Consider the following 288,358-nt stretch of genomic DNA (forward strand, 5'->3'; position numbering starts at 1 on the left):
AGATTTCGAATCATTTTCATTCAAAGTCAGATTTGAATAGTGGCCCGATTTTAATGCTCGCAAGTTTATATGCAGAGAAATTTTGCTTTATATGTAAAAAATTGCTAAAATATGCAAGAAATATATGCAAGATATACAAAAAAATGCAGCAAAAATTTTAAAAGATCCATAAAAATGCGCTTAACATTAAAATATGCAAAAATATGCATTTTGCATATTATCCGAGCCGTACTAATGAGGAAGTTGATTGATGAGAGAACTGCCAATTGCAAGAAAAAATATTTTAACGTAATGGCACCTCTACCAAATATATTTCGTAATTTTTCTAAAATGGAATTGGCCCTATAGGTTAGTTTCTTTATGTACCTACATTACCATTTTGTCCCGAACGAATTCGTTGATTCGTTTCCCCGACCTAGTGTCTTGTTCGCGCTTCTTCGTATATCTCCAACCGTTCCAAACCTGCTTTATTTCTGCAAATTGACCATTATTAAAAGAATACTAAAGCTCACAAAAGTCACTTTTAATAATACTGTGAATGTCAACGGTGCAGTGATCATTCCTGTAAACTTGTTCATTATTGAACCTGATCAGATGTGAAAAAACTGTTGGTATCGAACAGAATGTACAGTTAAATGCAGTTGTCTGATATGCAATTTAATTACCATAAAAGTTAATTGTTAACTATCGCAAGCAGCGCCACTGGTTATCATAAAAATGAATAATAACTTCTTTGATCAAATAAAATTAGTGGTTAAAGCTACTTCGAATGAAAAATAAAATTAACAAATCGTATTAAATTACTGTTAATATGGATTTTACAAACACGGTGTTACAGGATATACTTGTAGTACGCGCAGTCAAAAATAAAATGTTTACCGTGTCTGAAAGCAGGATTTTATGTGTCGATGGCATTTGTCGGTAATGCCGAGAAATGTGTTCTTAACAAAGGATTCAACACTTACTTAGGTCCTACTTAAAAGATTTAAACGAACCCCATTCCGCATTATTGCACTGTGAAACTTTTTATCAAAGCCTTTATACAACATAAAAAACAAATACACAAACCTCATTTGGCATACTCCTGTTAAAACTTTTATGACTTAAGCGGCTTAATCCATAGCACCCTTATAAGTCAAACTGGCTATTGTAAGCTTTGTGGACCCGAACTGTAAGATTATTACTGTCCATTGATGGCATAATGTAGCTGTGAAGTGAGTTAAGTACTTAATACAATAGCCAGTTTGACTTATAAGGGTAGTTTGGCTTAAGCTGCTTGAGTCATAAAAGTGTTAACAGGTGTATGTCAAATGAGGTTACTTTAAACTTGTTTGACAAACTTTCAGTGGGTCTTTTTTGTCCTGGTTCGTAATCGTCAAATTTTGAGGAAAATATAGATGCAATTTCTTCCTATAATGGTTAATTGTTCATTTATGTACCTATTGAGATTTGTGCATCTTTAGTTATTTAACATTCCATCTTTTACAGATTCATTTTGACAACCGTACGCTTTCTCACAGTAAAATAGATTACAATTTAGATTATGAACGTAGTTCTACATTGTTCGAGTAATTTAACCATTACACACCCACACAAATTACTGGAGCTACATTAGCGATTGTTAGTATTGTTTAATGTAATTAATTGAAATGATCACAACAGTTATCAACGATGATCGTGTAAACTATCGCGTTGAATTTTCAAACATGATTGGTCAATTTCCAGAGTAATCTTTGTAACTTTCAAAACAGAATGTTTAATAATAATTAGTGGTTTCTGGAACAAAATAGTCCGGGGACGAAATGGTGTCATCGAAACTCGTCGGAGATAAAACGACAGGAATAAAACGGCCGAGACGAGACAACCGGAGGAAATCATGCATACGCCAACCGTCCATAACCATTGTTATGAAAACGATAAGACGTTATCCATCATTTACACGTACTAACAAGCACTTCTCTATACTCGTGATTCATTAATTCACTCGATTTTTAGTGCTTCGCCTGTGGGATAATACAGGAGTGTTCACGTACCTCCTCCAAAAACTGACGACGTCGTCTTAAAAGAATATTGGATAAATGTATGTTAAACAAGCGTTGTTCTAAAGAAATAAATATGGAAACAGATTCATCTTTTCGATTTTCTCTGAAACAGTGATTAGTTTCTGGCAACGATTAATAGCGCTAGCGGTCATACGAGAATCAGGTCTAGCGTGTGCAGTGAATGCACGTTTACTAATTATGATACAACCGGGTTTATGTGGGATAGGTCGTCTGATTTGAAAATAACGGAATAAAAGGTGTGAGTTAAGGCAAGCTTCAGCTGATGTAAAATGGGTGTATAGGACGATCTTGAACATAAAATTGAGTAACAACGAATAAATCTAACTTTTTTCCACGATCGACTTTTTATAAACAGGCATATTATTCTTTCAAAAGTAAAAATATTTTTTTTTTATTAATTCGTTTATATTAATTTATCCTCCACGAGTTTGCTTCTACTGACACAAATTCAAGCTAAAAAATCATGGACCTAGATGATCAGTAAATTACAATCGCGTTCTCTTATAGAGGCCAAGATTTACGTCCCGAGTGTTGCTAAGGTGGCCTGAATACGATATCTCAGCGATAAATCAGATTTAGCTTACACACAGACTACTTGTGACAACTTTCGTAAACTTCGAAAACATTTTGAACTTTCTTAAACTGTTTGATTGTTTTATTAGAGAAGTACTGAATCATTCAACTATAATAATAATTAATTAATTATTAAATAACTGTTTTCACCCGAACAAATATCTGGACGATTCGAATTTTGAGATAATGTGAGCTCAATTCTCGATTTTTGTTTGAATTTTATTAGCGGGGTTAGCAACAAATATGGCCAAAGTACCTGCATGAGTTCACCTAACCTATAGTAAATTTCGTCAACAATTTGTTGTCATAATTTTACCTAATTGTACCAATAGACCAGCTCCATATAATTCCATGATAAAGGTTGATGAGCTGTTGTATTATTTGGATCTAATATCCTGATTTCTATAAAAATCCGAAGACCTTGAATTAGTTGACTGATAAAACTGAAAGTTTGACCAAATGTGCATCAAATCGAACCAAATAAATGATTAAAATAACAGGCCTAAAACTTGTGAAATTAAAAATGTATTCCATAATGTGTGAATCCACCGTGATTTCTAATGCACTCATTTACACCCCGAGGCATGCTTGAAACAAGATGGTTTATGGTGTCCTGTGGGATCTCGTCCCAAGGTTCTTGAAGCCGCATACGAAGGTCATTTAAATTATTCGGGGCATGCTGTTACCTAGACGTGTGCCCATGATATCCCACACATGTTCGATTGGTGACAAATCTGGTGAACGAGCAGGCTAGGGGAGAACTTCAGCATTATGTTGTTGAAGGTACTCCGTTGTAGGTAATAAAAAGATCTACCACTTTTGTATTTACACTTTCTTTACATAACCTCAAAATTTATGCGAAAAATGCAAATAACCGAGTTTTTAGTTTTTTATTTTTATCTCCCACAAAAAATTTATTTTTTTCGCAAAATTTGGGGAAAACTTACCTATTTATGTCCCAAACTCACTGTAATTTTTTTTATTCAAAATATTTTATGGCAAATTTTCACAAGAAATGCAAAAAAACGAAGAAACGCGAATTCAAAAATTTGTTTCTTAATTATTATGTCAAATTTGGACCTATTTATTAAAATTTACACGTTAATTACGTAAAATTCCAAATCGAAATATACTACTATAATTAACAACCAAATAAGCTAATAAACTTAATACTTTATAAGACATCTACAATATTTTGTTAAAGTTGCAGGAAAAATTTTAAATTATATGCCTAGGTGCCTATTTAATGCTATTTTAAGATAGCGTATATACCAGAATGGCCTACGGAAAATGTTAGCCCATCAGAAGAATGAACAACATAGTCTATAAAAATATACGTGCAGGCTGAGTTACTTGAAGAGAATCGTGACGAATTGACTTATTTAAAAGAAACTTTTGGAAACTACAGTCACAAGGATTTTCCTGTAAACAAGCAGAAGAAGATGCTGATGCTGCCACAATTAAGATCTCGATAGAAACTGCCAGAGATACTAATAAAACTGTCACAGTTGTGGGTTCAGATATTGATCTTTTGGTCCTTTTGAATCAATTGTAGAAAAAGATCGTAAATCCATTGTCTTCTAATATATAAAATTCTCGTGTCACAGTGTGTGTAACCAAACTGCCCCGAAACGGCTTGACTGATTTTTATGAAATTTTCTGTCTATATTCGGTAGGTCTGAGAATAGGTCGTAAACTATTTTTTATACCCCTATGGATGGATTACAATTAATCAAATATATTTATAAATGTAAAAATGACAATATAATCCTGAATCAATTAAGATTTCGAAAATCAATTGACAGGAATTAAATCATCTTTCATGCTGACAATTCTCCCACCAACAGAAGGCGTTTGTTTCATGGATTTTCAATTTTTTGGTTTATCAATGTAACATGGAATCTTACTTTTGTTCGAGTAATTAAAGTGTAAATTTTAATAAATATCTCAAAATTTTACATGATTACAAAAAATTTCGAATTCGAGTTTTTTCGTTTTTTTGGATTTCCTGTAAAAATTTGCCATAGTAATGTATAATTTTTTTACACTATCAGAAACTAGAGATTTCAACGAACAAAAAGCACACAGATTTTTTTTAAAAAGCAAACATATTGACGTGAGAATTTTCGATTGAAAATTAGGGTGGTTTTTCGGGAAAAATAAATATTTTGAATCAAAAAAATTACAGTCAGTTTGGGACATAAATAGGTAAGTTTTCACCAAATTTCGTGAAAAAAAAATTTTTTTTAGAGATAAAAATAAAAACCAAAAACTCGGTTATGTGGATTTTTCGCATAAATTTTGAGGTTATGCAAAAAAAGTCTAAATACAAAAGTTGTAGATCCTTGTATTACCTAGAACTTTGCTATTTAACTTTTTTCGATAGGACTAGTTTTGCCGGAAATCGTGATAAACCGTTTTCTACCCTTAAAAGCTCACCCTCTTCCACTTCCCGACCTCATATCGCCCGTAAATTATTTTTCCTTTTATTTTTGTTATTTTTTTTTCTTTTGCAATGGGTATTATCCTATTCTAAATTTTTTTGTCTAGTACGGCAATTTGCCGTATTGAAAAACCGGCTTCTCTCAAACCGTTAATGCTGCCTTTTTCAAACTCACTCAATTGATGAAAATGAACCAGCTCACGACGTCTTGGCATTTTTCACTTTGTTTTCTACGCGATAGCTCTAACATTTTCTACACAACTAACGCAAATCAACTAGCAAAGCACAATTCTGCTAGACGAAACGTTGTTTTCAAAAGGTAAAAAGGGTAAGATAACGTTAATGGTTTTTCTTGAAATTTTAATCATTTCTTCCATGCACTGTCTCCATATCGGATCTGATAATATGAATCAACTCCTTCGAGGTGTTGTTGCGGTCGTTTGCAGGGACAAAAATTGCAGGAATATTCTGTTAGGATGCTTGCAAAAGTAAAAAACACTTTTTTATGTTATTTACCTGAAAATTTTAATTATTGTTTTTTAATATATTTTTGTAATTAAAAATAACTGCAATTCTGTACATCGAATCCAAGTTTTTTGTTTGTGTAAAACAAACGTGGACGGGAGTAAATTTTGTCTGAACAACTTTTTTTAATATTTTATCTTTCATTTTTGATGATTATATTATTATTAATTCTTATGCTATTATAGCAATAAATAAATATAAAGTTAAAGAAATTCAGCTACAGCTTGTTGGTTAAATGCTAAGATAACATACATCGTTTTTTTCAAATATGTATCCTAACACTTTTCATTTCTGTAACCTTCAAGAAATTTTAAACACTGAGCAAAAAACATAATTGGACAACAATACCTAGTTGTTGCATGGAAAAATCTTCAAAAATTTAGAGGAATATCATGCTGAAAAACTTATTGTTCATTTGACTAAAGTACTAAAGTACACAAACCTCATTTGACATAAGCCTGTTAAAACTTTTACGACTTACGCGGCTTAAGCCAAAGCACCCTTATAAGTCGAACTGGCTATTGTAAGCTTTATGGACCCGAACCGCAAGATTATTACTGTCCATTGTTGGCATAATGTAGCTGTGAACTGAGTTAAGTAATACAATAGTCAGTTTGACTTATAAGGGTGGTTTGGTTCAAGCCGCTTAAGTCAATAAAGTTTTAACAGGTGTATGTCAAATGAGGTTACTTTAAGGTTACATGCAACAAACGAACTAAACTCACCGGCAAGAAAAAGGGACCAGCTAATATTTTTCTGAATACAGTACTTCGACGTTTTTACTACGCTTATTTTTGTTGTTGTTTCTTGACCAGCATATTAATTGAGTGTACCTGCACAATTTAGATCAGCTTGAGAATATGCTTTTAAAGGAATAAGAGAATATCCAACAAGAAGAAATAAACAATTTATTTCATGGGATGCCATCGAGAATGGCAGTAGTCTTACAGGTTCGTGGAGGAAATACCCGTTGTTGAGTTATTAAGCAGTGTGTCAATGATCATTGATTTTGCTTTTTTGGAAACTTTAATTTTTTTTCAGCTTTGTTGGATTATTGAATTTTTTCATTTTCTATTAAAATAATATATTTTTTAGTTTTTTTTTTGGATACAAATATTACAATAAGCGTTGCATAACAACAGCAAAGTATTACAACCGAAATCGTACTTTCTTTTGCACATTTTCGGATCTTTAAAAAAAAAGGGTGGCCCATTTTTCGTGCCGGTGAGTGTATCTGTATATATATGTATATACAGATAAAACTGAGAAGTCTCCTACAAAGTTAAGATCTCCGTACTAACGAGCCACATCTTGAAGTATGAAAACGACAAACTGCAAAATTATGCGGGTTAGCATCTGAAATTAAGGCTATGTGGAAAGAAAAAGTCGATTTTCCAGAATTACATATGCTGGTTGGCATATGAAATTAAGGAAATGTGGCAACAAGAACAGGTTTAAATAATTCTTCTTTCCATCTCTGCATCAAGCGTTTGATAAACTGAGTTCTATACCTATAATATAACATACTTTTTTTGGCAAATCTACTAAATTAAATTGTTATAATCGTACAAAGATATAAGTAAGTAAGAGATCTGTGAAACGGCTACGTAAAATTGACTATGTACTAAGTTTACATCAGAATACTACATTGTATTATTTATTGTTATTTATTTTTCTTCAGAAATTTCGATAATTTTGAAATAACATCAAAAACAGTAGTCTCCATATGATTTTTTGGCAATCAATTTGCCAAAGGGAATCCCATTTTTCTTACACGCATCAATTTTTTTAATTCAGTCGAATATAATATACCACTTTTACTAGTGCCTAATCCTTCTTCACCTTTTTGAATGTATAATCAAAACAAAATATTTAATGCATAGCAAGCCAACGCAGTTGACAACAAACCAGACAATTATCTAATCGAAACAAAGCAGCCTCAAAACTGATCTCACACTGAATACTTCTAGAGGCGATTTTTATATAAACGTTATGCCCCCGCTGAAAAATATTTGTATGTATACAGTGGGAATTTAGGCATCTTTCGACACTAATGAGATTCAGTTCATTATCGCTTGTAGTGTTATATACGTGGTAAATACCACACAGCAAACACTAAGATGAAATAATATTCCTGGCACAAGTCTACATAAATATCTAATATCTACATAGGAAATGTCGAGTATAAATTATTGAATTAACAGGATAAGTAAAATGTGCTCTATAATAAGTTATACCTAAATTCAAATAAAAACAAATTCGAAGATAAAAAGAAAACTCTTGATTAATTTTGCAATGATCTATTAATTCGTTACAATTTTTTCTTTAAAGGTTAAGGACAAAATTCTTCACCATTTTAATCCAGAACAAATTAATTAAAAAATTATTTCTTTTTATTTTCCCAGCGCAAACGAAGGAAGCACTTTATTGTAATAGGATCTGTCTGACGAATGGCTATTTTCATGTTTTCTTGGCATTCCATGACCCCATTTTTTTATTTCCACAGTTATCATTTTGAACGTCAATTTTCTCCCTGAAAAATATAAAAACACAGTACAGTTATAATTAGTGCGTAAACAGACTTACTCTTTCAACATTCGTTCGGAGTTTTTTTTAAGAATCCATAACTCAGTTGTTTACTTTCAATGAAAATTATCATTTAGGTATACATTATTTAATGTTCAATAAATTAGTATAAAGTGCTAATTTTATTTTTCAGTTGCCTTCATAATTTAAATGGGTATTATGTTTTAAATTACTGTATTTGAAATTGATAATATAGCAATAATAAAATAAAATTTCCATGTTTGATAATAATCTTTTTTTTCAGTTAAATACTGTAGAGTCAACAGATTACGTCACTTCTTTTGTAATTTAGTATTTGAAACTCTTACCTGAAAACTCATGTGCTGTATGTATGCAATTTTTTTGATAAATAACGATGTTGAAATGTACGACGAGTAAATATATGGAAAAAATAGCTTCAACTTCAGACTTAATTTTTTTTCATATTTACATATGATTAAGGTTTTTAGAAGTAGTCAAGCTAATAAACTTTTGCTCAGTAAATCATACCTAAGATATTTTGGTTTTTGTAAAAAATGAAAAATCTGCTACAAAATTTCCATTGTCTCTTAGAAACTACATGATCGATTGCTCTGTATTTTGCATATGCGTTTATGTTATCGTGGATCTTGGTAAATCGCTAACTATTATTTATCGCTTTATCTCCATCGCGTCATTTCAAAAGTTTGGCTGTTAGTTTTTATTTGAAATGCACATAATAGGGTGCTTTCCATACATGTGATTTATTAATTCTCAACTACATATTTGACCTTATGCATGTGGGTTGTCGGAAAAAATTCTGAATATGTATTACAACAAAGTTTTATGGGTTACTGTAGAAACTACCTGACTTGAAGCTTTGTTTCTCGTGCTTTTCATTTTCCAGAAATTCGTGTAACAGATTAAACTAATAAATGTGTAGCCGCACGAAAAATTAATAAATTAATGCATCTTGTGTTAATACAATTCATTCAAAAAAAAAGCTCCAATTAACACACAAAACTGATTGTGCTTCAGCGACGAGGAAAATTCTTCTCAAATAATTTTAAACCAATATTTGCGATATGTGATAGAGACAAAAATTCTGCTGCAGCGCCGTCACTATTTTTTTTTTTTTTTTGTTAATTTGTTAAATAGTTGCACGTTTAACGTCACTCGTCATAATTAAAAGTAAAAAAAAATTGATAAAACTTTTCGAAGTATGAAAACATTTAACATACCACATGTAAACATTAATTTTGATGGGTCCAATATTTATTTTTTTTGATTCATAAAGCGATTTGAATTACTCGAATTTACAAATTTATAACTTCCCAGACCGCCACCTATCGATTAGGAAGATATAGTAAGTAAGTTTATGCAAGCGCCCTCTCGTAGCCAGTGGCTAAAATGTGGTGTTTGTCGTCACAGAGCTTTGCTGCGTGTGAGCAGGATATTACTCTCTGTTAAAACGACTACTGTAATACGTATTAGATCTCTGTTATATTGCAGTTCATTATTTAATTTGTAGAAATTACTTTGAACTCTATTGATTTATAACAGTTATCTTTAAATATTACATATATTGATCATTTGTATTATTTTATTTTCAATATACAGAGCTCTTTAAACAACTAATGAATTATGCAACGCACCGCTAATTCTGAATTGTCAATTATGCACCCCGAGGAAACTAATTTTAACGAAAGTTTGATTTCATGCTCTTACACGGTTTCACAATTCGTAAAACATGTTTGAAATGTGTAGCGGGCTAGAGGTTTTTACTTGGATTTTTCTCAAATCCACGCTGCCCTTTGGCTCTACGTACACAGGTTTCCTTAAAACAAACAACAATGATACCTAATACATATATATCGGACAAACCAGTTTTACAATACACAGAGAATTATTATTTGACATTATTGATAAAATACCAACATTCTCTTAAAGGCTACAAAACATTTGTTTATTCATTAGAAAATTAATAGGTAACGTCATCTCAAAAAATTACCACATTTTTATTGTCGTAATTAAAAAGAAATCATTTAGATACCCCCTCAATAAACAAATAAATGATGTATTTAGTTTTGAGATTATCCGGGAAATGTTTTGTTAATTCCACAGAAATTCTGGAAACACATTCATATTGTGGTTACTAATTAGTGTTTGGTTGTGTCTACGAAAATGGATATATTTAACTCAGTCAAAAGCTGATAACGTCAACTCAACAAACTATCAGAGATGTGACATTACTTTTGATGTAATACTACCTATGTGCTCGCATTTTTAGAATGCTTATATAGAAAATTTGTTATCGATTAACTCGAAAATACTGTCATCTGATTTACCTGAAATTCTGGAAACATAAAGAGTGATTTTGTGATTAGCGTTACATATAGCGTAAATTTTTAATTAATATTCTTGTTCTTATCTAATTTTTGTCGGTCATTTAAAACAATTGTAAAAAAAAAATAAATACTGGAAAATGGTGTCCTCCATAGGGAAGTCAGACGTAAATAACCTTCCAGTTTATTTTTAGATATGTAATTACTCTTGATTACTGACTTTTCTGGTGCATTATATAAATCTCTTCCGATTCGAACCACTTTTTCTTGGATCTTTTTCTCTTTTCTGAGTGGTTACTTTGCTGACTTTGCTCGTTTGGTATTGTTTTGGTGCTCTAGTCATCTCTGTGCTTTGTAGGTAAATAAGTATAGTGAGATTTTCATATAAAATTGCATTTTTTTTACTTAGAAGGAATATTCCTTTCTTGTCAACAAGGTTGTGTTTTGCTGTTTTTTGTTTTTTGTTTTTTTTATTTTCTAACATAAACTTTATCTTAAAAATATATTTCACCATACGTAAAGTGACTAGAATATGAAGTATAAATTGACTACCTCGTAAAGACATTATTCGAAAATATTTATATAAGTATATAATTTTATTCTTCGTAACTATTCATAATTTCATCTCTTTGCCTGCAAATCTTTAGTGATAGATTAGTAAAATTGTTGTTGGTATTGTTCAAACTTGCGCTTGTAAAAATAGTGCTTATTAATTAACATCATTGTGATTTCTGAAAACTTAACATTTTTTTTAATTCGTGCAATATATAATAAATACATGTAGATTTAAGTAAATTAAGTGGGTTACGTTATGATAAATTACTACGAAAAATTGGTAAAATGACTTTTTAAAATAAGTAGGTTGTAAAATCAGGTAAAAAAAATGAGATATGAAAAAGAACATAATTCCAAATAAATGTATATATTTATTATACTGCTCAATGAAAACACAGTCACAACATCTCGACTATCCCGTGGGGCCTGAGCCTTCTGGGGGTCGAAACAATTGCTGTACACCAAATAGTAAAATTGTCTAATGTAACATGGATACGGCACACGCTAAATAAACAAAAGCAACGTAGGAAAGTGCTATCATCGCACACTATGAGTACTTTGTACGTATATAGTATAGTATACGTCGCCACGTCCCCATGCAAACGCATATACCAACATAGCACCCATCTCTGAACCATCCCTCTATATATTATATATAAATTTTTATATACAAATTCATTTAAAAATTCCTAAATCTTAATTTTATTAAATTTATCAACCTAAAATCTCTACAATAATTTTGTCAATACCAAATTTTGATTTACACCAATATAAATATAAAAATACTCTTAAATTTTTACACATATAAACCATCGGATCGATTTAGAGATGGGAGCGAGAAATTAAATTTTGAGCTATCTCGATTTTTTCACATTTTTGTACTAAATATACAATCTTATTCGATTCTCTATCGACGCAATGCCTAACCTTATAATTATACTGTAGTTCGGAGCCTCGTGGCGCTTAACACCAGTGACTGTGACCCATCTCGACAACCTGCCACTTTTCAACCCGAGATTAAGCCCGACTGGTCGATCGATCCATCTTTAAAGAGTTGGATCGTCAAATGCCCAATTTCGAGCTACAAATTTAAACCTAAAATTATTTGTGAACAATAGCCAAATGAGTGGTAAATTTGATTTAAAATATCTATGCGACTTGAGCAGTCGCATTTCCAGAAATTTAGATGCCGAACGTTTATACAATATCAGTGGCTTGAACATGACGATTGTCACATTGTGTCGTTGTCGAGTATTAACAAGGAAGACCAAAGAGTCATCTGGTGACGTGAAATTAAACTTAATAGGGATGGCGAACGCAACCATATCGACGTTTCTTCGTATTGCACGTGTATATTGGAAACCGTCGGCTGAGAGAACGGCCAAAATTTCGGATTTAAAGCGAATCGGAAGTTTCTCGGAAGGATGGAAACGGAATCGTGTGTCGTACACTATCAAGTGGTGTGGGACATGTCAGTTTCCAGTGATCCGGTTGTCGAAGAAGACGTTACAGTTGCGTTTGCCTTAACAAATAACAATAACAGCTAACGTAATCTGTGTAACACGGGTAACTGAAACCATTGAATCTGTATGTTTATTATCTACTTCTAATCATCAAAGTTACTATATACCACAAATAGTATAGCCTGGGCGAGAGAGTACCTCGTTTCGGCCACCTTAGCATAACAATATAATATTTATGAAATAATCTTATGTTTATGTAACCGAGTGTCTCTGGTGGAAACCGAGCAAAAGTACAGTCGGCAGAGCAAGTCCCCGGAAGAGTTTTGGTTGGGCGTTGTGTCTATTTAGGGCCCTTAATTTGTAATTTTTTTCGTAAAAACAACTTTGAAGGCACTTTTTGAACGGACGAATTGGCCCAGTGGAATTTTTGAATGAGTAAGTATCCGGTTTAGAAAATTTCGATAAACTGCATTTTTTTGGTTGGTTGCCTTCATTTGCTATTGTTTCAGTTTCAGTGTGGCTCTTTTGTGACTATTTCAGGTTGAGAACGCTCCCGAGGACCGATCCTGCCGCAAAACAATGTTTGCTACGTAACGAAATCATCAGTGGTGGTGGAGGTGCTGTCGTTGAAGGGATGACGTCGTGCGTCGCGACGCCTCCGCCCCCCGGATACACTACGATTAATTGGGCGCGGGGGCGAAGGTTTGGCGGTCGTGACGCGACCGGACACGGTAAATCAACATGTCGACGACTAGTGGCTACGCTGTAACGCAACGATAACGGTAACGCAACAGAGCTCGCAAAGAAAGCGGGAACTGAGGCGAATTTAACGGAGACACCCGGCGGTTTACCAACAATTGTACATGTATACTACAACCCACACAAAATTCTATGTATTACATATTGGACTAGATTAGTTGATAATTAATTTTATGGAAACGGTTAAAAATCGTCAGTGTCAGGTGATGAAGAACGATACACACTAGCAAATTAATAGCGCTATAACGGTAGGAGATTTTCGTCATAAGAAAATAGAATAAGGCAGATTTTGGTTATACACACTCATATCATTTTTGCTTCGAAATTTAATTTTAAGGCGCAGAGGTGCTTAAAAATAAGCTTGTACTTTTTTCGTGATATTTTTATGTATCATTTTTGAACCGGTGACCTAAACGTTTTTTCCGAACAGTGTTTTGAACCTGTAAAGCAGAATCCTCCTGTAACGAAACAAGAAGAATAACGACCTCCACACGCATACCGTGGCCTCCGCGGAGTTTGCCCCCCGTGCCAAGATGTCATCCGAATGTGTGTGCATATGGAACCAAACGATGCAAAACTTATAATTCAAAATAAGATGTTTTCGAAATGGCCAAAAGTTGCAATAAGAATGTCAATAAAGGAATCGGAATCATGTTGGGGGTCCTACCTAAGGAAGGGATACTACACTACTAACCCCGGTGGGGCTCTTGGAGCGACCTCAAAAATTACTTAGACAGTCTCATCCAGAAAGCAATGTAATTCCTCCGGGACCTTATTCAGGCCTTTTCTGAATTCATCTGTTAGATTTGTCTTCAACAATTCGGTCAGCCTTCGGCTTCTCGCGAATTGAGGTGAGCTCACTAGCTCTTTTGTTTTCATGTATTCTTTTATTTTTTTAGTTCATCAGCATTTATAATCATCATCATTGGTAAAGCTGTGAGATTTCAAGTTAAAGTTGGGTGAATTGTTAAAACCAACAGTAACTTTTTGAGGTCTTCATTGTCAAGTACACGAACTGATGGCGCAATCATAAACAAGAAGAGAACCCTTCACCTACCACCGAAACTACGAACGTCACCTTATTACGTGTAATTAATTCTATCATTCCTTCTTGCTCATCATTACCACCAGCCCGCCGCCAAGTAAAAATCTGCAGGATTCGTTCTAAACAACAATTTTAAATTAAAGCACTTAGGTCTCTTCATTATCCCTTTGTCACATACCAACGGTTCACAAACTTTGTACTTGAAGAATACTCGACCCGCTATTTCTTAATATATTTGAAATCAACACCGAATATGTGCATTAGCTACCAGACGAACAACTATTGTATTGGAGAAAAGCTTATTTACATCAAGTATTTATTATTTTCATTAATAACCATTATTTGGATTTGAAGGGTCGAGCGTTTGCTTGTTTGCAAACCATCAGCATTTTCGGGTACTTTACAGTCGACAACGTTATATACTTTAAATCTTAATAAATAACTATTTAGATTACTCTAATTTTTTAATTTGGTTTTTCAACTTTTTAATGTAATGTACCGATTTAGGTCCCGAGAACCAACTGAAAGCCAACGTAAGATCACAAACATCCAAACGATCAATTTTGAAAAGAAACTCAACATCTAACGATAACAAAATCTACAAATAAATCGTAATGGAATGGCAGTCTTACAATTTCGGCAGTATATCGAATATAGGATTTTTAGGAACAGCAAAATCACGATTTCCTAGCCTTCGGTCGAAGGCTAAGTTAAGAGCTCTCGGGACCTCCGATTGTTCGTGACTTCAACTATTGCGGGATGTGAAGGAAACCATGAGCACGAAATTTATGTACAATTTACGATTTATGGCTCAAAATTATTGTACTCGAAATATTATCACACTGTAAACTGTCTTGAAACAAACAAAAATAAAAACAAAAAGCAAAATAAAGATAATACGATTTATTTTTACTGACTAGTTGCCTCACACTGTATTTGCATTCATCGTGTAGATCCTACACTATTTGATTGTGCAAGTGATTAAAATTAATTCAGTTATAAAATAAAATAAGAGTAATATTAGGTAGGTATGCTAACAAAAATTAAAACATAGCAACTAGTCTAAAACTAAACAGAACGGTTAAAACAGAAGTGGGATAGAGAAGGATACAAAATAAATACAAAACAAGGCATACCTACATAATATAATAATGGGATGAATCACAGAAATTAGACTTGCTGATTGTATTTGATACAAAGTGTAATTGCTGCAATAAATCATTTCGGTACTGCACTCCGAGTGTATTATTATTAACTCAAAGTGTAGTACTTCATGTACGTAAGAAAATTCAAAAGGGAATAATCTTACGTTGGACTAGTAAAACAAAAACTTTGGTTCAAATAATAATAATAATACAAGACATAAATAAAATTACGTGATAAATACTATGTACAAGTCGCGTTATATACAAGTGGGAAAAGGGTGGGCAGTTTACAGTGGCGCTGAAAGTAACCATGCCAGAAGTAACGCAATTGTAGTGCAGATTTTGAACTTGCTGACTGCTGGTTGAAAAGAAAAGAAAGACTTGACGTCATAAAATTCTATCCGGTAAATATTCAGGTAATCACTGGAAAATTGATTGATTTGTGTTCACTGTTCGTCTGAACGAACATAAAGCCTGAGGCGATAAAATTGTCTTTCTGTCAACTAAACACAACTATTTAACAAGAGTGTCCGGAACAAGTTTCGAAGATGGCGTCACTGCGGCGTCCTCCAAGCTTATTCTCAGCAAAACAACATAAACTGTTGACAGTTTTGTCACGTGTCACCGATTCTCTCTGGTGTTTTTGCCGTGTCTAACGGATGGTACTTCGTGGTAACCAGTGGTTACCATTGGGTACCGGCTCTTCGGTTCGGCCAACCGGTCACTCCAACTGCTCCAGGAAATTGGGGGATTTGAAATATTCCGGGACTGGGTCGTCCAACCTAGAGATAATCTTGTAGATTGACTTCTTCCAAGACTGCTCGGCGTCCCTGCCCTCCTGGATAGCCTTGAAAAACTCCCGGAGCGTTTGCTCCACGACGAACCGGAAGTTTGAAGGAACCTAGAACGCCACATTATGGTGAGATCGCTTGGAAGAGACGCGCGTTCAAAGCGGCGACAGGAAGAGGAGAAAAATACACTAGCAAAATAAAAAATAATACGGCAGATACGTGATATTGCCGAAGACATCTGCTCGCAAAGCAAACAAAAAATTTTCTGTGTAGGATTGATGATGCTTTTTATTGATGGATATTTTCGGGTTGGCTGTTAGATGTCTCGGTAAGAATCACGAACCTGAGGTCCCCATACCTCGATGTGATTGTTTCTGTTGTAGTGCAAATTGAGCACCCGGTATAATTCGGAATCGCCACCGACATGCAGATCGTCAGCGTTCTTTACACCCTCTGAGACTGCCTGTCTGGCGTACTTCTCCATTTGGATGTAGTAGAACTCCCTGTAACAAGCAAGAGTCATAAAGTTGGGGATCTGGCAATAACAAAATATTCTGCTACACAGAAAACAATTCAAAATTTCGAAAAAAGTGTAGATATGCAGCAAAAACTAGAACTATTTTCAAAAGTCGCAACTAGAGTCAGCATTTTGAAAAATATTTTAAGATATAATTAAAAAGTATTATTACATCATTATCTCACATTGGTTTTAGTAACTTCTGACATCTTGAAAAACAAGACATTTGTGAAGGATACAATTTTAGAAAGAAATTAATGCACAGTTCGTCACGGGTGTTCATTTTTGTCCCCCATGTCGTTATTTGCTTCAAATGCACATCAACAAATAATACCCACATTCATGATAAAAAATTACCCTTCTCTGCCTTGTTACACATATAATTTTCTTTTTGCGGTATAAATGATACTAGCTTCGTTTTTTAAATTTTGGGAGCGCTTTGTTTTTTAACTGATGAAAGTAAACAAAAATTTGTTGTAGGTATACTCAACTGCAACACAAATAGCGTCTTTTTAATGCCATTGTATTAATGCATGAAGAACGATAAAATCAATAGTATTTTTTTAATTTCTTCATTTGTTAACGACTTGCAGGTAATAACGGTGAAGACCTAATATTGTATTTATAGCATGCCACCTGTGAGCAATGCATACCACACACGTAATAGTGTGTAGATCGATGAATTAAGTGGCAATTACAGCAATCATGGTGATGCTGTTCAATTCAATTGTGTCACTTTACTGCCCCTCACAAATTTCTACAGCCCACTTTCAAACGAAGAAAGAAGATGGGCAAACTAATGTCTAAACACGTATGAGGGCGTCAGTGCAACAGTTAAAGCAATTAACAGTTTGCTTATAATAATAATAGAAATGTTTGTGTTTAAACGGTATTAATATTGCCTAAACATGGTAGTGTCATGTCATTGAATCCGAACGCCAATTATAGGCCAATTGGGCATACATAATTAATATGGTTGTATTAGCCATGTTATATTATTAACGCTAACAACTGTTGCTTTCGATTAAACACATTCGCGGTTTGCACCGTTTCCAGAATGGTTTTGGAAAGTGTTTTTACCTAAATCTCTCTGACCTGTGCCGAGTTCAAACCCGCATAATACTTATTCGTTCTGCATTCAAAGAACGGCACCGTATTGAAAAAATCACCTGCTGTCTTCGTTACTCAAGACATGCAGGTATGCTAAGCGATTTTTTCTATTCCTGCTACCCTAAAGACCCCTTAATTGTTGCTGAAAATCTTGCAAGGATTTATTTTCCCACCAGGTAAGTCACACGGCAACCGTTCCTTCGAGCAAAAGACGTTACACACAACAAAAGATTTAACAGCTGCTTTTTGATTTACCCTCCCCAAGTCGATTCGAAGGGGCCGCAGACCCTTCAAGACGTTCCCGCAGCGTCTTGAGACACGCGTCTTCAACGTTTGCAAGAAGCTGGGGCAGGGCTGTCCAAAATCCAAATTCAGTAAATGAGACCCGAAGAAGGAAATGCGCGCCAATTTTTGTTTTTGTTTGATATGGACTCATACATGCTGGAGATATTTTCTAGACATGTGTAAAATTTTGCAAAATTACTGATTTTTTTTACATACAATTGTGTTCACAGAAAAACATTTGCGAGGTGTTGTTTTGAGAGATTTATTTATACAAAAAAATGTCAGTGAAAAAAGTAATTAAATCATGTGTGGTCCTTTTGTTTTAACAAAATTCTATTTTTGGTGAAACTATGATTTATAGGAACACTATTGTGGTGGTATATTTGGACAACCCTACCTGAGAAAGAAGTTAACGAAAAGGGCGCGCACACGGTATTTGAACAATACCGGCACAGGAGAGCCTCGGGCAGATGTTCAAATTGAGTGCACAAAACCGTTAGGAGCTATCCCAGTGTCACTCCGTATTGGCAGGTTTTGTTGTATTGTAGTATTTTCTTTCCTTTGGGAAAAAGTGTGAACATTCCGGAAAAGAACTTTTAATTTATAATAATTGTGTTCAAATATATAATTACGTTTTTGTTTATTACAAACAATTTTATCAAATATTATTAACTACAAAAAAGAGTTGAAAAGAATGAAATAAGAACAGAAGGAAAACAATAAAATAAAAAAAAATATGTGAACTTGTTACAACAAATTATTGCATTAATTTATTTGTTAGAAATTAAAGATTTAGAATGCTATAAAACGTTACAAACTGTAGAGTTGTCTAATTTTTGTCTTTATTTTTACGTGTTTACATATTATTCTTATTAGTATTACATTTGGTGCGCTACTTTATTCATTGTTTTTTTATAATATTCATACTAACCCACAATTTCAAAAACTATAAAATTTTACAAAAAAATATAAAAAAAAACATTCAAAATATTGTTTAAATGACCATAGAACTTTGAAACAAAATTAAACTACTTATGTGAAATATTTAAAAGCAACTTTGCATTTACAATATTTTAAAAGTTTAGACTATAGTAAATATATTTCATATAATGTCGAGGTTAAGGCTAAAATGTATCTTTGTAATGGGATAGCGAGCTTTATTTACAGTAATTTCAAAAACATGCCTCAAAAAGCATTTCGTAGTGGAGTGTTTTTATGTTGTTTTCAAGCACGATATTTTTTACACGTGTATAATAATTTCGTAGCGGGATCGGATGACATATACCTACATGACTACAGAATTTTTCGCTCAAAATAAATTTAGTCCTCAAGCATTGTTTAGAATAGAGTTTCGAAGTTTTTTTAACCAGAGTAACTTATTTAAAAATTTTAAATTAACAAGAAACTTTGTAAGGTAAAAAATCTCATAATAGTTTCGCAACTTAATTGGTGCCTAAAGAAGATAACAATAGTAGGTACCTACCAACCACACATCAGTTGATCGACCGATTTTTAAATAAAGTAGTTTTAGAAAAATAATGAAAAATGCTTTGAACAACTTATTAGATCAGTAAATAAATTTCAAAATTGTCCCTCCCATGTAGGTTACTGTTAAAAGAAAGCAATATTCAAATCACGCAACACAACTGATTAGTTACTTATATTCTTTTCTGTTTTTAAGGTAGTGATAAAAATTATCTTCAAGGACCCTTCATCGGTGTGTTTATTTCTAAATGACAAACCTAATATAGAAAACAGTTTGGCCACATTTAATTGTTCTATCCACAATTTTTCATTCTATTTTATTAACGTCCATGCCTACGATTTTTTCACGTTCGACATACAAAGAAAGAGATTTTAGGAATATTGCATTTCAGTCAGTCTTAATAAAGTACGACTCTTGTTGAAAACTTGTTCACTGCAACGTTTTTAATTAGAAATGATTAATTAGCGTGAACAAACTTAGAAGAGTATTCCAGAATGTACTTTACAATACAGAATTGTCGTTATTGTTTGCATCAACGTTCAGTGGAGTTCTTGTCGCGATAAATTATGAAATTGAAAAAGTAAGTAAATGCAGAGAAGATGCGCAGATTTGCTCCTTGGACGAAGCGTCGGAGGCAAATTAGTTTAAAGTGACCGGAAATGGGGTTTAATGGGTTCGGACCCTGCGTTTTTCACGCCCGTTCCGTTCCCGTCTTACCACATAATTATATTGCAAATTAATTATCTTAATTGGTAATTGATTGCACTGATTGATCTTTAATTAGAAATGTACTTACATTAGCGTTATCTTGAGGCAAAAATCTATTGTTGTAGGGCAACCTTCCACCATTAAGTAAATTAAAAATAATTAATAAATAAACCGATGTTTTTAGGAGTTTCGGGTATAACTTATACGTTCCGGGAGGTTTGAGAAAAATTAATGTGCGATTTACTTCGCTAATGACTAATTTAATATTAAAGTTAATGAGATTGAAAAGGACGGAGCGATATCCCAAAAGAAAAATGCCAACCCTACTAATTAGACTCAAGACCTTAATTAAGTCATTTTTAATTGAGCAGCGCGGTAATGCCGAAGTTTTTTCTGTTTTAAGGTTGCACACTCTGATGCATAAAGTTATACAAAGGCAGAATGCAGCTAATTAAAAAAATGTTAATTATGAATTAAACATTTTGTCGAGAGAAGTTCTTGAGCTTTCGTGAAAAATTTTCAGTGTTTACTCGAGAGTAATTAGAGTGCTTACCTTATCATCGATCGATTACCGAAGTAACTTTCGATGTTTTTATGTAAATTCGTTCGATGATATCTGATAAAACTATCAAACGCAAGGCAATTTTCATATTCTTTTATTACTAAATTGGATAGATTAAAGCGTGCGATATTGAATTTCTTATCTTATCACTTGAGGTCCATCTGTTTAAACAGACAACAATAACTTATTCCTGCTAAGCTTTTGTCAGAGCTTTTGTCCGTGTTCCACATATTATCGACTCGATAAATTACGAATTTTATTATAATCGTATGCACAATATTTTTTTATAACGCCAGAACTGCTGATAGACGAATGCTCCTTTTGCCCCGAAGCTCACATGCATGCAGCGGTTCTGGCAACAAAGCTTTTCGTTTCATTTGCTAGTTGGCATGTATTCGTTTCGTTGCTGCTTTTAAATCAAAACTCTCGGAAAAGTTTTTATCGTCGCGTAATACGTGGATTCTTTTATAAGGAAATGTCGCGTCCCACATACTCATTTGTCTAATTATAAATACAAGAAAATGTTCGCTTTCATTTTAGCCATTTCATGCAAGCACGGTATAAAAAAGACTATGAACTCACCTGAAGTTTGAGAACCACTTGACCAGCTGGGCAGTGTTATTCTTATTAAACTTGATGTCGGGGAAATACATTTTTAGTACTGCTGAGCTCGGATACCGAACCCAGAAGAACATCAGTTTTGCTTTCCTGAGATGCATCGGTGTCAATGTTGACGAGTGCTCAGGAGTTAAGGAAATATTCGTCTATTTGAAAGAAGAAAAAGAGAACACATAGTACAGTAATCACATGAATTGATTTTACCGTACAATTTAATTCATTTCATTCATTATTGTGGGGAATTGCTGTATTTACTTTTGAAAAAAATTGAGAGATCTGTGCTGAAATAATTGATAAGTGAAAAAGCAAACTAGTAATTTCAGCAAATGCAGTTATAACTTATTCTTTTTCTTAACCACATGTTAGAGTACACGATACTCTCATACACCATAAGACGAAGATATCAAGTATTCATGAACTGATCTAACTCGCTGTTACGAAGTGACTAATAATAGATATCGCGACGAACGAATCAATTTGATAGAAAATTCTTTCTCCTTTATATAAAATTTAGTAAAATATGGGCGTCGTTAATGTGTGTCGACGAAAAGAATTCTTTCGACGTGATTTCGTGTGTCATCAATAAGAATAAAATGGATTAAATTATAGGGATTCGAGCATTGTTTAATCGCGACTTGAGTTAGAGGGGAAAGGTCTAAATGAAGACCCTCAACTGAACTGAACGAATTAAATTACGTTGAATAAAACAATACGTACATGGTGACTACTAAGATTTTTACTAAAATCTTTGCATAAAAAGGATATAGTAGGCTGCATTCCATCATAGGCGATGTCCCCTGAGTTACAATCTGAATTTCTATCGCCGTTGTCCATGTTCATGCCCCCAGACGGCGCCCTTAGTTGTCCGTAATCGGGAGAACCTCCATGTTGGGCAGCAGCTAAGAGAGCAGGATGCAGGAGCGTTGGGGGATGGTGGATCGGAGGCGATTCTCGCTCGATTTTGTGCATGCGAGGTGGTGATGACGATGCCTGCAAAAACATACACAAAATAAATAAGCTTGCTCGGGAATTTCAAGCAATCCGTGTACGAACCTGCATCGCCATGTGGTGTCCGTGACTTGGTCCATGAAAGAAGGGGCTGTAGGGCGAGAAGACCTGAGATTCGTGCAAGCCGGGGTTGGGAATCGCCACCGAGGTCGGAAGGGAGACGGGCAACATCGGCGGCGGCTGGTGATATGGGGGCGGTCGCGGCGAACTGCACGTGTTCGGCTCCATGGAGGCGGGCGACATGCCGATGCCGTCCTGCCCCAGGATCCTGCTGACCGTCCTCGGAGTGATCCTCGTGTCCGTCACCTTGTGCCTCTTTTTCTTCGGCGTCACCACGAGGCTAAGCGCTTCGTTTTGCTCGGGGTTTTCTTGCTTGGACACGCAAAACGGGTGGTTCATTCCAAAGAGGGGGGCTTGGCTTATAGCCGGAGGTTTAGGAGGTTGAAACATCGGAGGCCTTATGTGGAGGTCGTTCGGTTTCTGCATGCTATTCATGTGAACGGGCATCATCGGAGGGCACCCTCTCGTTCCGTTGACCATTTGGTTGTTGGGCGGGGGCGGCGGTGCTTGCGGCCTTTCGGCTACTTTGGTCCGCGGCGATTTTCTGTCTAACAGTTGCGAGGCCATCATCAAGTCTTTATTGAGTTGTTCGGCGGCCGTGGCTGCCTCTGTTTGTTTACATCTCCTCTGATGGACGAACCTTGACAATATCGAGTCGATCAGATTTGATAAAGACGAGGTAATTTCGGATTTGAGAGCGTCGGCGAGGCCTTCCAAGTCCGTACCTGTCGGTGTCATGTTTCTCATAATGTGTAATCTATCAGCTATGTTTTCAGGTTTTTGCGAAGAATGATGAGATTGATGCTGTTGGGATTGTTGTACTGACGATTCGCTGTTCATTGCCGCCACCGCCGCCTCTTTGGCAAGCCGAGCTTCTTGCTCCATAAGAAACTTGTGACTTACGCCCAAGTACATGGCGGCGGCACTGCTCATATGCTGGTGATCGTGATGTAACATACCGTTATGGAAAGGAGGTCCTGGAGGGCTTATTTTAAGTTTGCTCACCTGCTGCGCTAAACTCGGAGGTGGTTGATTCGGGGGAGTACTTGTGGTTATAGGCGAAGGCGGTGCCGATCGTTTGCTATTTTCACTATCACTGGGAATTTCCTCAATTTCCTGACTTTCCTCCGACCCCTGTTCAACGCGCGTACACAACTGCATGTATTTTTGTTGCATTTCGGCTAACTGTTCTTGCATCGTCCGTAGCTGTGACTTGAGTAAATTCTTTTCGACGCGTTTCTGCCTTATCGGTTCCGCACTTTCTTCCTCCTCGTCGTCGATATACCTTTCCGCATTGCTGTCGTGTTGTTGGGGTTGGTAAAGTTTTCGTTTTTTACAACCGTTGACTTGCGGCGGCGCCGGGCTGGACCGCATACCTGAGACAATGTTTTCGACTCGCGCCTTCTTGGCGTCTTCTGGTTTGGCCGGACTGGAAGGCTCCACCTTTGGCGACGGCAGCGACTCGGTTTCCATGCCGTTGAGGGCCTCCTCCATCAGTTCGGCCTGCTGCCGGTCGCCAACTCCCGCTTCGGCCAGGCACTCCTTCATGGCGGCGGCGACTTCCACGTCGTTGCGCTCTGGTTCCGCCTTGGGTTCGTTGTTGTTGTTGTTGATGATGTGGTCCTGGCCGTTGCGCATGTCGTGTTCCAAGGCTAACAGCTCGTGTTTTCGGCCTTGCAGGATGTCCCGGAGCATGTGGTGGGCCAGTTGCTCGCCCGAGGGCGGGCTGCCGTCGCACCGGATCACCGAGTCGAACTTCCCTTCTTCGCCGCCTCCCTCACCGCCGCCTTCGGCCTTCTGCCGTCCCAGCAGCTCGTTGAGCATCTTAGCGGGCGCGAACCCTGGTCCGAAAAGACCGAACTGCTGCTGTTGAGTGAAAATTGCGCCGTACAGGTTGTTGCCACCACCGAGAAAAGTCGGACGCGAACTGAAATTCGGGATCGACGAGTACGAGTTACGCGGCTCACCGGCGTCTACGCGCTGTCTAGTTCTTTTGGTTTTCTTCAGGAGCTTATCTGTGTACAAACCGAATTCAGTCTCCTCCTCCGATGACATCATAAGTTCCAGCGTTATTGGTCGGTCTATGTGCCCCCCTCCAGATATTCGTCCCCACTTTAAGAATAGTCGCCCATGTCAATACCTGAAACAGAGGAACCGACTTCAGTTTCAGTGCAGCGTCACGGTTGCTCGAGGAAGAGGGGCTCGAGCTCGAGCACCTGCGGACACGGAACAACTGTTGATCCTTTGCATCAACCACCGTGCTACGCACGAGCCCGTCTTTTAAATGCTTCACGTATACAGCTGTATTATACACCGTCTATACCGAAATGTTACCATAATACACCTTCGGTTAAACAAAATAAATAAAAAACCTTCAAAGCATTTCATTTGTTATCAATATTGATGAGAATTTTCACAAAAAGCTCGTTGGTTATTTCATTTTTGCCATTATTCGAATTTAATTAACGTCATTATTTCCAACGAACAAAAAAGAAATCTCTTACATTTACCACCAAAACGAATTTGCTATTTTATTTATTAATTATCACTAACCTTTCAGGCTTTTTAAAACAACAGCAACGCGCAGCAGCGTCTATAGAAAAAAGCTCGTAACCTTCCCAGGTAAACATAATTATTATGTATGTATGTAGGTATATATAAATTTTTTAGATAAGGATATAATTTAGGCTGATAAGACAACGAATTCAAACGACAGATGGTAAAATATTGTGAGAATTTCCAGTAAAGTACACTCCAAGGGCCATATGGCACCGCCTATGCGTTCTCGACGTAAAGACGAGCAGTAGATAACAATAGCGAAAAGCACCGGGGTGTCCTGTCAGATAATCGTCCTCGTTCCCCACTCAAAACGAATTATTCAAAAGCTAATGGTTTTATACGTATAGCATAAAGTGTTGGGTGGATGTCACCAAAGTAAACTTAAAAAGCTAGCGGTTTAAATTAGAAACAAAGATCATATAACAGATATCTACAATACTGATAGCTAGAATAATCTGTGCTATATAAGGATTTTATTACGATTTATCTTTTATTTTCGAATCCATAAAATCATACGACTGAATGTATCATCGTCATCTGTTTAATTTAACATGGTATGTTCGCCTAAATGCGACACTCGTTAAAACTGTAAAAACAAACTTCATAATTTAAAATTAAAATGTACATATATTGTTAAAATAATCTAAATGTTTACCGAAGCATCGTTTCCTCAACTAACCCAGATAAAAAAATGGAAACATTCATTTTTTTTATTGCTTTAGTGTTATTCTTGCTTTAATTGCATTACATCTGGACCATAAAACACATCACAAATATGAAAAATGTGACGGCGTTTGATTGTAGATTACAATTCGGCCAACACTTAAAATGTGATTTAGTTATTTTTGGATCATGGATTATAATTCTGGCGTTACTTTAAGCTTCTCGATATGAATCTTTCATACAAAAATTTAAACTAAACATGTAACAGTTAGTTGTATAATAAAATTATAGAGAAATGAACATTATTCGCTTGTAATTAATCAGTGACTTTGGAAATTCGGTCTCATCAAAGGTCGTTAACTCCAATAAACGAATATTAATGATTGATATGAGCAACATATTTAAACTTAAACTTGGACAAAAAATAAAAGCAAAAATATATTTAACAGCAAAAATAAGAATGAAGGGTAATTTAAATTTACTTTTGTTTCACAAGCCATTCACTGATAAAATGTCAGCTTTCTTAAATAACGATGTAGCTTTGTTACAACTTTTTTTAAGCTTGTTAGTCTTTATAAAATAACCGAAAAACTCAATATTATATGAAGAAAAATATATTAGATATGGCATGATATATATACCTTAAATCTAATTTTATATCACCCATATTATAACTTTATAAGGCTAAACTTTGAAAAACAGTGACTAATTTAGAAAATACTAGTATGTACTAAAATTTCTGTCACCCGTGATGTTTTGTGTTGACGAAATATGTCATGCCCATCTTATATGTTATATATGACACATTGTATGTGAAACTAATATTAGTGAAGGTGTTTTTGCAAAACTTTTTTTCGTATCACTACGCTATTTATTTTGGTTCAATTTGCCAGTTTTTACCGTAACTTGTTTGGTTTTAAATTAAATCCTCAAAGTCGTAGCCTCATAGACAGAACTCGCATTAATTAAGAAAAGGTGCAGTGAAACCGTGAAGTGGGTATTCGTATTCTTACTCACAAATAGTAAGCTGGGGTTAGTCCACATTTCGCCTCGTCTCCCCTATTCAGACGCATCATCTTAAAGAGTAAAAACAAAAGACCAGACTGCTCAAGTGGATACTCTCACCTCCCTACTTATTAATGTCTAAATATATGTCGTTACTTTCTTCACAGGGGTAGTGTCATTAACACTACGCGATGATGGAACGGAACCGGAAACCTGTGGACGATCAACGAGCCCATCTCCGGGTCGAACACAATGTAGGTACTTGAGTGTACTGATTTTTTAGTCGATCGGAAGTTGGTATAATTTAAACAAAATTTCATCGCTTTTTCTACTTCCGAATGGACAGGGCGTTACGACTGAGATGAGACACACTTCTAAAGCGTGACAGGAAATTAAAGCGGCCTCAAAAAAATACGCTAAGTGGTGTTAACACACTTTGAATTGCTGCCAACCTTTACAACGATATTTGTCACGATAAGCACGTAGGGACCGAACGGGTGCAGTACACAAATTAAGGAGAGTCTTGGTTGTCTTATCGAATTATAACTCGGATTCAGTTTCCGGTTAACATAACTGCTACTTAAGATAATGGCTTTTCTAGAACTCTGGCAGCACTGATAATGGTTATAAGAAAACCTACACGTCGAGCTAACATTGAAGTGTCATTGCCAATTTTCGGGCGGGAATATCGCTACGAAAGACAATCTATTGAAGGACAGGTGGTGAGGGTACAATTAAGGGACAAAAAGTCGAAAGGCAAACCGAATTAAAATATGTAAACAATAAGGTGGCATATGGCAAAGTAAGATGCATTTCCGGTGTTTGACGTCACTACCATATAACTCGACTGCATGAGTATTTCCGGCCGGTCACGCGAAATGAACACCCATCAAGGGAATTGTTCCCACCGGTGATATACTCTTAATGAATAAGACACATCAGGTGGTGCTATATGGATTCCAATGAGGAAGTTACTGGTTAGATAATACGAATTATCTCTTGAGGCACTCGAAATTTCTCACGGCTTGTGGAACGGTTGGTCAGAGCTGTGCCTGGTTAGGTATATCGATAAAAAGTAGACACTAGACATAATAGTTCTTAAAAATGTTTCCTCATGTTCTTCTAATTTGTACTATGGATTTATAATCTTAGAAAGAGTTCTATGTGAATTTTTGCTTCCCGAGCGCTAATTTAATATTTTCTCAACATTTAATGATCCCAAGGGTACGAAAAATATGTCTTTCTTTTCCGTCTGCCTGTCCTTTGTTGGAGATTTTATTTGACGGATAATTCCTGAAACTACTGAATAGTATTGTGAAATTTTAGTGTGTTTTAAGACTGTTCTGTGGGTACATTGTAAACGCTAACCAAAATTTTGTCGGATCACCCTCACCAACAATTACCTATGTAAAATTTCAACTTTCTTCAATGTTCATCCAATTTAAATTTTTTAGTTTTTTTAGAATCCAGATTTTTCGAAAAATAATTAAAATTGTCAGTATAACATTTTACAGTTTAAATTAGAAACTGCCAAATTTTTCGAAATATGGCAATCTTTTTAACGTTATCATAAGCACTGTAAATTGCTAATAAACATTTATCTGTTTATTCCCTTCAAAAACTTGATGACGCTATTTCAAAATTTCGATAGATAAATGCTATTAAAAATGCATTGATATTTTTTAGAATTGCTTTTACAGATAACTCGAAAAAATAATATATGAAACAATTTATGTTATTGATTGAATCAAAAACGGTTTAGCTCAGTCCCAAAATTTTGTTAGTAATGTTGTTATTAATATCTATAAATACTAGTTTACGTACCGTTTCAACTTCAAAGACTATAGCGTACTTGTACAACAATATTATGTAAAAAGACGTAAAAAAGGGCTGAAGTACTACAGACATCTTCTATATAGGTATTGCATAATATTCGGAAGAACCCAAAGCGTGAAAATCTGCTGAAATCTACATACTGATAATATTTGTATTATTCTAACCAAACTTTTTATCGGGACAATTTAGAATACAATTTGTATGCGCACTTTAAAAATTCCCATTTCCTTAAAGGAACCGACTTTTTTAATCTAATCTTACGTGTTAGGTGGCAGTCCATTTCCAGTTTTAAGCATTGGGAAATATCCTATTGTTATCAAAGTTCAAGTGCGATTAGGGTTTTCTTCAGAAGATAAAAGCGGCAACATCAACTAATTTTACACATAATATTCCAACAAAAAACCACTTTGCGGTTGCTGAGAACAATAACAATTTTTCCGACTCTGTTTGGATTTTATTCGCGTTACCACACTTATTTTCTTCAGTCGACTGCTGCCAATGCGTATTTCCCCGTTTTTCTCGCGAACTGTAGTTAAGTCATTCCAAAAAGATAACTTATCCATGTCCTGTAACATGAATCACAACAAAATTTCCGCGTAAATCGTCTCTAATTCGACAGATTTAAATACACTAACAACTAAAGTGGACCTAATTGTCATACGAAATGCTCATTTAATATCCTGCCCGTCTCCGTATGAGAAAGGAACAAATCAAAGTAAACCCTTGCTGAGAAAATGCAGCCTAAAGGAAGTGCGTAATGAGGAAACTAGGGAGCGAAATAAGGCGGGATTGTGACGAAGACGGAATGATTGGGAGGTTAATTGGTGTTTTTAAATGTCGCCTCGAATTAAAATTGATAATCTGCTGGTATAAAACCCGCAACACAAAGGATGGATCTTTTAAAACAAAAGCATGTGAACGGGACTACCCAGATTTTGATACTGAACAGGACAAGTCGTTATCTAAAAAATGCAAACCGCTGTTTTTATCTACACCAAAGTCACATGAATAGTTATTGCTGTTTGTTTATTTCATCTAAATGTCATTATGTTCCCTGAACTGATCGCACTATCAAGTGCAAGTGTTAATACCGTTATCAAACTTGTGGGTGGTTCACATTAATTTTATGTACCACTTGTTAGATTTGTCGTTATCTCACAATTTAAGACACTTTGACAAGAATCATTTAGTGTCCGTTTGGCCGGTTACAAAACAAACAAAAAGTCTATTTTTTGTAATAAGGGGAATTAAAATAGGCTTAACAGATTTTTACGTATTTTAGATACTACAGATAATATTTCAAAAACAAATACGTTGGTAGTTTCGAGGAAATTAAAATTCTATAAAAAGGACACTGTAAATTTTAATAACTTTTTTAGGATTCGGACATGAATTTTAAAGCTGGCATAAAATTTATGTGTACACTGCGCAAATGTGGATAATTTTTTGTGGAAAATACGTTAAAATATTTACTTTTTAATCAAGTGAGGCAAGTTGCTATTAATGAGCATACATACGCAAATGAGTAAAATAGGCGCTTTGCTCTCGCGTCCACCACATTATTTTTTCTACGCCATTTAAAAACTTGTTAAAAATACCAAATCTTAAATGAAATTTTGTATCGAACTGAATTTAATTCCATTAGTAATTTTTTGTAGTAATTAAATTAACCGGAAGCTGGAAAAACTCGGCTGTTTCTAATTCGACGTTGTGCTATAAATTGACGACCAGCTTGTCGACTAGACTAGGTGGCAAAAATGTCTTTTTATGGTGGCAAACGTATTTGATTTATCTCGAGGGTGTATTCCCTCATATCAATACCATTAATTCACCCCTCTACACTTCATCGTGCAAACGTAAAGTCTTTGATATAAGAATCCCGCAGCATCTTTTCATGATCGTAATGAATGCGAAAAAGTATAGAAAGATTCAGTGCAATACATCTTTACATCACGTAGTTAAGAAGGAAAGGGTTGTGAGTGGTCTTCGGGGTCTCGAGGGGTAAGGAGGCTACCACCTCGAGTGGAAAATGTGATTTCTTCATCTCTCGCTTTGGCGTAGGGAAAATGATAGTTGTGGAACAGTGATATATTCAAAATAAAGAAATGATGCTAGGTGTCGACATTATGAATGCATAACTGTGATGTATTTAACGTCTTCTGATGCCTTTAATCATATCTCCTCGAATTGTTGCTGAATGTAAAACGGTAGCCACGAAGCTTGCAAACAAGATGTGTGCATCAAATATGCATATCTGTGTGCATTATTCTTGATTTGAAAAAAGTGATAATTTATGAAATGCAACAATACTCAGAAGTGCTGTAATTTTTTATTTTATTTGGTTATGAGTAGACCCACGGGTACAACAGTACTCAGGATTATTTAGAAATAATTATAAACAAAAAAGTTGTAAATTTTAGTGAACGAACCAGATGAATAGCATATTTTACAGAAGTTATCATACACCATAGTTTCAGCAACATATTTTATGCAGAACAATGACTTACATTTATTATCAAATAAGAAATGAAATTTTAGGGTTTCTTTTCAACTCCATTTGATAAGTAACAGTGTCCTAAGTCATCTTATCAAGTCTTCTCTGGTTGAATACGAATGCAGAACTTTTTTCACTAGACCTTGTTATACATTAGGAAAAATTGTTGGAGAACTACCACACCTGGGAAATCAGAAAACAACTTACAATAAATATCACATTAATAAATTTTCAAAAAAAAAAAAACATAAATATGCATAAGTTTTAGGATATTCCTGACTTTTTTACTGTTGTATCTTATATTTGTAAAATCCATCACTTAGTAATCCTCGAACGAGCAAGAAAAATGTAGCTGCAGTATTTCCTTGAGTCGTTATTCATTGCTGCAACGTTTCAAGTTTCGACAATTTCGTCTACTTTATAGAGGTGTTATAACAACGAACAAATGTCAAGTATCTCATATATCTGAGAAGTAATCTTTTTTATTGTATTGAGGTGTCTCTTTTATTAGTCAGTTTTATAATCTGAAACGGGGGACCGAAATGACTTTTAAAAAGAAATGCTTTAAAACATTTTCATGTTTATTATATTCTTGCGGTTATGGGTCCTCTAGGTAATTTCAAATTTACGCCTTGCACCCTACACTTTCGAAGACGTTTTATCGGCGTCACATAATAAGTTTCCCCTTTATTTTTTTCGCAGTACATTTATGATTTTGTTGAGAAATTTCAAGAGCAATTAGCTCGTGTTGAAGCACTTAGGACTACGCAACATGCCTTGAAAATCAACGATCGCCGATGGCTTGATAAACAAACGTGTAAGTAACAAGTTTTATTATAAAGTGAAGAAATAGGGTTAGTATTGATCTATTTAATTCACCGGCATTAAGTGGATTATTGTTTTGCTTTATAATTTTTTTTCAAGCTCGTGTGACGTTGATATATTCAATTTTAATTGAATAGAGTCGGTAAAAAAGCAGGTGGTCATATTGAATTGTCTGTGCTACCTAATCGTCGAGTAGAAAACAGAAAAACTAACTGCATTTTCCGCAGCCAAGATAAGCCACGTATTTAGATTACGTTTTTATAGATTTTGGGCCAAGCGAATATTAACATTTTTTTAAATTAATACTGTGATACGAGATATATATGTATTGTGGAATCTAATTATTATTATTCATTTGTTGTTTATTATAATATGTTTGTTATTTATTAAGTAACAATAATGTTCTTAATGACATCTTTTTAGAGGTAATATAGGTATATCTAAGCGACATAATTAATTGCTCAGCGCGGCAAGTTAAATAGTTTACGAGATTATCTCTCTAATAGAATATCCAGCACCGAGAGACGAAAGACACGGAAACGGGGGACCTATTATTTCATATTTTAGGAGTTACGAAACGTCGAGTGAGCAAAAAAATAGCGTTGAATATTTTTGTGACTTATTATTTATTATATTGAGGCAATATTAACGTAATACTTTTCAAAATAATGGGCGACTACTGCAGGGTTAATACTGTCGTTAATTTGTATCTACTTTTCTATTTTTTATAACTTGTCATTACTAAGATTTTTTTTCCATGTGATACGTATTTTGTCGTGGCAAATACTTCTTGTAGTGGAATATCACCTTTTGTCGTGCGATAACCTATTTTGACGGTTAATACATATATATTTTTGTCGTGCAAAAGATTTTTGGTCCGTTCTGTTAATAAATCTAACCCAACATAAATTGGATACAGAAAAGCAAATCAACTCGTTAAAACAACCGTATCGCTGTACTTCCCTTAACTATCATTCTGGAAATAAAAACTCATTTTTAGAACTACGTTCCCTTATTTTAATCCAATGTAACGATCACTGAAAAGGTTTAAACGATTCAGTTTCAAGTCGAGTCTGATCACCGTGAGATATCCAAGTTCCCTCATCCTCTTAACCACCATGTCTCCTAGAGAAATGTCGGAGATAGGGTTTCCTTCCTTCCGTACCTCGACGACACGTTCATCGCGCTATTATGCCACCTATTTACATATCTTCGTCCACTTTGAATTATTGAGTAGGTGGTACATTTTCCATCTCCAACACTGGGGTCGGGCAGAACGTAAAAAATTACTATTGCAAAGCCGGAAATGCATCAGGTTAATCAGGCAGATATCGCAGACACATCCACCATCCTACATAATTAATAGGGAATTATTAGCTCTTCTACCGCCGCCGCGTCGGTGATGTTTCGTCATATTTTTTATTTAAATTCGGTTCACTGTTTGGTTCATGATATTTTCCATTGCGAATAATTTAATTTTTGGCGTGTTTTTAGCCGAACGCAGAATGCGCTCTCTGTTATGATTTACCAGGTTTGGTTTATTGTTTATATGTACTGAAATTTGTATTTCAATTTGAATTTTAAATATTATCGATGCTGTTGATTTGGATTTAAATTTATTTAGTGTAGATTTCTCCTTTTAGGAATCTATAGTAGTAGCACTGTGTACCTAGCTAATAGTTACCTATTCAATATTTTGAAGTACTACTCGTAGTTTATATAGGTGGATCAAAAACACTGTTATTTTATTCGCTGACTTCAAAATATAAATATACATATTAATTTTAAAGAAAATATTTACAGTTAATTATTAAATGGCAGAAATATCTACAAATTCTAAAATAAAAATTGGACACACCTTATTTATTTTTATTATTATTTAAAAAAAAGTTTTTCTTGGTTAAATAATAAACACTAATTACTTTTGTGTGGCTAAACCCACTATAATTTGGTAATTTCGATTATTAAGACATTATTATTAAGTAAGAAAAAAACTTCTTAATAATAATAATATGTCTGATTTTCACTGATTTCCCATTGGAAGAAAAGAACTTCTAATTATTTCATATGTCAAAAAGTGAACCAAAACTTTAAAATCTGGAGAATGTTATATCGTACATACATAGTTTGTAAGGAATGAAATTGCTAAAGCCGATTGACAATCAGTTAAAAATTTCAAAATTTAAACTGCATCGTACACTGTTGTTGGAAATGTAAAGTCCACAGTCCATTTCTCACTTACATGAAGTAGGTCATAAGTTGAGCGAGTGGGAAGTAAGCCCAACTTAATATTCATTGTGCAATATATTATTATTATTACCTCCGGAACGCATATTGCACTTAATAGCCAAAAAAAACTTCGAATTATCTTTGTTTCGAAAAAACCATGAGAAATTTTTTGGTGGCTTTATACTTATCTAAAAATGTTGATGAGCTCGACTGCTTTTCTGCAAAAAATTTCTCACCGATCTGGGTATTTACGTAAACGCATAACTACATATTTTAAACATTACAGGCCCCACTGTTTGTTGTTTCGCTACTTCTGTGTCGGCCACTTAATAAAATGATCTAATAATGGCCTAGTTAACGTGATGACTTCGCGTCACACATTCACACTTGTCGTTAACTAAACACATCCGCTCTCAGTGTCGAAGAAAACGGAAGAAGCATTTAAGTTTATGTGAATTATTACGCATCCAGTTTTCGGATGCAAATTCTCCTAAAGCCGCCGTCCTCGTTAATTGGTGATGATGAGCCGGAATATTAAAGATACAAACAGTTTTCGCAGGAAATTAAATGATAAACGTATTATTAATAGACTTGTCTTTTTTACGATTATGCTGGCATGGGCAATGACTAAATCACTGTTCTAAAAATAAGTTCGATTTTAAAAGACCGTCAAATGATACGGTGTAGTCGGTCGACAGGAAAGAAAATTACAGGAATAGTTAGCGTCTGATAAAGTTAAGTGAAACGCTGTTAGAGCGAAATTGTAGGTTATGAGGGTAGCGTTTGGTTTTTTGTCGCTTTATTCATTTAAGGTTGTAAGAAACCTCTAATTTTAGACACGGAACAACCGGTCATAATGGTAAGTATATAGTTTGACGCAGTGAAGTTGGAGGCGTAAGACAAATCACCTTGGGGTAAATTTTTTACATATATAATTTATTTGATCTAGGATCATACGAATAAAGAAAGTTTTAATGTGAAAGTGCAATTTTAAACGGCAAATCTTAAGAGAACCTGCAATGCGAATTTTAAAATGCAGCTATAATTTTCTGTTGAAATTTAAATTTCTTACTAATTTCGTAATGTCAATGTGCAGTTGATTACTGCCGCAAATTACATAATATGTTCTAGTGTTAGTAGAACTGGCTGTGGTGAATTTGAAGGTCGCATAGTGTTTGTCAAAATTTCAGTGTGATGGTATAATAATTGTACAAACTAGCTTTGTGGTAATATATGGATAATAAAAACAGACAACTACATCTCATGTGAATTCTTTATAGTCATTTAATTAAAACAAAATTCCTCTCACCAGCACACTAAAACTGTAGATTTTTTGCTGTTCAACAAGAGTAAATTAACAATTTGCGTTGAATGTGGAATCAATTTAATTTAATTTTAGAAAATGTGTTTTAAAAGGTAGGTACCATATTTTCCAATGAATCGTTAATTAATCATTAGTTTCAATTATTTAAACGGCTATAAAACCCTTTTTGTTTGCGGAGGAACAGCTATTTGGGGATATGTTCACATAATCAGTTAACATTCATTGTTTACAAATTTTTACTATTAACTAATACTTAGTTCATTTATCACGATGAAAACATACTTTCAGTGATAAAGTTTGTTTTTTTAATAAAAAACAAGTTGTATTAATAGAATTTTATACAACACGTAAACAGGGTATAATTACAAAAAAAAACTAATAAACTGTGTTTTGAAGTAGGACAATTTAGACCTTAAAATTACAAGCCAGTTATAAACGAGTGGCTATCTACTGGCTTATCGAACTTGAAGATTATTTTTGGTCGACAAAGATTTTGACATTTAAAAATTGTCTCGTGTCAACATGAAATCTCTGTTAGACCGTGCTCAAATTTCATCAAACAACATGCTTCCATCTCCGAACGCTGGTCGTGAACAGTCGTGATAGGCCTATTCTCTTGACATTCTAAATTATCAAAATATTAAATTTAATAATCACATTTTACTGAAGGTCTTCTCTGTTTTAGCAAAGAATTCTTAGCTTTTGCTTGCCGCTGTTTTTTAGAGAAATTTAAACATATCAACGTTAACTTCTTAATTTTGGTTCTATTCTACTAAAATATACCTATCGCTTAGAAAAAAATCGACTTGGCGTCAGTAATTTCAAAATGACGTACTGTTAACTACAAAAGTGTCTCTTCACGATTTCTGTTGGTTTATTATTACATTGTTCCGGCAATTAAACCAGTGATGAGAGCTGGAGCACCCTCACAGAGACAAATTCTGAATCAATATGTTGTCGATCTCCCGGTATTTACAACTATGAAAGGTTACAAAAAGCTTGAGTACCTGTCTATTAGTTTTAGTAAGTAATTTTTATTTACTTTTAATTTTTCTGTCTCCCGTTTCCGTCGGTCTGTTTTCGATTATTTTTTTTATATTTTGGGGGTTATGATAATGAAACGTCGATAAAACATGAAAGTAGCCAAATGGATTCTATTACAACTTATAGCTTTGTTGTAGAAGTTAAACGGAACACTTTATACATTTTAAAAAGATTTTTAAATTGGAGCTCTATTAGACTGCTTAGACTGCCTACAGCGAATGTTTAATTTTGCCCCCTTTAACCGTTAAAACACCCGGTATGAATCTATTTTACATGAGTATTTTGGCAGAAATAGTGAAAAAAAATGAATTCTGTGTTGTGTCATTAAATGTCGGAAAATAAAATATTTTCGAAAGACGTGTTTAAATCAAGCTTTATAATTTGTTTTTGGGTGACTTGCATGTAAAATTCCTAATTTCTTATTCATCTGTACAGTGCGAAAATTATGTTACACTAATGCATAATGTTGGAGTATTTTAATTAAGATTTATTTACTGTGCGACGTACCTATATCCATAAACAAAAACTCTGCAAAAAATGTGTGATACGGCGTTGGCGAGAAGTTTTTGTGCATTTTCGTGTTACGCATTTAGAGGAGTTCAGTCGATTTTGACTTTCAGAGCGTGTGCATGTAAATTAGTTTAAGTGGCTTATTTTTGTTAAAAATAATTTGATTTCGGGCTTAAAGTGAAAGATAAGTGTTGTGATATGTCCATGAAGAAGAAGGCTGCAAAGATTGGCGCGGAAGGAAAAGAAATCAGAATTTAAAGGATAAGTGTTGCTATTAGGCTTCATGTATCGGTCTATTATCCAATGTATTGTGCCTTATTTCTACAGTTTTTTATTCTAAATTGAAATAAAAATACAGATATTAACGGAAAAGTAGCTGCATTGTACAAATCGTTACTTAACTGCTTAATAAATATGCTTGTTTGAACAAGAACTCAAATGTTAAGTTTTCGCCAGATATGTATTCTTTAAAACTCCCCTTTTCAGCTGAAATAATTTGAAATATCTAATAGGTTTTTCTCAATGTTTTCCAGTTTTTATCATCACGGATCGTCTTTACGTTTTAGGCATTACTCACTGCAATTATTGTTATTATCAGTTATATAGATTTTTTTCTGCTCATCTTCACCAAGAATCGCGTGATGTACTTAAATGTAAAATTTTGCTTAGAATTTATGTTGTTAATTCAAAACTTGTTCTGATTACTATTTTTTAAATCTTGTCTACTTATTAAACCTGTGTAATGTTGAATTGCACCGTTATTAAAAATTAGTATGTATAAAGTTGATATTAACTTCTATGATCTTTTTCTTTGTGTACACAAAAATTTCATGTGTTTTTTGTTGCAGTGGGTTCGTAATTGAAGATGAGGGAATTCGCTGAATTGTAGCAGAAGAAGAGCCTAAAGGTTAGAATTTTGCATTAATTTTAAATTGGGTGTTATTTTTTTTAACATTTTTTTATCTTTTATGAAAGCTATTTTGATCGGTAATTTTGTCTTACTTTTGATTTATCTAATTTTTTTTTTATCATACATATTTTATATTTTATTTTATTTTTTATGCACTCTTTTCCTGATGTGCGTATGTTCAGACAACTTTTTTCTTTCGATTTTTCGTGCAATTTTTCTCCCAAGAATATTAAAATTATATATTTTATTAATTGTTTATAAACCGGTGGGTGTATTTAGTGTTTAATTCTATTCACAATCTGTTTTAAACATTTCATTAAACTATACGTAAAATAAAGTTCCTCTCTCTCATTATTATTCCCTCGCCCCTGAAGTGGAATAAAAACACCTAGCTTTTTCGAAAACTTACAAAATTTGCTTTTACGAATTTTATTTTTCTTAAAAGAACGCCTATAAGTTAAAATAATACTTATTTATGTATTAAGGGCATAATTATGGAGATTATGGCACTAGGGAATGTCTAAAACCTGAAAAAGGAGAGCTTTTAAATTCCCGAGGGCCACAATCGACAATTATGCCCGTGGTACAACAACGTTTTATTCTATTATAATTTCTAAAATATTTCTAACGAAATATTGAGTATTTCTGTTAAAATAGTGTGAATTGTGCCAATGCGACCTTTAATACATAGCTGGCTATTATTTGGATGTTGTTATGGATACCACGTTGTTCATTTGTTAAATAATTCGATTTTCAAAATGCAAACTCAAGAAGCGGAAAACGTTTAACATTCAAAAGAAATTTTAGAAGAATTTGAAGTCAGCCATGGAATGATTTGATGAAATATTATTTTCCCAACTTTATAAAAATGTTGAATATTGAAGCTTGTTTGAATAATTAATTAATGCAAATGAATAATCAATCGTTACTTAACAATTTTTGACTGATGTGTGCCATAAAGCCCAATTTATGCCCGCGATCGGGTGCTTATAAACAAGATTATAATACTAAAATAGAATAAAGTTAACTCACATTTAAACTTTATAACATAACATACTTCTGTATTTGTGGTTTATGAGTCTGCCTTGATTTTTATTACAATTACTTTACAAAAATTTGTGTGCGCATAGCTGAGATTTGGGTTATGTGCATAACGACTGCCGGTGGATGTGTGCAGAGAACTTGAGCTCTGCTCGTATTACTTCGAGTCTATTGTTGTCGACATTTTTTTTTCTAGCACATTGAATTTGTTTGACTATTGGTCTTCAGGTGCGAGGGAAGTCCCTAAATGACTACACCAATTTTTTTCATTTTAATATGATCTGCATTTTAAATCAACGTAGTGACAATTTTTTCTTCAATGTGTCTTCACTAGTTTAGAAAATAGTTTTGATTAAACTTTAATGATTATTTAGGTCATGTTCAATTAACCGATCATTTTACACTGTGACACTCATGTAAACATAAGTGTATTACACCTACAATACAGTGATTAATTCGCGTGCGTCAAAATTTAATCGACGTGATAGTGGGCGATAACTTTTATTTGTAAAATAATTATGTCGAATTGCCCTCGGGCATGTAAAAAATCTGTTAAACATTTTCTCTCCTAATGTAATAACCGCCTATCGCGATTTTTTGTCACATTCTAATCAATTCATTCCAAATGTGTATATGTTATCACATACTTTTAATTTTAGGAAAAAATGGAACTTCACATGTACTATGTGAATAAAACTCAAGATCAATATAATATTCAGAAGTAAACAAAATGGTTTATTCTATTTTAGAACCATAATCTTATTTATAAGCACCCAAATGCGGGCTTAAATTGGCCTTTTTAGCACAAATCTGTCAAAAATTGCTAAGCAACAATTGATTGTTCATTTACACTAATCAATTAATTATTCAAACACGCTTCCATATTCAACGTTTTTCATAAGTTGGAAAAACAATATTTTATCAAATCATTACCTGACCGACTTCAAATTCTTCTAAACTTTCGTTTGAATAAACGTTTTCCGCGTCTTTAATTTACATTTTGAAAAACGAATTATCCAATAATCAACGTGGTATCCATAACAACATCAGAATAATAGCCAGCTATGTATTAAAATTCGCATCGGCACAATTCACACAGTCTTGCCAAAAATACTCAATATTTCGTTAAAAATAGTTTAGAAACTAAAATAGAATAAAACGTTGTATGTACCACGTGCATAATTGTCGATTGTGGCACTCGGGAAATTAAAAGCCCTCCTTCGTCGGGCTTTAAACATTACCTCGTGCCACAATCTCCCTGATTATGTCCTTAAGACATAAATAACTATTAAAACTATTTAGACAGAAATACATTCGAACAAATACAACCTCTGTGAAAAATCAAAAGAATAATTTTGTTTTTTTTTTTTTGATAAAATCTGGATGCCGAGGGTAAACAAATCAAGGGGGATTCATAAACAACAGATACAGGAATACCTATGTTATTTTATGAAATTTAGATTATACAGATATATAGATGGAAATGAGAGACCTCTGTTTTTGTACTCTAGGGGTCACCAAATAATACTTACAATACTTCCTTGGATTACGATTTGGAAGTAAAATGATAATTTAAAAAGGAAAAATTTAAATTTCCGAAAATCTGTTTTGACAATTTTTTTTTCAAATTTGAGATAGTAACTAAATATTGTTACCCATATTTTAGGAAAACAACAGTTTGAATTATTTTACGAATACAATGTTACTACTATAACTACATAAATAATACATACACCAACAAATTATCTGGGATGAAAACCCGCGGCCAATTTTTAAGGCATTTAAAATGTGTAATTGTAGATGATTTTACGTTTTATGAAAATGTACAAGGTGCTATTAAATCAGCTTCTGTCTTATTATCTCCATTTGCACCCACAACTAAGAGATTTTTCCAAGCTGGCAAAAACTAACCACTTTGCAGGTAGAATCTCGTGTCTGCGAGCTTATAAGAAAGATGCAGTGAATAAAACAGGAAGGGGTTGATGACGACTTGAGACCAAGACCATTGATTCACCGGCTCACGGAAGGGAACAGCCGAGATCAATACAAACCTCGTGGTAGCCGTGTCGTGGTGTGAGGCAGGTTAGGGAAGCAGCCTTCCGTTGCTTACTTATTCGTTGCACTTTGCTGCAGTCTTCGTCTCCTTCGCTTCCCCTTTGCCCCATCGGGGCAGCCGTCTTAGGTCCGGGCCTGCAGCAGCGTCGCGACGCGTCTTTTTCTCCACACCTGTCGCATTTTTTACCGAGTCAAAGCGGAAACGGCGTACCTTCCTTAAGAGGGTATCAAACAAAAGTGCATGCTTGATCGATCAAACACATTAAGAACTAAGACGGTGAATTGCCAAATCATCACCATCTCGTTTCCTTTGATTGCCGTTGCATGACTGGATCGTTTCTTCGTCAAGACATATGTGCTAAATTTACTCCAAGAGGGTGAAGATCAAAACTGTTTTTCACTTGCTGTAGGTACAGGCTAATTAGAAAGAGGATGTGTAGCTCTGGGCGAAAAGAGCATTCGCTATTTGGTTTACTTTTTGTAAATAAAACAAGCTAAGGGTCAGTATATATTCAGTCGACCCGGAAAAAAGTTTAGCAGCTCTTTTTCACGCTTGATGGCTGCTCCTCTCTTTGCTGTCTATTTGTAGAAAAATCGATCCTGTTAAACCCGTTAAAGATGAAGTCCAGTGAGGTTTTTAATAATCTTAATCGCCTGCTGAAAGCAGCAGTTTTTGTTAAATCCGCCTAATAATGTGGAGGCTGCAACAAAGCCACAGAAAGAACGATATTTACCCACATAGGGAAGCTTATGAACTCTCAAGGTATTGATTGTCGTACGTTCACATTTTTTTTTCAGTTTTGATTGCCGCTTGTTATGTGTATAAACGAATACGATTAGCTGACAGTGAAACAGTTCAATAGTTCCAGAAATGTTAAAAAAAATTACTCTTTTTGTATACAAAGCTCTTTGCCCACAACAGCTATTGAAGCGTGCGTTTCGTTACAATTTGTCAGTAAATTCTATCGCTGGCAATAAATTACACACGAGTTTCTAAAAGTAAGACATCTGTACTCTTTTACACGACATGAATTAACAGCAGTAAATCTTTTTGTCATGAGCCCAGCTTGAGGTTTACCGGTGTTCATACCTTTACGTCCCACTTGCGGTGTTTAAGTGGCAAATTAAGGTAATTTCCCCGACTCAAAGCACCGGAAGTTGTTATAAGGTAAAAGCAACCGTGTAACTTTTCTCTGGTTTTGTACCGTGCAAATTTTAGACAGGTGAGGACCCATCTTAAGACACATTATAAAGCTTTTACGATATAGTTTATGGCCAAGATTCTCGAAAAACCAGGTGGTAGGCGTGATGTTTGAACTTGAAATTTTCGAGGCCCCAAATAAAGTTCTTTTGTACACAAAAGAAAAATAAATAGGAAACGTGATGTTGATTTCAATGAGGTATTTTAGTTGTGCAATAATGTCATTTTATGGGTGCAAACCCGCCGTCTTTATAGGGAGGCAACCGTGATACGATACCGGTAGTTATGAATAATAAAAATCATTACCTTGTGTGCGGTAACAATAATCATGTGATATCTCTTTGCATAATTCATTCTTTGTTCGTACCGTATTTATAAAAATACAATTAAATAACAAAGCAGCTAATAATAATACTTGATGATTTTAATTCAACGTACATATTTGCACTGCTTGGGAAAATTTAATTTCAGTTTTTTTTATTTTCACACAAAATAAGTTTCTTAAAATAAAAAGTAACTTGATTTTAGATATGTAATATAGAACAAATACACAATTTGAGAAAATAGAAAGATAAAAATGAATGTCGAACGAAAGATGCATTTCTTCCAATAAACAATTAAGATGAATATTGGGTTTCATAGTGAACATTGACTTTGTGGGTAATTTATTCTTTTGAGAAGCACAGACTAACCACAAAATACCTTTCCAGAAAGTACCCTAACAAGTATTTTTTATGAACATATTCGTCGTAATATGTTGGAGATGTTTATGACTATTATTCACTGCTGATTAGGAAAGAAAAGTAAAAAAATAAATTCAAATAAGTTTTTCGTCAAAGGTCGATAAAGTGTCTATATAATTGTGAAAAATGTCTTTTCACTTTATATTTATTGGTTAGTAGCTATTTACAACTAAAAGCATAACTCTATTAGGAACTGGTTAAGTGTATAATAATAATAATGGTAAGATGCTACCGTCATAACCACATATAGGATGCGGTTTTACGGGAGCGGCTTCGGATTTATACAAAGAGTAAACCAATTCGTTACAAGAAAAATATACTTTTCACGTTAACACAATTCCGTTTTTTTTTAGCATTCGTAGTAAACGCACGCACTGCATTTTTGTTCGGTGAACAGTACATTCGATCAGGACACTCTGTGGTGAAAAGGCAAATTTTCTGGTAAAATGCGTTTGTTTTTAGACCGCCCCTACATCCGAAACCTCTAATTTAAAATTTGTGTTTATAAAAGGGGTGTGTTGCGTTGCTACCCTTTTGGGATAACCTGTTCAAGATCGGGGGTAATTTTTGAATTTGCGTAGGTCCGTTGATATTTTGATGCATGGGCATTATTCGTTTTAATTTGGTAATTTCCCAGGTTCTCGCTGCCCTTGTCCGGCCAAATGAAAAATAAACAATTCGCCCTTCAAAAACACCTCTCCGCGTATAAATCACGTATCTCCTCTGTACATCCTGGCCGGTTTTTGTCCTGTTTTTTCCGTTCGAATTACCGGCGATTAGAAAGGAGACAGTGCGTTGTGGCGGCAGTGGCGCACGTTTCATTCTTTCAGAGCTCTGGATGGAGTTCGGGGGTGCACTTCACGTCTCACCACCAATATTTCGCTTATTATTAAAGATATTAATGCAGGATAAAAGGCAAGTGCAATTAAATGGAGAATAACGTCACTTGGATCATAGTTACTGAACAAAAAACATTATTTTCTTAGACTGTCTGAAAACGTAGATACTAAGGTATGTATTAGTTTTGGTCTCATAATGAGGTTCTAAAGCTCTGTATATTTCTTAAAAGTTCCAGGGAAGTAATTTTATTAGAGTTAAACACGGGTTTGATGACTCTTTTAACACCACTTCCGAACGTGATTTATTAGTATTTGATATTAAGTGAGGTATAAACAGCGGCTTTAATGAATTTAAGTTTTCAACTATGTATAAATATTAGGAGCATAAAGGAAAATCAAAATGTATATACCAGAGTCTGTCATGCGTTAGTCAAAAATACTTAAAAACTACTACCTGACTAAGAGACAATGAAGGATTTAATATAATTAATAATTTTTTTAACAAGATTTGCAAAATTTCGAGCAAATTCAAATTGGAAAGGTACAAATAAGTTAGTCCAACTAACAAAAGATATCTTAATTTTCGGTGAAACCAGTGCCATATCAATTTTATGATATCCCAAAATGTAGTTTACTTTGTAGATTCTTCAGAGTAGGTATAGTTTGGTTTCAATCCAGTAGTTTTGCAATAATTTTGTTCAGTCATTTGAAAAAAACACGTTTATCTATAACTGTTTAACTACACTCCACTGATTCGCTGTTCGCTGAAAATCTTTTACGTAAAATTTAGACCTAACAAACCTGTTTCAATCTGGTGCATTTAATTTTGAATGAATATTATAGCCAAATGGTCGCCGTATGAGAAATTATATATAAATACCTGTTTTGGATATTGTATGAAATTATCGATTGAAATTTATCAATGTAAATCTTTCGCAAGTAGGTAAGCTGGACTAAATATTATACAGGTGAAGTATTTAAAATTAATTAAAAACTTTTTTTCATACTGGCTAATTTGTAAATCAAAAATTATTTGTATAGAAGAGTAAAAGTTTCGTTGATATAGCAATGCTGGCCTTCAGTCTATTACATATATTATTTAAGTTCTGGGTGAAGCATTCATTATCTATTACATAAAATACACTAAAGGTGCCACATTTTGCGTGTTGATGCGTCGACTGTGATGCTACCACGATTGCACGAAAGCTATTTTAAAACGACTTTTTCTTACGACCTCAAAACACAGCTTTTCTCCGTAGAATATCTGTATAATAAATTCAATTTGTTGTTTCTACATTAATTTAAGGAGAAGACCTGTCCTGGCGCTTCTGGAGAAGGTTAATGGGTTCGTAATTCTAAAATTGTCAATTTATGTATAGTTTTCCCAGTTCTAATTGGGTTTTATGATAAAAGTTCTTACTTCCTTAACAATAGATTACTACTACCGGTGGTTAAATCCTTATTTATGACTGTCTCATCACCTGCAGTAGTAATCTATTGTTAAGAAAGTTAACTTTTACACGATGGGGTACTATCATAAAATCGAATTAGAACTGGGGAAATTATACTTTATGGCCAGATGTTAGTGCACTTCTGTCATAAATTATTTTAATAAAAAGTTCCAATGAATTACGATGGATGTTAAACCAGAGAATCTCTACAAAGTAGTGAAATTACAAATTTGATTCATTTATTTTTGTCCATGTATTTAGACAAAGTCAACAAATCAAAAAGTATTTTTTTAAATTAATGCACTTTTAAATTTTTTGTGTAAAGATGTTTTTCCACATTTAAATTTAAAAAAATATACGTCGGTACCACTTTTTTAACTGAAATCATTCGATTCGTTTGAGTAAAATTGATCAATGACTAGGTACAGCTCCTTTTCTTTAAGATTCCTTCAAAAGCCGTTCTTGGTTTTTGGTGCTCGCTTTTTTCGGCTCTTATGAAAATTTTAGAATGCGGTTTTCACCATTGTTTTATGGTCACAATACTCTATAAATCGTACCAAAAGCATTGTCGAATTTTTTCAGAAATGAGGCGCAGTAAGCGAGTTGTGTCGAAGAAGTGTGTTAAATAATTAAGTGATGAAAAATTTTACTAACGTTTTAAAAAAAACATCATAACAAACTTGATACATTACATTCTGAAAATGTACTCGTATTAAAAAATGCCATGCGCCAAACGTAGCAACTGGCTTTAAATAACTAAGTACTTATTATCTATAATATTTTACAAATTCTCCATTATTTTGTAGCCGGTAATACTGGTCAACAGTTGCAAATAAAAAAAAATGATTACAACAATCATAAAATCCTTATAGGTAAGTTCCCAATTATTCAAAATTCATAAAATATTAGTTTTATATTTTTGAACCGAATAAATAATTTGAATGTTTGATTTGCAAAAATGATTCAAAATGTTAAACTGTCTTCAATACGACTGTATTTTTTTTTAACGCCTCACTTTTTTAATTATGACACAAAGTAATAAATAACCTCATGACTGTTTCTAAGTTTCCACGTGTCGTTAAAATTACCTCATTAATGGGATCATCGGAACATTACGTTTTCGTGCGTAATCTTTAGTGGTAGCTTCGGTTTTGGAGTTTTAGACTACGCAAATCATTACTAAATCGAGGATAGGTGAACGCTGATATCCTAGTAAAAAGATAAAGACCGAAAAAAATTCAGGAAAATTCTCAAAAATTGTTAAATTAAATACTTAATTGCACAATATACGACAACACATTGCATAGTTTTATACGTGAAGTATCAAGGGGAATTCCACGGTATGCGGTTCAGCATATGGCACGTGGACTCGTATTGTCAGAACAATGCCAGATGTTACCTGAGTCCTTGTGTGACAATATTCTGCTTAGTTCGAACAGTTTAAGACAAAGACCCAAACGACAAGTGGATCGTGTTGGAATGCCATGCGATGGAAATCGACCTTTAGATACAATTTATTTAGAGGAACTAAATTTGTTCTCTAATTAATTAATTAATACTAAGATTTTTGTGTTTTGAGATCTCCTGACCACGTCTGCATGTCGTCTATAAAAAAAGTTATTTTGCCCGTATACGAGCATAATTATGTAATTTATCGAGACGAGAGTACTTGTAAAAAGAATGGTATTTTTTGGCCGACCTGTAGTTTGCTGTTGGAATATTTCGCATGGTAAATATTTTTACATTAATTAACGCTGGCAACAAAATAACCAGCCTGTAATTTTAGAGTGTATTATTTTTTCAGCGGTATTTGCGGCGTCAGTGGCGCACGTTTCATCCCTCCGGAGCCGGGGACGGCGCTCGGGCGTTCGGGGGTGCGTTCCACGTTAATATACACGTTTTTCCGCGGTGGCCTGCTGCAAATTAGCCGAGGATGAGGAGAACCTAGGAGCCGGGCGCATGTGCTAGCGCCCGATTTAAAGCGGCAATGAGGGAATCAAAGAGCGTACTTTTGAAACGATGACCGCTCGTTCGATCGATGTTTTATAAAGCGAAGCTGTGGCCACACCCAGGGCTAATTGAATGATGCCTGCACCAGACTTGCATGTAATTTTATGTGTGCGGGCGATTTTTGCACGCTGCCGCTGCTGATGCTACTGCTGCTGCTGCTGCTGGACGATGGCCGACAACTTCGCTCCTGCTGGTCGATACGCGGCCGCGACATCCATCAACGGCTCTGTCAAAATTCACTACAATATGTGCAGACGCAACGATTGCATTTCATATGAACGCCCGAATATTTTATCACCTGCTCGATAGCCCGGATTCCAAGGCCCAACTAGCCCGGAAATTTATTAATTAATTCGTTTTATCGGCGATAGCCGTGAGACAAAAAATTTATGGCCCAGCCTACCGAAGGGACGATATTACCCAGTCTAAATCACAGATCTACATAAATTCTTCCATTTATTACCCAAAATAAAACAAACTTGCAAAACGTGAAATCTCCCATTCTGCATCAGAATAAGGAGACCGAAATTAAACAAAATTTGAATCATCGCATGAGCGACAGTTTTATCCCAACAAACACTGAAATACTTTTAACTTTAGAGCTGTCACAAGAAATATTTATTAGCGATTTTTTTAATCAAATTTGTCATATTATTTGAAATATTCTTAACGCATATATTACAACTTTTCAGGTATGAAATTGTCTTAATCTTGATACATATAGTTCTGGTTCCGAAATAGTGAACACTAGCCAAATGATTCCTGACAGGTTTATATAGGGATCCCTTTCAGTATTATGATACTAATAATTTACTACCCCATTCACAAGCAAATTACCGCAGCACGTCATAAACCTATAAGTTTCTCTGTGTTCCCAGTGTTGATTGCAATAATTCTTAGTACCTAGTGAAATCCCATCAAGTTAATCCAAATTTTTTCTAAAAAAAAAAAAAAATTAACTCGTTTATAGCAATAAAGTACAGATAAATGTAACAAAGAGTAATGCGTCATATGGGAGAAAAGTGGCATACTAAAGTTTGCATAGAAATCTGTCATGATACATTTTTTTCTTGTGTTGTCGTAATGAAAAAATTATAGATTTTTTAAAAATACTTGCCATTTTGGCTTCATTTGAAAGCTCACAATCAGCCTACATCAGACAGTCAAGCATTGACACTTCATTTAAGATGTGATTGAGAGATACTAAAATTGGATTTTTTCTTAGATTGGTACAGTTATGTCTTGGTTTCAAAGAGAAGAGAGGTTATATAGAATGTACTGAGATAAACAGAATACTGGAATTTATTCGGTACTAACGGAGCATCCGTGATAAAATTATGAGATTTTTTTCCAAGTTCCAGTTGCTTTAATTGAGCAAATTTTCGAAAGTGAGAAGATCTGAGTTTATTGAATGCCCCATCCACAATTCATTGTTCTTGGTTTTATGTAAAAATAAACATATTCAACAAGAATAAAAATTTTTTAATGCGTCATCCGTCAATTCGTTGTTCTTGGTATTATGTAAAAAAATGGTCAAAGGTTGTTTGGATAGAACTTCCCTCGCATTTGAAGTACAACGAAATGTATCCAGAATTTTCGAGAAACCATAAAATTTGATGTTATGAATTTTATTTTTTTTATGAGAACCCCTATAAGTTGCAATAAACATATGTATGTAATGTTAAAGTAAATGTAAAAAAGCGTGCTACACGTATGTTACAAACGAGTTTTTAATTTACAAAATTTTGGGGAGAATAAACGTTACATATTTCGATTAAAAATTTATTATGCTTATGATAACTTTAAAACATCTGCAAGACTTCAAAGCATTCGGTTTTGCAGATTCAAAATTAAATTGCAATATGTTGTTATATATTTTTGATTTTTTTTCCAAAAGATAAAAATTCACACGGATTCATAAACTACACGTGTAGGACTGTTATTTTATACAATTTAAAATCCATTTACTATGTACAATTTTGAGGTGACGTCATCCTCATCACATTATTGGTGGGGATGATTAGACAAAGTTTGGTTAGCGTTTTATCATTCACATTATATTCATAATACACATATACACAGCCAGACAGATAGACAGACAGAGAGGCAGACAGAGAGACGGAAACGGGAGACCCATTTTTTCGTACTCTAGAGCTCATGATCCATAGAGAAAATATGAAAGCAGCCAGTCGCCCAATGGACTCGATTACAATAAACATTCAACAAAAACGAAAATTTTCAAGTTACAGAAGTAATACTGATTTTTCGTTAATATAAAGCTGGCACACTCACGTCTGAAAATTTATGGGGTTTAGTTATATTTTAAATTTATCAAAGTTTGTTTTTGCAAGTAAAGTGAAACCAACATCTTTTGAAGTGTGGAAGCTAAAATTATAGAGTTTTTAAGAATAAATTTTAGAACTTCTAGTCCATTTTGTTTTTCTTTCCTTCAGTATAAAATAATGTCCCATGGATGTATGCACTCAGTAAAAATTATCTATTTTCAGTGTGTCTCACGAAAATTTTACAAGCTAGACGATGATGACTTTTGTATCACTTCATGTCTGCTCTGAGCCTTTTAAAATCGATGCCATGTTTGATATACCTATTCGAGAAAAAAATTATGAGGTTTTAAAATAATGTACATTATATAAAACATTAGTCTCGTCTATGTTTCAAGGTACGTTAGATACATTCGAATCTACAATCGAATTATCTCCACTTGATTAACTTTGATGCTGATTTTAACACCCACTGGACAAATCCTGACAAATTTTCAATTACTAATGTACTTGGTTGTAGGATTCTGAGAATCGGTCTAAACAGACCAAACTCACAGTATGCAATTAATTATAGTGCATACTATGAATTAACGAACGTCGAAACCTCGTCGTTAGGACCATGTTAGATCCGGCCGTCTGTCTATATTCGTTTTTGATAATTCATTTTTCAGTGGATAGTGTCAATCTTTAATTTCCAACGACTTTTAACGATCCAGGAATGCCACCGTTTAGTAATAGGTTTATCAAATTAGTCAGGATTTAGAAGTTTACAAACAAAGTTTTTTCAACGTTGTGATATAATTTCTTTCTTTCGTCTCTGAAGTACAATAAGTTAAACAAGTCCAACTTCTTGGGTACACTGTAAAATAAAATTTTGTGACAACATTTACAACTTGCAACAGTATAATGCTAATAACAACAACGCTATGTTATAAGTTAATATAAGTTGTTTCGTTATTTATTAATTTTTTTTGGGATATACCTACACTATTTGTAAATAAAAATTCATAAAAAATACAATCATGTACAGAGCATGTTATTTCATATGAAATTTAGTTAACGAAACTTTGAGATAACGTCATCACGTTTTTGTAAGGGATCAACAGCTAAATTGAACGATTTACCAGATTCACGGTTTTGTAGTTTGTAAGTAAACTCAAATGCACAATAATAACAAACATTTTAAATAAGAGTTACTTAGCAAAATTTTGAAATAAGCTAATCAATTTGTGGAGGGAGGAATATTAGACAAATTTTGAGTTAAATTTTACAACAGCGTAGTAGTTTTGTGAAATAAAATTATCAACCGAAGGCATACGACAGAAGGAAACGGAAGCCCTACTTTTTCAAACTTCTCGTGCAATAAATTCGTTATTCAGGAATTAAAAATACTATACCAAAGTGTATTTGTTAAAAAAATATATTCAAAATAATGTTATATTCTTAGAGATTTCAATGAAACTATATACACACATGTTTATATTTATAAATTTTTGGCTATGATTTTCTTGCAATGTAACAGATCTATTTTTTAACTGTATACTATTTTAGTACTATAAAAATTGATAACATTTTTTTTCGTCGTCTCGTTAAAATTTTTACTGTCCATTGTAGCGTATTTTCCGTTTTTTCCAATTCGCTATCGAAAGGGTCTTTATAATTAAATCAGTTCATTGCGGAAAGTTCTCATTCATAAAAAACTATCCGAACCTACGAATTTTTAAATAGTTTAGTTTTAATTAAGTACTCCGCATCAGCTTTTGTTCTTGCTCAGTTCGGGTTATTTAATTACCTTCAAACGTTTCCTATTTTTTACCCCGAAAAAAGAAGGGTGTGAAACACTCATCTCCATCACTGTGGCATATACCTGGCCCGACATTTTAAATATTTGACGTGGCCAACGACCTGCCTTTTTGCCGTTACTTAATTATTTACGCCGTCATCTGAAATATTCACCATATGTTTGTGTCTACAGGAGGGTGGTTTATACTGAACGAATACCTGCACATAGTTGAAAAGTAATAAAGATGATTGCTGCATTTAGATCGTTACTAGTTCGCCCCTACCTAAACGACTCCGAACTAATTAGTCTAAGACATATGACAGACAGTTCGTTTTCTATTAGACATAAAACCTGGTTAATAAGCACGCGATTAAGTAGGTTCTGTTCATATTTTCATTGATATCAATTTAGAAGGATATTTTTCCTCATTTAGAAAACTATTTACAGACTATTTTAAGAATTTGATCACAGTGTAAACTGTAATATTACATTTAGACCACTGGTACTGTGTTAAATAAGTTGAAAAATTTCAAAATTACTCTATTTTTGTTTTGATTTCATTGCGTTGTTTGTAAAAGTTGCATTTAGTAAGTGTCTTTATATTATTTTGCTTACATCTCACTACTATTTGATTGTTGGCCATAAGCATATAACCAGATATCAAGGTACACCTAGAGGTGATCCATCGCATTCTGAAGAACTCATTTATGATAACCATATAACCAGATATCAAGGTACACCACTTTAGAGAGGTTACATTGCATTCTGAAGAAAAATCATATGATGTGATGATTGATAGTGCTAGCTAAATGCTACAATTGTCGGTGCAGCAGCCACATGCGCATACACCCCACTTCACTCTTCTTCTAGAATCGAACTTGATCACCTTTTTGCTTTAGAATCAAAAGATTAAAAAATACATACACACAAGTAATATTTGTCTCGTCAAGATTATTTTTTGTTTTAGATAAAATATTTCTTATCAGTGCAGTGGTTAGATTTTAGGTCACTAAAGTTACGCCTACATAGAGATAAAATATTGTGTAGGTACAAATCTTGTAATATTAACTTTTTGATTAACTTGGCACAAAAAATTCAGTCCTGCAGTTCTTTAGTCTATCTTCTGATGGTATTTGGTACACGCAGTCACATTTAATAAAATAAAATTTAAAAAAGTATACTACATATATAGGTATGACACTTTTATTTTGTTTTTAATCTAACACTTTTTGTTTTACTATCCAGTATCTTACAATAGTTACTATAAATTGAAACAAGAAAATGGGATAACATTCCACATTTAAAGTTAACGGGATGTGATATTCATCTAAAATGTTTGAATGCAAATTCATTGTGAACAGATTAACTTGTTCTTTCAGTTTATCACCTGTATATTTCTACAGATTATTAATTTAGTAAAACCCAGCTATCATGTGCAATATATTTCACATCTCTTGTTTACCCGTTTATATTCAGATGTTGCGCACCACAATAAATCATCATTGGTGGCACATATCAAGTTATTATTTTCCCGAAAAATCGAGAAGGGTTCCGACCCTTCCAACCCCTTAGTTTTCAACAAAGAAATTATTTGCAGATGCAAACCAAGGTGTTTTGCAAGCAGATGCATTTCGTCTTGTAAACACCATCCTGCAACTTCACCCTTTCTTCAAATAATAAATTGTAACAACCTCGCCACTTACACAGGTTTACCTGCACTTTCTTAAAATCCCAAGGATATAATAGCACAATAGAGTTTGGTGGGTCTTTGACCTGAAAGATTTGCACCTTAAGAAGAGGGTTCACATTTATCAAAACATGAACAGATGTAATGTGACGTCATAGGACTTGTTCAGTAATCACCCAGTGTTTTGTTGTGATCACATCATAACAAACGCGTTTTTAATATGTATGTCTGTGTAATTTTTATATGAATGAGCGCAGGGGTGAAATTAGGTTATATTTTAATTAATATCGACGATCAACAGGTCTTGTTCGATAACGTTTTTATTTTGCCACGTAATTTACACCGATTTAATGTACCATTTGTCAGTTTATATTATTGAAAATATTAACATCAAATATGTATCATTCTAAAAGTGAATGTTATTTTTAACGAGGTTTTTATTTAATATATAGATAGTTTGTTTTTTAAAAAGGTTCGGCCAATTGTGAATTCATATTGTAATCATCGATTTCGGTTTAGTGATTTGGTTCTGCAAGGAAATTTATTTTTCATTCATTTCTGTGTTTAACTGGAAAGGACAGAGCTTAATTTAGCCAACTGATTGTGTCTATATTGGTTATTAATTAGGTGATTTATTTTAAGACATAGAGACTTTTGTGGTTCTATTAATGCACCACGAGCCAAACCGGTGAAATTATATACACCAGCAGATTGTATAGTACCAGTGACCTAGTCATTTAATACAAAGCGCTCTGTTCCCTAACCTATAAACCCCCGACGCATCAAATCCACCCATAGACTTGGATGGTCGTAATAAAATCCAGCCAGCCAGCACGAGCTAAACAAGTAAGAACGCTGAGGGGAGAAAAATTGAAGTAATAAGGGGAAGAAGGGTAGGTTGTGTGATGTAGTTTCTATTTATTTGAAGGGTGCCGTCTTTGTTATGCAGCCTGGAGAATAAGTCAGCTGGCTGCAGAAACGAGAAGGGCTCTTTTGCCACAGCTGCCCTGTCATAGCGTGCAACAGGGACGTTCGTCTACCACAACTTGATAAAAAAAAATTAAACTCATATTTCTGGAGAACTTTGTCACAGCAAAACATGTAAAACACATAACAGAGAATTTTTTTCGGGAGAAGGAAAAATATCCTCGGAAACGATTTTTGGAAAGTGTAGACGAAAACATGCTGAACAAATGTGGAATAGCCTGTGGTCAGCATTTTGAAGAATCAATATTGTGGGAAAAAAATTTGCGCCGCCTATGCTCTCCGTTTACATTTTTATCTGCACTCTCTTCACTAAATACAATCTAGCAAGCGCGTGTCAGGCACGGGCCCTGTTTTTTGACCCTCCTTGAACAAAAGAAAGTCGGCCCCCTTGTCGGAGCTCACTACGATCTCGACAAATAATAATAGTACACCGGGCCACGGCGTAATCTTAATGCTCTTTGTCATGCAAATAATCGACGCAAACATCTGCCGCTCGCGTTGTTACGTCACGTGAGCGTCTCAAGTGATGCGTTCGATGTGACGTCATATGTAAGAAAACGGTCTCAAGGTTGTGAGACGTCCGGTGACGTCACGCATTGCGTTCTCGCTCTGCTTCCGGAGACGGAAACGGGGATTCGCTCCGGAGGATCCGTGATTCGCTGAGCCTACTCGATGGAACTTAAGAATTTCATTCATGGAGCTGGTGGGCGCTGATTTATGGAAAACGGAAAATTTGTCGCGTTTGGAGGAGGGTTTGTCGACTCACGCAAGCGTTGTACTTGGCAGTTCTCGGCCAATTTCCCTCATTATCAACGCAATTACCGTTGTGTTGAGTTAAATATATATAATGTCCTTTATTTTTTCTGGGAGAATTAAGTCACGCTTTTTACGGAAAAACGAGGCTGGGCATCACGGAATAAAATCAATTATTTATAGGGTGCATAGGATAGATAGGCATCGACGCCTTGCATGATGCCGAAGGTGTTTAGGTGTTTTCCCATGTCTCGCAGGAGTATCGTGCAATGATAGGAGACCGTACATTATGAATACACGCCACCGGAACCGCTCATTGTGCTTACTACTTACCCACTTCCGCTAAGCACCGCGTTTCCGCCGAGCTACTTCCGTTGTTTCCTTACGGCGCGTCGCCCTACGTCAGGTGCGATTTCGTTATCATTGCGCACCACTTCATCTTGACGACGGTTTTAAAGACTACTCGACAGGACTAAGGTCCAACAATTTTGGATTTTATTCGCGTAACTTCTGATTTCACGTTTCCTTGGAATTTCGCAATGCATAGAATACGAAAATACAGGTTTCCGATTTCCGTTTGTCTGTAGTCTGTCTGTCGAAATATCTTTGATAAAGTAAAGTCCGCCAAATAGTGAACATTGACTTCTGTTTCAAAAAGTGTTTATTAGAAGGAACCTCTAAATCAAGCAACCAAAATCAAGCAAGCGTTCTAAATCACTTAGTGGGAGCTTCCACTAAACAAAAAGTCACTGTTCATTATTTGGCGGTCTCTACTTTATAATCGCATTGAACTGATTATTCTGAATTTCTAATGTTCTTTAGGGTTATTGTGTTAGATCATAAAACGCGAAGACGTGACCTTTTGTGTTTATGAGTAACTATAAAAAGTTCCAAACGCCCTCTAGCAGCAGATCGTTCTTTAATTATCGCGAATATAGTCGGACTCTGCATAAACCGATGACGTCATGTCGAAATATTGCTAAATATGTACCACTCGAAATGTACATCGGGTATACATTTTTTATGTTACTAATATTGAAAAATTGTTCAATAAGCCTGTGCATTTTCTTGAATTTTTTATTTATTTTTTTTTTAAATCATTCATGTGACTTTTCAACACCAGTGCATGTTCATTTAGTATGGAAAAAAATATTTTCACATTTTGCCTACAGTTGGCTTAATGATGAAAATCCAGTTTGAAATTTTTAATGATTTATTTTACTTCTACACAGTCACAAAGGATTGGACTGAAAGCATGTGAATTTTTAATTTATCGAATATTCAAATATTAGAATTAATGTTGAACAAAGGGTGACGTTTGTAGTGTTGTGTATTATGGTAAATAATAATGTGCATAATAGTTTCACATAACTAATTTTCATGAACAAGTATTTTAATCTAAACACATATATTTTAGCGTAAATTTTATAATAACATATTGGCAAACAAAATTCAAAAGGACAGAAGTAGTAAGTTAAGTTTCTCGTTTATGGTAAAGGGTTGTCGTAGCTATAAAAGCAGTAATAATAATCAATAACATAATTTATTACCGATTAATGTTAAGTAGTTAATGGGTTTAATCATGAGCGTTTTTTTCTGACATACTTAAATGTCCCATAAACCATAAACTGATGAAAATAATAACCAATTGTCCGAATTTTGTTAAATTTTGTATTTCATAAAATATGGAAGCAATCTGCATACTACTACCACGTAAATTAACAAAATAAAATTAAGTAAAATATTCCTGCTTTACAATTAATTTGTGTGATCATACACTTTCCATGTCTTTAACTCAGCGGTAAACTTGCATTTACATTTTCTTCCTTAATATTAGTCCGTACCTATTGAAAACGTTAAAATAATGTAAGAAATATGATAATCCCCAGATTAATAACACTTTTATATGGTAAGCGTTTATGTGCATAGACTATTCAGGGTAGCAATGAAGATAAACACTTAATAACTTTAACGATAAGGGTTTATTTCCCAAGGAAAACTAATCTCGCACCATAATGCGTGCTTCGCGGTTAAACAGCTTAAGAAATCGTCAAGTATCCACCTGTTGCATGTTTCTTTGGACGGATTTTCTTATAAGAAACCTTACACCCTTGGAAGCAACAGTTGGTCTCTAACTTATTCACTTCCTTGACAAATCTTTGGTAGTTACCGAGTTAATTCCCCATTAATTATTCAGACGTGGAGGGGAATTATTAAGTCCCGTCAAAATTTTTGTCATTATTTTTCCCACTAAATTATTCACAATACGGTGAAAGGGTTAGCGACGAACGTGAACAAGCTGTCGACCCATCTGCCCCATACTCCCTAAATAATTTATAAGCAAGAAAATCAAACCATTTTTGACGCGAAAGCGCCACGAACCTTCTCTATGAGCATAACACAGGTGCGACAGATAAGTACAAAAGATAAACACCTTGAAAGAAGGAGCTCCCATTCATGACTAGAGCTGGAGAAAACTTGTATGGGCAACTATAGTAAGTGGTTTGAAAAGATTATCGGAACAGGTGGTTCTGTGAAGCGAACCCCTAAGGAATGACGTCTTAAGTGACGTAATAGCTACACCTGTATTTTTAAAGTTCCGGGATTGTTATCAATCTCTGTCTGGAATTAAATCAATTAGGAAGTTTCGAGTTGATCTTTAACTCATTTAATTACATCTTCTTGATTAATTTAAATGAATAGCCACGGACTTCCAATTTCCAAGTTACCTACAAAGTAATTTATCTCGGACATCGTTTAATTAGTTAAGAAAGTTTTCCGGGAGAAATCGCAATTTGCCTTTGGAAAATCAGTTTTTATCTGGAATGTGGGGGTCCTGGAGTGATGATGCGGTAAGTCGAAGTCGAAGTAAACTTTATCAATATTGCGTTTCTCCAAACTTCCGAGTCAGCCTTTGTCAACCTTAGGAATCTCTTGTATTGTAAACTCTTCCTAGCGTAATCTCCTCATCTTATTTGCCACTTGATATCCTTACAATAGCTGAGATTAATCGCAAGACTAACTTTACATAAACACAACTATCTTAATAAATCTAACATTTTGGAAAATTCCCAGCTAAACTGTTCTGTATGTATGTGAGCTCTTGTAAAAGGGCGACACAAACGCCCTCTCGAGAATACCGCGGCAGAGCTTGGAACTAGTGGAGAGCTCGTCAACGATAATAGCCACAAGTAGCTCACACATGCTTTTATGTCCTTTTTGATGTTAAATCTGTAGTTTTCTACAAAATTTATCTTGTTGACTAACTCGATAGTTGGTAAATATTTGACTTGGAATAATGAAGAGCTATTTTTTCTTTCCGCGCTTATAAATCCGAACAGAAATGATATCCGGAGGCGGATATAATAGGTGGATTTAAGGATATCCGCTGGCTATACGGTCCGAGAAGCATTAGTGGGCCAGGATTCACGCTGTAGAAGTCATCGTGAGATGCGATTAATGAGTTCGCTATTAAATATTATGATTATTGTTGTTACCTAACTTCCCGTTACTATTTTATTAATCATTTGACGCACGTTTGTAGAAATTACACAATTTTTTGAAGTTTTCAGATTTTTTTTAACAGGGATACCACCGAACTCTAGGTTAGTAGTGATGTTTATTATGGACACACACTATGTACACAACGTAACAGAGCAATTACGGTTCTTATTTTTCTCTTACTTAGTTGTAAATAAATAGCTATGTAACCAATTTTTCCTTAATTGTTGTTTTTCTATTTTTATGATAGATTAAACGCTAATATTGAAGTAGGTTTAAAAACTTTCCGCTTATTTATTATGAAATATCACATTTTAGATATTGTCTAAGTGTTAAAAAATTCTAACAGTTAATTTGCTACACTTCTAATCTATACCAATAACAATATCGATAACGCCTAGGTGTATTTTAATTTTCGCCATTTTCCTAAAATAGATAAATTAAGACATATTTCTAAACAATAATTCGTTTCTTAGTGTTCATTTATTGGTATTATGTTTTTTTAATTGCCATCTTAAAGCTTTTAGAGAATCGATGTTACAAATTAAATTTATAAAAGTCATATCAACTTCTATCTTTATTTTCTAGGCTGACGGGTGCATGGAAAGTCATAAATTTTTATCTAACTTTTTAAATGCTAGCCATAAATATCGTCTGAAAAATATAGATATGCAGTTTTTAAATCAGTTGTTATTCATATGTGATCGACTTGACCTGATCTGACCTGGCGGACAGCGCAGTTTCAAAGCGTAAGTTAATGGAAAAAACACCCACTGGGCAATGGACTTCTCTTTATTAAGTCCTAAAAATTATTTTACATGTTCATGACAAAAGATTTAAAGAAAACGTGTCCAAAGTTTCTAGAAAAGTTGGACAACTATTGCTTCAAATACTAGAGAAAAATGTGGCTGTAAATAGCTGCAGCACGTGAGAAAGATTTTGAGAAGGGATTTACAAAATCAGTTTACAATTACAATTTTTGTCTTATTTTATTTTCACAACAAAGTTAATTTAACTAATTGTAATATATAACAGAGATCAAGAAACTAGAAACAGAAAATGAATGTTCGCTGATTCCCGGTCTCTACTTTAAGTGTCTGTAATTAACTACTTTATTATTATTATTTTAATCAACCGGATGACAATTTTTTAGTTATGATAATATGTACACTGAGTTTTATTCACAATTATTTCTGTATATTTTGTACATTTTTGTATATATTTTGATATCTGTGTATACAATTCCGGACTCCGCACAAGGTTTCTATTTAATCTTTGTTATTATAATACTGGTGTTCCGAACTAAAAAAGATTATCTTTGGGTGTAACAAGTTGTTTGCCCACTATTATGAAACCTCTCCTTAAAGAAGAGGGTCCCTAATCGGTCATCATCTTTCACCTGAATAAAAGCCACCTCCGTCAAGAACCTCAAGCCCTAAAGAAATGTGGCGTGACATAATAAACTTTTGATTGCTGTGATTGTGGTATTTCAAGAGAATTATTATTACGAGGAATAATAGAATTAAAGCTATCCATGTCTGGAATTTGATCGATCGCAGATATTCGATATTTTTGTGGTTTCTTTGCGTATTGACACCCATCATCGATTCAAAAAAAGACATTCTACACCACATCTGCTATCTTAAAACTACAATATAAACGCAATCTGGACAGGCAAATGGTACCAGCTAAACAATATTGAATTACAGTAAAACGCAGTTTTTAGATAAGACATTTTCAATGTGTATCTTTTGCGGTCAAGTGATTCCTTTATGTTTGTTTTGTGTTTTTTTATAACTTTTCTCCTCTTGTCGACGTCATCGTTTAAAATGTGACGATAAGAAGTCATGCGGTGGCATATGCGCTTATAAGACCGTGGACTAGACATCTGGACGCGGATCAGATCGCCCTTGTTTGTAGACCGTGGTACCGACCAGGTGGTAATTTCTTTTAAGGGGAGGGTTACCCAGCAGATGTGTTTTACCCCTTACGTTACCCCTTACTAGTTTTGCCAATACTGCAGACTTCTTATCGTGCCGTATCGAAACAAGACGCGCCGTCGCTATTTGCGGTTTGTACGGAAGGTTAGGATGAAGGGATAAATCAACACTATTTAAACAGCTATGACAAGCATTGCAGTTTTTTTCGTAAGGAGATAAGGACTAATCGAAAATGTCAAATTGAGTTACACATTGGTCAACCACTTTCTTGGCTTTTATATATTATCTTATCTTAAATATGAGTAATTTATACAATACAAAGGCGAATTCTTAAGTTCATTTAAATTATTCTTAAAGGAAAACCGTAAGTTATGTCATAATATAATTCACCCGTAAGCCGCACTTGTTTCGATTGCTCATGCAGTAATTTCCCTGTGATAATTAGGTACCCTGACGGAAATTCCGCATTTGACTTGATATAGTTTTGTCCCTCTTTGCATATATGTGAACAATAACGCTCCAGGCCATGTTTTTTTTTTTAATTTATCAAATTTTTTGCTAAAGGCTACATTAATTTTGATGCTATTACATAACATTAGTGGCTCCTGGAATTTAAGGTAACTACATAGTAACTTATTTCTTCAACGGCTCTACATTTGTTACAAAGTAAATAACGAGCCATTTGAGTACTTGCAAAATTAATAATTATTTTCTGGTTTAATGTTAGTTAATTGCTTGATTTTAACTATCTATTTTAATGAACTAAATACACAGTTAACAGCTTTCCTTATCCGTAGACTAAATTTATCGGTTTAATACCTAATTTTAAAGCGACTTTGAGTCGCCGTAAATTGAATTTACCACAGAGCAACAGCAGTTAGATTGCGAGAGCTGCAATTGTGTTAACGTAACACCTTAGGATTAAACCATTAGTTGACAACATATCACAGAAGAACAAAATGAATTTTTTGACTTCTCGAGTGTAAGCTAATCCGTCCCGGCGAATGGCTACTTTCATGTTTTCGCAACGTTTCATTACTCCCCAAGCATGAAAAAATAGCCCCCTGTTTTCGCCTGCTTGTATGTCTGTCGTCTGTGACGATTTTTATTACACATGTATGTAATCTCCGCAACTACTGGACTGATTGTTGTTAAATATTACAGATATGTATTTTATGAATATTGTGTAAATGGTAAAACGCCACCACAAAATTTTGCATAGTAAATGTTATTTAAATTTTATAAAGGAAGATGCTTCTACAGGTGTGATTTATAAATCCACCTTGATTTTTTACCCTAAACATCCAGATTAAAAAAAACACAATTGGATCACATTTTACATTGTAACTTTGAAACTGGACAACCAAATGGTCTGAAATCTTGCGAACGTTTGAAGCCCAAATTTATCCGTTGTCCCCCACCTAAAAATTGGTGACGTCATATTAAAATTATATATATATTTTTTATAATTGCTTATACAGGGTGATTAAAAAAATTAATGAATAAGGCAATATATTTTATTGATCAAATCAAGAACTATTAACAGTGTTAATCTCACTTTTACGAAAAGTTAATATACGTGTCCTTGCTAAAATGTTGACGCCTTTAAATTTAATATTACACACTACACACATAAAATCAAATTTTATTATTTTTCGAAAAAAACTGGATATGTTCAGGGAGATCTGTCTAAATAACCTTAGACCAATTTTTTTGTACGATAACACATACTCGTAAAAATGAGTGATATTATTAATAAAATATGGTGCTGACATCACAGTTTTTCTTAAAATGATAAACACAAATTTTAATTGATGTTGAGTTTTTCAAATTAAAAAAAAAAAATAGATAAACAGTTTTTGGCTTAATCGATAAAGGATTATTCATTATCCATAGCCTGTATCTCTAAAAATCATAAAAACACAAATAACATTGGATTTTAGGGTATATTCTTGAATAAAGATTTAACAATTTTCACTTCCTAAATGGAAGCTAAGGAACTATTGTAATAGCGTCCGTCCATCGAAGGACTACTTTCATGTTTTCTCGATCTTTCATCAATCATCACCCTTAGAATATGAATAAGTAAGTTCGCCGTTTCGGTCGGACTATCGTCTATGTTGATAGGCAGGTACATATACTTTGACAAGAACTCTTGTGCGGAGTAATTTTTTTGAGGGCTTAACTAAAGACCCTTGTAAACGTGCCGCAGTCGAGATGGCAGAGGGGGGATTTGTCGAGATGGACTATAATGAACATTTTACTGCCATGTGTATAACTCGGGTTAAGTAGACATGTTTACAACGGTGGGTGGTCAAGCTCTCATAAAAATTAGTGGAAGTCAATAGACACCTGAGGCAGACTCCGCACAAGAGTTTTGGTCAAAGTAAAATCCCGGAAACTATCGGTCTGATTGTTGTCAAATTTTGTAGATATTTCTGGAATAACGTGTAGGTGGTAAAACGCCAACCAAAATTTGTCTGATCATCTCCACTAATAATTTGATGACGTCACCTCAAAATTTGGCATGATAAATGCGATTTAAATTTTATAAAATTACATAGGTACTCTTGTTTTTGTAGCTTATGAATCCGCCACGATTTTTTACTCTAGGTACACACATTTTCGCAAAAACATCAGTATTTTACAACAACATTTTACAATTTAAATTAAAAGCTGCAAAATTGAGTACTCTGGAATTTTGCAAACGCTGTAAATTTATTGCAAGCTTAGCAAGTCGCTAATCAAAATCTATCTTTTTATCCTCCCCTCCACGAACTTGATTGAATCAGAAATATTTTCCAGATAGAGAGACACAAAAATTGGCTGTTTTATTCAATATGTTTTCTAATCAAGATAAGAGAGTTGAGGCCCAAGGAGGAATGAGATGGTAACAGTTTTTGTCAAATTTCTGAGGTTACAGTGAATATTATGGTTTACAACTCTCGACTTGGCCTCGCATTTATTTGACATATTCACATTGTTATAATAAGTATTTCCCCTAATCCTTTAATTTTCGAAATTGCTCTTCTTCACAATTTTTTATATTAGTGTGAATATTTTTGCAACCGTCGGCTTCATCTTAGGCTCTTTAATTTTTTTCTGAATAATAAATCAAAGAGACAAGCTACATAAATTCGGGATCAACATCTGAAGCTTTTCAAGGATTCTGTTCTGTGGAACATCCAACTGCACCAAAATTTATTTAAAAGTTTTGTTGCACAAATTCAATCTAAAATGTGCAAAATATTGTGAGTCTACCTATGGTTTATCAGTTCACTCATATTTTTATTTTAACGGATGATGGAATATATCACAACAAAAATTTCAAGCGAAATTTACATAGAAAGATTTGGAAATGTCATCAAAATTTTGGCGGAAATAAACAAACAAATTTTAATTAGTATTTTATCATCTACATGTTAATTTTAACGGACACCTAGAATCTCACAACAGCAAACCAGTAGTTTTGGAGAATATTTCTTTAAAATATCAAGTTAACGCTAACGCACGGGAAAAGGAGATTTACATTTTTATTCCAAAAGTTGTAAAATGTCACAAAGATATATACTTAATAAAAAAAAGTATAAAATGGTGTAGACAGAACTTCCCTTCCTTCTGAAACACAACCCCTGTATGGGCTGTAAAGATAAACAAATAGGTATGTATAATGCCACACTCTTTTTTTTGTTTTGAAGTGAGGAAATTTATTTTTAAAATATTTTTGGTAGAGATGAATAGAAAATTTTGGTTTGTTGCAATCTACACGACGATATTAAAGTACATGAAAAATTTCACAGTAATTAGTCTAGTGAGGTTATCTATCTAATAAAATCGTCAAAAGACAGAGAAAATGGGGTGTCTACATTTTCGTATTGTACAAGCTGTGAAACGTCGAGAAAATGTGTGATTAGACATTCACCAAAACAACGCCATTGCAATTCTTCCTAGCTTACCCACGAGTGTAAAAAGAATGATTAAGTTTGTTATAAATTCATATTTTACGAGTATAACCCAATGTAAAATTAATGTGAAACACTTAAATAAAATTTGCAAAGCACGTGTTGATCTGATACGGGGAGAGTTTTATTTAGAACACTTAATTATGTGCCGCCCCAACTCTGATTAAGGTCATCACACCTCAAAACTTGCCCTTGTTAACTCCTTCAACACCTAGCTCAGGTGGCATATCAAACACATCTCGGTAAATTAGTAGTTAGACAACCTGAGCGAAAACTAAATAAATCTTGCCTATTGAAACTAACTTTTTTTGAAACGCATTATTTCACCGAAGATGTTTGACGACGACTTTAGCCAGCTAACAACTGTACATACGTTATAGGGTCTTTTACCTGCTGGCTTCCGGTCAGACATTTTAATTTTCTGCTTTTAAAGAAAAAAATTCGTTGTCTTCGAAGTGACTAGTAGGTAAAGCGCATTTAGTCCAAGACGTTTTCGTTTCATAGCTTTTAACGAAACTTTATGGAAGTGATTGTACTCATCTACTGTACTAATTATTCCAAAAACCGCCAAAAACTTAAAAGAACGTTGGTTCAAAGTAAATCGCTATTTTTTATTTGAACTAAGGTTTAACGAATAGTTCTGTACATTCCGTTCTATGTTGTAACAAATACGTTTTTGTTGTTTTATTTTAGTCCCTAACAGATTGCGACAGTAATAATAAGGCATATTTTTACAGTTACAGTCAGTTAAAGGCTGAAAAATAAGGTAATATAACCCAATAAATTTCAGAGAGAGAAAATGAAAGAGAACATATATTCCTGTCACATAGACTTTTGCCAAAATGACTCTACTACAGTTCTTCCTTAAACGATTGTTCGGAAAGGAAAAACTGATACAATAAATTACTTACTTTGGCACACAATATGAGTTCAAATTCATTTAATATTTTTTTAGTTTGCTCGTGTGTAGAAAAAAATACGACAGTATCCGTTTGAAACTTTTAGGTCCAAGAGAGATAATTCACTATAAACATAAACGTTCTAGTATAAATTCTTTCAGTTTTATTTATGTGCATATACCTCTGATTCTTTTCAGTTCAAACTTTCAATTAACAAAAAATTTTTTCATATAAACTGAGTTTATAGAGTAGGTATAAGACGATAGGGTCAAACAGGTTTTAGTTAAAAAATTAATTCAAGTCCATGCACAGTTGCATATTGTCTTTATCTTTGCAAATTTATATAGTCACTTGATATGTATAAAAAATATATGTTGAGGAGAACGCTTGTGTAACGCTTTGGAAACTGATCCTGTTAAAACACGAACTGACGAATAATTGTAATTTGCTGTCCTTATCTCTTTCCTGTTTGTAATTTGCAATTTCTTGCTTTTGTTCATTGAATCATCAGGACATTTTTTTCCAAGTCCTACTTACAATATATCCAACAATAATGTCTCCATCCTACCGTGCTTCCTGTTCGGACAACAGGAAATTTACATCTCTTACCTCAGTTTTTAATTAGATTTGCTATTGCGTACCACTTGTATGTATTTTGTTATGTGTCATGCAATAGGAGAAAACCAACGAGTATCTATGGGTGTGTGTAATTTATACATTTTTGCAGCGGTAGTTTTCTTTCGCCAAATTAAAGCTAATCAGCATTTAAAAAGAATAATGATTTGTCAGAGGAAACACCGTAACGAACGTTTTGAATAGAAGGATTACAAAGTTCGGCTAGGTCGCAGCATTCATTAGCAACAAGCAATTTTCTATAGAAAAACTACTATGAAAACATCGATTGTTATCAAGTGATTTCTGTTGGGCTCTCATAATAGCACAGGATCTATAGCTAGATGGTCAACAGGTCCATAACCTTATTGTCACGGCACGATGCTGCGACGCCATATGCTAATCACTCCCACAATCAAGATTACAAAGAAAAATGAGGTTTTTTTAAACGAATGACATGTTATGTAAAAAGATTTGATTCGTGCTTGCTGGTTCGTTTCAGACCAATGAAATTCCACCGGAAACTTGGAAGGTGTGCGCTCGACGACGAAACAGAGAAGAAGAGGTGATTCGATAAAGATTCCGATCTCTTATCACGATTGGCTGGCTTCGACGAAATTGTCTACAAGTTTTCGGTTTACAATGATACAAACAAGAAGTATTGATTTCCATAACGTACACGTCATAAAATATAAAAGAAGTGACATTAAGGAGTTATCTAACATCTTTATAGAGAAACCACGCCTTGTGTCACGGAAGACTTGTCACCAATGAAAGCTTCATAAGACGCTTCGTTATTATAAAATGAAGATTAAAATCTACACGGTTCAAATTTTCAGGCACAAGCTAACTTAATTTTTGACTACCGCGTCAAAGCTCTGATTTGTCCAATCAAACAGCGTTCGTTATTTGGTTTATGATCAATTAGCCTTGAACAGATAAATCTGATTATCGAATTACGACATAATAACATGTTTTGATTTGGCTTGTTGAACCGCAGACATCGATACTGAGCTTCAAATTCCTCAAATGTAGGACTGTTAAAGAAGAGTTTTAATTAACACGAAAAATTTTAATTAAGAACAATCGCGAACCGTGATAAGCACGACTTTTCCGCTTCCTTTGTGATGGCACATTATCATGTTTCAAATATAACGCTAATTTCTTTCAAATTGATTATTCTAATCGAAAAAATGCAACGTCGAATTTAGATAGTAACAAAATATACGAGGGTTGTCCAAAAGTTACTTTCTACAACGACGAAAAGTGATGCAACACTTTTAAAACAGCTACATATACCACTAAAGAAAAATGTTTTTTTTTATATATAGAAGATGTTAAAACTTTTCATTCAATGTAATTTTTTGAAATTTTGACTTCGAAGACGTTTGCTGTATACAACAGATATAATGAATTTGCATATTCATATTTAATTAAGAGGCTTCGTATTGATTTTTGAAAGAAATCTTGAAGAGTTGGAAAAAATACAAGATGCCTAGAATATATGAAAAAATCGATATCGAGTTGACAAAGTTGCTATGAACATTTTTAACAATATTTCACTAGCAGCTGCTAATCTTTAAAAACGCAGAGTAATATTTTGTATTAAGGACCTTGGAACTATGAATTTTTCAAAAAGTCATCAATTTTGAAAAAAACTGACATCTAGAGAATATTTTTGTTCGATATTTGTTTTTTTACTCCACACCACCCAAAATTAATAAACAATTTTTTAATGAATCCAATGGTGTTCTATCAATTTCCAAACACAATCTCTGGGCAGCTTTTATAGAATAAAAAACTTTTTCACAGACTTCGATTTTTAAAACTTACAAATAAATATAAGGAACTAATTTTTCTCATATATAGTTATAATTTTAGCATCACTAAATAAAAATTATTAGAATAAATATTTAGAAACTTCAGAGCCGGTTTACAGAAGCTCAATTAAATATCTGGTTGCGATTAAATTTTTAATGCGGTAGTAAAGTACGACGTGACCGACTCTACGCCAATCAGACGTCGCTAAACGCCTCATTACATGCGGGCTTAACTTAGTGTCAATTAAAATTTTCTATAAACTAGCCCTTATATTTCCACTTTTTAAAAGTCTATCTGAAATTTTAAAAACTTCTTCGCGCTCCAAGAAGTTATCTTCTATTTTACATAAAAAATAAAAAAAAGTACAATAAACATGAAATTTAGTGATAATTTAGTGAAATTATCAGCCTACAGAGAAATATGTTCTTTTCATAATTTTTTTTTAATTACGATTTTTCTGCATATTGAAAATTAATCAAAAGACAACACTACAATAACAATAATGAACAGTAAAGACTCACCTTTATTTGAAAGGGAGGGTTGGTATTGATGAGTTTGATTCCATTTACTTAGTCTGAAAAAGAAAAATGCATTAATAATGTCTTTCGAACTGTATGGGTGTATTAAAATAATCGTCCACCCCCTCGTATAGAATTTCTTATTTTATCGGAGTTTATCTGTAGGAGGTTTGAGTCAAATTACTTTCCGTTGAAAAGTTGCAGACAGAAAGGAAAAACAGATGGCTGGTGTTAATAAGTGGTGGGTCTGTGACATGGGAAACGGTGCTGTTGAACCGAATCATTTCTTCATCGCAATTTAAATTAGGACAATGCGAAATTAACAATACGTGTAAGGTTTTCTTTTTGTTCCGTCGAAAGATTTCAACCCGCATGATGAGAATTTAAATTTCTAATTTTATTTAATCAATACCGAATTAACCTCTTTAGATTTCTGACGTGTTTAAAGGTATATAGACTACAGTTTTGTTTGATCTATTAATAGGATTTTGTGCATCTCTTTCGAAATACTGCAATTATTGCAACCGGCGCAATTTTAGTTAGTTCGGTTTGTTTGAAATTATGCCTGTGGTCGTATTGATGAAATATAGTCAGATATGACAATGATAAGAGACAAAATAGTCATCAGGTCTTTAGCCGCCTTTGATTTCTATGGATCACACAAGTTATTAGATAAATTAACTTTAAAAGGTTCTTACAGAAACACCACATTCACATTTGCTTTGTATACACAATAGAGGTAATTTATAGATATTGTCCATTACGAGAGACATTTATTTATTAATACTCGTTACAAAAATGGTTCAGTGATTTCTTCATCTACTTACACAGGTAAAAAACAGTCGATTTTTTGACGTGTGCGCAAAATGCTAATGAGATTTTACACACAAAGTTTTGTAGTCATGTGAGTGTAATAATAATTAATTTTTTCTTATGTGATGTATGAGATTATATTATTATTATATTATTAATTATTATATTTAATTTTAATCATTTATAGATTTGATAATAATCATTGAGCTTTTAAACTTTTAAACAGTCAATTTAAATTCCATTTCAGAAGTTATAACAATAATATTAACAATCTCTTTAAAGCTAGGTAAGATGTCAATTAGTAATCTTCAACGCAGTGGATATGTTTTTTACTTTTGATAAAATAAAATAAAAGACGCCACATTTTTACGTACCAGTATCAGATTGTTATGGTTGCTTACTGCTCCCGTGAAAACAACTTTTATATACTTACTTTCAGTCAAAAAGGTTGGCAGTTTTGGTAGATTTTAATTTTTCCAGCTACAAACTGTGTACCACAATCACAACAAAAATAAATTGATCAGTTTATAATTACATGTAGACCTCGTTTATTTTCATAAGTTGAAGTTTCATTATCACAAAACGCAATAATTAATTGTAGACAAGTTAATTATCCTTGGCTGAATGCCAAATTAAAATTTACAAACGTCAGATAATAAAAGGGAGTCGAGTATTCCCTTGCGTGAGATTAAAAATTCAATCAATATACCGGTTAATTCTAAAGAGGTATTTACTATAGTTTTTGTGACGTATGAGCTTTTCTACGTTGTCCTTTTCTTTTCTTTTTACAATTTTTTACTCTTTTCAATGTATAAATTAACATGGAAAATGAGAAATTCGTTTCGCATCGATTACAAGCAACCGTCTTACAATTTTCTTAACTATTTTCATTACTGTATAACTTGAATATTCAACGTTGTATTGTTATATTGTGTTGCGTGAAATTATTATGGACGTAATGATGGTTGCCTGGCTATTAATGATGTCTAAAGTAATGTTCTTATTTCATCTAAAGTAATAAAAACTTTCTTTTTATGTTTTTATTTTTTATCATGCCATTACTATACTATACGATACCATTTTAAATAAAGTGGAAAAAATGAATAGCAGTAAAAGATTAGTAATCAATAACATATACACAATAGTGAACCAGAAAGAAAGCATTAGTTAACTTGAGTTTTTTCTTTACACAATTTTCTGATGATGTCATCAACATTTTTGCGTATATCAACATGGATTGGTGTGATACTAAAAATAACAGTATTGTATTCCCAAAATTTTCTGGGAAAATGAAGTGATTATAAATTTATTAGGTATGCTTATTATAATTTTAAAACATCTGCAAAATTTCAAAGCATTCGGTTTTGCAGATTCAAAATTAAATTGCAAAATGTTGTTTTATAATTTTGAACTTTTCGGGTAAAAACTCAACACGGAGTCATAAACTACATGTGTAGGACTATGTTATTTTATACAATTTAAAACCCATTTACTATGTACAATTTCAAAGTGACGTCATCACATTATTGGTGGGGATAATTACACAAATTTTGGTTAACGTTTTACCATCTACATGATATAAATGCATAAAAATCTGGACGGCAGACAGACGGACGGACAGACAGACAGACAGACGGAAACAGGAGAGTTATTTCTTTGTACTCAAGGGGTCATGTAAGGTCGAAAAAACGTAAAAGTAGAGAGTCGGCCGACGGACTCGATTACAATACTTCCATCCCTTACGCTCGGAAAGTAATAAATTCAACTATAATTAGAGTTGTATAGTATTTTTGCTCACACAAGTAATTTCGATTATTAAAAGCATTTTTGAGTATAATAAGTATTGCTGCTGACCAATAATTTGTGAAAAAAAATATCAATTAAAATTGTTTACGAGATAGGAATATTTTAGTACAGCAGTTTGTAGTGTTACAATTTTCACAACAGAATGTAAGCGAGGTTTGTTTTATTACAACAAGCATCTCAAAAAAAAAATTATTGTGTAGCAGTTACCTTTTGTTAGTGTTCTTGTACACTATTTATGATAATATAATACATAAGCGCGATATATTCTTGCTGGAGGGCCCTGAACTATCACTTTCTAACGCTAATTAAATTTGAACATCGATATGTTAAAGGTGAAACCGAAACTTTGGATCCACGAAATAACAGCTTTCCACATCCACAATTCTTTAAATATTTTCGAATAACCTGCAGTAGTTTATTGTTGACAAAGGTATCTGCATATGTGCAGAAGATCAATTTTGAGATATTTAGATAGCCTTATCTCTGGAATACATAATAAATAAAACGTTCACCAGAAACAAGATTACATCTTGGAAGATGAACAATGCGAAAAAAAAAATTGAATAATTGTCTATATTCTAAATAATATTCCTGGCAGGTCTTAAATTATTAATTATTAAAGTACAAACATATTATTAAATAGCAATAGGAACTAATACACTGATAAAAATGCTAAAGATTGCATTTGGTTCAATAAGTCAGAAATGTAGAGCTATAAAAGTAGTTATATAAAGTATAGTCTTATAATAAATCCATTTATGAAACGTCGTAATTAAAAAAAAAAACATTTTAGTACATAAAGCAACTAGCTCGATTTTCTCGTACTTGAACTAACTTCCAATAAATAACCATTGTGTCGTAGGTTTCCGTCAAAATGGTAGCTTTTTCGTTTTCTAGGTATACTGACTCAAGAGATGTAGCGATTTTATGACTTTGACTTTTTCAAATCCCGTCTGTGAACAAAAGGCATCTTAAACTAATACCGCTCAAGATAACCCGGTCCTGTTTAGGAGAAGCGTGCCACCCCAACACAAGAAATGACTTCTATTTAAAGTGGGATACTGTTATAAATTTGCATCTAATACGCTACATTATTGGTTGACAAGGGTAGTGAAGGAGTCAAAGTCATAAAACCACTATATACTACATAAAATGTCAGTTTATGATTTCTGTTTTCTAAATTAATTTCTACTTATAAGTAGTTCTGAACACAATTTGATTAAAGTACAGAAAAAAGTACAAATGGTTTTACGACAATTTGTTCGTTTTAGAACCCTAAATGGTTCACTATTAGTAAAAATTGATTAAGAAAGAAAAAAATTGTACAAAGAAAATCTGGTTTAGACAGAACTTCCTTCACCCCAGAAGTACAATTAAAATCCAATCCTTATATGTTAAATTAAATGATACTTAGTAGTACCGACTGTGTTTCTACCATCTTGGGACAATTTAAGTAAAGTATTTTTTCTTTAAATCTTTAGTTGATTCACATATTATTTCTTTAAACATCTCGTAAACGCAATTTTAAAAAACAAAACTATCCTAAAGTAGCAACGACAATTTAATTAATTAATTAACAATTATTCAATAAATTTTAGTGATGACAACATAACTTTCTAGAGAGGATAAAACAAAGAAATTTAATTTTCTCTTGAATTTAAATCAATGTTTGTATCTTGCCAACATTTCAAAAATTCGTTTCGTAAATTTTAAGACAAACTGCAAAATAAGCTTTTACTAAATTTAATCTTTTTATCATAACTCGATGGGTGCCATTAATAAAAACAATACACCATTTAGGAACATATAGCAGTATAAATTTCATGAAAAATTCACTATATCTTTAAAATTTTAAAGCAATCGGTTTTGTAGTTTCTGAATTAAATTGTAAAAGTTTGTTGTATGGTGTCAATTTTTTTCCGAAAACCTACTCATATAAATTTAAAAAACAGAAATGGATCAATAAAGTACATGCATGGAAGCAATATGTTTTTTGCGATTTTTATTAAACAAAATTTCCAACAGACAACCGACAGACGAAAACGGAAGACCAACATTTTCGTGTTCTACAAATTGTTGAACGTCAATTCATAAGTGGTATAATATCTTCCTAGCTTGCTATTATCATTGTGAATCGAAAAAGAATTCTGTTAAATTAAATAAAAAACAATAAATCAAGTGAATTCCAAATAATTGTAATTATTGTCAATAAAATCAAAAATTCTAGCTCGCGTAAAATTCGTCCACTGTTTCCATAAATTCAAATCAGTAAGTATAATTTTACAAACAGGTGTAGTATCGAATGACGTATCGATTAGATCACGAACTTGTTCATAAATCTGTCATATGTCAAATTTATGCAGTGCGACTCAAGCTAAATAACAACAACACAAGATGATATTTGTTGTTTTAAATCAGAGTCAGAGCCAATTTGCTGAACAACTATTTATAATTACTGAGTACAATAATTGTGGAACCAATCATAGCGCAATTCTTTCACTTACGTTTCCTTCGATTTGTGAAAAAAATGAAGGCAACCCTTAAGGAGGTACCGCACGTTAAAAATGCAATTAAGTACACATAATCAAAGCTTTCACACCTCCCACGTGACCATCCAGTAGCGGAATTAGTAATCTGACGTGATATAGTTGTAAATGCAATATGTACATTAGCAATTAGCGGGTGGTAAGTCTGAACAGTAAGTGGTGATAGTATTGCGTGCGCTTGCGTATATAGCGGGTGCGGGCTATTTCCGCACCGGATATGTTCACCGGTAATTGCAACTAATGCCACGTGAGAAATTCATACATCCCATACACGCATCGAGTAAAACCCCATTTTTATCCGCATTATTTTAATGCTGTGTATACCGTCGGCATAGACAACCAAGATTGCATAAATGTGATATAGGCAACACATTCGACGCTCTGCGGAAGTTTATCGGTAGATCGTGTTGTCTATGTCGAGATGTCTCGACACTATTTGAAAAGCTCTAAAAAAATGAGATCTGCGTAAGAAGTGCATTTGCATCCCACAAAGGAGCATGCACTTCGCACTACACGTGTCAGGCACGTGTACTGACGCGTAACATTTAATGAACAATTGTGTGGTTGACCGCAATTAACCATAATGTGTAAACTACTGACCAAATTATGTACAGAGGGTGGGGGTGTCATTGATGCTCAATGTCGATTGATATCGCCAGTTATAAACCAAAATACATTAACGCAGAGTGTGGGGCTCAATTAATTACCATTTTAATTTGGGCGGCACGGGTTCGAAGCTCTATTAGAAAAAACAGACATTTTTTGCCGTGCCTGTACATTAAAATAAAACACGCGTACGCATTTTATCAGTTTAAAATTTTCTTTTTATAAGCTTGTAAAAATATCACCGCAGAAATTACCTGTGTACACTCACCGTTATTAAACGGTTTCGCTATTGCTTTACACAAGGGTGACTCTTGATTGCAGCGGTAAAACTGTCGACTATTGACTATTTACATTTCGCATTATTGTAGTACGAACGAGGTAGGTCAGTGTCAAATGTGCGTGAATATTAATGTAATTGAAACAGATATTGTATTTAATAATTAACCCGGATATTGGTTGCCCGATTGAATTTTTAGCGGCCCATGTAATCAAAGCTAATTTTCACCATTATTATGTGTGTGCATTCTGGTTTTCAGTTGATTCGCGCAACATGTTTTCGCGTTATTTTTATAAAATTATATTTATTTGGGGTTTATTAGAGGGGTGTTTATTTTGTTTTTATTTGATTGGGGTTTTTCCTTTGCAAGGTCATTCGCCGTTCACCAGTCGACATATAAGCGTGTTGTGTTGCCTAATTATAAAAGAATTTTAGGCAACCGTTTATACAAGGCTTTGTAGGATGTCCGAAATTGCTTTATCGGTGAACGCTTGAATCGAATGCACTTTTGAATAAATGGCAGATATTATCCCGTCGGATTACGTCTACAAAATATTGTTTGGTTTTTCGAATTTTTAAAGCTAAAATACGCATCAGTAATTCTTTCACATTCAAAATATCGACTACAAAATCAATTTTTTCTACGTCACTAAACAAGCGTTATCGTATATCGCGAATCGTAGGTAGTAAGAGCTTTTACCAAAAATATAATTTCTGTTAGTTAATCTATATAGTAAAAAAGCACATATTTTTTTAAATATGTGGGGAAGCGTTCAGCAAGGTAAATTTTATCCTAATAACCCTCGTTATTAGGATAAAATTAAGATAAAATTAGGATAAAATTTGGTCATGTTGCGGCACAGAAACATGGAAAATGTATTTTTCCTGGATTCGTTAACATTTGTACCATTTGTGGTACACATAACTTTACTAATTCATAATTTTCGGGTAAAATTCGTTGGTTGCATTTTTCTCGCAAAGCTTAGACTTTAATTTGTGGCTTCAATTCAGTTGTTTGGAACACCATGTCAAAGATTATTTAGAACATAATTATTTTTTTATCTTGAAAACTTTTATGATTTATTAAAGATGAAGTACCTGTGCCTTGTCAATCCTTTTTTCCCCTATTTTCATTATTTTTTTCTCGTGACAGAGTAACTAATGACAAGTTCATGCAGCTAAATATAATCAAATTAATTTAACAAAAGACATTATAATAGCGTTAAAATTAATCTTACAACGCTTGTTACAGCGCATTGTGAATGATATAATTAAAATACGAATAAACTAATGTTAAATTAAACAATTTCTCTTGTGTGAATCCACACACTTTTGATTATTATTAATGATTCATACTTTAACTTTTTCTAATTAGGTACTTTTAAATTTAAAAATAATTATTATCAATATTTACGTGACAAATAAGGTTAGAATTGTCTATTATTTACAGGCGGTGAAGATTTGTTCCAAATATTATTTTTGAAAAGTGACTGTGTTATCACAAATTCAAAAATTATTTGTAATAACACAATCTTATAGAATTTAATAAAAATATAAAGAGTTAAATAAAATGAGAAAACAAAAATACGAAAATTAGAAGTTTGCAAGTATATTAAAGTCAGGTTAGTACTGCTTTATTAAATTAAATAACTTGTAGTCATGTGGCTTTGGAATCATGCTGAAAAAATATTAATAAAAATTTAAGTGTAGTTTATATCACAACTATATTTTTGCATATTCTGAATGACAAGGAATAAATAACTTAAATTTTATTCTAATCAACTATTTATGATTTTAGGTGGTAAAATAAATATTTAAAGGTTTTGACAGTAATATTATATCATGATAAAGCTATATAATAACAAAACAATTGAAAGTTTTATTAATACATTATTTCGATAATTCAGAGAAATTAGAAATTAAACTCAAATTTTTCCCTTTTTTTATGTGATACTTCCCTTTTCGTTTTTACTCACTGAATTCAACAAAAATGTGTTTAATTATGGTAATTTTTTTTATTTAAGAAAAACAGGACTTTAATCCGTATAAGTGTGCAAAATTTATCTGAAAACTTATTGCATAGAGAGAATCGAGAGTAAGAATGGGCTAAATTTTGTAATAAGCAAAACTGATGAAAATTTTTTGGTTAATATAAACCACAAAACGGATGGCGAAAATTCGTGCTAGAATTGTCAGTGAATAGGCATTAATTCAAACCAGTTTTGTAATTACATTTTTTAAAGCAGCAAGTTGAACGAGTTTGTGTAGGGAGTGTGGATAACAGGAAAACTACCCCTTCTTTATTGTAATCATGACATTGTTCTTTTATGTTATAACGGACGTTATTGGGGTGCTTCTTATATGGTCGACGTAAGTAAGGGGAACTTGGTCAGTCTGCAGTTTGTTATACAACAAGTAAGAGCCAAAATTGTGGTAAGCAAATTTTTACAAAAATCAAATTTTAGTTTGTTTCAAAAATAACCGTAATTTAAACGCGATGAAATTGTTGAACTTCCTGAGAACTGTTGACCGCTTTGATGAGTACATTTTTGTTATTAGGTTTTTATTTGTTTATTTTTGTACAATAAGGGTCAAAATTTAGTTACTAAACGAAACGTGAAATCCATGAATCTCGCATTTGAACGCCGAACAGAAAAATTGTGAGTACAGAATTTTCATACGAAGTTTTATAAGAACTAGAGGATGCTATAAAATACGAAAGCTGTTTAAGGCGGTAACACATTTTGTTTAAATTTCCGATCAATTTTCGTGTTTCACTACTTACTTTTTTTTTGTAAATTAAAGACTACAAATTCTTTTTAATAAATAAAACGAGTATGAAGAAAAGTGGAACAAATACATATTTTTTTAGAGTAGACAGAGCGTAACAAATGAAGGTCGTTGGACGCGAAGAAAAACTTTTGAAAAATTTTCGTCCAATGAGACAAATTTTTAGTGTTTTTTTTTTAATTCTAGCAATTATATAAAAAAGTCGTAACCATGTCGAACGACCTTACCGAAAAAATAAAACGCGAAGTACAAAAAAAAAAAAATTGTTTATATGTTTAGATGTTGTTATTTATTAATGAAATAAGTTTAAGGGCATACAGGTGTTCGGACACTGCACTTGCGACAATCATGCAAAGTATTACCTTATGAACTACATAACATAATCCATAACAAAATCATCACAAAATGTTAAAGTCCATGTCGAAGTGAACGAAGTTTGAATAAGAGGCCCGCGCCACACTGCCCCGAAGAAGGCCGCTTCAGAAGCACAAACACAAGTGTTAAGGAATAGTGATAAGTCGAGTCAGTCCCGGAGTTAAAGTCCGAATAGAGTTGAGCGTCGGCAAAGTTGTTGGTTATCCTGCGCAGGACTCTGAACGTGTCCTTACGCCACGAAGGATACCGAAGGAGTGAAGGCGTCTAGCTAAGACATGGGTTTAAGGCGCTCCTTTGGGGAAAGACGGCGCCGTTGCAGGAGGCCTGCCGACGACTGACACAAGACGTCGCAGGGGAACGACGCGCGCCGACGTCTGCCATCCCCACCCCCGACTCGCCACGCCCCCGGAGGGGAAGCCCTAATTAAGTCGTATTTTTAAGTAGCTACTAAGATTTTTAAAGGACGACTCTCGGTTTCATTGTTTATTAACGGCGTTCGCGCCCGGAACGCGGCGGGCGCCCGGAGCCATTCCGGGATCGCCGCCACTGCGCCCACACTTCGCTCATATTCGATTTAAAAAAGCAAACACTACATTTTTGGCAAATCGACGAGAGATAGCACGTGCGATAACAGTCATAGATGGCAAAAATGGAAATGCAATCGAACCGTACTTCGGTTTACCCTACCAGAGATAGTGGCTACTTTCTGTGTTTTTCATTGTTTCAGTATCTGAACTCTCTCACAATAAATACAAAAAAGCTCGATGCGATAGAAAACTGAAGTATGGTTCGATAACTTTAAATCAAGCTTTCAGTAGTGCTGCATTGAAAGAGAGGGTTTTGAGTCGATGGCTTGGCTATTGGAAACATATTATTCTAGGATTTCAGATTGCAGGATTACATACCACATGATAAATTGTTACGCGACGATTACAAATTCCCGAGATTCGACGGACACCCACTCAGCGTTGATGCCCACTTGAAGTCCCCACGAAAAACCTCGATTTTCAGTATTAATTACTGTCCAAATCGTGTACTGTACGATGTATTTTACGAAATTTTAAACCACTGTTCTGTTGTCACACCATACTTTTTATAAAAACAGGAAAAACAAAAAGTAAAAAAAGTATTCGCACATGTGTTTAATTTATTTTAATTAAACACAATTTTATTTGTTGTTTATTTGACCATTTTTATTTTATAGCCTAATATTGACGCTTGATGCCAATAATTTAATTACCGCAATTCAGAGACACATTTTTTTTAATTAAATGTTTTTATTTTTGTGTGTTTTATTGACACTTCCAGTTAACCAGTATTACTGTTTGGTCGTTTTTACCGGCACGCTTTTAATTTCACTTTCACTTGGCGCCGAACTTAAGAAGCTCGAATCGAGGATTTCAGTGGAGGGGAAAAATTGAGGACGCTGAGTTCTGAAGGAAAAAATAAGATTATAATCTTACCTTATAATTTGTTCTTAAAGTTTAAAAAGGCGCGAACACTTAATATAGGAATCATGACACTTGGGATACATAGCAATGAATGCCCGTCTTCTAGCACACTATCAGGCATTATCAAGGAGTGGGGGGACGCATGAGCAGCGTCGCGACGCCAAGGATGCCGATCGGTGGCTCCCCCTGAAGTTCTGCGGATACCGACACAACTTGTGGACTTGAAACGTGAGAGGCGCAACAAAAAAAGAATTAGAACTACTATCATTTATTTACATAACGAAATTCACATTCGCAGATTAATTTTATACAAAAATATAAGTATTTATACAAATAAGACAATCCAAGGGTCAAAACACTCCATTTTGTGTTAAAAAAAAATTTCAACGAAACTTCACTTCCTATCTAGCTCGTTCCACTAGAAATTTCCGCTGATGCGCTACCGGTTTCCCATCAAATGATAGATCGTACAGAGTGTCCACTACTTCACGGCTGCTTACTTTCCTGGATAAAGAAGTTTCACTTGTGCCTCGAGGAGATCTCCTTGCATTTTCTTCTGTGACCAGTTCCAATTTTATTGTCTTTCCCAACAATGTCTTGTTGTTCAGTTCCAAGACAACCTCTTCTGCTTCAATTGCTGTGCGGAAGTCAAAATCGGCGTATTTTCTTTTTACGATGCAACTTCTTATTCGTCCACAATCGTGAAAAAATTCTTTAAAATGACGAAGATTTGTCTTGGGATGAAAACCCGTAACACGGACCGTCTCTGTCAATATCGAAGACATTTTGTACTGACTGTTGTAAACACTTTTGGGTGTATTTATGTTAAGACGATGAGGGATGATTTCCCACCCCCTAAGAAGCAAATAAGAAATGACCGCAACCCCCCCCATAAATTCACTAAAGTGGAAGGGTTTATTGGTCATCTCGTATTTCTTCGAATTGTCTATGTTGCGATTTAATTCCTAAAGTGGCCATCTGGTCACCAATGTAATTGAGTAAATTTCCACCAAGACAAGATTTGGCTCTTTGTTTTATTGGGGCGGTTAATGTGCATCGGTATGCAGCGGCCGCTTAAACTAGCGCATATGTTAACTGAGACAGAATATTGATTTCCATCAATAGCAGCCAACAACAGGTGTCCAGAGTTGTGCAGTTAAAAAATAAAAAAGTTGCACTTTTTTCCCAGTTCCACTTTTTCAATGGGTAGCGTAATGACACCTATTAATACATTTTACGGTTTTACATTGTGTTCATTGAGTGGTATAAAAATTGAACTTTTTTATTAATCGTCTACAAATATATTGGGCAATTTTTTTATTTCCTATTGATTTTATTCATATCGTTCTGTTAATTTATTTATTATTTACATTTAGTAGTTAATCGCGCGATTTTTACACACGTGAGGTAATTCTTTGGTTGGCAAACAAATTATATTTATTAATCGCTGCAAACCATAGGGTGACAGTTTTTAATTTTCAATTTATCACTAACGGACTGAATTTTCCTAATCGTATTCAATTCAAACCGTATCAAAAATTTTGAGGTGACTTCACTAACCTCTAATAGTCATAAGCGCTTTTACCAGCGAGATAACCGCCCACTGCATTAAACGGTCGGATGCATCGGGGTTTCCTTACCTGCAGGGGAATGGTACTGGACTCAAAAAATTTGTAAACTTCTTTAAACAGTGTTAATGAACACATTTACAGCGGGGCTAAACAATAAACCATCCTTAGCGCATTACTCGCAGTGAAGTCATCTCCAAATATCGGTAGCCAAACTGTACGTAAATACGTTTCAGTTATGTTGTAAAAATAACGCAAGGAAAAATCTTACCACAGAAAAACGACACGAAAATGTCTTTGGTATAAAAATAACATTTCCTTAGATGTTTAATGTCGAATAAAAAAAGTTTGTTGGTAATTTTTGTTGTTGTGTTAAGAAAGTTAGGGTGTTATAGTCGATTGACAGGAAAAAACTTTGACGAAAGTTACAAATCGTAACGACAAAAAACCTATTGTATTTAAATAATTTACGACACTAAGATATTATATAGTGTGTACACAAAATTTAGAAATTCAATAAACAGTTTACGGCCAACATCTTAAACAGTGTTTGGTATGGATTTCTAAAGGATCAAAGAAATTAGTGGACAAATATTTGAACCATAATCTGAATAGAATTAGAATTGATGAGAAATCATGTATAGTACGGCTACCGAAGCTCTGGAGTTGTAAAAGTGCGTGATCTTCACGTTATTTTTCAAAGTTGCATTACTACTGTTCAAGGGATGTTTGTCGAGAACCTATACTAGTTAGTCATCACGTGAAGGGCACGTGCTCATTCCAATGATTGTGTCCAAATTTGATTTTAACATTTTTCACCCCATTTTAGTACAATATCTGATAGATAGGCGAGACTTTTCCTTGTAGAATAAATTACAGTTTCCCAAATACTACAAGGTTATATGGCCCCACTTTACTTAATTTTTGTACGGCTGGTTACCGGCTCAAGCTTAGCGTCAGAAATCAAGGATTTGTCTCATATCATTAAACCAAATACAATTTGTCTATTAATGTTTCGAAAAATACTGATCGTCTCAACCGTCTTTGGAATGGATGACGGTCGGGAGCAGGTACAAACGCAAAGATTTACAACTATGGGTTTGCCTTATCAACTGCTCCATTGTCGTCTTCACAACACCCTAATTTTACAACAGCCCTATAACTTTGTAGTATTTAGGAGACTTTACGATTCGTTGCTACACCTCTCGGGAACGACCTTGAAGTGAATTTTGATCGAGATTTATCTTTGTAAAATTCCTCAACAGGTGGACTAGTTCTAGAAATATTTGAAAATTGAGTTAAACTCTCTTTGATTGCTCTCACAATAGAGCATAAATATCCTAACAACTTTAAAGATTTAGTTAAAGACATTAATTTTCCGTGTTTATTGCCTTATTGGATTGTTGTCATTTAAATTGTCCTACACCTAATAACCACCCGTTTTACCACATGTTTGTCAACAATCCAGGACTATCTATTTTCTAAATCTATTTTGCTATTTAAATCCTATTGTTATGGTTGTCACTGAGAACGTCAGAGCTATAGAAACGAAACACCTGTGGACAATTAGTCCTACCACTCTTTCTGAGAACAGGTACTTTAGGTACTTTGTAATTAGCAATTACTGTAAACATACTTAGGCAAACAAAATCTTACAATTCAAAAATTAAAAGGGTTAAGAACTAAACCCATAAAACCATAAATCACAGATCCTTCGGTTGAGGCTTAGAAGTTGTCAAGTGCTGGACAACAATTTGTTCTTTATATTTATTGTATGTAGGTATTGTAGGTATATAATTGACTTTCAATAAATATTATGAAATAATTTTATTTCGGCGTTGTGTTTTTTTTTTTAATTGGTAAAAGTATTGAATAAGCTTTCTTATTACATACATATATACATCTATAATTATTATTTTCCATGCCAACCGTATTAACTGGCGTTTAAAAACGAATGACTACTAAAAATATCAGATTACTGGTATAAATATGAAAATATTTTTTTTCGAATTTACAATGGATTATTAAATTAAATAAAAAAACTAAAATTAATTAATATTTAATATAGGTACATATATACTATGGGTTCCAGTTCGCCTGCTCTGCTGGCATATCTCAGTTAATACAAAAAAAAACAGAAGTTTATAATTGAAAATTGTTAATTAACATAAAAAAAATGTTCGTAAATCTGTCGATGAATAGGTAAAATAATGCAAAACAAAAATTTTTCTAGTCAGAAAAGCTGGATATGATCTCGTATCTCAAGGATGTCGAAAAAATAAAAAAAAAAGAGAAAATAAGTATTATACGAAGACCATTTGCTACTAAAAAAATTCCACGCTGCCTGCACTTGCGTCAGTGAAATATTTATGCGTATCACGATGTTAGACAAGAACTAAACGCAATTCAATACTTAAATACTGTTAGACAAATAAGAAACATATTGTAATATTGTTTTGGGAAGACTAATGGCTATTTTACAGAATAATTATTCTACTTCAGATTAAGTTACTCATGCATTTAGCGAGGCGTTTAGCCGCGTCTTATTGGCCACATGTTAGTTTAATGCCATATTAAAAAAGTAAATTAAAAACTGTGTACATTTTCTCAAAAATAAAAAGCATTGGACTGTTTTAGTTTAATTAGTAGTATGGAAAAATAAAAAAGAACATCATTTAGTTCCTTTTTGCGTTCTGTACTCACTTAATTTTGATCTCACAATTTGTAAAACTGAGAAAATAGAACTTACGTTAAGATTCCAAACGTTTCAAATATCAGCGGCCACAATATTTTTTATCAATACACAAAAGAAACAAAATTTACGTGAACCACTCCGGTAAGATATGCCGTTTGTAACTGACTTCGTTGTCTCTTTATTTTTTAAAATGCATCTTAAGTCTATCCCCACTTTTTAACGGCTAATTTTAAATTGCCATATGACTTGTTCTAAAGCAGCCCTTGTGAATTACTCCACATAATAAGACACGAGACCGTTGAGATGTTCTCCTTCAGTGATTACGATACGACGCGTGCCCTTATGGTCTGGTGGAGACACACAGAACCGGCATAACTCACACTAAAAACATACACCCTAAAAGCAGATTTAGCGTCCTTCGTTTTTAGAAACCACATACACGATTTGGTGCAATTGATTGAATTAATTTATATAATAATAATAATAATAATGCAGAATTTATGAAAGGTATTTCGCTCACAAATGAACGATTGAAGTGTAATTAACTCCGAAATTTCTCAATAAATGTTGACTAGTATTTGAATCCATATAAAAGTGAAATCATATTATTATCGATATTGAACTTATTTTTTTACCTAGAATTAAAGGGATGAGTGTGCATACATATAATTTAGATTTAGACTCCTGTGTATCTACTGCTACAAATTCAACATCGTTTTCTTTTTTGGTAGAATAGAAAGCCCCATTTAAAATATATTCATTTATTTTAAAAGTTATTATATTCATAGTTTAAGGTCTGTGCTATACTGTTTGTAATTACCTAAACTTGAACAATACAAGAATGAAATAGCAAAGTTTGTTGTACCTTACAATTGAATTAAAGGGGTTTGAGTTTTTTTATAAGTTGACATTAAAATCGTCCTTTATGGTATGATTTTGTTGCGATACACTAATTATAATATCAAGCTACTTAAGTTCATTTTTATTATTTAAATTATTTAAAGTAAAAATTTAATTTTTTATGAAAAGTTTTTATTACATATGTACGTTGGTTCTCATTTATGGTCGTTAAAGAAGTTGGTGTGTTGGCTTATGCTAAGCTCACCACTTTGTATACACTATAAGTAGCCTTATCTGTTTTTTTCGTATGTGAAAATTACGCTGTTTTGGTTTTAATTAAATGCATCTGTAATGACATAAAAATAGACTCTATATATTTTTATTCTAAACCAATTTACATGTTAATAGTTATACTATCCTCAAGCATATTTGGCGTTTATGACTTCACACCAATTTGACTCCCATTATAATTCAATAGGCCGTCACAACTGGATGTCTTAAACCCGCTCACCGATACCTACCTGAAAAGACCTTTTCTGGTAAAAGCACAGGGCAGGACTGAGTTTTGCATGCTGGCTCCAACCGTGGTTTTGTGGACAACGCTTTGCTTTTATCAGCAAAAAATGTCAAAGATGCGACACTCGATTATCACGATAATATGACGGCTGAAATGTTTGAAACATGGTTTGATAAACAGTTGCTTCCTAACTTACCCCCAAACAGTGCGATTGTGTTAGATAACGCAAGTTATCATTCAGTGCAATTGAAAAAAATACCCAACACAAGTTCTAAGAAAGAAGAAATTCAAAATTTCCTTACAGAACATGATTTATACTTTGAAGAAAATTACACAAAGACACAATTATTAGAAGTGTTACACACTCGAAAATTTGAGAAACAATATAAAATAGATGCTATGGCGCGAGATCGTGGATTTAGGGTGATTAGACTTCCGCCGTACCATTGTATATTTAACCCCATCGAACTAATCTGGTCGCAAATGAAAAATAATATAAGAAGGAATAATACGGCACCAAAATTTAGTAGTGCAACAATTGACATAATTAGGGAAGAAGCTTCCAAAATAACTGCCGAAATGTGGGCCAATTGTGTACGACATTCCACAAAAGAAGAAGACCAGTACAGGGCACGGTTGATAACACCGTTAATTATTAATTTAGAAGAGTCGAGTGATGATGACAGTGACTATTTCGATCAATAAATAAGCAGTAGTGGTTAATAAGTAAATAGTTGTGCTGTAATAAAAAATGATTGAGTACAAAGTTACTTTGTTTTTACTTAAAATAAAAAACTCGAAAGGCGCAGTTGTCGGTAAATGCAAAACTCAGTCCTGCCCTGTGCTTTTACCAGAAAAGGTCTTTTCAGGTAGGTATCGGTGAGCGGGTTTAAGACATCCGGTTGTGACGGCCTATTGAATTATAATGGGAGTCAAATTGGTGTGAAGTCATAAACGCCAAATATGTTTGAGGATAGTATACACGTATAGGAATTTGTTAATTCCCCATATGAGTTTCGTATACCTAATAGTACTATTTTTCGTTTTACTTATTGAATCCTTCTTGAGAAACATAGGGTTACATATAAATTCCAGGTAATTTTTAAATTCCTGGAAAAATGGTTACTCTTTGAAAATAGTGAACCGTCCGACATTGTGACTAAAATTCTCAAAAGGGGGAATTGACGGATTAGCGGTGATTATCACTTGGCTTGCTCCGGTGATGAGTTTACCTGTCTGTTACCTGATGCCACTGATGAGTTCACGTGTCGAACACCTGCTACAGATTTATTTCTTGACGAGCTACCTACGCGCAAATCTTCAGCCATCCTTACCAGCGAGCAAGAATTACTACAAGATGGTTTTGTTAAAATTCCATTTTACCTTTATTATTATTAGATCATTAATTAGGTTTTTTTAAATTTTGGGTCGTGTTCTATTATGCTTAAATCAAATTCTGAACTACACGACAATTTGTTCTATTGTAAACATATACCTAACTTTGGCACAATGGATCAATTTTTTTGGGGCTCATTTAATATTACAGATTTTGTAGAACATACTGAACCGATTTGGTTTCAGAGGCGAGGAAAGTTCTGCCTGACGAAGAATTTCTTTTGTAGAGCACATTAATTTTGTAAATTTTAATTAATTACAGTTTCTTCTTCTAATTATCAAAACTAATTTCTTTATTTCGTTCCATTTGTATATTATATATTGTATCAAAACTTACGTCTAAAAATATTGTGACTTGGATATATCGTTTTAACAAAAAATCGCCCTCTGCCTTACGACGATTAAATTGTGGTGAAAAATTTAAAGAGAGCCACCCCCGATTTATTGATAAAAAAAGTGTTCATGGAAAACGAGAGTCTTTAATAAATATTTCAATAGACATAATAGGTATGATAAATTTGTGCGGATGTGCGGTTTTGAAAAAAAATATTTAGGTGTGCTAATGCTTACCAAAATTTTTTTGTTAATTCCCTGCTGAAAACTAATTACGTCATCTTAAAATGTTTTAAAAGAAGCGTGTGAACAATAAATCGCTTTAATTTAATTGATCGCTCGTTACTTTACAATTTTAAAGTGTCTTTTGTGAAAATTTATTTACAAATGCACGCTTTTTATTCTGTATTTAGTTATGTATTGTGTGACCTGCAATAAGGACCTATTATTATTATCTTTATAAATTAAAAACCCGTGATCTAAAAAATACTCCCGCGGCTTTTTTGACATGAATTAAATCTTCAATTTTTCTTTTTTTTTTCAGTTTGCGATTTTTTGAGTTTGCAAGTTTAATTTTTTCAGTTTTCCTAATATTCAATTTCTCAATTTTCAGATTTTGCAATTTTTTGATTTAAAATTTCTCGAGTTTTCAGTTTTTAATTTTTTTATTTTTCGATTCTTTAATTTTTCATTTCCTCGAATTTTCTATTTGCAATTATTGGTTTTCGTTTTTTAATGTTCTGATTTTGTAATTTTTGTTTTTTCAATCTGACTTTTTTCACTTTTTGGATTTTTCAATTTTTCAACTTTTAGATTTTTTTAATTTTGTTTTTTTTTTAATTTCAGATTTTTCAGTTTCTCGATATTTCAGTTTTTCGTTCCTTAAGTTTTGGTTTAAAATTGTTCTAGTTTTCATTTTAAATATGTATCTAGAGTCTGGGCGCTGTAAGCATAGCACACCAATAAAAGTGCGCTAAGAAAGAAATTGAGACAGGACGAGTCCATTTTCAAAAAGGAGGGGAGGCAGTCCCTCAGTGACGTCTGCTGCTTTTCGTTTTGTCTTTCACTAGGGCTCTGTGAATTTTTTTGTTTCACTATTTGTTTTACAAGCTTTATAAATCAGTTCTTTTCAGAGCTTTAAAATAACATTTTTCTTTGACGCGTACACAAAATCCGTAGACCACAAAATATGACTACGCCACTGACGGCTTTCCCCACCTGCGCTTGTGCTCAGCTTGTGATGACTCAACATCTTATTCTTTGGGTTTTCCAAGTTTTTCGATTCGATTCGGTTTTTCTTCATTCCAGTTTTTCGATTCATTCATTTTTTTTCGAGTTTTTTGCAAAGGAGTGGAAAAATTGCAAAACTGTAAAATTAAAAAATGAAAAATGAAAACACGATAAAGTATAAAACGAAAACTTTGAAAAATCTAAAAATTGGAAGTCAAGAACTCGAAAAATTGCAACAACGAAAAATCGAAAGATTAAAAATTGAGAAACATAAATCGAAAAAATACAAATTCGAAAAAAACGAAATGTTAAATCGAAATATATTGAAAATTAAATAAATTGGAAAATCGGATAATTGACAAATTCAAAAATTGCACAACTGAACGAATTGAATAACGAAAAGTTATTACAAATCGGAAAAAACACTGAAAAAATAAAGGAAATGAAAAACGAAAAATTGTAACAAAATCGAGAAAATGAAAATTAAATAATCAGTAAAATGGAAAATAAAAGTCAAGAACTTGGTGGGTACAATTAGCATTTCTGAAAACAGAAGATCAGTGTTAACTATATTTGGCGGGCTCTAGTTTACAATGTTCGTTTTCAGACAAAATAAACTATTTAGAAAATTTAATTTTGGTTCAGTAATAAACAAAGTAAAAAGCCGTGCGTTAAGTGTGTTTTACGCTCTGTTTATATATATAAAATATAGAAAAAATTAATTAAGATTTTTTAGTTAGGTCTGGTACATAATTTCTGGCTGGTTGATTTCTGGCATAGTGTGAGAAATTTTAACACAGTGAAGTGCTAATTTTACTGTCCCACCAGCCAGATGTGATTGTCCTCACTTTTCAAAAATAACGAAACCAAATAGCTTTGAGTCAAGCTTCGTCGGCCACCGTCGATCATAAAAGCTTTCTACCACCAATTAAAAGTGGCACACACACGCGTTTTGTTTCCTTACGACTCCGTCTTAAGACGACTTTCTTCTGAAGGGTTGCGGAATTTCCGAGGCGTGACGGAACGGATGCCGTAAGCTTTGTACCGTAACGTAGCACGTGCTTCGCCACTTGTACATTCTGTACAATTCCCAATGCCGCCGGCCTCATAAATAACTTTTTTTACACATACGGCGTAACGTTGTGGTGCAGATGAGGTGACCGATAGTATAACCGACGAGAACGTAAGTAAATTAGCACTGCGGACACTACGTAGATGAGGTGCGGCTCCCGGGAGATGTCTCTAGGAGCGGTGGCTCTCTCCAGGCGGGTGTGGGTCCCTTAGCGTGATACAAAGTAAACTAACTGCTGCGGCCTTTTAATGAATTCACCTCATTTCATTTTCGATATAGGTGTGGTCGACGTGTTCAAGAAATTACCGTAAAACAGATATTTGACAAAAAGAAAGTACTAAGCATGATATGCATTTTTCGTGTTAAAATGGCAAAAACTTGATTAAGGCGTATCCAGATACTTTAGGTACCATAACTTAAATCATTTTGAATTAATTCTGAGTAATTATTACATGATATACTGAAATATCTAGACGTAAAAAGTTTGTGTAGTTGTTCAACACAAATCTTTTTTGTCTTAGAAGCATAATTGGCGAATAAACCAGTTAAAAAAAATTGCACTGAAGTTGGTTCATCCGTTTGGGAGTTACGGTGCCACACACAGACACATAGATAGGCAAAGGATTCAAAGTTAAATGGCTAAAGTGCTTATCATCAAACATAACTAGGATCATTAGATTAAACCAACTTTCAACAAAAAAAAAGCATTGAAATCGCTTCATCCGTTGGGAGCTACACGCAGAAATCTCTGGAAGGATTCAAAACTGTAACAAGCTTCCTTCTTTGTCGGGGGTTAATAATAAAAGTATAACACGTGAGAATTTCATGTCGATATTCTATGTTCATTACATCAATATTAGCGTATCATAGAATTCCAAAAAAGATCCTTATACCTATTGAATTGATTCTAAGACAAATTGTAAAATGTCATTCTACAAATCGATCATAACATGACATGATGTCATCTCAAAGTTTTCTCGGAAAATTTCATTTGTAAAGTGTAGTATGGGAAGCTTCTTTACAGTTCTCCGAAAGCTTTATTAGTGTGGTCATAGTTTAACTGCTTCTTAATTTGTGGTAATATATATGAATTCGTTTTTAGCTGTACATATGCGGCTTATCTTATAAATATTTAAAATTTTACAGATAAATTCTACAGCTGATCTGAGAAACGAGGTAACATATTTTTACTTCTTGAGCGTGAGCTATTTTTACGTTTCATAGGCCCTAGAGTATGAAAAATTGGGTATTCAGTTTCCGGCTGTCTGTCTGTCTGTCTGCCTGCCGTCTGTCCGAATTTTTATTATACAGATAATCTCCTAAACTACTGGACCGATTCTTGTTAAATTTTATAAGTGCAGAGTGCAAGAATATCGTGTAGATGGTAAAACGATACCCAAAATTTGGATAAATAGCCCCACCAACAAAAGGATAACGTCATCTCCAAAATTTACGTTAGTAAATATTATTTCAACTTTATAAAGTAAGATAAGCCTTCACATCTGGTTTATGAATCCATATTTAGTTTTTATCCTAGATATTCAGATTTTTGAAAAAAAAAAAGTAATATAAGATTAGTATAATAACATTTAGTAATTTAACTTTGAAACTGCAAAACCGAATGCTCTGAAGTGCTGCAAACTTTTAAGGTTATCAGAATCATGGTACATTTTTAATCAAAAGTTATCAGTTCACCTCCTTCCAAAAAATTGATGATCTCATCTCAAAATTTTGCCTAATAAATTATCTCTGAAATATGCAAAAGATTACGACTTTTTACTTGTAGTTTGTCAATGCACTTGTAGTTTTTAGAATTACTTATACAGGGTGACACAAAAAAAAATAAATGAGGCAATTTATTGCATTGATTAAAATCAAGAACGACCCACTCCATTTTCCCGAAAATTTATGAATTATGAATATGTGGTGTTATTATTAGTATTACACTGCATCTTTAATTTTACAATTTTTTAAAATCGTTTTCCAACTTTAGTTTTTCAATTTTTTAATTTCTTGACTTTAAAATTTTTCAATTTCTCGTTTCTTCAGTTTTTCGATACTACAATTTCTCCTCACTTTTATGTTAAGAAAAATACATTCCGAATTTAAAACATTTTATTTCGGCACAAACCAGTTTCTACCTGGTCTACATATAGTCCTGGCAAATAGAAGTAGCAGACCTAAGTTGTAAGAGCATAATAGGATTACTACAAAAGTTTAATTACCCTTGATGAATAAACATCTGCACAGGAGCGAGATGAAGGTAACTCAAGTGAAGCGGCATTGAAATTGCGGCGAAATCAAGCAGAAAAGTATAGAAGGGTAATAAACATTATTTGACAGAAGTTTATAATCCTACTACGGCCTTAAAAGTTAGTTTTACCAGAACTATACTGTGTACGAAAAAATGTGTTGCAGTACCACAATAAAATATTTTAAGTTCAGAAAATATTTTTCTTAATATAAAAATGAATTAATGGAGATTAAATAAGTAACCGCTACATCCGTACAAATCTTACGATTTTTCATTTTCTCAATTTTTAATTTTTTGATTTTTCAATTTTTCAAGTCCTTGATTTTTATTTTTCATTTTCCCATTGTTTTAACTTAGATTTTCGCAATTTTATATCACAATGTTCAGTTTAAGTGTTCCAAATTTTCAATCTTTGATGTTCCGATTCCTCAAATTTGCAAGTTTAAAATTTTTCAGTTTTGTGGTTTTTGGATTGGTCAATTATTCGATTTTCCGAATTCTTCAATTTCCGTTTTTTAAGTTTCTCAGTTTTTAATTTCCTGATTTCTCAATTTTTCTTTAGATTTTTGAAAGTTTTCCTTTTATAATGTTTTGTTTTTTCATTCTTGATTTTCTAATATTATCTACAATATTGCAATTCTTACATTTTTTTTAATTCGAAAAAGTGAAAAAGCGAAAAAGTGAAAAATCAAAAAAATGCAAATCGAAGAACTGAGGAGACGAAAAATTGAAACATTGAAAAAGTAAAAATCGAAACACTTAAAAATCGAAAAAAATTAATGAATCAAAAAATTGGAATGAAAAAACGAATCTAATCGAAAAATTGGATAATCAAAAAATACACAAAGTCGGAAAATTGTAACATTGAAAGAGAGAAAAATCGAAAAATTAAATACCTATATTAGGAATATCGTGTACATGGTAAAACGGTAACCAAAATTTGGATAAATATCCTCATCAACATTAAAATGACCTCATCTCCAAAATTTACATTGGAAAATGTTATTTCAACTTTATAAAGTAAGATAATCCTTCACACGTGGTTTATGAATCCGTATTTAGTTTTTACCCTAGATATTCAGATTTTTGAAAAAAAAAATCAAAATTGTATAATAACATTTTGTAATTTACCTTTGAAACTGCAAAACCGAAAGCTCTGAAGTCCTGTAAACTTCTAAGGTTATCGTAATCATGATAAAGTTTTAATCCAAATTTATTAGTGTACCCCTTCCAAAAAATTGATGACGCCATCTCAAAATTTTGCCGAATAAATTCTCTTTGAAATATGCAAAATATTTTGTTTGTGGTTTATCAATGTACTTTATTTTATAATTATTTATTATACAGGGTGGCTAAAAAAATAATAAATGAGGCAGTTTGCTGTATTGATTAAAATCAAGAACAGCCCACTCCATTTTCGCGAAAATTTGGGAATATGTACTGTAATTATTAGTATTAGACTGCATCTATCCAAACTGATATGTCATTAAATATTGATAACGTCAAATTTTGTAACAGAAAAATTCACTTGAAAAAACGCTAGGTTGCTTCTTTATATTTATTTTAACATTAATATATAGGTATTTTTATTTTAACCTATAAGGGTTACCATAAAAAAATAAAATTCACAAAATCAAATTTTATGATTTTTCGAAACACCTGAATTTATTTACTTTGGCCAATTTTTGAATATCACAATTTTTCGTTTTTCCATTTTCTTTGATTTCACAATTTTTTGAAATCGTTTTTTCAACTTTTCGATTCGCAGTTTTTCGATATTACAATTTTTCTTCACTTTTATGTTAAGAAAAATATTTTCTGAGTTTCAAAGACTTTATTTGGGTACAAACCAGTTTCTACCTGGTCTATACTCCTGGCAAATAGAAGTGGCATACCTAACTAAGACCGCAATGGAATTACCATAAAAGTTTATTAGGTACCCTGCAATTAGGCTCGCAACAAGTAGGTAAGAAAAGAATAAAAGAATGAAATTTTGTGATAATCCTGTTGTGGCCTGGCATGTTGGATCTGCAACTTCTATTTGTAAAGTTTGTCTAGAATTATAAGAATTTTATGGACTCCCAAAGTTAATTTGTTTTACAGCCCTGTTGTCAATTTTATTGTACACCTGATGAGCGGGGCGAACTCAGGTACAGTAAACATCGGCTTTCTCCTGACAGGCTCTTTACCTGTACAATAGAATTGACGACATGGCTGTAAAACGAATTAACGTTGGGAGTCCATAAAATTCTTATAATTCTGGACAAACTTTACCAAAACATGTGTTGGAGTCTCACACAATAAAATATTTTAAACTCAGAAAATATTTTTTTTATTCAAACAAGTAACTGCCATATCCGTGCAATTTTCCAATTTTTCATTTTTCCAAAGTTTTAATTTTCATTTTGTCGATTTTGTATCACAGCTTTTGTTTACATATTTTTTAAAATTTGCAATCTTTTATTTATCATTTTGTCTATTTTCCAGTTTTAAAATTCTTCTATTTTGCATTTTTTGAATTTCTCAATTATCCGATTTTCCGATTTCTTTAATTTTTAATTTTTCGATTTCACAATATTTCGTTTTTCGGTTTTTAATCTTTCGATTTTTAAATTTTTTGTTTTTTCAATTTTCAAAGTTTTCATTTTATACTTTTTGTTTTTTCATTTTTGATTTTTCAATTTCACAATTTTGCAGTGCTTCTATTTTTTTATCGGAAAAGTTGAAAAATAGAAAAATTGAAAAAGCGAAAAACTGAAAAAACGGAAAATTACAAAATCGAAAACGTTGCAAATGAAAGAACTGAAGAAACGAAATATAGAAATCGAAAAAATTAATGAATCGAAAAATTAGAAAACTCAAAAATTGGAAAGTAAAAAAAAACTATAATATTGAAATATCGAAAAATCGAAAAATTAAATACCGAGACATTCAGAAATTAAAAATCAAAAAATTTAAAATAGAAAAATCGAATAAAAGAAAAAGTTTTAAGGTCCAATAATTGAAAAATGGGAAAATTCAAAAATCGTAAAATATACCTATATATGAAAAGTAAAAAATTCTAAAAATTATACTCCTAATTATTATTATATTTTTAAAATAAGAACTAGTAAAATTCAAATCAAAAATTGACTGAAAAATCTAAAACTGAAAAAACCAAAAATTAAAAAATTCAAAAGTTGAAAAACCGAAAAATTGAAAATCGAGAGATTGCAAATCGAAAAGTTGAAAGATCCAAACATTGAAAAATATCACATTGAAAAAAAGAAATTACAAAATTCGAACATTTAAAAACCGAAAAACTGAATAATGAAAAAAAAATAAAAACCCGCAACGAAAAATTGAAGAAATGAAAAATTGAAAAATCCAAAAATTGAAAAATTAAAAATTAAAAACTCCTGAACTTGCAAATCGAAATATGTATAGCAAAATCTAAAAATTGAAATATCCAAAAGTTGGAAAATCGAAAAACTGAAAAATTTAAACTTGCAAACTCAAAAAATTGTAAATCAAAAAGTAAAGAAGCTGAGGGAGTGTTATTTACGTCACTAGTGGTTATTTTATAGAGGTTATCAGGAAATAAAAATTGCAAAATTTTTGTATAATTTTTCAAAGAAGCCAGATTTATGGGGCTGTACTTCAGGGACGAGAGTTCTGTGGAAATAATCTTGGACCGATTTTTTGAAATTTTAGTAAAACCTTGCTACGCTAATTTATGAATTTTATGTCCTTAAATTATTTATTCATCCTAACTGCAAAGTTGATGACGTCATCAACTCAAGGATTTAATAGGTCTCGGTTCTATAAATTAGGAGTATTATTTTTCTTTAGAAAAATAAAACAACCGGAATACAATAATGGTAAATAACAAGTAAATTGCAAAAAAATCAATTCATTCGATGTACTTTCAGAAGTTGATAATTACGGATCGGTGGAAATATAAGACAATCATTAGTTATCGCACCGGAATCTAAGTAAAAATCCCACGCAAGCCGACTCACGAATCGATTTATTATTTAGTAAGTCATTTTTAATATTATCCACCATTAAATGCGACATTATCGGCAAACAAAGCCTTGTCTTAATGTATAATACATGCACGGCGTGATAAGATCGGAAGGTGGCTAGCCGAAGGGTGGCTTGGGAGTTTTTCTGATCTATATTTGAACCCCTTTCCCTTGACGTTAATATCAGAATTTTGGATAAGAATCCATTTCGTGTGTATCAGACAATAGACATAGTTTTCGTCCCTCCTGGTTTTATCAGATAAGTGAATACTTAATAGGCCAGTTCCGAGTAATTCTCGGGGGACAAACTTTATACTTGATTGCTTATTTGCGACCAACGGCGGAAAAATACATTTCGGTAGGAGACAGAAGGAACCAATTAAAGAAAAAAACGAATGCAATAAACAGTCCTGCTTAAGAATTATGAAATGTTGAAAGAATCGTTGACTTCCGTTGTAAAATAGCGAAGGGTACAAATTAGAAAAGTGAAGGATATTAGTTTCAGTCATAAATGAATGATACGTCAAGCACCTGTTGAAGGCAGATCTTTAAGAACTTCCTTGAAGACGACGTTTGAGATCATTAATTTTTTCTGGTTGTAATTAGAGAACGAAACAACAGTCATCAATTTTCTTGTTCGGGCAATATTTACAGCAAACAGAAATGACACAAATTATTATTGCTTGTCTGACCTGAAGTATGTATTGTTGGTTTATAAAAGATTCATATACCTTGAGGTCAAATATTGTCGTGTAATTGTAGATATCTCTTTCGCTGCAATTATGTGACCGCACGTACTTTACATATTCCTATATTACTAGGTATGATACTATATCAATTTTAAATATCTCACATGCCAACTTTAACACCGAAGAAGGAACACGCATAACGTGATTGCCTTTTGTCTAGGCGGAGATAAATAATGAGCGTACACCTACAGTGGTGATTACTTAGTTTTTTAAATATTGCACCTTAATAGAACTTGATTAATATCGTAATTATCAACTATAACCAAGTAAAAATGTAGCTATAAATGTGAATAATAAAATAATACAAATATGCACATATATTTTGCATAAATACACAAATCCAGAATTCTAAAATGTTTCGGTTGAGTATCTAGGAAAAGTTTGGACATAGTTAAATATAGCAAAAGTAGGACCAAATCATAAAAAGTGTAATCTTATTTAAAATTTAAAAAAAGTTCAACGAATAGATATGTGTGGTTATGGCTTAATTGCTACTCAACTTGAGGTAATTTTTAGGAGTGGGGGTGGTAAATCGGCTTTCCTGGGAAGAGTAACAAATAAAATTTATTTCAATATGGCACATGGCCTACGTGATTGTTTGTGTAACGCTGGCATTTATTCGAAAATTCTTGGTTGACAAAGATGTTATCCTATTTAGTCTGGAAAGTTTGGAGAAATATCAATTGATTATATCATAAATACTGTATCCATGACGTTTCAATAGAAATGTAGAGTATGTAAAGTTTTTTTTATGGACAATAACAATCAATTATTATCCCACTGTGCCCAAGTAAACATGTTTACAATAAAATAAAATTCCAAATTGCAAAAACTGTGTTCACTGTGTGACATTGTACAGTTGTTTCGTGTAGTTCTAGAAACATTGGAAAATCGAGTTAATCTGTTTTACTGCTTTCTAATGGTAAGTGTTTTTAGCGATTAACTCTATTTTCAAATATTTCTAGAACCACTTTACATATCTTTTTTAATAAATCTGACACAAAAGTTTTATTGTCAAGTCCAACGTTAATTTCATTTAATCTGGTCGTGTAATACACAAATGATAAGAACATGATTTATTGCCTGCCTCAAAGCTTCCTTACAGATGCCACAATACAGAGCTTATGTCATAGGATACGAAAATTTCCCCTGTCTGTCTCCCGACTGTAATTTTTAGTCTGTTCTTAATTATTAAATGTCTGAACTTATTTCTCATCAAAAATTTTTTATGTCATCTCAGTTTTTCTTTTTGTAAATTTCGCTTGAAACTTATAGTGCAGTACGCCTTTTTATCTGTGGATTAATAGTATACTGGGCGATTCACTAAACTAGGTATATAGATTGGTCTGTTTTTAAGGCGTAACACACAAGTTTTTTTAAATGACACACCCTATATATCTTTATATATTTTAATTGACATTTTTAGGCTTTACAACCACAGATTATTTTTGAAATTACGGTGCGACGTTGCCACGTTGTTACAATTTTCGTGTAATTTTTTAGTAATAAAGGTTCACATAAAAATCACAATAGGGTGGTTTTAAAATTCGTTTTATAACATTTTGTGAAGAGATAAGAAAGATAAGCGCTTTGTTGTGGTATAAATGAGACTGCATTTTCTTATACAGAGTGTTTATAAAAATGTTTTAATTCTCACCCTTTATTTTATTACTACATCTTATTCTATTTTTTGCTCTCTTTATTTTTGCTGAGTATTTTCTGTATTTAAAATAGATAGTTACTGTGATTTCTTACTTTTTTAACAGACACATCGACATATTAGAAGGATGAGGACAAAAAATAGAGTAAGATACAATAACAAAATACAGCGTGTTCCATTTGAAAAAACTAAAATATCGATATTTGATTGCCAAAACAAAGCGTGTACCTTATTTATCCTTCCACAAAATATTTTAAGACAGACTTTAAAAATAATCTTATTGCAATTTTTGTTGTAAACCTTCCCATTGCCAAAAAATTAAAAAAAAACTTGGCAACGTCGCATTGGGATTTCAAAAGTAAACTGTTGTTGTAAAACCTAAGAACAGGTCAATCAAAATATGTAAAAATATATAGGGTGTTTCATAAAAAAAAATAAGTTGTGTGTTATGCCTCAAAAATAGAACACTCTGTATAGTTAAAAATAATTTTAGAATAGAGTGCTCAATAAATAGTATAATGTTGTTCTTTGACTTTTTTATATTTCTAATAATAAATCGAGGCCGCGCGCTTAGTGACACATCCTGTATATTGACATTTCTAGACCTACTTACATGAATTTTCGTAAAGAAAAAAAATTGCAAAATAAAATTCACAGCTCTGGTTAAGTTTTAATTTTTACTTTCCGAGCATAAGTGGTTTCCTGTTTCCGTCTGTCTGTCTGTCTGTCTGTCTGGTGTCTGAATGTATTTTTTATGAGAGTAATCCCGAAACTACTGGACCGATTGTTGTCATATTTTGTATGTATATTAAGAATATCATGTAGATGGTTAAACGGTAACCAAAATTTTGCTAATCAGCCTCACCACCAATGGCATGACGTCATTTCCAAAATTTATGATAAAACTTTTTTTTTATTTCATCAAATAAGATACTCATGCACTTGTGAATCCGTCTCGAATTTTCGCCCTAGACATTCAGAATTTTTGGAAAAAATTCAAACAAAACTGAATAACAATATTTTGAAATATAACTTTGAAATTGCAAAACCGATTGCTTTGAATACTTGTAAATATTTTAAGGTTGTCATAATCATGGTAAATCATTAAGAATAATAATTTATTCATTCATCCAAAAATTTATGACCTCATCTGAAAATTTTGCCGAATAAATCCTATCCAAAATGTGCAAAATATAATGAGTCTATTCTTGTTTTAAAATTTCTTATACAGGGTGACTCATAAAAATTAATAAACGAGTCAATTTATTTTGTTGATTAAATCAGGAACAGCTCACTCCCTTTTCCCGAAAATTTGGGAACACAATACTGTTATCATTAGTATTATACTGCACCTATCCAAAGTGATATACTTACGTGTCTTTACAAAAATGTTAATGGCGGTCATCACAAAATTTTGTTAAAGGAAAACTCATTTGGAGCGTACGCTCAGCACGTGTCTTTACATTTACTTTAATGTTACATTACATTTATTTTAACTTATAAGTAAAAAGAAAAAGCTGGATTTGTATTTCAAGTGCGAGGGAAGTTCTGTCTAAAATTTAATTTTACGAATTTTATTTCTTTATAATAATTCCTGTAAATTAAAATAAATATGTGTGAACTCTTAAAGCATAGGTAAAGAAGCATGGTATGGATATGATGACGTCATCAACATTCTAGCAAGGATACGTCTATCAATTTAGATAGGTGCAGAGTAATATTAATAATAACTAATAATACTACTATATTTTCGAGAACATATGGTGAACCGTTCTTGATACTGGCATTTTTTACGAAAATTTAGATGCTTAGGGGAAAACTCAAGGCAGATTCATGGACCATAATTACAGGGGTATGTTACATTATAAACTTTCTATAACAGTTCCTATGCATAGCTTTGAGGTGACGTCATTAAAGTGTTGGAGATGATTAAACAAATCTTGGTTAGCGTGTTATCACGTACACGGTATTTCTAGCATACATATAAAATTTTACAACAATCGGTCCAGTAGTTTCGAAGATTATCTATCTAATAAAAATCAACACAAACAGATGGAACGGCGATCTACTTTTTTCATGTTATAGGATTCATGAAACGTCGAGAAAACATGAAAGTAGCTATTCATCCGACGGACTCTATTACAATACTTCCTTCACTTGCGCTTTAGAAGTTAAATAAATGTTCCAAAAATTCTGAAAACACACTGCTTGGAGAAAATGCCCAAAAATAATACAATAATCACAATAAAATAATGAATAATAATACATAGTCATAAAATACCTTAGGACAATACTTTTTTACTCTCAGATTTTATATGGCAAAGCACACAACTATCCTACGAAAAGTTAATATTTCAATGTCAATTACGTTTAACCATGTATCACTCTTTTCGTTTCTTTCTGCTCATTTGATGTTTCTATAAATATTGCAATAATGCAATAAACTAACAACTTTTTGTTGGTTAAACATAACTTAACTAAAGTTTACGCTACTACTGTTGAACTTATAACACTTCCATCGATTTTAAACCTATAAATGCGACACATGAGACCACTTCAAACAATAGAACACAATAAACTTGACATGTACTACACATCAAATAACACAGAGAAACGAATTTTTCAGCAATTATTTCGTATCCGGGCTTTTGCATTTTTAAGAGTTGAGATTCGATAGCCTGTCGAGGGTCATCTATTATGGTTTAGTTAATTATTTTTAATTTAATACTTTAACCATTACACTTTGGGATTAGCTGATCCAACACTATTCTCTCGTATTACTTAATTAACCAGAACAATATTATATAAGATCATGAATAAGTAGTGCACAACATTGTTTTAATTAAGTAAGGGAGTATGCAAATAAGTTAGTCATTTGATGTTACCGAGATAGGAATCTTAGACACTTCCCTCACACAATAGTGGTTCCAAACTTACGACCATCGTCTTTCGGAATATCCCTATCCATAGCCGCACGAAACTTACTATCTGATCCATCAAGCTGATGAAAAATTTAGCGGTGAGGTAATTTTATGTAAGCATTTCATGTGGAGCGTTAAAAGTATTCTATTTCCAGCTTTCTGGGGCTGTTAGTACATAATTAGCATTATTTTTAATATTATATTGTTTTAGACTGTATTACATATTTTTCTGCTGCAATATTTTCAATATATGTAATTATTAATTAAGTGAATAAAAATTATTAGAAAAAAAAGTGTCTAAATATAGAATTACATAGGTATTCATAGTTATAATTTATAATGTCTTCATGGAAAAAAGTGTGGTAGCTATAGTAGACCGTAAAATTTTATGAAGTGCAACTGAAATGGACGAAGTATACCTACTTTATCTGTTGAGTGCTTTAGTCGCACACGCCAATTCTGAATCAGAGAACTATGCCTAGTTTACTACTTGCTCAGTCTTTTCATACACTAATACAACTTTATAGTCTAAAAGACTCTAGACCATAGTCCGTAAAATAAATTACAGACCCTCAGTGAAAGCCTGAACAGAACGGTATTTGTAATGAATAACTATAAGTGAAATGTCTGTACGGGTCGTGTACGGTGATCGAACTTGTTGTTTGTCTTTGTATGTCGGTACATAGTTGGCTTTCAACATGTTGAAATTATCTTATCTCAGCATTTAGTTCTTACTAACAACAATTTTCCTGAATACAGCCCTGAATTTAGGTCATTTTCAAAGTGGTGTGCGTCGTCTGCCACTTTGATGAGGATCTTTACCAGGAAGGTTATTCGAGAAATGTTGACCTAAATGACACAACTAGGGTACACAATTTTTATAATATGCAAATATTATTGTTATTATTAAAAATAAATTTATTTTGTACATTAGACTTGATATACAATTATTTCTAGAGAGCTTTTACAAAAATATAGAAAAATTGGTAGTATTACTAATATATTTCAAAAAGCGTCCTTATTAATTACACTCACAAGTTGCTGTCATCCTGAAATTGTAAAAATAAGTAAAATTATTAATCTTATCATTTATGGAAACATGTAAAATGTCGTGCATAAAATAAATAGGTTTAATAATAAATTTATAGTTATTTATTATGTACGAGTGATTTTTAGATTGTATTTATTTTGTAAATATCGGTACGGTATTTCCCGTTTCCTAGTTCTTTGTGTTTCACTGTGAAAATAAAATTGCTAGGGAAAATGTTTCCTAAATTTGATGAGATGAGGTCCCACCTTAATTGTAAAAAACAACATTTTTGCTTTTACGAAAATGAATTTACTCAAAATTTTAAAACCCAGCAGTCTGAAACGTCATATTTTAACCTAATTTGAATACAAACTGCACATTTGAGATTAGAGTTTTTATGAAAATATTTAAAGAGCATGTATTATGAAAGTTTATCATTTCGCAATGACAACTAAAGCTAGAGCTATTTAAAAATGCATTTCGTGACTGAGGCTTTTACATTATACCACTCAGGTAACAAGATTTGTCAGTTACCGCTTGTGTCTTCGATTTATTCGTATTAATTTAACAAAGTTTAGCATAAAGAGGTTCAGATTTTTCTTAATGGACGAATAATATTTTTATATTAGCCACATGTTGGTTTATAGTACGACGTTCAGGCAAACATCATCATAGTAAAACATTAGTTTTCATTAGGGCCTCCTCGTAGACAAACAGTAATTAAGGCTAAAACAAAAACAGCGCAGGTGGGTGGACAGTAAATTACACAAGACAATGAAAGTAATGGAAGTGAATTATGAATCTTGTGTTGTTCTTGTCACGCGTTCGAGGTGGAGGTCTTCAGAGACACACATAGAGGGTGTGATAACGTAGATGGGCACGCAATGGTAAACGTGACAACCATGGGCGTAGAACTAGCGCAACTTGTGGGTCTTTGACTTAACAAACGCTCTCGTAAAAAGAGCTAATGGTATGTGTCTTCACACGTTTGTTGAAATTTTGAAAGTTTATTAAATTAAGTCACCGGCCGGACAAAAAAGTATGCATAAATTATATTTAATTACTCTGAGATAATTTACACCCTTTGTATATATTTTGCAGTTAATTAGACTAATGCAGGGAGCAATTGGTGGAATTGTTTTTGAAGATAAAAGAGAATAATTTAAGAATATTGCATGAGTAATATTAATTCTACATACGGGTATGAGTTTTAAATGAAAATTAATCGTCAGCCGAGGAGCAAAGCGCCCGTTAATTAAGAGAGTGAAGACAGAACGTTATTATAATTATTCCACGTATCCACGGTGCAAATTGTTACTTCATTTATACTTCAGAAGAAATTACTAAAACATTGCTAACTCACTAATTGTCATGCTCTTTTGTGGAATTTTTTGTTTATTCATTCTAATTGAACATAATTTGTTCAAGCGCCTAATCTAGTTTCAGAAACCTCTGACAAAAAAGAAACATTATTCCACTCGACACAGTTTTTGTTGGTAAATGTGTAGCGATGCTAACTGGTCAATTTCTGGCATCCTGGTATCAGAGATAAGCGGAGTAGTCTTGGGCTGCCGTTAACTCCTTATCTAAGTCTTATTCGGTCTAACCAAGTTTGGGATAAGGATGATATTCGAATGGCCGTGTCTAATTTGCAATTAACAGTTATGGTTCATGCAATAATTACGGCTGACCTGATACACTCTTGGAACTTACCACAGGGACACCAACACCTCAGGGAAGCAATACTCAACAGGGAAACGTCTTCGCCCTGATTTGCATATAATACCTCAATCATGTACTGTTTGATTTGATTGGCACCATCTAAATACATAAATTTGAATTAGTGTTGGTGATTTAACTATGATTTATGATTTTTTTTTTCTGTGAGTTCCATTGATTCAAGAAATACATAATAATTTTAAATTCATGAAACTTAGAAAGAAAAAATGCGCGGGTGGTAGATCTGTTTAACAAAAAATTCTTTAAATCAGGAATTTCGTAAAATGAAAGTGTTTTTCAAAATACGATCATCAAAAGCCCGTTGTCTAGTTGACGCTTAAAGGTCAAGCTGTCTTTTTCATCATTGAGTGCTAGCAACAGGGGATTTAAATACATACATGTAATCATTAGCGTACCTTCAGGACGATTTTTGTTGATCGAATATTACTTAAATATTCACTGTTTATCTTGCAGATTAATTTTTTTTTACTCAGATTTCATTGCCTCTTAATGTGAAATTTACCTCCAGACCGATGACCAAAAAAAAACTTTTTTTTCTAACCTTCATGGCTTTTGTGCTTTATTGATTGTAGTTTTTCGGTTTCTCTTTAGTTGTTTATCTATTGAAAATTTGTCCATTCATCCTATCTCAAACCTATTTTTTACTTTACGCATGAGTGTGTTACCTTAAAAAAGTTGGTCAAAAGGTCAAAGGTTATTTCGCTAGGACTTCCTTCGTCTTTAAAGAACAGTCGAACAAATGCAGCTTCGAAAAATTATAAAATTTAAATTTGGGCATTTTTTTTGAAGATGAGATAAATTTAATGCAGGTGTGAATTGTTGAACTATAGGGAAAGACGCATCGCATGCATTTGTTTCTAGTGAGTTTTTCCATAAGCAATTTTAAGAAATATCAATGCATTGAAGATTTCTAATATTGCACATATTTTAGATTTATTCGGTAAAATTTTGAGATGACGAATCAATTTTTTTGAGAGGTGATAAACCGACAAATTTTTAATATCAATTTACTATGCTTACAATAACCGTAAAACATTTGCAAGATTTCAGAGCATTTGGTTTTTCAATTTAAAATTAAATTGTCAAATGTAATACAATTTTGATTTTTTTCTAATGGTAAAAACTCAACACCGATTCATAAACTCCAAGTAGAGTAGTACATAATTTTATGAAATTTAAACAACCTTTACTATTTTAAAAGTTGGAGATGACGTTGGTGGATAAATTTTGGTTAACGTTTTACAATCTATACGATATTCCTAAATGTAGATACAAAATTTGACCACAATCGCGGATAGACGGCAGACGACAGACAGATGGAAACGAGAGACCTATTTTTTGCACTTCATGAGACGTTAAGAAAACATCAAAGTAGCCATTCTCCCCTACGGACTTGATCACAATATTTCCTTAGCTTATGCTCGGGAAGTAAAAATTTAATTTGAGGAATTAAATTTTGCAGTAGATATAAGAAGTTACTAATGGATGTATCTATCACTCTAGAATTATTTTTACCTCTTTCAAAAAAAAAAAAAAAATTTAAAATACCGTGTCCTATTTCGCTAGTTTCATTTGAGTTTATCAGTTCTTCCAAAAAAGAGATAACGAACGATTTTTTTAAATCGCTGAAATTTAGTTTTTTCTGGTTTTTGGTGATACAAAATTTTAAATAACATGAAATAAATTGGTCGAAAGCTATTACCACAGAACTTCCCTCGCCCTTGAAGTATGATCAGACAAATCTATCTCGAAAAAAATTATAAAATTTGATTCTACGATTTTCGTGTTGTGATAACCTCTGTAAAGTAAAAACTAGAGACATAAATAACCCCCCGGAATGCCATGCGGATAATGTAAAATACAGGGTGTTATTGAAAGGTACGTACAACAAAATTGACAGTTCTTCGCGAAGTCTAAGAAGTCTGAAAAACTTATTTTGTGTTATCAAAATTATAAGGGGAAAATTAACCCTTATCCAACTTTTTTAGACGCTACTGAAGGAAAAATAGGTAAGATTAATTTATTTTAGTTAATCCTAGCAACTGTAACAATAAAACTTTTGTCAAGACTAAATGTTGCTATAGAAACGAAAGATGATCTTTTTATCAGAAGCGTACAACAAATTTGGACATAAATTTTAATCATTTTTATCTCTAAAAGGAGAACACTTTTATCTGAACTTTTTTTTACTTTTAGCACCCATACTTTGAGACCAATTGTCGATTTTATTTTGTACGTACCTTTCAATAACACGCTGTATATGTAAAATACTTAACTAACGGGATAAAATGTCTTTCAGCACTAGGTAATAGCAATCTGACGCTGAAGTGTTATTTTATATTTATACATCGAAAGAATGTCACGTAGAAATAAGTTTGATTTGAATGAGTTTGTCTTCTCAAAACAGAGGACTAAAATTATTAATTAAACCACAGTCGAACAAAATGTTCTCAATGTTGTAGTTCTTATGTTACCATTGTCAGTATTATTACATAAAAACGTGCGTAGTCTCACATTTTCGAGCAAGTGGGGTGACTCGTTCTTAATTTGACCAATTAGAAATTTGCGATGACGTCATCGACACGTATATATCGACTTGGATTGGTGCAGTGTAATACTAAAAAACAGTATTGCATTCCCAAAATTTTCTGGGAAAGTTCCTAATTTAATCAATGAAATAAATGGACTCATTCATTAATTTTTTTTAGGCATCTGTTTAAAAACTAATAAATCTAAAAAACATGAATGCAAATGATAAATCACAAGTAAAAACTCATCACATTTTGCATCATTTTGTGTAGAATTTTTCGGCAAAATTTTGAGCTGACGTCAACAATTTTGTGGAGGGACAAGCAAATATATTCATATTTTGATTAAAAATTTATTATGCTTATCGTAACTTTAAAATATCTGCAAGATTTTTTCCAAAAATCTGGTCGTTTCAGGTTAAAAATTAACACGGAGTTATAAACTACATGTGTAGGACTATGTTACTTTATACAATTTAAACCCATTTACTATGTAAAATTTTGAAGTGGGGATGATTAGGCAAATTTTGGTTAGCGTTTTACCATGTACATGATATTACTAATATAAATACAAAATTTGACAACAATCCGCCCAGTACTTTCGGAGGATATGTATCTAATAAAAATCGGGACGGCAGACAGACGGACAGTCAGACAGACGGAAACGGGAGATCTATTTCTTGGTACTGCAGGGGTCATGAAAAGTCGAGAAAACAGAAAAGTAGAGAGTCGGCCGACGGACTTAATTACAATACTTCCTTCGCTTACGTTCAGGAAGTAAAAGTGGGTCGCATCGTACACTTAAAAATATCTGTATAATTATTTACACCCACAGAAAGTTTTCTTTGTGTTTGAAGCACAACACTTACCGCGTGCATTCTGATAATATTGTATACAATGTCTGTGAGGAAAAAAATTAAGGCTTCCAACTGATTCAAAAAGAAGAACATCAGTAATTTTTAATACGGGTATAATTTAGACAAATTGTAATTATTTGACTGTCAAGTGCAAATTCTAAAATGAAAGAAAAAAGTGTTCTGGCCATTAAAAAAAATTGTTTCCACTGTAAAGTCTTTGAGTATAGAGTATAATTACCTGTATATTACATAAAATTCCATCCCTCTGTTCGCCTAGAATGGAAGTTAACACTTATTAGTGAACTAAAACAAGCATGATTGATGGAAACAGCCAATACATTTATGTTGATACAATAACAAATCTAATAAATACTTCCTTCGCTTGATAAAATCATATCGAAATAAAAGACACGCAGTATACAGTATTTTTTAATCTATACACTGGGCAATATACTTTCAGTAAAAGAGTTTATGTCTCTGCAAATTAAATTTTTTCTGAATTTTTTATTGTCCTCAAAACCCTTAATTTATTTTCAGAATGTTTAAAATGATGCATTCATCTCGGCGAAAAGTATTTGTTTGTGAATTTGGAGAGTGTTAATTATTCTTGCAGGTGTAGGTTTTCGTGTTAAATATATAATATGTATATAAAAATTCGTAATTAAATTTTATTTCGGTAAAACAATTTTTTTCCTTCAACAATCATTTTCTTCTGTAATTAATTTTTTTCGACGAAACCTTTTTCACCAATGAAAAATATTTTTTTCGTTGATGAAATTTCAATCCGGAAAATACTCTTCCGTTGACCTCTACAAAAAATGACATTTTGTGGAGATACATAATTTTCGAACGAAAAATAAATGACACTTTTTGAACCCTAACATTTTTGTGCGCTGTGCAATTAACATAAACACAGACGGCTGTGACATTAATTTTAACAGGTAAAACACTCCAAGAGGGTAGTATTGGAAATAATACTGCTTATAAACCTACAACTTCCGAAGTTGCGTTAACAGGTACAAAAAATTAATCTTAGAGATTAAATTTTGATATTATATGCATTATACGTAGGTACATGGTATATCATAAATTTACTTATATTTTACGTAGAGTCACATAGCCGTTGATGATTTTCATTACTTTAACGATTTTTAAATCTTAAGAAGTATAAAAAAAATCTTATTATCTACATGCTTCACTGTATCGTTTATAAAAAGATAAACACTAAAAATTGAAAAGTACAATTTAATTTTTGATTTTTTTTTAATTGTTAATTTTGGTCCAAGCAGCTTTTCATAAATAAATGTTTTAAGATAATGTTTAAGCTTAACACTTTAGCACATGATAATGAAACAATAATAACAAATGGAACAATAACAACAACTTATATATACGCATATATATTTCGCATAAAATTTTTCTTAAAATAACACTCCACTCACTCATGCGAATCTTCCAATGAAGAGATTCAAGAAAAAACAAATTAAAATATTAACTGTAGTCTAATTAGTAATTAGTAATTACCTAATTTATCAAATGAATAAAATGCTATATACACACCGTCTTTGCCTAACGTTCGTCTGAGACGTTTGCTTGATTTGACTTTGTCTGTGAAACTAATGGTGACTAATTATAAAATAAACAACCAACTGAAATTCGTATAAATTAAAAAAAAAAACTGTCGTAGTGGAAAAATCAAATCATTACGTAAGTGAGTTGTTTACGAGTACAAAGTAAAGTCCACGCATGAAACTGTTGTCAAAAAATAAATGTTTTTGTCATATTTATGAAGAGTGAGTAATTAATTCTGTCAGATGCTAAGGCGGTCAGAAGGGCACGAACTGCAAATATATGTTTAGACAACACCATCGGTGCAAATTCCACGATCTTCATTAGATAGCACAAGCAAATTTTCCCCTTCTATGAAGTTATCGCGTACCTAGTACGCTACTATCTAGTCATAACCTATTCTATACGCTAACATGCATGTTTAAAGATTACTTCAACAACTAAGAACTTGATTCGTTTGGCACGATAATACAGGCATGAAGCTCCTAATACACATATTACTGCATCACCCAGGGCTGGTTTGCAGGTGGAGTAAATTCGTTTGCATTTATCGATCGCAAGACGTCGAAAAAACGTTTCGGTTTTAATTGAACTAATGTAAGCAACAAGTGACGCGAAAGGATTTTTATTTACGAATTTAGTACACAAACACATTACCGCCATTAACTGGAAAAACTCAGCGATTGAGAATTGACAAAACTGATTTAACCCCTCTACCACAGTTAGGTTCATCGGTGTATAGAAATGCCTTGTCAACATATCCTCGTATGAATTGACAAATGTATTGTCAATAAAAAAAGAGGAAAACGCGTCGGCAGTGCCGCTACGTTAGAAGGAAAAGGCATGGGTGGAAGAGAGAAAGTCTGCGAAGTCGGAAGGTTTTTTTTGCTCGGATCCGGTGTGAATTCACACTGAATTAGATGGCCCATAAACGTCAGGATATTTTTTGTTTATACGTATCCCTGATTTACCTCAACATTGATTTCGGCTAATAAATAAGGGTGGAAAGTGATTTTAGCCCTTGTTCTGTTCGACAGACAAATTAAATAACCATAGAATTGTGTGTGATCGTTTCGATATTCAATCGCCTCAATTAATATACTTGAAAAAATTGGAATCAACAGCAGGTTAATTGAAAAAAGATCGTATTTTGCCTCAAGTAAAATCGCGCACATGATCTGTAATTGATACGTTTGAAATTGAAGGGATTACTGACAAATATTTACGGATCACGAATTACAAAAATCGCTCACCTGCACCGTCGATTCTGAACGTCCCTTATTCCCAGCTCACCTTTGAAATCTGCGTGCAAAGCTAACATCTTTATAATTTACAAGTAAACTCTGTTTAAGTTAATAAGTGTACAGTTGTTAAGCTAATGCAATAATTCTGTTGTACACAATTTCATTAATCGAAATATCTGCAAATTATTTTCTAAGCAATTTCAGGCAACAATCACTAAATCTACGGCTATTTAGACAGAACTTGCCTCGCTTTTGAAGCACCAACTATTATTATTTATAAACATTTGTATATGGTAAAATTTTTCGAACGGAATTTACCTGGTAAAATTTTGTTAGACTGCGTTTTTGTGAAAAAGAGCAAAACCAAAATTGATAAGAGTGTTTTTTTCAGTAATCACTCTATTACTTAGTTGCTTGTCCAGGAGACCATGACTAAGTGTCAAAATAATTATTTGCAAGCAATATAAGTATATAGTCGAGGAAATATCCCTGTTCAAAACAGTTAGACTGTGACGTTTTTTTAGTGCCCAAAAGTATGTGCTTTCTTGTAGGTTTACGGATAACTTGCTGTGGTAACATATTAATAATTGAATAGTGATCTCAATGATACAACTTTGCGCACCCTATTTCAAATCTGATTTTTCATCGCTTTTTCAGGATAAGCTATCGTTTTTATGTTTAACCACGCCACCATTTTTTTTTTGCCCAACTCTTCCGAGGAATTTCTTTCTACAAATAAAGCAGAAATATAAGTATAGTGCACTCAAAACTAAAATGAACACCTTAATTCTACAGTGGTAAGTTGCATTATCCATTACAATACGAGACAGTTCCGGAAAATTGGATATTAATTACTCTTTAAACCACTTTTCAAAATTTTCCTGGTTTATGTTTTATTGTTAATCGCCAGATTTTGTTTTTGCCTTTTAAAAGTTAGAGACGCTTTTTCAGTAAATCCGTGTTTATTGCCGGTGTGAACTACAATATATTACACCCCTCTCCCATTTTTACTTCCCGAGCGTAAGCCAAGGAAGTATTGTAATCGAGTCCGGCGGCCGACTCTCTATTTTTACGCTTTCTCGACATTTCATGACCCCTACAGTACCAAGAAATAGGTCTATCCGTTTGTTTGTTTGCCGTCCCGGATTTTTTTAATTGCAGTTTGTGTTGAACCGTCTTGCCATATTTTTTTACATAATACTACCTTTACTAATATCCATGTTTCATCCAGAAAAAGGGGTTTGTATAATTTTATTTTTCTGAAATTTTTAACATTTCGGCCGCCAGTTCTGCTTTTCTTTTTTTCTTAAATTGCACAACATCATGGTTTCTTTCTACATAATCCAATACATTTAATATTTTGTTTGATCACTAAATCGTTTCATTGTTGTAAAACGTTAAATAAACCAAAGATTCTGTTTGACAGATAATTCGGATGACAAATTTTTTTTTGTCCCACACAAACTGCATAACATAGAACGAGAAAAAGTTTTAGTTGGGGTATTTCCACCATTATAATGAATTTAATGTAAGTTTTCCGTTAATAATTTCGCAATTATTTTGTTCAATGCGATAAAACGAACTGAAATTGATTGATAAAATACTAGTCTAATATTCTCCCAAATTTTACTTGAAAATTCCTGCTAGAAAACTTACTAACATCACCTAAATTTTTAGCACGAAATCCCTATGGCCAACGTTAAAAAAAGCACGTATATATAGAGTTTCTATGATTGATTATAGGGTCGCAGTAGGTCATGTAAACGTGCCGTCTCTCAGATTTGAACTGTGCTAAATGCCCAAGGACGCATGACAAAGAGCACATGTATCTGTATAAAAAGAAACAAATTTATTGCGGTTAAACATCATTGTAAATGTTGAAAATTTTCACCATTTTGTTCAAGGCATATGTTCACTCTCTTTTTAATTTCAAAAATGTTTTGTAATTCTTTCGTCAATGCCCATTGTTCAATTTCATATTGCAAGAGAAACTCCTGACTGCAGAGGAAATTTTGTCAAAGATGTTTGCGGATTCTGCTCAAGTCATCTCAAATCATCCTTCCTCAGATACTGAAGGTCCTCCACGAGATTTCTCTTTGTTGACACTGCCAGTTCGAACAAATCTGTTGATTATATCTTTAATGTGACTCTCGAACGATGTTTCTTGAATTAATAAATCAGGGTATTTATTATTATTAATCTTTCCCAACGTTAAAAAAAACAATCAACAGGGAAATTAAATCAGATATAAAGAAAATATTTTCGTACGCAACTCCCAAGAGTTTTGAAAACGACTGTTTTGTTGTTTTGAGCTTGAATCAACAAAAATTATTGTAATTCACACTTGAAAAAGGTTCAAACAATAAACACGACGACTTTAAATGACAGGTTACAAATGACTTTCAGCAAAACCAATATATAGAGAGAGATGAAAAATCTGCATTTTGGTATTCTAAAATTTGTAAAACTCAACATAAAAAAAGAATTTATTACCTTTTTAGCCGTATGATTTTCTTGGGCTAACTCCCACTGGGAAAATAAGAGTAGAGAAAACTTCACTCCTATTTTTTTTAATTATTATACTACAGTTCTTCTTAATTCTTATTGATGCTGCGCAGGAAAATCTCATAAAATCCTTTTGCAAAAAGCTCAAACAAAAAATGCGAAGATGAGGAAAAAAGTAAAAAGATTAACTGACAAAGTCCTGGTTTTAGCCGCCCCTAGCTGGCAGTGAATAGGAGTGATTAGACCAAGTCCCGACACAACTTTAGTGTACACTATGAGTAAGTTGGTAGCCCTTGTTATTGGAACTAATAACTGCCGCGAGCTACGGTGTTTGCATGAGCTCTAGGGTGACCACTCCTGAAATTATCGGAAACTTACCTTAAAAATGTAAACTAAAATCCTGATATAAACTTACAGCAGACCCCCTTATTCTTGCCTCAATTCCCAAGACAGCCTCAAATTATTCAGCGATTCCATAATAATTAATTGTTCGCTTCGATTAGGAGTTAATTTGTCTGCGCAATATTGCTTTGACGTTGAGTTCTTAGAGTTTAGCGACCACTGTCCACGCTTAATTATCAAACTTGACGATAAATAATTAATCTCAATTTTAAGACAAATTATTTCTGGAGTAAAGGATGAAAGCTCGTCTGAGCGGCGGCGACTTTACGACAAAACCCGTAAGAAAATCGCAGCGGGAACTGAGAAAGACAAGAAAAGTCAATCAAAAGAAACTGTGAGCAGTAATGTGATCTTACCCAAGGCAATTGTGTAAACGGCATGTTCAAGGTCACTACAGAATCAATAAGTTAAGGCTGATCGTTTATTTTAGATGGACTTTTAACTAGATGACCGCGGAGGGTGACAATAGAGCACTGCAAGTGGAATTAAGTATAGATTTTCTCCCCCTATCTAATGTCTTCCAACCCCTTTGTCCACATAAATTGCCTACCCTAATTCACAATCTCGAATTTACATATTTTATAAAGGCGCCAAATGACCACTTGCATCTGATTATCACAAGTAAAAATCCTCAGCATCTAATGCCATCCGAATGTTGATTGACGTGCTTGTCTCATGAACAAAGGAGTGTTTTGTAATTTTAGTTATACCTACACAAATTTTGTTCTTGTTTCGTAATATTTTAATAATTTTAATATTTTTGTACTGCTGTAGTTTTTACTTCCTGAGCGTAAGCTAAGATGAATCATGTTTCATGACTTCTAGAGTACGAAAAAATGGGTCTCCCATTTCCGTCTGTGTGTCTGTTCGCCTGTCTGCCCTCTGTCTGGATTTTTATTAGACAGATAATCTCTGAAACTACTGAACAAAATTTGGATAATCTTCCCACCAACAATAGGATGAGGTCATCACCAAAATCTACATTAGTAATTATAATTTAAATTTTGCAAAATAAGATACTTCGCCATGTGTCGTTTATGGTTTTTTGAAAAAAAAAATCAAAAGTGTATAACAACATTTTACAATTTAACTTTGAAATTGAAAAACCGAATACGCTGAAAATTTGCAAGCCTTCAAGTTTATCGTAAACATAGTAAATAGTTAATCAAAACTGTTTAGTTTATGCTCCCCAAAAAATGATGACGTCATCTTACAATTCTGCCGAATAAATGTTTTTAACAAGTTATATATATACCATGCTTCTGCATGTGTAAGTTATGAAACCGTGTTAAGTTTTTACCAATGGCATCAAGACTTTTGGGAAAAAAATTAAATTTTATAACAGTATTATACAATTTAACTTTGAAAGTGCAAAAACCGAAGACTGTCAAAATTTGCAAATATTTTATGGTAATTGAAAGCATCGTAAATTGTTAATCTACATTTGTTCGTTATCTTACAATTTTGCCGAATATTTTTCAAATTTATTAGTGTTTTTAGGAATAAACTGAGTCTTCTGGGTTGAGGAGACAAAATCGAACAAACTTCATTTACTTTTAACCGCCGATGCCTGTGACCTGACCATGCTAATATTCGAATTCTTTCGAAGTATAAACATAAACAGTCGAAGTTAAGCATGTATTAAGAAACTGACAAGATCTACATTTTTTCTCGTTGGTTATCTCCTTAAAATATATTTCACATTGTGTACGCTTCAAGGAACCACGCCCCCTTTTTTAAATTTTTGTAAATAGTTGCACAAAAAATTGGTCGTAGGTTATTTCGTTAGAACTTCCCTCGCCCCTGAAGTAGAATAAAACAAATGCAAAATTTGATTATGCGAATTTAAATTTTTTTATGAGAATTCTTACAAACTAAAATAAACATATGTAAGTATGTAAAGTAAATGTAAAGAAGCGTGCTGCACGTACGTTTCGAATGAGTTTTCTTTTGACAAAATTTTTGCGAAGACATGTATATCAATTTGTATAGGTGCAGTCTAATAAGTACTAATGATAACAATTTTGTATTCCCAAATTTTCGGAAAAAGGGAGTGAGCCGCTCCTGATTTAAATAATAAAATAAATTGACTCATTCATTCATTTTTACAGGCCAATCTGTATAAGAAATTCAAAAATTTTTAATGCAATGATAAATGCACATTTTTCGTAGGCCGAAGGATAAACTTTTGAAACACCAAACTACATAAAACAGTTACAATTTACAGTTTGTTTGAAGTTTTAATAAAATGTCTAAAATGTTTGGCGAATTTAATTCTATCTAGAAATTTTATGAAGTTTTTTTCTATAGCAAACCCTAGAATAATGAAAATCTATAATTTTTTACCTCCAAAATATCCATAGATTCTAGAATCTCTAGATTTTTTTACGAAAAAATATACCTAAACTACATATTTGGGAAATTGAATTCTATCTATAAATTTTATCAAGGTCTGTTCTATTGCAAACCCCAGATCCTCGAAATATATGGTGTTTTTTAAATCCACAATTTTGCATAGATTCTAAAATCTCTTGTTTTCTTCCGGGAAGATGAAATTTTGAAATATCGAAGTACATAAAACAGTTACAATTTACACTTTTTTTGAAATTTTAGAAAAACTTCATTCGATGTAGAAACTTCATAAAGTTGTAGTATTTAGGTCTAAAATCTCCATATATTTCTACAATCTTTGTTTTTTTTACGAAAACAAATTGAATTGTATCTAGAAGCTTCATGAAGATATTTTCTATAACTAGCAAACCTAGGATTAAAAGCTATGGTGTTTTTTTAATCTAGAATCTTCTACAAAGTCTGCAATCTCTTATTTTATGGGAATATTATATTTTGAAGTACATAAAACAGTTGCCATTGTAGATGTTTTCAGTTTTTTTTTACAAGAATGTTTAAAATATTTGAGTAATTTCACTATATCTAGAAACTTCATGAAGTTCTTTAAACTTCATATATTCTAGAATCTTTAGATTTTTTTTACAAACGGTATCTCTAAAATATTTAGAAAATTTAATTATATCTAGAAGATTCACGAATATCTTTTTTATAGCAAACTCTAGAATTCTTAGAATCTATGGTGTTTTTTCAATCTAGAATCTTCTATAGCTTCTGGAATTTCGTGTATTTTTTTTTCGGAAAAATGAAATTTTGAAAGACAAAAGTGGACTTTAAGAGGCCCTGGAAATGATAGATGTTATCAATTTTTTGAAGTTCCAGAAATTTCTCATTTGGTAAAATCTACAGATTTTTTTCTGTGGTGTTTTTTAAATCTAGAATTTCCCATAGATGACGGGAGAAGACAAAATTTTGCAATACCAAGTACATAATGGGTGCAGCTTAGTTGACTTTAACAAGGTTCGGGAAATTACAGATGTTTTCAATTTTTTTGAAGTTCTAGAAGTTCCTCATATAGTAAAATTTACTCTAAATATTCCAAATTCCACAAATCTCTACACATTTTTGTAAATTTCGATTTATCTAAAAGTTTAATGAAGTTTTCTTCTATGGGAAATTGTAGAATTCTCAAAATCTACAGTACATATTTTTTAAATCTAGGATTTTCTACAGATTCTAGAATGTTCAAATTTTTTCTAGAAGGACAAAATTTTGAAATACCAAAGTACATTAGTAGATTGTAACAATATTCTGGAAATTATAGGTGTTCTCAATTTTTTTTGAATTCTAGAAGTTTCTCATTTAGCAAAATCTGCTCTAAATATGTCAAACTCCAAGAATCTCTAAAAATGTTTGGAAATTTCTAGAAGTTCCTCATTCAGTAAAATCTTCTCTAAATATTCCAAATTCCAAAATCCTCTACATATCTTTGTAAATTTCGATCTATCTAAAAGTTTAACGAAGTTTCCTTTCATGGGAAATTCTAGAATTCTGAAAATTTCCAGTATTTCTTAAATTCAAGATTTTCCACAGATTCTAGAGTCTTCAGATTTTTTTCTCGAAGGACAAAATTTTGAAATACCAAAGTAAATAAAAATCTGCAAATTATAGATTTTCTCAATTTTTAAAAAATTCTAGTAATTCTTCATTTAACAAAATCTGCTCTAAATATGTCGAATTCCAAGAATCTCTAAAAATTTTAATTATTTAAAATAGCTGTTTTGAATAAAAATTTACCATGCTTACGATAAATTTAAACTTCTCCAAAATTTCAAACCATTCGGTTGTGTAGTTTCTGATTTAATCAATAAAATAAATTGACTCTTTCATTAATTTTTTTGAGTCATCCTGTATAAGTAATTGTAAAGCTATGAGTGGATTGATAAACCGCAAATATAGAGTCTCACTTTTTTACATATTTGTTCGGCAAAATTTTGAGATGACGTCATAAATTTTTTTGGGAGGGGATAAAGGAATACATTTAACGATTTATCATAATTACGGTAACCTTAAAATGTTTACAAGATCAGAGCATTCTGTTTTCCCGTTTCAACGTTAATTTGGAAAATATTGTTATACAATTTTGAATATTGTGCAGGAATATCTTATTTTATAAAAAAATACTGTTTACAAAATTTGTCAACAATTGAGCCGGTAGTTTCGGAGATTACGTGCCTAATAAAAATGAATACAGACGCTAAATAGACAGACAGATAGACATACATACGGAAAATGGACACCACTTTTTTTGTACTCTTAGAGGTTACGACACGTCGAGAAAATATGAAAGTGGCAATTCGCCCGATGGACTCGATTAGTATACTTCCTTAGCTTACGCTCGGGAAGTAAAAATCTCGAGAAAACACATTTATCGGTGGGTGGATTTATTAGTAGCTGATAACAACTAAAGACTACGTCAAAACTAACACCACTGTAATAAATTAGCTAACTCAGAATTTTATTTCGGGGAAAAAATGAACTAGTTTCGTTTTAAAATGGTACTAAAATCTGCTTTAACCGAATAATAGTGTACAATTAACCAGAAAAATGGTTTTAAACCTATAATGGGACTGAGAATCTCCTTAAGACGATCCCATATATGTTCAAAAAGGCTCGTAAGTACCGTGCGTTCATTAATTATTTAGATCAGTGGAGGCTGTGGACGTTAAATTGACAGATTCTGATTGTCTTTGATACATTTGAAATGTCAAACTTCCGAATTTTTTTTTAAATAATGGTGCAAACTTCATGCCTATCACGATTTTTGCCGGTTGACGTATTGCCTACTGCAGATGGTTCCTTGAACATCTCAGTGATGATAACGTTCTGGATTTAACATTCTTTTCTGATGAAGCTTGGCTTCATCTCTTCGATACTGAGTTGGTGTCAATTTGAATAACATTTTTTGTTTTGTAGGGTATGTTAAATCTCAAAATATGAGATGTTGGAGTGCTGAAAATCCACATGTCTTTCGTGAAACACCACTCCATCCTGTTAAATTTGGTGTATGGAGCGCAAAGTCCCGCAAACGTGTCACTGGACCCAAATTCTTTGAGGAAACTGTAACATCACAAAGATATCGAAACAATATCCTTACTGCTTTTGTTCAAGAGTTACAGGATGATGAATTCCAAGACGGATTTTTTCAACATGACGGTGCCACGGCACATACAACATGATAAGTTTACATTCAGTTCCTGAATACCCCCCAAGATCACCAGATTTAACGCCTCTGGATTATACTTTATCGTTCATCTTAAAAACACTATTTCTAAAACTCCCATTCACACCATAGAAGAACTAAAAGAAAGAATTACCGAAGAGTAGGCTCGGATTACTCCTGCTACACTACAAAGCCAAGAGATCTTCTGATATAAAGTTATTACGAAATCAATTATTAGAATGTTGACAAGTAGAAGGAAGAAAGGACTCAGTAGTAGTATACAAAATTTGTGACGCTTTACCTTTAAGATGGTAAACTTTCTCGCTCTACAAAAGTTACAATTATCGTAGTTTAGATACTACTGGGTTATTATTGCAAGCACTGCTACATTGTTCCAGTCTTCTGCATAAACATAGAAATTGTTCATCAAAGCCGAAGCCTGGAGACCATTGAAATACTATCTGGTCGATAGTATTTCGTCAAATGGAAATTATAGTAGTCTATGTTTTTCGCATAATAAAACTTTTGCGCCAGAATATTGCTTTTAAGAGTTCTTACAATATTCGTGAAAAACGACTTTTGTAAAAAATGCAACACAACCAAGTTTTAAGATAATAAATTGTTTATGTAGCTTTTAGCGCATGTCTGATTCTGACTACCGTCCTACTAGTTGTCAATTTCTCGCCCTTAGTTGGCGCTTGGTCTTTTATTTATTTATTTATTTCATTTGGGATGAATGCGTGGCATCGTGATCGATCTTATCCATTCGATGACATCAGTGGTCTGATTTTTTTATTTGAAATGTAATCAAAGTGTAGGTAATCCGACAGATTTACGGACGCAGCAATTAAAGCTCCGTTGGAGTCTGAGTCCAGCGGACTAAATACGCAATAAGTGAGGTCGCTGACAAATACGGACAGACACGAATAGTGGACGGCGGCCGTAATGTTACGGACAAGCGGTTCTCGACGGAGCAACGGCTACAACACGACCACGGTAATGTATGCAACTAGAATTAGTGTCACTTAATCCCATCACCTACCACTAAATCAATGCAAATGCACTAGTAAGGTCTTGTTCGGAGCGAGATGAGGGGACAAGGAAGATTCTTAGATTGACCGTCGAAGCCTTCGTCGGACATAACCCCAATTAAGTTTCATCAATTTGCCGGAAGGGTTGTCAGCAAGAAAGCCCGAACAAGATCAACCGGACGAGACATTCAACGAATCTTACATTACGATGGATTACGAATGCAGTTTCGAATTATACGTTTACGTAATATGCTCCAGTTCACGTTCAACTGGCAGCGTACAATTTTATAAGCAGTGCACTTTGGATCAAACAAGTTGAGGTAGTATCGTCGTCAATTCCTTTCAAGAAGCGAAGAACTCATGACATGAATTGAGCACAATTTAACATAAAATCTTTGTCACTCTGCATCTACTGGTGTCAAAATGTAATTTTAATTTATTAAGGTATCCGTAATTCTCTGGTTTTCTTAGATTTTAACCTTTCTGTTTTTGTATAGCACTACCATAAAATGAGTACCACTATTTTAGTCATAACTGCAGCAGACGATGTTTCTTCTATAGAAAAATTATTAGAGGGTAAATTAAAATTTTTCGAATATCTAATGCAGACTGAGCAAAAATCAAAATTAAAACAAACTGTGGCCTTTAAATTAAAGTATGGACAACAGCTGAAGTAAAATGTTCTCCAAAACAGGACAACTTCTAAATGAACCAAAATCTTACATATCAAAATCACTATCAAAATATCAAAACATTTAAAACTTTTTGAATAACTTTTTATGAAGATATTGAAAATGATCAATTACACACCAGTGTGACATGTAAATAGTTAATGCTGAATACGAACAAATCATTATTCTCAATACATAAAAAAACTGCAAGGGACAGCTACATATAGTGTTAAGTGTAAGTACAAATGTAGAATAAAGTGTAAAATTGGTCGGAGTTTACTACGGCAGAACTTCCCTTGCGCCTGAAGGACAGTCCAACAAATCTTGGAAAAATTATAAAAAGTGACCTGCGCCGTGGGTACGCATATTCCAAGAGGACGCAGTGCGCATAACTACGCATAGTATATTTAAAGACATAACCAAGGGGAAAAATGTCCTCTGAGTAATAGTAACATCGAGTGTTTATGTTTGTGTTTCCAAAAAACTCTACGATTAGCACGGTCAGAACCAAGCATTAGGAGCATGCCATGAGATGATTCAGTGAATTTTTCCATAACAAAATTTTGTTATGACGTTACCAACACTGGTGACAGTCCGTCATCAGTGTAAGAGAAAAACCAGTGGAATATAAACACAACGCAAATTTCAAAGGGACGTATTTATATACATATACTTAAAATAGATAACCAACGGGAACAAATGTGTTATCAGTAATACTAACAAACTTAACTTCAAGTATTTATGTTTATTGAACCAAAGAATGTCACAAAGAAATCGATTTAATTTGAATGAGTCTCCTCAAAACAGAGTACTGAAATTATTAATTATGTCATAATCGAATAAAATGTTCTGAATGCTATTATTATAATGCGTTTATTTTATCATTATTAAATAAAGACGTGCCTATTCTCATATTTTCTAAAAAATGGAGTGACTCCATAATTTGATCAATTAAAAAAAAGAAACAGAAAAGTTTGGCATCTCCTAAATAATAACAGCTCTACGAATAGTAAAGTGTTATTACAGTTTGCAAACGTTTTTGTGAAATTCGGACGTTTAAGGAGAAAACTCAAAACAGATTCGTATAGGAGTATGTGTTGTATAACACTTAAATCATTTTAAAATAGAATTCTTTGAGATGAAGTTATCCAATTATTGGTGGGGATCGTGGCCAAATTTTGGTTAACGTTTAATCATCCACATGATATTCCTAATATACATACAAAATTTGACAACAGTGGGTCCAGTGATTTCATATTTCGTGTTTTAGAAAAATTGATACACACGACAGACAGATATACAGACGAAAACGATGGAATACTTTTTTCGTACTCTAGGTGTCATGAAATATCGAGAAAATTTGAAAGTAGCAATTTGTCCGTTGGACTGGATTTCTATAGTTCCTTAGCTTACACCCGCCAAGTAATAATTAAAAACAAAATAAAGAAAAAGTTATTCGATTTTAAGAAATAACTGAAATGACTAGCCTAATCAGCTTTAATTTAAGTCGTTTAAATAAGTGATGAGTTATTGCTAGTTCTAAAACTAAGCGTAATTTGATGTATACTATCAATTAAAAAAAAATTATAAAATTTGATTTTACAAAATTTTATTTATTTTATGGCAAACCATATAAGTAAAAAAATATAGATAATACAAGTCACAGGAAAAAACACTTGGTAAGGATGACATTCGAATCCATACGGGGCAGAGCACAAGTCCGAGAATCATCAGTCCTACACGACTATGAAGCATTTCATGCATAAACGAGTTGTAAACTACATGAATGATATGGAAAATACAGGGTGGTCCACCAGTAATAAAGAATCTGAATAAATTTGAAACGCAACCCAATACATTTTCACCACTATCTTGGATATTATTATAATTACAATCGGAGCATTAAACATAGTAACTTTAATACTTGTCAAAAGTTTTACCAAAACTTCAAATTGAAAGATAGGTGTTTTATTCATTCAATCGCAGAAAAAAAAAATTGTAAAATAATTGTGATAAAAATCAAAACGGATCCATAAACCTCGAGTACAGGGGCCATAAAAGTTAGATAACACAAAATAATGAGAGGATGTTATTAAATTGTTCGTGGGGATGATTAGACAAATTTTGGTTAGCGGTTTGTAATCTACGCGATATTGCTAACATACATATAAAATTTGACAACAATCGGTCCGATAGTTTCTGAGATTACCTATCTAATAAAATCGATATAGACAGACGGAAACGTGAGACCTACTTTTCGTACCCTAGGGGTCATGAAAAAACAGAAGAATATGTCGCTTCCGAAAATCAAAGGTGATATAATACTAAAACTCTAGGTACTAATTTTATCAGGCGCGGATCCAGGGTGGGGCAATGGGTGCACCCTTTTATTTTGACCAATTTCAAAATTTTGAAGTCAAATTTCATTTTGTAAATCCAGTACAACCTCTATAATCCGAATTCACGATTATCAGAACATCCAGTAATCCGAACAGAGGCTATTTGAAGTCGATGCTTCTTTAATTCGAACAAAAACACTGCAATCCGAACTGAACTTAAAACACGCACCTACTTGGAAAAATGAGGCAAGATCTTTCTGCATGTTGTATGGAATATTTTGAAATTTTTAAAAATTGCCATATATCAATGCACTGAATTAATTAACTAATTCTGGAAAAAAGGTTGAAGTTATCGAAGAAATGAGGCCCGAAATCTACAAGAAAAAGTATTTAGTTAAATTTCGAAAATGGGTCGAAATTTGCATGAGGAAAACTTCATTTTTGAAAAAGTTTGCTAAAAATTCTGAAAAAATTCAGCGATATATGTATATCCCGACGTGCTGATTCCAAAAATATAGCATGTTAATGGTAACCGAGCAATATTTTCGGAAAATTCGGTGTGAAATTCGAATTTTTCGAAATTTTTAAAAATTGTGTTTATTTCAGCTTGACGAATCTGGAAAAATGGTTTAAGTTATCAAAGAAATGAAGCCAGAAGTGACTTCTGAGGCCCAAAATCTACACAATAAAGTATTTAGTTAAATTTCGAAAATCGTCGAGAATCGATCGAAATTTGCATAATGGAGGTGATACATAATGGAAAATTTCATTTTTGAAAAATTCATCTAAAAATTCTGAAAAAATTCAGGCTATAGATCCCGGCGTGTTGATTCCAAAAAGATAGCGTGTTTATGGTCACGGAGTAATATTTTTATATCCATTGTTGCTTAAGAATTGTTTAATTTTGTTTAATCAAATTAAGGTTTATTTCTTGAAGTTTGTTTTCAGCTGTGTATGAAGTTGTTATTCAATTCCCTTTCAGATTTTTGGGAAAATCGCTGATCCGAACAAATCGTTAATCCGAACACACCTTTTTTCTAATTAATTCGGAGTATCGAGGTTCTACTGTACACTATACGTGTAACGAAAACAACCAAATGTCGCCCATGTTATCTGAAAAAGAGTATACTAGCTGAAATTGTATAAATTTTTGTTTAGAACGAATTTCTGGGAGATAGGTAAAATCGCACAAAAACTGCCCCCCCCCCCCTCCTAAACGAAATCCTGTATCCACGCCTGAATTTTATATTGTTCTCAAATAATTGAAATAATGCATAGATTGGAATAAGCAACTTCAAACATTGTGATTTAATTTCTTTTAAAGCATTAAACCCAAGAGTTATATATTTAGTCTAGTTAAAAAATACTAGATTTAACACTTTTATAACACGTACTGTACTCTTTTGAAAAGAAAAGTTCATGTAATGCTAATTGTATGTATATTCATTATATCGGGGCATTTTTTTAACTTTGAAGATATGAAAGTAAGTATGCGCTTAATCCATGCGTTTAGTTATAAAAGACATCAATGCATTGGAAGTATGCAACCAAGGTTACGTAAAAAATACACACCTGATTTTGTAGAACAAGAAATTCCAAAGTATTTTCTTTTCCATTTCTATTGAAACACCACCTGTTGATTTCGCTTAAAATTCAGCAATTGGTAACAACTTTCGGTTGATTGACAACGGATTTTAGTTAGAAAATTGTCTGAATATGAACGTTGCCAAATTTACGATTAACAAGTGGTGTTTCTATAGAAATGGCAAATACTATAGTTGGAATGAAGTTAATTAAGACACGGAGTTTTCTTCTGCATATCATAATTCATTTAACTTTACACTTTTGTATAATTTCTTAACACAATAAACCAAACAAGTTGACATTTAGTTCTTTTTTTTTTTAACGAAGGAGGCTTGACGTAACATTGGTTGCATACTTGAAATTGTTTTTTAAAACTGAACATAGGGATAGGGATTAAGCCCATTTTTTTTCATATGTTCAAAGTTAAAAATATGTGTATATTTCTCGGTGTAAATTAACCGATCTGCACTTAGATCTATCCATTTATCACCTAAGAGTTGTTGTTGTTGAATCTTTTTTCGAAAAAAAAAAAACCACCAAGAGTAACTATTAAAATTTGTTTTTTTATTACATTAATATAGATATACACTTAAAATAAATTCCGTCAAATTATATAATATTCCTAGATAAGTCAATCTGATTCTTATCTCAAAGTAACGATTAACAAGTCATTAAAGCTCGATGTGCTTGTTATTTAGTTATAGTAGTTAGTACAAACAAAAACAGGACTCTGTTTTAATCCACATATTTTGATGCACTTTAACTGTAAATAAATAATAATTTTGTTACTATACTACTATAAAATTATAAACTTATTTGTTTTGGGATTAAAGTTAGTTTTATGTACTAAAGCAAACATTAATATGTTGTTAATAAATGTAATGACGTGAAATAGTCACCGGTAGCACATAATCTAGGCGAACAAATTACGTTCAAGAAGACGTTTAAAAATTCCTACATACGCTCGACTTTCTCTCATCATCTATTATTCGCGTTTGTTTGTTTCCCTGCTTAACTCATGCAAGGGTTAATAACGTTCATAATTAGCCGGGGAAAGACTAATAATAGCCCTCCTTTTTTCGCGGTATCGTCTTTAATTCTCCGTTAAGTATCTTTGCTTCTATTTGTCTCGAAGAAAATTCCGAAGGATTAAAATTACAAGTAGCCATGAAACGAGAAAGGGTTGACTGCTTTAAGTCTCGATGCGCCCGGCTTTAATTAAAAAGTATTTAAGTATTCCAGCGACGCAAAAATACTGCCATAGAAAGATTTAAGTCCGTAAATTAGTTCGTACATAAAGTTTCATTTACAGGAAAGCTTAGCGAAACACGCTTTTATCTTGAGAAGCTGTTCAACCCCTTCAGTACGAAGCGGTGAGTATATTTGGTTGCATATGCCAAAGAGATTTCAAGGAGCACACAAATAGCTCTTATCGTGCTAAATTGTTATCGATTTGGTCTAGGTCTTTATCTTTATGTAACTCTTCTAAAACTTATCGTTGTTTGCTGGCAGGTGTTTTATTAGTAAGCTGTTATCAACCCGCAGCATTAAGGCGTATGTAGGCTGTGAGCGTATCTAGAATAAATATTTTGCAACCATATGGCCGGATCGCACCGTTATCTTAAATTCCATGTTCTACCCTTCACACCCCCGCAAAACACGGGATCGAATCATGATGTATTGCGTAAGATTGCTACGAGGAAAAGGTCATCATTTTCTCTAGTATATGCATTGTTTTCGCAATTTTCTCCTAAAAAAAAAACTGCGATATAAAGTAAGATCATTCATTTGCAGTTTTTCTCTAGTTGCGTAATGTTAGACTGCAGCATTTGTTGCATTTTCCTCGTTCAAACGATTTTAATGCATTGTAGAATTCATTTTCTAACAAATATATATAGTTTTATTTGTGTAAAGTAATACTGAAATCGCGGATGAAATTTTACACGTTACACATGGGCTTTCGGATATTACCATGCATAAGTGATTACACAACTCGACTAGCGTCTCGTGAGCAAACTTCATATCGGGAATTAACCATGCTTTGGTCCTATTAAATATCTTGTCATACTTCTGCTGTCTCGTTTATATTCTCTGGTAGAAAATTGAAAAAGTAGTGTCTAACTTTTTGTTTTTTAATAAAATTAATATACATATTACTGATTTTTACAAAATTCTGACATCATTTGAAAGAATTGTAAAACAAATATTCGGGCTTCACAGACAAGTTATATTGCTTTGTATTAAATTATGGATTTCTTTAGTAGTGTGTTTCTTTCCTTTTTATTTCGTTCTGGTAAATGTGGCACCTTTATGTCTGTGCAAAAAATTAAAAGTCTTTCTGGACCTGTGGCATGTATCTACTCATTTGTAATTTAAAACATGGCATTATTATGTTCTGCAGAAAAATAAGATCAGAAATTTGAAATTTAGTGTTCAGTAAAAAAAAAAAAAAAAAGATACAGTTACATGATAGCCTTTGATGTAAGTATTACTTTTTTTTAAGTAACAGTTAACTGTTAGGTTTTGATAATTTGGAATAGACGTCACTGTTATCATGTAAATCTTTCGTCACTTGAATACACTCTGCATCAATTCTGACGAAATTCCAGTTTTAACGTGATCGTATCTGACACTACGTAAATATTGTTGTACAAAATAGATAGCTATGATTTTTTTTTTAATGGTATGAAATATCAAAGATGGTTTTGAAATTGTAATTCTGGTTGCGGCTTGAGCTTTTTAGGAGTGGAGCTTCTCGTAAATATCCTATATGTTATATATATTTTTCGGCAGGATAATGTTTGAAACATTGGTATTATGTATAAAGATAGTAAGCATACGCTCGAATGCGAAGTGGCGTGGTAGAGGTAATTAAAATAAAATACATTAAAGGAGTCCGGTCCTGGCATAGCAACAGAAACGTGCGTGTGAGAGGCGCTCCGCTTGGAAAAGCAGAATTGCACGTTTGTTGACAACAAGAATATTGTCGGTTTGGTGTATGAACAATAGTTGAGCCGAGGTGTGATAATAGTGTGGCACACTCGGGCAGTTGCAGAGTTTGAAGCAAAAACGAGGTAAGAAGTGCACGAAAAGAAACAAGAGACGTTGTGTTGTCGCCGGAGAAGGTCATCCTCTCCGACAAGTCGATTGGGAGGACGACCTTATCGCCGGCACTGAAGATAAGATACACTGTTACGACAGGGACGGCTTAAGGAAATTCAGATAGGCACAAGTAAATGTCCATATACAGTAAATTATTATCAAATGACAGAGGAAGGAAAGTACAGGAAAGAAAGTAGAAGCCGTAAAAGGAGCCAACCAGACCACGGTACGTCACTGGAAGATAAAGCTTTCCAAAAAAGTAAGGTAACAAGCAGGTCACCAACAAAAATCACCCCACTCAAAAAGCAAGAAATGGAAGACATAAAAAAGTTGTTAGCGGAAATGAAGAGAGACCTAAAAAAGGAGATGGAAGAAAATAAGAAAGAAATAAGGGATGGTATTTATGATTTAAAGAAAGACTTAACAGATCTAAGAACAGAAACCCGAGAAAACAAGGAAGAAATACAAAACCTGAGACAAGAAATAGAGAAGAAGGAAGAAAGTTGGATAAAGGAGAAAAACGAATTAAGGGACAAACTAGCTGAAATGGAAGAAAGACTGGAAACCTTAGAAAGAGACAAAAGAAGGAATAATCTAGTAATAACTGGAATAAAAATAAATACAGATAATGAAAAAATATTAAAAGAAGCAATACAAAATATGATTGAAAAGGAAATCGGACTACAAATAGAGGTGACAAAGGCATATAAAGTAGGCGAAAAGATATGCATTATTGAAACAAAAAACTGGAATGACAAAATGGAAATTCTAAAAAAGAAAAGTGTGTTAAAGAACAGACCCAAAGGACAGGAAATATATATTAACCCAGATTACACTGTGAAAGAAAGGATAATTCAAAAGAAAATACGAGAGTTTGCAAAGAAGGAGAGAGAACACGGAATCTCTGTGAAAGTTAAATTTCAAAAAGTTGAAGTAGAAGGGAAATTATGGAAGTGGAGCAAAAAAGACGATAAACTTATAGAAGATAAGATAAGAGAAGACTCAAAAAACTAGCAGAAATTGAAAAGGAAGGAACGATGATGACATTTGCTACGGAAAAGGAATATGAACAAGAAAAAGAAAAGGGAAGAAAAAAGAAAATCGAACAAAGAAAGAAATCAGGAGAAACTGAAAATACAAAAGAAACCTTGGACGAAGAAAAGGATAGAATAAGTATTATTTTTTGGAACATATGTGGGTTGAAGAAAAAAGATAAAGACTTTTGGGATTATATAAGGAAATTCGAGGTGGTGGGCTTGGTTGAGACTTGGGTAGAAGAAAAAAACTGGGAAAATACTAGAAATAAATTGCCAAAAGAATATAGATGGAAATTCGAACATGCGAAAAGAAGCAAGAAGAGGGGAAGAGCAAAGGGTGGAATAATAACAGGCATTAAGGAAGATGTAGAAGAAATAGAGGAAGAGAGAATTAAATCAGTTGAAGGAATACAAGAGAGAAGAATTAAAATAGGGGACAATAGTTGGAGGATAATGACAGTATACAGTCAGAACGTAAAAAAGACCAGTAGAGATTTAGATGAAATAAATTATGAAATAGATGAAAAATATTGCTTGGTGGTAGGCGGGGATTTCAATGCTAGAATTGGAAACAAGGGAGCTGAATGGGAGTGGGACAAGGAAAAGGATGAGGGAAAAAGGAAATCAAAAGACCGAACAGAGAACAAAGAAGGAAAGAAACTGTTGGAGTTGGTAGAGGAAAAGGGATGGAAAATACTGAATGGGAATACAGAAGGTGACAAAGAGGGTGAATACACATATATAGGGGGGCAAGGGAGATCAGTTATAGATTATGTTATCTGTAATGAAATAGCGGACCATGGCATCAGAGATATGGAGGTTGGAATAAGGAGCGACTCAGATCACCTACCAACAATTACACAGGTGGAAAAAACTAAGAAGGAAGAGTTAGAGAACAGAAGAGAAAAAGAGATATACGAATGGAATGAGAAGTCGATTGAAGAATATAGAAAAAAACTGAGAGAGTACAATACAGGAGGAGGAACAGTGGAAGAGATGGCCAGAAAACTAAAAGTAGAGATGGGGAAGGCATCTCGTAAGAAGGTTATCAAAATGGGAGGAATAGAAAAGAGGGGAATTTCATGGTGGGACGAAGAATGCTGGCAGAAGAAAATAGAAGTAAGAAGGAAATTGAGACGATGGCTAAAGAACAGAGGTAATGAAAAGGAATATAGAAAAGAAATTAAGGACTATAAGAAATTAATAAAAGAGAAGAAAGCAAAGAAACAGGATGAAGAAGACCAGAAATTAAAGGATATAAGAACGGAAGCGGAAGCATGGAAATATATAAACCAAGAAAGGAAGATAAAAACGGGACCAAGTAAGAACATCAAGATAGAAGAATGGCGGGAATATTTTATAAGAATTTTAGAAGGCCCAGAAACTAACGAAGAACAGAAGACAGAAGTAAATAGACAGGAAACAGGCACAATAGAAGAAAGGGAAGAAATAGGGAAGGAAGAGGTGATAAGAGTAATAGGGAAAATGAAGAAAGGAAAAGCTGCAGGAATAGACGGCATTCAGAACGAACACTGGATTTACGCAACAGAGAATATAGTTGAGGGACTCACGAAAATGTTAGATAAGATCTGGAAAGGAGAAGGGTTACCAGAAGAATGGAGAGTGGGGTTAATTAGTCCCCTGCACAAGAAAGGAAACAGAGAAAAAGTAGAAAACTATAGAGGAATTACGTTGTTGAATACAACTTACAAGATCTACAGTTCCATTTTACAACATAAGTTGGAAAGGGATATAGAGGAAAAACAACTGCTACCAGAGGTGCAAATGGGATTTAGAAAGGGAAGAGGAACAATCGAATGCATAGCGACCCTGGATCACATAGTAAGGAGGGAATTAAACGAAAAAGGAGGAAAGGTATACGCGCTCTTTGTAGATTTGAAAGCGGCTTTTGATATGGTTAATAGGGAAAGACTATGGCAGATAATGAAAGACATGGGCATCAGTAAAACACTAATAGAGAGAATTAGAGAAATCTACAGAGAGACAGAAAATAGAATCAGAGTTAATGGAGAAACGTCGATGAATTTCTGGACGAAGAAAGGAGTTAGGCAAGGATGTCCATTAAGTCCAACGCTCTTTTCCTTGTATATAGCAAAATTAGAAGAAAATCTTAGGAAGGCACAGATGGGAGGGGTCACTTTAGGGAAAACAAAAATCTGGTCACTACAGTATGCAGACGATATCGTCCTACTGGCAAAAACGGGTAAAGAAATAAGAGAGATGATGAAAACCCTACAAACATTTTTAAGAAGGAGAGAACTGCAAATGAATGTAGAAAAAACGAAAATGATGGTTTTCAGAAAGGCGGTAGGGAGAAGTAAGAAAGAGGTTTGGCAATGGGAAGAAAAGACGATAGAAGAAGTAGCGACGTTTAAATATTTAGGGTATACATTTCAAAGAAATGGAAGAAGAACCCAACATTTGGAAAATACAGTAAAGAAGGCAAATAGATTGTTGAAGGCGGTATGGGGACTGGCAGAGAGAAGGTTGAAGAACGACTTCGTTAGAAGAATATGGCTCTTCGACAGCTTAATAAAAAGTGTTATTATGTACGGTGCTGAAATCTGGGGATGGAAGGAAAGGGAGAGTCTAGAACGAGTACAGGCAAAGTATTTGAAATGGACGTTAGGGTTGGAAAAAGAGACACCAGAGTACATTGTATTAGAGGAAACGAAGAGAGAAAAACTAAGAATAGAAGCAGTACGAAGGGCAATGAAATTTGAAGAGAAGATCAGGCAGAACGTTGAATGCAAAATAATGAAAGAAATGTGGGAAGAGATAAGGGTAAATTATAAGAAGACAGCGGAAGAAAGAAGAGAATTTTACGAAGTAAGAGGTCTAACGGCAGAAGAAGTAGAGAGAAAAAGGATAGAGGGAGCAGAGCCCAGGAAGGAAATTTTAAATCTAGATGAAGAGTTACAAAGAAAAGAGCAAAGGAAAAAAAATAGCAGAGTCCAGATATAATCCAAAATATGGAGAAATAATAGGAGGTCTAAAATTACCGGAGTATCTAATAAGAGGGAGAAAGAATGAAGACAGAAAGACAATAGCCAGATTTAGGGTGGGAAATGAAGAAGGAGAAAACTGTTACTGGAAAGAGGAAGAGGAGAGAAGATGCGGATTATGCAGGGAATTTCCGGAGACGATTGAACACTGGCTAAAGGATTGTGAAGAGTTACGGGAAGTCGAGAAAGATAGGAATGAGCTATTGAACGAAACAGGTGATGGTCTGGAATGGATGAAAATGATATTAGAAAAGAAACGAAAATAAGGAAGCATTTCGAGAAAGAATATTAGTTTAAGTTAAAATATGTTTAATTGATATATATTTGTACATATATAGATATATTAAGGGAAAAATGTAAACCGGACTTCTTTCAAGTCCCGAATGGGAAAGAAATAAACAGTTACATACATACATACATACAAGTAAGATCATTCATTTGCAGTTTTTCTCTAGTTGCGTAATGTTAGACTGCAGCATTTGTTGCATTTTCCTCGTTCAAACGATTTTAATGCATTGTAGAATTCATTTTCTAACAAATATATATAGTTTTATTTGTGTAAAGTAATACTGAAATCGCGGATGAAATTTTACACGTTACACATGGGCTTTCGGATATTACCATGCATAAGTTATTACACAACTCGACTAGCGTCTCGTGAGCAAACTTCATATCGGGAATTAACCATGCTTTGGTCCTATTAAATATCTTGTCATACTTCTGCTGTCTCGTTTATATTCTCTGGTAGAAAATTGAAAAAGTAGTGTCTAACTTTTTGTTTTTTAATAAAATTAATATACATATTACTGATTTTTACAAAATTCTGACATCATTTGAAAGAATTGTAAAACAAATATTCGGGCTTCACAGACAAGTTATATTGCTTTGTATTAAATTATGGATTTCTTTAGTAGTGTGTTTCTTTCCTTTTTATTTCGTTCTGGTAAATGTGGCACCTTTATGTCTGTGCAAAAAATTAAAAGTCTTTCTGGACCTGTGGCATGTATCTACTCATTTGTAATTTAAAACATGGCATTATTATGTTCTGCAGAAAAATAAGATCAGAAATTTGAAATTTAGTGTTCAGTAAAAAAAAAAAAAAAAGATACAGTTACATGATAGCCTTTGATGTAAGTATTACTTTTTTTTAAGTAACAGTTAACTGTTAGGTTTTGATAATTTGGAATAGACGTCACTGTTATCATGTAAATCTTTCGTCACTTGAATACACTCTGCATCAATTCTGACGAAATTCCAGTTTTAACGTGATCGTATCTGACACTACGTAAATATTGTTGTACAAAATAGATAGCTATGATTTTTTTTTTAATGGTATGAAATATCAAAGATGGTTTTGAAATTGTAATTCTGGTTGCGGCTTGAGCTTTTTAGGAGTGGAGCTTCTCGTAAATATCCTATATGTTATATATATTTTTCGGCAGGATAATGTTTGAAACATTGGTATTATGTATAAAGATAGTAAGCATACGCTCGAATGCGAAGTGGCGTGGTAGAGGTAATTAAAATAAAATACATTAAAGGCACACTAAAGTTAAAACTGTTTTTAATTTATTAATTAGGAGTATTATTTTAAATGGGGAAGTTTATCGTAAAACAAATGATAATCCTCTTCCAAACTGCTTTTTAATTATTGCAGGTGGTCAAATTTTTCTTTTAAAATTTTATGCCCTCTGTATACAAACGTGGTAATGTTGCATACTGTTTGCCTTTTTTGACGCACTTTGCTCTTATTTTTGTCATGGGCTTTTTGTATTTTTTATTTTCCCGTTTTTTTTAATGATTTTTGGTCGCTTTTTTGAGATCTCTTTTGTTATCTTGTTTTGTTGCTTAGTTTGATGCTTTGTTTGATGCTTTTTTTGACATTTTTCCCGTCGTGTTTTAGGAACCCCTTTTTAGTCACCTGTTTTTTAGTTGTCTATTTTCGCTTTTTGTCACTTTTTGGTGAACGTTTCCCTGTTTTTTTATTTTCTTTTTGTAATTTTTTTGCCGCTTTTGTAGCCGTTTTCAGTTTTTTGTCACTTTTGTATTCGTCTTTCTGTATTGCATATTTTTCGTTTTTGTGTCACTTTTTGTAGTCTTTTTTTGTTGCTTGGTTTTGTTACGTTTTGGACCCCCTTTTTTTTAGTCATTTTTTTATAGTGGCCTTCCCATTTTTTTAATGATTTTTTTTGTGCTGCCCTTTCCCATTTTTTGTCGCTTTTTATGTGAACTTGTAATCCTATCTTTCTTATTTTCTTTTTTGACCTTTTATCGCTTTTTCTCTTTTTTTTGTGGCCTTTTTTCATTTTTTCGCATTCTTTGGTCACGTTTCCTGGTCCCCGTTGCTAGTGAATTTTTGATGTAGCTCTTTCTTCGCATTTTATTTTATTTTTTCAGTCTTTTGTTTTCGCATTTGTTGTTACGTTTCTTGTGAACTTTTATACGTTTATTATTTTCCTTTTTGTGCTTTCTTTGTCGTTTTTTAAATCGTTTTTTATTTTTTTTTGTCTAGTATTTGCCATTGTTGTCATTTTTTTAATTGTCTTTTTCTATTACTATTTGAAGCCACATTTTTCTTTGTTATTTTTGTTCCCTGCTTTGGTAGCATTTTTTGTGGATTTTTTGTCGGTTTTTTTGTTCTCTTTTTTCTGTCCTGATTTTGTCACCTTTTTTGACTCCCTTCTTTCAGTCGCATGTTTTGTAGCATTTTTGATTCCCCTTTTTGCCTTATAATTTTTTTTTTTAATTTTTCGACCTCTCTGTTCGTATATTTTATGAGCTTTTTCTCCTTTTTACTTCCTGAGGGTAAGCAAAGGAAGTATTGTACTCGAGTCCGTCGGCCGACTTTCTACTTTTCCGTTTTCTTGATCTTTCATGACCCCTAGAAGACGAAAAAATAGGTTCCGTCTGTCTGTCCGTCTGTCTGTCTGTCTGCCGTTCCGGATTTTTATTACACAGATAATCTCCGAAAGTACTGGAGCGATTGTTGTGAAATTTTGTACTTATATTAGGAATACCATGTAGATGGTAACACGCTAACCAAAATTTGTCTAATCGTCATTTCAAAACTGTACATAGTAAATGGATTTTAAATTGTATAAAATAACATAGTCCTGCACATTTAGTTTACGACTCCGAATTGAGTTTTTACCCGAAACGTCCAGATTTTTGGAAAAAAAATCAAAATTGTAAAACAACATTTTGCAATTTAATTTTGAATCTGCTAGCCCGAATGTTTTGAAATGTTGCAGATGTTTTAAGGCTATAAAGAGCATCATAAATCTTTAGTCAAAATATATTTGGTTATGCCCTCCAAAAATTTGATGACGTCAGCTCAAAAGTTTGCCGAATAAATCCTATCTAAAACGTACAAAATATGATGAGTCTGTACTTGTGATATATCACTCCATTCATATTTTTTGGATTTGCATATACAGGCTGACTCAAAAAAATTAATGAATGCGTAAATTTATTTTACTGTTTTACTCAGGAACTACAAAACCGAATGCTTTGAAATCTTGCAGATGTTTTAAGGTTATAAAGAGCATAATCAATGTTTAGTCAAAATATATTTGCTTATGCCCTCCAAAAAATTGATGACGTGAGCTCGAAAGTTTGCCGAATAAATCCTATCTAAACTATACAAAATATGATGAGTCTTTACTTGTGATTTATCACCCCATTCATATTTTTTGGATTTGCATATACAGGGTGACTCAAAAAAAATAATGAATACGTAAATTTATTTTATTTGTTTACTCAGGAACTACAAAACCGAATGCTTTAAAATCTACTGCGAAAAAAAACATAACAGGCATGCATTCGTCACGTTTCCGACAGCGAGGGAAGTACTGTCTAAACTCTTTAGACCAATTTTTTTAATTTTCTTTCATTTTTGCGTATTTTCTGTTGCTTTGTTGTAGTGTTTTTTGTGAATTTTTGTGGCATTTTTTGACTTACCTACTAATTTTAGTGACGTTTATTTATTTCACATATATTGCCTAGTGTGCCTGGTTTTCCTGCTCTGCTTGTTGCCTGGTTGCCTGCTTGATTTGCCTGGTCTGTCTGCCTGCCTGCCTGCCTGCCTGCCTGCCTGCTCTGACGGTTATACCTGCCTGCCTGCCAGAGTAGTCAGAGTAGATAAAGCAGCCAGACCAGGCAGTCGGCCAGTCGAGCAGGTAGAGCAGCTAGGTCAAACAGCCGGCCAGCTGGCCAGGCAGAGCAGCCAAACCAGGCAGACCAGGCGGCCGAACAGGCAGCTGGCCAGCCAGAGCAGCCAGACTTGGCACCTGGCCAGCCAGCCAGGCAGAGCAGCCAGACCAGGCAGAGCAACTAGACCAGACCGCCGGCCAGCCGCCAAACAGAACATCCAGACAAGGTAGAGAAGCCCGCTCTAGGCAGCCGACTACCAGCCCAGGCAGAGTGGGCCCTGTGATTTGTTTCAGGAGCTGGGAAAGTTCTCTCGAAATAAACTTCGAACAATTTTTTTTTAATGACACCCAATATATTTTTTTAGAGATTCTTAGAGAGATTTTTTCTGAATCACTTTAGAACAGTCCAGAATTTTTGCTTTTTATCAACTTCAAAATTTTCAGTGTTAAAAAAAACCTGGCATCTTGAAAACTTCACTACACTTTTTAATGCAGGTAATAAAGGAAGTTAAAAAAAATGTTGCATGAACTCTGATACATTAAGGAGTGTTTATTGAAGAGAAAAAAAAATCTTTGTGCTTAAATATTGAGGATTCATTTTAATTTTTTTTTTGAGATATTTCACCATATTTTAATTCAGTAGTTAGTGTTGACTGCACTAAATCGATCGACCTTTCATTATTCAAAATAATTTTGGAGATACCTACTCGTATCTTGTCATTATTCATCGTTTTATTCATTTTATAATACAAATACTTAAAAATTGCTCAAAATGTATTTGGTAACAGTAATTTTTCACCTTTTTTGATTTATCTAAATCTTTTTAATGAGAGTTTCTTGAATTTAGACTTTTGAACTGCCAATTTTTAGGCAGCCTGTATATGAACAGGAAAAACGAGATAAACGAAGACATGAATAATGCAAAAACGTTAAAATGTAGACAAAAATCGTAACACAGCACAGTCTAAAGAATAATCTCTACTAAGACAGGGATTTAAAAACAAGTAGGTAAGTTGGTTGATAATGATAAATGAATACAGATATAGGAAATATTTTACTGGAAATTCGGAAGTGAAAACACATTTCTTAGATTAAATGTAAGTTCCTCACGGGACCAGGGCGAAATTGCTGCTGGTCTTCCTGCAGTCACGAATCTGTCCAAAAAGAAGCAGTCTAAACGTAGAGCTGCAGATATTATTAAATCGTGCAACCGAAAACTGTGCAAAATAGAGTTTTGTACGAAGTTCCGGAAAAGAAGTAGTCAAAGGAGCACAAAGAGCAAAATTCAATATTCTAATTTGAAAGAGTTAGGCAATTGTGGAAGAAGTCGTCGACGGGGAAACCTCCAAAGTTTACCTCCTCGAAACCAAGTAAAAACGTTTGGGACAATCTTCAGACAAAAGGCAATATGCTTTCGTCGAAGACTGTTGAATGGTAGTGGCTGAAGATGAATATCAGAAGTGATAACAAACTAAAACATGAAAAAATAGATACTCAATTCGGATTAGGGACATTGCAGAGTATGGACCAAGACTATCGGTAAATAGTTTAGAAAGTTAAGAAAATATTTAAGAAGTTATCTTAGGGTCTAGAATAATCTAGCGGTTTAGGAAAGGGATGTGCTTCAGGTAGAAGGAAGTTAAAGACTTACGTGTTTTGCAGCGGAGTTTTGATTGTTACGAATTCTATCTCCAGTGAAAACCAAATGCCAAGGGAACAATAAAAAACACGACCAAGACAGTTATGGTTTTTGAAGATTTATCTCTGATTGGATTTTCGTCAAGTTGGAAGTTGATTACGCAGCGATGAAAGACAAACTTTCAAGAATCCATAGCAGTGTTTGATCTTTTTTTGTTATTGCTCTTTCGGTAAATATCATGTAACAAGTGTTGGTTTGATTTTAAGGGTAGGTTTTAAACAGTCTTTTGTACGTGGGGAATACCATACCATGTCACCATGAAAAATGTAGCACCAACAGTCTACTAAAACAAAATATTTTAAAATGAGGAAGGGTATGTCTAGGTGTTAACCTTCCAGTAAGGAAAGAATAGTGTGGGTATTAGGCAGTCAGCTAAATGGTAGTTAGAGGTTTGAAAAGAAGTATGTAAAAAGTCAGAACCAATATCGAATGAAACACCTATAGACAGTCTGTACTTGATAGGATAAATGTCTGAAATGGTTGAAATATTTTAGCGAGAATGTTATCTCATGAACATTTACTGAAGAAATGGCAACCAGAAGAAGAAACACTTTTCACAGAGGAATAAAAATAAGAGAAATCTTAGCCAAGTAAATAATTGTAAAAAATGGTAAAGACAAATTAACTACAGAAGAAAGTAGTGTTGCAAAAAGGTCAGGGGTACTAAAACCTTTCACACTGCCTTTAACTAACAGGACTTCAAATAATGATGCCCTACATAAGACTGTTACGAACACAAATAGGGAAAGTCATCAATCTCTCTACTTTATTCATTTCTTTGTAATTTTCCTAAAAGGCCGGCATTAATTTTAAAACGCCGGACGTTTTAATCCTGCAAAGAACGGCCAACTCGGACAGGAGGAAGCGGATTTTAAGGGCTTTTTATACGTATATATTTCTTTCTTTTGTGGGAGGACAACGAATTAATGGTGACACGAATAAAATCGGCGATTTTAAACATGTATCGATATACCAAGACATAATGGATCCCAAACCTAATAAATATAAAAGAACGATTCGCTTTTATGGCGACAAGAATATCGGCCGCATTCTGGAAGCAATTTTTTATAGTGCTTTGGTTAGAATAAAAAAGAAATTAACGCCGTTATTGTAGCCAATAAAATGGAAAAGTTGAGTGGTGTGTTGATCTTATGTGTGGGGCGGTTTATGTCTTAGAATAATGACTTGACAGGGCTGTACAAACACAGTGTGTTCAAGCACTTACATTTTTATAAAGATCGAGATAATTTTTGTTTAGCAACACGTGAGTGTTTAATGATATTTCACTTATAAGACGTAAGAAGTGATATTATTTTTAATAAAAAAAAATCCGTTCTTGCTAGTTTTCTCGATAGAAAATCGAGAGGACCAGTTTGTTTAACCCTGGTTTCATGCATATCACGGGACTTTCACACAAACTGAGATTGCAGGGGTGGAAAGTAAAGGTGTTATTCTTAGAGCACATTGTAAAGGTTTTATGTTTATGCCTACATCACATAAAAGCAGCTAAACAAAACTTGTCGGATACGGTTTATGCGACAGCAATCAAATTTTGATTGCGCCAAGGGTAACGGCTCTGACCGAATCACATTAATATGGACATAACAATAAAATGAGAAAGTTTAAATTATAGGAAAACTCAAGACTAGAAAAATAAAAATCTATGTGTATCTAAATGCAGATGTATCTAATCTTCGTAAGAAACAATTACGTTCTCAGATGTTCTTTTTTCATATTACAAATAGTTTTCGTGTTATTCTCGTATGAATATTGCATAGGTATACCAGATTAACCAATTCTGCCACTGAATTGTAGATATAACAATCATATGTCAAATTATTCAATGCGTCAGGCTTTTATTAACTGTACCATAGGTACAAATAAATATTCATTTAAACACCTGCTTTCTACTTTGTGTTTATTAGCTCTGTCATTAAACAATAATTATACAAAGTTTACATAACGGGATTTATTTGTTTCATATGGAATTAAAAGTTCAAATTAATTTTGACTTTTTAATTTTTTATGAAGCTATGTTTAATCTGCCACTAAATTTGAAAGAGAAGAGAAAGAAGTGAATGAATTAGATGGGTATGTAAGTTTCTCAATTAATATTATATTGGATTTTTAAAACTTAGCTAGCAATAATTAATACCGACTTTTATAAAATTTATATACGTTTCGTTAAAAATTGGAACAGACTTTTTTAATTACGCTAATTATTGTTATTGATTTTTGTGAGGTAACACATGCCGCTATCAAAGCCGAGATTAAACTTCACAGCTTAACTAACCATTTCCTGACAAATAACTTGTTTTTATTTCTCTAGCGTAAGTTAGTATTACAACAGAGTCCTATTGGCTATTAATGGCTAATTTTTTAATTTCTGCATTCTAAGTAACATCAAAAATGTTATCATAACAAACTCTGATTTACTTTGCTTTAATCAACTAAATCACTTTTTAAGTCTATACATGTGGTTTAATGCGTATACAATAGTTCTAAATCTTAAAAAAATCTTTGTTTTGGTCTGCAAAACACTCTCCCACATTGGGTACTATTGCTTTATTCAATGAGAACTGAAGCTAAATTTGATGAATAGTGAGCTTCTTAATCAGTTCAAAGCCAATTTCATCAATTTGTTGTTACCCAATCAACGACTTGTTGACAGAATGGTGTTTGTGGAAGAAAAACACACATTTGAAAAATTTTCCCCCGTGTTTCTGCACCGTTTTACTTCCCGAGCGTAAGCTAAGGAAGTATAGGAATCAAGTTTATTGGACGAATTGCCACTTTTATGTTTTCTCGACGTTTCATGACCTCTATAGTATGAAAAAAGTAGTCTGCCGTTTTCGTCTGTATCCATTTTTATTAGACACGTAATCTCCGAAACTGTTGGACCGATTGTTGTCAAATTTTGTATGTATATTAGAAATATCATGTAGATGGTTAAATGCTATTCAAAATTTGGCTAACCATCCCCACCAACAATTTGATGACGTCATTTCAATTAATTCTATTTTAAAATGATCTGAATGTTATACATAAACATACCCCTAGTAGTAGTGTACGAATTCGCTTTCAGTTTTTTTGTTAAACGTTCAAATTTTCGCCATAATATATGCAAGGTATAATAACGTTATATTACCAATGTGACGAATACGCACGTCTTTATACAATAATCATAAAATAAGAATTGCAATATTCAGAACATTTTGTTAGATTGTGGTTTAATTAATAATTTTATCACAAAACGAAAATCGTAAAATCAAATTTTAGAATTTTTTTACTTCCCGAGCGTAAGCAAAGGAAGTATTGTAATCGAGTCCGTCGGCCGACTCTCTACTTTTACATTTTCTCGATCTTTCATGACCTCTAGAAGACGAAGAAATAGGTCTCCCATTTCCGTCTGTCTGTCCGTCTGTCCGTCCGTCTGTCCGTCCGTCTGTCCGTCCGTCTGTCCGTCTGTCCGTCTGCCGTCCCGGATTTTTATTAGACAGATAATCTCCGAAAGTACTCGACCGATTGTTGTGAAATTTTGTACTTATATTAAGAATATCATGTAGATGGTAAAACGCTAACCAAAATTTGCTAATCATCCCCACCACTAATGCGATGACGTCACTTCAAAATTGTACATAGTAAATGGGTTTTCAATTGTATAATAGTATATTATTAACTAAGGTTGTGAAGACAGACATTCTAGACCGAGCGCAAATTAGAACCTGAGACGCGCAGCGTCGAGGGCTCTAAAGCGCGAGGTCTAGAATTGGCTTCACAAACGTGGTTAATATACTATTTTTTCTACTAGTAGCCCATTTGAGGTTTGCGAATTTTCAAAATGTTTTTTCTGAAGTGCATCAATAAAAATGTGTACTCACGTCATTTTAGTAAGCTTTGGAATTTTATTATTTTTTGACAATCCAGAAATGGTCCAGAACTTTTGTTTTAATTTCCTCCATATTTCCCGTTTTTAATAAATTTTTGTGTGAAAAATGTTGTAAAGTGAACCATCATGTACCCCTCCTCATTCCGTCGTACTTACGCGACTGCGACAAATTTGGCTGAAAAAGGTATGGACCTTTTATCGTTAAAGCGACACGGGGAATGGAAATCCTCCAGCATAGCAGAAGGATACAACGACGGCTCGATCTTCAATAAAAAAAAAATCGCCGAAATCGTCCAAAGCTCATCTACGGCAAATCAAGTCAAACCAAATCGGAACCATGATTCAGTTTCAGTCCCGTAAACTTCATTTTCACTCCCATCAACTTCATCAACTTTGTTTCACCAATTTATCCTCAATTTATAATCAATTCAGGGTTAGGAAATCATTCCAGGGCATAATTTAAAAGCAAATTTTCCAAAATGATCGTTTTCAGGTTATGTCTCAGTTTTTCTGACAGTTGTGGACAGTTGTCACATTAGGTGGCCAACTTCACGTTTACATTATTGACCAAGGTTCACAATTTTCCAAATTACAGACCTCTAGACAAGTCGACAATTAGCCATTGTAATGCTACTAGTGGAAAAAATAACATAGTCCTACACATGTAGTTTACAACTCCGAAACGTCCAGATTTTTGGAAAAAAAAATCAAAATTATAAAACAACATTTTGAAATTTAATTTTTAATCTGCTAACCAGAATGCTTTGAAATGTTGCAGATGTTTTAAGGCTATAAAGAGCAACATAAATCTTTGGTCAAAAAATATTTGCTTATCCCCTCCAAAAACTTGATGACGTCAGCTCAAAAGCTTGTGGAATAAATCATATCTAAAATGTACAAAATATGATGAGTCTGTACTTGTGATATATCACTCCATTCATATTTTTTGGATTTGCATATACAGGGTGACTCAAAAAAATTAATGAATGCGTAAATTTATTTTACTGATTTACTCAGAAACTACAAAACCGAATGCTTTGAAATCTTGCAGATGTTGAAGTTTATAAAGAGCATAATAAATGTTTAGTCAAAATATATTTGCTTATCCCCTCCAAAAAATTGATGACGTCAGCTCGAAAGTTTGCCGAATAAATCCTATCTAAACTGTAAAAATATGATGAATCTGTACTTGTAATTTATCACTCCATTCATATTTTTTGGATTTGCATATACAGGGTGACTCAAAAAAATTAATGAATGCGTAAATATATTTTATTGATTTAATCCGAATGCTCTGAAATCTTGCAGATGTTTTAAGGTCATAAAAAGCATAATAAATGTTTAGTCAAAATATATTTGGTTATCTTCTACAAAAAACTGATCACGTCAGCAGCTCAAAAGTTTGCCGAATAAATCGTATCTAAAATGTACAAAATATGATGAGTCTGTACTTGTGATTTATCATTCCATTCATATTTTTGGATTTGCATATGCAGGGTGACTCAAAAAAATTAATGAATGCGTGAATTTATTTTATCGGTTTAATCAGGAATTACAAAACCGAATGCTTTGAAATCTTGGGAATATTTTAAAGTTATTATAAGCATGGTAAATTTTTGTTCAAAATGTATTTGTTCATCCCTCCTAAAAAAATTGATGACGTCACCCTTAAATTTTGCTGAATGAGTCCTATCTAAAATGCAAAAAATATGATGAGTTTGTACTTGTGATTTATCATTCCATTCATATTTTTTAGATTTTCTTAAGAGGTGGTTCAAAAAAATTAATGAAGTCAATTTATTTTATTGATTAAATTAAAGGCAACACTTATTATTAGTATTACACCCCAACCAACCCAATTTGGTAGACACAAAATTTGTTAAAGGAAAAACTCGGTTGAAACATAAGGGTGGCACGCTTATTTACATCGACTTTAACATTACAGATCTGCATTTGTTTTATGCGGTCACTTGGTTCCGCGAATGCGAAATAGACATGTTTATAATCAACCAATTGTGAATTTCACCGTCAAGAATTAAAATAAAACCCAATGTTTTATATAATAAGCGGAAGTCGAAGCAATAAAACCGATGGTCGTTTTGTTTACAGTTTCTCTGTTTGACTCTCACGTATGCTGTTACGCTTGTCATCTTAAATTAAGAATGTTTATACATAAACGATTTTCAGTTGCCCCTCATATTACTAGACAGCGGATTTCTGTCGGGCTACGTCACGATTATAGGGGGGGACGTGCTGGATCGCCGGGTGATAGATAATAATCACTGAATTTAATCGGTACTAATTCCATAAATATAATTAACGATTTATTAATCAAACGGCTAAGTAAATGAGAACGGGAATTAACAGCAGAGTGCAACGAAACAGCGTTATTCTAATCTCAAATAAACGAAGTGCAGTCCGCAACCGCAATGAATTCGCATCCCGTACGAGCCGTACCGAGTTTGGCCTTGCCTAGCCCGACAGAAATCCGCTCTCTAGATATTACACACCGGCGCCGTATACCTGAGTAAATTGTTTCGTTATTTTATTGATTATAAGAAATCAATATTCAAAACGACCCAATTCATTTTCCCGAAAATTTGGGAATACAATAATTTTATTCTTAGTATTACACTACATCTATCCCAACTGATATACGTGTCCTTGCAAAAATGTTGATGACGTCATCACAACTTTTTTTTAAATTCCCACTACAAAAATGTAATGAGAAAAAAAAACACAATAGGCATGCAGTCGTCAAGTTTCCGACAGCGAGGGAAGTACTGTCTAAACTCTTTAGACCAATTTTTTTAAAGAGCCCAATTTTTTCAGGTGTGTGCGGGTCCTTTATTCAAGGGGCTTGCAATGAATTCTAGAAAGAATTTCCTAAAAACATCATCGACTATGCTGATTTTTGCAACTAAAAAAACGCTGTATGACAAAATGCCAAAAATCTCGTTTCTACAAAAAAAAAGGAGGGAAATCGCAGGAGGAAAGATAGAGAACTCCAAAAAGTATTGAAAATGTTAGACAGATAATGGAGCAAACCCCTACAAAGTCCAAACGATATTTAGCACAGCAACGAAATTCAAGTAGGTATAAAACTTCTTGAGCAATAGTGTGACAAGATTTAGCTTTTTTCCTTCTTGATTGTGTGCAAGAATTACATCAAGCCGATTTGCTCGTTAGAATTGCTTGTTGTCTGTGGTTTTTGGACACATTTGGTCATCGTCTATTCGACAAAACTTTTATTAGAGACGAAGCCTAGTTTCATTTGAGTGGCTACACTCATTCTCAAAATATGAGAATATGGAGCACCAAAAATCCACGTGTTTATGAGAGACTCTTTCATTTTCAAAAAATTTGTGTCTGAGCTGCAATTAGTCAACAATGGGTAGCATGGTGTTTTTGGAAGCCATGGAAGTAGGTTATTTTCAACAAGACGGGGCTACAGCGCATTCGGCTCGGACCGAAATAGCAATGTTAAGAGAATTTTTTGATAATCAGTTCATTAGCCGAATTGTGATCTTACTACCGCAAGCTTTTTTGTGTCCTCATTTAAAGAACATTAGTTACCAAACACCTGTCAATAATTTGGAGAAATTACAGTTAAGAATAACAGAAGATATTAACCACAAAATCAATATGTTGATGTATCTAATCGATGTTAGAAGAAGAGTTCATTTATACTTGCATCAAAATAGTAACCTGTATTGTAATTTTGTTTTATTTATCTTATCTAATATTTACCTTCTACCAATTTTTTTTTACCTTATTTCATTAAAAATCGTATTAAGAAGTATCATTTTTGATTTTTTTGTCATCTGTTGACATTTATCAGAGTGATTTAATCACCGACGTGCTAAATTTTTTCCAAGGATTACTCAATCACAAATTGTGTTGATCTCCTAATATAAATTTTATTGGATTTTAAATTATTCAGAATTATAATTTATTGTTTCTAAAAGTCATAAATTTTACTTAAGTCTGTCACTAGAAGTATGTGGGTTATCAGATAATGTATGCTAGTAATTAGCATGTAATATAATTTATTATATTTTTTTAAATAAAGATTTTGTACCGGGTAATTAGTAGTGGCTAGATAGATTTCAAATAAAAATTACTACCGTATTTTGTCAAATTATATTCCTGTCTTTAGAAAAATATATCTACCTATATTTGCATAATTAATAGAATACTTTGATATCAAATGACCTATCGCTGCTATAAATTGAAAAATTATTAATAATAAATAAATAATCAATAACACTTTAAATAAGGCACGTTTACGTACTTTAATTCCCAATGTGGACTTTGTGGTTGGCGGCAATATTGGGTTTCCAGTGAATTTGTACGGAGTTCTAGTTACACAATTTAGTTCATTTTGACTTTAAACAAAAGAATGACAATGCCCACAATCACCCGGATAAAAAAAGTATTGCAGACTGTTCCCAGAATTTCAGGAAAATGAGATACGCTGTTTTTATTATTTTTTGAAACACAGTGTATAACCAACTCTGAAAAATATGAGTTGGTTAATAAACCACAAATGTAGAGTCATAACATATGGATTTTTTTTTAAATTTTGATGGACTATTTACCATGGTTAGAATAATATTCAAACGTTGTAAGACTTGAGACCGTTTTGTTTGTACTAAACAAGCATGGGGGTTATTAAAATACAGGTACTCTATCCTCAAAGATATTTGGCATTTATGACTTCACACCAATTTGACTCCCATTATAATTCAATAGGCCGTCACAACCGGATGTCTTAAACCCGCTCACCGATACCTACCTGAAAAGACCTTTTCTGGTAAAAGCACAGGGCAGGACTGAGTTTTGCATTTACCGACAACTGCGCCTTTCGAGTTTTTTATTTTAAGTAAAAACAAAGTAACTTTGTACTCAATCATTTTTTATTACAGCACAACTATTTACTTATTAACTACTACTGCTTATTTATTGATCGAAATAGTCACTGTCATCATCACTCGACTCTTCTAAATTAATAATTAACGGTGTTATCAACCGTGCCCTGTACTGGTCTTCTTCTTTTGTGGAATGTCGTACACAATTGGCCCACATTTCGGCAGTTATTTTGGAAGCTTCTTCCCTAATTATGTCAATTGTTGCACTACTAAATTTTGGTGCCGTATTATTCCTTCTTATATTATTTTTCATTTGCGACCAGATTAGTTCGATGGGGTTAAATATACAATGGTACGGCGGAAGTGTGATGTAGAGAGCGGATTTCGGTCGGGCTAGACAAAGCCAAACTCGGTACGGCTCGTACGGGATGGGAATTCATTGCAGTTACGGGCTGCACTTCGTTTATTTGAGATTAGAATACCGCTGCTTCGTTGCACTCTGCTGTTAATTCCAGTTCTCATTTACTTAGCCGTTTGATTAATAAATCGTTAATTGTACTTATGGAATAAGTGATATTCAAATTCAGTGATTATCTATCACCCGCTACTGAGTCCCGGCGATCCAGCGCGTCCGCACCTATAATCGTGACGTAGCCCGACAGAAATCCGCTGTCTACTAATCACCCTAAATCCACGATCTCGCGCCATAGCATCTATTTTAAAATGTTTCTCAAATTTTCGAGTGTGTAACACTTCTAATAATTGTGTCTTTGTGTAATTTTCTTCAAAGTATAAATCATGTTCCGTAAGGAAATTTTGAAATTTGAAAATTTTAACAAACATAATTACTCTGAGTCCGGTCCTTCGCGTCTCGACCGTCCCTGGCACGTCGAAAAGGTCTTTTCAGGTAGGTATCGGTGAGCGGGTTTAAGACATCCGGTTGTGACGGCCTATTGAATTATAATGGGAGTCAAATTGGTGTGAAGTCATAAACGCCAAATATCTTTGAGGATAGTATATAGAACAATTAAACGTAGCCTGTAAATTTATGAAAGAAATAAAATGATTTTCTGTTGCATTCTGGAAAATCTTTGTTGATTAGTATTATGAAAAGATTGTGATTATACCTACGAACTCGAAGTTGAAAACTAGCACAATTTCACAAAGTATACATTTACATAGAAAAATTGTGTTAATGCTGTCAGATTTTTAATAATATGTCTAACGACAATTTTGAGCGATGTTGCAATTTTTTTATATTAGTAGGGTCCGGGCATCGAATGGCTATTTTATGTTTTTTCGACGTTTCATCGCCTATAAAGTATGAAAAAATAAGTTTCCCGTTTCCGTTTGACGTCTGTATATCATCTGTTGTTTGTGTCGATATTTATTAAATAGATAATCCCAGAAACTACTGGACCGATTGTTGTCAAATTTTTATAGATATTTTAGGAATATCGTGTAGATTGTAAAACGATAACCACAATTTGTTTAGTCATCCTCATGAACAATGCGATAACGTCACCTCAAAATTTTGCATAGTAAATATTATTTAAATTTTACAAAATAACATACTCATACACTTGTGAATTATGAGTCCGTTTTGATTTTTTACCTTAGGCATCCAGACTTTCGTTAGTAAAATCAATTCATTTTTTTACAGTTTAACTTACAAAATACAAAGCGGAATGCTCTGAAATCTTGCAAACGTTTTAAGGTAATTATTGTAAGCATAGTATACTTCTTTAACATTACACACATATCTTTATTTTTTAACTTACAGTGGTTGTCATAAAAAATTGAACTCGCAAAATCAACTGTTATCATTTTTCGACAAAATTGGATATGTTGTGCAATACTTCAGAAACGATGGAAGTTTTTTCAAATAATCTTAGATGAATTTTTATCATAGAACAATGACACGACTGTTAATGACTTATTTATTTTTGTTTCTAAGTTAGTCAAATAAATTTGGACTTATCCACTGCCCCTCGTATATGTATTTCTTATCAATAAACGTTACTTAATTTTAACACATTATTTATTGTCCGATTGTGTAAAAGCGCATCGAGTTGAATAAATTATTGTTGTTACTGAAACGTTCGAAACAATTTACTGAAACTCTTTACGCATGCATTTAGGTTTACCTGTTTACCGAGTTCCCATCTCAAAAAAAAAACAACAGTCAATTGCACAAAACCAATATTACGCTTTTTTGCAAGAGTTCCCCGACTGTGCATTTTAAAAAATAAAATGTTGCTCAAAACTGCGTTTTAGGGAAAGCATTATTGAATCCGGACGTCGAGTGAAAACTAAAAATGACAGCCATAAATCAAGCAAGCTTTGAATAATATCCATATGCCAAGCAAGACTGGCAGAAACGGTCGCAACCACTGAGCTCATAATCTACGCTTCGTTGCTGCCCTCTATGAAATAGTAGCGGAAACTACCAACCCTGCACTAGTCCTTTCGACCGGTCGGACGGAGACAAATGACGATATTCAAAGCTCGAAAGCTCTACCGACACGCAGCGCCACAAAAGCTCATGCATGATATGCACGAACTAAAACCGCATCCTTCTTTGCTGAAATGAAACAGGGAAACTGACGTTCAGTGAGAGTTATTTTTCAATAGCCGATGTCAATGGCAATACATTTTGTTTCGCTTTCTTTTCATGAACACCTGATGTGGAAATTCCGCCGAGCGGAAAATGACTTCCCATTTTTTTAAAAAAGGTTGTTTGTTTGATTTAGGTCTGCTGATTTTTATGCGGGATCAGAAAAGTTCAGTGTTTAAGACAAGTTGATAATTTGGTCGATAAATACCTGTTTTGAGGGTTGTATTGCTGCCAAATTCACCTTACAACACCAAAACTTCAATCAATTATGTGTAATAAACAATAAATTGTATGTACAAGGTCTTACTTCCGTAGCGGCCAGCACTTGTTTTGAATATTTAGCAAAAGATATTTATAAATATATTTAGTATAGTATGATGTGATAAGGAAAATATTAGGTAGGCTACATTAGAGACAATAGTTTGGGTTTTTGAAATTTAAAATTCCTTCTTATAGCGTAACTTTTAAGTTAGTGCATGTTTTAAACGTTCCTGTAAAAATATTGATTGCAGTAAATGTAAGCAGTATAAAACGTCATTTTTTTATAGTTACATCTAAGATATGTAACTAAATTTATGTGTTATAATTTATAAATATCTTTACAAAACAACAATAATAAAAACTGACAGATTAAACTAATAAATACCAAACATATTTTAGTTTTTAAAATCTTAATTTAAATTAAAGATTTATCTATTTTTATTTAAAATAAATATGTATTGAAGAAATGTAGGTAAACATATTAAATAAAGGAAAATATATAGGTATTTTTTTTAATTGTACTCAAACTCTGTAACTTAAACTGTGTAAAAATGATCCTTCAAAAACGTTCGCATAGTAACCAGGTACAGAACTATGGTATTTTGTGGGTTTATTTCGGTAACTTTGCCGAAAGCTCAAATTTTTAATTCCCCCTAAAGAAATTTTTGACTTTTTACTGAGCGCTTTTGGAAAATTTGTTTGTTAATTTCTTTTTGTATGTTGAGAGATTAAAAGAAATGAAACCCAAAATAACTTCCGCAAATCAAATCAATTTTCGAGTGTGTTCCAAAAAGGGTAAAAAATTTTAGGATGGAGAGGGCAAAGAAAAACAATTCGAAAAATGCAGTTTAAGAATGAGATATAAATATCTGGAAAATTATTATTTTTTATTTTATCGATTCTGGAAAAATGCTGGAATTTTCTAAGAAACGAAGCCGAAAATATACTTTTTACATGTCGAAATCTACAAGAAAATGTTTTTGGTTAATTTTCGAATGGTGCTCGAAAAACGATCAAAATCCTAGTTATTTTTGTATTAGGGGCGTGATGAAGGCCAAAATCGTCGTTCACGCCCGAAATGCAAATGAGGTTTTTTTGTAAAATGGGTTAAATCCTCCTTAAAGCTTCAAAAAATTATATGGCCCGCTTCGTTTTCAAAAATTAAGTTGTTTTTGGTTGCCAATGCCAAAAACAAAAAAAAAAACATTAGAAACGCTATTGACGTGTTTCGTTAAGAAGTTGTGAAAAAAATATGTCCGAAAACGGAAAACAAGCAGAAATAAATATTTTAGCCGAAGAAGCAAAAGCTGTAACATTTAAGTTATTATCAAGAAAATCAAGAAAAATTTATGAAAAAAATTTTCAATGAATTTTTGTTATCGTGCACCCAGAAAAACAACGCTGACCGCCAGATTAATGAAAACTTGTTTATTTCAAAGAAGCGTATGATGTCGACATAAAACAGTATTTGAGTTCTTGGTTTTTTCGGCTTTAGGGTGCAAAAGGCCCGAAAATTATTGTATAAATGACTTCATTTTGATACGATTTTACAATAAATTCATTTTTAAAAGTTAAGATTTTTTAAAAGGTGCCTAAAAATCCTCAAAAAGAATTTAGGATGTAGATCTCGTCGATGATTCAAAAAACATAATGTGTTAGTGATTCCGGACCAAAAAGTTTGAAAAATTCAATATTTTTTTAAATAAAGCCAGAAATAATTTCTGCAGGCGGAAATTTACAAGAAAAATGGCCAAAAGTCCGATTTCCACCTAAATTACAATAATTTAGATAAAATTCGCATGTAAAATGAATGCATTAAGGACAAAGATGAGAAAGAATAAAACAAAAATAAAGAAGTGCAGCCGACCTAATTCTAACACTTCTGGAACTAAAACAAAACTCGACAAGACCACAAAAAAAGAATAATAATTGGTCAGTAATTCAGAACTATACTAGTTTTAGTCTAGGAGGTGGTGGACGACACAAGAATTCAGATATTGCACAGGAAAATTACTCAAAATTCATTTGGAACATCTCTCCAAAGACGGCAAAATGTATAAAACCAAACTATCCAAATATTATGCAGAAACATAGATGAAAAAGTTCGATTACGGCATGAAGTAACAGCGCGATTACTGTAGCTGTTGATGATTTAAATATTTTAATAGAAAAACTGAAGTTTTCATAAATAGTAGCAATAAATGTGTTTAATTTTTTTGTAAATTTTGTAAACATACTCGATTACTTAATTTAGAGGTATTTTAATTACGCTTGAGGACTTTTCCAACAACCGTGATTGCTATAAAGATTAATTATTAGATACGAAGAAGTACTTAAAATGTTAAGAAAAAATCGTTGGTGGAAAAAAAATTCACTGAAGTTCCTGCGTAACGTTATACAGTAAACTGGTATAGAATTATGGTTTGAAGTAAATTATTATTGTAAGTAAAGATGCTAAATTCTTTTATTAAAAGCAATTATAAATATTATTAAAATACCACAAAAAATAATTTCACGTCAAAGTATAAATTAAAAATAAATCGTTGTTAATGATAGGTATACCTAAACCAACGTATCAGACAACTTAATATTTCGCACAAAATATAGATGTCTGGGGTTTTTATTAGCAACATACCAACATATAAAACACTACACTTGTCTAAATTTAACAGAAGTAACCAGTCTATGGACCAGTTATAAATTTATTTTCTGAAAATTACTGCTTTTGTCATAAATCTAACGACGATGTGAGGATATGTTTTAGATCGGCTGTATAGGCAATTAAAAGTAAAGGCCCAAGTACTAAGCCCTGTGGCACTTCACTCATAACTCCAATGGTTTTACAGAATACATTCTCAATCTTAACACGAGAAGTCCGCTCAGTTAAGAATGCATTCATCCATTGGAGAAGATTGCCCCGTATATCTATCTAGATATTGCAACTTATGCAGAAGAACTTTGGAACTTTAGCAAATGCTTTGGAAGAATCTAGATAAATGATATCAAGCGGACACACACAATTCAAGTCCCTAGTTCCCAGAAGATTTGACTGAACCGACTAACGCAATATCAGCTAACGTCTTACCACAAATTTTTGAGCAAATATAGATGGATTGTTAAATCACAGGTAAACGATCTGTGTTGCACGTTTCAGGTGAAAATTGCCTAATTATAGTTTGCTACGAGGTCATCAGTACTATTTTCTCAAAATTTCGATAAAATAAGCTAGGTAGCTTTTGCTTTTGCTTCAGGAATTTATTTTTTGGGATGTGTCGTTTAAACAGTTATAAAAAATATATTAGATACCAAAGCACAAATTACGTTGTATTTAAAGGCATATTTCGTAACAGACATTTACCTTTGTAAATTTTTGTGATAAGGTTATCTACTTTCTAGGGGGGAAATATAAGTAAATTTTAACTGATGTTCTGAACTAAATAAATCAATGTTTAATATTTTCATGTCTTTCATTCCACAAATTTAATTCTTTTTTTTTTTAATATTATTAAACGACATGTAAAGGAGCAAAATTTTGAGATAACGTCATCATCAACGTTAACAATTTTTTATTCTGCAAACTGTAAACATTGAAAAAACATTAAATTAACCAAAAGGAGACTATGCCATGTTTAGCTTGTGTTCGGGAAATGAAAAATCATAAGATGTTTGAAGTTGTTGAGCTATAAAATTGCAACTTTGTAGACAACAGTTTGAAAATACCGGAAATTGAAATTGCATTTGCTGTTTAGAATCCTAAAAATCAAAAGCATTTTTAGCATCAAAAAACATATTTTACGTTTCAATTTTATAAAATAAACCATCTTTCATCAAAGAATTTTTATATAGTATTAAGATTTACGAATATTATTTTTTATTATGTTAATTTTAGTCTTGAAACATGCTTTTAGAAGGATCGCCTCCTACAGTTTGTTGTTGAGTCCATAATCTTCCTTTCGCTACATTAATTAATGGAAAATGGAACAGGAACTCAAAAGTTAAGGCCTTTATCTTTTTTCAGTATTACTGCTGCCGAAAGAAGGAAAGGGAAAGATGTATTTAATGTACGTTTACTTTTCCCTCCAAATCTAATACTTATTATTTTTTTCTGCATACATATACCTAGTAGGTAATTTTTATCTATGTAGTTATATTACAGTTGTAGTTTAAGGAAGAATTTTGTATCCAAAAACATTTTTGTATTTATATTTTATTATATTAATCTAATTTTTAATGTAATGTAGATAGACTGTATATTATTACGAAAATGATAAATGTAACATCATCCAAAATTTGTCCGTCTTCTATTCATACTCCCTAATAATATTGTTTAGAATAAAATAAATGTCAACTAGAAATTTTGGTGGGACATTAACACAAATTACACAACTTAAGTAAAATTGATTTGGATATCCCCTCCACAAATTTGATGACATTTAAAACAATTCAAATAAAGTATATGTGCACATGTGGAATAATTTTGTTTCAACAATGTTCTACTTCTTTAGAACTACCAAAGCAGTTTGTCTAAATCAGTTAATCAGTTATCAATCAAAATTGATATATTTATACTTCCTAAAATTTAATTATGCAGTCTTAAAAATTTTTGTTGTATTATCAAACAAAGGGATGTTTTTAATGTGCTGAAATTAATTAAAATGTTTTTATGCCCTTCATTGTATACTAAAATTCCAAATAAGTGTAAATTCAGCACCTTGTTTTACGCACTTTAAGTGTCTTGTCTAAAATTATCTGGCATACGGAGTAAAATGAAAAAAATGTGTAAATTATTTACATCAAACCGCTGTTTCAGAGACGAGGGAAATTTGGTGTAAATAATTTTACTTCTGCTATAGCATGACCTTCGTTTAGTATAAAAAAGGTTTCAAAAAGCTCTGCAAATGGCAATGCTGACTGACTGTTTTTGTGTATTTCTTTAAAACAACGGACAGGAGTTTTATACGATAAATAAATCTATTAATGTACATTATCCTGTGTTATGGATATGCTTTCCTAATACAGTTTGTGTCCTGCGAACTAGCTGCTTTTAGTTTTGTCTAGATAATACCAACGTGGTTGGCGTTGACAAATATTTTCTGTATAGTATTTGAGGAATAAACATTATAATATATTTAAAAGAAAAACGTTTGGTCAATATACAAATCTTGGTCAACGCAATGTTAATAAAATATATAAGGTGTGATTAGTAAAAATCATTTCCTCTTGTTTTTCATCCTCTACTACCAACAACAGGGTATGAAAAAAGCTAAGATGATTATCTAACACAAATATCATACCGACTTTATTCTAGTTTCTAGTATTCGAAGTTAGTACTATATTTCAAAATAATTCTCCAAATAATTGTATCATTATCTAAAGTAAAACAGTAAGGCTGTGCGTACCATTAAGCTAATTATGTGCTAGAATTTACATTTTTAGATAGGTATTTCTCTTTTTTCAGTTTTAGCAATATTAGACGCGGTTTATTTAAGGCTTTTTGAGTTTATCAAGTTGTTGCTCTATTAATCCATAGAGAAAATATTAGATTTATATGAATTCGGATTTCGCACAATATCAGTTTCACCAAAACTATATATTCTTAAGCGTACAAGCTTATAGATAAACTTCACCAAGATATGTTTTCCTAATATAGTTGGTGTTACGAGAACTTGACTTTATTTTATATTTGAAATGTTGCACCAGTTTAGGGAAAACATAAGGCTAATTGTAGTTGGTATGGTTGGAAATATAAAGACGTAGCAAGAAATATTTCCAGGTCTTATTCACTGGTAGTTTTTTGAATTTGACAGATTATCGTGCAGTGAAAGCATACAGGTTCAACAAGCCTTATAAAAAAATCTGGCTAAACAAACATATAATAAATAAATAAAAAAAAACAGTATTTGGGAACTAAGTCTAGTTTAATCTCATGGTTCTGCGGCTCTATTATCAAAGCACACGGACAGGAAACACCCTGACAAAACAAACAGGAACAGAATCAATAAATAATCTAGGAACCATAGAAAGAAATTTTAAGAAATGACAAGATTTCAAATGTACCGCTTAGTTTTTGAAACCAAAATGGTGAGTTCCATTTTGTGCGTTATCAATATGACAGGTCAAGGTCATATTTTGCGTAACTCGCCAACCATCGACCAACTTTGATACGCCGGATCAAATGTCGAGCTCCAATGTTTGACGATTTGTCGTGAAGGATGACAGTCGACAGATAAGCTGTCTCTCGGTTACCCGCCCCCACGTCGCCTCAAATCCTATCCTAGCACGTTTTAACTAACCCGAACTAGTATTAGGTCGGCGGTCGTTGGGCGGCGGGGTTGAGAGGGCTTCCATTGTTTTAATCGAACTCATCTCGAGTTCTCATTTCGTGCAAATGTTAGCGGCCATGGCGGGGGAATATTAGCGCTCCTAAGGGTGGCCCGAGTTAGGGGCGAAGAGAAAGGGGCGACCGGCTTTATCGAGCAGAATTCTGCGTTTAATCTAACTTGCGATCTATTTGTTGAAGCCATATTCTCTCTTCCATGAGCTCGTTTGCTTTCAAGCACCAAATGGACCCCAGTAATGGCACGGTTCTGTTTCTATTGTCATATATACGGGAATGCTGGGCCCAGTGGAATTGGATGCTGGTGTTTTTCTTTAATTTACTTTGTCTCCTGTACTAATTAAATAATTTTGTAGAGCCCTGTTGAGTTTCTTTTACTTTGTAATCGTGCCTACATTTCAAGTGAGCCGGTTCTGGTATTTCTACATCCCTCATAATGTGGACTTTTATTCTCTTCAATGTTTGCTTGTTTTTCTAAACGTTTAACCTTAATTTTTCACACCTCTGCGAAAACAAACAGAATAAAAAGCTTTGCTCACCCTTTGCTACATTATAACTCTATAACGGTCCTGATGTAGTTAAAAGAATTTAGTCATTCTGCTGTGCAATAATTATTTTGTTTCGGAATGCTAATCTCGTGGAAATAAAAAATGCCCCGTTTTTAAATATTTTTGACTTTTTAATAACGAGTGTTCATATTTGCAGATTATTACCGTTTGTTTAACTTATATTGTGTTTTATCATCACGCTGAAATTAATTCGACATTCATTATTTCAAAAGCGACTTGCACAAATGCAAACGTAAAATTTATTGAACTGATAAAAATTATCGAATTTTTAAAATTTTATTTCTTTTAATAATTTTCAATAAAACTTTTTAAGAATCTCTTGCGTTGATAGGATAAAATTTTGATGAAGATAAATATACCGTTTTTGATATGTAAGGAAAGAAACAAAAGAAAAGAAAATTTATTTTAACACATACAGGCTTAAATAAGATACTAGAAATAAACCACTTGTGTCCCATTTTATATTTTTTCATGTACTGTAACCTACATTCTTTTATATTCAACACCTGACCATTACAGATTTCATTCACTACTAGTTTGTACAGTGTAAAACGTTGTAACATTGTGTTTTTATTACTTCAGAAAAACAGTATCAAAAATTCTGTTTTTTAGAATTATTTTGTAAACTTTTTTAAAAAACGAAAGCATACTAAATTTTTAATTAAATATTAATTTATTATTAATTTTCTGAAATGGTGTCAATTCTATGAAGGAGAGAGAAACATAAATTTTAGTTAGTATTTCGAATCCCTAAATTAAAATGTTCAAACAAACTTCTTACGTAATTTCTGGACCAAACTAAAACGTTTTATGTGCATATTTTACACATTTCAAGCTAGGTCTAATTATTTAATAAATTGTTTTGGACAAAAAAAGCAAAAGAACTTGCTTACTTTTTTTTCTTTTTAAATTCCCCTTAAAATTTCAGGGTGATTGTAGTAGTGAATACGTAGATAACTCTTTTTAAATAAGTCTAAGAACAGATCACAAGTAGACGAGAACAGAATTTTTGTATTCTACGGTATGACATGAAATTAGATATTCATCGCAATTGATATGCTACTGTTTGGAAAGATAATATGCTGTGGATTTGTACTGAGTGTTATAAAAAAATACATGTTAGAACTTCAGCTGTAAATGTTTTAAGAGTCTATTTTACCAACGAAGCTAAACCAAATAACTTTAATTTAAACCGATGTCCTACATGACAATTTTTATACACATTTTTGTATTGTTTCTTGACAAATAATATTTTTTTATAACACTTTATTTACACTTTTTCCACTTATTTAGTTTGCAACAAATTATTATACTTGTTTAAATTTCTTAAGCTATGCATACTTGACCCAACAAAACCTACAGTTGCCAACAACATACTCTATTCTTACTTCCTGAGCGTAAGCTAAGGAAGTATTGTAATCGAGTCCATCTGGCGACTTGATACTTTCATGTTATCTCGACGTTTCATGATCCCTACTTTACGAAAAAATACGTCTGTCCTTTCCGTCTATCTGTCTGCCTGTGTCGATTTTTAATAGACCAAATTTGTCTGATTATCCCCACCAACAATAATAATATGACGTCATCTCCAGCTTTTTCAATAGTAAAATGTATTTAAATTTTATACAGTAACCTATTCTTCCACTTGTAGTTTATGAATCCGGATTTAGTTTTTAACATTGAAATTGCAAAACCGAATGCTCTGAAATCCTGCAAACGTTTTAAGGTTGCCGGAACCATAGTAAATCGTTAACCAAAATTTAACCGTTTACGGTCTTTTTAAAGATTGACGACGTCATCTTACAATTTTGCTGAATAAATATTATTTAATTTTTTTTTGCATGTATGGTTTATTAATTCATCTTGAGTCATTACCATAGAAAAGATTTTTGCAAAAAAAAATCAGAATTGTGTAACATTTTGCAATAATTTAACTTTGAAACTGCAAAAACCAAGTCAAAGTTAATTTGATAATTTTTCGAAGCTATATTTGTTCGCTTACCTATACTTTAGGGGTGAGGGAAGTTCTGTCGAAATAACCTTCGACCAATTTTTTTTTTCAAGCTATTGTAGAGCGCACATATTTCACTGCAATTAAAGCAGTGAAATATGTGTAAAATGTTGTTATTGCTAAGACCAACAACGGACGAATATAAAGTATTCCCTCGAAAATTTCGCGATGTTAAATTTTATTTAAAATTTCCCGAATATGAAAAATGATACTATTTCACTTCTGTTCGTGGTATACACCTCATTTTTTTCAAATAATAAAAATAGTTGATGCAGTATATAGTAAAAACCATAACATAAACCATTAAACCAGGAGTAAATGTATTTAACAAATATATGATGATTAATTATATCTACCTGTCGTTGTACTAGAAATCCATATCAAAAGTATTAATACGTAATACAATTTCAGGTTGGTTGATTTTCCGTTCATCGACGTAGAAATTCTGCAGCTAAACTATAACATAACCAATTTAATTTGCTGCTGACATGTCAGGTAATTACATGCAGTTTATTAAAGTAACAATAATAAATGCGAAATATCGTCGAATTTCTGATGATCCATAGCCAACACGTGTTGTATTCCCAACGTAATTTTTTTGAGTTGAGGGGTGGCGGTTAAGGGGGGGTTGAGGTTACAGGTCAAAGTGAGTTCGACCTCACAGGTTTATAGCAGCCGTTCTGATCCCACGGTCATCTCTCCTGGACCAGGGATGCAACAGCAAGCACTTTTATGTCTTAAAGCTTCTTAACTTACCAAACCAGTTCAAGATGATCGTTACATCGTTGTCAGGGGTGCACTCATTGTCGTGAGAAATGCCTCGATGACCACTTGCATCATTTCCATTAATAAGTATTTGAATTGGGGTGTTTTGTTTGATACTCAAATAAAACGGACAATTTCCAGACCGGACGTTAAATATGACCAAAAAAATCGAACTCGTATTGGAATTTGAATACCTGATCTCTTCATTTATTTTTCTATTAGTATTAGCGGAACAATGTACTAATGAAATTTAAATCGGTGTTAACAGTTTTTTAAAATATTTGGGAAATTCTACTTTCAGATTGTGTAGTAACTACACAAACAAGTAATTTAATATTCCAAGGACGTGTGTTGGGTCCTGTATAGGAATTTGACCTTTCAACCCTTTACACGCGACTGCGACGATGGCACGCGCCCTAAATTTTAAAAGAGGGTCCCGTAAGAGGATGACTCTTCTAACCTTTGATCCTTGGTTTACAAACAAGTGGTATGTTCTTCAGCCTACTTGTCTCAAAGGTGAAACAGGTTTTCTTTTATGGGACTGTGAACATACACGTACAAGTGTGTAGACAGTGCCAACAATCAACTTGTTATCCAGCCACTAATCATCCGACAAAAAAATATTGTCACCACTCAAAAGTAAAACAGCTTAAACTGATTTCTAATTTCTAATGTTTGAAATAACTATTTGTCAAAGAGTCAAATTTGTATTGATAATTTTTCCATATTTTTAGTTCTAAGTTTCTACATTAACAGAATTTTGAAAATACGTACTTTTTTTATTCCTATAAAATTATAACTAAAAATAAAATCAAGAGACGAATTTTTTGAAAAACTAGTTTTGGTTTTTTGCATAATCAGGTTAAAGGTATGGTTAAAATAAAAAAGTGCTATAAGTGTGTGATAGTGAGTTTCATCTTACAAGTTCTGCCTGTTCACGAAGGTTACAAAGCAAAGAAAGAAAAATAGGTACTACTAAAGGTTTTTGGTTAGTTTCTAAAATTATTTTTTTTAAGTTTATTGTAATTTCGTAACAGTAAAATAAATATTCAAGGGGATAATTTTTTAATATAAATTTTTGAATGTACACATCTTGAAAAAAAAGATACTACTTGATTTGTTCAGTTAAAAGTATAGGCTCCATTAGTGAATTTGTTACAAGAAAGATGTGTAAGATGAAAATGTAATAATTTTAATGCTATTTTTTTGATAATTTAAGCTCTATGTGTTGCTGTCGACATATTATATGTATTTCCAAAATGATGTTTTCATCATAATTATTATTTGTAGTGACAACATACAAGTACTTTTGATTGAAAAAGATTCATATTTTAGAAAAAGATTATCAAGATCAATTTTAAATTTATTAAAAATATTTAATAAATATCAAGATGTTTTAAGAATTCTTAAAAAAAATGGCTCAAGGTTAGATAGAGCTTCTCTCGTCCTGCAGTATAGCCCAACATATCCAGCTTTTTTGAAAAAATATAGAATTACCAGGTTTACCAGAATTTACCATGCTTATGATAACCTTAAAACATTTGGAAGATTTCAAAGCATTCGGTGTTGCAGTTTCAGAGTTAAAGTGTAAAATGTTGTTATACAATTTTGATTTTCTTTCCAAAAATCTGGATGTCTAGGGCAAAAAATCAGAACGGATTCATAAACTACAAGTGTATGCGTATGTTATTTGATAAAATTTAAAGAAGATTTACTATATGGCAAACTTTTGTCAGCGTTTTACTGTTTACAGGATATTTTTAAGTAGGGGAACGAGGGGCTTGTTGTAACAGTTTTTAGGAAAACGAATATAATTTGGTATCTATTAGCTGTTTGACCATTATAAAAGTATCTATCGGTAGTCTATTCCCCTATTGGACTGAACAGGCAAAAGGTGAAAATTGTTCATCTTCACTTCACACCAGGCATTTTCTTAAAAAAAGTGCATTGTTACAACTTGCCCCGTGGTTGGGGCTAGTTGTAACAGCCATGAGACAGGTAGTACCAGTAAAAATAAAGCTGATGTTGATACATATTTAGACTTTATTTTTCAAAAATCAACACAACACTTCATTATATACAATTTTTTTTCAGTAAAACTGAAATAAACTTTTAGAAAAAGAGTTAACATTAAAAATTTGAGTGTTGTCTTCCTTTTTCTTAATATATCTGGAAAGCGATATATGGCATAGGTCAAAATTTTGGCTCGCTTTTCGTATGCTAGGTACGAGATTTGTAGAAGTGAATTTGGGATAAGTTGTAACATGTTACAACTTGCCCCAAAGCTATTGTTACAACATGCCCCGTAGCACAATTTTCTACATTTAATTACATTTCGACAAAATTATGTGGCTTAGCGTCAAAATGTGTAAGGAATATCAAAGCTGAGTAATTTTTGAGCTACATGCAAAACTAAAAGTTTTAAATTAATTAATAACTGATACGAAAAACCAAATTTTACTAAAGCAATATTTTACATTACTTGGCCAAAACGAAACACGTGCACACATCCACTTACTGCGCTGGCTCAAGGAACAGCGGTTGTGATGACATGATGTCTTATGGTGCAAGAATTAAATTCAGTAAAATACCTGACGTTAAAGAGTTTAAATTGTGGGTAAAAATTTAGTGTTACAACTTACCCCTGTTACAACAAGCCCCTAGTTCCCCTACTTACACATAACATTTAAAAACAATCTATCCAGTAGTTTCAGAGATATCCTATCTTTTGCTCTAGGCGTCATGAAACGTCGAGAAAACATGAAAGTAGCCATTTTCCTGATTACAATACCTGCTTCTTTAGCTCACGTTCGGGAAGAAAACCGTAGATTAAGACGTTTTGGATCGAACAATGCAATATTGTACAACTCAACTATAAATTTAATTCTTATGAGTTTTTTTTTCACTTTCGCGGTTTTCTGTGCTTGAATCAGAAACCAGTACAGTTTCTACAAGGGAAAAAACTGTGCTAAGTAATCACTAATCATTTTATCTCTTGAAAAAATTTATTACTACCATATAGCGTTATTTAACTGACAGAAGTATACATTCTCTGCTATGTATATGCTAAACTTAACAATTTAACGCCTAATGTAATAGACGTAAGTGCCACGATTTAGGTTCTCTCCCTCATGGTTGGTCGCAGTTGCGTCCTGGACTGCCGGTATTTTTTCAGGGCCCAAAATTAAACAAGCCATAAAAAGGGCTTTTGATGGAACATCCCGAAATATCGTAATACGCGGCCATTAATTAAAAACGTCGTTTGGCAGCAATTAGCTAGATGAAACCCTCAAAGCAGCAGCGACTCTTCAGCCGGACTGCATTTGACATCCAAGAGTGCCGCGGATCGCTGTGATTAATGAGCGGGACAATTGCCCATCGCCATCCTCTTTCCCCCCGCACCCTGCCTGCTCGGATCGGGAGAGCTAAGAAGAGGGGTTGAAGCCGTAATGGTCACGATTCATTAGCGATTGCGACATTTTATATTTTGTAAACACAACTACTATGGACATTTATAAGTGTGTGCGTAAAGTTGTGGACTCTTTGTTTGATCGGTCAATAGATTTGTATTTTTATTAATTACCGATGGTGAAAGCTTCTTGGAATCATTCCTGTGTAATAGAAGAAAGTGTACACAAAGCGATTATGTTACTGTTTAGTCAATGCACAATTTCACCAGAAGGGTTAAAGACCTTTTCTATTCCTATAATACTGTTATACGAGGGGTGTTCAAGAAAAATGGATGCCATTACGTCGCTGAACAGCGGCTGCAAATGCGTCAGAGCTTGAAATCATTAGTCAAAGGTTCCATATTTGAATAATTTTTTTTTTATTATTTTTTTTTTAGATACGGTAGTCTTTGTTCCGGATATTACACTATTGGAGTTAATGCGGTGAAAATGCTAATACATTTTTCTTCTATTGGAAAATCAGATAACAATAATTTTGTAATAGGACATAGGTAGTAAAAGAAGTATTACATTTTTCCAATTGAAGGATTTTTACAGTATAAAATATATGTAGATATAGACGATGCTAATTTACTCCATCAAATTAATTTTATCTCGATGGATCCCCCTAACCTGTTACCGATTTTGAAACTGTTTACTCAATAAATGTATTAAGTCATGACGTATTGATTTTATACATGTAGTCTTGTATATCCCTATATTTTTATTCCAAAGAGTTAAAAATAATTCTCTTTTGAACAGACATTAACACATCTAATGATGATCAAAGGGAATGCCATTCTGGCTCATTACTGGAGCTAAGGATTACAATTAAGCTTACACAAATGGAAAATAAATACAGTAAAGACAATTTTTTGTACCACTAAATTTTTTTACCCTATTGGTGTTGAGTAAATTTCATGGTTGTCTTTAGGAAGACAGTTAATTATTAGACAGTACATATAACGACCTACAGCAATTCTGTTAGTGCGTGTCATACAGACATCCCAATTAAATTCGTTACAGAATAAATCAAATGCGCCCCTGTTCACCGTTTGCCTACTGTTACGGTACGACCTCCATTTGTAATTGATGGTTTAAAAAATTATGGGTTCTTTAACTTTAAGTTGTAAAACCGTACCAATATACAAAAATAGTATTTGTATTGATGAAGCGTTTACTTGTTTAAATTCGACGTTAACTTGATTAGTAAAGTAAAAAACTTTAAAGAGTTTCAATTATTTTATTTGTAGACACCGTCTTCAGGCCGAAGAGAAACTGGTTTTTCAAAAAATAATTTCATTTATGTAGCTGAAACTAACATAAAATTTACAACCTTAAGTTGAACAAGGGTAATTTGCTTATCTCCGATTGCTCATTCATCAATTTATTAAGAGGAGTCGCTACGTTTGGCTTATGGTGTTGTCAATATATTTTCAGAATGTAATATCTCCATTATTTACACACCTATTAAATGTAACTTGTCCACAACTTTCACTACATAACTGCCAGGCCAGTCTATTTTTAACAATTTATAATTATATATTTTTTAAATTTTGTTCAATTTTTGCATCACGTATTTTAAAAAAACAATATTTCAATTATTTATGGTAATTTTGGAACGGGGTTAACACCACTGTTTTCAATTTGCAAAACTTTAGAAATGGTACTAGCTCTATTTTTGAATTTATTTGTTGCGACTGAGATATAGTAAAAATAAAAGTTAGCAACTTCTATGACACAAGCTGTTTTTACTGTGTTTCGTTTCTAACAAAAAAAAAAAATCGACGATATATCTGCTTTGATTTCGGGAGTTTTGTAAGCTAACAACAGTGCTGAAAACCGTGTTCTGAAATTTCCTTTAATAATTGAGATATTGATCTTTAAAAATACGTTATGCAAACATTTCAAAAATTAAATTGTCCTTACTTTATATAAAGAAAGTTGTAGACAACATATATTTAAAATTTCAGAACCATAAATCTGTTAATAACGGAGCTATTACATTCTAAAAAAACGAGTTTAATTTTGAACCTTTATTTTCAGTGTGTAGAATTTTGAAATTGTCGTTAAAATTTGATTTTTTATTAATGTAAAGTACGAGACAAAAATTATCACGGTGCAAAATTTTTGTGTAAATGTATTGAAAGAAAGTAAAGGTACCTGGTTGATAAGCAATCCCATTTTTAATTAATTTAATAAAATATTTTCATAGAAACACAAAACTGAACGAAATTTATTGAAAATACCTAAGTAATTTTGTTAACAGATTTATTGTGACAAAGTATTATCACGTTTCAAAAGAGAACTAATTAACTAACTAAGTGAAAACTAATTTAATACCCAATGTATTTTCCACCTGCTTCTATGAGATTCTAGACGCGTTTCTTCATAGAATTGATCAAATGGATAAGGTAATTGACTTCCAAATTCTCTCAAGGCGTCAAGATACCATGATTCAGTGTATTAACTGTTGCGTACTGCTTCCCATCTTTGTACACCTCTCGTACAAAATCACCCCATACATTCTCAATAGGGTTGAGATCCGGGCATTGCTCAGGTCAGGTCAGCCGTGGTTGCAAAACTATGATTTCTCGTTGAAACCACGTTTTCGATGAATGAGGACATGAATTGAGGCATTGTCTCGCTGAAAAATCACTTTGCTGTCTTGAAATAAGTTCAAATGTGGTTTGACGTGCACTTCCGACACCTCTTGGTAATCCAGAGAGTCCATTTGATTTGAAATAAATGCTAAGTTAGTACTTCCTAGGCTACTAAAAGCACCTCAGACCATAACATTGTCACCTCGTTGGACTTGTTTCGACAAGTACTTTGGTTCTTTTCGTAAATCGTGCTAGTAATATCTAAAACCATCAGGACCATCAAGATTAAATTTCTTTTCATCTGAAAAAACTGTCTGGAACCATTCTTTATTTTTCGTCTGCATTTCTCTGGCCCAATCACGACGTTTTTGAATATGCTGTTTTCTTAACATTAGTTGTTTCTTATATTTCTTTCTGTTCTTTTGTGAACAGGAAGTCCTAGGGTCGTCTATATTCTTTGGGCCGATGTATTATCCTTTGTAGCCAGAGTAACAATAGATCTTTTTGCACGTGCAGTGAGTTTTTCTTTTCTTCTACAATTTTGTCGTCTTCCTTACAAACTTGAAGATTGTGATCCGATCTCTTCCAATCTTTTCTCCCATTTCCGCAAAACTCAAACCTTGGTCATAGCATGCCTCAATCTGTCCTTTTTCACGTTCTTTTAGATCGTGTTCTTTGCCCATGACGAAAGAGCACTACATAATTATAGCTCAGCCAAATATATTTTGACACGTGATGCATGATAATTTTTTGTCTCAAAATTTCTTGACACAATTGAGTTTTCATAGATCAGAAATTATTTGATGCAAAAATATCATTGAAAAAAGCATTTTTGCAAAGTAAATTAACTTCTACTAGATGTATTATTTAGTCAAAGGAGTACATAATAAAAAATTCTTAAAAAATTGCGCCATGATAATTTTTTGTCTCGTACCCTACGATGCCTTGTGTATACCAAAGCTCAGTCACTACACCTTAACATGTAGACTCCAGAATTCGAATTTTTAGATGACTTGCCTTTACTATTGTTGATTAATTTATGTAAAGAATTATTAGTCCTGAAAGCTATTTTATAGCCTGGAGTTTTCAGTATTTTTGAAATTTTGACAGACAGTTTTCTAAAATAAGTTATGCTATTGTATTGAGTAGTGTCTTTAGTTAAGGGATATACTAGTCCTGATGCATTTTTTTAAATTTTCTTTTCTAGGATGTTGTCTACAATTTCGTCAGAAAGCCCACTATTATTGGCTCTTATTCTGATTCTGTTAAGTTCATCCTCAAAGTTAGTTTGATAAGGGTACTCTGACCAATCTATGTAACATATGCAGTTGTCTACTTATACCATTAAAACACACTAGTCTAACATCCATATGTCTGGTGCAATAGATATTATGTTTAAATAACTTATGTTGAGAAATAGATTTCACTAATTTGGTTATTTCCCATGGCTAGGCCTTCTGTTTGTCGGAAGAATTTACCATCAAACTAAAAATAATTTTGGGATATGCAAATATTCAGTAATCTTAAGATTTCATCCATAATAATCGGATTGGTATTTTGGAAAGAAGATCTTCCTCTATTATCACTTGATCAGGTGGAATATTAGTGAAAAGATGTGTCACGTCAAACCAAACTAATTTGTTTGACTTTAGAGGTAGATATATATTTTTAAAAATAGTTGATGCTGACCTATAAAAATCTACAATAAATTTCTCCTTAAAGGTACCTAGTCTAGACGTTGGCCACTAAAAAAATATGAAAACTGATGCTAAAGTTCAAGACAAGGTATTATCATGGGGGTTAATCCAAAAATCCTTATCCCGGAAATCCTATTCGTAACAAGTGTCAAGATAAATAATTTGCATACCACATACAATTCTTAGTTCCCGTCGTTTCATAACCCCTAGACTATGAAAAAGTAGCTCCCCCGTTTTCGTCTGTTTGTTGTCCTCTCTCGATTTTCAGTCGTCTGTTGGTATTTGTATGAGGCAGATAATCTCTAAATTTACTGGACTGATTATATTGTGACATTTTAAATGTGTTCCAGTACTTCCAGTGATATGGTGTAGATAGCAAAACCCTATCAAAATTTGTGTGAACACTTCCGTCAAGAATTTGATGATGTCATTTTAAATTTTTTTTAAATAAATCTAATTTACATTTTACAACATAACTTATTCTAGATCTGTGATTCATGAATCTGTCTTTACTTTGTACCTTGGACAGCCAGATTTTTGGAAAAAAATCATAATTGCATTACATTTACAATTTGACTCAGAAACTCCAAAATCGAATGCTCTAAAACATCCATGGGCAACCTACGGCCCGCCAAAGATTTTTTGATTGGTGTAACTTTGACCAGCAATGTGTACAATTCAATTCCTCAATTAAAATTAACGTTTTCAAATTTACAAATTACATTTTCAATTAAAAAAAAACCTAAGTTTGAGAAGATAAATTCTAATAATAATTCTTATTGAAACATAGCCATGTGAATTTTTTGCAAGTCGTAAAAGGCCCCCCGACAAAACAACTGTTTCACGCATAGCAAGGTGGGGTAAGGTGAAATCAAAAACAATTCGAAGAAATGTGTTTTGTTGTTAACCAAATGATTGCAAAACATTCAAAACCATTTTCTGAAGGAGAATTTGTTGAACAGTGTCTAACTTCTGTGGCCCACATTCTTTGTCCGGACAAAGAGAAGAAATTTGCTGAAGTCAGTTTAACTAGAAGAACCGTGACTAGAAGGATTGAAATGATGGGTGAAAACATTAAATTTAACTTGGCTGAAATCTTCAAAAAAGGTGTCGCATTTTCCATAGCACTCGATGATAGTACTGACATAACGGACACAGCACAATTAGCTATATATTTTTGTTCGTGTTGTTGACGAAAACTTTGTCATAACGGAAGAGTTGCTAGCACTTGAACCAATGAAGGATACGATGACAGGCGAAGACATTTTTCAAAAGCTGGTAAAAGTTTTCAACTAAATACAATGGGAAAAATTAAGTGGAGTATCTCCAGACGGTGCTCGTGCAATGGGAAGTGTAGTACTAAGAATTGCATCTGGATTGCGTGATAGAAATGTAAATATAGAGACTTTTTTGCATTTAATTGTATTATACATCAAGAAAATCTATGCGCAAAATCAATTAAATTTCGTAATGTAATGGAGGAGAATTTTTGGAAGATCTTGAGTCAGAATATGGTAACGTTCTTTATTATACCGAAGTACGCTGGCTAAGTAGAGGGAAGATGTTACAGCGCTTCTACAATTTGAAAAGTGAAACCCAAATTTTCATGGAAATGAAAGGGAAGTCAATTTGCCAGTTAACGGACGAGGTATGGCTCTCCGAACTTGCATTTTTAGTTGCCGTTACTTGGGTACTTAAATTATCTTAATGGAAATTTACAAAAAAGGGGACAATTTATACATGAAATGTTCGGACACATCAAGTTGTTCCGAACTAAACTTCACCTATGGGAAACTCAATTACGTGCAGAAAATACTTACCATTTTCCTATACTTGCTAATTACAAAAATTTTGATTCTGCCACTTTGGCAAATGAACTAAACGTATTAAAAAAAGAGTTTTCAAGGCGCTTCCAGGATTTCAGTAAACATGAAAAATATTTTCACATATTTTTTAATCCTTTTGGCGTGGACGTAGAAATCATGCCAGAAAGCCATCTTTAATAGAGATATGATTTTGATTGATTTTTATCAAAAATACTTTTCCAAAGATAAATACCCAAATTTTAAAGTTTTTGTGTGTAAAATAATGCATCTCTTTGGTAGTACATATTGCTCTGAACAGTTTTTTACGCAAATGAACTATACAAAATCCAAAAATCGATTGAGGATCACGGACCAAAATTTAGAACACACCTTACGAATTGCGTCGACTTCTCTTAGTGCTGATATTGACGGGATGATAAAAAACATTCAATAGCAGAAATCCCACTAGTATACTTGAATAACTATTTTTAATAATTTCACATCACTATGTGATCACATATATTATGTTGAAGTGTCTTTTTGAATAATAAATTTGTTTTAATAATATAGTGTATTTGTATTTTATTGTTTACAGTACGTTTCTCCTATATTAAGTTTGCCATTATTTTTATTATAATATATAAAAATTATTATGTATTATTATTTATTTGGTGGCCCGCGGTTGCCCGATATTTTTTCCGTTAGGCCCGTCATACAGAAAAGGTTGCCCATGGATGCTCTAAAATTTTGGAGATCTTTTTATACTTACCGTAATCATAGTAAACCGCTAATAAAAAATTGATCTGTTTGTCTCTTCCAAAAACTTGATGTCATCTGAAATTTTAGTGGATAAATCTTATCGCTTGCGGTTAATGTAGCTATTCATTATGATAATAATTGATTATACAGATAACTCAAAAATATGAATGACTGAGGAATATATTTTGTTGATTAATCAAAGGGGGGGGGGGGGGTCCTCATCTTGTCGAAATTTTGTATACGGTAACACTACTAGGGATACCTCCCTGCTTTTTTGTTCGAAAACTTTAGACCGAGAGGTACTCGTACGTTTCCAATTTGGTTAAATCATACCCAACAAAAGCAAACCTCTTATGCTACAATCCTAGTGCAGCAACTATTTCGTGTATTACGTGTTCGTAATTTTCGTGAATCATTGTGTTTTAAGAGCACTTTTATCTTGAGTTTCATTGTAGTTTGGAAACTATAAATACCTAAAACTAATAACTAGATATAAACTAGATTTGAGAGAACGCCGCAACGAATACACGGATGAGCAAAATGCAAAACAACAAGAGTCCAATGAAGCATAAACAACTCTAGTCAAACTAAAGTTTCCATGATATAAAACAGTAATGAAGCATGTATCGCTTCTGTATGGAAGCTAATGCTACTGGAATCCTTGGAGAGATAATTAAAGTCTGTCGCCAGCTAACGAAGCTAAACACACACATTCATCACTCCACCGCCCCGACTCATACTCTCCGATGCCGCCCCCGGACTTTATCCCGCACCAAGGCCCGTATAATTATGTACTGTGTGTTTATCCAATGAGATTAGATTGAAACCGATATCAATCGATTTTCTTACGAACAGATTTCCACTTGGTCATTTCTAAAAGCAAGAATCGGCCAAAGTTATTTTGTTTTATCAACGGCAATATGCTAAACTTTCTGAAATGACGTTATCAAGTTTTTGGTAGGGATAAATATCGTAGCTTGTAAAGACCACATTCTTACGTATGTGTACATAAGAATGTTCTTTGCGTAAATTATAAAGGGCCTTCAATTAAACTGTACTTTGGAAAGATTTTTTCTGGAAGAGTAGCGTAGGCAAAGGAATGCTATCAACAATATCACGTTAAAAGAGATATTATTGTTTAATATCGTTTGATAAATTTCTATTTTGTATTATAGTAAAGTAGGTGACAGTTAAAGTAACTCTGTACGTACAAAATTACTATTACAAGACAATTATATTAACCACTAAAATCTAAATTAAATTTGTTATGTCTCTACTTCCAATTGCACTCTGCTACACAACAAATGGACACATTCTCATTGTATTTTCATTTGCATTCAAATTGGAAAGTGGTGCATTAATAAATTAAGTAAATCTACGAAGCGGCTTCTGCAATTTTTTACGGTTATATTCTTCAATTCCACAAGGCAAAACGTGGTGAGTCGAGATTTAACACGGTTTAAAGTGAATTTTTAAACGTGGTTTGAATTTTTACACATGTTCGAATAGAACAAATGTCAAATTAATCACAAAAAGTTGATTGTCAGAAAGAATCATGAAAAATAATCCTTCCCCAACATTCTCCCGAGCAGAATTAATTTCCGGTCCGAAAAAAGTAATCCGTTATTCTAAAATATCATCAAAAAATCCAGTGTAAACTGTGATAATAAAATCTAAAAAAAAATCCATAATTGGATTATTTCATATAGGCGGCCCCTTTCAATTACGTCCAGATCCGTTACGAAAACAACTTAAAACAACTCTGTTTTGTTAGTTTTAATTTTTTCCGATATATCGACGGAATTCACACTGAACTAAGTGAGAGTGAATTTTTCCCCCGATGTGTTTGCGAAACAACTCTATACTCTTTGTTTCTCATTTTTTCAAACAGAGTGGAACACGAAACCTACCGCGATATGTGATACTGATGAGATAAGCTGGCGAATGGTAATTGTTTCATGTTATTAGTGGCCTATTGGCATTGATTTGTCTCGATTATGGGTTAAGTGGAATGTAGTCAATTCTATTTATGCCCCACGTAGCAATAGTAGCGCCTATCGGTGCCGACATCGCACCTTCTACTCATTCAATGCCATCACTAAATAACTGACAAAAGGTAGTGTTTAGATCTATCTTTCGAGTCAAAACCAATGCATTTTTATATCACTCACAGGTAAGGTTACGTTTGCGTATTAGAACATATCTGATGGACAAAGGCCTTCGTAAATCTTAAAATTTAGCCTGTTTCAGAGTAATTTCAACTGCTCTGTTTAAAAATTTCAATAAAATAATTATTGTATTAGATATTCATGTAAGGAAGTGCGTTTGCACTGATCACAATTCTTTCCGATAAGAATTTATTTATTAACTAAGAAAAAAATGTAGTACCAATCACAACATTACTGAGTTCCCACAACGTCAGAAAAATTATAAAGCTGTTTTTTCATTTATTTTAGAAGGATATTAATGACTGTTTCCTCAGATTTAATTGTTAACTCTATACGATCCATGTTTTTGTAAATCGGAAGACCAAATTTACATTTCTAGAGTAATACATATTTTACGAGATTTTAACAGATATTTCAGTATTCATTAGCAGAACGTTTAGCCAAGGCACGTCGTCAAATTGAGAGATTTTTTATCGTTAAAATGCTAAATCTAAAATTTTAGAAGCAATAGTTTCTAAAATGGATGTTGTATGATCTGGAAAATTCAATTAGCGTCCAATATGCTCTTTAGTCACCATAATTCCTGATTCCAAAAAAAATAATTGGCCTCACGTTTTGATTTCCTAAAGTACGAACAAACAAATTTACTTGTTTAGAAGAAAACTACATAAATAACACAAAAAGTAGTGAAGAAGAAAAAAATGTTGTACGGTTGTTTAAACAGAATTTTCCTCGCCCCTGAAATCTAGCATCTTGAAAAAATTGTAAAATTTGATTTTGCGTAATTTTATTATATATTATGATAACTCTATGAGTTAAAAAATATAGGTAATACTTGCCACAATGTAAGAAAAAAATTGGTTCGGTGACCTCCGCGTTGTTAATTCGATGCCACTACGCTCGAGTTTCTCTTATACTGACATAAACTGTTATTAAGTTAATATTTTGGATTTTTTGTGGGTAAATTTGGTTACGGAGGATAAAAACTCAAGGGAGATTCATAAACCACAACTACAGTACAATCATCAGTGTTCTATCATCTACACATATTCTTAACACACGTATAAAATATGACAATAATCGATTTGGTAGTTTCTGTTTTAGCTGTGTTTAGATAATGCCAACATGGTTGGCGAAACGCGTCGACAAATATTTTGTGTGTTTTCGGTGTTGTGGGGATAAACGTTAGATATATTATTGTCTAATAAAAATCACACAGGCGACAAGCAGACGGAAACGGGGGCCCTATTTTTTCATACTCATGAAACGTAGAGAAAACATGAAAGTAGCCATGCTGGATGGACCTTATAATAATACCGTAAGCTCAGCGGATTGAATTGGTAATCCTCCCCTTAGTCACCTGTGCTCTGATCTGCTCAGGTATGAACCGTTGGGGAACATGGCTCTTATTTGGTTTTAAGGTTAAAAACTCAGGCGGATTCATAAAGCTCAAATACACGAGTATGTTATTTTATAAAGTTCTCGTAGCATTTACTAGGTAAAATTTTGAGTTAAGGACATTGGTGGAGACAATGGGACAAATTCTGATCAGCAGTTTAATAACTACATGATATTCCTAAAGTACTCCAAGAGCTATAAGGTTATATGACCATCATAAAAGTAGTTGACCGCAAATAAATAACCTCTTTGTGTGGTTCGCACTAAGCTTACAGGTTGGCAATAAATCGTCTTCTAAATTTAATATTTCTTGCTTAGATTTAGATATTTAGTAAAAGCCGCTCCTGAACGAAACGACAACAGCCGGCCGAGCTGCAGTGGACACGTTATTTAAAACATTTTATATTGTAAACAACTTAACTTCGACACAATGGGATAATTTTAAGATGGCCATATAACCTTATAGCTTTTGGTTTACTATACATAGCATTTGACAACAATCGGTCCGGCAGTATTGGAGAATATCGACATAGACGAGAGGCAGACAACAGACAGACACCAGAGAGAAGACAGAGATGACAGACAGACGACGGATAGACGACAGACAGAGGGAAACATGAAACCTATTTTTTCATACAGTAGGTGTCATGAAACATCGAGAAAACGTGAAACACAATAAACATTTTTAAAATTAAATATAGGTAATTCAGATGTGGTGCTATTAATCCGCTTTTTATTTTTACTTAGACAGCTAGATTTAAAAAAATCAAAATAATACAAAATTTTACATATTGCTAATGATTTAAGTTTATTAACGTTAAATATGGTAATTCGACAATCAAAATCTATTCGTTTATCCCCGAAACTTGATGAAGTCATCGCAAAACTTTATTCAATCAATCCTATTCAAAGTGTGCAAAATGTTGTAGGTCTACTAATGAAATTATTGAAACAATTTATTTGAGTACGTACGTCAAAATTTCATTTTCCTGAAATTTTAATAATGCGACATCATTAGTTATTATTAGTAGTACGTTATTTATTAGTATTAATTATATCTTAATACTTAGAGAAATTAACAGTTTGCAAGACGATATTTTAATTGTGCATTGTCGAAAAACTGCAGTATGAAATTCATACAACAAAAACCAGTTTAGATACGTACACAGAAATCGGTTCATGATATGCTTTCTCGCATCGAGTCCAATGGGTGATTTGCTACTTTCATGTTTTCTTGACGTTTTATGACCCCTAGAGTGCGAAAAAGTGGTTTCTCCAAAACTACTGGTCCGATTCTTGACAAATTTTATATGTATGTTAGGAATATCGGGTACATGGTAGAACGCTAACCAAAATTTGTTTGATCATTCCCATCACCAATGGGAATGTCATCTTCAAAATTGACAATATTAAAGATTATTCAAATTTTCTAAAATGCACGTACATAATATATAACGACATTTACCTTTGAAACTGCTACACTGAATGCTGTGAAATCATGTCCACACTTTAAGGTTATCGTAAGCATGATAAACTTGATCAAAATTTATCGCGTTATCCTCTCCAATAACACTGATGACGTAATGTCAAAACGAATAAATCCTACTTAAAATATGCAAAATATTGTCACTCTTTTATATGTACTTCTTGCGGTTTATCAATGTTTTCATATTTTTTAGGATCACTTATACAGGATGAGTCAAGGAAAATTAATGAATGAGGATATCAATTTTATTGTTCAAATTACGTCATCTTGAAATTTTCTTGCTTCTTTATCTATACTTTAACAGTCCATATCTATTTTTTTTACTTATAGTAGTATTATAAAAAATAAATTTGCGAAATTAAGTTTTATAATTTTTCGCAGTGTATTTGATCGCGTGTACTTCAGGGGTGAGGGAACTTCTATTTAAATAACTTTGACCCAATTTTTGTTATTTTTTATAGGTTTTTATTATTCGTAATGTGATTCTAGAAGAATTAAAAGACAGAATTTATTAAATTTTTGACAACAATCTGACTCGAAAATTTTCAATCAAACGTCAAGATGTGTTTCTGTGGAAATTAATCACATTTAATTATCACGTAGAAATCGAGTTTTATTAACATAGTGTTTACATCAGATTGAATTGGTGGTCAAAAGGGTAAACGGTAAATACCATTACAAAATTGACCTGTCGTGTATATTTACCTCATTCATACTATTTTCTACCGATTTCCTTCTAAAAATACCTTTACATTTTAAAATTATTAATCAAACAAATTTGAACTTATTTACATATTAAAGAAAATATTTCGCTTAAATTAACAAGTTCTGATTAAAACTGTCCTCTTGGAATATCACATTTTCTTCTTTTGTTTGCTGGTTCCTGTGATTTTTGAATGTTAATATAAATTTAATAATTTTGCGTGAAAAATTCGGACACAAGTAAGTATATTATGCATAATATCTAAAAACTATATGCCTTATATTATCACGGGAAATATATTAGATAACTTAATATACTTATACAAAGTATTGAAACTGTTGATGATAAAAATCCGCTACATATCTTTCTCTAGCTGATCATTTATCGTTGGAAATACAGCGCTGAAGCAACAAAAAATATTTCCCAGAAAAATAGTCACCGATTAAGTAGAATTGAGATGTGATGGAATTTCATTCATTAATTCACTTTTACCCATTTACCTCAATTTAGCATCCATAATTAAAGTATCGCAACATATTTGTCATATGATTTACTGCTTTCCAATAATAAAAATTGCAAGCCATTCTCGCTTTCGTTGTGATTTTTTTGAGGCGAAGTATCGGTGTCAACTCATCAATGCATCATTATGTCCGTCATCATTTTTTCGCGTTCGACGAATTAAGTTCACCCATTTGCTTTTACACTCACGCGTCACTGGAATTTCTCCTGAAGCGGGTTTTAATTTTTACGTAACGCCGATATAAGGAATCGTGTATTTTCAGTAAACTGTTGCCATGCGGCAAATGCAATTTTGAAAACTAGCGGCACGTTAATAATGAAAAATAATGGTGCATCAGTCTCGGGTGTGTATATCATTAAATTTGATGGAAGGCTAGCTAAATGTCGAGAGGACAGGCTGAACGTGGAATGGGAAGCTAACAGGAGGTAAATATTTGGTCCTTGTGTTGCCCCCAGGGCATTAATCTTTGTCTTTAAAGATATGTCACGTTATAGTTTACCTCGCCGAAACAGATTGTAGCTGACAAAAGGCTTTCTTGCTTTAAGTGCAGTAGATGAATAGCGTAAGCAAACCTTGGTAGCACCACATCTGTGTTTTTATTTATGAAAATATGCATAAAAAATATTGTTAGAATGATCGCGTACGTATAAATCAATTTCATGTACAAGTCAACTGCAGGAAATAGTGAAATCCTGCTCTTAACAGAAACTGTGACCAAACAGAGCTAACTAGTAGGTATGCAAAAAATAGGACAGAATTAAGTGCCATCTATGTATTAGTTTCAATTAAGTCTCATCAAATTGCTTTAATAATGGAGATTCTAAAGTTATATTTTGTCGCAAAGAAGCTGATGAGATTCGTGTATAAACATAGTTGTGATTAATAAAAGTAGTATCAGTTTTGATAGATAGTGATATGTACCACATTTTCTTCATGGAATTATTTGCTATATAATTAGACTGTCCAAACTTTTACAAAATTTTGGTTGGCATAATCAAGTCAATTACATTTGTAACAATAACATGTTTGCTCTTTGTGAAAATCATATCAGTATTTGTTTCTATGGACAGTAAGTCAAAATCTAAATCTCCGTTCTGCTTTCAAAATGCACATCTTTCTCTGTGGTATTTCTGATAACAAAGAACAGTTGTCACGTTGACTTTTCCTCTTTCAGATACCTTTACGTGATTTTGATTCTAGAGTCTATTTTAACTGAGTTTGTTTTGTCTAGTTCAGATAATGTCTGCCTATATCCACTCAGATATATTTGAAGGGTAGGTATAGTTCCAAAAAGAACTAACTGTATTGTATTTAACTAAAGACTGTTGCTTCCAGCTGATAGTATTTACAATGCATTGTAATGTATGGACATAAATGCAGAATTCTAAAACAATACTCAAAATATTTTCTTATTTTAAATTTCAGCGAATGGCATTCAACTCAGGTACAATTTTTGTGCTTCTTAATTTTAGATAATTGAAAAAATAAAGTTTGGTATGAAGGGTTACGTTATTGTATGCTTTTGGATCATTTGACTTAAAAAACTATTTAAAGGATCATGGAGTTAAAAACAATTAATAAAATTATAAATTTAACTCTTTTTGAAAGGTATAGTACTTGAGGCTTTTTTTTCACCTGGTGTATATATTTAATTAACAGTGAGGACAATTATGAAAGAAAATATTTGAGGAGAACTAGCAACTTCGTTTTTTGTTTTCCAAAAAATGACAGTACTTCTCTGTCTGGTGGTACAAACAACTAAAATACCCGCTAAGTGTGTAATTTTGAGCATAAATCTTCCTTTATATATTGTCAGTCTACTTACTCTTTAAAGCATGACATGAAATATTTGAACTTAGATTTATTGAAATTTATATCGAAAATCTAGACAAATGTAGTCGATTTATCAGTTCAAATATTTATATCAGTATAAATACTTTACAAACTTTTTTTAGAAATACTTTGACATATTTTTTTAATGACAGTATTACATATTCATTATATATTTTTAACGAACATACAAATAACTTTTTCCATAATTGTTAAAACAGTAGCTTTAACATTTGTTCAGTTCTTAGGCAATATTTTATAACACACTCTCTTTAATTTAAATAATTAGCACATTTTGAATAGGATTTACTCTGCAAAACTGTGTGATGACGTTACAAAATTTTTGTTGAGAATGATTAAACAAATTTGGATTTGTGTTTTATCATCTGGACGATGATAGTCTGTGATAGTTTCTACCTTAATTTTATGTGGTTTGACTGCTCTTCATTAAAAAGAATTTGATGCTGGACTATTTTATGTAAGCATTTGTTCGTCAAAATAAAACCTTTTTAAAGTTGTTCCCAAGATAAATTTCTATTGTGTCTATTTACAGTACTGCCATGGTTTTTCCCACTTTCTTTTTTATTAAAAATGTACAAAATTGATAATTTTGCTATTTTTATAACCAAAAAAGCACATATAAAATAATAAAGAAACATAAATATCATGAAGATAAATCCGTTCTACCAGCTTACTTTATTATATAAGTTTTTATGTATACATGTAACTTATTTGTGGTTTCTAAACCTGTCGATTAAATTCTTAGACTAAAATTTTTGAATATCTTTATTAAACCTTTGCGTGTAGTCAGTTTTTTGTTTTTTTCAAACATACTATAAATGACAAATTAGCATAACTTACAGTGTCAGTCAAAATTTGTCTTTTTTTTTCTAAAATGTAGATCTGTTCTAGCCTTTTTGTGAAAGTACGTTACTGACTTTTTTATAGATTTTCTGTAGAATGATATATCGGGTGATTAAATTTCTGCTCTAGTTGGCCGTGATTCTTCTAGAGCAGCAATTTAAAAAATCAACCGGTATAATTTCCTTGAATTACATTTTAGTTATTTTATAAGTTCTAAAATTAAGTAACAAGTTGTGTTTTACTTTTAGAGCACTAAAATTACAAACCAATTTGACGAATACTCGAATTTATGTTTTCTTGACTTTCCACCGCTTGTAGAATACAAAACTGCTGTTTTCCGTTTGAGTCTTCACTGATGTCCGTTAAAAATTGATTATACAGATAATTTCCTAAAGACAGATTACTTCGAAATTCTTAAAGTATATTTTAAGAAGAGTCACTGCGTTTGAACTAATTCAATACATTCTCATTAACCTGTCCACATTTTTTTCTAGACAATGCAAGGACTTTTTTAAACATCAATTTATCATCTTCTTTTTAAAAATGTAGTGAAACTTTTCATTCATTACTTATTTATGGGTTTCGGAAAGTGGTTTTCACCACTGTTTTCAACTTACAAAACTCTATAAATCGTAAGGAAAACATTGTCGACTTTTTGTCTTGGAAATGAGATACAGTAAAAGTAGGTTGTGTGGAAAAAGCCTCGCAGATGAGAGGTCAGCGGATCTATGTCGAGCCGCAGCTTTTTTTATCGATCAAATCAGGAACGGTTGCACCTGCACCTGATTGATCTAATTGTTCTTGTTAAAATGATAATGACGCCATAACAAAATTTTGTTACGGAAAACTTAGTTGAAATATAAGTATTAGAAACAGTTAAAAAAAAATCGCAAAATTAAATTTTAAAATATCGGTGATTTGGTTTTAATCAAAAATATCAACGTGTTATTTGTGCATATCTGTGGATAAATGAACTGACTTAAAATTATTGCATTGTCATAACGTTACATAATTTCTAATTTTTTAATAAAAATAGCGCTCCTAGTTAGCAGCCACCCCTACGCAGTGTTTAAAAGCCCTATTGCTTTTCATTATTAAAGTAATTATAAATTGTTGTAAAGTGAACAGGGGAACACAATTAGCAGTAAATTAGTTTATAATTTCTGCACTCGTTCGTTCGTTAAACTAAAACTTGGTTAAAATGAAACATTCAACTAAATAACAAGCCGGAAAAACCAAGAATGAAAATAAAACGGATCCGTGACCCGACCTAGGCCAAGCAGTGCCCGCAAAAACTCATAACTTAATTAAAAAACGCATCGCAGGTGGCTCAGAGAGAGGCGATAATAAAGGGAGTTCGTCGAGGCGCCCTAAAGGTTACCGTAACACCGCGACGTACGTAAGTAACACATTGTTACAGATGTTTTGTAGTAGAATAATTATATGTACTTTTTAACTAGCATAAAGACCGATTTGATACCATCGACTTTGTGTTTCATGTACCGTGAGGAGTTCTATGTTGATTCTTGAGTTTGTCTAGTAATAATTAAACTTAGTTTGTTGTTTATCTTATCAGGCTCGAGACTCATAATATATTGTCCGAAGAATTATGTATTGTGATGAAGTTTTCGTAGAACTGACTGTTCACTGTGAAGGTTTCATTTTAAGTTAACGTGAACAATAGCGAGACTAGAAAGGTTTCTATAAAACTAGTATGTTTAAAAGCAAATATAATCATTTTAAATATACATTTATGATATGCGTAATTAATGGGTAGGTAGTGCTTTGTTAAACATGCAAATTAACAAAAATCACTGTTTTGTTTGACATCTGGGAATATTTTTTACAGTGTGATTCCTGTCCATTTTTTTTTTTTAATAACGTTTTTATTTTTCTCTTTTTAATTCTTAACACGGATAAAGAATACATTATAAATATTTGATCTATGATAATACAATCAAATAGTACGAGGGTTAGCCAAAAAGTAACTTACTTTCGAGTATGTCTGTTATATTTAATTATTATAATTGGCTGAATGCATGAAATTGTTTTAAATGATTATTACAGAAAAGCAGTCGACTTCTATGGACAGAAGGAATAAATCTTCGCCCGTTTCTCCGATAAATGCCATAACAGAATTAGAAAATGTAGAAACACACATTTAAATATTTTTACTACATTATTATTTTCTATATGTACAACCATTTTCACAAAGAATGGAGTAAAGAAATAAAATGTTTAAATAACTTTATTTTTTACATTTGAATGCAACTTATAAAATTGTATTACACTTTCAAAACGAGACGTCTAGTTTCATTTAAAAACTAATTTATCAAAGTTATAACTCGAGCGTATCTCAACTAGAACAGACTGTATACGGCGAGCTGATAAATCATAAGTGATCTAACCACGAACTAATTAACACCTCATTAGTTTATGATTAGACTGTTTTAGATTTAATTGTGATGCACACTAAATAAACATTTAGATCATTTATTTTAAAGATTATTTTTAACAAACTTAAAAAAAAAACGTACAGCAAGCAATCAGTAAAAAACACATTATTAAATTCCTTTAACTTTGTGAATTTATAACAATATCACATTAAAATATAACAAAATACTGTTTTTTTTTCGTCTAATAAAATACATATAGACAGATGAGCAAATTTACATTGTTCTTTCTATGAAGTATGAAACAGCTAGAAAACTTGACAATGACGATTGATTAACATTGTTTTAATAGCAATTTGATAACGTTCTGAGTTCTTAAAACAAATATTTAACGAACAAAAACTTTTTCATTTCCGTACGGAGCAATTTTCATTATTTTCCGGCAAATTTAAACATAAATATAAAAATTGTTATTCTATAACCTGGGCAATCAAGCATCCATAACAAAACAAAAAACTTCTCGGGGTACTTATCAACAATGAAGTGAGTAATGAAACACTGCACATACTAGGTATCACGTCAAAAGCTGAAATGTTTTTGTTTCAGTGATTTCCATGTACCAATTATTTCCACGTAATATTTGTTTTTCACTTTGAAAGACACCAATTTTGTTCCGACTGACAGACGGTCTTGACATCTCCACTGTATTTTATACGTGAATCTTTTTGTTTACCGTAAACGTGGATATTTTAGATGCAATAACATTTACAGAGATCGGTATACCCCCATATATAGAATAAGTGTAACTTGATTTGATATTGTTTGATTACATAAAATTAGTATTATTTTATATTAATATTTACCATAATGTCGTAAATCCATTTTAACTGTTCGTCCAGCTCTTTACATATTTTTTCTTTGTTTCTTTCTACTGAAGCTTTGATCATTTTTTTCGACTGTTGGTTTTCTGTTTTTTTTTTTTGTTTCCCCCAGCTTCTAAACAGCCAATGAGATATTTATGACTCAATAAAAGGTGATTTTTTGCTGTTGTTATATCTATTGTTAATTTTGTTTCTGTATTTGTATCGCTTCTAATTTAATTTTTGTCTTTTTAAAGAGGAGTCGTTACGATTGGTTCTTATGGTATGAAATTTTAAATGTAACCTGTCCACAAATTTCTCTATAGAATGCGAGGACAATTTTTTAAACAGTTTATTATCGTATATTTATTAATAGTCTTGCTTGTTGAAATTTTTGCATCACGTATTTTTAAAAAGTCAGTATTTCTATTTCAGTTATTAATGGAAATTTTGGAAGGCGGTTTTCACCACTGTTTGCAACTCACAAAACTTTGGAAATCGTACCAGATATATTTTCGACTTTATTTGTTCGAACTGAGATATATAAAAACAAACTGTGTAACGTTCCTAATAAAAAAAAGTCGACCATATATCTATCTGATACGATTTCTGGGGTTTTGTAAACTGAAAATAGTGTTGAAAACCGTATTACTAAATTTCATTAAATAATGGAGATATTGATTTTTAAAAATATATTATGCAAAAATTTCACTAAAATTAACAAAAAAAAAAGGATAAAGCAAGTTATGGACAACTTCTATTTCAAATTTCTCAGCTAGAACTAGTTAATAATGGATATATTTCATTCTGAAAATGTACCAAAAATTTAATGTAGAAAAGGTAGCGACCGGACTTAAGCAAGAAACGGAAAAATTATATATTTAGGTATGACACATTTTCTCTTCAGTTCTTTTCATTGTTCTAGTTCTAGTACTAGTATTATATTTATTCCTCCTCATTATTTGATTTTTATTTTCTGACCGTAAGCTAAGGAAGTATTGTAATAGGGTTCAACGTGTTACCGACTACTTTCATGTTTTTTCGACATTTCATGAATACGAAAAATAGGTTTCCCGTTTCCGTCTGTCTGTCGTCTGTCGTCTGTGCCGATTTTTATTAGATAGATAATCTCCCAAACGGCTGGACAATATTTAATAACGTTTAAATTTTATAAAATAATGTATTCCTTTGTGTGTAGTTTATGAGTCCCCCATGATTTTGTTTATTATTATTGTAATTGTTATTGTTCAACTTTTCCTTTACTTCAGACACATCATACGAATTGGTCAAATCAAGAACAATTCACTCCATTTTTCTGGAAAATGTAAAATACAGTATTGTCGCAACCGGTCTATATTTAATAATAATAAAATAATAATTATTATAATAATATTAGCTACTCACTCAAAATAATATTAATGTAGTTAATTAATTAATCATCTCCTCTGTTTTGAACAGAAAATCAATCAAATTTCATTTTCTTTTAACACAAAGGCATCTTTATTCTACCGCCGCTGATGTTGGTTATCTGTACGTGCTTAATAGTCGAATTCTTACGAAGTATAAAGCTAAACCGTGGAAGATGCATGTACTGAGAATACATTTTTTCCCGTGGTCATCTACTTTAAATAGGTATACTTATTTCATATATGTTAGAAGAAAGATATCTCTCTTCTGTTAATTTATGGCTAAAGAAGCGTGCTATCCGATGGCGCAGATAATACCCCAGCAGCTTCTCGGCTGCACATAACATTAAAAAAAAATTGGTCGAAAATTATTTCGACAGAATTTCCCTCGCCACTGAAATACAATAAAACAATTTTTTTTTATAAGAACTCTTATAATTAAAAAAAAAGATATGTATGTAACGTTAAAGTACGTAACTGTAAAAAATCGTGCTGGGTGTACGTTCCAAATGAGTTTTCTTTTAACAAAATTTTGTGATGACATCAACAACATTTTTGCAAAGACACGTAGGTATATCACTTTGAATAGGTGCAGAGTAATACTAATGATAACAGTATTGAATTCCCAAATTTTCGGGAAAACCGAGTGAGCCATTCCCCATTTTAATCATAGAAATAAATTGACTCTTTTATTAATTTTTATAAGTCACCCTGTATAAGAAATTTAAAAACTTTTGATGCAATGATAAATCACAAGTATAATCATCATATTTTGTACATTTTGGGTAGGATTTATTCGTCAAAATTTTTTGATGACGTCATCAATTTTTGGGAAGGGATAAACGAATAAATTTTGCTTAACGATAACCTTAAAATATTTAGAAGATTTCAGGGTATTCTGTTTTGCAGTTTCAAAGTTATATTGCAAAATATTGTTATTCAGTTTTGAATTTTTTGAAAAAATTCTGGGTGGGATGAAAATTCGACACGGATGCACAGTGCTGGAGTATCTTATTTTATGAAATTAAAAAAACCTTTTTATTATAAATTTTGGAGATGATGTCATCCTGTTGGTGATGGGGACGATTAGCCAAATTTTTGTTAATATTTAACCATTTACATGATATTCTTAATATATGTATGTACTTACAGGGTGTTATTGAAATGTACGTACAACAAAATTGACAGTTCTTCGCGAAGTCCAAGAAATCTGAAAAACTTATTTTGTGTTATCAAAATTATAGGGAGAAAAATGAACCCTTATCCAACCTTTTTAGACGCTACTGAAAGATAAATAGGTAAAATTAATTTATTTTAGTAAATCCTAGCAACTGTAACAATAAAATTTTTGTCAAGACTAAATGTTGCTATAGAAACGAGAGACGATTTTTTTATCAGAGGCGTACAACGAATTTGGACATAAATTTTAATATTTTTTTTATCTCTAAAAGGAGAACTCTTTTACCTAAACTTTTTTTAACTTTTAACACCCATACTTCGAGACCAATTACCGATTTTATTTTGTACGTACCTTTCAATAACACGCTGCATATACAAAATTTGACGACAATCGCTCCAGTAGTTTCGGAGATTATTTGCACCAATAAAAATGGATACAGAGAGACAGGCAGACAGACAGACAGATAGACGGAAACGGAAGACCACTATTTTCGCACTCCAGAGATCATGAGACATGGAGAAAATATGAAAGTGGCAATTCGGCCGATGGACTGGATGACTTAGCTTACTCTCGGGAAGCTATAATAACAAAATTCACAATATCAAATGTTATTATCATTTTTCGAAAAACTTTATATGTTACATCAACTCTACTTCAGGGACTTGGGAAATTCTGTCTAAATAACCCTAGGTTTCAGTCATACCTCTAAGGATATTGTGTAGAACTTATATAAAATAATCTCAAAGTTTCGTTAACTGTGAAGCTCACGTGAAACTGTGAAGGGTATGATATGCTCCATTATGTGTGGTTTATTAATGTGCCTCATTTTTAACCGTATGCAAAACATTTTTTTTTAATAGAAATTTTACAGTTTTGTTTTAGAGTCTACATGACGGAGTTTTTTGAAATTTTGAAAAAACATTAACATTTAATTTATGACTACTGCACAGTGATTAAATTTTAATTGTTCATCCCTTCTAGAAAGCTAATGACGTCATCTTAAACATTTATTTAATAAATATCTATAAAAACATTCCTGCAGAAGCAATGTTGTTTGTGCTTTGGAAACGTTTTTTAATTGCGTTTATAAGGAGGTCTCAAAAAATTAGTTCATTAACTGAAAAATGGCTTATCTAATTTTCTTCAAATTCTACATTGAGGCGGATGGGATAATAAGGTGAAATTTGTGGCACCCACCTCTCCGAATATAAACACTGTTTACGATTATACACTTATGTTAACCATGCTCCTAGTTTTGGAAGTATCTCCAAGCAGTGGCGGAGCAATTTGGTTTATTATCTGACATAAGGATGAAACGAACTTAAACTTATGAAAACTAAGTATTTTTCCAAGATTGTTTACTTCCTTTCCGTAATTTACAAAGTTTGGAACTCACCATATTGAGTTTATTAAAAAATAAATAAATAAATAAATAAATAAATAACTGGCATGTACCTACGCCTACGGAGTACCGGTAAAACGATAGGGTTTTCTGCTCGCACGTATGCACAGTCGACAGACTTATCGTAAACGGTGTTGGAGGTGTCCCAAAACCGTACCATTGCAAGCAAGCTCCCCTAACTATATGTATCTACTTAGGTATCAATTTATTTATTTTCTCCATGAAAAATTTTATTCAGTAAATATGTGAATAATGTAATATACAGAATTAAAAATTATCTATAGACGGAATACAGTATGGTATTGGTCAAAGCAAGTTAAGAATCTCTACCCGAAGTAAAGACTTGGATGGGTGACCAACTAGGCTTGGAACGCCTGTCCGCCTGTACTGCTCAGTGTATGTCCCCCCTCCCCTAGACGTTGAAGGGCAAACTGGAAACGAATTATGAATGTATGTGTAATTTATACAAGAAACTGGGCCTTTTTAAGAGCTGTTTTACACGTCACAGAATTAGTCCGAAAGTTACTACCAAAATTATTTATGCTAGAAATTTTGTAAGAACAATAATATTTTGATAAGAAAATTGCCCAAGACATTGCGCAGACATTTAAAACATGTCTTTTTGTATGCGTTTTGAACAGAATATGCAATTTTTTTTCAAAATTTCTAACAAAAATTTTGGTAGTAATTTTCGTAACAATTTTTTGAGTAATTCTGTGACATGTAAACCACCCCTAACGATGGCAGCATCTCAGAAAATTGTTAAATAATTATTTATTTAAAAATATGCTTTGTTGTTAAATTTTACTGAATTTGCTGATTTTAATTTTTACGACGATGCCCAAAATTATATTTAGTAGCCTATTTTATGTTACAATTTTTTTCCAAGAGCTTGAATCATCCTGGTTAACAATCAACCTCAATTTTTGTTTTAACATAAGAATTAAATATAAGTAAAATTGCAAAACAAAAATTTTACAGTTTATTTAAGAAACTTGTTTTTTAATAACCCTCTTTAAGAAATTGTTGACATCACTTCTCAAAAAATTATTATTATAGATGTTTACTCGAAATGTGTTTTTAATTAAGTATCGCTGGTATTTTTAATATAGTTTTAGTTTTTAGGTATGTCCAAAAATAATAATGTTCATTTAATTTGCTCTATTTTCTTATCAGGTTATTTAAATTCTCAAATTTGAAAATAAGTATTATTTTGTCTATCTTTTAGACGTTGTGGCCTCTGTTTTTGACTGAAATGACGTCATATAAATTGTTACTACACGTATGTCGCTTAAAATATGTTTGTGATATATTCACGTGATTAAAAATTCCTTTACACCGGTCTCCCAAACTTCGCGCCCACATTTCACATAAACACATTTAAATTTAATTTGAATAAAACATCTGAGGAACACGAAATTCGTTAACTTACTCACCAATTCCAGCAAAATTCTTCGCCTCGAAACCACCGGGGTAATTTCAACCCTCATTTCTTCTCCCATCTCGAAGCTAGAGCAGCGGCGTTTCCTGCAAGTTAAACAAGGAGAACTATAACAAACGTGTCGCCGAGGGACCCCAAGTAATATCTCAGGGCGAATTCTATGCTTATAATTAAAACTTTGCAAATTCCGTTGATGTACTTGATGAAAATGAGAGAAAATTGAATCCATAAATAATGCATGCGGTAGAGCTCTGTAAGACCGACACGTTTCATGGACGGAAAGATAAAAGCGATTGCGCTAGCCTCCAAATGGAAAATAATGGAGGATTGGATATTGGTCGGTAAATATAATTATTTATTAACAAACATCAAATTTTGTTGTGTAAACAGTAATTATGAAATACTTCATTCATGTGTAATGCCTTTTGATGTACCTTTTATATTTTAATAAGCGAGCTTACCCAATAAATAGCCAATTTTTCCAAAAGGCGATTTTTGCCTTTTAAACCCGGCGTTTGTTAGAAAACCAAATTCATCCAACCCTCCAGAATCAACCCTTTTTCTCATCATTAAATTCAGTCTTAATTCACCATCGCTCCTTTGATTCTTGGAATATTAAACGCGCGATCTACATATAAAAAGCGCAGCGATATCAACCTGCTACCAGTTCACACGGTGACCACCCTTAAAATTAAAATACTTCCCCATCCTACCTCCTTGCTCGAGAGGGATCGAGCTACATTTGCACCTATTCGAGCTGTGGGCTAGAGAGGGATCATTGCAGGAGACAAGACGAACCGGTTAGATAAGTTTCTAAGATTTCTTCAGATTTTATTCTATTAATTTAGTTTCAAAATGAACTTCGATTCGAACAAACCAAAATTTCGGTGCGGTGAAAAATCGGATAACGTGTCGGTGGTGTATTTGTTTGGATAATTAGTTTGCGGTTTTTACCGAAGTGGATGCAAATTGCTATATTATTGGATTAGGTTTATTTAATATTTTTCCTATTTTATTTAGCAAACGGGATTAACTCTTACGTCCAGCTTTAAACAGTGAAAAATACACAAAAAAGCACAATGTGAGTAGATACAACTATTTATTTTGCATGCTTTTGAAATTACGATGAAATTTTTTTTGTACTACGTGTTAAGGTTTAATATTCTTGTTGTCGTAAAATTAATTTAAATCGAAGAAAAATAGGTTATTCTCTAGATTATTTATTTTGTCTACTAAAATTATGTTTTAGAAATTTAAATTTTAATGAATGATTTATATTTTTATTCAAGTGTAGTGTCTTGTGAAACTCAAGTGATGGTTGTGGTTTGTAGATTTAAATAATCTTCAATGTGAAAGTAATGAATTGTTCAAATATATTTTCATAATAATAGTTCAAGTTTTCAACGGCTGACAGACAAAAAGGGTAAATAACGTTTAAACGGGTTATATAAAATACGAACACTAATTCGATTATTTAAATTCTTATAAATTGTTTCTTAAACGTGATTATAATAATACACAACCAAATATCGTCTTGTATTCCACATTCGCGATTGGTATATACAGGGTGTTTAATCTCAACTGATTAGTAAAGTTACTTCCAACTGCCACTGTGGGAAAAATAAATTTGAAGAATGGGGGATTTGTCAAAAAATTTGATTGACCACTGGAGCATGGAACAGCTGCATTGTGTTCGCGAGTGTACATACTACCACAAAACTGATTGTCGAGTACAAAGTAATGTCCAAGAGGGTTGTGATATTATATCTAAAATTGCATCAACCAAATGTGGCAAAAAATTTAACTATTCATGTCGAAGTAATAAAGTCCTATCAATATATTTTTTAATTATAAATTGTATTTTATATTATTATTAGGTTCAAAATAATTTGTAGTTTAGTCATTCTTAACCGTAGATAATATCTAGGTGAGTAGGTATGTCTACGCTAAATGCAGGTTATAACTTAATTACTTTATTGATCGATTATTTTCAGCTAAATTTATCTGTTAGAAACCAGCAATTTAATTTTCAAGAGCAACTGAATTGTAAATTTTGCTTAGAAGTGGTGTTACTTGAAAATATAAAATTGTAAAAACCGCGCTTAAATTTTGCCCGTTTTTCTCGATTTTTTCACAAAGCAAAAAAATTAATGCTTTTTATTAGCTGAAAAATCATTTCTAATGACGTTCCAAACAAATGCTAGTGTCAGGACGTGTTGAAATCTTTATTTCGTGACGAGTGTTCACCGCTTCCCATCTTGACCGAGCATTAAGAGGGGAAGTTTTCGATGGAAGCATAATGGAGTAGATTTAATTGTTAATCAATCAGCTGGAATGATCGATTGGGGAGCAACAGTAGCAGTAGCAGCAATCCGTCTATAATTGGTGATGTTTGTCGTCTGTTTGGATAAACTATCCAAGTGCAAATGTCTGCACTGAGTGTTGTTGATGCTGAAGTCGGACATGTTCATTATTGATCAGTAGCGTTGACTGTGCCTTATCCTCCGTCGCGACGGTTACGATGTGGCGTCCATTTTGTACAAGTACACCTTTTCGGCTCATCGACGCGTGAACTACATACGAATTTACTTTAATAATTTTTTATCTTGATGGCCGAGATGTGAACGTTTGACACGAATCAAGGGACGGCGGCTGTTTTTGAAAGTAAATTGTCCCATTCAGTACTTTTTTACTGATAACATTGTGGAGATCGCCAACCCCTATTGTTTTAATATCTTATTTTCGGCCTCATTATAAAAGAGGATAAAAATTAATGTTAAAAATAAATGCTTTTTTCTGAATTTCTCTAAAAGGAAAACACGGAATGAAGATAAAAACCCTCGAAGTAATAAAAAGAAAAACGGAGATAATAAATTACTATTTATTGACTAATGAGTTCCCTTTACAAACATTTTCTTTTTTAAATTTGGATAATTGCTTGGTGTTTTCGTTTTTGATAGCTGTTGTTTAAAAGTAATGTAATTTTAATTTCGACCCTAATTTTCTTTATGAAATGGAATGTTAATTTTGCTCATCGTAATTTATGTACACAATGATAATTTACTTCAGCAAATAAAACATAACTGCTGAAAAAATGTCGAGAATTAAAAACAAAATTGTGTTTACGCAACTTCTCGCCGCTAAAAAAATGTCAATGTTTTTTTAAGTGCCTACTTTAAATGAGTGATTATCACATACGCAAGAAAATTTTTAAACGTTGTTTAAAAAAAATTCAACAAACCCGCTTGGTTTTCAGTTGCGGGCTCTTCAAACCTTTGTTTCATTTGTTTTCTACTAATATTCATTGCTTTCGTGGTTCAAGCGAACGTGTTTTACTTATTTTCTTTTAAGTATAATTTAAGACAAATGAAAGTGCACTTATAGCGCATTGTAACTCATTACATTATACACATATTTACGGTGTGTTCTGCAGGATATGTTTTTGTGGATTTGTTTTAGATGACTTCAAAAAGTAACCAAGAGTTACCTATAGTTTGTCTAAATAGTTGTCTGAAGAACCATAACGAAATAAGGTAATTATCATTTCAGATTTTGTGACCTCTTCACTGATCCATGTGCAGAGTTTTACCAATTCTTTATGCATGTAGTTTTTAAAATCAATCGTGAAATTTGATTTTCAACATCTATTTTGTACCATAAGCCGAAAGTATAAAAATAAGAGTTAAAATCAAAGTTATAGGATTTGTAGTTCGGATAATTTCTTGCTAATAAATTTAATGATTAATAATAATCAATAATAATTCATGAACCTAAAACCTTTGAGAAGATTATTGAATGATCATGTTCCTCCACTATTTTTATAAAATCTTAGATTATTATTATTTACTTTTTATAACAATCTGAATTTTCATTTGGTGTTTTGTGAACTGTTACTACATAAGAATAATGCATCATAATAGTGTTTCTCGAAAACGTTATTTTATAACTTGTAATTTTTTGTCATAAGTTGCAATTAGAAAAGAATGATCCTTCCTGAGATCAGGAAACGTTACTAACATTTAAACAATAAATCTTCATAATTTCCGGTGAAAGAAGATTTGAAATAGTTAATTGTGACGTAACTATGTCAATCTTTCTTACTTTTTATGTTGTGTAAAAGCTGTATACAATGAGACCAGTTTTCACTTTTTTCCAAATAATGAAAAAGATCGTATACAGTACAATTCGTGTATCTACTAAAAATACAAAGATATTTGCTCCCATGAGCATTTAAGGCATTGTGCATATGGTAAACGGAATTTATTAGATTAACTGTGAAGTGGCGTGTGATCGAAAATCAAATGAATTAGATTTGGCTTTGTCTGTCAAGATTTGTGTGGTACTACTGTCCTCAGTTTCGCTTATATTAGTGTCAACATAATTTTTATCTAATCAGTTTTGTCACTAGGTGCTGACATAATATGAATAACATGGATCTCTGCTGCACGTGTTTAATTTTTGATACTGACATGCAACAGATTTGTCAGCTCCCAGAATGATGTAATATGTCAGTTGTTCAGTAGTACTACCTATATAACTGGTTTTACAGCTGACTCTAATTCGTTTAATTTTCGCACACATGGTAGAAGAAGAAAAATCTTCGTATTCTTATTCTTCTATAAAGACTTAATAGTATTTTTTCCTGAAGATAGATATTTGAGTTTTAATTTCTGCAGTGGCAAAATTCTTCTCTGCTTTATGAACTGCAGGGAAGTTAAGATAATTAATACATCATAAAATACAACTACAGGTGTATTAATGTTAATAGATAGGTATACTTATTCCAATAACCACTGTTGACTCAAACACAGATTGTCCTAGAGTATCAGAAAATGTAGGTAAGCTATTACTAATTTAATCTATAATTTAAACTGCTTTGTTGACTACTTTTTTTAACATCCTGTGTAAACTTTTTCCAAAAAAAACAAAATATATTATTAAATCGTAACTAAAATTGCCCTTTCTTCACGAGCTTTACTCATCAAAATTTTGAGATGACGTCATCAACTTTTTGGAGGAGTTCGGTAGAGAAGTACACACAAGTTTCAGAGTATCAGTCCAGCAGACAGATGACAGATAGACGAAACCCAGAAACCGGCATTTTCGTATTGTTCAAGCTGTAAAACATCGAGAAAACATGAAATCATAGTTGGAAAATAATGGACCGCAATTTTTTCTGCTGACAATAATAATTATTGATAGATTAATCTCCCAAAATGAACAGGAATACTAATCGGGTAGCAGACTATTTTAAATACGATAATAGTAACAATAACATAAATAATTATTACATATTATACATATTAATAATATATCTATCTATAGCTAAAGGATAGAATTAATAATGAAATACTGAAGAGATGTGGGTTGCAGGTTGCGGCTATCGTGTATGTTGGTAGTAAAAAAATGTTGACCCGCAAAGCAAAATATTCTCGTTACGTTATCCTGCGCTTTAATAAAAAATTTATCTGGTCAACTTGTTCGACATAAACGCCCCCTAAACGCCCTATAAAAAATGCTGTAAGCCTCGCCGATACGTCCATATCGCCTTTCAAAATCCTTGATGGAACGCAATAATATTCCCGTAGCCATGCACATGACGTGCCCGACACTAACAGGGCCATCATCAGTTTTTATTTTTTGTCGGCTTTTGTAAAGCAACCTCGATGTACATAAATCATAAATTTCGGGCCTGGATGACAGTGGAAAACATTATTGGTATGTTAACACTTACCTGGACAAATTTTTAAACACCATATTTTTTATATTGAACGGAACGTGTAGGCGCATATAGGTATATAAAACTGATAATCCTGAAGTTTATAGAACGTTACCACTGTTACATGGTCCTGCGAGTCGAATCCTGCGCGTACGATGACGTCGGAAAAAAGGTTTGACTGCTCAAATCAGCAGGACGAAAAAATGTCAAGGTCGGTTCGATTAATAATTTGTGAATGAGAGGTCGCGGTACAACGTGGTACAATGCATGAGCGCCACCCGGAGTTCAAAGAACTTCAAACCCGGACGATAATATGTTTTTATTTAAAAATATCGACGGCGCGAATAAAAATAGCACGTGCTTGCTAAAAAAATACTCTTAAAATTGCACAGACTGGTTATTTGCGGAAGCCCCGTTGGAAACGGAGCTTCCGGGAGCTTTCGCCAAAAGTTGCCTTTACGCTAAACCGTTCACTTGTGAACACTTTTGCTCGGTCAACAATTTAAAAACACCGGCGAAAATTCACTGCTTATTTCATCACCTCTCGTCATCCGATCTTTCCTTTAGATGGGTTGTTAAATTGCATGTTGTGCACTTCAGTGAGCTTTAACACTGTTATTTAATAGCCACTCCCACAACACATAGTAACGAATTATTTTGTGCAAAAATGCAGTTTTTTAAAGTCTTTCTTAAAAAAAAAAAAATATAAAATTGTAGGAAAACCATTTATTAGTGTTTTTTACTAATATTAAATAAAATGCTTGAAAAACGTCGCTCCTCTTTTGTAATAGCTAATTATTTATTCAGGCCTGTACACAGTCCAACATAGTCCTCAAGTAGCTGATTTTTTTTAAACAGCATCACAAATAAACACTTCAATGATGAAACCTAACTTTACTAACCAGCAACCTCTTAATTTTTTCTTATATTCACAAAAATTTGTATATTTTTTGGTATGACGTTGAGTAATTAAATTTTGCAAAATTCAAAGTCAGCTCTATAAAACAATTTAGAGGCTTTTCATTAATATTTCCATTGCTCTTTCTTCAATTTTGAAGAATTTTGAAGTTTACAAAAATATTAAACATAGTGTGCCTAATTACAAGTTTTGTACATTCGTTCAAAAGCTATATTCCATGTTTTTGTTAGGTTGAACTTATTTGGGATATGAATTTTTTGTAAAATAATTATTTGTTAAATTTATGCGTTATTAGTACAGCATTTAAAGCAATAAACAAACATCCTGACTCTAACATAAATACATAACAAAACTGGCATAATGTTGATTTTTGATACCATCGTCTAGTGACGAAGCACAATTTCGACTGAGATAAATATCGCTATTTTAATTTATTAACATGATCAAACAATTCACCCAAGACAATGTGTCTGACTCTAACTGCTTAGTGTTGTGGTTTTTGTTTTACAATATACATTTGTGTTATATATTATTACTAGAGCTGTGCTGTCGAAATTTATTTATCCCCACTATCCGTCCCATCAGGCCAGCAGTGCAGGCCGCTGCAGTCTTGCCTTCCTCGGTTCTCGCTTCTCATTGTGTATTATTTTTCATAATTCACATCAATCGTTTTATTGTCAACGAGACCGACACTTGAACATTATTAAAATTATTATTCTTATTATATCGTGGGTATGGATTTTAAAATCATCAACTGATTTTCAGTGAACATTATTTTTCGCGTAAATTTCTTCGCGATATGTAACATCGGCTGCGAGCCACTGGTCTGCCGTAGTAGGGGTCGATTCGAAGCGTTTAAATTTCGACCGCACAGCTCTAATTATTACATATCTAATAATACACCGAACACTTCCATAAACGTATATATTAAATCATGACACAGTTCATTCGCTCCACTGACGCCTAGAGGTTCAAATTTAATAGACCATGACGTATTAATATATTACAAAAATGTAATAAATTTGCTTTTGAAATACAAACGAAAACCATAATTCTGATTTAAATAGGTCAATGAAACGTTATTCAGGGGTTTATAAACTGTTTTATTAAAATGAAATGTGTAGAGTTACAAAAACTACTCTATTCATTTAAATTTCGTGGGCTCTATAAGATTAAGATTTGTGTCCTCAAGATTCAGGATATATGTAAGTATCATTGTCCAAAAACAGTCACAATTAATAAAATGTCTCCCAAGTGGCCGATTTAATTTTATAGCTTCTAATAATTTTCTTGTCATTTGGTGTGTATTTAAAATTAAAGATTTACCCTCGAGAAATGTACCTAGTTTTGGATTTTAAGGTTACAAAAAAGATTGAAATTAGCTTTGTTAACACCATACACAATTCGTATTGATACTGTGTTCAAACAGTACTAAATGGGTACTGAAGTCCAAAAACAAAAGAGTTATTTCCACGAGTTTTTCAATTATTAGAACAATTTTCATTTCAAAAATTCGTTGTGCTGTTAAAGCAATCATGAATGAAAGGATGAACGTTGATAACTGTAGCACTGAATGAATTCCTAACAAAATAATACTGATTAAAATAACAAAATCTTACAACCCATTGATAATTTGAATAAGATAGTGTTGGTAGCACTACTAATTACTGGATGAAAACCAAACTAGTTCACCCACTTTTAAAGATAGATAGCATGGATAAGTTCCCGTTTTGGAAAAAAAGCGTAACTATTCATGAGTAAATTGAAAACAAGTGAAGAGTATCAGAAAACAATGAGTGTTACTTTTTTTAAATTAAGTTACCCGTTACTGTTCTTACATTGAATCAACAATAATTTGTTGAGTATTGTCTATGAAACAAATTTTGTTTAGATGTGTACATCCAAAATTCTAAACCTAAATTTTAAGTAGCATCTCGATTTCTGTCTCGTGTTACATTCATTGTTTTCTCCCGACACCCTTCAAGTGACATCGATGATGACAGCCTGCAATGATACTAGTAACTATAATGTCAATGACCTCACACATTACCAAAAAGCATATTTACACAGTATAATGAATAAAGATAGAAGATCGGCGGTCTCTTTTTTCTTGCACACTTATCCACATTTACACTAGAGAAATGTTTGTAAGTGGAAATAAGCAATCTGTGCCTACTTATGTCTATAATGCATGTCTTGATCTGAAACAAATTTGACAAGGCTAACTTCAGTCGCAAAACTTTTTAGACACCTGTTGGTGATTTAATAAGAGTGTAGACGTATTTTTGTGAACATATAAAGTGACTTTACAAATCCAAACTCACTGATTAAAAAGAATTCGAGCTGTGCGGGATAAGTAGGGTACAGCAGGGTGTCGGTGATCCAGCATAAAGAAATCCGGAAAAATAGCACGTGGGCGATGTTTTTTCTAAGTAACGTTTGTATTAAAATAGTTTAAGTTAATTAAAAAGCACTTAACCTTTTTGCGAACGAAGTTAAAGCAGTCGCAATTAAATTGTCCCGGTCGTCTGAGAGCGCACGTGCAAAGTTAACAGAATTAATTTTCTTAATTCGCGAATTCCCAAACAAAAACATTTATTTGTATGCCACATAAACGGGGGACTAAAAACTCAAGTATTTTTGCATAAACACGACAAATTCCGCGAATTTGCATATACTGTAATAAAACCGTAGAGAAAGACAGCCTCCGTTGCCTAACTGATCCGGAAGACAAGGACAAAATCCTTGCCTGATAGACGAGGAGGGATGGCGAAAAAACATGTGTCAGACGAGGGAACATGTATGGTCCAAAGCCATAGGGATGAGTAACAGAGATGGAGGATTAGGGAATTTACATAAAAACATCGCTCGAGCGAGATGGCAGTGCTGGGGCGGCGGATGGGGGCGATACTCCCCGCCAAGTGCAGGCGCAAGAGAGAGAGTTTTGCATTAATGACCGACAAACAAAGAGGGTTTGTGGGAAAAGCGATGGAGCAAAGGGATCCTGATCTAGACAGAGAAGGAATTTCGACAGGACTTCATACAGCAAATCGCGAACAGGTTCACCTTTTTTACCGATTTATGACGATCGCAGGTATCAATTGACTCAGCTTTTTCATAAAGCTCAACAAACCACTTCTGGTTTCGGGTTAAACTCTACTTTTTATTAAACATCACTTTACAAAGAAGGGATAATTTCTCACCTCAAAGCAAACTGACATAGCGGGGAAACTGCCTTTACAGTATTGTTTGAAACGTGCTGTCTCTTGTCAATGATCTTATTCTGTTCTTGACACTTTTTTTGTTTAAATGAATGAAATTTCATAAGAACATTAAATTGTCATTACTTAAACACAATTGTCGTAATTAATTAATACGTTGTACAACGAAGAGTTCTCAGGAGCATCGTAGTTTAGAGCATAAATCAAAGGGGAAGGCCATAATAGATGTTAGTAACAAATGGGTAATGGGTGCATTTCATGCACGATATTTTTCCTGTGGTCACCCTGGGGTTTTTGCTTTACTCTTCCACTTTGACGCATTTAGAATTAACTCTTCTTTATTTAGGTATTATGTAAGAAAAAAATAGTTGAGGAAAGTGTTTCGCACGAAAAATCCATTGTAAAGTGGATGCAGATACTTATATACAGAGAAAGAAATTTGTAGACTCTAGAGAAAGAAAAAAGATTAACAAATAGATGTTAACAACATGTTTCATATGCAGAATTGCAGACCGTGTATAAAATATCGTAGATCAAGTTGGCTTTGGAAAATCTGTCACTGTATTTTTAATAAAAATTTGCCTCTCCTGATAGTAATCTAATGTGCGACCTGAATTGTTGGTTTTCTACATGTGAGACAACAAACAGACGGAAAAAGTTTAGAAAAGTTGGGTTATGACTGACATTTGTGACAGGAGATGACAATGATCCGAGTGAGGCAGCAAAATTCACAAAATTTCAAAACCAACTTATTAATGTACAATCTTTTATAATCACTTTATATAAAACTGTATGATCAACATTAGTTTTTGTCAGATTTTTTACGAGTTCCACTTATGCATGTTATAATTTGCAGATTGCTTATTTTCTGAAATTCACTGAAAACATAGGTACCTATCTATAGAATTATTCTAATAAAGCACGTTTAGTTGCACATTTATCCTATCAAACTTGAACATTTCTTTAAATTAAAAATCAATGCTTTTACATATTTACATAAAATATCGATGTATTTTACCAACAGATTAGCATTACATGACGTTTAAACAAGACACATTTTGATGGCACATGGATAATAATTTATTTGGTTTGCTGTTTACGTATATTTTAATTTTTCTTGAAAAGTTATATAAAAATAATTCTCAAAACGTAATAAAATATAACATGTGCATTAAAAAAAAACAGGTTTTGGGGTCAAGACAAAAAGGAATTATATGAAAATGGAGTAGATTTTAAATATAATTTTTATCTAAATAAAAGTCCTAATAATTACCTAAATTTTATCATATTAAAAAAAATTATCGAATGCTTCTTTAAAAAATTATAAAATTTGATTTTGCGAATTTCGTTTTGTAATAACCTCTGTAAAGTAAAAACCAGTGGCGTAAATAGCATCCTACAGCCTCTGAGCCGGGGGGGAGCAAATTCCAAGGAAGGCGGTCCGCACAATAAGTGTGAGCAATAGGAAATATAATTAAGGCAGACAACCAACGGGAAAATTATAGATATTCTCAAATTCTCAGTACATGCTTAACTTCGACTGTTTATGTTTATACTTCGAAAGAATTCGACTATTAGCAAATGTCATGTATCAGGGATTAAAAGAAAACTGAAATTTGATTGAATTTGTCCCCTCAATCCAGAGGAGAGGGCTAATCAACTAATTAATCACTCGATTTTTTCCCAAAAATACTTATAAATTTGAAGAACATTTATTCCGTAGAATTGTAAGATGGAGGCCATAAACGAATACATTTAAACGATTTATCATGCTCCCTATAACCTGAAAACGTTTGCAGGATTTCAGAGCATTCGATTTTGCAATTTCAAAGTTCAATTGTAAAATACAATTTTGATTTTTTCCAAGAATCTCGATATCCAAGGTAAAAACACTTTTTTTATTAATAAATCGGTGGTGGCTCTCCCTAAATTTTTCACTACAATTTTATCGTCGTAAGACAGAGGACGATTTTTTATTAAATGTTCAACTGAATTCATTATTTTTATTTAAAATCAAACAATTTCACTCACGCAGAATGAAAATGAACTCCCGTAGTTGAATTACTGCTAGCGGTCACTGTTTCAAATGTGACCTGATTCCAGCCAAATACAGCGACTAGAGGCGTGGTTTCCGCGGCAACGGTGTAAACAAAACATCTAAGTGAGTCATGATCTCTAGATGTAAGTTTTGATACATTAGATAAAAATGAAGCGAGAGAAAAAAAATACTCCTAGTTTTGATAATTATAACAGAAATTTTCGGATAATTTTTTAAATATTGAAAATTACTATTTTGTTATGTCTAGTGTGCTAGTGAACGTTGTAATTTTGGAGGGGCACGTGTCCTTGTGTCCCCTGGCACCAGCCGCCCTTGTAATATGGTATCTATCCGTGTAGGTGATAACAAACAAATGATCTGTCATTAACAGACCATTGGGGCTACAGGCAAAGTTAGATCTGTACATTATTCAGAAATGTAAGTAAGGCCGATCCGATTTCCTCAAAAAATAGAAAATGTAATAAAAATATGACCAGTATTACTATATTGTACATTTCATAAATTTGTTAAATTACTGCTTCTGCTTTACGAGTGTGCCTTCATTTTTTAAAATGAAACAATATAATTTATATTTGCAAAATTTTTAAAGATATTTTCGTCAAACTTTTGTTACCTTTAAACCACAACAAAAACCACGTGTTCGTCAAATCATCTTGATAATTTTTTAAGATGATGTCATATATTTTTACGCAAGATGTCCATTTCTTTTATCGATTTTGTCGGAAAATGAGTTAGCTAATTGTCCCAAAATTCTCCAACTTGAGAATGTGGTTAAATGAAAGCACAACTATGTTGAACTTTGCCACGTATCTAAAGTAATGAAAAATGATATTATTATTTAGTGTCTAATAAATATTAAATCGTTGTAAAATAACATGTCAAAAAACATGACAGCTAATCCATCACTTGCACTAATGTTTAATTTCAAATTTCTTGACGTTTGACAGTTCATAGAATACAAAAATACAACTTTCCTCTCTGTTATTTATATAACGGCTGTCGTCTATTGGCATGTGTTTATTTGAAATTTATTTCGATAGAAAATCTTCGATTACCTATGTTTTATTAAACCGATATCTTGTTTAACAAAATTTTAGAATTTATTCCAAAAATTACATGATTTTTTAAATTTTAGTAAAGTAATCTAGTAGTTATAAAACAGCACCGTACAGTTTTCTTCTTTCTAGGAAGTTGATGACTTCATTTAAAAGAAATATTGGAAGTTCTGGTGTCTATATGCAGGAACATCTCAAAATTAATGCAGTTATCCTGATTAAAAAATGTATGACATCATCTTAAAAAATTATCATATTGATTTGAAAAAACACGTGGTGTTTGTTATTCTATAAAAATAACTTTAGAAATGTTGCTAACATAAATTATCAGGTTTCGCTTTAACAAATAATGTGTGTTGTGTTCGGTTACATAAATTTCTCAGTGTATCGAACTGTGATCGTGCAGGTAACGGAATACATATAGAGTGGTGGCGAGTGTATACCGCGGAACGCAGTATTGAGTAGGGAAAGGGCCTCCAGTCGAGCGGAGAGTGTAGCAATAAAAGGGACAGCGGGAAGTAAGAGCTTGTAGTGTGGGAGAGTAGGAGCGAGACGGTGCCAAGACAAAAAGAGATAAAACGGCATGCGCGGAATTCAGACCCTCCCTATCCTGGATCGATCCTGGCGGAGCAAAATGGCTCCAGAATCCAAGACCCAACTGTAAAATCACTAAGGCGCCTTCCGCATGGTCCTCTGCCCTGAAAATCGCCCCTATTGGCGTGTTTTTAGAGTCGACTCGTCGCTGAAAAATTACGAGGTTTGCTGAAACTTCACAAGGAGCAGTTTCGCTCGGCGGCTGCCCTAAACTCAGTGCATTTTTCAAGTCAAATAGTCCCTACGTGCAAATGCGATCGGGGGCAGCTCTGCCCGCATATAAAAACTATCTCTCAAAGCCAGCGTCACTGAAAAATATGTGTACTTTGACGTAAATTAATGTGCGTAACGTAAATTCAACTATTCCACAATAATTTTACATAAACGCAGAGATTAGGACCCCTAATTAAAGGCACGGCGTCCAGCTAATTACGCGACTTGTTCGGTTTTGATTAACCTCTTTTCAAGTTGCGTCAAAGACTTCGTTACCTACAGGACGCGATTGCGCGCACCAAAAATCCAAAGAAAACCCTCATTAACCGTTATTACCTTCGACGTCGTCATATCCCAATAATACGGCTTTAATGCCGCCGCTGCCTTCAAATTCACCTAAATGTGAGCATATTCTAATTTATTTGATGACTTTCATTAGGTCGGACGACATGTTCGGTGTAATAAAGGCGATAGCGTTGCGATATTAGCAGGGGCTCTTTCGGTAAACTCGAAAAGGAAGGGTTGATGATGGCATCTATTATGTACACACCGAGCTTAGCCTATCCTGAAACTAGAAACTCCAAGTAATACAATACCGCTGTTCTAATGGTAGTTTCACGAATAATGAATTTTGCAATTTGCTTAAAATCAAAATGCTCGCTCAGCTTGATGGGCTGCCGACTCGAACATCTACCTACCTTCAGGTACAAGCTAAAGCTAATTTACCGTAATTTAATGCTAGGATAAAATATATTAACTTCAAATATTTATTGAGTTGCATCAGGTGAAATTTAACACTACCGTATTTTTTAACTGCATCAACTGAAACAAAACAGTTTTTCTCCACTGCATTATCGATCTATAATTATTGTAATTAAAAACATTAAATTAAATACTACCTAGTGTAGTCATCAATTAACTGATAATGAATTAGCATTTTCAACAAGCTTCTAAATATATTTGTCCACGTGGGTCCACTCGTACATGAGAAAACAAGAACTATTGAACTCAAAATAAATATATTCTACAAACTCAGGACCCTAATTCAAACAGTCAAGTTTTTTTATAAACACAGTTGCTAGCCATTAATACGAAAATATATAATTATTTAGTAACATGCATTGTTGTACAATAACATTTCCAAATTAGTGAAAAATTAAAATTTGCAAAATTTCCAAAAATGTACTAAAATTGTTTCCATTAATTCTTAAAATCACCCTTAGCACTTTCAGCTTACAATATCTATCAATATCTATATCTACTTGAATAAAATTTGACTTAGAAAAGTCTTTAAATAAAAAAAAAAAAAATGGTCGTATTTATTGTCTTATGTTTAATTGTACCTAACTCTGAAGTGCAATCAAACAAATCCGAAATAATACGAAAATCTGAATGTGTGATAAAAACAAAAATTACATCACAATAGTTATAGGTATGTTATTTTATTAAATTTAAGTAGCATTTATACATATTGTAAATGTTACATGTTAAATTTAAATTGTTGAGGATGACCAGATACATTCTAGTCAGCGTTTTACCATATAAAATTCTGCATATCATTAAAACACTTAAAAAATTTGGCAACAATCAGCCTAGTAGTTTTGAAGATTATCTGTCTAATAAAAATCGACACAGACGATAGACAGAAACAAGAGGGCTTTTTTTCTAGCGATGATTAACGTCGAGAAAACATGAAAGTAGTTGTTCGAAGGATGGACCCTATATTACAATACATCTTTAGCTTATGCTCGGGGGGTGAAAACCTTAATACCTCAAGCATGCTTTTAAACTATAAAGTTTAAGCTCATGTTAAGTTAACTTTTAAAAGTACACTCATGGTACTGATATCATCTTATAAAAAGCGTTTTTGAATTTTGTTATCATTTTTCTCAAGTTTTTGGAAGTAAATACGGTCGATATGTACAGGTTTTTTATTTTTCATAATTTAATGAAATTATTATTTTCGAATTTCAAACTATCAAAAAAAAAAAGGCGACGTTTTATACAGTGCAAGACAAGTTCTTGAAATTTTTGATTCAGATATATTTGAATACATTATACATGTTCATTCAAAGCAGTGAGGAAATATATATATCCTAACATTTTAAGTTAGTTTAAACTGTCAAAAAATAGAGTCATGGTAAATGGTCGTTTCATAGTATTTAAATATTGGACTTATAATAAAACACCCAGTATATATAAATACAACAGACACAAGTGTTTAATGATATTGATCTACACTGTACATCATACTGATTATAAAATAATATACAACAAGGTTGCTTTGGAAAATCTGTCACTTGATTTGCCGCTTCCATGAAGCAGCTGAAATATTGGTTGCCTATGTATCAGGCGGTCAACACACTGAAGCAACTTGAGAAATTTAGATTATGGTTCACATGTTAATTTTTATACAAATAAATCAGATTAGCTGTCGAACTCACAGTCTGTATATACACTGAAAAACACACATTTTTGACAACTAAATCTTAAGATTTGTGATAAATCTTATGTATATGCAGCTAGTTTATGAAATTGTTATCACTTTTTATATTAATTTTTAAGCTCCCTCCTCAAAGTGTATTTCTTGTGAAAAGAAAAACGTATTTATAAAAGATTTGGTTTTGAAATTTCGTGAATTTGCCGCTTCGGTGTGATGATTGACTAGTCATCATCCGTCATAAATGTCAGTCATAACCTAACTTTCTTAAACTTTTTTGGTGGGTTGGCTGTATGATAGGTAGGCAACCAGTAATGCAACTCTAATGATTGATTGCTACCTATCTCACGGAAACAGCAAATTCTTATTATGAATACAAAAAATTTTCCAAAACCTACGTTTTTTTAATGTTTCTAACGTCTGAAAATATATGGTTTAAACTAGTAAAAAACAACCAGTTCCAGTAATCCCAAAAATACTGTTTTTTTGTTATGCTATTAGTTCAAAAATTACCTAATGATAGTGTATTGTACGCATTCGTTTGTCATTGTTTTCATTTCGGATTATAATGCAAACAAAAGTATGGAAAAGCTCTAGCCTCACGTATTATTTGCCAGCCATAGAAACAATAGCTTATTAAATTAATCAACATAAGTTAGTGTGCCGCAACCAAACAGTAACTTTGACAAATAAATATTTAATGATATGATTCCAGTTAACTTGAACTTGATCGATTGTATTCTGTGTATCCATTAGTTAGGTCATCTATAATAAAATCTTAGCTTCAACATAGATTCCCAGCCAGCTTGTTAATTATTATCAAATTAAAGTAACTAAAATAGTAATAACATGTTCTATAAACGTTTCATTACAGTTTCCGGAAGTATTTACATTTATGATGAACCGGTCATAAAATAACGTAGCCTTAAAATAATGTATGTATGAATTATTTCGCTGTTAGTTTAACATTTAAATGAAAGGGTTATGTGATGTTTTTGGCGTTAAAAAAACATACCCACAGACAATATTGTATTTTAGACATTACTGTAAAATTATCTTCGGCGAGCATCCAGTTCTACGTAGAATTCCAACGCGGTTTGAAAGATCCGATAGTATTTCTTGTCTTGTAAACGAAATTCTTATCACAGAAAGTAAATAAATTTTCTGATATTAGAGTTCTGCGAGACTAAAATTGGTTGAAAAGAGGTTTTATATCTTCGAGGAAATATACTAACAACAATTTTAAAATACGTTAAAATATGCACTAGTTAGTTCCAGTATAATTGTTAAGACCATTTTGGTCACTTTAGTAATTGTTACAGGCAATTTGAGTGGCATTTTCACAAAAGTGACCATAATTTAATATGAGTGCAATAACTAAATAATTGTAAATCAGTTTATGCATTTTATAGATTAATTTTTGAGGGAGAGGGAGGGAAAAAGGGAAAAATTTAATTTTACTAAGACATTTTAATGTATAGGAACAATGTACTTGTCTGTTCAAAAGTTATAGAAATAATATTTCAGCACAGAGCGATATAATCACACAGCTAATTATGCCGAGCCGGAGGGGTGGAGGTGACGAAATACTGCTGCAGTAGTCCAGGGGAATAAAACCCGTTTTTCAATATTAATGGAGTTCGTCTGCAAAAGCGATTAAATAATTCGCCTCCTCAATAATGTAGTCAAAATGACTGCAGCGATGCAACCCACCTGGCTCTCTTTCTGTGCTTGCGTGCAGAATAAACAGAAAAATCCGGATGCACACCGCATACATGCATTTTCAGGAACGCGACATGCCGCTTGTTCTATGCGAGCGTTAATATTCACGAGGCCTATTTCATATTTAAAAATTAAATGAAACCGACTGGAAAAGGTGCAGCCATTTATTTAGTTTATGGTTACCGTATCAAAACAACCAAGCGCTGAATATAATGACGCGTGATTAATTAAATACCACGTTGGTTTTTTTTTAGATGGATGGTTGACTTACATCGATTTTTTACGAAGCGTTTGTTGTGGCGAAAATTTATTTCCGAACTATGGCACTATATGCATAACTCGGATGTGGTCGTCGATAAATGTCTGTATAAATTGAGGAACTCTTTTTAGTTCAGCTGTAAAAATTGATTGATAGTTGATGGATATATTTTACAGTCCATAATACATTGCCAAATTGCTTGATGATGGGTGACTTATACACAATGCAATGCTTTGCTAAGGTGAATGAATCCCATTTTTATTGGATCAACTGCCTTTCTTGTCGTTTTTTTTTTTTTTAATAAAATACGCCACAATAATTTGGCTAACAATCGACTTTTATAACAATGGACGATATTAAGGCTAATTCAATTTTCATATCTGATGAAACAATGTCTTCTACTCCCCGTCTATGATAATTTTTAGTTGGTGATTCTTATCTGTGAAGTTTTTAAGTTATGAATGTCATGCCAAACTTTTTACTTTAAAAATTTTGCTTTATTTTAATCTCTAAATGGGGTTCCGATTTTAAAATTATTTCTGCCCTTCTCCAGGACATCTGACAGCAACTAAAAGATTTATATTTCTTTAATTCACAGAACCGAGTATTCTCTGAACGTTAGTTACCTATTACCATTTATATCACCTGCAGAAATTCCCGTTTTCAGCTGATTTCGAGAAGACCCGATTGATCATTTAATTTGACATGACATTTTTTTTGTACTTCTTTTCTGTAAGTATATATTTTTCATGTGGAATATGTGTTAGGGCACTTTACTTTAAAAAAATGTTTCTTTCTTATTTCTCTACCTTTCTCGATTAACGTCTGCGCACTGTATTCCTTTTGTTTATTTTTACAGAATGTATAGTCGGAAGTTCCCCTCAAAAGGTATTCTTGATCTGATTAGGATAATAAAAAGTCGTTCCTCCGTTTCCGACTGTCAAGTGTCATCGGTCGGTTGGTGATTTTATCAGACAAATGATTTCTAAAATTACTGTGCCGATTACTTGACATCTAAGGATAGTTTAAGAAAAATAAAATTTGTTCTGTAAATACCATAATATCAACGTTTTAATGATGTACCACAAAATTTTGATTTATACCTCTAATAGTTTCCTTCAAATGAATTTTCGTTTCTCGTTTTATTAAATTATTAAGGCGCCACAAATATTTTTATTGTAAAATAAAGCGTGTTGAAATAAAAATCAGAAATAAAATTTTTCATTTCATAAACGCCTCCCGAAATTATACATCTGAAATGTAAGCCTGTCAAATCAAAAACCATTCTAAATTCAAAGGTATAACTGATGCCAGTAACTCTGGCTTTGGTACAGAGAAACGCTGAGTTTACAGCTTTTATAAGCAAATACGAAAACACCTTAAATCCAATAAAGAATACAGTACAGAGAGCATTGTATTGTTATTTGTAATATATTAATATGTAAAACCATTCATCCTGTTTGAAACGTTGCAAAGAACGTTCATGTAGACAGGCCTTTTACGCATACAATTCACGTAATATTCTGAAAATTGTCGAAAACCTCAACGTATTCAGAGCAATTTGAAGAGAAAATGACGGTATTGTGTAGTATGGCCCGTGGATTTTTAAGTATAATTGCAAAATTAACACCAACAAAAATATTTACCAAACGAATAACCGTCAGAACAGTGAAATAATTCTTCTCGGCATCCCTAACAGGCAATATTTAGCATTTGAACGTGTTAAATGGCTTAAAGATGATATCGCTTTTTAAAACAGATTGCAAGCTGTTTTGGTAGGTCTGCGCGCATGTGGTGAAAAATGGTGGAGGTGCAAAAGTGGCCTGCTTTTTAAAGCTGCGGTATTCGTTGGACCATTCAGCGGTCTCGACATTCTCACCACTGATATAGATACGCACCTTTTTGTTCTTCAAACATTGCTTTTTTATTGGGGCTTTCTACGCTTTGTTACCTAATCTGTGACACCGACGCGATGGAATGAAAGCTGAAAAGCTCAAGATCTAATGTTTACACAAAAGGATTTTCGTAATTTCAACGCAACTTGAATTCTGTAATAAAATACTAGGATTGGCGATAACTCTTAAGAAACATTAAACGACACTATTTCTAAAGTAAACTGTGTCATGTTTAAATTAAAAAGATTAACGGAATTGACAGAAACTACCGTATAAAACAATAGTAATTTTGTTTAAATATTACAAAACATATATTTTTTTAGGTCGAGTAAAATGTTCTTACAAGTACTAAAATTAAATTAAATTAAAATATTAATAAATTAAATTAATTTCTCCAAGCGGAAACTCCAGCAGAGAACAATAAAACAATATGACGTTAGACTACGTTTAGTAATTTCAAAAGAAAACAGTGTGAACACATTAGGTATTATGTTAATTGAAATTAATAACATTAAAATTTGTAGTACAAACTGTGTAATTATTCAACTGACTTAAAATACATAGAAATTTTTATTACTGCATTAGCGAAATTTACATTAAGCTTCTTCAATCGCTCTTGAAGTACAAATAAATTCAGTTTTGTAAAAAAAAAAGTGGCCCATGAGGGGATCAAATCTGCGACTTTCATATTAGGAAACATTGTAACCAATTGAACTAAGGAGCGGTTGGTCAACATTCTTGTTATACATTTTTTCGAAAACCTGAATGACTGGGTCAAAAACTCAAGCCACATTTATAAACCACAACTACAAGAATATGTTTGTTATTTTATAAAATTTAATTGCTTAGTATTTACCGAAATTTTGGGGCAACGACTTCAAATTGTTGATGGCGATGATTAGATAAATTTTGGTTACCGTTTTACCATCTATAATAAAATTTGACAACCCTTTACACTCTGCAACGTTATATTTTTTTGTACAAAATAATTTGATATTAGGGTGTAAGACAAATTTGATAAAACAATCATAGAAGCATAACATAATTATGATGATGCTTGCAGAGCGGCCACTCTCCAAAAATGAGCTCTAAAAATTTTAGCCCCAGTATATTATTGACCTTGGTTACTATTATCGTCTATAGAATTTTGCATGGTACCCTGTATCAATAATTCTTAGTATTAACTTCAAAGATTTCATGCAGTGGCTTCAACAAAGAGCATGCATGATATTGCCACTAATAACTTTAAATTATTTCCTTTGATGATGCGATATGTCTGTTTACAAATGCTCGTATTATATGAATCATAAAACAGACACATCAGTTTGGGTGAACTATTTTGCATTCAATCAAATTTTCAAAAGTTGTCGAAATCGCGTAAAAAGAAATACTTTTTCCATTTAATGTTTTATTAAAATGTTTTACTCGTTTTACCTGTTACAAAAATTAAAACAAAACAAAAATACTAACTAAGATAAAAATAATTAAAAAAGTAAATAAAGTTATTAAATTTTTGAAGAAAGCGTAACATGTAAATTTAAAATTTTTAAATATATTTGCTCTAGGTTTTTTGAAATTTTGATTTTAAGTAAGTACTTATAATGGTAATAAATATGTGAAATACAAAGGTGTAAACAATTCTTCTTCCCTCCCATGATGAATACAACTCTTGATAACGGATACAATGAACCTCGAATTTAAATAGGGTTATTCATTTAATTGTATGTACTTCATTAAATTGAAGTGTAATTAAATAAAATACAAAGAAAATCAAAATAATATTAAAATATTTAGCAAAATATACCTATGATATCACAATAATTAAACGTTGTTGTTTCCTATAAATATTTTCTGGAAAAATCATTGAATAATGTTTAAAATTTTCCAAAAATGTAGCCTCGACACGACAGACACACACAAGACAACAAGATTGGGAGAAGAAAGCTGCATTTTTGTATCCTACGATTTATGACACTCCAACAAAATACAAAATTAAACATTCGTCAAAAAATTCTTATAAGTAACACATATGTTCTTTAGTCATCAGCCGATAGTAAAAAATCTTTTTATTTAAAATTCTGGGCTGCTCATTAAATGTATGCTTTCTACTAGTGAAATTGTAAGTCAAAATGCTCTAATCTATGTTGAATTTCATCGATAAAACCCACTACACTACGTATCGCATGATTCAAATAATTGTTGTATTGGATACGTTCTGAATTTTACTGATATTTTCAACATAGACATAGAAAATACCCCTTGAAAGGGTAGAGCAGAATAGTGAGTTCAAAATCACTCATTATTATTAAGTCATTACTAAAACTGTTTCAAAATTTTTCAGCAGATGGCATCTTGGAATTTAATTAAATGCAGAATTCCTTAATACGCCCAGTTTAAAATCCAAAACCAAACAACCTGCATTTTATTATTTTGGCATTTTTGGTTCCACATTAAAAAAACATATTTATAGGAAAATCTTAATTTTCTTAAGCATGATTATCATTCGTTTAATTACATAATTACATCAATTTATTTTCTTTATTATATATTTTTTTAAGTTACTATTTTTCTTTTACCATTCCTTTATTTAACAGCACTTGTATGTTCATTAATCTTGTTTATTTACTAAATTGTGTAGAAATTCATCGGAAAATAAAGACTTATTATTACTATTATTGTTTTTATATTGAGCGACCATTTAAAAATTTTATGGATGTTTATATCAATTTCTTTTGTTAGTAAAAATAAGCATGAAATCTAACATTAGAATTATTTTGTAAATTTCAAATTATATTTAGGATTTCCAATTTCGTATTTATTTTTTGTAACGTTTAGACCTGGAGCGCTTCTTTAAAAATATTTAGTCCACGTCGCAGCAAGCGTTTACGATTGCTGCGACGTCAACTATTTTATTTAACAAATTTATAATTACGAATTTCTAGCAAAATTCACCCTCGGGTTGGGAATAAATTTTATAAAGCTGTTTATTTCCGGCGGTCTGCGTTAAAAAATCTTCATTAAACCTCCGCACAACTTTTCTGTTGCTCTCTCTTTCCAGCCGCCGTGTCTTTTTTATCTGTTTGAACTTTTCTCGTCTGCGAAAAGAATCTTCTGTAGCGGCGCAAACAAAGGATTCGGCTCTATGCAGGAAGCGCATAGAGACGAGAATCGCTCTCTTCCTTTAGGGAGGCATTAAGGAGTGGTTTTGCTTGTAGTGGTAGATCCCGGCCAAGCTAAGCTAAAAATCTTGCAGGAGCTAGCTAGCTGTATTGATCACGAGCTGAGAGGGTGGCAGGTGGGGGCGGCATGCTCTAAGGGTGGTCGAGGAAAGGACAAGGGTGGGTTGCGGTCTTAGTCCCTACCCGATACCTCCGACACCCTACTCTATCGCGTTCGCAGTGACTTGGCCCTTTCGGCTAACCGAAAACGTGCACCCACATATCAGGGTCTGCAGATTTATTCTTTTTCTAAAATGGGGACACGGAATTTTTCAAAATTGCTCGAATGTTTATTTTGAATTGTTTTCATACTATTGAATAATAATTTATTTGCGTAAGTTAGGAACAGATTTAGAGGCAAAGGAAATATGTATTCCGCTTCATTTTAAAAATCGTACGTTTCACAATAAAAAACAAAAAATAATAATAATTATTTGATTGCATAGTTTTAGTTTCTTAATACACACTTATGATAATATTTTAATGAGAAAATAATTTTTTAACAACTGATTTCAGAATTATATTTTGAAAATTTATAAAATTATGATATGAGCATACCTATTGATTGAAACTATTTTGCAAAGACAATGAGACTGAAAAACGATATACTTATTTGTCATTTCATTCATATCTCACTTATTGACAGGTATTTATTTCATGAAGTAAAAGAGAGATTAATAGAAATATCAATTCGGAAGTATCACAAAATGAATTGGGGTACCTACTTTTGCAGAACAATCTATCTTAAAAGTCTGTTGAATCTATTAACACTTCAAAGCATGTTTTTTAATTAATAGGTCCGATAGGTTCATTATTCACGCTTTGATCTGGTATAAGTAAACTGATAGAAATTATCCGTCTATTGATATTTTTATTTTACATTTTTTTGTGTTAACTTCTAATTTAATCAAAGAAGCAATAATTTTAGGTAAAATAATTTTAACAAGAGGTTATTAAAAAAACATTTTTCTAATTTTCGTAAAATTTTATTATCTCCACAAATTGTATATACTGCTATTTGCTTCTCTCACATGGTAGTTTATAACTATTTTCATCAGTGAACTGAAATAACCTAATACCTATGTCTAAAAACTGACAAGCGAAAAAATAAAAAACAATATTCGAAAATACGGTCGCACAGGTAAACAAATTTTTCACAAAAGAGAGTTTTTTTGGAGTGGTTTCAAAAAAGCTGGTTGTTAAAAGCTTCATCAACAGCATTTTATTTTTATAATTTTAATGATTTAAAAATATATATCTGGATATAGATAATACAACTGTTTTATTTTCGTATCTAGGAAACTTTTTTTTGTTATTTCCATTCGAAATTTTTTTTATTAGATTGTTTCTAATTATATCAACTGTGATGCAAATGATTGTTATCTCACGAAGTAAAATAAAACATTTCATATGAAATTCAGAACTATAATAATTTTCCGCTTGACGAAATTTTGTAATTTCCAGTTTTCTCATAGCCGCTAGAATATGATAAACTAGGTCCTCCGTTTCCATTCGTCAATCGTCTGTCTTCCGTTGGCGATTTGACTTATTTTCGGACTTATTCTGTTCTATTGTACAAATATCCACGTGTGTGATTTTTTTAATTTTTGCTCTAGTTGGCCATGGCGCGTACTTCAGCAGTACAAATGAAACGGCTGACGTAAGCATCATTGTCAATTAGAGCAGAAATTTAAAAAATCACGCCTTACAAGTGAAGTGGATTTAACAAAAGGTGTTAATAATAAATAAGGTTTATTAAATAATGAATTTTTCAATAGTTTTCTATCAAAGAAAATAAATATATATTTTTTCTGACAACGCGTGGTCTCACAGTCAACAAAAAATCTGTGCATTGTTTTTAATTCACAAACAAAAAAATATACAGAGTCGACGTAGATATTTTTGTGGTGTGCGGATGTCCGTAGGTGTTATTTTATTTTGGTTTTACCTTAACTGTACTGTTATTATTTGCAAGTTTATAACAATGAGAAAAAACAATATTGTGTATAATCAATAATTAATGGAATGATATTTTTACAAAATTATCCAGAGTTCATAAACAAAACCTTTATTTTGCCTAATGTTTGCTAGTATTCAACATTAGGTATTGTATTCGATAGCGAGATAATAAGACACTAAAAAATTCGCTGTTGTTAAGATTTGATCAGTTTTTTTTGGACGATATTCAATGATTAGTAACAAAAAAAAAAATAATCGCTGATTTAACGCACATTCAACCGTAGGTCTGAGGACATTAGCTGTATTTCCTATTATACTGTAAATTCAAAAATTTGAAGCTTTTCTTTGATTATGGTAGATTGAGATTAATTATAAATATATATTTCATCGCAAAATTTAGATTTGTGTGACACTAACTTGATTTTTTTTTATTTCAGTTCAAATTGAATTGAATCGATTTTCAAACTGTGCATGCAGTCCTTTGTTCACTTTTCGTTGTTTTGCTTCCTTTAGAAAATATAAATTAACCTCGCAGAATTTGCAAATCAACCTGCTTCACACGATGAAATTTATCAGTTTTTACATGGTTTGACATTACAATATAATAATATCAAAATTACATTATTGATTTTGTTTTCACAAGTTAGACCACCGAAAGATTTAAAAAAAAATCTATCAATAAAATTTAAATTTTTGAAAAAAATTATAGGAATATTATGGACATCTGTCATGTGTTAATAATGTTTATTTGTACATAAATGTGACATTTAATGACCACCAGGACAGATTGTTTTTAACTTTCTTTATTATCAGTGACTATTGGGACTAAATGTAGGTATTCCTGTGACTGTTATAACGTCCTTACTAAAATTGGCCTGTCTTATCTGAGTAAATTCACTTTTTCTAAGAATTTGGGCACTGTAAACAGAAATTTTCAGTTAGTAAAAAGTAGAATATTCTATTTCAATATTCCTGCAGTAAAAATAAAATCGGGTAATGAGCCAGGTCCAACTCAGTACTTTTGGTTGAACACGGTAGTACCCGATATAGATGAAAAGAGTTCATACAATTTTATGAGGTATACAAGTGAAACGAACAGATTGTACTAACAAATACGAAAAGTCAGACCCTGACTACTAGTTACATACCAGAGAGTACGTACTCAGGCCATAAATCTTGTTGGTTATAATTTTCTGTTCCATAGAACGTTGCTCTCGTGAACACTATCAACCATAAAATTTTATGATATGAGGCACAAAGGAAATTGTATTAAATCTTGTAATCCCCACTACATCTTTGCCGAATTTTAATAGTATGGCTTACACTTCGGTACAAAACTAAATCCACATAGTAAATATTTTCTAAAATTCTGAGTTTATACATTTATATTTTTATTTAGTTTAACAGAAGGAAAGCCATGTTAAGAACTGTTGCAATAGTTTGCATTCGAAAACTAAGCTTTGCGTGCATCAGATTTTTTTTTTTTGCTGAAGCTTTTAGGACTTAATCCTATAAAACCAAAGCCTTGTAAATATATTTGCCCTTTTATTTAGGAACTTTTTCGTCGTTAATTGTAAATTCTTGTTGAGAACAGCAGGCTTCAACAGGTAAACATTTTTTGCAGAACGGCTTGACCCTAGTCAATATTATTTCAGCCAAAACTTTCCCTGATAATCTTTCCGTCCAATAATATTTATTTTGTTTTGGCTAAACGGTGGTGGTTGGCGGCGCGTTTCCTCTGTTTGCGTGAAGTAAAAAGAAATTTGCGATTTTTCAGACAAAGCTGAGCGGCGCGTGACAAGAGCGTTGGAATGAAATACGGGTGTAATTCTCACACAGGCAATAGTACGGAGTTATCCGGTAAAATTGCTGCACGCTCCCGGAAACTAGTATTACCAACCTCTCCTTTTTCTCGTGCAGTTCCCAAATGCCCCTGAACAGCATCAAAAGTAACTACCACACGTACAATAAATGTACGAATAAACAGAGGCCTCTACATGTGTGTGCGTTGTACAGCCATGGGGAAGAAAGTATTGAGTCCTGAAAAATGGAAGTAATTAATTATTCAAGGATATCTGCAATCCTTTGTTGCTCGAAGACAATCGCCATTGTTGTTTCAAAGCCTACTACAAACAATTACAGATAATTGGGACTCTTTTATGCTTCGCGCGCGATGTTTATTTTTACGAGTTGGATTTCGGTTGTTTCCCAGAGTGCGCTAATGCACTCCCCATTAATCTATTCTTGACGAACGTTTGATGATATTCGAGGAAAAAATCGGGCCTTCCCCTAATTTAACCCAGGAATGCGGGTATCAAATCCCAAATTGTGAATTTGTCACCGGAGGCCGCAATCTATCTTATCAGGCTAATAAGGGCGATATTCGTCCGCCCTCTTGATCATTAGTGGCCATTGCCCCCTCCTTGTGCTTAGTTTGCATTTACAAGTTCCAGAGAGCGCCCCGCGCATCCCCCGTCAAGGGGGCGCAGCGTCCCTGCTCGAAAGGTTCATATACATAGAGGTGTACAGTCTCCATCTCAACTTATCGCCTCTCTCTGCAAGGACTTGTACACTCAAAGGCTAAGAAGTACATCCATTATAATTACTCCTAACGTTCGCTTGACGTTATTTATGGCCAAGGCTATAATTAAATTTGGCAGGATTTATCGACAGATCCGAGAACATCACCCAAGGAAAAATTCAATTAATCATACAGTATCGACGGAAACAATTCAGGACGCTTTATTATTTAATTCGCTTCGGAACCCTTCATTGTCTTAAAAAGCGTAGATTACTGTGTCATTCTCGGAAATTTTATCCGTTATCCACCCCCAAAGAATTGTGCGATAATAAAAAATTTACAAGCCTAGAAGCAAAAAAAGGGAGAACATAAATAACTTGGACACAATGAAAAATGTATGAAAAGACAGAATAATTCTTTCCGTACATAATAAAAAAACAGAATTGCATATAAAAGAAGACAATAAAAATTCATAAACGCGCCGTCATAAAGACACGACCGTTCAACGTTCTAAGTAATTATTCCGGGTTCGCGTTAAAAAAGAGGGTCTTTATTATATTTTTATTTTCGCTCTGCGTTAATGAATTAAACAAGCTCGAAAAATTACACTTCGTAAGAAGTTCGAGATCGAGATAACATCCGATTAGAAATTGAATTTTCGCGTACTGTAAGAAAAGCTGAACTCTTTGCAGGACTGTACTGATGCGACAAAGTGCATTTTTCTTGAAATCTTGCGCAGTGGCGCCCCCCGGTATGCGCGGATCGTTAGAGAAACTTTACCAACGCATGCGCCTTAAAATTTCCAATATTCAAAGGCGTCGAATAATACGCTTATATCTAAGACCGAGTCAATATTTACTCACATCTTAGAACTTACACTTAAAAAAAAATATTAAAAAAAACAAAAATCCTTTTTTTCGAGGACTTTTAATGCATGATAACTGTAGAAACATTTTTCAGTATTCGTATCTCATAAAAAAATGCACGCTGTACGGTGTCAGAAAATTCACAGTAGATTGTAGACATTGCTTTGAAAAAAACTGGTTGTAGTTTAAGGTGATGGTGTGGTTTTTGAATGTTGTTAGATGCTTAATGGGCTTAAAGCTTTAAATAATTTTTAAATATGCAATAAAATATTTGCCCAGCGCTTGTGTTTTGCTTCAATCCCTACCCCTTTCCAAGCAAAAGAGAATTAAATGAAATAAAAAATGACAATAAATCGTTGCTTTATTGTTCTCTTTCCTACGCTTTCACGCTTGATCCTTTGGAAGCTTTAGGTGCAGTCTGAGAGGAGCTTTTAGAACTTTAGTGCATCTGCCTAGCGACACCTAACGGAAGGCGGCTGCAGCAGTTTTGCATAAGTGATCGACGAGAGGGCGCTTCGCTTAGGTGCTTTATTATTTAATTTATTACTGACGATAAGCTAGTACGACGCCTGAAAAATGTTCAATTTTCTCGAAGTTAAAACATCAGAAAATAGTTTTGAATATTCTTGACAACAATTGGAGTCCGTATTAGAAAAAAAGTAAAAGACAAGTAAGGTAAGTTTCCTACCAGAAAATAGTGATCGATATAGCTACATTTATTTTTCTAACAAACTTTATCTGCTCTACTAAAAGCATTATGTTTAATTAGAGTAATGGAAACACATTACAAAATAGGAAGCATATGTAGCTTTGTTTTTATTGCAGATTCATAGGACTATTGGTCTAATTGTATTTTGTCAGAAAAATTGATATTAATTTGAAAGTAAACCAGGAAACGACGATACTGCGATCACTAAAATAAAAGAGTTTTAATTGAACCATTTCGACTTATTGTTCTTCAGCCACGCATCCTGCTACATTGTTGCAGCTTTAACTGATTTGCTTATTGAGCAGCTAACAGGTAATTTAACGTTTGAATAATTATTTCAAAGAGAATTTTGAATATTTATATAATAATATATCTAATAGTAGTAACAATATGAGAAAACAACGTAATCAAAGGGAGACACCAACAGCCGGTCAAGACACAAATTATTTTATTAACATTATATTTAACAACACGCAGTAAAATTTTCATAAAGCGTAATGAAATATATTTATAATAGATACAAACTTTTAGTGTATAGTCCTTTCTTCTATTATATCTGCTAACAAAACCTTTCACGTTATCATTCACGAATAATTGTGCACATTTACACAAGTCCACGGCGTCTATAAAATTTCTTTCATTAAAGTTCGTTTCGGCGAGCTCCGAAAGCGGATTTCCGTTTTCTTTGACGACAAAATTTTACTCTATTTTAATGAGAATTCTATTTGAATTTCAGCATTCGGGAAATTAATTTGTGCTTTATTCGACGAATTGTGAAAGAGTACTGTACGTGAAAATGAGTTTATTAAATAACGGAATTTAATTTTGTTCCTCGATAATAATTGTTTTACTAAAAATTAATTAAAGCCAACGGACCATGAATCTAATAACTAATTCGGAGCAAGCAGCAGCAAACGTAAAGGCGAGGTTTACTGTGCCGTTTTGGGTTTCTTATGTCAAATAAACTACTGTTTAAACAGAGGCCCCATATTTAAAAGCAACCAAACTCTCTAATTAGAAGCTGCAAACTCAAAGGCAACCTATCCCCGGAAAACGAGGACGTACCTACATGTATGTTTGTATGTGTGTTCGGCCATTTTGTTTTTAATGCAAAGGGGACTTTACTCCAACTGGCGGATAGAAAAGTTGGTCGTCTCCATTTTGTTTTACTTTAAAAGTTTTTTTTTAATAACATTGATATACATTAGACAATTTTTCAAGGTAGGCGTAATAATACCTGCACAGCTACCTAATTTAATATTTTAAACAAACATGTTTAACAATTTTTTCCTTATTTATACGAATTAAAGCAAGACATTTCTTCACTTGGAAATATCTTTCCATTTGATAACAGTCAACAGCAAAATGCTTAATTTTTTTTATAGAATAATAATTTACATTTTCGATATTAATATCGTAAATAGTGTAACCTCTACAGAGAGTTTAATTTAAACTTTTTTGGGGATTTAGGAAATACTATGCAAACACGAATTTTAAAATTTTTGTCATTATTATATTCACAGTTGTCAAAATTGTCAAATTACCTAAAACAATTTAGTAGGTGTGTACAATGTAACGACTTTTTTCAAATAAATTATAATAACAACTTTTTTTACGAAAATAGTACAACATTCACAAGTTAAAAAAAAAAAGATAACATAAAAGAAACAATATTAGTTGCAGTAATAATTGATCACCATTAAATTTAATTGAAAATTAAAACATGTTGATCTGACAAATCAACAGTGTCCATTTACTACCTGGTAAACTTTAAAACATAAATTCTTAGTTATTGTATACTGCTGATCAAAAAAAAGATCTCTTTGCACAAATTATAAAACAAATACTACCCATACCTTAGTTATAAGTTATAATAACTGAAACAACTGCTAACGAAAAACCAATACATATGAAATATGTCCAATTTTTCAAACAAGTATGACATTGAACGAAATAAGTTGTTGTAAAGTATTTAGTAAACCGAATAAAAAACATTCTTTACAATCTGTTATACAGAGAGGTGGTAAAAGAAGATAAATTTGTTAGGTATATTATAAAAAATTGATCTAAGGTTACTGCGATAGAAACATATCCAGTTTCTTATGTATCTATTATAACCCTTATAAGTTAAGAAAAAAATAGGTGTGGATTTTGAAACTATATGTAAAGAAGCATGCTCTGCGTATGTTGCAATTGACTTTTTCTTAATAAGATTCTGTTATGACATCAGTAAATGGGGACAAATAAGTATATCAGTTTGGATAGATATCAAGTGACACCAATGTTTTTCCAGAATTTTATGAGAATAATATAGGTGTTTTTTAATTTAATGAATAAAATGAATTACTTTATTAATTTTTTAGACACCATGTATAAGCAGTTTTAGAAAATATGACTGCAGCCAAACCACAAATGTAGACCCATATTTTGCACAGAAAAGGTTTAGGTGGCAAAATTTTGAGATGATCCTCTTCAATCCATTAGAAAGGCGAGTTTTATGTGTTTACAATAACATTAAAAAGTCTACAAAATTTCAGAGCAGTTGGTTTTATAGTTTTTCAGTTAAAATCTCAAATATTGTTTTACAATTTTGATTTTGTTTCCAAAAATTTAGACTTCCAAGAGAAGATTATTATATCGCAAGACTAGAAGCATATTGTTGTATAAAACTTACGTAGGGTTTACTTTGCAAAATTTTGACAGGACATCATTATGTTGTTGGTATGAACGATCAGATAAATTTTGATTAACATGTTGTCACCTGCATCCTAAAACACATCTGAAATTTCACAGCAATCGGCTCAGTAGTTTCGGAGATTATTTGTCTAATAATATCGCCAATATAACACTGACAACGCAAACGGAAGACATACTTTCGGCTCTGAAATGTCAAGAAAACGTCAAATGGATTTTATTACAATACTTTCCGAGCAGAATTAACTAATAATAACTTAAATTTAACTCAAAAACTGTCCTAAAGTAACTTTGCACATTTTTGAGGCGATTTTTTTGCAGTCACTTCTGTAAAAATATACCTACAGATTTTATATTGGTCGTAAAATTTTCTAAATATGACAGAAATTTTAAAAGGTATGTATACACAAAATTGATTGAAATAATTAGATATGTGAATATTGTTCACAATACTGCCTGAAATTGAATTATTATTGTTCCCAAACGTGACTTTACAGTGACAGGTATTTGCAAATGTAGTGGATATACCTAATCATTAATCAAGCAAATCCATGTTTTCTCTTATGCATATGAGATTCTTATAATTTTTATATAAATTTTAGAAAAGTCTTCGTTGATTACAACAAAACTGTTTCTTGCATCAACAAATTGTATAGATATTTAATTATTTAGATGTATACATGGTGAGTCACTGACGCGCATTTCTCGATATCTTACTTATTATTATAAAAAGAACAAAGTCAAAGACCAGACTATACTCTAAAATTATTTTTAACTATACAGAGTGTCCTGTTTTCAAGGGGTAACACACAACTTATTTTTTTTTAATGAAATACCCTATATATTTTTACATATTTTGATTGACTTTTTCAATTTTCTTGAATTTTTTTACAATGGAGGAATTCACAAAAAAGTACATTTATAGAGCTATTTTACCTATGTACAAGGTGAGTCACCTATGTACAAGGTGAGTCACTACGATATCTCATTAATTATTATTAGAAATAGAAAAAAAGATAAAGATCAAAATTATACTATTCTTTAAGGACTATACTTTAAAATTACTTTTAACTGCACAGAGTGTTCTATTTTTAAGGCACAACACATGACTTAGTTTTATAAATAAAAGACCCTGTGTATTTTCACATATTTTGATTTACCTCTCCTTAGACTTTACAATCACAGTTTACTTTTGAAACTCTGATACGACGTTGCTATTCCAATTTTCTTGAAATTAAAAAAAAATCACAACAGCGTTGTTTTTAAAGTCTGTTTTACAATATTTTGTGGAAGTATAAATAAAAGTACTCGCTTTACAATTTTCAAGACTCGATATTTCGGTTTTTTCAAATGGAACACCCTGTATTTTATTACTGGATCGTCATGCTTCTAATATGTCGATGTATTTCTCAAAAAAGTCAGAAATTGCACTATCAACTTTAGATATAGAAATTACTCAGTTAAAAAAGAATACAAAACAATAGACTAAGATGCAGTAACAAAATATACGGTGTTCTATTTGAAAACACTGAAATATCGATATTTAAGTTTGGATGGATAAAAATGTTTTAATTGTTACAACTTTTAAATAAAAGTAGTAACAATTAAAACATTTTTACAAACACTTTGTATATGAAAATTTAATCTTATTTATAATGTCAGTCTAATTAAAATTAATCCAATCTAAAAATATGAGTGCTTCAATTAATATATCGTATAATGTTTGAACACGACTCTGAACAAATTTCGAACCACTGCAAATATATCTTGAGTTTATATAAATATAACATCAAAACTGACAAAATTTGCAAATAATTTTGCAGTTTTTATATTCCGAGCGTAAGCTAGACAAGAATTGTAATAGGACCCATAGGACGACTGGCAACTTTCATGTTTTCTCAACGTTTCAGGGCCCGCTAGACTGCGAAAAAATAGGTGTTCCGTTTCCGTTTGTCAATTTGTCTGTCGTCTGTCTCAGTTTGCATGTATGTTAGGAATATCCATGTAAATGGAAAAACGATAATCAAATTTGACGAATTATCATGACGTCCCTTCAAAATTTTTTTAGTAAACGCCATTTAAATTTTATAAACTAACGTACTCCTAGATCTACTTGTGGTTTATAAATTTCCCTACATTTCATCCACATTTTTCAAAATAAATAAATAAATAAATAAATAAAAAAAATTAAAATAAAAATACAAATCACATACCAATATAAGAGCACAACATGTCGTGTACTCTGTTGCCTAGGTCGCTGGTTCGACTGACTTATTTTTTGTTGTTGTAAAGAACGATCCACCGCATTTTTTTCGAAAATTTGAGAATACAGTAATGTTACACCGTCTATATTTAATAATAATAAAATAAGAGTTATCATAATAACAGCTACTTATTCAAAATAATATTCACAATGTTTTGTTCCATTTTAGCTTAAATTTAGTCTCTTCCTATGTTTTGATGAGAAAAAAAAATGAAATTAGGTAGCTTGCTGCCTGTTTAATTGTCACATTCTGTAAATGTATAAACGCCAATAGTCCAAGCCCTTTGATATCTTAATTTTTCGAGTAGAGCATCGTTAAATTAAATTATTTAAATTTATTAAATATACTACAATCTGATTTGAAAAATAAATATTTTTTGTTCACATTCAACATGTTTTTTATTGACACCCTACATATTTTTTTTAAGATTCTTGTAAAGATTTTTTTCTCAATTCATTGGCGTATCAGGATGTCGCATTTGGTTAAAAAGTTATGGGAAACCTTAATTTAAGTTTGGTGTAAGACAGTTGTGATGAATTTATTACCACAAGTATTTGCGTCTACAAATGCAATTGCTTCATGCCAAAATTTTTGTTAACAATTTTTATAACTTTTGTTATTGTACAAAATTTGAAAATGAAATTTGTTCTACACGTAACAAAAATTACATACAAAACTGTATTGCAAATATTAAATTATATAGACTTCAATATTTTAATATTAATAATTATTAATATTAAAATATTGAAGTCTAATACATAAATGAATTCAGAGAAAATCTCTACAAGAATGGCTAAAAAATATATAGGGTGTCATTAAGTTAAGTTTAATGTAGTGGACATAAAGAAACAATAATTTTTCAAATCAGAGCGTAGTATCTACATATATAGCTAAAATGATTTTATCTGACGTATCAGACTCGAAAAAATAAAACAGCTACGGACTTGGTCTTTTTTTTAATACACGGTATACAATAATTTCAAAAATTATTTCAACTGAATGATGTAAAGTTGTACAGATCTTTAAAGATAAGACTGTTAAATGTAAATCAAGAAAATTGTTGATGTCGATACAAAAATTGCTCCGAAGATTCAGACAGTATTTTTCTTGCTTTCTGAAGGCTAGTCCCTACCTTTTTCACTTAATTGTCCACAACTTACTCTAGCGCAGCAAGAGTTTTTTTTATAAACACAGTTTACTATCATCAATCTTTTTAAAGTTTTGGTGAAATTTTTTATCACGTTCATCATCCAATACCCCGCCTTATTTTTTAGTGTGTCTAATTTGCAACAAAAAAAATCGATAATGTTTCCGGATAACATATTTATAGAATTCTGTAAGCTGAAAACAGTGGTAGAAACTGAGTTACGAAATTTCCATTAATAATAGAGATATTGATTTTTAAAAATACGGGATGAAAAATTTTAGCAAAATGTTAAAAAAATGATGAAGTAAGTATTACAAAAAAGATACTCCTATTAAGTTTTGAAAATATATTGAAACTCCATGAGCCAAAGGTAGGGACTCCTCTCAAATGTAACCTAGGGTAGTGCCTATATAGTTTTAAATTTTTATTATTTTAGCGTAAACAAAATTTGTGCCAGCAGTAGCTACATATTATACAAATTATGCAAGTAAAATTTTTCGGATTATAATTTTGGTTTTTTAGGTGAAATTTAAAATTAAACTATTTTCTATATTAGTTTTTGTACCTTGTACCGATTCCATACTTCTATATTACTCTGTACAGTCGTTAAATATAATCTTATTTAACCAGAACTTCCCTCGTCCCAGATGGACAGTCAATAATTCCAGCTTTGCGAAAAATTTTAAAATTTGATTTTGAGAAATTTCATTTATTTTATGATAATCCCTATGAGTTAAAAAATATGGACCAGTCACAGTATCAAGAAAAAAAATGTTACACATGAGGATATCGAATCACCGACCTCCGCATGCTTTGCATTATTAATTTAACATGGTCAGCACTACGCCATTTAAACGCTACACTTGCCTTACTTATACACGTATAAGATATAATTTAAATAAATTTCTTAGAGGATACGTCATTTGCTAAAATCAGTCTTATCTTACCACACACGAACCCCGCCCACCCACCCACCCTCTCTTTTCTTAGAAGGAATGTCATTTGCCAAAATCAGTTTTATTTTAGTACCTAATAGCCCCGCCCACCCACCCTCTCTTTTCTTAGAGGGTACGTCATTTGCTAAAATCAGTTTTATCTTAGAGGGTATCTCATTTGTCAAAATCAATCTTATCTTAGCAGGTACTAGCCCCGCCCACCCACCCTTTCTATTCTTAGAGGGTATCTCATTTGCGAAAATCAGTCTTATTTTAGAAGCTACTATCAACGCCCACCCACCCTATCTTTTCTTGGAAGGTATGTCATTTGCTAAAATCAGTTTTATGTAAGAAGGTACTAGCCCCGCCCACCCGCCCTCTCTACTCTTAGAGGTTAAAGGGTATCTCACTTTCCAAAGTCAGTCTATTTTGGCAGCTACTAATATAATTTCAATTTTTTTTTTTTTTTTGAAAATTTGGGGTAAAAACACAAGATCGTTTCATAAACCACAACTGCAGGAATATGTTACTATGCAAAATTTTTAAGCGACTTCATCAAATTGTTGGTGAGGATTGTTAGACAAATTTTAGTTAGCGTTTAACAATTTATACGATATTCCTAAGACACCTACCTACATCTGAAATTTGACAACAATCTGTTCGGTAGTTTCGTAGACTATCGGTCTAATAGACATCAACAGAGACGACCGACAGACAGACAGACACACAGATGGACGATAGACAGACGACATACGATAGACTGACGGAAAGAGGAGACCTATTTTTCATACTGTAGGGATTATGAAATGTCGAGAAAACATGAAAGTAGCAATTAGCAGAATACCTATTACCTATAATACTTCCTTATCCTTAAGGATAGGAAGGGAAGAAAAAATAAATGACACAAGTTAATCGAAAACAGTAAAAATTAGCAGAAAAACGAATACGATTTTATGTACTTTTTAGTTTTAAACTATACTGTGTCCTATTTTTTTTCACGAATTTTCACTATACCGCTTTATCTGTTTTTTTTTTTAAGTTTGATGGGTGCTGTACCAAGATATTTGAATATGTATAAGAGAATCTTTACTAAGGTAATTAAGCCAGGTCGATCAAATCAGCTTAGTTTTGAATCAAACGTACGATTTTATGATATTCTGCAACACACTAATGTTGTTTTGCTTTGCTACTAATGATGACGTTGCATTCTTTGATTTTAGTACCTTTTTTTTATTTCTTTGCACCCCTTCTATCTCTCACTGCAATTTCTGATGAAGGAACTGTCAGGAACAACGTTTAGAGGATTTTCATGTTAAACAATGCTGTATAAGTAGTATAATTAACATTTCTGTGATTTAAATTCCCGATAAAATTCGTACTTTTTAATATTTCTGACTTTACTGTGCTTTAATGACATTCCATTGCACAATAAATCTGATTTTCCAGTTTACATTTTTACTGTGTGTCGAAAATTTTAACTTCTTCTGCTTCAAAATCCGTTAATTTAATCTCTCGACATGAGCTAGACGTCAGTTGCACGAAGCTATTTAATGTAGGTTTTTCACATTTTAAAAACGAAAAAAGGACGTGGAGATGTGTAACTAGTTGCTTAAAATGACTTCAATCAAGTGAGAATAACGATAACCTAGTATAGAAAAAAATTAATACGCGTGTTTAGTTTATATCTCTGACACACGCGAGAGCATTAAAATAAGAAGACTGTTTTATTCTCTGTGTGTAATTTTTAGTGCAAATACGGTTCATTTATCTTATCAGTATACTGTTTTTTACAGAAATGTAGCATTATAATTACCAGTTTATTAATTTATATTTTGAAATCAATTTTAAAACGCAAGCAATGTTAGCACAGATCCAGCAACAAAATGAGGATGATTCATTCCGATAACTTTTAGCACTTTTAATTACGCCTTGTCATAACGCTGTATTTGACGTTTTTCCAAATACACATAGAAACTTGTAAAATAATTTGCTACCCTGTTCCGTGCGCGCCATCAGAATTTCAGCAGCGAGTGTAAAAGAGAACGACTTATCGGCAACCATCTTTGTTCTGGTTGGTCGGCGTACTTTGTTAAAGAGTTCCATTATTTATTGCCGTAAGCCGAACAATGCAAAAAATATGTCCACTGCCCTACCGGAGGCCAAATGCAATTCTCTACGTGTGCTGCAATATATTGCACCGAATTTATTTAAGTCCAGCCCTGAATTGCTGTAAACAATGACGCTGTTTGCGACGCCGACCGAAGCCTTCAGCAGATTTACTTTTTTCTAATTAATGTTCAGTGGCACGCCCTTCCCTCTACAGCAGTGACATCAAAGATTGTTTCAAAAGTTTCGCATAAAGGAAGATAATTCGAAAGATAATTCAATATATTGCGGTGGAGTGATGCATCGAGAAAGCTTAGTTGGTTGCGTTCATTTTGTGTACCAACAGACAAATCATCTTTGTAAATATATTTAGCATTTATATTCAAAACAGATGTGTCATGATTATTAAAATAATGATTTAATTTAGTTAACTGACAGAAAACAAAATTAGATACCAAGGGAAAGAAGACACTTTTCTGGCCCGAGCTGAATTAAGTATTACCGAGATTCGAAGGACTTTACTTTTTTCACTTTTAGGACATTTGTTTAAATATATTTCAAATTTCAGAACGCCAATTCTACATTTTGGAGCTATCATCTATCATGCTAGATTAACCATGCCAAACAACAAACAATAGAGTAACATACAGTAATAAAATGCAGGGTGTTCCATTTGAAAAAACTAAAATGTTGATACATATTTGAAAATTGTAAAGTTTTACATGTTTTGTAAACACACTCTGTATTAAAATTTGATTTATTTGATAACACAAAAAAGCGCATATCTTTATTTGTCCTTCCACAAAATATTGTAAGACAGACTTTCAAAATAACCCTATTGCGATTTTTTTTATGAACCCTTCCATGCCAAACAATTTCAAAAAAATTGGAATAACGTGGCAACGTCGCATTGGAATTCAAAAATAAACTGTAATTGTAAATCCTAAGATGAGGTCATTAAATATATATAAAATAGATAGGGTGTTTCATTTAAAAGTACTGAGTTGTGTGTTACGCCTTAAAAACAGAGTACTCTGTATAGTTAAAAATAATTTTAAAGTATAGTCTTCAAGGAACCGTGCAACTTTGGTCTTGACTTTTTCTTTTAATGAGATATCGAGAAACGCGCGCTTAGTGATTCCCCCTCTATATTGAGTATCATCATAGTTCTAAGTGTATGTTAAAAAAGTAGTAGACAAAGTAGCCCTACAGAAACCTAGAACTTGTCTAACATTGTTAATTAGCCAACGAAGTCTTGATATACAACAGAGTTTAAACCGTAATTCGTTCGACAACTAACCTCCAATAATAACGGATTTCGAAGCTTATGTAGGCGGACATGTACATTAAACAACCATAATATGCTAGACAGTCATAAAAACCATTTACTACCTTATAGACAAATCATATATCAAAATAGACACGACCGTTTCTAGGTTAAATCAGCCAGAAAAGGAGAGCACATTTTTGTAATTGTTAGGTCTTTAGTGAATAAAATAATTTAAACATAAGTGTTTAACGAATAATTTTAATTATTTTATTATTCCTTTTTTATTCCTATTATTATTTTTTATCTCAAAATTGTGGAATATTCCAAGTCTTATTAAAGATTTGTACAATAATAATCATAGTAGTGGTATTATTAGTTTAACTTAATGTTACACAAGATACATGATTTAACAAGACCACCTAGATCTTGATGTAAAAGTATTATAATATATTAAAAACATCTAATGCAATGAAACAAAGGCCCCATTTAGGATCCCTGAGGAGCTCTTGGCGTGCCTAATTCTCGAGTGGGATGGCTTGTGAGCAATTTTCACGTTTTATTCCGACTGTACGTTACGATGCAAGTTAGAAGTGAATCACTATCACTCATTTCTTCCATCTTTGCAACAAATACTGAAATATCAATACGATCAGAAACTATCCTAATATAGATATACCAAGAGAACAATGAAAAGCAATATCAAAGAGAGCCATGGATTTTTGAAAGTTTGTCTTTGATCGTTGCATTTTCAAAACGACGGTATTCTGACACGACAAAAATACCATCAAAGACAAATCTTCAATAATCCATTACTCCCTTTGATCGTGTTTGTTATCAGTCTCTCGGTATGTGTTCTCTGCCTTATATTTTTACTGTTCAAATAAATAAAATAAGTAAATAAATATATGCAGTCAACTACGTCCACTCTACGTTTTGATGCAGTTAATGACTAAATTTTGAGATTTGTGTTAATATAACTTATAAATTCTTGCTGCTTCTGTGTTAAAATTTTTTTAATACACCGTAATATCAAAGTTAGTAATAACCTGATAAGAAAGTCAAAAACACTCCCTATTACTAGTAAAATACTGGCATCTGCATAGTTATTCACTGCACTTCTGTAGTCAGTTTTGTAAATAGCAATAAAGTTCGACGAAAGATATAGTGCGCTTACGCATTTGACTTCGTAAGCATTTTACAGCGAATCCCTCATAAAAGTCAATAGTAACAAGCACTGGTACGTTACACAGACAGTAACGTAGGAAACGTGCCGTTTTGCAATAATTTTTATTTATTACTGTTATAACAATACATAGGAGAAGGTTTTCTCAAGCAAACAAATTTACTGCTTCCACTGTGACGCAAGTTGAGTTGCAATTAAACCATAACCGAACTGTCGTTGTCTTTCGTTGAATTTTAACATCTGATATTTCTATGGATTTGGAAAGACTTTAATCTTGTTTGTGGATTTAAAAAAAAATATATTTAAAGGAAACGATAAGGAGGTTGTGCAACATTTTACAAACCTAAAATTCAGGACTAGGATTCCACCTCGAATCTAGAATGGACAATTTTTTAATAACATAGTCTGTACATTGATTAAGCAAGAACTCCCATCAATTAAGTTATTTAGAGTGATCGTCTAGTTAAAATTATTAAAACTATTGTTTAAGAGTGCAGTTATTTCAGGCATGACAATTATTCTTAGTATTCAAAGCAAGGACATTACAAATTTACATTTTCTGAGATGACTCGATTATAGAAATGTCGGATCACTCGGTACAAGTTATTGCGAAAAAATTTAATTCAATTAAAAAGAAATGTAAAAAAATTCAATAGTTTCATCGGCTACGAAAAATTTGCACATAAAAAATAAAATATCATTTATTGTTAGTAAGACTTGTAAAGATGACAATGTAAAAAGAATAAGAAAATGAGGCGTTAGAAGAAATAAAACAAAAGGATTCAAAAACAACGCTACTAAACGAAATTGAAATTTAGAAACCTCCAGGTCGAAAATAACATCTACAAAATTATTGGATTACGTTGCATTAAGCTATATACCAAAGATATACAGTGGGTTAAAAAAATATTCTAAACCTTCACATTGTATATTCATTTTGGTTCGTTATGAAAACAACACCAAATGAGGTGCGCCGTATGATTTTTGATTTTGATGAAAAAAATTGAGGACGATTTTGGGTAACAAATACCTACTTATGAAAAATTATCGTCATTTATTTTTTTGGATGCTTCAGTTCCGAACGGCATCCATTAGAAGTAGAATTCTAAAGTTGTGCCATTTTCAATAATAATTTTATTTTCCTACCTGAAAAAGCACCAATGAAACTTCGTTATAATTTCCGATTTTGGTGACTTTCCGCTGTCTCTTGTGTCAACATTATTAACCTGTTTTTCAAGCATTTAGTAATTATACAACAGAATATGTAAAGGAAGTTTTAAGTTTCTGGGCCATCATTTTTTTGGAGAAAAAAATCTTGAAATGTGTAAACTTTCAAAAACTGAAATCATTGCGTTGAAGAAAAAAGAAAAAAATGTTAAACTTTCAGGATCTATAGTCCCCACGTTCATCTTATCAATATAATTTATTTAAATCATTGTTTCAGAAATTTGTAAAATCAGTTGGCTTCCACAGAAAACTAACTATTGCCTTACAATTTAGTTTTCTTTCAGTTCCAATTTGTGCTACTACTGACAACACCTGTAGCTATGGTACTGTGTCAAGCTTAAAGTAGTAGTAGTAGTGGTAATAGCTGAAAAGTGTATGTTTTTTTTATTTAAAAAAAAAGTTGAACATGTAGAAACGTATTCATCCGAAAGATTTATGAATTGAATTACAATCAAGAATACAAGGACTTATCATAATTTTGTACCTCTTTCTCATCATATTTTAAAATTACGAAGATAATCAAACCTCGACAACTTCGAGATTGTAAAAATCAGTCAAGAAATCAAGTGTGTCAAGTAAGTAATAAATAAAAATCTCTTTGTACAATAAAAGTATGAATGACATTATGACTGGAGTTATATTTTTTGTATCAACTTTTTACTACACGGAATAAAATGGTTATTTTCAAATTTTGATATACGTCTTAAAAATATTATTAAATTTTTAATAAATAGTATTATTGTAAACGGTTCTTCCAAATTTAAAAATAAGTAAATTGTTAGTAACTTACTTGTAGGTATATACAGATAATATTCACAGGTACGTCATAGATTTTTTTGTTTAATATCCCTTGAGATTACCTTTCAAAAAAAAATTATATCTCTTAGTAAGGCGAAAATAACAAAACAGGACCGACTGGTGTGAAAAGCTTAAAGTAGCCACCAAGTTGTATATTTTCCTTAACATAACTATTTCATGGGGTAAAGTAGATTATTTTTTAAAGGTTACATACAGTGTTGGGGACAGATACTTTTAAAAGTATCTAGATACACATATAGATATACGGAAGATAAAAGTATCTAGATACAGATTGTTTTCGATTTTTTCGAAATGTATCTAGATACAGATACAAGAAAACTTTTTGAAGCTTTGGCGAATAAAATAACTGAAAACATGTGTACGTATTTTTGTATGTATTGTTTAATGAATTTTCTAAAATTAACAAGATTTCGAACGTATTGTTACCTAAATTATTTCTTCTTGGTGTCAGAATTTGGTTTCCGCTACTAAACACCCGTTCCACAGGTGCAGAAGAAGGGATTGTGGTATTATATTTAAAAAATAAACATTTTGCTGTAGCATAGTTATTCAAGATTGAAAGATCTTTTCTTTTTTCCTGCAAATAGGCCATCGCTTCGCTGTTTGATGTGTTGCAAATTGTGCAATATTTATTACGTACGCTTAAAAAGAATTTTTTTTTTTTGTTTTTATTCCCATACTACAGTGTCCAAATTGTGTTTGAGTATATCTAATAATTATCTTCAGCATTAAAATTAATATTTCAAAAGAATACCGGAAAGAAGAATGTCATAAATTATTATTCTTCAATATCAGTTTACGATGTTTTTGTGATCATGTCCGGTAATCGTCTATCCCGGTGCGGCAGGTATATACATTTTAGGAAGAACTGCCGGTTCCGTTTAAGGGTGGCGTCTGGTTCGGTTTCGCCCAATACTAAATACATTGAAAACATCGTCGTAGTTTCCGGAATTGCATTTTTAAAATACTGAAATCTCCAACCAAGTCAGAAGCTAAGTAAACCTGCATTCTGCTACCGCATCACAGCTCGTTTAATGCCTATTTCTCGTTTCAATAGATTTTGACTTTTCGCGAGTTATTTATCTCAGTCGTGGATTTTTTAATATTATAAATGTTATCAAAAGAAAGCTGACACTTTTCCCCAGGGGACCTCCTATTTCAGAATGCAAAAAACTTCAGCACTTCGTCAAAAAATGCATCAATGTGCCGGTTAAAATGTGATGTAAAAGTTGTTCAAATTTATAATTTTTTTTTGTAAAAACTGCATACTATATATGAATATAAATATGGAGGTCCCCTGGACTGAAGTTTGTTAATTCGAAATATAATTTTTTTAAAGCGATATATCTCATAATTTTAAAATGCAACTCCGGAAACCGCGACGATGTTTTCAATGTATTTAGTATAGGGCTAAACCGAACCAGACGCCAGCCTTACTGCCCATTCACAATGGACATAAGACATAAGAACGAGCGCATAACATAATTTACGTTTTTGGTTTGTGTCTGGCTTATGCTTATTTACGTTCACAGTGGACAGAGTGAACTCTGTAAGAATTGTTAAACTGCGCAAACGCAGAACGGAATAACTCCCGGCTAAACATAGAAACGGCTAACCTCAAACTGAATCAATCAAAATATCTAACCTACAATTTCATACGATATTCGAACTTGACAACTCGCAGTACAGAACAGACTCGCAGTGTGAAGCTTTGATTATCTATACATATAAAATTGTTTGTCCTGACTGACTGATTCATCAACGCAGAGCCTAAACTACTGCAGCTAGAAACATGAAATTTGGACAATAGTTTCCTTTTGTGATGTAAACACCCACTAAGAAAGGAACTTGGGAAATTCCACCCCTAAAAGGGTGAAAAGCGGTGGTAAAGTTTGTACAAGAAGACTATTTCCTAACCATTTCTGTTGTAAATATTTACGTGAAACTTGGTATTAATGCTTTTCAACACAAATAACGAAACACGTATTTCACCATTTTCCGAAATTCAACCCCTAAGGGGGTAAAAAGTGGTGGATAAGTTTGTACGGGAAAACTACTTCTGTTGCACATTTTCACGTGGAACTTGGTATTAATGCTCTTCAACACATATAATGACACACGTATTTCAGCATTTTCCGAGATTCAACCCCTAAGGGGGTAAAAAGTGGTAACTAATTGTGTATGGGAAAATATTTCTATTGTAAATTTTTGCTTGGAACTTGATATTAATGCTTTTCAACACAAACAATGTAACGCGTATTTCAGCTGTTTTTGAGATTCTACCCCTAAGAAGATCAAATGAGGTGACAAAGTTTATATGAGAAAAAATATTTGCATGGCGATGTTTAGTTGAAATGTTGTTAACATTTGTTACTTGAAAATTGGTAATCATGTAAAATTGTTTGTCTTGACTGACTGATTTTAATTCTTTTTTGAAATTCATCCCCAACGGAATATGATTTGGGTGGAAATGAAATGAAAGGATGTAGCTGTAGCAAAAAATATCCTCGAATTCTCCTGAAAGAAACCCAAACAGGCGAAGACAGCTACCCTCAATACCGGCGAAGAGGTTCCGCGGATGGTGGATTCACGGTTGAATTCCATGTTGTAACCCTAGATAACAGATGGGTGGTACCGTACAATCCACTTTTATCTTGAACTTTTGCTGCTCACATCAACATAGAGTATTGTAACTCTCCAACTCCAACCAGGATTATTTGGTCTTGAAAATGACAATGATGAGGTCAAATTATATGAATGTGGTCGATATATTAGCAGCTTTGAAACTGTCTGGAGAATCCTGACGCTTTCCTATACATGAACAATTTTCAGCGGTTTTTCATCTCACAGTGCACTTGAAAAATGGCCTGCTGTCTGTTTTAATCCTAACGACTTTAATAATGTAACTGAAAAGGTAAATAATTCACAGAAAACTACTTTTCTAGCATTTTTTGAGCTTTACAAAACGAATAATTTTGCAAAAATCCTTTTTTATGTTGAAGTCCCTTCGTACTATGTGTGGAAAAGTACCAAATTTGAGAGACAAAAACGTGGAAAAAATGTTGATGGTTGGCCGGGAGTCAAAAGCGATCAAACTTTGGGCAGAGTGTACACCGTTCACCCTAATAACGCCGAATGTTTCTACCTTGGTCTTCTTCTTCAAGAAATGAGAGGGCCAACATCATTCTCGGATTTAAAAACTATTGATGGTGTCGCTTATCCCACATACCAGTCATCATGCAAAGCTTTGGATTTGTCAAGTTCAGTCAGAGTATCAAGGGAGTGTTCATATTATAAATGAAATGTACAACAAGTGTGTGATTTCCTTTAAAGACACGGTGCTGTCTTTAGGAAGACAATGTTTAAAGTATTATGGTTCGCCTCAGCCTGTAAAACGTGAAGAAGTCATACAAAACAGAGACTCTTTCAGAGTGATTAGCTATGACATACTTTTAGGCCCGGTATTTCAGTAGTTGGTTAAAATCAGGGTTAACTAACCTTGGTTAAATTTTAACCAAAACTTTAACCAAGAACCGGTATTTCAGTGTCGAAAATTTGGTTAAGTATATTCTGGTTAACTAACCATTATTTCTCTTAAGTTGGTATCGTAATTGGTCTACCAGTTGAAAAGAGCATGTGCGAGGATATATTCTTTCATATTTTGGTGGGCGTGTAGGCGTTTTTATAACCTCACTTTTGCTTTATTTACACTTTGATTGTGAAAGTGTTGTTTCTTTTTAAGTGAATCGTGTGAAAAATAATTTAAAAAAATGGCAAATATTTACTCTTCTAGCGATAGTGACTCAGACGATGAGCAAGTTATTAATTTTGTTGTCCGCTTGGGACGAATTCGCAAAGTTCCTAGAATACAGATACGAAAGGACCATTTTAATTACTGGGACGACCAAGAATTTTATTGTAGGTTCAGACTGTCAAAAGAATCTGTAACAAATTTGTTACATTCAATTCATGATGTCATAAAGCATCCGACAAATTGGTATAAAATATACAATTTAAAATAATATAAGCTGTTTAATGAATCTATTTCAGGAATCACGCTCTTACATCAATGGAAATGTTGTTAATTACACCACCTCCCTTAAATCTCGAAGAGCAAAGAGCTTTTGATTTGGCAGATGATGTACCAGTTGCTGATGATGTAAATAGAAATAATAACAACAGAGCAAGAAATGAATTCATTGCATATTTTGCAAATTTGTAAATTTACATACATAATGTAGAAGTTTATAAATTATTTCTAAATTCATTAAATGCAATTTCAGCTCATGTTCCGCTCTATGCTTTAGTTGGTTTAGTATTTTTCATTGTTCACATCACTTATGTATTCATCTAACCAAGTAAATAAAAACAAAATTATATGAAATTAATTTATTATATCTCACTGATTTACTGATTATTATCAACATCGGAGAACGTGATTTGTTGTTTCAACAATGTCATCCTTAATGCATGCTCCTCCTGCATTAATTTCAATTTTACACAATGTTCTTCTTCACGATGTCGCAGTTTTTGCTCATGTTCCTCCTGCAATTGGTTCTTCATTATTGCATGGATTTCCTGTTTTTGCTTGTGGTCTTCTTCAAGTAACTTTTTTTTGAAAACTGAGTTGTTCCTTTTCTCGTCGGCAAGCTGACACCATTTGTAATTAGTAATATTTCCACCCACTCTTATTTTACCTGCGGAGTACATTTTATTTTCAAAGTTACTTATTACTATTATTAATTATGTCAAATCACCTTTCTTTGAAACATGTAGTGGTTTCGAAGGAAGCTTTTTTAACATCCTTGGAGTGTATTGTGACCAGTCTGAAAAAAAAAATAACCATGTGTTTAATGTTTAACAATACTTTATATCTTACCTAATTCATTTTCCCGCGTATCCCCCCGTTGTGCAACTACGTCTTCTTCTAAAACTAAAAATAAAATATATATTATAATTTTAATAACAATTAATTTATTACTTTGCACTTACCTAATTGTGATGAAGAGGCACTGTTTTCTGTGAAGAAGCTGTTTGACGTCCCCATATTCTCTACAAAAAAGGTGTTATTATGAAATTTACAAGTATGTATATATTTTTTGTATAGCTACCTTCATTTTCAATCTCTGGGACAATTGAATCCTCAATTTCATTTCCGTTTCTTATTTCTTCTACATCTAAAACTTAAGAATCAATTATAACCATGTTGTTATTTTAATGTCTAATAAGTGATAACTTACCATCATTATCACACACCGCTGGTAAACCTGTCAATCTGTCTCCCAAAATTTCGCGGACAGTTGCGTCTACTGACGTCTCTGTTGGGCCTTTGGAGGGACCACCGCCAGTGCCTCGTGCGTATTTTTTATCGTGGGCAAAATTGCGAACTGCGGTTTTTTTTAAATTTGTCCATTTGTCTTTTAGATTCCTGGACGTTCGAGGCACGGTACCAGAAATGGCATTAAATGTTTCTGACTTCTCCCAGGCTATCCCCTTTTGCTTATTATTGACGATTCCAGTTTCTTTGCACTCGATCACCTTCTTGTTTTGTCTAACCAAATCTACAAGTAGGCAAATTTCTTGTGTTTCAAAATTTTTTGATCTAACACGTTCACGTTCACTGTTCATCCTGTAGCTTTTATTATATACTTAACAGAGAAAAAAAACACAACAACAGGCACGAGGTACACGAGAAAACGAGGTTAGAATGGTGATTAATAACAAGAACAACTGTCAAAACTGGTCTTCAAAATGTCTCCCAAAATTTCGCGGACAGTGGCGTCTACTGCGCATGTGTTAACCAAAAAAATAATGGTTAAACCACCTAGCTGGGCTGGGTTAAAGTAACCAAGAAATTTAACCGTCAAATATCTTAACCCCACACTGAAATACACTTAACCAAAACTTTTTTTGGTTAACTATAATTTCTTGGTTTAACCAACAACTGAAATACCGGGCCTTATAGGCACAACGAAAGTTTATTAAATACAGAACAATATCAAATTTACAACCAAGTTTTAGATAGGTCAGGTAAATGTCTGTTTTTACATGGCTGCCTACAATATTAGCGACAAAACTATCCAAATATTTTAACTTTTTTAAAGAAATATCCTTTAATTTAAAACATGACTTTTAATCAAATCGACAAAAGATAACCCAAATTACAAAATTCATGGGACCCTAACTCCAAACTTTCAGTCCTTATTTCACCCACTTAGGGGTAATTGATGCTTACATAACGAAAGGAACCTTCTGTCCAAATTTCGTGTTTCTAGCTCCAGTAGTTATGTTAATGAATCAGTCAGCCGAAGGACAAATACTTTTATATATTGTTATTAATGAAGACTTGCACAAACTTAAAAAGTAATAAAATTGAAATCAAAAAATAAATCAGCGGATCAAAAATAATGTGTCCTAATTGCGAAAACCACGCAAGCGGAGCTGCGGGTAACAGCTAGTAATTTATATAATATAATCAAAGGTGTGAAGTGCCAAGTGCCAACTGTCAAAGGGAATTCAACAGCAGCATTCAAAAGTCCCTAGATTTTAACATAATTTTGACATAATTCGTGCACAAAGTTGAACTTGTTTCAACTTTGTGTACGCACACAAGGATTACATAAAACGTTCATAAGCATAAGAATTAAGTTCGTCCACTGTGAACAGGGGTACGCGTTTTCCATCGTTTCAACTTTATGTATTTATGTAAGCTTTATGTACTTGTTATGCCTTATGTCCATTGTGAATGGGCAGTTAAGGCGAAATAAGTACAATTTCTTAGAAAGGTATTTAAACCCCTTATAGGATCAAAGGCTGCCTGGCAGGCCGGAATCACCAGAGTGCAACTTTAAATTTTCAGATTTTTGTTGAAATTCATTTTATTTTAATCTCGTTTCAAGATTTCTGAGAATATATCAAGATAAATTATTCTACTGAGGGTTGTAAAAATATTAATTTTTTGCCCAAGATTTACACTTAAACATAATCGGCACATGCTAGGGCAAAACGGACCTGCCAAGCCCGCCTCGCGTTAGGTCCAACAATGAAAAAGTGAAGAAATGACACATGTGGCAACAGGAAAAGATGCTACATTTGTCTGAAAAATAAAGGTATAAAACAGTAACAAATATGCGATTTATGCGAGAGAAATGTATGTATTGAACATTCGATTAGTCGATTACAGAACTAATTTGTGTTAATTGAAAAAATTAATCATTATGTAACACGCAATTATTATTTTCTAAAAATAATAACATACCTTAAACAAATATTTTTACTATTAAAATGACTCTTATTTAATAACACAAATACAACCAGCGGGCCTTCCGGACCCGGGTTGCTCAGGTACACAGATAAAATGCATTGCCCGGGATAAGCATAAAACGCAGTGAATAGTGAATTGTGGTTTATGGTTTTTAAAATACCATGTTACCATGGCTTAGATTTATTACCCCTCAGGATTATATTTAAAGATGTATAAGTACTGAAGGCTACAATGTAGGAAATGATGGTATTTAAAATATGAAAATTTCCGTGACAGAACAATATTAGTGGACCTCTTACCTCTATTTTTGTTTATGTGACCAAAATCACCAACACGAAGTATCAAAAATTACTACTAGTATAACTCAACTAATAACTACTGAAAAAAAGTGAAATAAAAACATGTATCTGTATCTGCGCCATTAATTTTATATATAGATAGAGATACTAGATACCCAAAAAAATATCTAGATACTTTATTTAGATACAACTATCTAGATGCTGTCCAACACTGGTTACATATTTCAAACAATTTTTTCTGCAAGAAATGATAGTCCAGGAACTTAAAACTTCCGTAGCATTTTCTATTGTAGGAATCATAGATGCCTGAAAAAAATCAACTCTATCAGGTCAATAGTGTTGACACACGAGCCAGCTGAAAATCACTAAACTGAGAAAGTTATAAGGAACTTTGGGTGGCCCACTTGATGACTTCTTAGGCAATAAAATAAAATTCCAAACATTTCAATTCGTGTTATACAGGGTGCCGCATCCAAGTCTGGGAATTAACATGGGAATTGGTTTTTATTTTATAATATCTCCCCAGATCACTTTAAAGCTATTATTGAGTGATGCTTTTGTTGAGGTCGAAGAGGGCTATCGGCCAGTCGTTGCATCGAGCTCATTCACTGTAAAAAGGTTTTAAAAATCGTATTTTGAAATTCGCGCCCGATCCCGATTGAATGCGAAATGTTCCGTCACACTGTCGAAGTTCGGCGATCGCGTCTTTCGATTAATTAACCATGCAAAATCAAAATATCAAAGTGAAATTAGAAAATTATTCTTAGAAATCAACGAACAACTCAAACTGAATTATTTTATCCAGTGTGATGATTATGGTAGGACAATTTAAACGGAATAAATGCACAAACTGCACAAAATATTTCATTAAGGTTATGCTATGTTCCACTGCAATTAGATAAAAAAGCGAGGGTCTGCTTGTTCTTGTACGGTTAATTTAATTAGTAGATAATTTGGGTAAATTTTACACTTTTTTTTTTCGAATGACTAAAGATTGGAAGTCAATTGATTTTACATTTCCCTATATCCAGACTTGGATGCGGCACCCTGTAGAAAAAAAGTTACAGTCCATAACAGTAGAGTTTGAAAATGGCACAATTTCAGACTCCTCAGGGGTGCCAATCAGCAGTGAAGCATCCAAAAAACTAAATGATGGTTTTTCATATTGCATGGTTACCTATAACGTCATCTTCAATTTTTTCATCAAAATCAAAAATCATACGATGCAGTTTTTATTCAACTTAGGTGTTTTCATATGGAACGACTCTTTTGCTACGTAATTTATAAAAATTACACCAAGAAAGCATTAAAAAAGCGCAATCAAAGCCAGGCATGGAATTTTGGCATTTGTCTTTGATATAGTTTTCTTCCTTTCAGATTACCGTCAATTTGAAAGTTTGATTTGAACTTTATCGTTGCATCAAAATCCATGGCGATCTTTGATCGTATTTTTTATTGTTCTCTCGATATTATATTTCGACAAATAGCGTATAGTATGATCCATTCGCTGAAGCGTTTTCCTCGGTCCCCCTGGTACTTTTGAAACGTCCACAGTTCATTTGTCCTTCCTAGCAGTTTCCAAATTGCATCGACTCCAAACTAGTCATTAATTAGTCATTAGTGGGTCTACTGATAATTTTGACGCATCAGCGCAACACAGTCAGTTTGAAAGCTACAATTGCAGAATCATACCCCCTGTAGTATACAACAAGAAAATTTGAAACAAAAAGATTTACGCTATGTCAAGTCTCTTTGAGCACTACTATGTACGTACATTTCTGAGAACGGCCAAACAATGCACTGGAAAATCTTTTAGTCAGACGAACAAAGCAGGTTCAAAGCAAATCATAATATCCAATCACAGTTATCACAGCTATCACTAAATTATACTTATGTTTTTATTCATTTTTTGCAATTAATACAATGTACAGTAACTCTACGCATAATGGTACTCCCGTATTTAACCACATCTGATGGGTATTTGTAGAGAAAAACAGTGACTAAAAAACTAAAGACGTGATTGCTATAATTTAAGACACAGGAATAAATACTTTCCACGGCATTAATTTCAACGTAAAATAAGATGCATTAAGGTTTTTCTTTCCAATTGCTTACAACAAATTACAGCAAGTCTGATTATGTTGTGAAGATCACAATATATTTAGTCTTTGATTTTCATGACCAAGTAAGGTGCTGGTCACAGTTTTTTATTTATTAGCTGGAACTAACTTACTCTAAATACCTGTAAATTAACAGTAAAGTGTTCACTAATATTACATTGTAAATTGATTTTTACAATGTGTATTTAGGTATTTTATCTAACTGTTTTGAGTTATTACTCTACATTTTGTTACTACATTATATTTGGTTTTACATTCCAGCACAAATTTTAACAAGCTCGAAATTTTAATGACTTGCATTTTGTGGAAAGACCCTCCACGATTTTTCTGTTCTTATTTCCTTCTAGAGCATACTTTTTGCTGTTTCCACTATTCTTCTGCATCTCGTCCTGTCGTTAGCTTTTAAGCTTATACTTTTCCCATATCGCTACATCTTCCAGGTCTTTTATTTATAAATCACTATATTTAATATTTAGTATGATTGACAGTCCATCTCGTTGCTTAACTTTTGGTTTATCTCGAATTCCGTTCTGAGATGGGCTATACTGACGTTTTCATTATTATCAATATTAGCTTTCTTAATTTACTATCCTTCTTGTGTTTCATCTATCATACTCGTATTCAGACTATCACAGGCTAGTTTGAAGTCAATGAATATCATTTATAGATTAATAGTGTGTCCACAACATTTCGCTACCATTTGATTTAGAATCTGAATAGGGTCTATACACAGTTGCTCTCTCTTGTTGCAACCAAAACTGGTATTCTTTAATATTACGTACCATTTATTTGTTCATTCTCTAGAATTGTTAGCATTTTATAAACCGCATATGACAGTTGTGATTTCCTTAAAATAACAATTACATTTCGGTTCTCTTCTTTCAATATCAGCGACGATTTACTCGATATTTCTACAAGTACTTTAATTATTTCACTCGTAATATCATTCGACCCTGCCGCTTTATTTAATGTCAGTTTGTTTATTACCTCTTCTGGTAGGGTTGTTTCTTTTGTCAGTGAATGCAACATCTTTTACAACCGATCACCGAACGTTTTCCTCTTATATGTATTACCACGAGCTAAATGTTATTATACAATTTAGATTTTTCTTTAGGAAAATCTGGACGCCTAGGGTAAAAACTCAAGGCAGATTCGTAAACAACAAGTACAGCAATATGTTATTTTAATAAAATTTAAATAGGTAGTATTTACTATGCAAAATTTTGGGGTAGCGTTATCACATTGTTGATAGCGATATTAGACAAATTTTGGTTAGCATCTACAAGATATTTATAACATAGGTTCCGGGAAAAAAGGCAGAGAGAAAGAAAATTCCCATTCATCTTTCAACGTTATATTGTTTGTTAAAAAGACGACAAAATTTACAAAAATTTATCTTCGTTACGAAAAATATAATATTGGAAAAGTTAACAGTAAACCTAGAAAACTGAAGAAAGGTGAATTAAAGATTTAATTTACATGAACAATTATGTGATCTGAGAATTCATTTGGTTGAAGTTGATGACGTGATCGATTAATTACGTGATTAAAGGCTTTCGCAGATTGAATGTAAGTTTTACAACACAATGACAATTTCTTGCATTAGCTGTGATAGTCAAAACCGGACTGTAAAAATGAATGGATAATGAAATACTAACAGGAAAGATGTAATTTCTGCGAAAGGTGGCAAAATATAAAAGCAGCAATAAGAAACAAATGTATTATACAAGGCGAACACATTTTCCTGAACATCGTAAATTATCTCGTAGAAAATTTCATTAGCTCAATAAACCACTTTAAAAGGAGCAATTATGTTCCTAAAACAAAATCATCTTCGAAGTACAGTATATTCGTCAAATTAATGTTACCAATTATATGCTGACAGTGCATTTCAAAGCTTTCAACCTAAAGTCCTACTGTTATACATTTTTTAAGTAAAGTTGAAACACAAAATTTGTGTCATGGAACAAATTTTGAAAAATTATTCACAACTATAAAAATAAAACGTCCAAGTACCTTCAAAATCTAACAGAATACTATTAACAAAGAACAAACAACTGGATGATAATAACAGAACAAAAAGTTCTTCACTTATGGTAAATAAAGCCAATCGTCGAAACATCCACTTTGATCATTAAGCCAAGATGAAAACAGAAGTTGAATGGTACAAAAAAGTACAAGCGTTCGGTCGAAACCAATATATTTTGTCTTTGTTATTTAAATTGTTTTGTAATTTTAGAAAATTTATAGTGTGGTTACTATAAAAATCAAGTTGAAGTTTTGTTACTAATTTTTTCGAATTATTTTTTATGAACTGTAGTAAGCTAACAAAAACTAGAAAAGAGCAAATGGATATTCAATTTTTGAAATATCAAATGAGAAAGAATATCTACATACTACTGAAGTTGAAGAACGAGGGTGTTTTTAGAAACAAGGGTCATTAAGACACTTGAAACACCATTTTGAAAAAGCTTCTACGTCTGGTGGTAACTCCAAAGACTTTCACGTCTAGAGTAAATAACAGAAAGACGTTTTCCGGGTTTGGACTATATCTCATTTGAAAAGGGTATCGATGTTTCGTCCACTTTCGTAACGGGTTAAAGGTCATCTTTAGGAAATGAATAATTAGAACAAGAAATTATGGAGAGAAGGGAAAACCACCGAAGGTTTTAAGTATTGTTTTGGCATAAAATATCTTTAGATTCTGTTAAAATTGAGGCGCAATTTATTACAGTTCAAATTAAATAACTTGTTTAAATTATTTTCTAGAAACAGAAATAATTGGACAAAATTAAAATAATTTTAATTAATCATAATTAAAAGAAACGTTCCAAACTGAGAGTATTTTTTAAATTAATTTAATTTTTCTGTACAACTTGTTGACTGGTAATTAAGAGTTTAATAAAGCGATTAATGTGTCTGATGATTTGGATATTAATTTTCTTTCTTTATTTATTTAATTGATGTAATCGAATATACATATGGAATAGGTATAATTAATGTGACGAGTTTCATGTTAATATTTATAAATTATTGAAATGCTTCAAAGGTATTAGTTTGCGTCTATAAATTGCCACATAGATATTTAATTTTTCACATTATAGAGAAAAATAAAAATTGTAGAAACCTACAACTTCTCAGTTTGTTTAAGCAATACCCTCGATTAATTAGCAAAAACATATGAGTGAAGAGATATTACAGAGTTAATTAGCTCAAGTTTATACTACAAAGTGTAGTTTCCTATAAAAAATTTTTGATCTAGTTCTTAGTCTAGTTTAAAATTATTGAAAGCGATATTTTCGAGTTGTCAGTTGTTGTGTAATATTTTGCATTTAGGACCACCCATTTATTGAGGTCTTGATTTTTCAATTGTCATTAAACAGTTTTATCATCTTGAATTTACTTCTATACTATAGATACAACAGTGCACGAAATTCCAGGAACTAGTGAAATAAAGTTACTAGTGTGATCGTCGTCAAAGTTGATGATATTTTGACATTACATTTATATTAATAAAAATACTAAAACGAAAACTTGTTGAACTTTAAAAGCATTAAGAATATTAACTGAAAATTTAGAATAGAACACGCCTATTTTCATATATTTTATAGCATTTTTACAGTTCAGACAAATTCTAGGTAGTAAACTTTAAAAAGCAGCTTTTTAAAAAATTTCGGGATGTTGCACATCATTCAGTGACTAAATATTACTTAAAAAAAAGCAGGGCACATTTTATCAATCAATCAATCAATTTATTGTGCTTAAATGTACACACATTTTACACTTGTCAAAATACAGAGATAACAAATATCATTTACAATGTTTGATAGTAATAAATCAAGAAAAGTTGTACAGAAGAAAGAAAACATATAGAACATGATACACATTATTGCATGGATACATTGATGTCGTTCAGAAACTCATCATAGTTATAGTAGGCTTTGTTAATCAGAAAGTTTTTTACAACCTTCTTAAAATTAACTGTATCTAACTTTCTAATCGACTCAGGAAGTTTGTTGAAAAATTTGATACCCAAGTATTGAGTACTGTTCTGTGACGACTTTAAACGTATGTGTCTCAGACATAAGTTTTCCTTATGTCGTGTGTCGTATTCATGGTTGTCTTTGTGTTTGGAGTATATGTTTATATTTAGTCTCAGATTGATCAAGTTGTTAAAAATGAATACGCAGGGCACCGTAAGAATCCTTAATTTTTGAAATATTTTGTATTCTGTATATTAAACCCTAGACCAAGGTGTAAAAAACCTTTTGTGGGTTTATATTTACTTATATTTTTAGTTTACTTTATGTAACTGTTCAAATCTTCTTTAAGAACTACTGATCATTTTTATACATCTGAATTTTTCTCATTTATTTTGCGTGGCGAATTATTAATCTCAGTTTATTATTGAAACGTTCAGAAAAGTGTAGAAAACGACTGCTAACCTACTTTTAGGTATATATAAAACCAAAACTGAAACATGGATTTATCATTAAATAGCAGCGAAAAAAGAAAATTCAAAACATTAAAACCAGTCGATGTTTTGCTTTCAAAGAAAAGTACTGATCTATGCACTGAAAAATTCACGGCATTAATTTTTCAGTTCAGTAATCGATACAATCATTTATTTGGTAAAGATCCAGACTATTAGCAAAAAAATTTGCAAGTTTTATGTAACACTAAACATAAAAGCTGAATATAAAAGCTTTGTATCCTTGTCTTTTAAAGACAAACGAAATCAGAGCTTCTTGTGTGTTATTACCTTACAGGTTGGTTTATTAATTAGTAATATGAAAACATTAAATATAGAGCTTTTAGCATAAAAAATAATTAAGGGAAATACTAAACAAAATTTTTAAAAAACACTTCAAAAACCCATTATTAATTTATAATGAAGTAGTAAATACCTACTATTAGAATTTTCTTTCGTTTGAAATTGATACAAATTTCAATTTAGATTGTACTTACTTTATTGTTATTACTAAGTAGTAATAAGTGAAGTCACTTATATTTTTTTTAACAGGTTGAACCTGGTTGTAAATTCATCCTATAATAAGTTTATACACCAGTAAGTTAACTTGAGAATTACTGCAGAAACATTATACTGATGAAAATAAGTTCATTTACCACAAAGACCGGATGAAAGATTATTCAAAATTTTGCAATAACGCAGTTGCCTCTCAACAAACTGTTCATCAATCAGACGTTTTATTACGTAATTACCCGACCAATTTTGATTTCTTTGAAAAATTCGTATAAACAATTTTTCAGAAGCTATTTTATTAAGCGTCAGTTTTCACTGATTCCTCGGTATCCTACAGTGGTCCTTAACAATCACAACATCTATAATACACCTACGATTAAAACAGTTTGTTTTTCTCTCTCATGAGCTTTTTTGGTTACATTGTGCAAAGTATAATTGAAAAATAAACGTCAAAGCTATAAAACCGCTATTTTTGTTGGCACACTATACCATCCTTTGTAGATATAACATATACATAATATGTATGTACATCATAGTACACTAGGATGAAGATCCAAGATCCACAAAATTTTATGTTTGCATTCTTTGTAGCTTGAAAGATTATCTTTTTAAATCATTTTTACTTCATTGAAGACACCTTGTACTAAAGGCAGTTTGACAAATCTTTAATTGTATGCACAAATATTGGTTTTCGAGTTTAATCTGTCTGTTATATACCAAACTCATTATAGTCCGTCTAGAAATAAGTGAAAATGAAAGGGTTATTTACTCTATCCCATGCTCCCTTAGGACCAAATATAAAAGGAGTAACAGAAACATGTGAGCCTTTTTTCGGCTGTACTTACTATTAACCCAACAAACTTGTTTAATGAGGTTTGCGGTCAGTATAAAAGCGCTGCAAAATCATAAAGGGCACTAAAAACGAAAATAATTTTATTTTTCCCATTTTGTTTAACAAAACTCTACCACAATTCGTTTAAATTCCAATACATGGCTGCTATTGGTAAAATTTGCAGAGCTATTTGATTAAAAAGATTTCTAAAAATTACCGCTGTGTCAAATCTTTTTGAGAACCACTGCATAGATAGATATATACTTAATAAACAACAGATTCAAAGAAAATCATAGTCAAGCAGTGGTATATCTAACAGCGATGAAGAAATTATTCTTACGTAGTTATGCTATGATGGGTTGGGAAGGCTAAATATTTAATAGCAATCATTTTCATTTTTTCTGAATAGATTTTACCTTGAAATTATAGATAATTATATTACTACACTTTAAGACTGTAATCGTAGATTGTAAAAAGTTAACCAGAAGTCGAGACGTTGAATTAAGTCCTTGGTCCACAAAATATAAGATCTAGGTACATAATTTGTAGCATATCTACGAAATTTTTACCGAAAGAAACTCCAAAATTTTAGAAACAGTTTTTCATGAAAAGAATATCACTAAAAAAACTTATTGCACTATTTATATCGAACGTTACTTCCGTCCATAACCTATCCTTACATTTGTAATGTACAGTGTTATACCTACTGCACTAGGTATAGGTACACATCCAACATAACTATGTTTAAAATTATTTAGAAAGAATAATTATTGCCTGTACACTTAAAATACTTACCTACATCTTTTTGTAAATTCGTAGGGGGTTTAAACAGTGGTTTACAGGAACAGTTATAAAAAGTATCTCTAAATTTTATGAACAGAGCCTATTTCTGATTGGAAAAATTGCTGAAAATACCTAAAGAAGAAAATAAATAAATTTCTGATTAACAAATAAATTTCTTTTTATAAATTTTAATAGAAGCCTGAGGGTAAACTGTTTATTTCATTTTTGTTGTATGTAACTTAATTGTTGCTATAATATATTTATAGTATTCATAAATCGAATATGATTTACTTTGTCAGCATGTGACTAGTAAGTGAATGAAAATCGTCTGAGGGATTAAAATTGTTTGATGAAAGTATAATTACAATCTAGGTAACGATTTAGGAGAACACAATCGCAGTAAATTGGAAAAAAATCTTTAGATCCTCGCGAGTGTTGTGTCCGGAATTCGTTGAAACAAATCCAGAGTGTTACAAATTAAAAATTAAAGACCCACAAAGCGCGCACCCCTCACAATTGCGACTCAATATTTCGATTAAAAAGTTTAGTGATCCGGCAGCGGCGTTAAAGCTGTAAATAAGAATGGACAAAGAGCCGAAAATCCTCTAGAAAACATCCCGAAAGCTTTCGTTCAAACAGAAAAGCTCCGCCGCAAAAACTCCGTCGATCAATCCTACCTTCCACAAAAACCAGCTGGGGTAAAAAAGCGGCTAAAACTACATTTCAGGCAGCCATTGGAACACCGATGTATTTTTAAAGCTGGGATCTAGAGAGCTTTTTAAGCTCTCCCCACTCGAAAAAAGCAAGTCTGAAGCACCGCCCCCAGATGCGCCATTGGTCGGAAAAAGTTTACAATACAGGCATCTCATTAAGAAGACTTTGGAATTTTGCGCACTGGAATTTCGACCCTATTATAAATCAAACGGCCCGTGGACCGCCCGAAATAACAGGAATAGCAAGGACTCAGATATCCTGCGATTACTTCCAGGTCTTGGGAACTCCAGAATATTGGAGTTTGGGTGTCGGGATGGTTCGGGAATTTATTGCCTATTGAGGCACATATATCATTCTGGGTGCGTTTTATTGTCAAGATGAAGTGCTACTACACTTAAAGAGCATTTCTCTTTTCACTCGCCTTTTTCAAAAACCGAACGATTACGTAAATATGAGTAGATCAGATGCATCTTTTGCAGTTGTGATACGCTAATTCAAATTATAAATGTAACTTTTAATTTTAATTAAATGCCAGTATTAAAAGGAATAATATATTTTACCATATAAAAAACAATCGTTAAGATTATATGTTTCTGAAAAGACATGGCATTATTCTAAAAAATATTTTCGTGATTAGGTATCTAAATTACATATAAATTATTATTTGTATTAGATATGTAAGAATTATTAAACAAATATTCCTATTATAATGTTACATATTTTTACTTTTTTGAATTTCATATACAGGAGATCTCCAATATATATAGGTATATAAGAACGTATATTTAACTTATTAAAACTAAAACAGTTTATGTGTAGTTTTGCTGTGATTTTAGCAACACAATGTTATTAGTGTTACATTGTATGTAATTAATATACCTACTTATGTCTCCACCAATAAAAAAGATGAATTGATCACAAAATTATTAAGGAAATTTCAATTGAAACACGGAATTATTCTTTCTGCCTGTGCAATGTAGGGCATTCCTACTCCCACTTTAACGCAGAATCAAAATTAACAATTTATCTACGAAATTACGCTACATACTTTAAAAAAAAAAATTATTGGACACTAATATTGCTTTAGTGATTTGAAAAATTTACCATTTCATTTATTAATTCCCATCCTCCACACCAAATCGGTGGAAGAGGCATGGATTATATATAAAAAAAATTATGTTTATTGGAAAAGGTATACCTACCTCCGGAAAATATATTTATTATTCAGTGCATAATCAAAAAATGACATAGGTAGGTATAGATCAATTAATTTTATCGAACGGTTCAAGAAATTTGCCCAAAATTATGCCCCTACAATAACTTTATGGTTAGTCTTAAATTTTATGAAGTTAGTAAGTTGATATATATTTATTGAAAACTGACTTAATTCAAAAACGTATTTAGAAAATCTTGTCTCAAAAAGTGTATGTTTAAATAACACTCTACTTATTAGTTGCAATTTAATATCTTCATTGTTGTTTTTTTTAGGCCTACGACTACACAAACATGTTAAAAAAAATCGTAACTAAGAAGGATTTTGCGAAAGATAACAAAAAATATTTATTCAATATATACTTTCTACATTTGGGCTCAAGGATTTTTTGAATTATTCTCTCTTTGCTCAAAACAGTCCTTAACAACGTATCACCGAGTTGATTGATGATGATGAGTTAAATATGAAGATATAAAACAGGTTGTAATTATTATTAATTAATAGACGAAATTGTATGACGGAAAAAAATACAAAAATATATTCAACAAAACTAAAAAAGAATTTGTCTACATTTGGCTTTAACTCAGTACCTACTGGGAGACATACAAAATAAAACAATTTAATTTTTTCACATTCGCACATCCACAAAAATTGATCATACTTGTTATGTATACTATGAAAGTTTCTCATTTTGCCACGAACATTTTTTTTTATTAATAAATCTGGGGTGGCTCTTCTTAAATTTTTTACTACAATTTTATCGTCGTAAGACACAGGACGAATTTTTATTAAATATTTATCTGAATTCATTATTTTATTTAAAATCAGACAATTTCACTTGCACAGAATGAAAATGAACTCCAGTAGTTGAATTACTGCTAGCGGTCATTGTTTCAAATGTGACCGGATTCCAGCCAAATACAACGACTAGAGGCGTGGTTTCCATGGCAACGGTGTGAACAAAAATGTAAATGAGTCATGATTTGGTTTCTGCTTTTATCGAGACTTTGCCAACGATATTTCCAAGACACAATATTTTTAGATGTACCTAAGTTTTGATACATTTGATACGAATGGAGCGAGATATAAAATTAGTTTTGATAATTATTATGACACAAATTTTCGATTAACTTTGTAAATACTGAAAATTACTATTTTGCGATGTGTGAGTTAGTAGACGTTGTAATTTTAGTGGGGCACATGCCCTTGTCCCCCTGGCACTAGCCGTCCCTGCTAAAGGAGATTCCGTTTTCAAAACTCTACTATTTTTTTTATGGGTAGAAGAATAAGAAAAGCTTTATGGTATGTGAAGTATTTTTTGGAAAAAAAATAATAACAGTAATAACAATAATTTTATATCAATATTGTTTATAAGTACAAGTAAGATGCAATATTGTCATCAGTAGATATACAAACTTGTACTAAATATGGGCTCAATTTTTTCAGGGATTCATATTGTTAAATATGAATATATGGTTAAAGAATCACTAAATAAAGTGTGGAAAAAGTCTGCGACTAGATCTTAGTATCCATCACAAACTATGCGGTAATTATAATTTTGCGATAAATCACAACCTGTAGGTGATAATCTGCACTCACTGGGAATTATGCATCACAAAATCCTGAGTTGAACTGCATTATTCAACAATCCGACAAGAAACTTCTATGTAAATTGAAAGCATTATTCAGTAAGAGTAAAAAATCGTTTAATCGTTTTAAATAGCTTTGTAGCACGTAACACTTGAAGGATACTTTTTCGATTAATTAGGTTTGTAATGGTTATAACAAGCAACGTAACCGTTGTAACGACAGTGACTACTGTTTGTGTTTGAAAATTTGGAGATTATTCGAACATTTTAACAAACGTTATATTTCTGCGTGGTAACGAAAAGAATAATTTTTTTGAACTGTAAAAAGCTGCAACGGCGTCACTTTACGTCTATAAATCCATAAAATCTTGAACAATGGGGCTAAATAGATTATTGGCCTTACGTGGCAATACTTTATGGCGTTACTGTTCGTTTGTAATTCTGTGCTTGTGACACTTTATTGTTCAGTCTTAATATCGTAATTCTGCAGGCTCCGTCAGAAGTAATAAAATTCTTGCTTTTTACAACCTAGCAGTAGGATATTTTAAATTTTATCCTGGTTTAACTCGCGCCTATTAAAAGTAAGAAATAAAACACGGCACATATACCACAGCGCTCATATCTCAAACATACACCATTTTTTAAAGTTAGCCTCGTGGTTACTGCTCGACGTTTTTATACGCCTTTCAGGGATTATACAAGTAATTTAAATTCAGCTAAGGCGAAGAGACGCCAGTGTTATTTTTCACATTTCGCAGAGATTAAAGCAATATTTTACAAGGTTCGCTGGCGAAATTAAAGTTTTTCCGAGGTTTTTCATCCCCTGGAACGAACGTGCAGAAACTGGCCTTATCTCGTATAATTTAAATTTATGCAACGCATTTTGTCGCATTTAAAAAGTTTTATTTGATATTTATGGGCCAGGATGCAGCATTAGCTTACTTTTAATTCAAAATTAAGTGTTTGTTCGCGAACAGCGACGTTTTAATGGGTACTCATTAAAAATATACATTGCATTAACCGCAATACTAAAATTACGCTTTTACATAATGATTCGAAACTCCAAAATTTTCCTGAAAGTAGTTAGGATGTTAATAAAATTTTCACTAGCTCCAGAATAATTACTGCTAAGTGAAAATTATTCATCAAATGTTACACAAAGTTATAATTACTTTACGGTGGAGGCGGAGCAGTTCGCGTATTAAGGTGTAAGGCTTCATCAGCACCAGGCACGCACCACATGTACGACTAAAATGCACTTATATTAATGGAACGTACTTTTAACAAGCTCTACACATTTTACTTTTTTAAACCATATTTAGATGAGATATTTTTATTCAGTTTTATCTCTTGTTTCACCGGTGTCTACAAATAATTATCATAACAAATGTTAACACAAGAGTAGATGACATTTTTTGTTACGGTGGTTTGAAATGATCATACATTAGAACTAAAATAAAATTAGTTCAACTTATATAATATAAGCTAAAAAATATCAACCAAATGAATCCAAATTCAAGGAGATCGGTGATTGAATTATGTAGATATGCTGTAGAGAAGTCGTAAATTATTTTTTCTTTTATCGAATAAGCTTAAAAACTAGCTGTTTAGTCTTTCATTAAGTTTGATAATATGTAAGTATTTTTTTTTAAATTGGGTAGGAAAGTAATTTTTTAATAGGAGTTAAAATCAAATTGTTTGTAGTAAGTGCAAGACTTGAAAAGTTGACAGCAAATATTTCTGTAGTTAAATTATTATTATAGTTTTTATTTGCCATCTTGCTTAATACAAATTAACTAGAAAGCAGTGTGTCCATTTCTTTAATTTTTAAACAGCGCACAAGAAAATGAAAAATATATTTTTTTGAAACAAGTATGTATCTAATAATTGAAGTTCCACTACAACAAAAAAATTTCTACGTCTGTCAAAAATCTTCTGAATGATTTTTTGACTAATTCAAGTACCTCTGCTACGTTAACTTTGGGAAATCTTAACACGTTGTTTACTTTAGTTTGAGACAATGACAGCGTAGCTATTGAAATGCGTCGACGTTGCATTGTATTCATCGGTGTTATAGAAATAACATTTATGTAAGTGTTCCAAATAATAGTTTAATATTTAAAAATATAAGTCATGAAAAATTCGCTTTTTATTGTATCGGGTGATTTTTTAAAATTTCTGCTCTAGTTGGCCATGACGCTAACGTCAGCTATTTAAATTGCAACTAAAGCAGAAATTTAAAACATCGGACGGTACTCCGTCACTCTGTATAAAACTAGTTTACATTACAAAAGTGTTTTAAATAGTATACCATGTGTTTCTTTTATCTGATATAACCCCTCTAACTTTTTTAATTTTAAAGATAAACATATAGTTCCTTGAGCAAATTTGTATCATTTTAAAAGAATATATGAATAAATGAGATGGGTGTCAATTTTTTAAGTTACTATATTGCAATCAATAAATATGAATTTTTTGTCTATTTTATTGAATAACTTTTTTGTATTAAGTATTGATTTTAGAATATTGATTGCTTATGATTTTTTAGAAAAATCAGTCTTTCAATTTATGAAAAAATATACACTAGTGTTCCATAAAAAAAAGTTGACGTTATTTCCTGTTCTACCGGAAGCGATAATAAAAATGTGAGGTTGCCATCACATAGACTTTTTAAAACTATACAAATTTGTTCAAAGAACTACAGGTGTTTCATTAAGAATAAAAAAATTACAGGCGTTGTATCAAATAAAAGAAACACTTTATATTATTGCTACTTTTTTTAGAGAACAAACGGTAGATAATAAATACCTAGGATTAATTTTCGTAACAATAAAATTCAACCATTAAGTATGTGAAAAACCGAAAAATGTTGAGTGCGTAAGATTTATAATTTTTATACAATTTATCAAGATGATTTTTTTCTTCTTTAAATAACAAAAATAGAACTCATAAACTGTGTCTATAAATGATTTGTTATGTTAAAACAGACGCTAATTTCTGCCGTCTTGCCGGAACAAAAATTACAGTTAAATTGGTAACTTGGACTGACTTTTAGAGACTGTTATTTTAGAGGATAAGTGACAAATTTAAATAATTTTATATTTGCCAAATTACGTATAATACATAACATTTTTTAAGCAGTAACAGTCAAAACGCAGAAATGCCAAGTAAAAATTTAACATTTGATAAATATGCGTCAAATTATTCAGCTTCTCACTTACCACATCTATAGAAAATGAATAATTTATATTAACGATTAAATTATCCGTTTTTCAGTACATAAATTTCAAAAACCGTCATGCACTGCATGGACTTTACACATGTGAATTTAACAAACGTGGGCAGTAATTAAAGAAGCAGTAGTGAATTTACTCTTGTAAATAATTTGGCTTCAAATGCAAATTAGAAATATTCAGAGAATGACAAAATAATTAATGTTGGGTAATAAATTTAATTGCAGAATGGAGAAAAATCCGTATTAATAGCCACCCGCACATTTGTTCAGTGACACAATTATTTGTAAAAATAAAAATCCGTTGTAATTGTAAAATCGATAACCGCAACTTTCATTTTTATACAATTGACAAGTTCCGCCACCATAAATACACAATGTTTTAATGTTTATATTTGTGTCATTATCGTCGATAAATAACAAAGATGAACGAATTATTTGTTATAATTTAAATCCAATAAACCTGTTACAAATTAATTCTCTCCCTTTTTTCTCTCTATAATCAACCCGCATTTTAAAATTTTTATTTTCCCGGCACACTTTCACTCTAGTTTCAATTAAAAAACAAACGCTTGAAAAAATTCCACCGCTTTTCCGTCGTTATTTTTTATATTTTGTTTCCATTACGTTATATTGACAGTGTTGCCAGCTAATAGTGTTTTTATTTTCTCTAAAATGTTTTATACGTTTTGTTATCGATTGAATTTTTCACAGGTCCGACGGCATCGCGACGCCATTTCCCGCAGCCGACGGATACATTTTTTACTTGAAGCAAGGGCAGTATTTCAGTCACTATTTTTATTGTAAATACGATTTTTACGAAGTGCGTAATTAAATCTTAATTGGTTTGTACATTGTTAAAATTGAAAGCTCAAAGTTCCATTGTTCGCCTTCAAACAGGAAATTTTCCCTGATTTATTCATTTCATTACATAATTGATATCCTAAACTATTAATTTAACTATTTTCTGCGACCAAAAGCTGGTGGTTTGACAACCTGACAATTATTATATTGCTGTAAAATCAATCATGGCACTTTTATCGTACTGCTGTATTTATGGCTATATGTTATTATTTTTGTCTTTAACTCCGTTTAACTAGTTTGACAACCAGTTCATTTTAATGGAATTATTCATTTATTGAACTAAAAATAACTAATTCGGATAAGAAGTTTTTTCCTTATTTACTACTTATATCTAAATACTGAATGTATGTTATAAACATTTATTATTAGCAATAATTAAGGTAATTACTTTCTATACGAACGTTTGACTTGGTTTGACTGATTACAAACAAGCATTACATGGCAATTAAATAACATCATGTATATTACAATTTGACACAACGACAAAATTCGCTGATTCGTGAACACGAAATCGTTTTCAGTATTACGTTCAAATAATGACTGTCAAAAGGTTATTGTAATTAAAAACCTCAGTAAACTCAATCTTTGCTGTGGGTACTTTCATTTGCCAGTTCTGTAAATATTATTGTTATTTCTGCTTTGAATTCAGTAATTTTAGAGTGAATAGTAGCGCAAAAGACTACAATGAATTATGAGGTTTCATTAAATCATATCGCGATAAGTGAATCTACACAGACTCACCAATCTTGATCTGTTGGTTTGAACCCTTTAGCATATTTTATAGAGGTTCAATATAATCTGTATTTATATTATAGCTGAAAATCATAAAAGTCACCGTATTAAAATGAAGATTTCTTGCTCACTACCTAGTATTATGATAAAATAAGAAAAAATGAATGCTGTGATAAAAATGGTTTTCATTGTTTTAGGAAAGATTTTAAATTAAATATAAAGCCAAAGCAAAATCATACTTATCATAAAAGACTCATGCATGCAATAATTATTTCTGTTCAAAAACACAACCAACTGAAGATGTGTTTTAATTGTAAAAATCATTCTGATATTTTAATATGAATTATTCTGGAGTGTGGTGTCACTTAATTTACATTTTTAAAATATAAGTCATGTCTACCAACTTTTTGTAAATATTAAATACGTAGGTATATCTAAGGAAACATTTAAAGGTTCTTAAATACCCATCTTAATTATAGAAAACCGTAAATATCTAAGTGTATAATGTGTATATATGTATAGTATTCGAAGCTGGTAAAACTAATCCACGAAAAACAACAAACTTTTCTGAGGAAACAAATATTTTGAAAATTTCTTTTTACTTCTTTCAAAACTATGATGTTAATGCAACATTTTTGTTGTATAATGTACTGATCGTTTAAAAGCATACATCATCATCGTCATAGTTTTGTCGGTTTCATTTAAAAATCTTTTATTATTGTTTTTTTTAGCCAGATGCTAATTTGTATAGTTTACATTCTCATTATAGTTTATGTATATACCTGCTCTACAGTCATGTCGAAAATGTACTGTTATGCGTTGTTCATCCGGCTCGAAGGACCAAATGTTGAGAGTAGTACGAAAGACCATGTTGTCTTCGGATAGGTTTACTACTTAAATGATGTATATATTTACACTACTTGTAATATAAGGTACACAATTACACAAGCAATAATTGCTGGATGTATTTCTACAATGTTATAGACAGAAATTATGAAAATCATATCTATAGTTATTGCCTTCAAGCAGGATAAAATTTATTTTAAAAAATTATCGATTTTTTATTACAAAGTTTGGAAATAATTACTGATCAATAAAAAACGTTTTCAAATTGGTTATAGATATCAGCTGTCTAACTCATGCGCTACCATTCTTACGGAAAACAAGAAAAAACAGCTGAACATTTATAATCTTAATTAAATAACATCTCGTTATAAAACAGACCTTGGAACTTGCGAATACTCAAAAATATTGCTTGGCAGTACAACATAAAATAAATTATTTTTTTACCAACACTGATATAGTATACATACAAGGTCTTTCACCTCAAAAGCTCTTGAATTCTCAGCCGCGTATATAACAAATGTGACAAAGCAAAATTATCTACTTACCTATCTATCAAGAGAAATAATAAAGTTATATAGCAGTTTCAGTTTTACCGCACAGAAACTCAGCTTTTGTTCTTAAAATAAGACTACTACACGCATAATAATTATTCATGTTGTAGTCGAAGTCCCCCTTTTATATAAGCATTTAGATTTTTTCCCAGAAAATCTTGGGGAGAATGGTTCCATCAAGGTCTGAAAGACATGATTGAAGGTCGTTCTTCTATTAATATGAGGCCCAAATACTGACTACTGTAATTGAAACGAGATGAACTAAATGAAGATAAAAAAACCACACCAAAAAGAAGCTTTGACGCATATCGCGTAAGATATTATTTATACAGAAAAGTATTTCTAGAATCATAACATGTAATTTTTATGTAGATCAGCCCAGTAAGGTTTTGAAAAAATACCACTGAAATCAAAATAGGTACTTATTTGTTCCTTTAAAACATCTAGAAAAATTGTTTTTAATTTTGTGAAAAATCCTGATGTGATAGCGAAAATCGGTACCTAAGTGCGAATGAATTCAGAGCAGGTAATATGGATAAAAACAGCTTTCGAAATGGAAACAACGTTCACACAGTTTTCATATGTCGGCCTGTGTAATTTACATTAAAAAAAAATCCGAATAAATTTGAAATTTTTTTCCGACAGAAACGATTCTAATTATAGAACGATGGTTAAAATAATCATTTTTTCTTGCAGCAATATTTAGATTACTTCGAGAAGCGTCATCAACAGAGATTTTTTAAAGAAAATTTTGCTGATATAAATTTAGTTTACAGATTAAAAAAATAATAATTAGCAATAATAGTCTTCTAAAAAAGAACAAGGAAAAATTGTGGTTCGCCATCCAATTTACCTCCTCTAAACATAGACTATGAAAATTTTCCCTTTTTAGTTTTACGTAGCACCCATTTCAGATAGTTTTGTATGTTTTTACTTTCATTTTAATAATGTTAAGTCGAAACTAATGCATTTTTAGCGCTTGTAGACAAAGTATTTCGTAGTAGAACCGAGGATGCGTTTGCTTGCGTTTTAATTTTATAATTTAACGTTAACGATAATGGAGTATAATGAATCCTGATGCTTTTAGACATACTTACATTTACACAAAAGGTAAATTTGTTAATTTAAAATATTTTTGGACGAGCAAATGAAAAATTTCAACAGAACTTACCATCTGGGGTGTTCTTGGTGTTAATGTAGAGCGTAGGTGGTTATCTCAAAGGAGCAATGCCTTAAGTAATACAAGTAAAGTTTTAAATGAAATTTTTTGCGTGTAGAGCGCTTAGTTCTGTGTGAACTCCCGAAGCCCCGAGGTCATCCATCACAACCCCCTTGGACCTCACACTAAAGACCGTTAGGGGGTTGTTCAAACCACCCTCATAAGGGGAGATTTGGCCACCATCCCTCCCACTTCTCATCCTTCTGCCGTCCGTAGCTCGCAGAGATACAGGGCGATGCAAATTATGCGAGGGAGATGCCATGCAGACCAACTAACATGGAGCAAGAGTGGAATACATTAAAAAGTTCAATGCGAACAGAAAGTATGGGGCGCCTATTAAATATGTATAGGTAACGTTGCCGAAACGGGGTCAATATTCCACGCGGTGCCTGCTGTTGACGAAATTCCCAAATTAATTTGAATCAGACAACAAAAGTATAATCGAAAATATTATCGAAGGCCTCGAGTGGCCCTTAGTACGATTCTGGAAGCTATTAACTTCCTCTATAGACATTGTTAATGTAAATGTATCTTTGGGGCATTGACAGTGACCAATTGCCTCATTCTGGCTAAAAATTCATTATCCCTCACGAAATTGGAAACTCCTAACTACTTCACATTCTCCCAGATAAATTACTCCATTGTAGTCTTTAATTAATACTCCACCAGATCCAATTTGAGAAGAACGTATTGCTTTACGATCGAACCCATAATTAGGGGAGGGAGTTTGAAGCGAAATGAAAAAACCCAGAACGAGTTGGAGAAGTCTATAAATTGTAACAAAGCAGTCTTTGTTGTATAATTTATCGGGCGGAAGCCGCTGAAAGTAATATTAAGGCAAAAATGGTGGTATTTTGCATAAAACCGCTATAATTCCGGGCATTTCCTGAAATTTTCAGGCCGGGTGTGCTGAAAGTCCAGACCAATTAACTGAAATATTCCTTTATGCTAATAGGTCTGAGCATAATAGCCTTAAAACTTTATATTCTGCAGCATAATGAAAAGTCCTTAACATTTTACTCTTCCGAAAATATTTATTCTAGTCCGCAAATTTATGGCATCCAAAAATAATGTTTGCTCTTGCTTGCCGTTCCTATTCCAGAGGGAGTAACAGGCATTTTTTTCAGTTTTCAGCCAATGAAAAGTTTCAGCAGACACGCCCACACATTCTGCATCGCTTTTTAACATCTATCTCTTTTGGACGTACTTTTTAAATGCTCCTGCTTAGGACACTGGAAAAAATATGAGAGTAATTTAATACCCTGCCCGCTGTTTAAACAAACTCAAAACCACGTTTACGGGGCTTTAAAAAGTATGTTCGGAGCGATCCCGAAAAATTGCTACTCATTACGCGGAAAATAGTTAAGCTAACAAGAAAATAACGTCAGATCAAGCGTTTAACGACTTCTCCCAAACCACACACGCATGCCTAACGCATTAATAAATTGATGACCGTTTGAAATGACAACGAATACATACAATTGACATAAACTTCCGTCCGGACAAACGTTGTGTTTTAGTAAACACGCCTATTTTACTTGCTTACATCCCTTGTTACATATTTAACCACTAAGCAAATTTACCCGGACGTATTTTATTGTTATAGCGCCATGTAAATATATTTATAAATATTTTTGGTGGAAAGCAGATCGCAATCTCTTTATACACACACTATTTCACGCACAATTACAACAAAATATTTCCTAAAAAAACTGGGGAATATTTAAAACGTAACACTTTTAAACATTTATTATGATATTATGAACACATTTTATTTTATTTTTAGTCTAAAGTTACGATTTCATTTTATTTATGTAATTAACTGTTTCAGGATTGCATTAATCAAGATAGAGCAAGCATGATCAAGGAATTACGGCTCAACATGTAGAAAATTGGCAATAGCTGCAGCGATGCGGTTTATTAAAGGTATTACTTTTAGATAAAGCGGTACTTTTTTATAGGAGTAGTATTTATTAACCTGTACAGGTAATATTGCGTATATTACTGTGATAGCAAAATAAGGTTTGAATTATTATTTTAAAGAAACCTAGGTATTAAAATTAAATATTTTCAGCAACGTGAAATATTAGGTACATAAAACATTGTTATAATAACTTAGTTCATCAATTATTATTATATTTATAATCTTTCACATCCTTAACTGTAGACAGGTATTGTGATACGATCATTTTGACGACTATATCATTTCACGTTTTCTTTAGGTTTTCTTGTTTCCATGTGTCTGTTGTTTGTGACCTGTTTTCAACATTATCAAACCAATTAAACTAGAAATTTTAAACTAAGCTATTACATATTTTAATATATTGTGGAGACAATTATCGGAATTTTGGTACGACTCGTGACGCATCGTTAGTACTTAGTATTATTTACATTGTAGATACTAAAATTAATGTACTTCCTCCCACTATAAAGTTGATGACGTCATCTCCAAAAATTATTAAGTAAGTCTTTGTTAAAATATGGACTCGAACCCATGTGATGCCGAGTCTTTGCCCCTCGTAGACAATTTTATTAAAGACTGATAGATAATTTGCCGAGCTAAGAAACCAACATCAAGACTATCTTGAACATCTTGTCTAAAACTACACTAATTAAAACTCATTTATTCATTCCCTCTACAAAGTCAGTAACATTATGTTACTAAATTATTACCTAAATGTTTATTAATTAGCAGCATTTTATATTTACTTACTTAAAATTTTTTGCAACTAGTGTTTTCAAAGCAACAAAGTGTTATTTATCATGTTTGATAAATTGTGGTAAAATTATTGGAGATGTTAATATACGACCCACAGCGTGACAGATCGTGTTTTAGGTTACGTCTCCCAATCCGGAACTTTAGTGCCATTCTGACATAGAAAATATTTTTCACTGGATTTGTAAAACAAAGATAATTTTCTTTCTCAAGTCCCTTTTTAAATTATCATCAACTTCAAAGGTAAAATGCAATTGACAAACGAACCTGTAATGGTTTTTTTACATGGTTTTTTTAAATTTTTGACATATTTGACAACGACGCTATGTATTATAATTTATTTAATAGCAGTATGAAAATGAAGCAAGTCCTTAAAACCAATTTGCATCGTAACCATAATACACAATTAATGTAGAATTGAAAATATTTATTTTACAACTAAATTTGAAATGGAATCGAAATAGACAAAAAAAAAAGATCGAAACACTGTCAGCAATTTAGTTTCGAGATTTTACTTAAATGTAAGCGTTCGTTAGATAGCTATAGACCAATATTATAGTTTCAGTTTGTAATATTTTTTATATTTTATTAAGTATTAATTACAACCATAACCCCGTATTTTGCCTAAGTGTGTAGTTTAGCGAATCTCCTTATACTTCATATCGGCATGTGTAATCAAACCTTAATCCATTTTTGGCGAGATTCAGAAAATAAAACCAGCGGTTTAATTCGTTTACGATCTTTAATTAAAGCCGAAATCCCAGCCTCCGATATAAAAACCTGCAGATTGGAAGAATTATCGACTATAGATTTAAGCAGAACCAGTTATCTTTTGATCAGAGAAGAGTTTTATCAGCTCTAAAGCTTTAGGGATTTTTCAGGAGTATTCAACGTCGTCGAGGCAGAAATTTCCGACTTTTTCCTCTATCTAACCCAGATTAATAACAGAATCAACCCTATTAATGGCTAATGTCTTTGAACAGATTACAGAGTTGGATTAAGCACATTAAGCTCGAGAAATCTACGGGTTTCCACACAAATTGGAGGCTTTTAAACAGATTTATTGCCGGAAAAATTTATATATAAAAATAATTTGCTTATTTTGACGATTATCCTACCACATTCACGAGGTATAGGAATGAATACTCCCGAATTTTTATTTCGATTCACACTGCAGATAAAAATACATCGAATGTGTACAGATTATTTTTATCGCACCATATTCAACATGCACCTTAATATTTACAATATTTTCGAGCTACATTCCATAGCAAGAAAAGATTATTTGCTAGTAGCAATATGTGAACTATTTTATTTTATTTAGAAACACCTCAAAATATGCGTTAATATTTATAAAACTGACTACAAATGGTGCAAAAATACAATATCTTCTTATTTCCTTTCATAGATACACATGATTTTATAATTTTATGCTATTATGTGTTTACGTGTACCTACACTAGCTGAAAGACCACAAAAAGAGAAGTTAGCAAATAATTTCTGATATAAATTTCACGCTGCCAATTTAGTATTTCTTTTTTGAACATTACATTTAATAATAGAATGCTAAATTGTTTCAATTTGATATTAGCCACATACTTATTTTCAAATCTTCTACCGATGTATGTTCACTTAGTTTTTGAGCTGTCACGGTGTATATTTTTTAGAAAACTCTGACTGAAATAGTCAAAATCTTTCTATTTATGACTAATTTAGAATATGTTGAAGAATATATTTTGTATTAACATATTTTGTATAATTTCAGAGAAATTAGATGAAAAAAATCATGTAAGGTGTTTTTTAATAATCTTTTTAATTTAAAGTGTATAAGTGTGGACTACTAAACTAGAAACAAATTGGCATGCTATATGTAACTGAGTTTTTCTGAAAAAATGTTGAAATGGCGTCATTAACTGTTTTTGGTTTAATGAATAAAATAAATACTCATTAATTCATTGAGATATCATGTACCCAATACTTTCTTAGAAATATGAGTATATTGATAAAATGATAAATCATAGATGTAGGCACATTTGAGACTATGTCATTAAGTGTTTTACAAAATTTAAATGGGCCTTATGTAGCAAAATTTTGGTTGGGGAACATCAAAAACATTTTCGGTTAGCGTTTTATTATCTACTCGATATTCCTAAAATACAATCAGTCCAGTAGTAAAACGTAAATAAAACATGAATGTAACCGTTTGGCAAAGGGACCTTGTTATAATACTTCTCTACTTTACAGTCCAGAAATAAAATTGGATAAAATTATTTAGTCCATACATCATTCTTTTACTCCCGAGAGTAAGCTAGAATATGAAAAAGTAGATCTTCCGTTTTACCTGTCTGTCGTCGGTCTATTTGTATGTCTCTCTCTGTGTGTCATTTTAAGAATATGACGCTAACCAGAATTGACTGACCCTCAACCACTAATGTAATGGCGTTATCTCAGAATTTTGAAAAATAAAATCTGCCTAAATAATATACTCTTGTGACAATGAACCGTGGTCTATTAGTTACTCTAGTATTAATTAATAATGTTAAGTAATTAATAAAATAATACTCCTAATAAATATGGCTGTTATTGTGAATCGTACCATATACATATGCTTATACATGCATATAAATTTAATTTCGTTGCTGTAATAAATTTCAAAATTTGGATAAAATCATAATATTTTTTTAATATCACAAACTACAATGTTTCATTTTTCCTTACACAGAAAAAGTAAGAAATGCATGAGTACGACTAGGTACCATTAGGTACCTTTACGAGATAGTGTATTTAAACATGTAACTATTTTTAAATTTTTGTTAAACGAATATAGAAAAAATTATGAGGAAAAACTCACTTAAAGAGTAAACCACTGTGTAGAAACCTGCTGCATATGCTGCCGATGTGATCCGTTCGTGCCTGGCCATAACTGACAGTAATCCAGGTGGATCCAAGCCATCGGATTGTGATTTGTATCGCAGAATGCCTACAAATGAAACGATATGTTTCGAAAAAATATATATGACCGGGTCTGCAAAGCGAGCTATTTAAAAATAAATTTACCAGTAAATCGCCGTTACATAGGTCAGGACACAAGTGTAGTTGGGTTAGGCTTTTATGTGGGATTAGAATGTCAGTTTAGTATGTTTTTTATCGATGCAGTGTTTTTGAACGTTTTACGTTTTACGAACAGTTTTGTAGAAACTGTGGACAACACTTTATACTCATTAAAACTAAATAAACATTATTACCACTGTTAAATTGTTATTTTCATGAAGGTTTACACAACAAAAGCCTGAATGTGTAACAGCCAATACCATACATAAACGTAATTTTCTACGGCGATTAACTATGGTGTTCATTATTTTTCTGTTTATTAGGAAACATAATACAGATGACATAAGTTGTGCATTTTTTCCTTGCATGAATTTACAGGATTCGCGCGGTAAACTTTCATACTCGCTTCGGAAAATGTTCGTTCTTTAATTATTAATTATTTTGCTTTTCATTATAAATTTAATAAGGTGCAGATGACATAAACTTAATTAAGTTGATATTTACTGGATTTCTAAATATAACTTAACACGCATGGATGATGTTCTGCTAAAGCCGTACCTCGGTGGATTTTAACTAATAAGCCAACCGCATGTGCTAAGGTTTGTTTATATAAAATTAAAACATTGAGCACTGATTTTTATTTAAAAAATGCAACCGACGGTGCTACATTTTAACGAAAGAAAAATAGATGTAGAGACACTGTACCTAAAATGTTTTTATAGACAGAATAAAATGTGAATACTCCAAATTTTATTCGGAACATTTGAGTTGTTCCGAATCTATTGCATGTTTATGATAAAACAAATGTTAATAAACGTCTGCAAAATAAAAACATTTTCAGGTCTATATACATATTTTATGATTAAAAAATACGTGTGTGATCATGTAAAAGTGAAATTATTTCTCCAAGTACCTGCTTATGCCTGTATTTAATTTAATGTGGCTAACATCTACGTAAACTGCTACGACAGGCTACAAATTTTTACGGTATTAACCTTTAAATTATATGCAAATTTGCACAACTGTCCTTTATCTCTCAGGTAGTTTGCGCGCAAATGCGCAGTGGGATTAGAACCACCTGCAGATTTTTCTGACTATGGCGCGCAACTGACCCATGCCAAAATACAGGTTTTCCATTGTCAGCCATAAAATGTTCAGTTTTTATGAGAATTAACTAACATTGGATTATAGAATATCAGCAAAATTTAATTTAATCATTTGGTCCACAGATCTGATGAATTCAGCTCAAAAAATTAATATTAAACAATTTTTTAGTTTAATACCTACAATTTGTTTCAAAGGATGATTAAAAAAAATGAACATATGAACCGATGAGCTTTACAATTTTAGAGAAACGATTCGGAAAAAGTCTAATAGTACATAAGCCTACTGTATACTCTAATCTAAAGTTGATGATGTCTTAGACAATTTTTAATAATCCGGAATGAAAAATGTGTCCCTGGATTTTTCTTATTTTAGTGTTGGTCTTCAATTTGCATTTTCGAAACATGAACTAAACAAAGCATTGCACTACAATTGTGACTTATTATATCCTTTAATTTAGTTTTATAGAAATTCTGTACTCATCAGAATTAATATACACAGTTAGTCACTAAACGCGCATTTCTCGATATCTCATTAATTATTAAAAATAGAAAAAAACGTCAAAAATCAAAGTTGTACGGTTCTTTGAGAACTATACTGTAAAATTATTTTAAACTAAGAATACAGAGTATTTTGTTTTTAAGGTGTAACACACAACTCAGTTTTTTAAATGAAACGGCTTATATGCATTGCCAGACAAAAAATCCTGTGCAACTTTACGCTAATGTTTAGTTAGTTGTAAGTATAACTTTTTTACTTTTCTTTTCCTGCTTCTAGATATTTTAGAATAAAGTTATGTTTTCAGTTAATGAATAAATTAACATTTTGTTTTTTTGAATATTTTTCACAAAAGTTGGACCAATTCCAGGTATACGAGTATTTTTGTCTTGCAGTATATTTTTACATATTTTGATTGTCCTCTTTTTGGCTGAACAACCACAGTTTATTTTTAAAATTCTAAGCTAAGGAAGTATAGCAATCGAATCCATCAGCCGAATTGCCACTTTCATAATTACTTTCTCCAGGTGTTATGACCTCTAGATTCCGAAAAAAGTGGTCCCTCGTTTCCATTTGTCTGTCTGTTTGTTTGTCTGTCTGGTGTCTGTATGCGTTTTTATTAGACAAGTAATCTCCGAAACTATCAGGTCGATTGTTGTCAAATTTTGTATGTATACCTACTAGGAATATCATGCAGATGGTTAAATGCTAACTAAAATTTAGTTAGTCATCCCCACCACCAAAGGGATGACGTCATCTCCAAAATTTATAACTATAAGTTTTTTTTTAATTTTATAAAATAAGATACTCCTCCACTTGTGGTGTGTGAATTCAGATTCACATTCAGATTTTTGGAAACAAATTCAAAACTGGATAAGAATATTTTGCAATTTAACTTTGAAACTGCAAAACCGAGTGCTGTGAAATCCTGTATATATTTTAAGGTTATCGTAATTATGGTAAATCGTTACGAAAAATTTATTTCGTTTATCCCCTCCCAAAAAAATTATGATGTCATCTCAAAATTTTGTCGAATAAATCCTCTCTGAAATATGTAAAATATTATGACTGTATACTTGTGTTTTATCAACGGACAGTTTTTAGAATTACTTACACATGGTGACTCAAAAAATTAATGATAGATACAATTTATTTTATTGATTAATCAAGAACTAGGTACTCCACAACCGAATGCTTTGAAATTTAGCAGACGTTTTAAACTTATCGTACGTGTAGCAAATTTTTGATCAAAATATAAGGTTGTCAAAAAATTGATGACGCCATCTCAAAAGTTTGCCGAATAAATCCTATCCAAAACGCGCAAAATATAATAAGTCTATACTTGTGATTTATTATTGCATTAAATTTTTTTAAATATTATACGCAGGGTGATCCATATAAATTAAGAAACGAGTCAATTTATTTTACTGAAATCGGCAACGGCTCACTACATTTTCCCGAAAATTTGAGAACACAATACTGTTATCTTTAGTATTACACTGCATCTATCCAAAGTGATATACGTGTCTTTGCAAAAATGTTGATGAGGTCATCACAAAATTTTATTAAACAAAACTCATTTGAAACGTACGCGAAGCACGTTTCTTTACATTAGTTTAACGTTACATACATATCTTTATTTTAAATTACAAGGATTCTCATAAAAAAAATAAAACTCGCATAATGAAATTTTACAATTTTTCTAAAAAGCTGAATGTTTTATTGTACTTCAAGGGCGAGGGAAGTGCTGTCGAAATAACCTTCGACAAGTATTTTCTATATTTAAAGTTGATAGTTACTATGATTTTTTACTTTGTTAAGAGATACAGCGACATATTAAAAGAATGATAACAAAAATAGAGTAATGGAATACAGGATGTTTTATTTGAAAAAACTGAAACATCGATATTTCAAAATCGTAAAGTTTTAAAATGGTTTGTGTAAACACTCTGTATATTAAAATGTGATTTAAGTGATACCACAACAAAGCGCATACCTTTATTTATCCTTCCACAAAAAATTGTAAGACAGACTTATAATAACCCTGTTGCGATTTCTTTGTGAACTCATTTCCAGAAATTTCAAGAAAATTTGAATAATGTGGTAACAGCATTGGCATTTAAAAAAAGATTGTGGTTATAAAACTTGAGAAGAGGGTTATGAGAATGTGCAAAAATATAAAGAGTTTGTTTCATTTAAAAACACTAAGTTTTGTGTTATGCCTTAAAAATAGAACTCTCTGTATAGTTAAAAACAATTTTATATCACAGTGCTCAAAGAACCGTACAATTTGGATCTTAGCCTTTTCTATCTATTAGTGACGCACCTTGTATTTATGAGCCTCAAGTAATTGATGAAAGAACACATTATTCCACAAAGTTTCCATTCACTTTGTTTGATGTGACAGTGTAGTAGAATTTATTGTGTTTTACAAACGAGGGAACTTTTGTCTGAACTATTTAACAAATTTGCAAGTATATATTAATATATTAATCGCTTTGTTTTATCGATTATTATTCTATCAAAGAAATATAAGTACAACTAATTTTGTCAAAATTTTGGAAATATAATAACGTTGTAATTCATATACGTATACCTATATCACCGTCAACAGGTTAATTATCAACTTAATGCACCGTAGTGATCGAACTTGTTCACAAAATGGTCGAAGTAAACCTAATCTTAAACTTGTTTTCTCAGTTGTCTTTATGGGTATAGTTTAGTTAGAGATTCTGGTCAAAACACATATCGAGCGTAAAGTTTATTTTTCGCGTAACATCAGAGGGGCAGAAAAATTTTCTGTAAAATACATAGAGACCTCGGGCATAAAAGCGGGTAATTTGAAAATCGTTTTAAAGATATGCTCATCTACATTCAAGGATTATAAGATAAAGAAATTAGCTTGGCATTACATTTGCAGGAAAATATTTATGTTCTTTGTATACTCGAAGTCGAAGACTAACCCCCGTGGAAATAGCGCAAGGTTCATCGTTAGCCCCTACATTGTTCATATGTTTGTTAACGAATTTGTTGATTGATTACGGTAAATATGGTAAATTAGTATGACCTATAGACAACTTTAACTTAATAATGCCGGACATTGAGAAGAGAATTTAGTGAGTAGGTAGTAACATTGATTCCAATATATTTTTTTTATTATAGCAATATTAGTAGTTTAAAGTTAAATATTTAGAAATTCTGTTGTATGTGTGTGATTCCACAAAATTTCTCGCTAAAGAATAGTCTTCCTCTACGAGTTGCAAATTCCTCCATTGTATCAACAGAGACTATCAAATTCTTGAGAGTCACACTTGATTCTAAACTCAAGTAACCACACTGACGATCTTTGCAAAAAATTGACAAATCATGTTACCTATTGTACATCAATGATCATTTAAGAACCCCATTTTTCTACTTTCAAATTGGCAAAGTCCAAAATATTTAGGTAGATATTATTTGTTTTAATGAAAAGGTATTGATGGTGACAAATTAGGTTTTGATAATTTCAAATCAGAGATGGTAGGCTACAGAAAAAAAAAACACCAAATACTTCTACTTCTACTGAATTATTATTCAGTAGAAGAATTTGTGGATATTTAATTTCAATGATACATCCACATGCACATCTTTTTATTGTTAGACATATACACAGAGTGTTGACTCATATGGTCGATAGTACATTGTTAAGAAGGCTACGAAGAACTTGAAAAACGAAAGTTAAAAAAATTCTTCAACCATATGAAGATTATTAAACTTCAAAGATGAAGAATTAACTTCGTAATTTTGAATTGTATGTCTAACAGACAGTTAAGTATTTAGTTATTAATAATTTAATAATCATTTCCTAGAATGCGATCCAAAACGTCATTTTTTACTGTTGACAGATGTCATTTTTAACTATTTTTGTCGGAATTTTAGACTGTCAATTAAATTCACATTAAAACATACATATATCGGGAATACGAAGTTAGTTCTTCAATTCTGAAGTGTAATATTTTCATAAATTTGGTTCAGAGATTTTTTTAAGTATTTTTTCTAGTTCTTCAGAGCCTTCTTATCGACGTACCAACGAACTTATGTTTCATTTTGAGAACGCCTGTATAACAAAAGTTATATTACTGAATTACGTACCAGAAGACCGGACCACTCAAAATTTAGTAAGGAAGTCCATTCGTTCGTCATTCAGACAATTTCAGAAACAAAATTTCTTATTTCTTATTTTGCTGGTCACTCATATGTAAAAAATAAGTCAAAGGTTATTTCGAAAGAACTTGCCTTGCCCTCACATACAATGAAACATGTCCAACTTTATCGAAAAAATTAAATATTAAGTAAGTTAAAATAAAGATGTGTATAATGTAAAGAAGCATGTTCCGTATATGTTAAATATGAGTTTTTCCTTTACAAAATTTTGTCATGACGTCATCAACATATTTGCAAGGACATACATATCATTTTGGATAGGTGTAATGTAATACTAATAATAATGGTATTCCCGAATTTTCGGGAAAATGCAAATTCAATTTCAAAGTTAAATTGCAAAATATTGTTATACAATTTTTTATTTTTTACAACAATCTAAATGCCTACGGTAAAACCTCAACACGGATTCATAGACTACAAACGGAGTTATTTTATAAAATTTAAATAACATTTACTATTATTATAGAAGTTGGAGATGACGTTGTACCATTAGTGGTGGCAATAATCAAATAAATTTTGGTCAGCGTGTTTTGTCATCTATAGGATATTCCTAATATACGTACAAAATTTAGCAACAATCGGTCCAGTAGTTTAGAGAATATATAATGTCTAATAAAAATCGACCCAGACGTGGACAAAAGGCAGACGGCAGACGGCAGAGAGATTGACAGAAACGAGAGAGTTTTCGTATTCCGGGGGTCATGAAACTTTGACAAAACAAAAAAGTAGCCAGTCGCCCAAAGAACTCCATTACAATACTTCCTTAGCTTACGTTCGGAAAGTAAAAATTAGAAATTTTCTTATATTCCATAAAAGAATTCTAATTCATTTGTGCTGAAGGCACACTTGAAATAGTTCTGGATCTAAAGAGGCAAAATAAACTTACAAAAATTGTTTCTAAAAATGAAAACCTTTTCTTTATTAAATACAAATTTAGGATCGTTAAAATAGTATATTATTAGCCAAGGTTGCAGAGCCAAGCATTCTAGACCGAGCGCAAATTAGAAACCGAGACGCGCAGCGTCGAGGGCTCTGAAGCGCGAGGTCTAGAAGTGGCTTTGCAACCGTGGTTAATATACTATTTTTTTCACTAGCAGAAACCATAAGACAATAAACTGAAAAAATAAACGTTCAATTTTTTGACGCAACATGATTTTGTTTTGATTTCTAATCAAACTTAATCTAAATCTTCAACACAAAGAAAACCGTTTATACTTGTCGCTGAGTTAATCATTTTATCTTCTACCGTCTACCAACTACCATGCGTATACTCAAGTAATGTTTGTAGCACACATTTGTTCATTTTTTAAGAAATAATCACATGAAACATTGCGTACATAACCTCAATTTTTCTTTTTGAACCGGTGGTCGCAAAAGTTGAATTTGCTACCACTAAATGAGTCGACATTTGCATGCGTCGTGGCTGCTAGTGAAAAAAAAAATTTTACTACTTTTCTATTTCCACTAATCTCAGAAAAAATGTATATACCTTTATAGTATCATTAACATAAATATCTATAGTTATTCTGTTGGCATATCGTCTGTAAGTGTGTAAGCTGCATCGCTTGTGTGTGTGGTTAACTTATTCAAGAATGAGTATTCATTGTTCTACAGTATTTTTAGCAACTTGTACTTTCTACGCTGAAATGAATTGTTTTGTACAGTTTTTTTTGATCTTGTACATTTTACCGTGTAAAATGAAGGCCTTGTGTTTAAATTTGATGACCTATAAAATTTTTTATTGCTAATTGGAGGTTAGTATGAAAAGAAAAAATTTGCGGAATCCGTTTCACGCAGATATTGAAAACCCATGTTTATTTTCCGATAAACGAAAAACAGCAGGAATTAATTAACCTAATAAAGGTTCAATAATTACAACAACAAAATCATCTGCTGCGTAAACATGCAGCGTTGCGAAAATCCCACTGCTGCACAATATTCCCTCAAAATACCCGCACTTAAAAAAATATACGATTAAAAAGAGAATTAAAAAAATAACATCAACACGTCACAGTCTACACACATACATGCCCACACATACACATGTGTTTGTTCAGAGTTTTAAAAACGCGCATTCCAAAATAATAATACTCAATCAATGATAGCAATGAGCCAATAACCAAATGGGACGTGGACGTTACAACCAGGGGGAGGGGGATACGTGACAACCCTGTTTACAAATGTTGCGATTGATTCTTCCAATGTTGTTTGAACCGCACTGATATGTCCACGCTCCGATCTAGTGCCCCGTGGGAGTGCATAAGTGACAGTTGGGAGTAGTTATCTAACTTACCGACGGAAGCGCCTCGTATCTTAGATCAGCGTCGTCTCAGGTAACTGTGTTAGCGCACGCCCCTGTGTTTGCGTAATAAGACGTATACCAGTAAGGTCCGGAATGTGTTTGTTTTATGGACCAACTACCCACTGCATGTTAAGCGCGGATTATGCGTAAATGTATACGGAATAATGTGCTTGCTCATTGATGATTATTGATTTACTTAAGTTTCAATTTAATATTACGGACATGTCTCCAACGTTTACATTCGTTAACACCGGCGCGAGGCACATTTGCGCCGAGTTCGTTTTGCTTTGGTTCGTTGAAATAAATAAAAGTGACGTAACCTAAAAATGTTGACCTTTTCTTTAATTTTCTTTTTTGTAGGAAAAGTTTGCTCTATAGAATTTGCTATATTTAACAAAAAAAATAAACACCGAAGAACATATGTATATCAAAATTTATGTACCACTGACAGTTAATTTATGTGTAGGAAAGACAACATACAACCTAATAAAAAACATTGCAAGGCTGATTATCAAACAATACCTGTGTTGTTGTGTTATTATAACATTTAAATCAAAGAATTAACTTTTATTTTCCAATTCAATACTGAACACCTTGCTTCTAAAATATAAATTTCTTGTTTTATTAAATGTAATATGTTCCTGGATTTCGAAACAAATTCGCTAAAAAATTTTGTAATAAAAACTGACCCAAACAATTTAAAAAATAAATAAGCAATTTTCTGGCTGTCAAATTTTGATACATCGGTAATGATACTTTCCATACAAGAAAATTATTGTAATACGCCTTTCTTAACTAATGTTTAATCTTCTGCTTTCTAGACGTCACATAGGTGCGCAGAATTTGAAAATTCGGGTTCCCATCTTCCACTTTTATTTGTTTTTAGGAAATTTATTGTACATATGTCTATCATTAAATCGACTGGCCTGAAATTTTTTAAATTCTTTAAGTTTATCAGTCTTACTAGAGTTTTAGGTTCCAAAAATGTGATTATATGATTGACGAAACCAATCTTACTAGAAATGTACAAAACTGCATGTTTCTTGAGCTTTGCTTTCACTCTATTCGAAAGTAGACAGAAGGATGGTGAGTCGACTGTCAAAATTTTACGTTGCGGTCGACACTATTGACATATCGAGCTTCAGAAGTTAAGTACTAAAAGGTGATACAATTTATTGGTTTTATCTCAATTATTTAAGATTACAAAATTACTTCGTTAATTAATAATTATGACCAAAATATCTGTATTAACATCCATGTGAAGAAGTGCAGCACCAAAACGTCATTTTCCTACATAGGATTATGTGTAAACGATGATCAGTATTTTTCTCTGTAGTTTGATAACTTGCTCGATGAATTCTAAAAAAGTTAAGTTTGGAACATTATTTGTATCAATAAAATCATATGAGAACTTCTTAGAAATTCTGGTAAAACGCAATTAAAGTCAGTTTAATACACACATACTACTATATACTATATACTACTAAGAAAATCGTATATGTTTATTATTTTCAGAAAGTAAAAATTTACCAAGGACTCCTTTACTGAAAGAAGCTGTTGTTATTTAATTTATAAATCCTTGATCTAACTTCATCAACCATTAAAAAAATTGTAATATATGAACAAACAAAAATGTTCGAATATGGAAAATGATTCTCCACTGTTTAGAGTAGGATAATTTCTAAGAAAAATATTGTCTATTAAATGTCAAAATTCCTACGTCACCGTTTATAAATATTATGAAATTAATTAATAACATTACGTTATTTAAGTAAGTAAACTTTGGAGTGTGGATTTGCACATTTTGCCACTTTTTAACAAAATCAAATTGTCTACTTGTTGATATCACGGTTTCTCCAAGAGTTTGCATTCAGCTAGCTAGTATAGGTACATCATAAAATTTTATAGCGCGTGATTTTTTTAATTTCTACCCTAGTTACCCATGACCTTATGTCAGCAGTGAAATTGAAACTGCTGACATTGACAGCATGAGTAACTACAGCAGAAATTTAAAAATCACCCGATATTATTAGCCATTGAATAGTGAAAATAGTTAAATGGGACTTCTTAAGGCCGTAAATTTAAGGGTAAAAATTAAATTAAATCAGCAGAACTACGTGATAATTGGGCCACATTTTCATTTCTTGTTTGTTGGGCGGTTAAAACACATATTTGAAAAATTGTTTCAAATTCTGTCAAATCTGCAGACACTTGCAGCAGCAGGAAATTCAATAAACAATCCTAAACGCTATAATTTAAAATAATTAATAAGAAAATAAAATAGCTTGCTAGAAAAGATTCATTGTTAAGGGTAAGGATACTGCACACAATCGTAAAATCAAAATATGCAATCATTAATTACGCATATTTCCTTTATCTTTTTTTAGGTTTAGGCGAACGTTTAAATTATACGTAAGTCCAAACTTGTTATGTATCTGTTAAGGATCGTTTATCAAACTTTATGTTTATCAAGCAGTTTGGCGTTGCTATTTACGTTACGTTAATTACGAGCACGTTTCAGCATGAAAAGTGATTTGAAACCACTGCCAGACACTAATTTTTACATGCTGCTGATTGACGAGATTGCAATGTGTCGTAAATCATTTCTACAACTGTATAACACTGCCTTTAATCAACCACAAATAGCCATGATCTTAGTTTACTTAGCGAGTTTTACTTCAGTAGTGGTCAGAAAAATTCTTCAGCTTAAAGTAGGTTTGACAACAAAGTAAAAATACTTCCTTTGCTTACGCTCGGGAAGTAAAAAATCTGATCCCTAGATCTTTGGAATGTGTGTTATCTACCTCATTTCTGGTAAAAAATATCACATATGTTTCTAAGTAAAGCAGTCTCTTTTAACCTTTGAAACGATATTAGTGATAGAAGTCGACTCTCTTTGAGATCAGAATAAAGAAGAAAAGAGCTTTTCGTGCCTGTCAAAGTTTCACAATCGGATAAACTCGCTCGTACTCGTTATGTAATGTATACGATTTTATTTCTCAACAGTATTTCAAATATTTCAATCCTTATAGATGCCAAATTAAACAAATGTTATAATATAATTTAAATATTCATATATGTATAAATCGAATTTGTCAAAGCACTGTGCTTTTTTTTTAATATTCGATGCATTAATGTGTTCCATAATAGTAGATCAGCTGCACATTTCTCTCAAAGCTCATTTAACAACATCTACTGCACATTTGTATATAATTAAATACCAAAGCAGACATTTATGGAAAATAGAAGTGTTCAATGAAAACTTCAAACGATATATGTAATAAATAACAATTTAATTAACTTTTCAATTAAGTGTTTTCATGTTAAAATAGTAACAGTGTTATGCCCTAAAAGTTAACTATACCATCGTCTCAAATAATTTGAAGCAATAAAACATATTAATAAAGATAGCTCCCAACGAAAAAGTTCATGACAAATAAGCTATGGCTAACGCGACTAAAAATTTCATAAGATTTAAAAAAAACTACAGTTTGAGAACATGACAATATACCTGTTGAAAAGCGTCAAAAGTGCATTGAAATTTTTCGATGTTGAGGTAAGGGTAACGGGTTGATAGAGAAATTCTGAACACTTTTGATTACAAGTTTTAAAATACATCTCTTTTAAAAGATTCTAGTTTTTCTAGTCTAATAGAGATATATATTTTTTGGGAATATAGGCATTTTCTGTGGAGTATCTAAAAATTGTGAGAATGAAAATCGTAAATTTTTCAGTTCTTGATACAAGAAAAACAGTTAGGAAATGAAATTTTTAATAACTTAAGATACACATATAATAAGTCAGTGGTTGACATGTGACTATGAACCAATATTAATGATAAATAAAACCGTTTATATTTATTTTGTGTTTACTAAAACAGTTTAAATTTCTGTTCTAAACAATTACAAATCTTTCAGAAGTTTAATTGACAATTTCCATAAAGTCAAGTATTTGTTATACAAACTTTTCAAAATAAGCACTTACAGTTTTACCAACCAGGGAGACCTTTTTCTTTGTGATGTATGTTAGCATTATTGTATTAGATGGGTTAAAAATGATTATTCTGTCTGCCATTGTAGCTATTAGAAATTTTGTCATAAGTTAAAATTTTTCAGGTGATAAGCATCCACAGTTTACTATTCCAATTTTTGTAGGGAGATCTGACATAAAATATACTTACGTAATTTTATATTTTAATGTTAATTTATAAAATATTTTAGAAAAATTTTAACGAAATTCAGCGTATTGTACTATTAAAATTAGGACTCAATTTGTAGAATTGAAATATATCTTTCCTCAAGAACGCATTTTATTCCTTTGATAAGTTTGTAAAGTTAATTCTGTTATTATTATAATTAAATATTTGTCTCTGAACATTTGTGTTATATGTAGGTAACTACTTTTCATTATATTCTTAAACTTCACTCCTTTGTGTAAACAAAGATTAAAAAATTAATTTTTCGGTTCTACCTTTTCAAATTTGCTTTGATGTTGACGTTGTAAATTGTGTACCTCAATAGTTATTTCTGTATATTTCTGCATTCCATAGACAAATGTTTTAGCACTATAACAACTGGCATTTTAAATTACCATTTTTTACGATAAAGAGCTAGAAGATCTTCATATGATGCAGATATTTTGTTACGAGTTCATATGAAACAATTATTTTCCATTTATGTTTAAAACAAGATAAAAACATTTTTACAATTTTGTATGTTACTTTCAACAGTTTTCATGCAATATTTACAATTTTTAATCCTCGACCGAATTGCGGTTCAAAATTTTTTCACTACCTGGTATCTTATAGACGCTGACCGAATTGCGGTGCAAAATTTTGTACCTACCTTATACCTAGCTTGTAATCCCTCACCGAACTGCGGTGAATGGGGGTTTCAAGAACTGAATAAAAATTTAGTAAATAACATGGACACACTACTTATGTCAATTTTCAAATAACTTCACTTTCTTTACCTTTCGTTCTTTTTAAATATTTGAAAAACGACCCGTAGATCACATACTTACATAGATTTGTATAATCACTAGTTAACGGTTATTTGTTAGTAAATTAAAGCGATTGTAGCTTTATTTGCTATTGACCTATGGTGTTCCAAATGATATAATTTCTGAAATTGTTAATAAAATCTACAATTATGACATGATATTAACAAACTTGTAGCTGACACTCACATAATTATACCTTGAAATTTCATTATTTTTGAATTGGACAGTTTTAGATTCTATAAACATAATTATGTCTACGAAGTAGATACATCTTCTGTACTATATCGTTTTTCGTTTGTATGCACAGAAGTTATATTTATTTTTACATTTATAATTACCAAGATTATACAGATATACTATCCTCAAACATATTTGGCGTTTATGACTTCACACCAATTTGACTCCCATTATAATTCAATAGGCCGTCAGAACCGGATGTCTTAAACCCGCTCACCGATACCTACCTGAAAAGACCTTTTCTGGTAAAAGCACAGGGCAGGACTGAGTTTTGCATGCTGGCTCCAACCGTGGTTTTGTGGACAACGCTTTGCTTTTATCAGCAAAAAATGTCAAAGATGCGACACTCGATTATCACGATAATATGACGGCTGAAATGTTTGAAACATGGTTTGATAAACAGTTGCTTCCTAACTTACCCCCAAACAGTGCGATTGTGTTAGATAACGCAAGTTATCATTCAGTGCAATTGAAAAAAATACCCAACACAAGTTCTAAGAAAGAAGAAATTCAAAATTTCCTTACAGAACATCATTTATACTTTGAAGAAAATTACACAAAGACACAATTATTAGAAGTGTTACACACTCGAAAATTTGAGAAACAATATAAAATAGATGCTATGGCGCGAGATCGTGGATTTAGGGTGATTAGACTTCCGCCGTACCATTGTATATTTAACCCCATCGAACTAATCTGGTCGCAAATGAAAAATAATATAAGAAGGAATAATACGGCACCAAAATTTAGTAGTGCAACAATTGACATAATTAGGGAAGAAGCTTCCAAAATAACTGCCGAAATGTGGGCCAATTGTGTACGACATTCCACAAAAGAAGAAGACCAGTACAGGGCACGGTTGATAACACCGTTAATTATTAATTTAGAAGAGTCGAGTGATGATGACAGTGACTATTTCGATCAATAAATAAGCAGTAGTGGTTAATAAGTAAATAGTTGTGCTGTAATAAAAAATGATTGAGTACAAAGTTACTTTGTTTTTACTTAAAATAAAAAACTCGAAAGGCGCAGTTGTCGGTAAATGCAAAACTCAGTCCTGCCCTGTGCTTTTACCAGAAAAGGTCTTTTCAGGTAGGTATCGGTGAGCGGGTTTAAGACATCCGGTTGTGACGGCCTATTGAATTATAATGGGAGTCAAATTGGTGTGAAGTCATAAACGCCAAATATGTTTGAGGATAGTATACTACTGGCACAGTTGCGCTTTGCCCCCTAACCCCAAAAGGAAATGTACCGCAGTTCGGTCAACTGTACCTGACTACCTCATACTTGAGAAAAATTTGTATCGCAATTCGGTCAAAATTATCCATATACATACTTGAGTATCTGATATTTGAGCAAAATTTGCACCGCAATTCGTATACGACCATAATTTTGAAGCTGATAAATTGCACTGCAGTCAGTTCCTTTTTGTAAAAAAAAATGAAATAACTTGTCGTTATAAAATTATACTAAGACCCCTAGAGTACGAATCAAGTAGTCTCCCGTTTCCGTCTGTCTGTCTGTCTGTCTGTCTGCCTGTATCCATTTTTATTAGACACGTAATCTCCGAAACTGCTGGACCAATTGGCGAATTTTGAATGTACATTAGAAATATCATGTAGATGGCTAAATGCTAACCAAAATTTGGCTTAATCATCCCCACCAACAATTTGATGACGTCATTTCAATGAATGGTACTCTAAAATGATTTGAATGTTACACAAAAATATCTTGTAGTGTACGAATCCACGTTCAGTTTTTTCTCTAAACGTTCAGATTTTCGCAAAAACGTTTGCAAGGTATAATAACGTTTTATTCCCGACACGGTTTATACGTCACCGTGGGTAGTGGGTGTATCGGAGATAATGGCGACTTGCGGTACTGCAATTGTTGTTGGATGCCGAACTTGGCCCTTTCCTTATTTTTTCATGCATTGGTATCACGCCGCGACTACTTTTCTTTTATCACAATTTTTTTAATGTTCAAATTAAGAACGAGTCACCCCATTTTTTCGAAAATGTGGAGAATACGCATGCCTTTATATAATAATGATAAAATAAGTATTATTATACTCAGAACATTATGTACGATTGTGGTTTAATTAATAATTTTAGTCCTGTTTTGAGAAGACAAAATCATTCAAATTAAACTAACTTCTACGTGACATTCTTTCGATGTATAAAGAATTAAACATAAAACACTTGAGTTTTAGATTGCTATTACTTACTGCTGAAGGACAAGGGGTGTTATTTATGCTTCTGGTTTTTATTTTACACCGGTTATCACAAAACCAAAATCTTAAACTCAAATTTTATAATTTTTTTAAAGAGCTGGATTTGTCGGATTATACTTATAATTTTCAATCAATTTTTTATTGATCAAATTAAGAACCTCATTTTTTAGATTTGCTTATACAGGGTTACTCAAAAAAATTAAATAATCAGTCAATTTATTTTATTGAATAAATCAAGAATTGCAAAACTGAATATGTACTTTGAAGTCTTACAGACGTTTTAAAGTTATTGTAAGCATGGTAAATTGTTAATCAAAATATATATTAGATTTGCTTAAACAGGTGGCTCAAAAAAATTAATGAATTCGTTAATTTATTTTATTGATTAAATCAGGAACAGCTCACTCCATTTTCCCAAAATATTTTGGGAATACAATGCTATTACTTTTAGTATTAGGCTGCACCAATCCAAGTTGATATACGTGTCCTTGCAAAAATGTTGATAACGTCATCACAAAATTGTGTAAAGAAAAAACGCAACTCGAAAATGCTGGATATGTGTCATTGTACATACTTCAGGAGCGAGGGAAGTTCTGTCAAAACAACTTTCGACCTTTTTTTTTATACAAAATCTTAATTTTTCAAAATGAATCTAACAGGAGGGAGATCTTGGGTGTTGGGACACTGTTTTTTCTTTTATATACGTAACTAACAATACCTAGCAATTTTGTGTAAACTAAAGAATAAAACAAACAGAGATGGTTTCATTTTTGATACTTGACACAAACACGTTCGATTTATGTTTTGATGGACAGTGTTGTGTACCCATGGACTGTTAAGCATTTATTTTCGACAAATGAATGACAAGGTTGAAATTATCAATTGCACCTCTAATAATTTTTAAATTTTGGGTTGCCATAACCAAAAAGTTGTTTTTAATAACAATGTTCTCGATATCGCTTCAATGTTATTGTAGTCTCAAACGAATCAACGAGGTTAGAAAAAGCAAAACTGTAAAACCAAAGTACCTAGTGAGTTTTATAAATTATTTTTAAAATGTTATACATTTCTTTGTACCTTGTGTTTACTAAATGGTATAAGGATCTACCAGTGCTTATTGTTTTGCATCTTCTATATACTCCCGTGCAAACCTAAACTCCATTTTTAAACATTTTGTGATAGAATTAACTGTAAGTTTCATCTTTTTTCACCTTTTAACTTAGTTTTAATCTATGGCTACTGATGAAATGTCTTTTCAAAATTTTAACACTTGCTTATATAAATTAGGCCAGTGTTTGATAGTTAGATTAAAACACCCCTATGACAATAATTATGTATTTACCCTTTCAAATTAAATAAATATAAATAAAGTAATTGAAATCCATGCAAAGTATGTACCTACTAAATTTAAATTTCTAGAAAGCTATGACTTAAATTTGTTTTGATTGAGTGACAATTATTTTTGACTTGTGTATGATACATCCAAAAAGAAAATCTGGAATCTTAAAGAATTTAAAGTCAATTATGGCCGAAAACAGAGTATTATTTTGGAGACAACTGTCAACACATAACAATCTTCGAAACTCTGAAGATGTTTAAGTCATTCTACACTGTTTCCAATAATTGTTGTTATTTAAAAATTTTAAAATAAAATTTTTGGAGTTACTGCATTTCATTGTGGTTGATAATTATCAAATTAAACATACTGCATTTTTACACTCATTGTTATCAGCCTTAATTTGCTGAATATCGATTCAGGGTAAGAGTATAAAACACGTTCTAAAAAATTCAGAAATACTATAAATCATTATCCAAAAAAATCGGAGATACTGCTCTTTAGCTTATCACGGTAGTATAGTTTATTAAACAACTGCTTTTGATAAAAAACTATTCTTATGTTATAGTTACCTACAAGTTCGTAAGCAATAAGTTATTGTGTGGCAAACAAAATTTACAACAGCCGATATATTTTAGCTAACGTTGTTAACGTTTTAAAAATAATTTGAACATCGACCTTAAAATATTCATCTATGAAATTTTTTTTTTTTTAATTTGTCATTACTTGCATGGCACCAGAAGTAAATATTTATCTGCTTATTAATTTTCGAAATGTTATACTTGTCAGATGACACTTAGAGATGCGGTAAACATTTAACTCATTATGTTTTAATTTTACAGTTTTGATAAGATAATTAAATTTGTGCAGTTCAGGACAGTTTATGTAAATAAGTATAAAATGTTTAGGTTTATAGAATTAGACATATATCTGAAAACAACAGTATTTAGAAATTGAATATTCTGTTTTAAGTGAAGTATCCTCGAAGAGCTAAAAGTTAATGACTGGCAAATCTACCTATTGTATAAATTTGACAACCAGTTTTATTTTCATTTTATCAGGTTATTTTTAATGGTTTTAAATGACATTAATGAAAATTCCTAGTCTATTAATTACAATCTATCAAATAACTTAGGTATATTCCGTAATTCTTCATTTTTAAATCATAACAGTTGACCTCATTCTGCTATATTAATAGATACATCACGTCGCATATTAGTTTCAAAGTAATTTGGTATGGAAATGTTTTAAAACAGTTTAATTTTTCAATACTGTACATAGACGTGTTTGTTTCCTTTTTGACATTTTGAATTACAATACATGTAATGTTTTCTCAACTTCAAAACAATCCCTTTCAGCTGAAACTGACTGAAAACTCTTTAAATTATTAACCAAAAAATTTCAAATTTACCAGAACTTTATACGCTGACAATAACAAAAGTTTATTCAGTAACGCCGCATCAGTACAAGTGTGGCAGTATTAAACAGAACCATGATTTTTAAATTACTCGAGCATGCTCAGTGCCGTTTTGTTGGGGGAATTGATTTTTTCCTGCCCTTCCCAAACTTGCAATTCTTTGCAAAACCTCTCGCCATGTACTGATAACAGGTTTTATAATGACCCTTACTGAGCTTTTTGTACCAACTTTTAACAAACGTCGCTTTAGCTGTACTCATTACGGACCCTGTCTTAGTCTGTGATATATAGAAAAATTAATTAGCAAATTGACTTCAATTAATACAGCTAGTATACCTAGGTTGAGATTATATTGGCTTAAAAATTCATACATTGTATTAGAAATTCGATTCCTTTTCTGTTATCTAGCTGAGGAACCAATAATGTAACGTGATGAAAGTTTTACGAATAAAGATATTCTAATTTTACAGCTTTAATTTCTAGTGATTGGTTAACTTAGGTAATTTGTTACAACATCGGCCAAGGATCTGACAAATGGTATAAGTATGTTTTAAGAGTAATATAGTGTATTGCATATGCGAGGACATATACAAACTTCTTTTGAAAAAAGTATATAGGTATACCAATATCAAGTATAGGGTAAATGTGTACAAGAGTGCGAATATGTATAAGAGTACGCACTGATGATTTCTGCTTATTAGTGCCATCTGGGTAAGATGAAGTTATACCATTCAGAATCTAATGCTAAACCTGAGATAAAGGTGCAAAAGTGACCTGTATGTAGTTTATAGTTTGGTCGTACTGACGATTTTATGTTCACACGTTGTGTGGATGTAATTTTTACCGCTCATAGTTTTAGTTTTTTGTAAGGTACGTACCAGTTCTTTTATTTTACAGTAATAATTTTCATAAGCTGTAACTTTTAAGGTGTCGTTATACACTAGCAGTTTTATATTTTCTATCCATCAAAAGCTTTTAACTTTGAAAACATTAGGTTATGTACAAATGTACACGAGTGCGCAGCGAGGTATTGTATAAGAGTGCGCATTGCTTGCGATACGTAGTCTAATAGTCTTGTAGATACATATCATACGATAATGAATTATTTAACTCTACTACTTTGTACTGCTTCTCAAGTAGTGTGTGGTGGTGGTTATGGTGAATTTTTTTTTAATTTTTACTTCCTGAGCGTGTTATAATTAGAGAGCGGATTTCTGTCGGGCTACGTCACGATTATTAGGTGGGGACGCGTGAATCGCTGTGAATCAGTAGCGGGTAATAATCAGTGCATTTAATTTTCACTTATTCCATAAATACAATTCACGAAACCTTAATTCGTAAAACAGCTAGGTAAATGAGAACGGGAATTAACAGCAAAGTACAACGAAGCACCGTTATTTTATTCGAAAATAGACGAAGTGCAGCTAGTAACTGTTCTGAATTCCCATCCCGCACGAGCCGTACCGAGTTTGGCCTTGCCAAGCCCGACAGAAATCCGCTGTCTAGTTATAATCGAGTCCGTCGACCGACTCTCTACTTTTACGTTTTCTCGACTTTTCAAGACTTCTAGCGTACGGAGAAATAGGTCTCCCGTTTTATGTGTAGTCTGTAGTCACTTATTCCCATTTGTTTTTAGCTTAGAAACAAAGATTTTTTCATAAAATGTAATGCGCACTCCTAAGCGTTCAAATGCGCACTCTTGTGCAATGAACTGTCTAAGAGTGCGCATTTACACATCTTGACAAAAGTTGAAATTACTCTTAAAATATAGTGGTCTTGGGACGTACAATTAAATATATCTGATCTCTAAACATGTATGTGACGAACCCATATCATAAAATTTGTCTATCCAAAAAAATTAAAAAGTTGTTGACAATTTTACACTAAGTGCGTACTCTTGTACACATTTACCCTATTTACGTTAAAGCTGAAGAATAGTGAAATAGTGAAATACTATTTTTGCATAATAATAAAAATTTACAACTTAAAATTTAAAAAGTCTAAGCCTCTAATCCGCAAAACTATAAATTACAAAACCTCGCTCGAAGCTTGGCGGTCGGCAAATGGTGAACAGGACTGGACTTGATTTATTCTATCAAGAATTTAACTATAGCGCCTGTAAAGGTGACATACAGGTATATAATATTAATTTGTTGTTTATGTTTGTAAGTCGTTTGTAGTTGGTTTATAACATCATAAAACTATTATGTCTCCCTATTTAACCGAGTGAATCTTTCACCATCTTCCTAAATACAACCCTGAAATTTAGATATATTTCAAAGCGGCACGCGTCGTCTATGAATGATCAATGGAGATTCCTACCGGGAAGGTTGTTTGACCATTGTTGACCCAAACGACTTCAACAGGGTCATTGAACATTATTGGTACAAAAAAATGGTGTCTTTACTGTACACTACCTTGCCACACCTTTTCTTGGTTCTTATTGTTTTCTAAAATTTCTTAGGCCGTATACAAGCATATTAAAACGGTGTTTATTTTCCTTCACAAAATTTGCAATAGGAGTTTTAGTTGTTCTTAATAAATAATTGTTATTACATCATTTGGAATTTTTGAACTATATAATTTTGGTGACATTTAGCTTATATTGTTTTGTAGTTAATATGGAACGATTATTTTTTAGGTAAATTATTTTATTATTAATTTCTTTGATAAGTGTATAGTTCGTACTCTAGAACGAATAAACAATACCGTAATAAAGGAGGGTACACACTATTTTAATAAGCAGTTTATGCCAAATAGAATCTCATAATGAAAACATGTTCATATTTTTCCTAACGAATTTCACTTTCTGAATTACTCTCACATAAAAATTTAATAAGTCCAAAGCTAATATTTTTACTTTCTGTCGTAAGCTAAGAAAGTACCTATAGATAGTAATCGAGTCCATCGGCGAGTGGCCACTTTTATGTTTTGTCGACGCTAAGTGACTCTTAGAGAACGAAAACAGTATTCTCCCGTTTCCGTCTGTCTGTCTGTCTGTCTGTCTGGCATCTGTATCGGTTTTTATTAGACACATAATCTCATGGAATATCATGTAGATGGTAGAATACTATCTAAAATTTGGTTAAACATTCCCACCAACAATTTGATGACGCCATTTCAAAGAATTCTATTTTAAAATGATTTAACTGTTAGGTAGGTATACAATCATGTATCGCTTTGACTTTTTTCCTTAAACTGCCAAATGTTCACAAAAAAATTAACACCAACCACCACTAACTCAGGATATACCCGTCCGTGGGCATGCGGACCGGAGGTTGTATGTTCGATGCCAAATTTGACCATTTGTTTTTTTTTCTCCCTTTTTTTCTCGCGATGTCTATTACCTACGTGTATGATGTCATAACAAATTTTTTATAGATCAAATTAAGAACGAATACCCATTTTCTCGAAAAGGTGAGAATACGAACGTCTTTATTTAATAAGAATTATAATAATAATAATAATATTCAGAACATTCGGTTCGACTGTGGCTTAATTAATAATTTTAGTCGTCTGTTTTGACGCGAAAAATAAAACAAATTTCTACGTGGCATTCTTCCGATGTATAAACAAACACTTGAAGTTAAAGGTTGTTATTACTGTTGAGAGATCATTTTTTCCCGTTGGTTATCTGCTTTAAATATATTTTATATTGTACGTACTTGTGCAATTTGCACAATTCCTTGCAGTTTTGGAGTGTTATTTATGCCGCTGATTTTTACTTTATAGAGTTCATCAAAAAACAAACAACCCAAAATCTGATTTTATAATTTTTCAAAGAAGTAAGAAGTTAGTAATGTTTTTCCAAAATGCCGGTAAAATGAAGCAGTGGGTTATGTTCTATGGAATAACTGTTTTCCCAACATAGTAGGTACCTACACGCTTAATTATTTTTTTTAAACAATGTAGGTTAACCGCGTTGCTGTATTACACCATCCAATTAGGGTTAATTTGTTCGCTAACCACTAGGATAGTTATTCAACAGAAGTACGTCGTAAGTGACGACTGACGGTGATACAGAACAAAATAGAGCAAAACTAATCTTACATGGAATATTCTGAGAAAAATATTTCAAGGTGGTGTTTTTAAATAATTAACGCTGTGTTAACCGAAATCCAGGGCTAGTATAAAGTCCCGGAACGATTGAATAACTTTGTTATTTGAAAAGTTTTTTTTGGAAATCGGTTTCGGTTTCACACAAAAGGCCGCCTGCTTTTTTTCTTAATGGAACACCCAGATTTTTTGTCTGATGCAGAATAAAAAAAAAATTTCAAAAATTATCAAAATGTTTATTTCTACTGCTACAAAAATTAGAAGAAAAAAAAACACCTACTATTGTAAAATCACGTCATCCTTGAAAATACTAGAAATAAATAATAAGCTATGAGTGGGAGTATAATAAATGTCGAAAATGTTCTCCGTTTACAATTTGGCAGTAATGTAATCAATCAACAAAATGTATCAATGAATTACGTATGATTTTCAATATTAGGTGTTTTTTTGTGAATTTTTTTCTAATTTTGGTATCAGTAGAAATAAACATGTTGATAATTTCTGAAATTAGTTTTTAATTCTGTTACAGAAAATGTCAAAAAAATCTGGGTGTTCCATTAAAAGAAAAGTAGGCGTCCCTCCTGTCTGTCAAACCGAGAGCGATAAAAAAAGGAAAAATGCTGTAATCAAGTTGCCATGTATATTCAAAGCAAATTTCAGAAAAACAACTTTTCAATTAACAAAGTTATTCGATCGTTCCGGTACTTTGTACTAAAATGAATGTTTCAAAGATATAATTTTGACGGTTTTAATAAAACTGGTTAATGTATCAGTGTTAAAAAAACATTCATCGATACCAAAATTTTAACAACTGATCAATTTTTTTTTTGGCTTTCAATGTGTTATTTCAAAAATTTAAATGAAGTGGAATTACTCATAACTTGGATCGACCAGAGAGAAAAGTATACAAATTTTAGTGCCTACGGGTCTAACTATTCTCTTCAAAATTATTAGAATTTTCTATTTATAGAAAATAAATACAACCACATACTTTTTTATATTATACTGATGACGATGTTTTATATTCGTATTTTCAATTTTCAACAAATTCATTTTTGATTTACATAATTCTATTAGTTTACCTAATATTTTAAGTGCGAACGGATGTTATATTTTTTTAAGTTCTATCTATATATGTATGTTGCAAAATTCTTACCCGAATTAATGATTTTACTGCTACATCTTTTAACTTATAACAAAACTTCTTGCCATCACACAGTATAATTTAGAGAGACCAATGTTAATATTAACAATAACAATAATTGGGCTAACAGTTATGGGGATTTGTCATCTTGACATACAGTTTTATAAAGCACTAATTTTTGTTTTAGTATTCCATAATATCCATAACATATGTATAATTTCTCCTTTATATCCCGCTTACCGAACAGATAGAGTAGTAAAAATGCTTAATCTTCACGTGATCTTTTCAAACCCTAACATTATTGGGCACGACTGTTTTCACTTCCCAACATATTATATTTTCCTCATTTAGAAAACTATTTAGAGATTATTATAAATTAAAAATTAAATACAATTAAATTAAATTACAATATTTAAGCAATATTTAAAACTACTTCCTAACTGTGTATTAAACTCTAAATTAATATTACAATTAGACCACTGAATTAAAATATTTGTTAATTCTCTAAATTACTGTATGTCTTGATTTGTTGGCGTTTTTTTTTTTTTTTTTAATAACAGTTGTCTTTAATTATTGTCTACATTTTTTTGCTCACATCTCACTACTACTTGTCTGTTGACTATAAACATATAACCAGATATCAAGGGGTAGCTAGGGGTGATCCCTTGTATTCTGAAGAAATCAATTCATGACGCTAGCTAAAACGCTATAGTTGCCTCTGCAGTCAGATATACGCAGACAAAAAAAAAACTCCTCTTCTAGAATCGAATTTGATCACCTTTTTGCTGTAGAAACAAAAGTTTAAAAAATACGTGTCCGTATACTGTTTTACAAAAAAATATTTTTACCCATCGTTAGATTTTAGTCCATTAAGTTTAGTCTTACTTAGGTTAGTTTTCATTTAATAACATACATATTAGTAATATAAATCTGTTATTTGCAGATCATGATATTAATTTTTGTTAACTTGGCACAGAATTTGTATTTCCACTTAGGTCAGTGGTGGAGCTTTCACTCTTATTTGTTTTTCTCTATAGAACGGCATCGTGTAAGTTTGATGCTCACTTTGTATAGGCACGTGAAACACACGTGAGAAATCCATCTGTTCGGTAACCGGATACTATAATCCGCGTGTGCCTACTTCTATTATTAAGAGTATGTACATGCCTCACTTAACATTTAAACTACAGCTTTAAGTCTGAATTTTTTAATTTCCATTAAAACCAGTCATTTATTATTTGAAATAGACTCTACATAGGAGTAAGTTTGTTGACGCTTATTAATTACAAACTCAATATAAAATTTAGACGTCAACATACGCCATGTACTTACAAATGCGTAGCCAATTACTCCTGCATTTTTTAAAACAGTTACGTAGGTACATATAGAGATGTGTTTCAAACAATAATAGATGCGTCAACTGCTGTACGTTCCCCAAAGTCGTAGGATAGTCGCCCACTGGCCTATAACCCTCCTTTGAAACAGGTCTGTTATTTGTTACTTGTTAGTAGGTTATTGTTATTCGGTTATGATGAGAAGGGTATAATTTTTGTTGTAGTATTCGTTGCTGTCCACACGCGTCATTCTAATGAAATTTTTCGGTGTAATAACTAATTCAATTTGGCGAATTTGTGTAAATTAGATCCAAAGTTTAGAAAATTAGTGTGTCCGGAGCGAAGTTGGGAAACGGCAGGGTGTGGTCCATGGCCAGAATAACTTATGCAAAGTGAAAATGGCCGTCCTGCCGTTAAAAACAGTGGGTGGAGTTAGCGAATGGGTCCAAGCCGCAAAAGTTGTGCGGACGCTCTAAAAACTTTGCCCCTGCAAAGGGGAACTTGGCACAAACAAAATCCACCCCTAACATCCCCGACTTAAAGGACCTTTTCCGTTAGCACTCTAGTCACAGTGAAAGCTATTCTCTTGTATAATTAACTTGCTTTTATGCTATTTTAGGTCTTATTTTAAATTTGCATACGTTTTGTTTTCTGTAATGGTGTAAGTTAAAGGGCGCCTTCATGCGTATAGATTATGTAAGTTTTAATTTTGCCAGCGCTTTTTCTCTTGGTATCGCTCTACGTGTCGCGAAAAGACGAAGATTTATTGAATTTTTATTGGCTTTTGCGTACCTACGAACGGGCTCGTTTCCATGTGTCTCTGTTGCGAAATGCCACAAAGAAACACAAAGAAATTTATTTCACCCAAACGTATTTATGTGGCTTCGTTATCCTAACCCGTTTAAATTAATTATAAATTCCTGGAGATAATTGATAGAATATTAACGAAATCGTTACTCATGGGACTTCCGCAAAGTAATATTTGTTATATATTATATGAATCTGAAATCGCCAGGCGAAACTGCTGCTGGATTAATTTTTTTTAATACGTTTCATAAAACTTCCCCTGGATATCATCCATATTTATGAATTAATTTACCACGATGTCGATATTCTAATTCATAAAGTTGATGCAACGTCTCATCTTATTTACATAATGGACTGAAGGAATATGCATAACCGCCACACAACAAGGTACAGAAAAAATGATGGACGCTTTATTTTTTTAACGCAAATAAAAAACTTCGGTTTACATTATAATTTATAATACCGGCCGGAGATAATACCACGGGTTGGTCTTACTTTCAATCTCATTTGCCTTTATTTTATTTTTATTAATTTATTAATTATTCTAAGTATAAATAATATGGTATCTAATTATTAGCTCATCACAATAATAATATTTTTCTTTTTTCCATACTTAACTACACTATTTAATCAACACACAATTTAAAAATTAATTTATATAAAGAATATACCATTAACGTAATTTTAAATCCATCTTTATATAACGTTAATATCTAGGGATATTTTTATCCGTAAATTACTGTAATTATAAAAAGAGTGGGAATTTTTGACAATTGTGTGGTGAACTCAACTATTATAATTTGTGTGCATCAGGAACAAAAACCACGTATTTACAGATATGTTTATTATTAACCCATTGACATAGTATGAATATACGTATTCAGTTTTTAAATTGGTTTTCATTTCAAAGTGATATTTAATGCCCAATTTTCTGTTTTAGTTATGTTTTATTGAAAGCACTTAATCACAATTTAAATAAATACTTAAAATAAATATCATATCGTAATCTCCGTAATATTCATTACATCTTGAGTCAAAGAGAACTTCTTTCTTTCCAGATTTTTTTGTTTTGGAAATAAATAATAGTCTGCCGAAGTTAAGCAGATACAGAGAATATGTTCCCGCCACAGTTTCACTCTATTCTAAGCAGTCCGACATAATTGTTCCCGCCTTGGCTCTAAAAGTTAATTTAAATTTTTCCTATTAATTTTTGGATACGAAATTTCTTTGGGCGGTGGGAACCAGCATTTGATTATTATTCTTTTGTTTTTGGATAAGTCTATGTTTCGACCATAGCTGCC

At 32.4% G+C, this 288,358-nt stretch overlaps 2 protein-coding genes and 1 long non-coding RNA gene across 11 annotated transcripts; all 3 read right to left on the minus strand.

The window, feature by feature from the left end:
- Positions 1-11,399: 11,399 nt before the first annotated feature.
- On the minus strand, positions 11,400-185,374 carry LOC135134752 (homeobox protein prospero). Of its 9 annotated transcripts, none has more exons than XM_064063574.1 (8): positions 185,358-185,374; positions 68,093-68,145; positions 31,176-31,345; positions 22,591-24,745; positions 22,255-22,527; positions 21,502-21,683; positions 16,595-16,754; positions 11,400-16,361 (listed from the first exon to the last, which is right to left on the minus strand). In XM_064063574.1, the coding sequence occupies exons 4-8, from the start codon at positions 24,661-24,663 to the stop codon at positions 16,182-16,184; spliced, it is 2,868 nt and encodes a 955-aa protein (XP_063919644.1). In that variant the 5' UTR covers positions 24,664-24,745; positions 31,176-31,345; positions 68,093-68,145; positions 185,358-185,374; the 3' UTR covers positions 11,400-16,181. The 9 variants fall into 9 exon arrangements, with proteins under 9 accessions (XP_063919644.1, XP_063919640.1, XP_063919641.1 ...); XM_064063570.1 differs by lacking the exon at positions 185,358-185,374 and adding an exon at positions 78,766-78,830; XM_064063571.1 differs by lacking the exon at positions 185,358-185,374 and adding an exon at positions 77,290-77,623.
- Positions 185,375-232,750: 47,376 nt separating this feature from the next.
- On the minus strand, positions 232,751-233,204 carry LOC135134321 (uncharacterized). Its single transcript, XR_010281283.1, has 2 exons — positions 233,134-233,204; positions 232,751-233,073 (listed from the first exon to the last, which is right to left on the minus strand). It is a non-coding gene; the product is annotated as an uncharacterized LOC135134321 (long non-coding RNA).
- A 40-nt stretch (positions 233,205-233,244) lies between these two features.
- Positions 233,245-234,004, minus strand: LOC135134034 (uncharacterized). The gene is made up of 4 exons (XM_064062601.1): positions 233,617-234,004; positions 233,488-233,559; positions 233,369-233,428; positions 233,245-233,309 (listed from the first exon to the last, which is right to left on the minus strand). Exons 1-4 carry the CDS (start codon positions 234,002-234,004, stop codon positions 233,245-233,247), a joined length of 585 nt encoding a protein of 194 aa, XP_063918671.1.
- Between the last annotated feature and the right edge of the window lie 54,354 nt (positions 234,005-288,358).

This window comes from Zophobas morio, unplaced genomic scaffold (assembly GCF_036711695.1).
Source record: "Zophobas morio isolate AGI-343-1 ecotype UQ-CSIRO unplaced genomic scaffold, CSIRO_AGI_Zmor_V1 ptg000023l, whole genome shotgun sequence".
Classification (NCBI taxonomy): domain Eukaryota; kingdom Metazoa; phylum Arthropoda; class Insecta; order Coleoptera; family Tenebrionidae; genus Zophobas; species Zophobas morio.

What these genes read in the sequence shown, in the direction of transcription:
- LOC135134752 (XM_064063575.1), bottom strand. Translation starts at nt 24,663, where the DNA reads ATGATGTCATCGGAGGAGGAGACTGAATTCGGTTTGTACACAGATAAG. An exon ending in GACACCACATGGCGATGCAG is followed by an intron (nt 22,528 to 22,590) that starts GTTCGTACACGG and finishes ATGTTTTTGCAG; the next exon opens with GCATCGTCATCACCACCTCG. An exon ending in AAGTGGTTCTCAAACTTCAG is followed by an intron (nt 16,755 to 21,501) that starts GTGAGTTCATAG and finishes TGCTTGTTACAG; the next exon opens with GGAGTTCTACTACATCCAAA.
- LOC135134034 (XM_064062601.1), bottom strand. Translation starts at nt 234,004, where the DNA reads ATGAACAGTGAACGTGAACGTGTTAGATCAAAAAATTTTGAAACACAA. An exon ending in CCCAGAGATTGAAAATGAAG is followed by an intron (nt 233,429 to 233,487) that starts GTAGCTATACAA and finishes CCTTTTTTGTAG; the next exon opens with AGAATATGGGGACGTCAAAC. An exon ending in TGCCTCTTCATCACAATTAG is followed by an intron (nt 233,310 to 233,368) that starts GTAAGTGCAAAG and finishes TTTTATTTTTAG; the next exon opens with TTTTAGAAGAAGACGTAGTT.